This window comes from Macrotis lagotis, chromosome 1, assembly GCF_037893015.1.
Source record: "Macrotis lagotis isolate mMagLag1 chromosome 1, bilby.v1.9.chrom.fasta, whole genome shotgun sequence".
Lineage (NCBI taxonomy): Eukaryota > Metazoa > Chordata > Mammalia > Peramelemorphia > Peramelidae > Macrotis > Macrotis lagotis.
The window spans coordinates 326106626-326350418 of NC_133658.1; the positions used below are offsets into that span (position 1 = coordinate 326106626).

Genomic DNA, 243793 nt, shown 5'->3' on the forward strand with positions numbered 1-243793 from the left:
TTCTAGTCCCACCTCCATCATTAACTCACTTGAGTTTGGGCAAATCAATCATTTTCCATCTCTAGACTTCAAATGCTTCATTTATTAATATATATACATATATACATACATATATGTATGTATGTATATATAAAATTGAGTGATCTCTGAGGGCCCTTCCATCTCTAACATCCCATGTTCTTCTATATTCCAAGATACATGCTTTTAAAGTCTCTTCCAGCTCTAATAGTCCATATTCTATTGTTTCAAGGTCTCTTCCATCGCTAACAATTTGTGGTCTGTAGTCTGTAGTCTGATGGTCTATTCTTTAGGGCCCTTCTTGCTTTAACATTCTCTGTTCTAAGTTCCCTTCTGTGAATTATAATATTCTTTGACATAAGCAATAGTATGCTATGTTCTAAGGTCCCTTCCAGCCCTAACATTCTATGATGGGCCTGACCTGCAATCTGAGCCAGTTCGCTTAGGAGGCAGCTCTGATTGGCACATGTCCATCAAGACATCAGACGTGTTTGGCAAATAGGAGCAGGCAAAATCACACAGCGGGGATACTCTGTACCTTTACATTTTTGACTGCTATTAAAATGGGTGGGGGATAAGGGCAGAATTTAAGATTTGCACAGACTCTAAGCCAGCATTAGAACATTAAAAACCCTGTCTAGCCATCAATTTCCAAGGAACGAGAAAAAGCCAGGCAGCCCCATCGAAGCCCATTTCCTTTGTAGCCCTCCAGTCCCCCAGGATGCCATGTAATTGTTTCTTGAATGACCCCAATATTTTCACCTCAGTAACCTTGCCTGGGAGCTGTTCAACATATTTATGATTCTAGCTGCTTGAAATCTACTCCACACAACCCATTCTGAATTTCTGTTTCTGCTTTCTCCGTGTGGGTCCCCTGTTCTCTTATCAGGGCTGTAACTCAAGTTGACATTATCTGCACCATTTAGGATTTTATACACTTTAATTTAACTCCCTCATTGTTATTGCCTGGACTTCAAGGTTTTAAGTTTTAATTCTACCCTTCTCTGGGCTAGACAAGTATAATTTGTTTGCTATCAAGCACAATAAATATGTTTTCTTATGAGAAAAGAAGCTTTTGAGGGGAGGAGAAGCCAGGCATCAGATAGTCTGAGGGTCACTTGGTCTGAGGGGGATTTGGCCTGCATCTTTATTTGTCTCCTCCTTCTTATTTCCTCCAGCACCACACAGAAGATGGGCAGTTGTTGGCAAGAGCAATCATAAGGTTAAAGGTTTGTCCATGCCTGGCAAGTAGGATGATTGATTAACCAAAGACTTCAGGGGAAATTCTCGGACTTGAAGAGCTATGAAGTAGGTTACCTCCTCCCTGGATGATTTTCAGACTGGGAGAGATAGCCATCTGGCAGAGCTAAGTTAGGCACAATCCTGCCTGGGGGCAGAGGAAGGGACAAGATGACCTCTGAAAAGCTGCCTCAGCCCTCACAGCACTGTGAAATAATAATCCCTCCCATTTCAGTAACACTTTGAAGTTTATAAAGTTCTCCCACAACAACTCTGTCAGGTAGGTTGGCATTAATCACCCCCATCCAAGAACATAAAACTGAGGTTCAGAGAGAGGATGTGAGCTGCCCATAAAGGGCTTTCCTCCAAATAACCAAACAATATATACAAGGTAGAATGTTATAGCAAGAATAAGGAGAATTAGGCTCTGACCCTAATTAGCTGTGTGACATTGGGAAAGTCACTCGAAGGAGAGATTTGGAGTGGTTGACCTTCTATCTCTAAATTCTATGGTTTACATTTGACAAAGGAAGAAACCAAAGCCCACAGAATTATGGTATCAGAGACAGCATCTGAACCAAGATCTCTTGATGCCAAGCCCAGTCCTTTTTTCTCCACTGTACCATATGAAATATCATAAAAAACTATGATTGTTAGGTGATAATGTCAAAACAGAGATTCTTTGATCTCCCAACAAACAACCCCATCTGAAGGTCAAGACATCACTCTCTCCTTCCTAGAATTCTCTCCAAGGATCTCCCAGAATCTTCTACACACAGGATTCAAAAGTCAATTTTTCTAATATGAAAAAAACTGCTGAAGGGTTTTGTGGTTGCATCTATGTGTATATGTGCTTTTGTCCTTCCATCTGATTTTCTCATCTTGGGTTATAATTGAGGAATCCAGGAAACAGGGACAAAGGGTGAGCCGCAGGGACCCCTGCTTCCCTAGCTGGGCTCAGCACATTCAGAGCAATGAAATACACCTGCAGAATGCACTGAATTCTGTCTCTGGGGGCCCTTACAAGTGCTGATGACTTGAAATTCAGCCTGAGCAGATGGCCGTGAAGCCACCTTCAGCTCCCCCCGGAGGAAGGCAGGACATATTCCTGTCATTTCACAGGGCACAGGTGAGGGAAAGGAAATCAACAGGACCCCAGCGGCTCAGGAAGACTCAGGGACCTCTTGAAATCCTGTTCTCAGATTTCAGGGTCAAAGTGAGATCAGCTGCCTTCATAAAGAGGGAAGACCGCTGCAGTTCATAGGATTTAGAGATGGAAAAGAACTTAGAAAACTAGTCCAACTTCCTTTTACAGATGAGAAAACTAAGACACTAAGTGTGAAAGTTATTTGTCCAAGGTGGAGAAGTTAGGAAACAACAGAACTAGGGCTGAGCAATTCCTGAAAGGATACTATTTTCTCTCTTGTGTGATATTTGTGAAGACTAACCCCAAAGTAGTCTTGGATGAGTGATGACCCATCAGCATCACCACTATCCCCAAAGGAAAGGGAAAGGGCTTCAAGATTTACTTGGGCAATCATCCAAAAGTGGCAGTGACAATTGTGTTATGAAAACAGGACCATCACACTACATTGCCTAATGTAGGGAATGCAAGAATCTAATATTTTCATCAGTGGCATATTAGGTTTCTGTTCCCTACACAAATGAAGCCAAGTCTTGCTGGCAATTAAGGACAAGTTCTAAACCAGATAGAAAAAAAGGGAAGGAGGGGAAAAAAGAAGAGTGGCTCAACTGTAATCCAAAAGGAAAATCAGAGTTTCCTACTGGAGATAAAGAGAAAAACTTTCCTGGAATCAACAAACTGAAAGAGCAAGACAAGAATTGAGAAGTAGAGGTTAGGTGAGCAGTCAGCACCAAGGGTAAAACTGAGTCATTTAGGGAATGCTATGGAGAAAATAGCCCAAAGGGATCAATAAATGGCCTCCACCTGAAACCATCATATGCTGTCTGTGGCTTTTCTTCCTTCTGTCTGTGCCACTAAGAAATCACACAACTTGGATAATAGAATAGATATTATGCTTGGAAAATTTGTAAATATTGAAGCTGAAAAAAATAGCTAATATGGAAATATTGGAATCCCAAAAAGTCTCAAGGTGCTAGAACCAAATCTCAGATAATATTTAATAGGAATAAATGTAAAGTTCTATACTTAGGCTCAGAACAGAACAAGTTCAAGATGAGAGAGAGTCATGGTTAAACATCATTTTGTGACTTGGCTAGCGCATGTGGAAAAATATATGGAGAGATCAGTGATGAAATTTCCCACCTATTAATGGACTTAAGGTGCAGAAGGAGAAAGATAGGCATGGGGTTCCCAAAATAATAATAATAATAATAGCTAACATTTATATAGTATACTCACTATGTGCCAAACACTATTCTAAGGGCTTTACATCAACATGATTGATCCTCATAACACCCATGGGAGGTACATACTATCATCATACCCATTTTACATTTGTTTTAACTTGTAGATTTTTACATGTTTTATGTTTTTCTAGTGGGAGGTAGTAAGAAAAGAAAGAGAAAATATTTTTATTGCTCAAAAAATTAATTTTTAATAAGATCTAGTGGATTTAAAGGACTGAAAGTTAGCCATGAATCAAGAATATAATGTAGTTGCCAAAAACATTAATGGGATCTTAACCTGCCTTATTTCTTTATTTTTTTTTTAGGTTTTTGCAAGGCAAATGGGGTTAAGTGGCTTGCCCAAGGCCACACACAGCTAGGTAATCATTAAGTATCTGAGACCAGATTTGAACCCAGGTACTCCTGACTCCAGGGCAGGTGCTTTATCCACTGTGCCACCTAGCCGCCCCAACTTGCCTTATTTCTTAACCTGCATTAAAAAAGGAAAACAATACAAGCAAAGGTGGTGATAATCCAGCTGTCCTCTACCCAGGCCAGGTCATATTTTGAAGTATTGTGTTGAGTTTTAAGAGGATTATTATTATTATTATTATTATTACCCTAAATCAGAGGATAGATATGGCATCTAAAGAAGAAAGTGCTGAAGGTGGCTACATGCTGAATTTGGGGGACTCTGATTTAGGTGACATAATGATTTAGGTGACTGAATATTAGGAAGGTGCAAGATAGTTCTTGGTTCTTGTCCTTTGTTATGGAAGAAAGTCAAAATGGACTTTTGGTCTTTTGGGGTGTTAGATAACTCCTCTGTTTACAGATATCCTAGAGAGGTTACTGGCCCTGGAGAATCCTTTAGTCTAGTCCTGTGTCTCTGAGTGCTGAAAGGATAGCCACTCTTTCATCTGGGAGCCATGTGATGCCATTAGAGGGGGTGATTGCCTGAGAAATAGTGATGACTGTGAGGATTGCCCCCAGAAGATAAGAGTAAGTTATATTTCTATAGCCTTCTAAAATTTACGAATCTCTTTCTTCAAAGCAACTCAGGAAATTAGAAAGTGAAAGATGACAATACCCTTCCTAAAGATGAAAAAACCCAGCCTCAAAGGGGAAATGATTTGCTCATCATCCATCAATCAGAAAGCGGTGTGTTAAGCACCTACTCTGTGTACTAAGCACCAGGGATCTGAGGACAAACGTGAGATCATCTGTACCCGAAAGCAGCTTGGATTCTCCAACTCTCAGCCTCCTGACTACGTTTTCAAGGCCTACCACCATGCCAAGAGAAGCTCTGGGAACACCACCTAGTTCTCTCCTTTGTCAAGAAGCTGGGGACTGAGAGTGCAAAGGAAGATCACACTTGTCAAACAGCCCCATTTTGCAGAGGAGAAGACCGAGGCCCAGAATTTTCAGTCCCCGCAGATGGTTAGGTAAGCTGGGACCCCGGCCAGCAGCTCCGGCTCCGGCCCCGGGCAGTGCCAGCCGAGGGACCCGGCAGAGCCCCGGGGTACCCGAGCTGCACTTTCGGCCGGAGATTTACAGCCCTGGCATCTGTCACTGTCTGGGAAGGGAGGAGGGGGCCGGGGAAGAGAAAGGAGAAAATATTGGCTTTTCCGCGCAGGGTCTCTTGGGGAGGCTGTGGTGTTTGGGAGAGTTTTAAACTCTGGCCGCCCATGACAGCCCTTTAAAGAGGCTGTACTTCTCGGAGGGTCTCCCGGTGCAATAAAAGATTATCAGCTAAATAAAACAAGCACTGACTGATACCTCTACGCCCTGTTGGATTGAAATTGTGTGAGCAAAGTGGTTTTCTCCCCGAGATTTATGGGCCGGGCTGGCGGCAGGCAGAGAGCCCGGCCAGAAAGAACAGAGCCTCCTCTATCTAGGACTCCTCTTCTGGCGGGGGTCTAGCGGGAAACGCGGGCCTTTATTTAATCTTGCGATGGGTGGGACTGATGCAGAAAATGGGAACGGACGTTCATTTGAAACCAAATTAGGAGAGCCCCATTTGGAGGGTCCAAGCCCCGCCCCCGGCCTCTCCCCCTCCCGCAACCTTCCTGGGGCTCCCTTTCACTGGCCCATAAAATCCCTCCTCTTGACAACCTCCTGCCATGCAGAGCACAGCTCACATTTAATTCCTAAAATAAAGACGACCGAGCTGAACCAATCCCAAGGCTGCCTAGAGTCAGGAATTCCGGCTGACAGGAGCACCCTACTCCCCCCACCAAATGGTGATTCAATTCAATTGAAAAAGCATTTATTGAGGTCCTACTATCTGCCAGATGACAATTAAAGACAAAAAAAAAAAGGAGAGCTTCCAGGGTATATGGGGGCGGGGGGAGGTATGATTCTACAGAATAAATGGAGTGATTTCTAGGAAAGGAGGGAGTGGGCAGGAAATGAATTCTCTGTCGAAAATAGAGATGAGAAGGATGGTGCTATCCAACCCCAGGTTTCAAAGCCAAAGCTGAGGTCTTCTTTTCATTCTACAATCTCCTGCAATGGCAGAGTCCTGTCTCATCCTTCCTCACCAGTAGTGGTGACTGTGGGACCCCTTTCAGTTGGGATAACAAGACATTCCAAAGAAGGAGGAAACAATAATCGGAAATGGACATCAGAGACACAATGTTACATTGAAGATCAACAAAAATTTGGGCTTGGTAGGTGACCCTTTGTGGGATAGAGTGCCAGACCTGGAGGCAGGAAGAGTCATCTTTCTAACTTCAAATTTCCAGCCTCAGATATTTACTACCTGTGTGATGCTCGGGCAAGTCACTTAACACTCTTTGCCTCAGTTTTCTCATCTGTAAAATGATCTGGAGAATGAAATGGCAAACCACTAGAGTATCTTTGCTAAGAAAACCCCAAATGGGGTCAGGAAGAGTTGAACATGAAAACAGCAACTTTACTTGAACTAGGAAGACTAGATTCATAAAAATGTTAGTGTTGGAAAGACCTTCCTTGCTAGTACATGGGCTGAATTACTTTTGTGAATATGTTGGACCATTTAACCAATGAGGCCCATTTCAACTTTCAAATTCTATGATTCTGTGATTTGACCACAGAACATTAAAACATAAAAGATTAAAGTGAAGATCTTGGAATACAGAAGTTAGAGCCTAAAGGAGCATAAAATAAATAATTAAAATAAAAGCTAAAGCATAAAATGTTAGAGGGTAGAATGCCACAGTCAGAAAGGAAACCAAACTAGAAAAGGAAAAGGAAAATGACCCAGGTGTACAAAACTATTAATAGCAGTTCTTTTTGTGATGACAAATAATTGGAAATTGAGGGGATTCTTATTGATTGGGGAAATGACTGAACAAGTTGTGGCATATGACAGTGATAGAATTGTACTATTTTGGAGCTATTGTGCTAAAAGAAGTGACAAGCCAGATTCTTTCTGAAAAATCTGAGAAGACTTACACGAATTGATGCAGAGTGAAGTGAGCAGAACCAAGAGAGCATTGTATATAGTAACAGTAATATTGAACAATGATCAAAAATATAATGATTCGGGCAGCTAGGTGGCATAGTGGATAAAGCACCCACCCTGGAGTCAGGAGTGCCTGGGTTCGAATCCAGTCACAGACACTTAATAATTACCTAGCTGTATGGCCTTGGGCAAGCCACTTAACCCCATTTGCCTTGCAAAAAAAAAAAACTAAAAAAAAGAATATAATGATTCAAGATAATTCTCAAAGATATAATGAAAAATGCTATACACTTTCTGAGAAAGATATGATGAAGTATGAATACAGATTAAGGCATCCTATTTTTACTTTTTTACTTTTTTGTCTTTGTTTTCATTCACAATTCAACTAATATAGAAATATGTTTTGCATGACTGCACACGTATAACATTCTGTCAAATTACTTGCCTTCACAATGAAGAAGGAAGGTAAGGAAAGTGGGAGAAGATTTGGAACTCAAGATTGAAAAGAAAAACAACAAAGAAAAAATAAAATACCAAGTATTTTAATGTAACATTATAGTCCATAGCATCATAGGGATTAGAATTAGAAGGAACTTTAAAGACCAACCCACTTCATTTCACAGGACTTTAAAGACCAACCCCAATATTGCCCAACCCCCCTCAGAAATGTAATGTGGTATAGAAAGCACTGCAATTGGAATCAGAAGGTCCTAAGATTGAATCAGTTCTATCACTTGGTAGTCATGTGACCTTGGACAAGTTGATTTATTTCCCTGAATTTAGGCTCCATAGCTATAAAGTGAGCACACCATTTTACAGCTGCCTACCTGATGTGATCATCAAAAGAGATTATAGATAGAGATCTTAGATGAAACTTAAATATGAGCTTTTAAAATCAAATGACTTACTAGGACAACTGGAAGCCCAGTAGATAGAGTACCTGGCCTGTAATCAAATCCTAGCCTCAAACACTTAATAGAAACTTTGGGCATGTCACTTAATCTCTGTCTAACTCTGTTTTCTCAGTTCTAAAATTGGGGATAACAAAAGCACCTACTTCTCAGAGTTGTGGGAATCAAATGAGATATTTTAAAGCACATAAGAGGAATTTAATAATTGATTGCTTCCTTTCTCCAAAATAAGGCTGGAATTCAGGCCTCCTAACTCCTAATCTAATACTCCTTTTCATCACAGTTTGTGCTCCCTTCCCAGTTTTTTTTTTCCTTTCTAGAAGGATAGTACAGCATAAAGAAAAGCATCCTGAATTTGAACTCAGAGGACATTTGTTAAAATCCTGGTTCTTCCAATTTACAGCCTTTCGCTCTGAGCCTCACTCACTGTAAAATGAGAGAATTGAACTAGATTAACCCCAAAGACCCTACTATGTCTAAATATGTGATATCTCCTCTGTTTATAATTTTGAATGGTTCTCCAGACACATAGGGTTCAACCTATCAACTGATACAAATTCACTGAGTTTCCTACTATGTGCAGGGTCAAGTTCTGGACTGGGAAACAATGTGATTTCTGTTGATGGAAGTACAGGGGAAATCTTAGCTCCCTGATTCATCATCACACACGAATTTCTTGGTACTGCTGCTCTCCTAAGCTCCTCCATCTATTACTCTGTACAAGGGCCAACCAGCTGACAGTGGGGATAAGGAGACTTTATAGTCAGGATCAGAAACAGCTGATTTTCAATCATCTCCAACCACACAGAGAACACATTTCACTCTCCCAAAGCTCCCTGCTGTGTATTGTGGACTTGTAGGATCCCTCCTAGTTTTAAAGAGAGAATTTATCTGTGAAAAAAAGCACTTGCACTGGCAGAAACAAGGCACGTGGCCCAAAGTGGCAGCTCTATGTTTCAATGGAGGTTCACAGTTTAAGGGAGGTGAGTCCTTCTCCATTACTTAGAATCATCAAATGTCTCAGCAGGAAGACACCTTAAACCACAGAAGGTTAGACAAGATACTGTAAAATGTTTGAGGATGAAGAGACTTTAGGCTAGAGGATATTTAAACATTTAATGCATATCTGACAGACCTCTCCAAGACACATAGAAACATAGAACTGGAGGGAGACAGAGAGGTAGAGACACAGAAAGAGACATTCAGATACCAAATGTGATAGGATTTTCCCTCCCAGATCAGCAACTTATCTGTAACTCAGAAAGCTATTAGGGAGCACCAAGAAGTTAAATTATTTGACCATTGTCACATAGCTAGTATACACACAGACAGGGTGTGTTGGCAAATACTTTTTTAACATCCAATTTTCTGAAAACATATAACAGTCTTTTAATTTAAAAAAAAGCATTGTTTGCAATTTCTCCATCACTTTCTTAAGCCTAGAGAAATCAATAAAGCAATAAATCAAGCCCCTATTTGTAGCATCTACTGATTTCCAAGGTATAAATACTCACATTGAAAATTTAATAATCAGCTCTCACTGGTCAGTTCAAGCTGGTTCTAACACACTCTGGCACACAGATATATATGTATTGTAAAAAATTTAGAGAGAAATACATATATATTTGTATGTATATGCACCCTCATAGACAGATATAAAAATATATATACATGCTCAATATCTGTATAGCATGCAAATGTGAATATATATTTGTATATAATTTGCATATATACATATGTTTGTCATACAAATATGTAAAAACATATACATAAAATAACTAATTCAAAATCTGCCCATCAAACTACATGTCAGAATTGGGGCAGTCTGTGTTTCATTAAACCTTGCTTTTCTAATGGGAAAGGGGAGAACAAGATCACAAAAAATAAAGAAATAAGAAATCTTGGAAACTCACAGACTATAGAATTCTAGATTCTCAAGCTGCAAGGGACTTCAACTGATATCTAGCCCAATCACAAACTGCCAAAAGCAGGGATCTTTGATACATCATCCTACCAATTGTTAGGTAACCTTTGCTTAAAGACTTCCAGTTATGGGAAGCCCACTATCACTAACAGGCAGCCTATACTACTTTGGGACAAGTTTGATTGTTAGGATGTGTTTATTATACTAAACCTAAATCTCCCTCCTCATAACTTCCACCCACAGCCCTGAGTTATATTCTCTAAGACCAAACCAAAGTTAATCCCTCTTTGTATGACACCCTTCTGAATATTCAAAAAATGTCATCAAGACTTCTCCAACCTAATTCTCCCATGTTGATTCAGACTCTAGTCCTCTTACTACCCCATTCACTTTCAATCTTTGCTTCATTATTTAGGTATAGCAGTTATCTCATTGATTTGTACACTCTCTGAATTTTCAAGGCTACAAAGATGAAAAATTGAATAGTCCTACCCTCCAGGAGCTGGCAAGTCAGTAGAGGGAAGACATATGAATATATAACTATAGTAATGGTTAGGAGTAACAGAGGACTGGCTAATGAGAGCCCAACCATTACACAAAGAGTCTATCTGCTTTTTGAAAAGAAATCTCTATGTAGACATCAGAGCACATGTAGGGATTATTTTTTTCTTTTTCTTTTTTTCTTTTTTAGATTTTTTCAAGACAATGGGGGTTAAGTAGTTTGCCCAAGGCCACACAGCTAGGTAATTATTAAGTGTCTGGGACCAGATTTGAACCCAGGTACTCCTGACTCCAAGGCCAGTGCTCTATCCACTGTGCCACCTAGCCGCCCCTGGGATTACTTCCTGGATGATAACCTTGTGGTAAGAATGAACTTTTCACCTTTCTGGAGAGTAATTTGGAACTATGCCCAAAGGGCAACAAAAATGTGCATACCCTTTGATCCCTGAAGAGATGATGAAAAAGGGTAAAAACATCACTTGTACAAAAATATTCATAGTAGCCCTGTTTATGGTGGCAAAGAATTGGAAATCAAGTAAATGTCCTTCAATTGGGGAATGGCTTAGCAAACTGTGGTATATGTATGTCATGGAACACTATTGTTCTATTAGAAACCAGGATGGATGGGAATTCAGGGAAGCCTGGAGGGATTTGCATGAACTGATGCTGAGTGAGATGAGCAGAACCAGAAAAACACTGTACACCCCAACAGCAACATGGGGGAAATGATCAACCTTGATGGACTCACTCATTCCATCAGTGCAACAATCAGGGACAACTTGGGGCTGTCTGTGATGAAGAATACCATCTGTATGCAGAGAAACAACTGTGGAGTTTGAACAAAGACCAAGGACTATTACTTTTAATTTAGGGGAAAAACTGTTATTATATAATTTTGCTATCTCTTATGCTTTATTTCTTCCTTAAGGATATGATTTCTCTCTCATCACATTCAGTTTGGATCCATGTATACCATGGAAACAATAAAGACTGGCAAATTGCCTTCTTTGGGGGGGGGGTAAGGAAGGAAGATTAGGGGAAAAATTGTAAAACTCAAAATAAATAAAATCTTTTTAAAACAAAGAATAAACTTTTCAGTTGGCTTCTGACCTTGAGTACAAATACAAAAGAAAAGGGGAGGTGCCAGCCAAGTGGTTCAGTGGATAAAAAGATGACCTGGACTTAGGAAGCCTTGAGTTCAAATTCAAACTCAGATTCTTACTAGCTGCATGACTCTGAAAAAGTCAGTTAATTCTGTTTGCCCCCCATCATATTCTCCCATGTTGGTTCAGACTCTAGTCCTCTTACTACCCCATTCACTTTCAATCTTTGTTTCATTATTTAGGTATAGCAGTTATTTCATTGATTTAAAATGAGCTGGGGAAGGAAGTGGCAAAGAACTCTACTATCTTCATCAAGAAAATCCATGTAGGGGCAGCTAGGTGGCTCAGTGGCTAGAGCACCGGCCCTGGAGTCAGGAAGACCTGAGTTCAAATTTGACCTCAGACACATAATAATTACCCAGCTGTGTGACCTTGGGCAAGTCACTTAGCCCCATTGCCTTGCTTAAAAAAAAAGAAAGAAAAGAAAACCCATGGACAGAATAGTCCACAGTAACATGAAGAGTTAGACACAACTGAGCCAGATAGTTGAGAGCCTTAAATGTCAAGCTGAGAAAATTATATTTTGTCCTAAAATCAACAGGGAGCAACTGAAGGTGCTTGGGCAAGCAGGTGTCATACTCTATCCTATTCATTAATAGTAATGATAATCCCCTCAAAGTCCAATCTTTGGACAAAGAAGGAGAATGCCAATTATAATGATATATCAGCAAGGAGACCATTGTGTGCCCAAGACCATTATGACAGCTGTGAAGGCCTGGTAGGAACCTTGAAATCTGGGCAAATTAGTCTCTAATTAGCAGCAATACCACTATCTAGATTAGTTTGATTCAATTTGTTTGATTCAACCATTCCTAAGAATTAATTAAATAAAGCATAAGATTGTAGGCAGACCCTAATAATAACAAGTATTTATATAACATTTTATGGTTTATTGGATTCTCACAACAGGGCTGGGAGGCAGATGTCCCCATTTTATAAATGCAAAAAAAAACTAAGGCAGACAGAGATTAATTGATTTATCCAAAATCATAACAGCTACTTAGTATCAGAAGCTGAATTAGAACTCAGGTTTTCCTGACTTTAATGCTCTACCAGATCATTTAGCCACCTCAGACCAACATGATGATCAGTTTGATGAGGAAATTGTAGAAACAAGGAATGCTCCTTTATGGACTGGTACCACAAGAAAGCAAGATATGGTAGAACAAATCAGAAATATCATTGGTTGACTTGCAGTCAATGTTTCAGAACAAATTGTACTGATCGTTAAATTGGGAATACCATAAATACACATGAAATGGAAATGAATACTTTCACTATGGGACAGTACTCTATCATAATGAAATTGAAAATAAATCTTGATAGTTATAGGTAGGAGGTTAATGCTGGGGGTTTTTTTAACAATGTAACCCCAGCTTGAAGTCACACAATCATATATTGGTAAGTAGAGCAGAACAATCATAAGAAGAATCTTCTTCCCTAAGTCTAAATTAAATGAAATAAAAGATGAGATGGAAGAATTACATAAATTTGGGGAGGGAATGTGAGATCAGGAAAAAATCTGACTTAATAAAAGACTCCAGAAATTATGCCTAATAATGAAATGACTCAAATACTATAATCTAAGCTACTGGAAAGCAGGAATTATTTCATTTTTTTCCCTTTTATCCCCAGCACCTAGTACCATATTTAGATGTAAATGTTTGTTAGTTGGTAGATTGGATAAATGATTGAAATGACTTTGAAGAGGAAATAGGTATACTTAGATTAGAATTCTGAAAAGCCCTTTTTGAATCTAGTAACATAAAATTTAATTAGCAGATCAATCCAGAGTAATTTTATTTTTGAAAAAGCTAACATTTCCTATGGCTATCATAAATGAATATATCTTCCCATGTCAAATCAAAAAATGTAAAAATATCTCGGTAGCTGCAAACACCAGTGACTTGGCTGGGTCACACAACTAACTTAATTCAGGTCTTCCTACTCCAGATGCTGCATTCTAACTACTTCACTGCCTAACTTCCCTTAATCATCAAATGAAGACACAACTCAAAAGTTTAAGGTAATAACTTTAGGCATTAGATGCTAGTCAGCAAACTAAATGGCACAGTGGATAGAGTGTCAGATCTGAGTTCAAATTTGGCATCAGACATTAATTGGCTACATGATCCTGAGCAAGTCACTTAACTGTGTGCTTCAGTTTCATCAGTAAAATTAGCTAGAGAAAGGAATGACAAATAGGATCATGATGAGTTGGACATGACTGAAAAACAACTAAATAAGAAAAAAATAGTTACATTGATTAAAAAATTTGACAATATTTTTAATAAAAGTTACCATAACAAATTGCCAAATACGTAGTTTTCGAGTTGTAACAGTTGGGGGCAACAGTAGGTAAAGTAATAGACCTGGTGTCAGAAAACCTGAGCTCTAATTCTTCCTCGGATGCTATTTGTGTGACCCTAGGCAAATCACTTAGGTTATCCCAACCTCAGTGTTCTCATCTGAAAAACAAAATGCCCCTGTTTCAAAGGATGGTCATGAGGATTGAATGAATTAATATCTGTAAAGCTCTTTGAAAATTTTAAAGCACTGAATAGATCTAGTTATTAGTCTTTTTATTCTATTAAGGAAAAACACTCAAAATGTAGAAATACAGAAAAAAGAAGAATTAAATCATCAAAAAAGCAGTGAGTAGGGAGCCAAGATGATGGCAGGAGAACAGCTTTTCTTAGGAGCTCTCTCTAACATATTTCAAAAATCTTAAAATTATGATTTTAACTAAAGTTTTGGGAGACAGAACCCACAGAAAGATCCAAGGAGGCAATTCTCCAGCCCAAGGTAACCTGGAAAATAGTGGGAAGGCTCTGTTCCATGGGTTTGGAGGGGGGTCAGAGTGAAGGAGCTTCAGCCTTCTGGGAATGGCCCCAGGGCACTTGGGGCCCTGGAAACTCTGGCTCCTGGAAGCACAAGCAGTTTCCTGACATGTCACCTCAGGGAGCACCAAGCACAACTTGTAAGATCAGCAGGAAGATTTTTGCCAGAGCAAGCACAAAGCCCAGGCCAGTGTGGCCCTCCTCAGTGCAACCGCAGCCCCAAGCACAGCCCAGATCCCAGGAAATGGAAGCAGGCCTGTGGAGCTGCCCAGCAGTGAGTCTCCTGGCAGCTGCTCCCTGAGCTCTCAGCTCACAGAACATAAGAGAGTGGAGGGAGACTGTCAAGGTCTGTCCTCTCTCCCTGGGACAGGACTCTGGGGCTTTGACCATATTCAGACCCTGGTCACAGTCTGGGGCCCCTATAGAGTAGGAACCTTCCTCATAGCCCTGGGGCAGAGGGGTGAGCTTGTGGTCATTCACATATCAGGAGAGCAGTCAGAGCCTCCTTTAAGACCTTGAAGGAACTGAGGTCCTTGTGGGGGGGGGCGTCTCAATAATATCAAAAGCTCAGGAAGCATCCCAAAACCAGACACAGGCTGGGGAAATGAGTAAACAGAAAGAAAGGAACCTGACCATAGACAATTACTTTGTCCCATGGTGAACCAAAACACACAGTCTGAGGATGAAAAATCTAAGCATCAGCATCTAAAGACCCCAAGAAATATAGAAGCTGGGTTCAGATTATGACAGAATTCAAAAAAGATTTTGAAAATCAAGTAAGGGAAGTAGAAGAAAAATTGGGAAGAGAAATGAGAGAGATGCAGGAAAAACATGAAAAAGAAGTCAGCAGCTTAGTCAAGGTGATCCCAAAAAATGCTGAAGAAAATAATATATTAAAAACCAGTTTAGGGGGCAGCTAGGTGGCGCAGTGAATAGAGCACCAGCCTTGGAGTCAGGAGTATCTGGGTTCAAATCTGGCCTCAGACACTTAATAATTACCTAGCCATGTGGCCTTGGGCAAGCCACTTAGCCCCACTTCCTTGAAAAATCTAAAAAAAAACAGATTAGGTCAAATGGATAAAACAGTTCAAAAAGTTAATGAGGATAAGAATGCTTTAAAAAGCAGAATTGACCAGATGGAAAAGGAGATAAAGTTCTCTGAGGAAAACAAATCCTTAAATGTAGAATGGAGCTAAAGGAAGCTGATGGCTTTGCAAGAAATCAAGACAATAATTCAACACCAAAAGAATGAAAAACTAAAAACAAATATGATATATATCACTGAAAAAAACAACTGATCTGGAAAAACAGATCCAAAGAGATAATTTTAAAATTATTGGGCTACCTGAAAGTCATGATCAGGAAAAGAACCTTGAACTCATTTTTAAAGAATTTCTACAGGAAAATTGCCCTGATGTCCTAGAAGCAGAGGATAAATTAGAAATTGAGAGAATCTACTGATCTCTCCTGGAAAGAGATCCAAAAAAAACCCCAGGAATATTATAGCAAAGTTCCAGAACTCCCAAGTCAAAGAGAAAATATTACAAACAGCCAGAAGGACACAATTCAAATATCATGGAGCTGCAGTCAGGATCATACAGGATTTAGCAGCATCTACATTAATGGTTCTTAAGGCTTGGAATATTCCAGAAGGTAAAAGAGCTTGGAATGCAACCAAGAATGAACTACCCAGCAAAACTGAACATCCCCTTCCAGGGGAAAAGATGGACTTACAATGAAACAGGGGAATTTCTAGTGTTCCTGTTGAAATTGGCAGAGCTGAACAGAAGATCTGATCGTAAAGTACAGGACTAGGGTGAAGCATAGAAAGGGTTAATGAGAAAGGTAAATTGTGAGAGATTTAATGATGATGAACTGTGTGAATTCCTCCATGGAAAGATGATACTGATAATACTCATATGAACCTTCTCCTTTGTTAGAGCAGTTAAGAAGCTTATATAGACAAGGCACAGAGAGAGTTGAATTTGAAGGTATAATATGTCTCTAACATAGTCATTTTGGTCTTGTAAAAATGGGTGAAAGGGAAATGTACTGGGAGTAAGAGAAAGGAGAGATATGGGGTGGCTAGGTGGCGCAGTGGATAAAGCACCGGCCCTGGAGTCAGGAGTACCTGGGTTCAAATCCGGTCTCAGACACTTAATAATTACCTAGCTGTGTGGCCTTGGGCAAGCCACCTAACCCCATTTGCCTTACAAAAACCTTAAAAAAAAAAGGAGAGCTAGAATAGGCTAAGATATTTCATGTAAAAGTCAAGAAATAGCTTTTGCTATAGTATGGAAGGGGGGAAAGGTGAGGGGAAATGAAGGAGCCTTCATTCTCATTGGAAATGGCTTGGAGAGGAAATAGCATATACAATAGGGTATAGAAATCTAGAAGAAAAAGAAGAGAAAGGGGATGGGAGGGAGGGGGGATGTGGGTGATAGAGGAGAGGGTAGATCATAGGAGAGGATAGTCAGATATAACACATTTTCTTTTTTAATTTAAGATGGTGGGATTGGGTGGCCTGTCCAGGACCACGAGGCCACATGGTTACTGGGCCCCTGGGGTGGGAGGTAGGCTTGGGGCCTCTTGGCCCCAGGGCCGGTGCTGTGTTGGCTGTGCCACTTGGCTGCCCCACAACACATTTTAAAACAAGGAAACAGTGAAAGGAGAGAGAGAGAAAATATACTAGATGGGGGTGGGGAGGAATGGATGGAGGGAATTATAATCAACAACAGCAACTGTGGAAAAATATGGAAGTAACTTCTATGATGGACTTATGATAAAGAATGTGATCCACTGAGACAGAGTTGATGGTATCAGAACACAGACTGAAACACATTTTTTCTCTTTATTTCAATTTATTTCCCATGAGGCTTTATATTTTTATGGGGGGGGGAGTATTATGTTAACTCCTACAGCAAGAATATTTTAGTAATGTGTAAATAAATTAAAGAAAATTTTAAAAAATAAAAAGAATTTTAAAAAGAAATCAAATCATGTCAGAATAGGATGAGAAATACATATCATCCCTATTACTCTCTCTGCTTCTGGAATTATCTAGGTACAATGTATTTTGATAAATATCAGAGATATGAAAAAAATAAGAAATAAGCCCTGCTCTCAAGGAGATCACATTCTAATGGGTGAGACAACATGCAAACAATATACTAATAAGCAATCTACAGGAAAATTGGAAATAATCAATAGAGGGAAGGCACTAGTATAAGGGGGAACAGGAGAGACTTCTTTTCAAAAGTAGAATTTTAGCTGAGACTTAAAGGAGGCCAGGGAAATCAAGTGGTAGAGATAGGGAGGGAGAGAATTCCAGACCTGGGGAACTTCCAGTGTAAATGTACAGGGTCAGGAAAAAAAATATCTGTAGCTACACTTTTTGTTACAACAAAAAACTGGAAACTATCTTTGTGTCTATCAACTAAGAATGACTGAACAAATTATGACATGAATGTAATGATAAAAGGGAAGTTTAAAAAGAAACCTCTGAAGATTTGCATGAACTGATGCAGATTGAAATGAGCAGAAGCAGGAGAATAATTTATATAAATAATAAAATAATATAAAGGACAACATTTTTTAAAGACTTAAGAATGCTAATCAATGCAACTTCAAAAGACTTTTGTGTGAAACACACTACTCATTTATTGGCTTACAGGTGACTGACTAAAGGTAAATGAAACATTCACTTTCAGACGTGACTGATATATTGATTTGTTTTGCTCAGTTCATTTGTTACAAAGGAGTACTTTCAGTTTGGGTCAGGGGAGATTGGGGGGAAGTGTATGGTAGTGACAGTCATTCAAACAACAAAAAAAGAAAAGAAAAAAGAACATCAGTGAAACATTAAAAAAACAAAAGAGATCAGAAGGAAGTTCAAAAGAGGATCCAATATGGTAGTATTCTTACTATTGTTAAATTCAATAAACATCTTTTTAAAGATGGTTTCACATATTATTCTCATTTTCTATTTTTATTTATATATGGAAATAATATGTTTTTGTTTTGTTTGTTGAAGTTTACTAAATTAATAATTTAAAATAAAAATAATAAATCTTTGAAGACTTATTCCAAAGCCTTATAGTCATATAGCATTGCTGGAAGAATATTAATGCTAAGAAGAAAGGCTTTTGTTTTGGAGAAAAGTTCAAAGTCATTAAAAGCACTTTACCATTTCCCAATATAATACAAGACACTATCTTCTTCCAATTCATTGTTCATTCATAGTGCCTGTACTCTCTTAAAAACTTTGGAATTAATTGTGCAGCATGGGAGACATTAACACAGAACCACCCAGCATGGTGTAGCTTCATTAGAGAGGATCCTGTACTCTATGAGGAATGCAGAATGGAAAAAGCTCAAAGGAAATATGATATGTGTGAGTTTAGAGTTTAGAGAACACCCATCCCAGGTGCCCACATGTCCAAAATGTGGTAGAGCATTCTGAGCTCATATTGGTCTGATCAGCTATAGTTGGACACATTGTAAGTCTCTAACATAGTCATTTTGGTCTTCTTTTGATAACAAAGAATAAAAACCAATCAACCAACCATGACTGTAAAGGTATGATCATCTGTACTTTTCAAATTTCTGACAAAGACACCTTTAATTCATGTGCAAATTATTCTCATAAGGATTTTGTAGAGATGAGAAATAGACAAATAGGGTTGCAGTTCTTTATATGTTCTTGACCACTTTGTCAATAATAATGAATTGTGATTTTTTTTCCAAGCTTTTGGCCACTTCCTCTCCAACTATCCTCCAATATTCAAATTAGATTCACTTTCCCTTACATTATGGATGGAGATAACTATCTCATTACCTATATTCTCAAAGTCTTTGCTATTTGTACACTAACAACTTCTACCTCAGCAGGAATCCCCTCTTCATCTCTCTGTTCCAGAGTTGTCCATTGAAGCTCCTCAACAAGTAGTTATCTAATTGCAGGTGTATGCTAATAAATATTTAACAATCAGCTCTCTAGGAGGAGGGAGGAACCAACTTTACAAGATACATTTTAAAATTTAATCTGCATTATTAGCATCTTCTTCATCACTTCCTTAAAGTTATCATCAACAAAACAATAAATCAAATCTTGATTTGTAGCATTTGTTATTTTGAAGAGTTATATTCTGACATTGAAAATTTAACAATCAGGTGACTAGGTGGTGCAGTGGATAAAGCACCGGCCCTGGAGTCAGGAGTACCTGGGTTCAAATTCGGTCCCAGACATTTAATAATTACCTAGCTGTGTGGCCTTGGGCAAGCCACTTAACCCCATTTGCCTTGCAAAAAAAGAAAAAGAAAAAAGAAAATTTTACAATCAGCTCTCAATAACCAATTCAAACCAGCTTTAGCAAACCAGTCTACTCCTTTTTAAAGGCTTCCAATATTGGGAAATTCACTAGTTCCTAAGATCATTTTATTTTTGAATCAGTCTAATTTTTAGGAAGTTTTCCCTTTTATGGAGCTTCACTATGCCTCCCTGTCTCATGTAACTACTGCTCCAAGTTTTCCCTCTGAGGCCTTCTTCCAACTAATAGCTCTTCAGATATTTAAAGACAGTGGTCATGTTTTCCCTAAGTCTTCTCTTCTTAGACTATATATCCCAATTACTTCCACTGATCCTTTAATAACATGGCTTAGATTTCTCCCTGAATGTACTCCCCCGGGACCACTTCACTGGGTACTATCCATCATATAAGTCCTCCCTAAATTCTAGCTATAGTCTGAGCAGAGCAAAGAAGAAGGGTACTGTCTAAACATTATACTTCTGTTAATGAATAATATGAATAGCTAGCATCTATTTAGAGTTTTCATGTTTGCAAAGCACTTTATATATATATATATATATATACATATATATGTATGTATATAATTATCTCATTTTATCCTCACAACAATCTATGAAATAGGTATTATTATTATTATTATTATTATCCCCATTTCAGAGAGGAAGAAACTAAGACTTAGGTTAAATGACCTCCTTCAGGTTAGAGAGTTAAGTATCTGAGGTAGAATTTTCAGTCGAGTCTTCAAATGAATCCAAGTCCAATATTCTATCCTCTTTACCTCATAAATACTAATTATCCTAATAGATCCTGATGTCAGTTTAGCTTTTTGAGTTGTCATACTTCAGTGTTGAATCATATTAAGATTTAAATCTACTAAAATCCCCAGGACCTTCTGACATGAACTTTTATCTAGCTATATCTCCATTATTCTGTGCTGCATGGTTGATTTTTTCCATCCAACTGTAGGAAACTACATTTATTCCTATTAAAATTCATCCTTTTAGATGTTCTATACTGTCAATATTTTTTGAGATCCCAATTCATTCATTCAAGTATTGCCCTATGCCTCCTGACTTGTGTGATCAATAAATTTGATAAAAATGACTTTGTAATTTCATAAAGTCATTAATAAAAGTATTGAATGTAACAGTTGAAGAGAAAGTCCTTTGGCACTCCACCAGAGACCTCTCTCCTGGAAGACATCAATCCATTAAGCAGAGGGACTCTTCAAGTATGATGGCTCAATTAAATACAATTTCTCCTAATTGTGCTAACATGATCATGAGGACAACATGAAAGAATTTGCCATATACCTTGTGAAATCAAGATCCAATGTTGTCCTGACCAACTAGTATAATAGGCCTGTCTTTATAGGAAATGAGGTTAGTCTTAAAGAACTTATTCTTGGTGAACCCACACTGGTTCCTGTTGATTACATCTCTTTTCTTAAGTACTCATAAGCCATCTATTTAATCACTGGTTTTAGGATTTTTCAAAGGATAGCCATATAGCTAAACCATCTCTGGTTTATAGAATCCACCTTTTATTCTTTAGGCAAAAACTGGAACATTTCCTCATTTCCAGTCCCCAGTACTTATTATTCTCCACAGTTCCTCAAAGATCACTAATAGGAATACTGAGATCACACATATAAATTCTTTTACTAGCATTGGATAAAGTTCTCTAAGTCAGGAATCTTGAAAACAGGTAAATGATTAGATGCTCCCTTATTTCTTTTTTTACCTCCTGACCCCCATTGCTGGACCCCAGTCTTCCACATTTTGCTTTCTTATCCACTCATACATCAAACCTTCTTGCCCTAGAACATCCAAGGTTGCCACCTTCTCAACTTTGAATATCCCTCTGTAATTCCCACTTGCTTCTCTCATTTGCAAGTTCCTCTTGGAGCCATCATTTTGTGGAAGGACTCTGGTCAATTTTAATTCCTTTTCTGACCCTGTTCCTGGGCTCCCAGACTTCAAAATCCATGCCTCTGAGCGGGATTCCCCAGTCCTTATCCCCTTAGCTTCTTTTGCATGTTATCTGCCCCCATTGGAACACAATGGCCTTAATAACTAGTCCTTAGCACATATCAAGCTCTTAGGGCAGCTAGGTGGCATAGTGGATAGAGCCCTGGCCTTGGAATCAAGAGAACAGGAGTTTGAATACGGAATCAGACATTTGACTTTTACTAGCTGTGTTACCTTGGGGAAGTCACTTAATCGTAATTCCTTCAAATCCAGGACCATCTGGCCACTGGAATCATATGGCTCTGGATGAGAAAGTGAGGCACAGCATTCCTCTCACTCAAATCCAATTCACATGTTTGTCATGATATCACCTCCCTGATATTGTATTCTTCTTTGAAAAGGAAGGACAATTATTATTATTATTATTATTATGCTCTAAATGAATGCTTGTTTCCTCTTCTTCATCCATCTCAGACTTCAAGTCCCTTTAAACTGTGTTCTAGAGTCTTTTTAATTTATGGAATAGAAAAGAAAGCTCAGAAAAAGAGCGATTAGTTAAATGGATAGATTGACATATGGATAGATGGAGAGTAAAATGAATGAAAGAATGAAGTGAAAACTGTCCTAACCTAGGACTGATCAAACCAAATTATGCTATAGTTTATCTTTGTTCATTCATTCATCTTCCCCACGTGTTCATTCCTATGATCCCTGGGGCTTAACAAAGAAGTGGGAGGGGGCACTGTACCAAAGCAAGGCAGAGATGGAATTTATTAGCTCCACCTTTGTACTGTCTGGGGCTTTTAAAGCTTCAGGTTTTTAACAACCCAGTTACTCGCTGCAAAGCAGAAACAGACAAATCAATAAGCATTTGTTCTCTTTTGATAGGGAAACAAAATGTACCTCCTTCCTCTGTCCATCTTCACACACACACACACACACACACACACCCTTTTGCTTGGAAACCCATACCTGCCCATGACCTTACACATATATACACATTCAGGTTCGAGCATGAATATGGGAACATGTATACACATACAATCATAGGATTTAGAACTGGAAAGATCCTCAAGCCATCTAGTCAAACCCACTCATTTCTCAGATCAGCAAGTCAAGACCCAGAAATCTTAAAAGATTAACTCAAGGGTACCGAGGCAGTAAATAACAAGCTGAGATTTGAACCCATGCCCTCTGACTAAAAATCTAATGCCCTTTCACAATACCCCATTACCTCTCTCATACATGTGTATTTGTATGCATAGACAAACATATTTATATACATATGTATTTACACAGGATGCATATAGGCAGTTGGATGGCTCAGTACCATGCCTGGAGCCAGGAAGATTCATCTTCCAGAATTCAAATCTGACCTCATGCACTTATTAACTGTGTGACCCTGGGCAAGTCATTTAACCTTACTTGCCTTAGTTTACTCATCTGTAATATGAACTGGAGAAGGAAATGGCAAACTACTCCAATATCTTTGCCAAAATGGGATAAAGAAAATTCAGACATGATTGACACAACCGAACACCAATACACAGATATACATACACATACATCTATGTTCATACACAGTACCCTCTCAATTCCTCCATGAAAATTCAGAGGCTTTCTCATTTCTATCAGTTAGAGTCCTAGACCTTCCTTCTGTCTTGATCTATCCAAGGCCTGTCCAGGCATTCTTCTGACCTAGCATCAGTAACAGAGGCTTACTAACTTAGGCTTTCTCCTCTGAGCTCCTTTCACTTCCGCTGCTGGTGTCTGCAATTGGCCAGGACTGATTCCACATTTACCATCAAGTACCCAGGGTTGCCATGAGACTGTTTACACTCATTTGTTCTATTTAGAGGCCTAACACTTGGATGTCAGAGCCTGAATATCTAAGGGGCTATCCAATGCATATTTTATGGATACCTATGTATTATAATCACTTAGGCACTGGGTGGCCCATTAGGAAAAGGCCCCATTTAAAATGATATTGCTTTCCATGAAATTTTTGAAAGATAGGATGGAAGGATAATGAAGTGGAATGTGTACAACATTCAGAGTCAGAAGACCTGGGTTCAAGTCTTGAATCTGTCACACATTTACCATGAACCCCTAGATAGGTTACTATGGTCTGCTCTAGGACTCTATTGCCTTATCATTAAAAATAAGGGAATTGAATTTGTTGCTTTCAGCTTTAATCAGGAAGGTAAGTTGGGGAAAAGAGAGAAAGGGGGCAATATATATATATATATATATATGTATATATATATATATATATATATATATATACATATATATGTATGTATATACTGGTCAGGTCAAGCCTCCTTGACCCCCATCTCCCTCAGGACCATGAACCTAAGAGCTTTAGGAATGGCTGGGACCCTGATCCAGTGCCCACAGCCACCATCCTGGGAGACAGTTCTACAGGTGCTATCCAGAAAACAATTTCTTGTTGCCAAAATCTTTTGCACTGTCAAATGGTTCCACCCCAGAAACTGATAATTTTATCAGTGGAAATAACCTTAAAGAAGAGGCATTGCCATCTGCTTTGCCACTATTCCCTAAAGACCATGAAACCTTCCCATGGGAAATGCAACTAAAACCTTCCATATCTGTTATCACCCCCATTAGAATGTGAGCCCTTCAAAAGCAGAGATAGTCTAAATTTTCTACTTGTATCCCTAGCATTAGTATACAGTAAGCTCCTGATAAATGCTTCATTCATTCATTCATTCACCTCTAAAGTCTCATCCACATTTTATGTTCTACCATTCTATGTCCTAAGGCTTATTCCAGCCTTAAAATTATATGTTCTAAGGTCTGTTTCAAATCTAACATTCTTTTTAAAATATATATGTAATTTTCTCCCAATTGTATGTTGAAACAATTTTTAACATTTAAAAAAATGTTTTGAGTTCTAAATTCTATCTCTACCCCCATTTCTCTCCTCCCCACTCCCTGAGACAGAAAAGAATCTTATATAATTTATAGGTTCATACATGTACAGACATGAAAAACATTTCCACCAAACCTAATGTTCTTTGTTTGACAGTCTCATCTAACTACAATATTCCTTGTTCTGAGGTCCTTTCCTGATCTGGCCTTCTGGGATTCTATGAGTCTTCACATATCTACCTTCCCACCTGAATTCTTATGGAGGAAGGGTATTGTCTTTATTTAGAAAGAAGAATTTCTCCACATTTAACTGGGGTTTAGCCACCACCCCCACCCCACTTGCTGTCCCCTGACAGGACAGGTCATGGGCTATTCATAGGAGGCTTTTCCAGTTAGTAACTATCATATGGGATTCCTTTAAATCTCTAACCCACATGTGTAGGTTTGCCAGGTTTCCTGGCTCAGAATGGGGGTGGGGGGTAGAGGCCTAAGAGAAGCTAGAATAGGACCCTAAAGGCAAAGGGGCCTGTGTTCATTTGGTCCATAGTCTACCTCCAGCTAGTATTCCCGGTAGAAGTAATGACACAGATGGAATCACACAGTGGCCGATATATCTCCTGTCACAGAGACACAGACATGCATCCCAAAGATGACGAGCTCAACCTCATAGACACTGAGTCCTAAAGGAAAATACACCCATTTACACACCCATGTACAACCACAAGGTCCTGCATTGATAAACATGGATACAAAGAGTTATGTAGATGCACATAAACACACACACACACACACACACACACACACACACACACACACACCACAGCTATACAGACTCAGACAAAAGTGTGCATCTTGGAGACTGTGGTATCACAGACTGTGCCACACGCCACACAAGAGACACAAAAAGACATGGGAAAAAAGTCACAGCCAGACTTGACTGGACAGACACAGAGACAAGCTGTTGAACCTGTGCCCATGGGCTTGCACTCAGATTCACTCACCTGGGCACCTCCCACCCTTCCCACACTAATGTCCTCGAGCACATTGTCCGGACCCAGGGCCGGCTCCCCTGGCACCTAGCCTGGAAACACTCACTGGGGTTTGGCTGTGTCAAGGGGTGGATACTTCCCATCTTGGGCCCCTTAGATGTTGTTAGAGCTTTAAGCCAACCTCGGCATGAGCCGGCCAGGAGGTTTAAACGACAGCCTCCTGGTGCCATCTAGGGCTCAGACTGGGCAGCGGCAGTAAGCCAGCACTTCCCCCTCCCGCAGGGCCAAGGTGCCAGAGCTGGAGGCTGCCGGCTTGGCTGGTCCTCCTCTCAGCCGCCCTCCACCTCCCAGTCTCCCTCTCCTCTTTCCTACTGTTCTGTTGCCCTCTCCCTTCCTCTCTCCCATTCCTCAACTCTTCTTTCCTCCTATTCCTCCTATTTCTCTCTCCTCTCCAAGTTTTATTCTGTCTCTCTCCTCTCTTTGTGGATATCCAACCAGCTTTGTCTCTGGCTCCTCCCCGCCTCTTGTTTCTCTGTCTCTGTCTCTCTCTCTGTCTCTCTGTCTATCTTTCCATGTCTGTCTCTGTCTCTCTCTATGTCTTTCTCTGACTCTGCTTCTCCCTGTGTATCTGTCTCTTTATCCTTCTCTCTCTATTTTCCTCTCTCTGTCTCTTTTTCTCTGTCTCTCTCTCTCTCATTCTCTGTCTCTGCATGTCTGTCTCTCTCCATCTCTTTGTCTATGTGTCTCTCTCTCTCTCTCATGTGTCTCACTGTGTTTCTCTCCATATATCTCTCTGTATCCTTCTCTCTCTTCTTTGTGTCTCTCTCCCTGCTTCCCTCTATCTCTGTCTCTCGCTTTATTTCTCTCTGTATCTGTCTCTCTCTCCCCTCTCTCACCGTCTGAGTCTCTGATGTGTGACTGTCTCTATCTCTCTTTCTGTCTGTGTTTGTGTCTGTCTCTATCTTTTTGACTGTAAATGTCTCCCTCTCTCTCCTCTCCTCTACCTCTGGTTCTTTCTTTCTGTATCTCCCAACCCCTTCTTTCCTATCTCTGTGTGTGTGTGTCTCTCTCTACACACACACACACACACACACACACATATTCTCTCTTGCCATCTGGTCTAATAGAAAGAATGCTGCACTTGAAGTGAAAAATCCTGGTTTTGGATCTCCAGTCATTGTTGTGTGGCTCTGAGCAAGTCACTTCAATCTGAACCTTAACTGTCCCACTTGCAAAATTTCAATTCTAATCATTACTTACCCTCAGGGTTGTTCTGGGGAAGGAATAAAAATGGGTTTTCTTCTCTCTCTCTCCCCACTTCCTCTCCCCACTCTTTTCTTCTCTATCCATTTCTTTTCTTCAGTTCTCTTCCACTCCTAATTTTCTCTCACATTTTCCTCTCCTGCTACTTCTTTTTTTCAAAAAATTAATTAATAAGCATTTTTTATCTCTCTCCACCAAATTCCCATTTAAAAAAAGAAAAACAAAATCCTAGTAAGAAATATGCATAGTCAAGCAAAACAAATTCCCATATTGGCCATGTAAAATTGTGTCTCATTTCTTATGTCACAATGATGTTCCATCACATTCATATACCACAATTTGTTCAGCAATTCCCCAGTTGTTGAGTAGTTTCTTTAGTTCCCAGTTATTTACCACACTATAAAAAGAGTTGTTATAAATATTTTTGTACATTATAGGATCTTTACTTCTTTCTTTGATCTCTTTGGGATATAAGCCTCATAGAGCTAGTGCTCGTCAAAAGCTGTTTAAAGTATAGTAAATGGGGGCCATAGTTCCAAATTGTTTCCAAAATAGCTGGATCAATTTATCACTCTATCAAAAGTTGATAAATGTACCAGATTTCCCAAAGTCCTGCCAACAATGTCACTTTCCTTTTTTTGTCATTGCCAATCTGATGGATTGAGATAGAAACTCAAGAGTTGCTTGATTTTGCCTTTCTCTAATTTTTAGTGATTTAGAGTATTGTCTTTCTATGGTTATTGATAACATGGAATTCTTCTTTTAAAAATTGCCTGTTCATTTCTTTTGACCAGTTACTAACTGGAGAATGATTTATTCTTATAAATTTAATCTGTTCCTTATAGATCTTGGAAGTTTCTATAAGGATGTCTTCTCAGTTAACTGTCTCTTCATTTTAGCTTCATTCAACCTACACTCTATTTTTTTAATTAAATATTTTCAACCAGGAGAAATCTGCCTCTCTATTCCACCTTAACTTCCCACTGAAAAACAAATAAAAATAAAACTCTTATTGAGAAATATGTACAGTTAATCAAACAAATTCCTGAACTGACATATCCATATATGTGTGCATTTGAGATATATGTTTATATATTGTGTATTTTTATTTCTATATAATCATACGAGTGTATATTTACATTATATATAAAATATATTTTAATTACTTATTTGTTAATCTGCAAACAGTCAGAAGGTAGCAAATTTCATTATGAGTCCTCTAGAACCATGTTTGTTCATTACTTATAAAGAAGTAGAGAGAGAGAAGGCTAATGCTCTAGACTTTATGCAATCAGCTTCTAGTCCTCTGTCTCTTTTCTCTTTTCTTTGCCCAGAATATAGTCGTGGTTTCATATACTTTCTTTCTTTCCTTTTAAATTCCTCTTAGAAATCCACCTTCTTTAGAGTTTGTTTTGCTTAGAACTGTTCCCTCTATTAATCTACCTCTATTCCCTTTTTCTTTTCCTTTTTGTTTCCTTATTGAGTGAAATGTGTTTCTGCACCCAACTGTGTATATATATTCTTTCCTCTTTTGACAGGTTCAGATGAAAGAATTTCAAGTGTTCCCTCTCCCCTCTACCATTTTCCTTGTTCTAATAGTCTTTTACTTGTACATCTATATTATGTAAGAAAATTTCTCCCATCATTTTTCTCCCTTTTCTTAGTGTATTCTTTTGTCCTTCCTTTCCTTTTTCTTTTAAGATCTTCAGAATACAATAAAACCACCCCTAGACTCTATTTTATTAGACTTCCTTGGGGATCCCTGATGATGGAAGGATTCTAAGGAGATGTGTATCATCTTCCTGTAATAGGATGTAAACAGTCCATCCTTTAATCCCTTATGATTTTGTTTATTCAGTCATTTTCAATTGCATTCTACTCTTTGTGACTCCATTAGGGGTTTTCTTGGCAAAGATACTGAACTGACTCACCATTTCCTTTTCTAGATCATTTTACAGATAAGGTAAGTGTCTGAGGCCAGATTTTAACTCAGGAAGATAAGTCTTCCTCACTCTAGACACTGCACTTCATCCACTCTGCCTCCTATCTGTTCATTCATTCTTCATTCTGTTTTTTTTTTAGGTTTTTGCAAGGCAATGGGGTTAAGTGGCTTGCCCAAGGCCACACAGCTAGGTAATTATTGTCTGAGACCGGATTTGAATCCAGGTACTCCTGACTCCAGGGCTGGTGCTTTATCCACTGCTCCACCTAGCCACCCCTTGTTCATTCATTCTTTAAGCCCTTATGATTATTCCCTCCTTTATATGTTTCTCTTGACTTTTCAAAGTTTTGAAGCTGTTTCAAAGTTTCTACCCAACTCTTATCTCTTCATCAAGAACACTTGACAATCCTCTACTTCCTTAAAAAGCTATTTTCCACCACTGTGGATTATACTCAATTTTGCTAAATTAGTCATTTTTTATTGCAAGACTATATTTTTTTGTCTTCTGTAAACTCTCTGCTCCTTTTCAGTGATGGTTGCTAAATCTTGTGTGATCCTTACATGAGACCCTCATCTGTATAATCCTGCAGTTCTTTAGTCCTTGAATTCTTTCCTTCTGACTGCTTGTTATATTTTTTTTTCCTTTCATCTGGAAGCTTTTGATTTTGGCTTTAATGTTCTTGGAAGTTTTTATTTGAGTTTTTTCAGGAGGCAATCAGTGAATTCTTTCTATTTTTTACTTTGTCTTTTGGTTCTAAGACATGGTTTGTATGTTCTTATTTTTGTCTTAGATTTCAAGTAGTCCAATGATTTTAAAATTCTCTATCCTTTATTTTCCAGGTCTGTTGTTTTTATATGAAATGCCTTATATTTCTTCAATTTTTTTCAGTCTTTTGGGTCAAGTTTTGATATTTCTTGTTATCTCTTTGAATCATTAACTTCTATTAGGGTCATTGCAATTCTCAAAGAGTTCATTGCTTAGGTAAGGTTTTGTACCTCTTATACCACACTATTAATTCTCTTTATAACTTTTTCTTCCATAACTATCATTTCTTTTCCAGTTCTTGTTCTAGCATTCCCATTTCATTTTCGATTCTTTCCTCCAGACTCTGAAACTTTTTTAAACTCTTGCTTCATCTCTTCTGAGAATTCTAGTTGAACTTGTATACAACCTATAATTTTATTTGAGGCTTTGCTTGTAATTATTTTAGACTCATTCTCCTAAGTTTTATATCTTGACTATATCATCATAATAACCTTTTATGATGGGAATATTTTTTTGTTCATTTGCCCATTCTTCTAGCATTATTTTCCGATTTTGTAATGTGTTATATACTCTGCACTTTTGGAGAAAATGATTGAGTTGCACTTATTCCTATTTTATGTGCTCTTAGGTCCTAATTTGTTTTCATAGGGTATCAAATGTTTTGTTATTAAAGAGTATCATGGAGACTCAGACAAAGAATCTGTATGCTTTCAGTCCACCCAAAATTATCTGAAGCAGGGCAAAATCTGATGACTCTCTTTCTGGTCTGAGCTCTGCATATTTTGATCTGAGTTGGGCTCTGAGCAATACCACCATGGGCTTTCTCCTAATTAGTACTCCAATAGCCTCAGATACTTTCAGCCAATTGGAAAACTGCAGATTCAGAGTGATAGAACTGTAGGCTCTCCTTTGGTCTTTGTTTCTTGCCCTAGTTAAACTGCTGCAGGCATCACATTTGGCTGGGGACCTGAGCTGAGACCTTGAGGTCGGCCACACAGTTATTCCTTGGCTTCATATTTGTTCTTCTAGAACCTGATAACTCTCTTTGCCCAGTACTAACTCCTCCAGGCAAGGTCCCCTCCTCAGTCACCCCTGGAACTCAATAGAAGATAATAAACAGTAGAACTTCCAATTAGTACTTATTCTATTCCCTACACAAGGTTGGTCCCTTTGTGCAAGATCTGGGACCTCCTCTTGCCTGGAGAGCAACTTCATTCAGTCATCATGATGTGTGCTCCAAGGTATGGCCCAACCCTACTTTCAGATCTACAGATTTCTATCTCTCTCTCTTTATGGATCTGAGCTAGAAAAAAATCCAGGCAAGATTTCCCAAACAGAACTGAGTCTGGTGGGTTTTCTAGAATCTAGAGGAATTAATGAGTAAGGAAAGTTCATCTACACTACTTTCAGTTTTCTACACTCTTATCTGGTTCCTTGTCCTCTCTTCCTTTACTTCTCTATCTCCATCCTCTTCTTCTCCTGTCTTTTTCTCCTTCACTTTGTTTCTATCTCCCTCTCTCTCCTCCAGTTTCTCTTCACCCTTCTCTACTTTTCTTTATACTCTATTTCCTCTTTTCCCCCATTTTTGCTCTCCCTTTTCTTTTTTATTTCTCTCCCTCTCTTCTCCCTATTTCTTTCCCCCTTTTCTCTCCTAGTCTTTTAGTAATTTTTCTCCTTCTTTTCTTTCATTTCTCTCCAACTCTTCTCTCCATTTCTCTCTTCATTTCTCTTTCTCCCTATCCTTTCCCCATTATCTCAATCTTGCTCCCTCCCCAACATTTTCCTCTTTTTTTCTCATCTTCTCCTCTCCCTTCTTCCCTACCTTCTAAAAGAACAAAAGCAGAAGATTGAAGAGAGGTCAAAAAGAAAGTGGTGGTGGGCTGCTTTAGCTTCTACTGCCAATTCCCAAGAATTGGCAGTAGATAACTGATCAGGAATAAAGATCCTAGTGAACACAGAAAACCAATTAGACAGGAAAAAATGTGTCTTAAGTGCCTGTTCCATCTATTCAAATACAGAATATTATAGGGAACCAACAATCTCAAATATACCCAATAATGGACTCCATATCTGTCACCAGAGGACTTATTTAAAGCATAAAGTAGTCCGTCATTGGAGGACTGGATAGAAAATGGAATCATTTTGGGGTCCCAGCAGCTCCCAGGAACTGTGATCCTGGGTGTTAGAGGTATAATACTCAAAGTCCTTGATCTTTGACAACTTTGACAAGGACTTTTAACACTCATTACAATTCACAAATTATGAATCATCATCTGAAAGCCCATTTTGAAGTTCATCCAAAAGAAACCTACAACAAGATGAGGTGGAGCTAGAGTGATGAAGTTTCTCTCATTCCCAAAATTCTGTAATTAGCAATTAAATGAATCCAAGGACAAGAGCAAAAAAATAGGTAAATAGGACCTGTCTTTTACTGTCCATCACATACTTGATCTTATCCTGCATGTCTTTGTTGTTCAGTCATTTTTCAGTCATATCCAACTCTCCACTGGAGTGGTTTGTCATTTTCTTCACCCACTAATTTTACAGATAAGATAACTGAAGTAAACAGGGTTAAATGACTTGCCCAAAATCATATAGTTAATCTAAGGTTAGATTTGAACTCAGAAAGAAGAGTCTTACTGACTCCAGGCCTGGTGTTCCATCTACTGTGCCACCTAGCTGCCCCATTATGAATGCCTATCACCTATAAAAAGGCTGATCCTTTTGGGCACATTTGAGCTTGCACAAACTTCAGTTAATCTCCATACATATAGATCAGAAGACTGAGGGACAGTGAAGTAAAATGGCTTATCTGTAGGTTCATAGCTAATAAGTGGAAAAAACAAGACTGGCCTCCAAATAATGCAAGTCATAAGATCATATTACCACAGGATAATAGATATAAAGCTGGACAGAACCTTACCTTGTCCAGTCTCCTTAACTTACAAATTAGTTAACTGAGGCCCAAAAAAGGGTAAGAAATTTGTCCAAGCTTCAACAAGAAGTTACAGAATTAAGATTTTAAAATATGGCTCTTGTCATCGTAGCTTAATACCTCTTCAAATAACAGAAATTTCTACAATGCTTTAAGGTTTCCAAAACATTTTCTTACAACATTACAAAAAGCATGTGGATGAAGAATGTCTTTTGTTCAAAATATGCTATTCAGCTACTTGAACAATCTCTAGTGGTCATTGGTGTATTGGACAAACAATGAGAATGGAAAATCAGTTGGACCTGGATATGAACAGAGGAGGTCAGGCTGAAAATTATCTAGTATTGTTAAAGAGTCAAAACTCTTTCCATAATTTTTAGCACCAATATTCTTCCATTATTGGCAATAATAGTGATAGGGATGGTGAAGACTCTGATGGTGATGACAATGGTGATAGTGATGATGGCCTTTTTCTATTGTACTTTCAATTTTCCCCTCTTCATATAGCTGTCAAATTAACCTTTCTAAAATACTATTCACACCCCAAATCACTAGTAAAGAATATCTAGTAGTTCCTTCATTGGGCCCAGAATGAAATAAATCTCCTCATTTTAGCATTTAAAATGGACCTCATAGTCTGACTCCAATCTTCCCTTCCAAACTAATTTCATAATAGGCCCTTTTATACAGGCAGCTAGGTGGTACCATAATGCAGAGAACACCAGGCCTGGAATCAGAAAGCCCTGAGTTCAAATCCAGCCTCACTAGTTGTGTGAACTGGACAAGTCAATCAACCCTATTTGACTCAGTCTCCTCACCTGTAAAATGACTTGAAGAAGGAAATGACTAATCACCCCAGTATCTTTGCCAAAAAAAACCCCAAATGGGGTCACAATGAGTCAGATATGATTGAATGACAACAATAACAAACTCTTCTACACAAAGCAACATTTTGGCCAAGCTGGCCCCTGAACCTGGTATTCCATCTCCCATTCTATATATACAAACTGTCCTGGATACCTAGACTACACTCCCTCCTCACCTCTGTCTCTTCATACTAGGTGCCACCTCTCATAGGAAACTTTTCCTGATCCTTCTAGTTATTAGTGTGGTATCCTTCCTCAAATTATATTTGTTTATCTGCGTAAATGTTGCCTTCTTCCAGCCCTCCTCCCCTCCCCCCATAGAGTGTAGACTCCTTGAGGACAGGCATCATTCATTATTTTGTTTTGCATTCCCAAGTGCCTTATATGTGATAGGAGACTGATAAATGTTTGCTGAATTTAATGTTTCCATGAGGTAGGTAGAGCAACTATTATTTCCAGTTGAGAAAAAATGATCTGTTCAGGATCGCATAGCTAGTAGGTGTCTTTGTCCTTAATTTGGGAACAAATTTAGCATTTTCCACAATACTATACAGCTCTCTATACTCCATAGCTTTCCTTATAAAACACCTATGAGATCAATATTGTAAGTACTGTATAATTAAGACTATTTCCTTTATTTCAAAATGGGAAACTGAGACACAGAAAGAAGTGCCTTGCTCCAGGTGACAGTTGGGAAACATTGAAGACAAAACTAGAATTCAGATTTTATGTCTTGGGTCTTGCCTTACACTCTAACCCTAATTCTACTTCCAACTCTAACTTCCATCTTCCTGAAGAAAAACAACTGTAGAAATGGAGGAAATTCCTCAGCAGTATAATTAGCAAAGATAATTCTAAAGAACTTGTGACAGAAAATACCATCCACATCCAGAGGGAAAAAACTATGGAGTCTGAATGTGACCAAAACATACTATTTTCCATTTTAAAATTTTGTTTTATGCTTTATGTTTTTTAACCCTCACATGGTTTTTTTGTTCCCTTTTGTTCTAATTTGTCTTTTACAACATAACTAATTTGGACACATGTTTAATAGAATTATACAAGTATAAGCTAGATCAAATTACTCACTGACAAAGGGAAGGGGAAAAATGTAAAATTCAAAATTGTACCAAAAATGAATGTTGAAAACTATCTTTGCATGTAGTTAAAATAAAAAATTACTTAAAAAAAGAAATGGAAGAGACTTTAGAGAACACCTAATTCAATCACGTCATTTGACTATCCTCCTTATATAGAACAGGAAATGGGAGGATAGAGAGGTTGTCACTCATTTAAGAACATGCAGCTTCTAAATGGTTTTTGGTATTCAGTTGTGCCCAACTTTTGATGACTATGTTTTGAGATTTTCTTGGAAAAGAAAGTGGAGGGGTTTGCCATTTTTTTCTCCAGCTCATTTTACAGATGAGGAAACTGAGGCAAATAGGATTAAGTGACTTGCCAGGGCCATACAGCTAGTAAGAATCTGAGTCTGGATTTGAACTCAGGTCTTGTTGACTTTAGACCCAATGCTCTATCCACTGCTCCACCTACCTGCTCCAGTTAGTAACTAGTAGAGTTCAAACTAAAAAATAGTTCTTCTGAGTTCAAATCTATTCTAGTAGGCAAAAGAGAAAAGATGAACCTTGCCCAGGATTGTCTCCTAAGAATTAATCACCTGAAAAAATCCACAAACTGCAGCAAGAAGAGTAATGAACTTAAGAGTCAGTCACAGGACCTGAATTTGAATCTAGACTGCCCTTTGTTACCCATGTGACTTCAGACAAGTCACTTATCATCTCCAAGCTTCACTCGCTTTTTTTCATCTGTAAAATGAGGAAATTAGACTAGATAACTTCTCAAGTCCCATAAACCTCCTGAAGAGAACTGGATAGAGATGTAAGCCAAGCCTATAGACCCCTATATGAACAGACTCCTGGCCAAAGTCCCTTCTTCCTCATGCCCCTTCGGAGAAACCTGCCCATAATAAAGGACTCTAGTAACCAGCCCCGCTGGGAGAAAGCTGTAGCATTATAATAATAATTTCCATTCCCTTTTAACTATATTTCCAGAAACCTGCTCCTGAAAAGCCAATTAAATACCTTACCTGCTCCTTGGTGCTGACTCAGCACATCCTCTCACAGGCACCAATGAAAGTCTAATAATTCTCTCAAGAGTAAAATTGATTGGATTAAAAGGAAGGCTAATCGAGAGAGATCAATGGGCCCCAAGAAAAGGACTTGGGCCCTCACTGGCCCAGTGTCTGAACCAGGTCTTTCCTGACACCATCCTTCTAATTCTGTTGATGGCAGGGGAACTAAGGCTCCGACAAGGGAGGCCTGACTCTCCTGACCCCACAATCCCCAGAATTCAGGGATCACTGCTCCCCAGATGGGACCTACTTAGGAAGTAATTAGGTGGTAATGAGCAAGAAGCCAGCTCTTGTCCCAACTCCCTTCCCCCTTTCCCTTTAAGAGAAAAAAAATTGCTTGCTTGACAACCTCCTATCTCTATTGGCACATCCCCAGCTCTACTATTTTCTTCCTTCTAGTCTTCCTCCACTCCTCCCAACCCCATAGCTCCAAGGTCCCTAAGACATTCAGAAGGAAAATTCCAGGAATGATCTAAAGGACCTCCTAAGTCCCTTCCAAATTTAAGATTCTGAGGTTCTTTTTGACTCTGTGAAAGGACCATAAACTCCAAACTTGTCCTTCTCTGTCTTCTCTCTCCCTCTTTATCCTCCTTACCCTCCTTTCTCCTGTCTTGACCTTTCTCTATTTCTTTCTTCCTCTGTCTGTCTGACCTTTTTTTGTCTCTGCCCTTCTTCATTTCTTTCCCTTCTGTCTCTGAATCTCTCTCAACTGTTTCTTCTTTTTATCTCAGTTTTTCTCTTTTTTTCTCTTCTTTTCTGTACCCATATCTGGCCATCCTCTCAAACTTACCAGTGGAATCTCTGCTTTGTGAAGTGCTGAGTTTCCTGTCACTGCAGAACTTCAAACAGAAGCCAAACAAGTCCTTATCATTGAGCCATTTTTGTATAGTGGTTTCATTTTCTCCATAGTGACCAGAGTCATTTCAATCTGCATCCAAGCTACAGTACCAGAGGCATAGTTGGAAATGCCATTAGTTGTGGAACCAGAGTTTCGCAACCTGCCTCTTTCTAGCTATATACACTAGGCAAATCACTTCATTCTGAGATCAGCTTTCCTCCTCCATGAAAGAGGAATAGTAACATACCATCTACTTTCAGTAACACTAAAGTAGGAAGTACCTGCTTTAAACAAAGTTATTGTGAGAAAAAAATTAATGTTTTGTAAACAGAAAAACACAAACTCTAAATTGGGAAAAGACTCATTGATCATTTAACCCCAAACTAACCACTCAACACCCATCACTCTGCACCCAACAAGTGGTCATCCCTCCTCCCAGGAGAAGGAACAATCACATCCCTAGGCTGCACATTCTACTCTTCGATTGCTCTAATTGTAAAGGAGCTTTTTTCTTATACCAAGCCTCCATAAATCTACCTACCTGCAACTTCCATTTATAAATCCTAGTTCTGCTCTTTAAAGCACAAGTTTAATACCTCTTTCACTTGGCAGTTCTTCAAATCTTTGAAAAGACACTTGTTTTGCTCCATCCCCTCCAATATCTCCCACACACACACACACACACACACACCAAGTCATCTCTTCTCCAGACTCATCATACAGGCATTCTTTAAATGATCTTTATATAGTATAGCTGCCAGTCCCTTCCCCATCCTAGTCGCTCTCTTTGGAGTGTGTTCTAATTTCTATTTTTTCCCTAAACTGTGGCAACCAGAAAGAAGTACTGAAATGACCTGGAAAGACTATAGAGATGTACAAACACAAAACCGTAAAAGAATTTTAGTACAATAGACCATTGGATGTGGTGTCAGAAGCCCTGGGTTCAACCTTCCAACCTTCTTGAACATTATGTAGCTAAAGAATAGCAACCTCCCATTTTGGGGTTTGGTTTCTTTTTGGATCATTACATTACACTAACTCCTACTCATACTGAGCTCAAAGTTCATCACAATCTCCATTTTCTCCCCCACAGAAACTGCTGTATAGAAGTGCCAACCTGTATTTGCAAAGTTGCTTTTTGAACAAAATGTGAAACTTTACATTTATCTTTTTTCACTGGCATGCCTTCATCTAAGTCACTGATTAAAATGTCAATCCTTGAATAGAATCTCTAAGCATTCTGCTACAGAATTCCCTTTCAGTTGGTATCATGACTACTCTTCTGGTTAAGTCATTCAACCAGTTCTGAATCCAATGAATAATTCTAACATCTAAACTGCACCTCTTCTTTAAGAGAAACATTAGTTTAAATGAGAGTTCTTGCCAAGAATACTGTAGAGACCATCCCTTTTCAGATAAAGACTGAAGTATCTTCCAACTGAAAATCTAGGGTCTATGATTCTGATGAACTCAAAATGGAATTTAAACTCCACTCCATTTATCCATCTCCTTTACATCAGCTCCTGACAAAACTCTAGAAACATTAATAAAGGAAGGACTCGTGAACATTTAAAAAATGCAGCAATGATAACCAAGAGCCAGCATGGCTTCATTAAGAACAAGTCAAGACAAGCTAACCTCATTTTCTTACTTTAGTAGTGTTAATAAACTGATAGCTCAAAAGAAGGCCACAGTTAAGATAAACCTATATTTCAGTCAAAGCAATTATAAATTTTAATCCAAATAAGAAAATATTTAGGAAAAAGTATGATAACTGTCCTCAAGCATTTGTAGAATTGTCAAGTGGCTAAAGGAAAAGATTTATTTTTCTTGACCCCAGAATTAGAAGCAATGGGTGGAAGTAGCAGAAGCAGATTTAAATTACACATTAACAAAGTTTCCTTACAACCAGGGCTGTCTCAGGAGTATAATGAGTAGCCTGTGGAGGTAGAAGGTTGATCTTCACTGAAGTTTCCAATAGACTGGATGGCCAATTACTTGTCAGGGTCATTCCTGTTCAGATCTAAGTTGAAATAGGGGACTTGTGAGCTCCCTTCCAGTTCTTTGTTTCTGAAATGCTTTCCCTCTAAGAATAATAGGCTTCCTTAGGAAGTAGGGAACTCCCTACAATTTCACAAAATCCCTAGCTCTTTTTTCTGTTTGTTTGTTTTTTGCAAGGCAATTGGGCTAAGTGACTTGCCCAAGGTCACACAGCTAGGTAATTATTAAGTGTCTGAAGCTGGATTTGAACTCAGATCTTTCTAACTTCAGAGCCAGTGCTCTATCCACTGTGTCACCTAGCTACCCCTCCCGAGCTCTTTTAAAGAGTCAATTTAAGCACCACCTCCTAAAGAAAGTCTCCCTTATCATCCCCCCCATCCACACAGTTCCATATTGCCTTCCCTCAGGAATTTGTTTCAATCTGTTTAGTATTTGGATTTCTTTGTAACATATAATTTCCTTCTCTCCCCAAAAGGAACATAAGCAAGAATTGTTTTGTTCTTATCCTTGAAACCCCACTACTTAGCATAGTGATTGGCTCATAGCAGATATGCCAGCTTGTTGAATTGAACTGAAATAGATTTTAGTGATCATAAAAAAGGAAAAGGATCTACAATTACAGAAATATTTATAACATTTCTTTTTGTGATGGCAAAGAATTGAAGCTGAGGAAATGCTCATCAGATGGGGAATGGATGAACAAATTGTGGTTACCAAAAGAAATGGAATACTATAGTACTAAAGAATAATGAGCAGGTGGACCTCAGAAAAAACTGGAAAGATTTAAATGAACTGATTCAGAATGAGCAGAACCAGGAAAACGCTGCATATACATATACAAACAGCAACATTGTGCAATGATCAGTTATATAACTGGTTTAGCTCTTCTCAGCAATATGATGATCAATACAATTCTAAAAGATTCATATCAGAAAATGCCATCCACATCCAGAGAAAGAATTATGAAATCTGAATGAAGGTCAAAACATCCTATTCCCCCCCTCCCCTCCCTTTTTCTGTTTTTCCCCCTGTGGTTTTTCTCTTTTGTTGGCAACATGACTAATGTAAATGTTTACATGATTGTACATGTATGACCTATATCAAATTGCTTGCCATCTTGGAAGGGGGGGTTAGGAGGGAGTGAGAAAGAAAAAATTTGGAACTCAAAATCCTATAAAAAATGTTGAATACTATTTACCAAAAACACACACATACACACAAAAATGAAAAAATGAATTTTGAAAACTATCTTTACATGTAATTGGAAAAAATAAAATTCTTTTTACTAAATCAAAAAAGAAAAAGAAGAAAACAGACTATAGGCCCAGGAAAGACTATGTATGATCTGCCCTGGCTAAGCTTGGGGTTGGGAAACCTCCGACTTGAAGACTAGATTAGCCTGATGCTCCCAAGGCAAATAAAGGCAGGACTTGAATTTCAATAAATCTAGGAACTTTTCAGGGGTGAACTAATTAAATATTTGACCAAAATTAGACTAAAAATTATGTTTTAAATATCCAAATGGCCCTTGGGAGGAAAAAAGTTTCCCCAGGCTGGACACCATTACCAGAAGATGTGTAAGCTACTGCAACTAACATGACTTGGCAGTAATCCATGTCAGTAGACAGACAGACAGATACACACACACACACACACACACACACATACACACACACACACACACACACACACACACACCAATAAAACTGTGGATACCTGAAGTATTGAAAATGTTATTAGGAATTTACTGTGTCCCAACCCTGAGCCAGATGCTATGGAAAAGACTGCATACCTCTCCTCAAGGAGTTCACAAGATTCAAATCCATGAAACTTTAGAGAGAATGTGATATAGAGGAGAGAGCACTCAAAATCCCTGAATTCAAATCTTGGTTGCATGGCAGTGTCACCTTAAATAAATAAATCATTTGTCTCTACATCTCAGCTTCCTTAACTATAACACGGAAGAAATCATATTCCCATTTCCTACCTCACCAGTTGTTGCACAGATGAAATGAGATAATGGATGGGAAGCATTTTGCTAACCATAAGGGCCATAGAAATGTTAGCTGTGAATGCAGCCAGTGGTGATTCAATAGCATATGAGGAGCCCAGGATGTGTTAGAAGGTTTTGGAGAAGAGAGATATCAGCAAGGGTTGGCATCAGGAGTGGAATAGGGTTATCCATGCCCCCTGCATTAGCATTAGCTTGTTTCTACCATAAAGGACTATGAAAATGTAAGCTTTATTATTATGAGGAAGCCCATAAGGAAAAAAAGCAGGAAGAGGCAGCCTGCAGTCAGATGCTGATAATAGCACCTCTGGGAAGCAATTACAGGCACTGTTCCATATTAGTCCAAACATAGTCCTCACCCCTAAAATGAAATCTCCTTGGAAGGAAAAATATATAGATGTATATGCTGAAAACAAAACCAGTGGTATATCACATTCAAAATTTGAAACATTGATGGATTTATGATTTCACCAAAGTGGATATTCCTTCCAAAGACAAGATCATAAGCCATCTGTATCTTTCCATTCTATATGACTTTTGTCCTCCTACAGATCCTCCACAGGGTAAAGACACAATTAGAAGAAAAGTACAGCCTGTTCGGAGATTGATTCTATACATAATATTTGTTACTCCCCAAAATGGTGATTTTGAGCCAGGCATTGTGTTTGGTTAAGGTAGAATAAATGAGAGGATGATGCTCTATCAATAAGTATCCCAGGAACTGTAGAGGGTTTCCAGGAGAACCCTCACTAGTCATGTCAGTCTTTTAATTTTGTTTGATTCTTAAGAGGCCTAGAGTTAGTCAATCTTGGGTTCAAATCCTGGCGTGACACTTCTTATAAGGTAATTCTACTAAGTCATTTATCCCTTCTGTGCCTCAAGTTTCCTCATCTATAAACTGAGGAGTTGAAAACAATGGCTTCTAATATCAATTCCACCTTTAACTATATGATCTTACTTTATCAGAGAATGAAGGACAAGGGACATAAGTATATCAACCACTCAGATGGGAAAACAAAAACTACCCCTAGTCTATACTAGTACCATGCAGAAAACACTATATCTGAAACTAGAGGCAATGGGTGAATATTCTGATCCTCACTAGCTCAGTGACCTTGGGAAAGTCATTTCTCCTCCTCGAACCTCAATTTCCTCATCCATAAAAAAAAGAATTGTACTATATGTCTTCTTATATCTCTTCCAGATCTAAACTCTGACCACACTGAGGCATTTTTCCCTACCTCAAAATAAGAATACAAGAGTGGTGGAGTTGACATCTAAAACAACAAGACTTTCATTAGCCCAGTGGAACTGGGGTGGGGCTCTGTGCAATTACATTGATATATCAGCCCTAGGTTTCCTTGAAAAGGGTAACAAGGAATAATAGGGATACAAGCTTTGATGGTATCTTTGAAGAAACTGGACCCCATAATTCTGCAGAACCAAAAAGAGAATGTAGAAAGAGAGAGGAATAAGTGAGATGGGATACTTAGACATGAATGAACAGTATAAACATGGGAGTCTGGATTCATGGTCAAAAACCTAACATCATTCCAACATGGCCCCTTCTCTCTTCTGGTAGGGCCACCATGTTGGTCTCAGGGTTAGACTTCATCACCTCACATTGGACTCTGGTAACAACAGCCTAGTTGGTCTCTCTGCCTCAAGTTTTTTGGCATTCCAATCCATCCTCCACTCAATTGTCCACTGACCATGTCATCCCTCTATTCAATAAACTCCAAGAACTCTCTATTACCTCCAGAACTATATATAAAGTCCTCTCTTTGACTTTTAAAGTCATCATAACTTCACCCCCTTCCTACCTTTCCAGGTTTCCTATAACACACACACACACACACACACACACACACACACACACACACAAATTCTATGGTCCAGTGACACTTGCTGATCCTCAAGCAAGGCAAATCATCTCCCAACTCCAAGAATCTACACTGTATGGAACTCTCTCCTTCTTCATTTCCTCTTAGCTTCCCTGGTTTCTTTCAAATCTCCTTTCCCATCCTCAGTCTTATTACTGTTTCTCTTTCATCTCCAGTTTAACTTGTATACTTTTTATTTGTATGTGATCATGGTTATATGTTGATTCCCCTCTCCCACCCCCCACCTCCCATTAGACTTAGGACTGGTTTTGGTCAGTTCGGGTTTGGTTTGCCTTTTTCCATATCCCCCATGCTTAGCAGTGTCTGATAAACAAGTGTTTAATAAATGCTAGTTGACTAATACACATAAAAGTTTAAAGGCAAGAGGAGAAAGGATAGAGAATTGAAGTGACTCGGTGTCAGAGGATTAGGATTCCCTCTGTCTGATCTTCTCACCTTCTTGTGGTCATGTGGGGAAAGGGAGGAGCAGTTAGTGGTGTCTCTGCTTCTTAGGCCTCTGATTCATGTCTGTTCTGTTTTCCCAGAACCAGTTCTATTTTACAGACTACTAAGAAGAAACACAAGAGCTGCCTTCAAGAGTTGGAAGGACTATCATGTGGAAGAGAAATCAGAGTTGTTGCATTTGGTTCCAGAGTCCAGGACTAAGAGCAATGGGAGAAAATTTCAGAGAGACAGACTTTGGGTCAATCAATCAATATTTATTAAATACCTACTTGTGCTAGGGACACAAAATGAGGCAAAAGACAGTCACTGCCTTCAAGTAGCCTTTATTAGATCATTGTAATGAATGATTTCCTGTCCATGAGAAGCATCTGAAAGGGGAAGATAGACTACTTATCAGGTTTTCTAGGATTCAAAAATTCAGACAATGAGTATTACTAGGCTGTGATTTCATACTTCAGTTCAAATTCTGCACTCCAGATCACCCTGCATCAGCCCCCATACTCTTTTGCTCCAGTCTCACAAGTGGTGCTCTTTCCTTGACAACACTAAACTTACTTGTACCCTTGATCCTGTCCTCTCAAGCGTCCAGGAACTTGCCCCTTTTTTCCTCTAATTTTCAGACTCCCTTTATTACCTGATTCCTTCCCTGTCGCCTACAAATATGTCCAGATCTACCCTATTCTCAAAAAACCTTCACTTGTTAACATGCCCATAATGCTTTGACCTAGAGATTACACAATTTGGAGTGTGTGTGTGTGTGTGTGTGTGTGTGTGTGTGTGTGTGTGTGTGTGCTCTAAGGAACTTGAAAATGGGGGGGAAAGGGCTCACTATACCAAAATATTCACTGTAGCACTTTTGTGGTAGCAAAGAACTGGATACAATATAGATGACCATTGATTGGGGAAATGGAAAATTATGTTTCCTGAATGAAATGGAATATTATAAAAACAAATGAGAAGACACATGAACATCTCTAGGATATGGTAAGCTGACCCTGGGTGCCAATATACAAAATGACTACAATAATGTAAATGGAAAGGACAAAAAAAGAAACTGAATGTTGTATAATTATAATGAGCAAGACTGACCCTAAAAAGAGATAAGAAAATGCATTTTCCTCCCTTCTTTACAGAGGTAAGAGATTATAGATACAGAACATTCAGTTGATGTGTTGGTTAATGTGAGGGTTTTTGCTTTCTTTTTTACTCTTTCTTTACAGGAGTTGGCTTACCAAGTTGAGGGAAAGGGAGAATATACTCAGAAATGAAAGTAATATAAAAATTTTTAAATATCAAAGAAAAAAATTCTAAAGAAATTTTAATTAAATTTTTTTTAAAAAAACTCTCATTTCATTCTATCATCCCTTCAAGCTATTCTTCTCTATCTCTCTTTCCTTTCACAGAAAAAGCCAAAAATGTTCTCCATACTCACTGCTTTCACTTTCTAAATTTCTACTCCTCATCACCTTAAAATCTTATTTCTGTCTCTACCACCCAAATGAACTGGCTCTCTCCAAAGTCTCCAATGATCTTTGTTGCTAAATCTAAAGACATTTTCTCAGTCTCCCTCCTTCTTGACATCTACAATGCTTGACAATGTTGATCACTCTTTCCTTCTGGATATTCCTTGCTCTCTGGGTTTTCATAATGCTCTTCTCCCATAGTTCTCTTTCTACCAACCCTACTCACTATCTTTTGAAGGTTCAAAAATCCATATCCCATCCTTTCTGTGTGTGTGTGTGTGTGTCTGTCTGTCTGTCCTGGACCCTCTTGGAAAAGTTCCTCTCCCTCTTCCTCTCTTTTCCCCACACCCTCTAAATTTTCAGCCTTTATCTCTCAAAAAAACCTTCAGTCCTGTATCTCCAACTGCTTGTTTGCTATCTCTACCTGAATGAGCCATAGGTATCTCAAACTCATCATGCTTAAAACAGAATTCATTATCCTTCCCCCTAAGCCTACCTCTCCTCCTAATTTTGCTTTTTCTCTTAAGGGAACCACTATCTTCCTAATCATTCAAATTCATAACCTGTGGGTAATACCCAATTCTTAACTCCTACTCATCCCTATAGCCAATTCTTCTCAATTCAATACCTCCAACCCTTCCTCTTTACTCATACAACAACTATTCTAGAATAAAACCTTGTCAACTCTCTCCTGGGCCATTACTATAGCTTCCTAAGTTGTCTCTCTCTCTCTCTCTCTCTCTCTCTCTCTCTCTCTCTCTGTGACCAATCTCTTCCTTTTTCCAATCCAATTTCCTCCCAACTGCCAAACCAATATTCCTACAGTATCTGACTATGTCACTCTTCTGTTCGCTCCAGGGGTTCCCCATTATCTTTACGACAAAATACAAAATCTCTGTTCAGTTATCTTTCCTGGTTGACTGCAACTTGCTACTTCTCATTTACACTAAGCTCTAACTAGTAGATTGGCTTGTTTTTTGCTCCCCCCATTCAGAATTCTGTCACCCACCTTCATGACTTCGTATTGTCTATTCCCTATTCCTAAATTCCTCTGCCTTTTAGAATTACTATCTTCAAGGTTCTGCTAAAGTACTTCCTCCAATAGGAGTACTTTCCTGTTCCTCTCCTCTGCTCCGTTCATGCTTCTGATGCCACCAAATCAATGAATATTTTTCATATATCCTGTATTTATTTCTTTGTAAAATCATTGTATTTTCCTAGTAGAATGAAAGCAGCTTGAAGTCAGAGACTGTTTCCTTTTTGTTTTTGTATATACAGTGTACATGATGGGTTCTTAATACATGCTTATCAGTTGTTTTCATCCCTCCCTTTTGTTTGTTTTTTTAGGTTTTTTGCAAGGCAATGGAGTTAAGTGGCTTGACCAAAGCCGGATTTGAACTTAGGTACTCCAGACTCCAGGGCCAGTGCTCTATCCACTGAGCCACCTAATCTCCCCCATCCTTCCTTTTTGAAGAGGACCAATGACATCATACAGAAATGACTAGCCTGTGAATTAGATTTAAGTGGGGTACAAGTGCAATTGATTACAATCCATGAAAGTGCCTGTTTTCCCTAAGGGCTGAGCACAATGTTCTTTATATAGGTGGTGCTTAATAAATGTTTGCCAAATGAATGAAAAGATTCTATAATTTAGATGATTTGTGTCTTACGGTCAGCAAATAATAGTGTATATGATTGGTACATTTAAGAGAGTATTTTTATTATTCATTCATTCAATCATGTCTAACTGTGACATTTCTATCCTCCACTATCTGCCAAAGTCTGTCCAAGCTCATGTTCATGGTTTCCATGATGCTATCTATCCATCATTTAGGAAAATAAGTTCCCTCATTCATTCCTAGGGAATGGAGATTGGTCAGTTTCTAGAAGATGTGGAATTTAACCTGAGCCTCAAAGGACAGGTTAACTTTAAAGGATCAATGATGGGAGGTAAACATATTCCAGGAGAGAAGACAGGGAAAAATCAGTTGACCAAGAATTTTGCTTTTTCTCCTCAAATCTTTCCCTGCCTGAAGATCATCAAAGGGCCTTTGGAATCTAGAATGTTAAAGATAGAAGAGCCTTATTATATGGAAAGGCTGATCATAGACTATATATACATACATATGTCTCCTTTGATAAAGCAAATTCCCTGAGAATGGAAAATATTTCATTCTTTCTACCTAAATCCCCAACACCTAACACAGTGCTTGGTACTTAGTAGTTTGGCATATATTTAATAAATAAATGTTTCATAGATGGATGGTTGAATAGCAGATTAGAGCTGGAAAAAACATTTTAGAGATTATCTGGTTTAACTCCCACATTTCATAGGAGGCAACCAAATCCCAAAGAGAAGTGACTTGCCCAAGGTCACACAGGCAATAAATGTCAGAGATCAACTTCAAGGCCAGTCCCTTTGACTCCAAATTCATTGCTCCGCTCCACAAGAGAACCCTTAAGCATCCTTCACCTACCCCAACAAGCAAGGCAGAAGTCCACTGGGCTTGAACCTCTCTGTAGAGAGCAGCCCTGTAACTCTGGGTTTCTTTGTGGCCCCTGGGAGGAAGCTCCAGAGCTCCCACTCCAAGGGCCGCTCATTGGCAAACAAACCGTTAGAGCCTCGGTAATTGTAAATATTGCAAAGTGCTTGTGTCAGCAGCCCAGCAGAATTTTCCTTTCGACATCTGCAAGTCTATAAATCCTTGTCTCCTTCAGGTGCGAGCGAGCAGGAGCTGGGCTGCCCTGCTTCCAGAGAACTGACTCTAATTTACATCCTCAGCAATCCCAACAGCCCAAACCATCTGAGAGAGAAAGGTGAATGGGGGTGGGGGGATGGGGGAGTAAAAGACAGAGATGGGCAGAGAGACAGAGGGGGAAAGAAAAGAGAGGGAAGAGGAGAAGAGGGTAAGGAAGAGACCAAGGGAGAGAGAAAGAGAGGAGAAAGTGGGGAAAGAGAGAGGAGAAATGAAGGAGAAGGGGGGGGCCAGAGAGGGATGGAAGAAACAGGAGGAGAGGAAAAACAATCAAAGGGAGGGAGAGAAACAGAAAAAAAGACCAAGATAGGTGAGGGAAGGGAAAGATAAAGAATCAGGAGAAGAGACAGAGAGAATAGAGAGGAACAGACAAAGCATGACACCCTCCTTCTTCCCCAGAATGGATTCATCAGTTCCCAATAGGGATTTTTCCCATCCAAACACCATTTTATCTGAGATCCAATCCAATCCAATCCAAATAAATGTTCTCACCTGTTCAAGGCAGCTCATTCCTGTGCAGGTTATGAGAACTTGAATGCAGGTAAGGATTTTCCTAAGCAGGATAACTATTTACCAAATTCTATTGGAAATTTTATCTCGGAAATGACATGGACATGTTTAGAGCAGAGATGACTCAAGAGAAATATAGCCATGGCCTTCAAAGACAGTATTCTACAGTGGGAAGGATGGTAAATTTGGGTTCAGAGGACTAGGAATTTGTTCCTTCTGTGATCTTGGGCAAGTAATTTCAGCTGCACCTCACTTTCCTTGTCTATGAAATGACTAGTACAAAGTCTCTCCCAGCTCTAAATCAATGACTATGATTCTAAGAAGGGTTAGATTGTTCTGCTTGGACCTTAGGGTAGTACTGGGATCCAGAAGCAGAAGTCACAGGGGTGGGTGCTTTAAGTTCAACAAAAGGGAAAACGTCCTGATGATTAGAGCTGTGTGACCCTGGACAAGTCACTTAACCCTATTTGCCTCAGTTTCTTCACCTGTAAAATGGACCAGAAAAGGAAATGGCAAACCACTACAATCTCTTTGCCAAGAAAACTACAAATGGGGTCATGAAGAGGAAGACATGACTAAAATGAGTGAACAATAAATATTGGTGTAGATTGTCTCATATAGTAGTGAGTTTCCCACTATTAAAGGTCTGAAAGGAGAGATAGAATTACCATTCATGGAAGAATACTATAGAGAAAATTCTTGCACTGATACAATTCAGACTATCTCTAGGGTCCCTGCCAGCTCTAAGAGTCTGAAAATCCTTATTTCTGTGTTTTTCTCTGCTCTTTTGAAAATAAGGAGCAATATAGATCTTATATTATCAGTCTTCTTCCTCCTCTTTTGTTCTTACTTGCCATCAGTTTTTTTATACTTTTTACCTCTGATACAGAAGGCAGAACAAAGTAAGTAGATTACATAGACCACAGGGTATTAACAGCTCTTGAAGGGACCATAGATCCCAAAAGAGATAGATTCCAGCACTGGAAGAGATCTTAGAACCTGGAGAATCAGGGTTGGGAAGGACTATAGAACACAGAATCTTAGAAAATAAAGGGCTAGGGCTGAAAGGGGCTGGAAAATAGAAGATCTGGAAAGGACCGTAGACTGTTGGAATGTAGAATGTTAGAACTAGGAGGAACCTCATAATATACATAAGACATAGAATGTTGGAGCTAGGAGAGTCCTTTAGAGGCCATCAGATTCAACCCCTTCACTTTACAGATCAGATTAAAAGGCCAAGAAATAAATATCTCCAGAAAACTATGATTTCATAACCATCTGCCTCTGGTCACTTCCTTCCTAGGTCACTGAATCTCTGCCTCCTCAAGGGACAACCTAGCCCTGCTCTTGTCTAGCACCAGGGGTCCAGAGGGATAGTGAAGACCAAAGAGAATCACTGAGAGGAAATCACTCATTTTTCCCAGGTTTCTCAGTACTCCAACAAACAAGATAAGTCTGGCCAGCTGCTTGCCAAGTGTGACTGGGCTTGAGGCTGCCCCTGGCCAATGGCCGGGCCCCATGTCTGGCTCCAGGCCCTTCTCACCAGCCTGAGAGTGGACTCTTTTTTTTTTAATTGTTTTCCAAACAGATTTCATGTGGTCCCAAAATGAGACCATGATTGTAAATTAAAGTGTAATTAGCCTTTACGCTTTTATATTCATTAACTCTTCTCTGTTAATGATGCAGAGGCTGGAGCCGAAACCCTGCATTATGAAGCCACAAGCAGGAAATAAAATAGTGATTTAGATAATGGCGAGAATGTATTGCTACTTACACGTAATTAAACAAATGCTCAATTTAAACTTGGAAACATGAATGAATGTTGATTAACCCTCGCCCAATGATTCCGCTCATGATTTGGTTAAGTGGCTTCGCTGTTAGTGAGGGCTGCTATAATGAATTGGGCTTCTCCCCCTCCCCCACATCCGTTAGGCCACACCTGGGCAGCACAGGTGCAGGGCCTCCCATGCACTGGCTAATGTGAGCACAGGTGGGCAGGGTAGGGCCTAGAGAGAGCCAGCAGGAAAAGAACAGGGAGAACATTCTCTGGCAATGGGTGGGAAGATGGCCAAATCCCTATAGGCTCAATGTGCAAACGTGAAGCATATACATGGACTGAAAGCCATCCAAATATGGATGCACTCACATATACACTTAGACACCCTCAAACTCATGTGCATCTACTTCAAAATCTTCAAACAAGAGTCTGCCCCCTTCTTCACACAAGCACACCCATTCACACTCTCTGCCACCCGCTAACAGACTCCGACACCTGCTTACACATTCATCCATTCACAATCACACAGTGACATATTCATGGTGCCCACTCATAATTGCAGATTTGAATCAATATGTACTCACACAGTCACATATCCTTAGACATACAATTGCTCACAACCAGATACAATTCTTGTAGACACACTGTCTTGTAAGCACACACAGAGAAGCCCCTTCACTCTCCCATCTACACACAGGCAGAACCCTCTTTTCTCAGAGAATAGTGGCTCCACCTCCCAGTTTACAAAGCTCCTGGGGTCTCCAAATAGATAAATTCTTTCCTCAACTCCTGTCAGATACTGGCCCTAATTAGCCCTGGTTCTTTACATAAAGTAATCCAAAGCCCTTCAGAGGCAAGACAAACTCACCCCCATTGTCTGTCAGCCAAGATACAATCTGACAGATGGGCCCCATCGTGTGGGGCTGCTCCAGCCACTCACAGGGAAACACAGCAATTTAAATTCTGGGGAAGACTCTAGCAAAGTAAATAAACAAATGGACACTTTTCTAGGCTCTATCCTCTGGCTGCCTTGTTTCTTCATCTGACTTTCAGCTTTCATGCTTCAACACCCAAAAATGGGAGACAGGATAAGTATGCTGACTCTACCCCAGATTTCATCTTCAACAAAGCTCTTCCCCTCTCTGGTCCTCAGTTTCCTCTATGAGGAGATTTGACTAAAAGATATCTGAAGGGTGGCTAGAGCACAAGCCCTGGAGTCAGGAGTACCTGAGTTCAAATTCAGCCTCAGACACTTAATAATTACCTAGCTATGTGGCCTTGGGCAAGCCACTTAACTCCATTGCCTTGCAAAAACTAAAAAAATAAAAATATAGAAGATATCTGAAGCTCCTTTCAGCTCTGACATTCTTGTTCTAAAATCCCTTTGAGCTCTGACATTCTACATTCTAAGGTCCCTTCCAGATATGGCATTCTTTGTTCTAAGGTCCCTTCGAGCTCTGACATCCTATGTTCTCAGCTTCTTCTAACTCTGACATCCATTGTCCAGCTCTGACATCCTTTATTCTGAGAATCCTTCTAGCTCTGACCTCCTTTGTTTTGAGGTCCCTTCCAGCTCTGACTTTTGAGTTCTAAGGTTCCTTTCAGCTCTGATGTCCTTTGTTTCCAGATCCCTTCCAGTTATTACATCCTTTGTTTTCAGGATCCTTTCAGTTCTGACATTCTATTTTCTCAGGGCCATTCTAGCTCTGACATCCTTTGTTCTAAGGTCCCTTCAAGCTCTAACATTCCACGTTCTAAGGTTCCCTTCCAATTTTGACATTCTATAGTTGACTGAATCATAATAAAGGTGCTTTCAGCAGGCCTTGGGCACAGCCTTCAATGCTTTATTTAAAGGATTTTTGTTGAAAAGTAACAGACATACAAGGATGAATTTTACTATTTATTCAACATCTTGAATTCTTTGAAAGTGTCTGAACTATTGGTTCTTTGATGGGTTGTAATTTATATTTCTTTGAAAGACCAAAAGAAAACCTGAGGTTCTGAAGAGTCCTTTCACAGGGTGATTAGCTTGTGCTGACCCTTGGCAATGCCACCCTTTGTAGTTGAACAACAAGAGACATAAGGCTGGTTTATCTCAACTGGCATCTGGAGGGTGTCCTTTTGCTCAGATTCTGAATAGTCAATGAGTGCCTCCACTCCTCCAGGCCTTTGTCCAAGTCACAATATGTGCAGACAGAGGCTTCGTTAAATTTTGGACTCCTGGTTTGGGTGAATATTGTATTAATACCAGAGTTTGTGAATTTTTCAGTGTTTTGGTGGGGTTCAGACCTTAATTTCCAGTGAGGAAATACCCTCTTCCCTTGCAGTCTGGCAAATGATGTGTAATTTAGAAACACCAAGAAGTTAAGTGACATGCCCAAAATCATCCAGTCAATATGTATGACAGAGGAAGAATTTAAACAAAAGTCATCCTGATTCCAAGTATAGTCCATTATTCACTGCTACAAAATATTGTATAAATATAAGCAATTCTATATTTGCACAATGTTTTTATAGTAACAAAGTACTTTACATCCATCCTACAACCAAAAGACTTTAGCTATCAAAGCAGAATATAAAAATTAGGACTGAAAAGAACTTTAGGTCACTCCTCTTTTTTTGTTAACAGGTAAAAAGGAAACTGAGGCCCAGGTAGGCTAAGCTATCTGTCCAGAGATGCAGAGTTAGTAACACAGCCAGGGCTCACACCAAGTCTTTTAATTCCAAGACCAGCACTCTTTCCACTGTTCTGCTCAACCTTTGGGTTTATGTCTCCACGTGTATTTGATTGGATTATATGGTTTCTCTTCCCACCCCTGTGAAGAATATATAAAACAATGTGGCTGCCACTGTGATCAATCATGTTCATAAGTAAATAAATTAGAAGCAACTATGGAATCATACTTACTAGTTGCATTTTCTTAGGTAAACCACTTTCCATCTCTGTGCCTCTGTGCCTGTGTTTTCTCAATCTATAAGATGAAGGCATTGAACTAGATGATCCTCCATTCCCTTCCAACTCTAACATTCTGTGTTTTGAGCTCTTTTCCTGCTCCAAATCCAAGCAAAACACAGGGGTTAAACCTAGTTTCTGTGGTTTCAAGAAGGCATTCACCACAGGGAGGGTGAAGAAGAAAATTAGGTCCCTGACTCACAGCGGCTCTGGTTGTCATCTTCTACCATGTGGACCAAGCTGGGCTCTCCTATATTGTTGCTAGATGCTCATAGGCCAGTGAGCTCTGTTAGGAGCCTCTCTGGATTGTTCACCCTGAAGCTGAGTCTGACAAACCAAAACAACTTCCAAGATAGTGCTAAGGATGTCCCTAACCAAGGAGCTGGAGTGATTTGGAACAAGGGCTTGGTTATTAAGGAGTCCCCTACAGTGTTGCCTATTAAGGCAGAAGTGGGCTGCCAGCCAGGCTTTCTGGGTCTGGTTTTTTTTTTTTTTTTTTGCCAGGGGCTTCCAGAGAGCCCTGGCAATCTTGCTCACAGAGCCTTTGCTGGGAAAGAAGACAGTATTCTGGCAGTTGTGATCTTCCAGGGGACCTGTGTTCTTGGTCTGCTGAGGTAAACAGGACAGTTCTGACACTGCAGCTCAGGACAACCATAGTTACTTACAGATTCAACCTATGCCCAGGAATGAGAAAGCTCAAGTAGATTCAAATATCGGCTTCCCTTGAGGATTTCCTCACATGATGCATCTTCACATGCTAAGAGACTGAGGATGGAATCTGTCCACATTGGAAAGATTATACCAATGTCCCATGAACCTACCCAACATCATTCATTCACTCACTGTAAATAAATGAAGTAATGAATAAATGAATGAAAATATATTTTTCTTTTTTTATATATGCATAGATATATTTTTATTTCCCCAATTACATATCAAAACAATTTTTAAACATTTTTTAAAGTTTTCAGCTCCAAATTCTAATCCTCTCTCTCTCCCTTACCCCCCCCCAAGATTCTAAGCAATCAGAAACAGGTCATATATGTGCAGTCATGTAAAACATTTTCTTATTAGTCATTTTGTATAAGATGACTCAGCTAAAATAAAAAGAATGAAATAAAGTGAAATATAGCCTGTTTCATTCTTGTATTCAATCAATATCAATTCTTTCTCTGGAGGCAGATAGTATGCTTTATCTCTAGTTCTTTGGAATTATCTTGGATCATTGCATTGTTAGAATAGCAAGGTCATTCACAGTTCTTCATCAAGTTATATTATTTCTACTGTGTACAATGTTTCCTGTTCTGTTCACTTCATTTTGCTTCAGTTCAGATAAGTCTTTCCAGGTTTGAAAAAAAAAAACCATTTCTAAGCACATGCTTTCTATCAAGCATAAATATACTAACTTAAGCCTTGGTCATTGGGTCATTCATTCCAATTGTAGAAGTAAGGAGATAGGATGGTCTAACCACAGGTTGTAATGATGTATAGAAAATTAGTACTGAGGTAGGCATTAGAACAGAAAATATTTAAAATGGAGAATGGAATAATTAGAAGAGACAGAGAATGTTAAAATATAGAACATAGACTATCTGAGCTGGAAAACCATCGAAAAGAGAATAGGACATTAGACAGTTTTTTCTAGAAATCTGGTTGTGAAAAGGAAAAAAAATATAGTACAGTATCTTCAGAGATAAGAGGATTAAGTGAGGTGGGTTTTTTTTAAGGATAATGAAAACCCAGAGAGATAGGAAGAAATTGAAGATAACTCCTTATGAGAGAATAAGAGAAACTCCAAGTTTTCTAGACACAGCTCTCTTCTGGGTCTCCTCTTACCCATCTAATTTCTCTTTCTTAGTCTTCATGATTGGATCTTCATTCATGTGGTAAGTGTGGCTATCCCCAAGTCTCTGTCCTGGACCTTCCTCTCTTTTCTTGATGTACTCTTTCACCTGACAATCATTTCAGATCATCTGGGATATCCCAGCCCTCATCAATATCCTGAGCTACAGTCTTCCTTCACCTTTTCTATTAGACATTTAAGACTGGAAATCCAAGTTTGTATCCCAAAGAGATCATACAAAAAGGAAAGGATCAATATGTACAAAAATATTTATAGCAACCCTTTTCATGGTGACAAAATATTAGAAACTTAGGAGATGCCCATCAATTGGGAAATGACTGAAAAAACTATACTTATATGAATGTATTGGAATACTATTGTGCAATAAGAAATGATGAACAGGCAGATTTCAGAAAAATCTGGAAAGACTTTTACAAATTGATGCAGAGTGCAATGAGCAGTAACAGGAAACTAATGTATGTAGTATCAGCAACATTGTGTGATGATCAATTATGAATGACCCAGTTCTTCTCAGAACAGAATGATCCAAGATAAGTATAAAGGACTCACCAAAGAAAATGCTATCCATATCCAGAAAAAGAACCGATAGTCTCTGAATGCAAATCAAAGTACATTTTTTCAGTTACTTTATTCTTTTTATGCTTATTTTTTCCTTTTGCTCTAGTTCTTCTTCCACAACTGAGACTAATGAGAAAATATATTTTACATGATGTTATGCCTATAAATTATATCAAACTGCCTGCCATTTCAGAAGAAGAGAGGGAAAGGAATAAGGGAGAAAAATTTGGAAATCAAAATCTTGTAAAAACTGATGCTAAGTAAAGTGAGTAGAACCAGGATAACATTGTACACATTAACAGCAATATTGTCTGATGATCAATTATGATGGACTTAAACTCCTCTCAGCAGTTTTTTTCAGTGATCAAGGACAATTCTAAAAGACTTGTGATGATGGAAAGTGTCATCCACATCCAGAGAAAAAACTATGGAGTCTAAATGCAAACCAAAGCAGACTGTTTTCACTGTTTAAAACTTGTTTTATATTTTTTTCTTTCTCATGGTTCCCCCCTTCAGTTCTGACTCTTCTTTCACAATTATGAATAATATGGAAATAAGTTAAACATGATTGTACATATATAATCTATATCAGATTGTTCACTATCATGAGGAGGGCAGGAAGAAAGGATGGTAGAAAAATGTGGAACTACAAAAAAGATGAATGTTGAAAGCCATCTGCATATAATTGGAAAAATAAAAGAAAATAACCTTCAAAAAATGAATGCTAAAATTTCTCAATATGTAATTATGGGGAAAAATAAAATTCTATTTTAAAAATACTGGAAATCCCAAAGATTTGTTTAAAAATATCTAAAAACAGCTCATTGCCTTTCCCTTAAACCTGTCCCACTTCTGAATTTCCCTATTTATGGCCAGGTACCACCATCATTCCAATCCCAAGAGTTCATGATCTCAGTGTCATTCTTTACTCCCCACTCTAGTTTACACCATCTATAAACCAGCTGCCAAATCACTTCAGTATCTCTTGAATTCATCTCCTCTTCATCTGCCACTCCACCACCCTAGTACAAGCCTTCTTCACACACACACACACACACACACATGCTAGTCCATTTATCACACAGCTGCCAATGTGATTTTCCTAAAACATAGTCTGACCTTGTCATCCATCACCATCCCCCAATCAAAAGAATTTCAGTAGTTCCCTATCACTTCTAGGATCAAACAGAAACCACTTTGAGGAGCACTTAAATAGCTTCCTAACCTGTCTTCTTTCTAGATTTGCAAGCTTTTTATACAATACTTCTCTCCACACATTCTGTAATTAAATTATACTGATCTACTTGTCTTTCCTACCTTTTTTCTCCAATCTTCTGTCTCTGGGATTTGGTGTCCCCCAACCCTGGAATGCTCTCCTTCATCTCCTCATCTTAGAATTCTTTATTTACTTCAAAACTCAGCTCAAAAACCACTTACTGCAGGAGACCTTTCCTAGTACCCCACAGACTCCTCTAAAGTTACCTTCTATCTATACCAAAAACATCAAATCTGAAGTCCAGAGGTCACATGACCAACAAAACATCCAAGTTGTAAAATGCTATCCAAACCAGATTATAATGGAATTAGAAAATGTTTGGGGAATCCAGGTGTACAGTGGATAGAGAACTGAACCTAAGTCAGAAAGATTTGAGTTCAAATGTGACTTCAGACACTTATTAGCTCTGTGACCCTGAGCAAGTCACATAGACTCAGTTTCCTCTTTTGTAAAATGAGCTGAAGAAAGAAATGGCAAACCACTCTAGTATCTTTGCCAAGAAAACCCTAAAAATGAGTCACAAAGAGTCACCTATAATTAAAACAACTGAAGAACAATAACAAAATATAAAATAAATAATACAATATGACATAGATGATAGTTAATTTGTGGTTTTCTAACAATATGCAACCCACAGAGCTGCGTTTCTATTTGATTTCTCCACCACTGCTCTACATTACTATACTTGTATCTTGTATGTACTTACTTATGTATGTATGTATGATTCCCAATCAGAATGTAAGCTCCTTGAGGGCAAGTCTCTCTGCTTATATTTGGTTCCAGCACTTACACAGTATCTGACACATAGTGTTGCAGTTGTCCAGTTTTCTCTTCATTTCGCACTCTTTGTTACCCCATGGTTTATACTGCCCATGAGATTTTCTTGACAAGGATACTAGTTTGTCATTTCCTTCTTCCAGAGTGCTAAGCCAAACAGGGTTAAATGACTTGCCCAGGGTCATGTAGCTAGTATGTGTTTGAGGATGGATTAGAACTCAGGTTTTCTTTACTACAGTTGCAGGACTATCCACTGAGCCAACTTGCTGCCTCCTAGGAACATGTAATAAATACATAAGAAGTGCTTCTTGACTTGAAGACTTTGGAAGTATAGAATAAGGAAGGAAAAGGAGTTCAAGTCTCTATTTTCCCACTAAAATATGAGGTAAGGTCTCCTAATGAGATGGTGAAAAGGAGATCTAAGGAAAGAAGAGGTTTGACCTTAGGATGTCCTATTGACATTTCTGGCCTCCTAAGCCCTGACCCTCCATTCTAGGGCTCAGGTTTTATGTCTCAGGTATCATGGAACCTCTATAATCATCCCTCCCATTTCTGCAGGCACAATTTGAAAAGTTTTGCTTTCCTAACAGTACTTTGAAAACAAAATAAGTAAGTCAGGATCATTTCCCCATTTTACAGATGGGCAAATTGAAGTAAAAAAATTTGCCCTTGTCCATGGATAAGAACATTGGAAGGGATTCTCAATCATTCTTGGAATCATAGAATCCACAGAAGCATGTAGTCCAACCCACACACAGAGGAATTCCTATCATAACATCCTACAAATGGTCATCAGGTCTCCCCTTGAAGTCCTCCAAGGAGTGGGAACCCTCTTCCCTCAACACTGCCTCTTCCATTTTGGAGAAACTCCCCTTATAGGGAAATTTTTCCTGACACTGAACCAAGATTATTATTTTTTTTTTACTACTACCCATTGCCCCTGATTCTTCCCCTGAGGTCAAATGAGACAAGTCTAATCCTTCCTCCATGTGACAGTCCTTCAAAAACAGCTATCATGTCTTCCTTGAATCTTCTTTTAATCAAGCTAATACTCCTAAGTCCTCATATGATCCTTATATGACATGAATTGAAGATACTTCATCATCCTGGCTCCCCACCCCACACCTTTATTCTGGCTTCCCCCCTCTGTCCAAGGTGCATTCCTCTGGATACTCTCCAGGTCAACAGTCTTCTTCTAGACACTATACAGCAGGTGAGGTCTAATGAAAGCAAAGTACAAGGGAACAATCACTTTCCCATTTCTGGAAACACTCTCTCAAGATCTTATTTGAGCCTTTTTTGGGAGTGATTTTTCCCCTATATTCATTTATTCCTGGTAATTTCTTAGTATTATCCCAATGCTTTGATCCATAAGAATTCTTTTAGATCCCTCTTCTGTCACCCAGTGTGTTTGCTTTCCCTCCCAGCTTTGAGTTAAAACAAGCGAAGCAGGAATCGCTAGAATCCTCCACTGGAAACCTCCTACCCCATTGACATTGAACCATAAACAACTACTCTTTGATCCTGGATAGCCAACCAGTTCTAAATCTACCTGACTGAATTATTGTCTAATTCATCTCTCCATCTTCTTTGCAAGAATATAGAATGCTTTCCCAGAAGCTTGATTAAAGACTAGTTGTGTCATATATACAATATTCTTATCACCTATCAAAAATCTTGTCTAAAAAGGAAATGAGGTCAGTGTGGCATGACTTGATCTTGCTGGAGCTATGCTAATTCTTTGTAATCATGTCCCCTCAGTGTGATTCTGTGATTATTAAGGTTTTATTGTATATAAGGCTCATGTTCCCAGTCTGGGAGAGCACTCGGGTTAAGAAAGACACATTCCCTGTCCTCATAGAGTTCACACTCTAAATGCAAGAGGAGAAGGGATGGAGGTGGACCATGGAGAAAGATAATTCTAACATACAAAATTGTATAAATAGCACCTAAGAGAGGTGCAAGGTACTCTGGAGGCAGTGTGGAGAGGGAAATCTCACTTTCTGTACAAATCACATAACTAAAAAGTATCAGATAGGGAATGTGGTTGTAGGATTTGTGTTGAATTTATGGGATTTAATTTTTAACAACTCTGTCATATACTGTCCATGTAACTTCGAACAATCATTTAATCTCTATGGAAATCATATAAATCTTAGTGCAGTTTTTAAGCTTTAGTAGCTTAAAGGAGAGTGCCCAGAGGGCAACCAAGATAGAGAAGGGCAACCAAAATAGAAGCTCTTAAAGCTTTTGTTATTTGTTGTTGTTCAGTCATGTCTGACTCTTCATTAGGAGCTTTCTTAGCAAAAATACTAGAGTGGTTTGCTATTTTCTTCTCCAGTTCATTTTACAGATGAGAAAACTGAGGCAAACGGGGTTAAGTGACTTGCCCAGCTTCACACAAGTCAGTGTCTGAGGCCAGAACTGAATCAGTAATATGTCTCTGAGTACAAACCCAATGCTCTGTCTTCTGTGCCACCTAGCTGCCTTTGTAAAAAATTAGTAGCTGTTAAACTGAACTAAGACATTTGGGACACCCACATATGCAGGATGAAGAACCAGGCAAGATCAACTCCAGATCCCTTGCAGCTCTAGAAGTCTGTTCTAGGGTACCTCCCTGAACTAACATTCTGTGAGCCCAGGTCTCCTTCCAGCTGTGTTCTAAACTCTCAACCTTCTATACTCTAAGGTCTGCTCCAACACAAACATGTTATGATTTTAAGACCATGCCTGGGGTTAGACCATGTCCCTCCTTATTTCTACAGCTGGAATGAAGTACCAGTAAAGGAATGAGCCAGTATATCTGGGCACCCCAGAAACTAACATTCATTGTTTCCTTTTTCTATTCCCTCATTGATTCATTTATTTCCTACTGAGGTGGACCCAGATCGGTTTTGGGTGGCCCATCTTAGGAAGGATATGAGTTAATTCTTTCCATTGTATCATGGAAAACATCTTCAATCCGCTCAGATAACCTTGAATACAGAGGAGGTGTCTCCCCCCAGATGCTCTGGGAGCCTTTCTCTCTCTCTCTCTCTCTCTCATTCCTGGATGCCAGAGAATCAATGAATGTACCAACCAACCACCCCCCGCTTCAAATGCAGAGAAATAAAGTCAGAAAAGTTTTGGATTTGAAGTCACATGACCTACATTCAAGTCCATGCTTTTACTCATTCTTGGCTTAGGACTCAGGGACAAGTCATTTCCTCTTTAATGGTAGAGGAGAAGCTACTTCCTTAGACTCAGTGGGTAGAATGCTAGCCCCGGATTCTGTAGAGTAAGTAGAATCAGAATTCATTTAGGCCTCAGACACTTATTAGCTGAGTAACCCTGGACAAGTCATTTAATCTCTGTCTGCCTCAGTTTCCTCATTTATAAAATAAGGATAATATTAGCACATACTTCCCAGGATTTCTACAAAAACAAAATGAAATAAATGCTTTTAAAGCACTTTGCAAATATTAAGAAGTTATATAAATGCTTTTATTTTATTTATATATATATAATTTTTATATATTTATATATTCATTACTATAACATATTATATATATTTATAAATTATATATTTTTACATATAAATGCTTGTTTTATTTTTATTACTATTTTTATTGTGTTATTATTATTATTGTTGTTTTACTATTATTATTAAAGCTTCATTTTCCTCATCTGTAAAATGTGTATAATACTAGCACCTACTTTCCAGACTTATGAGGAAAAACCTTAAAGTGTTATATAAGTGCTTGCTATTATTACTATTATTGTTATTACTATTATTATAATTAAAATCTCAATTTCCTCATCTATAAAATGGGAATAATGATACCTATAGTACCTATGATAAAAAGCAAATGAAATAATGTGGTATGATGCTTCATGTATGTATAGGGAGGTGGTTTGGTAGAATGAATAGTGACCTTAGGAACTGTACTCAGCTATAAAAAGAAGGTATGTGAGGAGGGGGTGACCAAGATGGCCTCTAAGCTCCCTTCTTCTCTAGAGATATAATGATTCCTGTCCTGTCAATTAATGTCTAAAATAAACTACGTCCTATGACCAGAAGTATTAGAAAAGGCCTTGGTAGAGGAAGCTCTCAGCACCAATGAGTCCAGTCTGTAAAACTTCTATCTCCCTAGAATAGCACACTATCAGAGATCTCAAAGACCCACTTATGGAAGTCCCTCATTTAAAAGATGAGGAAACAGGTTTAACCAGAGGAAGTGACTTCCCTGAGAACACCCAAGTTAGTCGGAGAAATTAAGTCACAGTATCAATTAAAATTGATACTCAGGTCTTTAATCTCTCACACTGGCTCTTTACTGGAGAGGAAATGTGGTATAATCAGGCAAATAATATTCACTAGGCATTTTCTATATGTCCAGAGAAGCAGCTGGATGGCCCAGTGGATAAAGCACTGGGCCTGGAGTCAAGAAGACCTGAGTTCAAATATAGCTTCAGATATTATGAGCAAGTCACTTAACCTCTCTGGGTTTCAGTTCCCTCATCTGTAAAATGGGGATAATAATACCTATACCTACCTCTTAGGGTTATTGTAAAGTTCTAATGTGATAATGTTTTTGCAAATATTTTTTACACATCTGTAAGAGATTTGGTTTTTCTTGCCTCCTTATTGAGTGGGGGAGAATTTGAAATTGAAAAATAAGGATGGGGGTGGCTACGTGGCCACATCAGCCTGGAGTCAGGAGTACCTGAGTTCAAATCCAGCCTCAGACACTTAATAATTACCTAGCTGTGTGGCTTTGGGCAAACCACTTAACCCCATTTGCCTTGCAAAAAAAAATAAGGATAAAAACTTTTTGCTTCAAAATAAATAGATGACAAATAAAAATAAATAAATAGATAAATGAATTAATAAAATGCTTTGAAAACTTTAAAACTTTGTTTTAAAACTTTAAAATATTGTAGCATTGACATTACATTTCCATTACAATACCCTGCCCTCCTCAGTTAAAAAAAAAAAATCTGACTAATACAGGACTATTTGAGGAAAGTGCTAAGTGAACTGGAAGGCACCATAGAAAAATGAGCTATTGTAATAAATAAAACTATCCCATTATTTCAAGGATCTGGGATTTTATCAATGAGAATAGAGGTTCCTTTTAAAGATATAAATCACAATTATCACCAAGACCCCCAACTTGGCAAACTTAGGCTTTCCTGGGTACTCCCAGTTTGCCTAATATGGAGGCATCCTGAGCAGTCTTTTTTTTTCCTTTTTAAAAAAATCATTTCTTTCATTTTAATGTTCATTTTTAAAAATTGGGTTCCAAATCCCTTTCCTTCCTCCAGCCTCTGTCCCATCCATTAATGAAGGTAAGCAACAGGATGCCCATTATACAGGTGAACCATAATTCCAAATTTTGTTGTTATTGTTCAGTCATTTTCAATCATATCTGATTTTCCATGAACCCATTTGGGGTTTTCCTGGCAAAGATGCTGGAATTATTTGCAATTTCCTTCTCCAGCTCATGAGGAATTAAAGTAAACAGGGTTACCTTGCCCAGAGTCACACAGTTAATAAATGTCTAAGACTGGATATAAACTCAGGAAAATGAGTCTTCCTGACTCTAGGACCAGTATTCTTTCCTTCTATTCTGCCTAGCTGTGCTATTTCCATATTAGCTATGTTGGGGGGGGGGGGTGAATGAAAGAAAGAAAAATAGAGAAAATGAAAAAAATATGCTTCAATTTGTACTCAGACTTCATCAGTTCTCTCCTGAGAGATGGATAGCATTTTTCCTTCCAAATAATCTTGGATCATTGCATACAGCAGAGGAGCTAAGTCTTTCATAGCTGAATATCATTACAAAATTGCTATTACTAAATACAGTGTTCTGGTTCTGCTCATTTCACTGCTTCAGTTCATATAAATCTTCCCAGGTTTTTCTAAAACCATCCCCACAAGGGGCCTTTGGAACATGTCCAGACTACCTAACATGGCGACCTCTGCATCCCCTATCATGTAAGTAGGTGTAACTTCCTTTGATGGACTTTCTGAGTCTTTAAAAATGAAAAGACTCTTACTCTCTTTTTCTGCCACTCTTTCCTGCTTTGTCAGCAGACGAAGATCCCAATTCACCCACAACATAGGAACGTGAACTGAGTTCATGAGAGGGGAAGGTCTTTCAACCTTAGTTTTTGCTCTTTACCATAGCTCCAAGAAATGAACCTGGTATATTTGTTTCTGTTCTGTTATCTTCCTCAGTTTCAGATGCCAGAGACAACCCTTACTAGATCAGAGAGTTGGAGCTATGGGGACCTTGGACCCTGAATTCCAGGAAGACTGGTGCAACCAATTATTCCACATGAAAACCCCAAGAAAACCAGAGGACCCAAGGGGAGTTTTGCACTTGGTATCAGGACTATGCTCTATAGATGAGTTTAACTATGAATCTAATTCTCTTCCTCTGCCCAAAGACTGAGGAGGTACAAGACAGGGACAGGGGTGGTAGTGAAATATAAACATTTCTTTATAAAATCTAGTCTGATTATTAGTGGGTGGGGTGACCTACAATTAAGGGAATAACATCAGTAGAGGCTGGAGTCATTTGCAGAAAGTCTAGATATTTCTATACAATCTCCTTAAGAGTAGCAGAGAACCCCGGGGGAGCAGCAAAATGTGATATACCTGGTCTTTAGGTGACATAACAAAAATTTAGCCAGCTGATACTCAAATGAAGGAGCCCCAGAAACAAGAATTTGGCCTGAGTTCTGTCTAAGGATTTAGGACCTTGGACAGCAAATGTCTAGCAGCTGTGGCAACCTTACCTGAGCTCAGCTGGCTTTCTCCAGAATAACTGTGGGGGATCCCACAGCCCAAATGAAAAAAATCAAAGACCCTTTCCAGTTCTAACATTCCATATTCTAAGACCCCTTCCAACTCTAAAATTCCATATTTTAAGACCCTTTCCAGTTCTAACATTCTATCCTCTAAGACCCTTTCCAGATCTAACATTCCATTTTCTAAGACCCCTTCCAGCTTGGATATTCCATAATGAAAGAACCCCTTCCAGGCTTTAACATTCCATATTCTAAGGCCCCTTCCTGCTATAACATTCCATATTCTAAGACCCCTTCCAGCTCTAACAGTCTATTATCTTCTTATTTATTCTATTATAAAAATCACTCTGGTCACTGTCAGCCCTAATTGATCTTCCTTAATCCGGACCACTGCTCTTTCTCAGCAGTACTAAGAGAAAGACCCAGGCTGGTTTATGCTCCCTCTGCTGGTATGGGAAAGCTCTGTCTCTCTGGCTTCTTCATCAATTTTTGTTCCTGGAAGTTTGGGTCACTTCATTTGAAGAATCAGAAATATGAGCAGTCTCTCTCCTCATTCTTGCCCCCAGACTAGTTGTAAGCCTGAGGGATAGAACCTTTAGTTGACTTTACCGGGCCTTCTAACATAAGAATCCTAACCCATTCCCTGTCACTAATTTCAAATGATATTTTGAAATATACTTTTAGGTCTCCTGAAATACCTCCTTCTCCTGGAGTCTGTAATTATTTCCTATTGGTTAATATATAATTAGAAGACTTCAGAGAGGCATATTTTTTGACATGATAGACGGAGCTATTATGACCTATTGTGTTGAGACCTTCAGCTCCTAGCGACTTTTCCGTTCACGGATCATTGACTCAATAGGCCATAATGGCTCCATCTACCAAGGTCAATACAGGGACTTGTGACACATGATAGACAATAATTGCTTCTGCTTAGAGACTTTTTAGTTCATGGATCACTGACCTGAGGAGCCCTACCTAAGAGGTCTGGGCGGGGGGGGGGGGGGGGGAGCCTCCAAGGCAACTCGACCTAGAAATCTGCAGAGATTCATCCAGAGAAAGAGGCAAGACAGACCTGCCAGCCCTGGCTCACCAATCAGCTCAGCCCATATAAAGATAGGTTAGCCAGAATCCTGGCTCTAGTGGCCATGGGCAAGCTACTTCACCCTACTGGGCCTCAATTTTTTTCTGTTGTAAGATGGAGTTGATATTATTTGTACTAGGTACCCTACAAGGTTATCATTATAAGTCTTAAAACAATAGAAAAATATGAATTGTTACCATTATTATTCTTATTTTCCAATCTTAGAGGCTCTCTAAGAGAGAGAAAAGGAACTTTAAGAGATGGATAAAATAGCTGTCACCTGTCCTCTTCCCCTTCATTCCCCTTAACAACATGAAATTTGAAGTGGTTTCCAGCTTAATTAAGTATATCTCTGAAGTCATAGAATCATAGATTTAAGGCCAAAAGGATCCTATAGGGTCATCTGGTCCAAATCCCTCATTTTACACATGGAGGCCTAGAAAGATTAAATGATTTACCCAAGGTGACACAGAAAGTGAGTAGCAGGGTCAAGATTTGACCCTGGATCAAATGCTCTTTTCCCTATACAACACTGCCTTTCAAAAGCTCTCCTTCAATCTGGAGATTCTGTGAATGTGTAACCCCACCACCACCTTGACCTCTGTCACCACATTTCTGCAGAATGACCAGTGAAGTGGAGGAAGGGCATCCCCACAGATGATATTTTAGATGCATAGGAAATCTGTGGGTGGAACAACACTCACCTACCACATTCATCTTCAGGATATGGTACTTCCTCATTGGCCAATAGTAGAGATCAGTATGAAACGATAGTATGAGAGCCTACAAAGTTTAATACTAAATTCAGTGAGAGGCATGTTCTAAGAATAAAGCTATGATTCTTGTCTGGAGGCTAGATCTGCCTGGTCTGGTAGGAATGAGGATGGAAATGTTCCTTAGTTTTGTTGAGGGTTTTTTATTTTTAAGGCAATGGGGTTAAGTGACTGGAAGGAAAGAAAGAAGGAAGGAAGGAAGAAAGGATAGAAGGAAAAGAGGGAGAGAGGAATGGAAGGAACAGAAGGAAGAAGGGAGGGAGGGAGTAAAGGAAGCAACAGAGGCAAGGAAGGGAGAATGGAAGGAAAGGAAGAAGGAAGAAAGAAAGGAAAGAAGGAAGGAAGGAAGGAAGGAAGGAAGGAAGGAAGGAAGGAAGGAAGGAAGGAAGGAAGGAAGGAAACTGGGAAAGGAGGAATGGAGGGAAGGGAGGAAGGAAGGAGGAAGGAAGGAAGGAAGGAAGGAAGGAAGGAAGGAAGGAAGGAAGGAAGGGGAGGGAGGGAAGGGGTCAGGAAGGAGTGGAGGAAGGAACAGAGGAAGGGAGAGAGGGAAGGAATGGAGGGAAAGGAGGATGGAAGGAACCGTGTAAGGGAGGAAGAAAGAAAAGAAGGAAAGAAAGATGAAGGAAGGAAGGAAGGAAGGAAGGAAGGAAGGAAGGAAGAAGGGAGGAAGGAAGGAAGGAAGGAAGGAAGGAAGGGAGGAAGGAAGGAAGGAAGGAAGGAAGGAAGGAAGGAAGGAAGGAAGGAAGGAAGGAAGGAAGAAGGGAGGGAGGGAAGGAAGGAATAGAGTAAACATGCAGGCCATGATGACAGGACAGATTAAAGATAGAGTTGGAAATAGGGATGTGCTAGAGCCAGGTCAAATGCTTGTTAATTTTTTAAATATATTTATATCTAGGAAATAGACTGCTTGATTTATTGTTTTGTGCAAGGCACTATCATTTCAAGTCATTTTATTTCAATTAGTCAATGAGTAAACATTCATTTAAGTCCTACAATGTACCAGACACTGTTAAATGCTAGGAATACAAAGAAGGGGGGGGGGAAAGACCCTACCCTGAAGAAGTTTATAATCTTTTGAGAGAAGACAACCCATAAAAGGCCATTGGAAGCTAAAAGGGGGACAGGGGAGGGCTCAGGAAGGTAACACACACAAGTGGCATATCAGTGGGTCAGGCAAGGAATGAGGAGCCTTATTCAGTTTTAATATAATACTTTCATGTGTTTTATGTTCTCACAAATGTAAGTATCACTCTTTCCAGTGATACCAATTACCACCCATAACCTCAGACACCTACTAGATGGAACCTGGGCAAGTCACTTAACCTCTGGACTTCTGTCTTCCCATCTGTATAATGGGAATCATAAAAGCAGCTACCACCAACCTCCATAAGGGTTGTTGTGAAGATAAAATGATATATCTATAAAGCACTAAACACAGTATCTGGCATACAACTGGTGCCAAATTAAGGCTTAATTCACATAAACACTTAATAGGGTGAGGAAATCTATCTTACCCTAGAGAAAAATGAGAAGAAAGGGATGGGACAAGGGGGAATGGGAGGGAGGGAATAGGTGATAGAAGAGAGGGAAGATTGAGGGATAAGGTACTCAAATACAACACACTTTTGGACAGGGCCAGAATGAAAGGAGAGAGAATAGAATAAATGAGAGTGGGGAGAAATAGAATGAAGGGAAAAGAAACTGTGGGAAAAAATATTGAAGCAACTTCTCTGATGGACTTATGATAAAGAAGGCAACTCACCCCAGAGACAGAGCCATTGGAATCTGAACACAGACTGAAGTATATTTCTCTCTCTCTCTCTCTCTCTCTCTCTCTCTCTCTCTCTCTCTCTCTCAAGGCTTCTTATCTTCATGGGGGGAGGGGGATTTATGTTTACTCATAACAAAATTATTGTAATAATAGTAATAATAAATTAAAGTTCACTTGCAAAAAAATAAAATAAAAAAAATTAAGGCTTATTTCTTCCCTTTCTCTCATTCCTTATGATTCTTGCTCTTATAATCCCACAAATCCCCCCCCCCAGGATCCAGCTAACATACTGGGGATCATTTTCTTGTTTTCTTTATATTGAGTGAATATTAAGGGGGTACATGGAATTGAGGTGCCCCCCATTGCCTTCATCATGTAACTGATCCTAATTATGAGGTTTGCCCTTCATTCTTTTTTGAATTCTTATTAATTTTTATTAAAGATATTATTTGAGTTTTGTGATTTTCCCCCCAATCTTACTTCCCTCCCCCCACAACCCCATGGAAAGCAATCTGTCAGTCTTTACTTTGTTTCCATGTTGTATCTTAATCCAAATTGGGTGTGATAAGAGAGAAATCATATCCTTAGAGAAAAGACAAGAATTCTAAGAGGTAACAAGATCAGACAATAAGATATCTGGTTTTTTTTTCTAAATTAAAGGGAATAGTCCTTGAACTTTGTTCAAGCTTCACAGCTCCTTATCTGGATACAGATGGCATTCTCCTTTGTAGACAGCCCAAAATTGTCCCTGGCTGTTGCACTGATGAAATGAGCGCATCCTTCAAGGTTGAACATCACTCCCATGTTGCTGTTAGGGCGTACAGTGTTTTTCTGGTTCTGCTCATCTCACTCGGCATCAGTTCATGCAAATCCCTTCAGGCTTCCCTGAAATCCTGTCCCTCCTGGTTTCTAATAAAATAATAGTGTTCCATGACATACATATACCACAGTTTGCTAAGCCATTCCCCAATTGAAGGACATTTACTTGATTTCCAATTCTTAGCCACCACAAACAGGGTTGCTATAAATATTTTTGTACAAGTAATGTTTTTACCCTTTTTCATCATCTCTTCAGGGTATAGACCCAGTAGTGGTATTGCTGGGTCAAAGGGTATGGTCATTTTTGTTGCCTTTTGGGAGTAGTTCCAAATAGCTCTCCAGAAGGGTTGGATGAGTTCACAGCTCCACCAGCAGTGTAATATTGTCCCAGATTTCCCACAACCCTTCCAACAATGATCATTATCCTTTCTGGTCATATTGGCCAATCTGAGAGGTATGAGGTGGTACCTCAGAGAAGCTTTAATTTGCATTTCTCTAATAATTAATGATTTAGAGCATTTTTTCATATGGCTATGGATTGCTTTGATCTCCTCATCTGTAAATTGCCTTTGCATATCCTTTGACCATTTGTCAATTGGGGAATGGCTTTTTGTTTAAAAAATATGAATCAGTTCTCTGTATATTTTAGAAATGAGTCCTTTGTCAGAATCATTAGTTGTAAAAATTGTTTCCCAATTTACTACATTTCTTTTGATCTTGGTTACAGTGGCTTTATCTGTGCAAAAGCTTTTTAATTTAATGTAATCAAAATCATCTAGTTGGTTTTTGGTTATGTTCTCCAACTCTTCCTTAGTCATAAACTGCTCCCCTTTCCATAGATCTGACAGGTAAACTACTCCTTGATCTTCTAATTTGCTTATAGTATTGTTTTTTATGTCTAAGTCCTGTAACCATTTGGATCTTATCTTGGTAAAGGGTATGAGGTGTTGGTCTAATCTAAGTTTCTTCTATAGTAACTTCCAATTATCCCAGCAGTTTTTATCAAAGAGGGAGTTTTTATCCCAATGGCTGGACTCTGGGTTTATCGAACAGCAGATTACTATAATCATCTCCTGCTTTTACACCTAGTCTATTCCACTGGTCCACCACTCTATTTCTTAGCCAATACCAAAAAGTTTTGGTGACTGATGCTTTATAATATAATTTTAGATCAGGTAGGGCTAAGCCATCTTCTTTTGCACTTTTTTTTCATTAAGCTCCTGGAAATTCTTGACTTTTTATTTCTCCATATTAATTTACTTACAATTTTTTCTAACTCATTAAAGTAATTTTTTTGGAATTTTGATTGGTAGGGCACTAAACAGATAGTTTAGTTTGGGTAGAATTGTCATTTTTTATTATATTAGCTCTACCTATCCATGAGCAGTTGATATTTGCCCAGTTATTTAAATCTGATTTAATTTGTGTGAGAAGTGTTTTATAATTGTTTTCAAAAAAGATTCTGAGTCTGTCTTGGCAAATAGACTCCCAAGTATTTTTTATTGTCTGAGGTTACTTTGAATGGGATTTCTCTTTCTAGTTCTTTCTGCTGTATCTTGCTAGACATATATAGAAAAGTTAAGGATTTATGAGGATTTATTTTATAACCTGCCACTTTGCTAAAATTGCTAATTGTTTCCAGTAGTTTTTTGGATGATTTCTTGGGATTCTCTAGGTAGACCATCATGTCATCTGCAAAGAGTGAGAGTTTTGTCTCTTCCTTCCCAATTCTAATTCCTTTAATTTCTTTTTCTTCTCTAATTGTTGATGCTAACATTTCTAATACAATTGAATAGTAGTGGTGATAATAGGCACCCTTGTTTCACCCCTGATCTTATTGGGAATGCCTCTAGCCTCTCCCCATTAAATATAATGCTTGTTGATGGTTTCAGATAGATACTGCTAATTATTTTAAGGAACAGTCCATTTATTCCTACACTCTCTAGTGTTTTTAACAGGAATGGATGCTTTATTTTGTCAAAAGATTCTTCAGCATCTATTGATATGATCATATGATTTCTGGTAGATTTGTTGTTGATATAATTGAGTATACTAACAGTTTTCCTACTATTGAACCAACCCTGCATTCCTGGAATAAATCCTACTTGATCATAATGTATTATCTTGGATATAACTTGTTGTAATCATTTTGCTAAGATTTTATTTAAGATTTTTGCATCTATATTCATCAGGGAAATAGGTCTATAATTTTCTTTCCCTGTATTAACTCTTCCTGGTTTAGGTAACAGCACTATATTGGTTTCATAGAAAGAGTTAGGCAGAGTTCCATCTTTCCCTATTTTTCCAAAGAGTTTATATAGAACTGGAACCAATTGTTCCTTAAATGTTTGATAGAATTCACTTGTGAATCCATCAGGCCCTGGAGATTTTTTTTGAGGGAGTTCAATGATGGCTTGTTGAATTTCTTTTTCTGAGATAGGGTTGTTTAGGTATTTAATCTCTTCTTCATTTAACCTGGGCAACTTATATTTTTGTAAATATTCATACATTTCACTTAGATTATCAAATTTATTGGCATAGTTGGGCAAAATAATTTCAAATTATTACTTTAATTTCCTCCTCATTGGTGGTGAGTTCACCTTTTTCATTTATGATACTAGCAATTTGGTTTTCTTCTTTCTTTTTTTAATCAAATTGACCAGAGGTTTATCAATTTTATTGTTTTTTTCATAATACCAACACTCGGGTTTATTTATTAATTCAATAGTTTTTTTGCTTTCGATTTTATTAATTTCTCCTTTAATTTTTAGAATTTCTAATTTGGCATTTAATTGGGGATTTTTGATTTGTTCTTTCTCTAATTTTTTTAGTTGCATGTTTAGTTCATTGATTTCCTCTTTCTCCAATTTATTCATGTAAGCATTTAGAGCTATAATATATCCCCTGAGAGTCACTTTGAATGAATCCCATAGGTTTTGGTATGTTGTTTCATTATTATCATTATCTAGGATAAAATGGTTAATTCTTTCTATAATTTGTTTTTTGGTCCACTCGTTTTTTAAAATGAGGTTATTCAGTTTCCAATTTGTTCTGGGTCTATATCTCCTTGGCCTAGTATTGCATATGACTTTTATTGCATTGTGATCTGAGAAAGATGTATTCACTATTTCTGCCTTTCTGCAGTTGATCATTAGGTTTTTATGTCCTAGTACATGGTCAATTTTTGTATAAGTTCCATGTACTGCAGAGAAAAAGGTATATTCCTTTCTATCCCCATTCAGTTTCCTCCATAAGTCTACCATATCTAATTTTTCTAACAATCTATTTACCTCCTTAACTTCTTTCGTGTTTATTTTATGATTCAATTTATCTAGATCTGAGAGCAGGAGGCTGAGGTCTCCCACTACTAAAGTTTTGCTGTCTATGTCTTCCTGTAGTTCTTTCAGCTTCTCCTCTAAGAATTTGGGTGCTGTCCCACTGGGTACATATATATTCAGTATTGAAATGACTTTGTTGTCTATGGTACCTTTTAGGAGGATAAAGTTTCCTTCCTTATCTCTTTTAACGCTATCTATTTTTGCTTCTTTGTCTGAGATAAGAATTACTACCCCTGCTTTTTTTTACTTCAGCTGAAGGAAAATATATTTTGCTCCAACCTTTTACCTTTACTCTTTATGTATCTCTCTGCTTCAAATGAGTTTCTTGTAAGCAGCATATTGTAGGATTCTGGTTTTTAATCCACTCTGCTATTTGCTTACATTTTAAGGAAGAGTTCATCCCATTCACATTCAAAGTTATGATTACTAATTCTTTATTGCCCTCCATGCTATCTTCCCTCTGTTTGTATTTTCCCCTTTCCCCCCCCCTTTATCCATATTCCCTAGTATTTTGTTTCTGAATACCACCCCCTGCAGTGTGTTTGCCTTCCTCTATCACCCCTCCCCTTTCTTTCCCCTTTCCCTTTTTCCCTTTCCTTCCCTTTGTTATTTCCCCCTTTTCCCCCCACTCTCCTTCCCTTCCTCTGTCCCCCCTCCCTTTTTCCCCTTTTAATACTTGAAAGTGTAGATGTTTTATAAGTTTACTGAGTATATGTAGGTTGACTTTAAGCCAAGTCTGATGAGAAGAAGATTCAGGTGTATCTCATGTGCTTCCTTCTTCCCTTCTATTACCATAGGTTTTTTGTACCTCTCAGTGTAATGAGATTTATCCCATTCAATCCCCTCCCTCCTCCCATCTCTTTCCTGTCCCCCTTTTTAAGGAGGTAGTGTTTTTTTAGATCATTCTATCTAAGTCATAGAAAATTCTGAGTGTCTGTCCCTTCTAGTTCAGTATATTCTATCGAATAGAGTCAAAATTCCTGAGTTATTAGAGTCTTTCTCCCAAGTTAAAGTTAAAGTTACATCTCTTTAGATAGCAGTCTCATGGATAGGTCATGAATGTTCATCATTTCTGACTAAGTATATTCTCTCTGTTAGAGTTACAATTCTCAAAATTTATGAGAATCTTTTTTCCTCATGCTGGGATATAGCAAGTTTCAACTTACTGGCCAGCATTTTTTTTTTCCTTTTACCGCCCCCCCCCCTTTTTTTTACCTTTTCATGTGTCTCTTGAACCTCCTTTTTGATGTCCAAATTTTCTGTTTAGCTCTGGTCTTTTCATCAGAAATTTTTGAAATTCTTCCCATTTCGTTAAATGTCCATCTTTTTCCCTGGAAGAGAAGGCTCAGCTTTGTGGGAAAGTAGATTCTTGGCTGCATTCCAAGCTCCCTTGCTCTTCAAAATATCTCATTCCAGGCCCTTCAATCCCTTAACGTTAGATGCAGCCAGGTCCTGCATGATCCTTACTGTGGCTCCTTGATATTTAAATTGTTTCTTTCTGGCTGCTTGCAGGATTTTCTCTTTTATCTGATAGTTCTGGAGTTTGGCCACAACATTCCTTGGTGTTTTCATTTTAGGATCTTTTTCTGGTGGGGATTGATGTACTCTTTCAATAACTACTTTGCCCTCCAATTCCATGATATCAGGGCAGTTTTCCATCACTAGATCCTATAATATTAAGTCCAGGATTTTTTTCTCTTCAATGTTTTCAGGAAGTCCTATCATTTTCAGGTTGCCCCTCCTCAATCTATTCTCGAGGTCAGTGGTTTTGTTGATGAGGTATTTTACACTTTCTTCTATTTTTTCTATTTTTTGATTTTGTTTAACTGACTCTTGCTGTCTCATGGAGTCATTAGTTTCTGTAGACTCCATTTTTTTGGGGGGGGAGGAGTTTTCTTCATTAACCTTTTGCAACTCCTTTTCCAATTGGTCAATTCTACTTTTGAAAGAGCTTTCCATTTGACCAATTGAGGATCTGAGAGATTTGTTCTCCTTTTGTATTTGTCCAGTTGTACTTTCTAAGGTTTTGTTTTCTTGTTGCAAGGTATTAATTGTCTCTCCCAAATTTTTAAGCTCCTTCCTTATTTCTTCAAGGAAGTCTTTCTGTGCTGAAGACCAGATGGTATTCTCCTCAGAGGTTCTAGTTCTTTCTGCATTAGGGTCTTTCCCTTCCAAGAATTTTTTTATGGATCCACCTTTCCGCTCACCCTTCTTCATTTTGCTAAGACCTTGAGTTGGGGAGGGGCTGGTTCACAGGGGCTTGGGATTGCTAAAGGCTTTACTCACTGAGTGCAATTACTCTGGCTGGCCAGTAGGAGGTGTTGGTTGCTTTCTCTGGAGTGCCTGTGACCTCGATTGAGGCCTTCTCCCTTTGCTTGAAGGAAGGAGTTGGAGCTATTGAATTCTTTTGCCTCCAATCAATGGTGGGCTTTACCCTGGCCTGAGGTCATTCCTCGGCTGGGCTGGTCCTTCTGCTCACACACCTGGACCTGAGGCAGAAGTAGTTTGCATTTGTTTGTTCGGGAAGAGGTCTGAGCTGTAATGGAGGTGTGGACTCTGAGTTCCTCAGACCAAAGGAGCCCAGGGATGGTATCCGCAGGTCTCCCAGCCCTGTCCACAAGCTCCCGGGGTACAGCACCAACACCAGCACCTCTGCTCCCTAGCTGACTCAAGCTGCCATCATCCAGCCCCACTGCTGATCCAGCAGGTCTGGCTCTCAGGCCCTCAGACTCCCGGCTCCAATTCAGCTGTCAATCTTGCTGATCCAGGGCTGATCCTCCGTCTGAGCCGAATCCTGCCAATGCTGCTGCTGGAGACAAATCCTGAGGTAGATGTTCTTTCTCCTGGCTTTTCTTTCTGGGTTTTGTAGGTCAGATTTCTTTTAAGAGGTTTGTTTCATATGATAGATGGGGAAAAGATCAGGAGACTTTAGAACTGTGCCTGTCTTCTCTTGTCCTTCATTCTTTTTTTTTTTTTTAGGTTTTTGCAAGGCAAATGGGGTTAAGTGGCTTGGCCAAGGCCACACAGCTAGGTAATTATTAAGTGTTGGAGACTGGATTTGAGAACCCAAGTACTCCTGACTCCAAGGCCGGTGCTTTATCCACTACGCCACCTAGCCGCCCCTTTTTTTTTTTAGGTCCTTCATTCTTGAAGAAGACTATGACATCAGGGAGATCATGACAAACAAATGAATTGTATTTGAATGAGGGGATGCTGTGCTTGGCCACCAGCCTTACTTTTTCCTCCAGGGCCATCTGGATCCAGTGGCCAGATATGAGTCAGGAAGACTGGAGATGGCCCTGGAAGTGAAGCAATCAGGGTTAAGTGACTTGCTCAAGGTCACTCAGTTAGTAATTGTCCATTGTTTGAAGTTGAATTTGAACTCAGGTCCTCCTGACTCCATTCAGAGACTGGAGTCTAGCAACTGCACCACCTAGCTCCCCAGTCTTGCTTATACACATCCTTTGATGATATCATTTGATATCTGTTTTTCTCTTGAACAAATCTTTACTTTTTAGGGACAAAAAAGATTATTTAAGCAATACTATAGTATATACATATATATAAAGCATAAATAGTATATATAATACATAAATATATACATATATGCATATATATATATATATATATATGAAGAGAGATTATACATGCAGTATAGTAGAAGTTAAGGGAAAGAAAGAGTAAAGGCAGTTGGAAGCTACTGATCCCCAAAGGGGGATCAGCAACATCAACGACATAAGCTACCATAAAGAATGGGCAGTAAAGAAAAGTGTAGGAGCATGAGAGGTTACCTGGGGGATTATGCTCCCCAAGAGTGGGTTAGCTTCACCAGACAAGCAACTCATTTGAGTAGAGGGTTATCTTTTAAGTAAATAGGGAAACATAAATATAGGTGAGAGGGTAGATAGCTCAGAAATCATAGATGAGGTAATGGGGAGTATGTTGATGAGAGGCAGTAGCTCAAAGACATAATCCCTTCTGACTAGGGCAGGGAACCATTGCTTTGTTCTTGGGAAAGGCTAGGTACTTTACTCAAAGTTCATTGATATCAAGTCAATTACTTGAACAATGGAACAGGAGTAGGTGAAGACACATAATCAATACAGAGGAAGAGATTCATTATAAAACATATTTCTCCATTCAATATTTCCCCCATCTCATTTCCCATTCAAATAATTTAGGACCAAATTCATTTGGGAGTTGGGGCAAAGGTCTATTTTCTTCTGAAGGTACTTCCAGCTGAAAGGGGGGATGTAGAGCTGTCCCTGTCTAGCAGGTCCCATAAGAGGTAGAGTCAGAGGTGCATCCAAGAATCAGCTGAGGTAGCATCAAGGAGCACTTGGATTCCAGTACAGGATGATATTCTGCTTGGGTCACTAGATTGAGATGTAACACTTGTAAGCTAGAGGAAATAAACTTCATATTTCCTGAATAAGTCTTGATACACAATGTCATGCATTCCCAGCCATCAAGATCTTCTCCACTGTCTTTTGGGTAACCTTCAATTTTAATTCTTCTAGGACTGTGGAATTCCATGATATACATCACTCATTCATTTAACAAGTATTGATGTAGCAGGTACTATCCTCAGCACTGACAATGCAAAAGCAAAAATGAAAATTACTGCCTTAGTGTGTATTCTATAGTGGGAAACAACATAAACACAGATTGCTAATTAAAAATAGCTATGAATAAAATACAAAGTAATTAGGGGTTGGAGCAGTGCTAGCAAGTGTAGAAATAGAATCACTCTCAAGTAAGAAGTGACCTTTGAGAGATGCTATGAAAGAAGGGGGAGATTATACAATGCAAAGGTGAAGAGAAAGTTCATTCCAAGCACAGCCACCTGTGTAAAAGTATAGAGATGAGAGATGCAAGTATAAGTATGCTCATATGTCTGGACATAACTAAACCTAAACAGAGATTAAATCAGACTGAAGGGATATAAAAAATTGGAAAGGACTTTCAATGTCAAACATAAGAGACAGATTTGGATAATAAAAAGTGGGAACAAGGGGGCAAAGGAGGAATCATTCCACTATCTTACATTATCTCTGCCCTCTGAAAATTACTTTGCCTTCTCACTACAGTGTCCTCATTTACAAAATGGGAATCATACTATGCCTTCTCACAAGGTTGTTAAAAGAAAAGCACTTTGTGAACTTTTAAGTGCAATTGAAATATAATTGTTTCTGTATATATGTGTGTGTGTGTGTGTGTGTGTGTGTGTGTGTGTGTGTTTGTGTGGGTGTATGTGTATACATGTAGTAAATATTCTGATCTTATTCTCTCACAGTCAAGACAGATACTTTTCCTCCTCAGGTTTGGAGGAAATGTAATTGTCTTGACTGTGAGAGAATAAGTCAGAGTATTATTCTCTAATGCTATTGATATAACACCAAATTAAATATATTCACCACCACCACTATGGTGGTCAAGTGGAGCAGCTAGGTGGTATAATGGGTAGAGCATTGGTCCTGAAGTCAAGAGGACATGAGTTCAAATACAGCCTCAGACACTTACTAGCTGTGTGACTGTGGTCAAGTCACTTTGCACGGATTGCCTTATATCCAGGGCCATTTCCAGTCATCCTGATTTATATCTGGACTCAGATAGATCTGGAGAAGAAAGTGAGACTGGTGACTCAGCACAGCACCCCCTTCATTCAAATCCAATTCACATGTATGCCATGGTATCACCTCCCTGATATCCTATCACCACCCTTTCTTCTTTGAGAACAAAGAGCAAACATCATCATACTTGGTCAGGCAGGTTGCTCCAGACTTGGGTCCTCACCAGGCTCAGCTGCCTACAACCTCTGGTACAAAGTCCCACCACTAGACCCCTCTGGAGTCTCACTTTTCTGACTTTTTTGAACCCCACAAAATTAAAGTCTAATCCAATATTCTTAAATATTCTCTCACCTAAAGTAGAAAGCATGCACACAGTAGTGACAGAAACAGCAGGACCATGTGCTCATGACTTTATATTGACCATAGTAGGGAGAGTAAATCTCTGATGCCGGCTCCTTCTTCCTCTCCCCAGGAAGAGGTTTACAACAGTCCTTGCCTCATAACGCAAACATAGGCAGACAAGACAGACAGACACAGTCACAGAGATATGTAGACAGACAAACAGATAGAGGTGTCAACAAAAGAAAGAAAAGTAGAGATAACAACAGAGACAGAGATAGACTGAAAGACAGAGAGATATACAGATAGAGAAATAGTCAGAGAAAGGAGATAGAGATAAATAGAGACAGAGGCAAAGACAGACAGACCCACAAACATATAGAAAGACAGACAAAGCAAAGGATAGAAAGACAGAGACAGATACAGCTAGAGGAACAGACAGAGAAATAAAACAACAAAAGATAACAGACTGAGAGACAGACAGAAAGATAAAGACAGACTGAGGTAAAGCCAAAAAGAGGACTCTCACTAATGGTTTTTGAATACAAATCCAATACCTGCTTAAAAGTCAATGGTAAAAGTCTTTCTTCACCATGCTGGGCCCTCAAAGAAATTAAGAATTCTAAGAGACAAAAATGAGGAGAGAATATCTCTCAGACATGGGGAATAAAACATGGAAATAGGAAATACAATATTGAGCTTAAAATGCAGGTAGGATCATGGATTAAGAATGGTCATTAAGTCCAGGCAGGATCATAGATGAAGGATCAATGAGTCAATCCCATCATTTAATAGATGAGAAGACTGAGATATGAAAAGTTCAAGTAGCTTATCTAAAGTCCCAAGGGTTAAAAGTAGTAGAATCAAGGTTTGAGTTCAGGTCTTCAGACTCTAAATCCAGAACCTTCCACAACTTCACACTGCTTGCCTCCCTAGAAGTTTTGTCTCAAAGTTTTGGAATTCAACAAGGGGAGAAGAGTCACTTGGACGGAATCATGAAGCACTTTCAGTTATCCCAAGTTGTTTCTTGACCCAAAGATATATCTTTAGTTTTTTTTTTGCAAGGCAAATGGGGTTAAGTGACTTGCCCAAGGCCACACAGCTAGGTAATTATTAAGTGTCTGAGGCCGGATTTGAACTCAGGTACTCCTGGCTCCAGGGCCGGTGCTCTATCCACTGTGCCACCTAGCCGCCCCAAGATAGATCTTCAATTAATATTCTCCTAGTAGGATTAAATAACTGCAAATCATAGAATACATAATCAATGAGAAACCAATCAATCCAAAAGCAGTTCTTATTTGCCTAATGTGTGTTCTCCACAAGTATAAAATAAAGGTAATGTCATGGGAGGTACTAGTAGTTGAGAAAAAGGGAGGCTCTGGAAAGGCCTCAAGTAGAATATGGTACTTGAACTGAGCTTTGAAGGAACCTGGAGAATGTAAGAGGTTGAGGTGAGGAAGGAATGCATTTCAGGTAAGACTGTCAACCCAACCACAGCATGGTGTTAGGAGATGGAAGACTGTAGGCTTGACTGGAATAGAGAGTATGTGAAGGGGAGACATGTAAAATAAGACTAGATTGGAGTCAGTTAATTAAGGGCTTTAAAAAACAAATAGAAAAGTTTGGATTTGATGCTGGAGGTAATAGTGAACCATTGGAGTTAAGGGAGCAATGGAATGACAGTCAGTGTTTCAGGAATATCACTTCAGCAGTTTATGAAAGATAGATCAAATGGAGAAGGGGATTGAATCAAAAAATTCAATTCAGAGGTTAATCTAAGGGTTTAGGTTAATACTAAGAAGGGCCTAAAGTAAAATGGTGGCCATGATCAACAGAGAGAAGGATAGGAGCAGCTAGGTGACACAGTGGATAAACTAGCTGTGTGACCTTGAGCAAGTTACTTAACCCCATTGCCTTGCAAAAACCAAAAAGGGGAGAGAGAGGGAGAGAGAGAGAGAGAGAGAGAGAGAGAGAGAGAGAGAGAGAGAGAGAGAGAGAGTATAGTTTTAAGTGCTATTATGAAGATAAAATTGACAAGAAAGGAATGAATACATGAGATAAGAGATATATGATTGGAACTATAGGACAACTTTTGTGGTATATGGATAAGAAAGAACCAAGAACCAAAGTAGTAAGCAACTGGAAGCACAGAAGTGCCTTCAATAAAAAGAAGGATGGATTGAGTGGAGAAAAGGAGTGAATTTGATTTGGAGCAAGTTTGGTTTAAAATGCTGACAAGACATCAAATGAGAAATTATATAGTTAATGATATGGCACTGTTGGCAATGAAGAAAATGAATGGTGGGGTACAAATAGATTGTATCATGATATCAATGAAGGCATCCAAACAAGGTCTCAACAACTCAGCAAAGACATGTAAGACTGGGAAAGAAATAGCCACATAATAAGAGTGAGGAATAATAGTAGATATCTTCCATGGATTATTGATGGTAAAAGATGAACAAGAATGTGAGAAGGTGGTGGTGCACTACAGTTTGCCTTGATGAGGGAAATACCCATTTTTTATTACTGAGATCACAGTTCCCTCAAAATATCCTGAGATGATGATAATGATAAAATAATAATAATAATGACTGGAATTTTGATAGAGTTTGATGTTTGCAAAGTGAATTACAAATATTATCTGATGTTATCTTCTTAACAACCTGGGAGAAGTATATGCTATTATTATTTCCATTTTGCAGATAAGGAACTGAGGCAAGCAGGATCACAACTTGCAAATATCTGGTCAGATATGAACTTGAATTGTCCTGACTCCAAATTTAGTTTCACTTAATTGATTAAAAGCAATATATTGTCATGGAAAGAGCATTAGACTTGGTGTCAGAAGATTCAAGAACAAATCCAGACTTGCTGATTAAATCTGCTGAATGGCTTTTAGAAATTTTATCACATTTGGGGACATCAACTACCAACTGTGAAATGAGAGATGGGGATGAGATCATATATGCCTCTTAAGTACACTAACATTTATGTCCTAAGGATCTTGGCAGCTCTAAAATTTTATAGTTTTAACAATGTGAATAATTCTCCATTGGCAGAGGGGAAAGAGTATTTGTTCTTCCACTGTTATTTGTTACCTTACACAGGTCACTTAATCTTCCTGGGCCTCAGTTTCCTCTTCTGTAAAAAAAGGAGACTGGACTGGATGGCCTCTGAGGTCTCTTTCAGCCTCAAATCTATGATGCCTTTCTGATTACTCAGATTCCCAGTCCAATGTTTTTCCCACTACTTCATAATGCCTCTCACCTGTACTGAAAATGCTGATTGTCCATGAAGCTTATAGACACAGATGTTCTCCTTTCCAATTTCCCTTCAACCTTCTTGTAGATTGGTTGGGCTGGTTCCAGCCCCAGTTTCCCTCCTTGGTCCCCCCTGACCCTTCCTCACTCCCATGTTTGGCCCCAGCCTGAGTGATTGGGATGTCATGGCAGGCGCCTGTGGGGTCAAACTGCTCTTCTTGGCAGCCTGGCAGGGGCAGCCGCCTGCCTGTCTGCTCAGCGTGGGCACAACGGTCACAGCTGCAAGAGCCATGGGGGACCAGTCATTAATGACAGGGCTCATTATTAGGACAGCAGGTGATGCTCCGGAGTGGTGAGCCTTCCGCCCAGCTCCCACACTCATCAACTCCAAAAGGAGAATCTATTAATATTAGCGTCTGTTGAGTTCCCCTCCCCACCCCAAGCATGGCGAGAAAGTCTTGGTTGGGGCAGAAATGATGAAATAAGTAAATAATTGGTGGTTTTATGTGTGAGGCCATGGTGGGGGGTTGGAGGTAGAGGAAAGACCAGGAACCCTGTTTCCTCTCTGATCCAGGGGCCAGCTGTGATTGACTTCTGACAGGTCTAAGGATTCATGAGCCACAATGGTTTGCCAAGAGGTTTGATGGCTCCCAGGATTCCAGCCAAATGAATGAGAAGCAGGTTTGGGTTTTTCCTTTGCCCCATGTGATTTTACTTTTCACCTGACCATCCAGTTACAGGGTCATTTTAAAGGAAACCTAAGATCATTGGACAAAAATACCTTTGGGAATCAGAGTTCAAATTTCAATTCACACCTTACACCTCAGCTTTCATTCCGGAATATCAGGTAATTCCTTTGAGAGCAGAAATTCAGGAAGTTTTAACTCAAAGGAAAACAGAATGACAATATTAGGACTAGAGGATATCTTAGAACAGGCTGAAAGGCACCTTAGAACCTTGAATGTAAGAACACAATGTTACGTAGAACACAGACTTTAGAAATGAAAGGGACATTGGAACATAGATCTTTTCCTTCTTGTTTTCTTGCCATGAGCATCTTCTAGCTTAATGCATTTGGCTCAGTCAAATGAGCTAATGGGCCTAAAAGTCAGCCAATCCCAGCATGCTAGACATGGGAATAGACCGGGAGATGCCTAACAGGAAGACAGATATAAAAGAAGAGACTAATCTTCTAACTTGGTGCTAATAATAGGATTAAAAATTCCTATTCATATAGTGCTCTGAGAAGCAGAACTATATAGTGGTTGGAGAGTTGGTCTGGGAATCAGGAAAACTTGGGTTCGAGTCTTATCTTAAACACCTCCTGAATGTGATTCTGGACAATCAATTTAACTTCTCAGTGCCCCAGACACTTCATTAAAAATAAAATAAAATAAAGTAACACAAGATAAATTGCAGAAGCCTATATCAGATTACTTTCTATTGGGGGAGGGGAGGGAGGAAGGAAGGGAGGAAGGGAGAAAAATTGTAAAATACAAAACCTTGCAGAAAAAAAATGATTGGTAGAAACTACCATTGAATGTAACTGGAAAACAAATAAAACATTTATATAATAAAAAAGATAAATTGCAGAAAAGGGGCTGCAGTGGTAGAAATTCTTCACATGGAGCTCCTTACATAAATGAAATTACAAATATGGCCTTAAAAAAGGAAAGAAGGAAAAAGAAAGAAAAAGGGGCTATTAAGGGCTTTAAGTCTTACATTTTACACAATAACCTTGTGATACAGCTAATTATTATTATATATTTCTACATAATAGTGTACCCATTTTACAGATAAAAAATGGAGGTTCAGTCAAAGAAGTCAAGGAAATTTCCCAGGATTCCTCCTGTAATACCCAGGATTCAGTCCTGGTCCTATGGCATTTACTTTGTGAAAAACTATGTATTCTTATAATCAGGAAATTTCAGCAAACATTCATTGAGTGACAAAATACAGTATTTGATGCCCATCAAGGAAAAAAGACAGATCAGCAGATAAAGCATTTATTAAGAACTTACTCTATCCCAGGAATGTGCTAAGTAATGGAAATACAAAAACAAAACAAAAAAAAACAAGAAAATAAGGCACTTTTTGTTGTTATTTGTCCTTCATTCTTGAAGAGGACCATGACATCAGAGGGGTGGTGCTATGACATGCAAGTGAATTGGATTTAAGTGATGGAGGGTTCTGCCTCACCTTCTCCTCCAGAGCCATTTGGGTCCACTGGTGAAATGTTTTTAATAGGGAAGACAAAATATAAAGAGAAGCTGGAAAATGGAGGTCAGAAAATGGAGAGGAAGAGGCCTCCCATAGGCACAGATAGTGAATACACACCAACACAAATAACTAAAATAGGGGCAGCTAGGTGACACAGTGGATAGAGCTCCAGCCCTGGAGTCAGGAGTACCTGAGTTCAAATCCGACCTCAGACACTTAATAATTACCTAGCTGTGTGGCCCTGGGCAACCCACTTAACCCCATTTGCCTTGCAAAAACCTAAAAACAAATAACTGAAATATCCAATATCCCATTCAACTCAACAAGTCTTTATTGAGCATCTACTATGGTCCAGTCCCTGTGTTAAGCATTTAGAGTACAAAGGCAAAATAGTTATCATTTGAATGCTGTTAAAACAGAATGTAGTAGAGAGAGGAGTCTCAGAATCAGGAAAACTGGGTTCAAATCTTGCCTTTCACCCATAATTTGGCTATGGGACCTTAAGTAACTCAGGTAATTCTGGTTCTGTTTTGCTTTATTTTGTTTACACTTGTGACTTCATCTCTTTGGGGAACTCCTAATGCTGAAACTCTCTCCACCTTGTAGAATTCTACAAATTATAGTCCTAGATGGTTACCTGGGACACTGAGAGATTATCTAACCTTGCCCAGAGTCACACCCCAGTCCATGACAGAGTAAGAGTTGAACCATCCATCCTCTTCTCCATCCATTCTCTCTTGAGAAGGTCCTATCAAAAACTGGGAGAAATATAAAGTATCATTTGAGATCCAAGAAGAGAAGGGGGAAATCCAATCTGCTATTTATAAAGTAATTCACATATGTTATTTCACTAGAGAATCACAATACCCTGTAGGTAGGACAAATATTATTATACACTCTATAAAGGGAAGTAAGCAGACACAGGGAATATAAGTGATATGTCTAGGTTGACCCATTGGGTAACTAGTAAACACTACTATACTATAAGCTCCATGAGACCAGGGATTGTGCCTTCACTAAAAGTAGCATCCTCCCCATCTCCCAACTCTACACAGAATAGGTGGTTAATATATGTTGAATATGACTATATTCAAAGAATTGAATGGGGCAACTAAATGGTACAATGGATAGAGCACCAGGCCTGGAGTCAGGAAGACTAAAGTTCAAATGTGGTCTCTGCTACTTACTAGCTGTGTGACAAATCACTTAGCCTGTTTGCCTCAGTTTCCTCATCTATAAAATGAGCTGAGAAGGAAATGGCAAACCACTCCTGTACCTTTGCCAAGAAACCCCAGATGAGTTTACAAAGAGTCTGATAGAACTGAACAGCAAAGACAACAATATAGAATTGAATGAAAGGCACAGTAAAGAGGTTAAACAATTATAATTTCTGCCTCATTATCATGATATTCTTATTAGTCAAAATTTTATCTTAAATTTGAATCCAGGTCCTTTGACTAAAAAATTCAGGGCTCTTTCTACTATATCTGGTTGCCTAAGGTAGGGAAGAATTTATGAGATGTATTATTTCTGCAAAGCCTTGAAGAATGGGGATGAGACTATTCCAGACCTAGGGAAAAGTGTGAGCCATAGCAGGAAGACAAGAAATCATGAAGTAGAGTAGAAAACAGGACAGTCAGTATGGCTCTTTAAAGATGAAATAGAGGCTGTTTGGAAGACAAAGAGCTATCTATTTGGATTAAAACATTTTGGATGTCAAAGGAAGTTATATGAGATAAGGTTGGAAAGAAATGGTGAAAAATTGTAGATCATATCTTAAATATCAAGCAAAGTTTTGTCTTGTTCTTAATAGTGGGTTGCTCTCTTTAGACCTTGCTTTCTCATTTATTTTTTTCCCAATTACATGTAAGACCAAATTTTAACATTCTTTTTTTTTAGAATTTGAGTTCCAAATTCACTTCCTCTCTCCTTCCCCTTCTCTTTCCTTGAGCAAGTAAGGAATTTGATATAGATTATATATGCAGCCTGCAAAATATATTTTCATATTATCCATGTTATAAAACACAGACTAAAAACCAAACAAGAAAAGTAAAGTGAAAATAAACACTTCAATTTGCATTCAGACTCCATCACTTCTTTGATAGTATTTTTCATTGTAAGTCCTATAGATTTATCTTGGATCAATAGAGACTAGCTAAGTCACTCATAGTTGATATCACTACATAATAATATAAGATTTCTATTGCCATGAGCTATAATCTCCTAGTCCTTCTCATTTCACTTTTTATCAATTCAGGTTTTTCTGAAACCATCCTGCTCACCATTTCGTATAGCACAATAGTACTCCACCATAATGATAAACCACATCAGTCAATCCTCAATTGATGACCATCTTCAATTTCCAATTCAATTCCACCAAAAGAGCTACTATATTTTTGTACATATAGTTCTTTTCCCCTTTTTTAACTCTTTGAAGTATAGACCTAGTAGTGCATTTCTGCATAAAAGGGTATGCACAGATTTATAGTGCTTTGAACATAGTTCCAAATTATTCCAGAAAAGTTGGATCAGTTCACAACTCCAGCAATAATGCATTGGTGTCCCAATTTTCACTGAAGGGTTTCATGCATGTGAATAAAGATGTTATAGAATAAACTGCTCTAGGGGAATGTATTTCAGAAAACAAAAGCACAGAATTAAGAAAGTTTGGTGTATGAATTAGGGAAGGTGAAGAGTCTGGTTTGACTGGAGTATTGGAGGACAGGATAGAAAAAGATTACAGAGGGCTCTGAATGCTATACTAAGGGGAACTTTACACAGTAGGCTATTGGGAGTCATTAAAACCTTTGAAGAAGACTAAGGACATGATCAAATCTGAAGACTTTTTTTTTTTGCAAGGCAGTGGGGTTAAGTGGCTTGCCCAAGGCCACACAGCTAGGCAATTATTAAGTGTCTGAGGCTGGATTTGAACCCAGGTACTCCTGACTCCAGGGCCAGTGCTTTATCCACTGTACCGTACCACCTAGCCACCCCAACATGATCAAATCTGAATGAGAAAGATTAGTCTGGCCATGATGGGAAAAGATGATAAAAATGTACATGTGAAGGATTTTAAGGTTTACAAAGCACTTTCCTCATAACAACCCTGTAATATAAGACAGGCAGGACTAGGATTATTGTCTTCACTTTTTTAGGGTAGAGGGAAAGGGAGTCAGAATGTGGAGATCAGAACTTCCCATGAAGTATTTGTTTCATAGCAGATCCATCCCATTCACTTGGAGATTTGCCTTCATTTTACACTTGATGGAGGGGAAACTGAGGTTCATAAAGAGAAAGTGTTTCACCCAGAGTCACTCATCATGTGTCAAAGCCTTCATTGGAACCCAGATCATCTGCCCCAGTGCCCTTTATTATACCAGAAGAAGCCCTCAAGGAAATGGGGATAGGTCTATTCATATGTCTTCTCATGCCCCAAACTTTTCACAAAGCAAAGAAATCCAAAATGGGGAGGGGCAGATTCTGGTTTGGTTTTCCCTTTAACAATCACAATCACTTCAGATGATCCTGTGCCAGTTACATGATCTCAAAGGCCTTTTCCTACTCTAAAAACCAATGATCCCTCGATCTTCCTTTCCCAGGTTTAAAATGGAACTGGAATTCTGTCTGGTGCTCACCAGCTTGTAACCGAATTCCAGGTATAGGATTAAATGAAAGGCACAATAAAAGGGAAACAATTAGAATTTCTGCCTCATTATCATGGTAATCTTATCAGTCGGATAATGAGGTATTAATGGAGATTTAATGTGCATCTCATAACAGAACCCCTTGGAGAAAACACACAGGGAAATGGCTGTAAATCCACTTAATGATGGAAAGGTCCCAAAACACCATATTCCAAAGGATGAAAAATGTTGGATGCAAATGAGAGAGAATCAAGGTCAATAACACCGCAGGGACTAAAATAATGGCAATTTGGGAGATCGACGTAATAAAAATTGCATGTTGCTTTTAAACCTCACCCTCTGTTGTTTTCAAATGTACATTTCAACTAATGAAATAAAGAGCTGGACCCAGAATGATTTGTATGTTTTAGAAACAATGGGGGAGGGAAAACCCTATTCCTAGACCCCCTGTCCCTCAAAGGGGGAAGAATGGGAAATGTAGTAATGCAGAAACCTCGAACATTAGAGCTGAAAGGGACCTTGATAATCATAATAACAGCCCCCATTTCAACAATGCTTTACAGATTACAAAGTACTTTCTCTACAACAGCCCTGTCGGGGGCAATACTAACAATATTATTACATATAACCTTAGAACCTCAGAACATGAAATGTTAGAACATAGAAGTGTTAGCATGAAACCCCTGTCCATTATCTCTCAACAGTACTGGCTTCCCCTTTAAGACCTCCAGAGATGGAAAATTCATTACTTCCCTCTATACTTTAGGGCAACTCTGATTGGTAGGAAGTCTTCCCTCATATTGAGCCAAAATATGCTGGGCTGTAACTCCCACCCATAGCTCCTACTTCTGTCCTCTGGGGGGGAAACAGAATAAGTCTAATTCCTCTTCTCTATGACATTTCTTCAAATGCTTAAAGAGAGCAACCATGTTTCCCCTAGGTCTTCTCTTCTTCAGGATAAATATCCCCATTTCCTTCAACCAGTCCCTGAATGATGTGGTTTCTAGTATCTCTGTCCCCCCCCCCACCCCTTTTCTGGATAACAGATTCATAAAGGGTTGTAAAGGGAAACTAGGGATGTTTGAATTTTCTGATCAGATGCCAGAGATTCCCTAGACCAAAAACTGCTATATCACATACCAGAGATCTGATCAATGGGGCTCTTCTGGTAGTCTCACCCTGGTGCTGGGTCCATTCTCCAAATGTCCTTCAGGAGCATGTGGGCCCCTGAGAGCTAGATAACCTGCCCTGCACCCAACTGCTCCCCCATCCTTGAATCCTGATGAGTTTCCTGCCTCCCCTTCTGATGTAACAGGTTCTTGTACATATGAACATTAGTTCCTTGGTAAAGGCTTAGGAGAAACAGAATAGGTGTCTTTGAAAAGCTAGAGGGCTATCGTGTGGAAGAAAAATTAGGTTTGTTCGACATAATTCCAAAGGAGAGAACAAGGGTAGAATTCGCAAAGGCAGATTTCAGTTCAAATAAGGATCCAAATCAAATAATCAAACACAATAGCAAAATTGCTATTATGCAATTTGAGTGTAAGTTCCACTCCTGCCTGATGATCTTTCTGATTGTGTGACCCTGGACAAATCACTTAACCTCAGTTTCCTCATCTGTTAAATGGGAGTGATAATAATAGCACCTATCTCACAGGGGTGTAAGAGTACCAAATGAATTAACATATGTTAAAGAGTTTTGCAAACCTTAAAGTGACATATAAATGCTTGCTGTTATAAGTGGGCATACAAGGATAGAAATTAAATAATCCCTATTTTGAAGGAGCTTGCATTTTGGGGTGGGATTGGGGGGGAAAAAGAACAGCATGTACAGGTGTAAGTAAAAAGAAAATATAGACAAAGTAACTATAAGGTGATTTCTAGAGGGGGAAGGCACTAGACAATGGGAATGGGGGAGACCTCACCTAGAAAATGATGCTTTAGTTGAACTTAGAAGGAAACTAGGGATTCCAAAAGGTAGAAGATAGGAGGGAATCAATTCCAGGCAAGTGTTAAGTATCTGTGCAAAGGGAAGGGAGATGGAATATCACAGAAGGTAAACTATAAGAGGACCAGTGGAGCCAGAAAGTAGAGTGTATGAAGGGGATTAATGTGTAAAACATCTGGAAAGAGAGAATGGAGCCATTGTGAAGCTGTGTTTGATTGTTGTGTCAAAGGAATCTGTATGTGATCCCATAGGCAAGGAGCTAAATAGAGTTTCTAGACTTCTGTTTTAGAAACAGTACTTTGTTGCTAGATGGAGAATGGATTAGGGAGAGGAGAGATTGAAGGCAAGGAGTTCAGTGAGGAGGCTAATGGAACCATTGAGGTAAGAGGATATGAGGGCTCAAACTCATAAGTAGCAAGAAGGAGAGAGATGTGAGAGAAGTGATTAAGATAGAATCTACAAGACTTGACAGTGGAGAGGATAGAGGGAGTGAGGAAGAAGAGTTGAAGATTTCAAAGTTATCAGCTTGAGCACCTTACCATATGGTGATACTCATGGCAGATAAAAGAAAGAGAGGACGAAGTCTGAATTTGGGAGGAAAGATAATGAGTTCTAATTGGGACATGTTCAGTTTGAAATGCCAGTTGGAAGAATCCAACAATCAGAACTGCACAAAAAAAGTTATGAGCCATTTTATAAGGTAGCAAGTTTCCTGTGGTCTTCAAGCATGGACTGTATGATACTTGTCAAAAATATTGCAGAAGGGGTTCATCCTCAGATACTGGTTGAATTGGACAAATCCCCTCCTGTCTAAATTCTAGAGTCTATTCACCTTCAGACTGAGCTCTGGGGATCACTAAATTTTGGCTGACAACTAGAGATTTGGCCTTGGAATCAAAAGAACTAGGTTCAAATTCTGGCCCTCTCATCTGTTAACTTTGTGCCTCAAAACAAATCACATTACTCCTCCAAATATCAATGCTCTTATCTGTAAAATGGGGACAATAATATTTATATTTCCTACTTCATTTTAGAGAAAGAGAAAAATGCAGAAACAAAGAAAGAGACAGAGATGATAGAGGAAATTCCAGAAGAAGATGAGAGGTAAAAGTATCAAAAGTAAAAGTGGAAGAGTTAGCTTTGAAGGAAGAAAAATACATCTCTTTCTTAGAGACTGGAGCAAAAAAGCAGAGGATGATGGGTAAAGAGGTAGAGAAGTTTGGGGGTGAGGACCAGAGAGGAAGAAGGAACTCCTGATGCATGAACTCCTCACTTTGGCTCTTGAAGATCTCCACACTTTGACTTATTTGCTTTTCCAGACCTGTTTCTTCATGCCCTCCACATTTTTTGCCAAATTGACCTTCTGTTTCTTGAAGCTAACATTCCATCTCTGATGCTCTACATGCTTGAAGTTTTCTCCTTACTTCCAGCTCTTAGAGTCTCTAATTTTCCTTTTGAACCATTTCATCTAGGAAAAGTTTCCTGATTCCCTGAATTTATTCATATTCCTTGCTGCCTCAAATTATCTTGAAATTATTTATCTGTAATTAATGCTTTTAGGTAATTAGTGGCTTTTTATTTTTTGTAGCATTCTTTTCTTCTTAAATTTTGAATTCCAAATTCTCTCCCTCCCTCCCACTCACTTCCCCAACTACTGAGAAGGCAAATAGTATCTTATCAATTATATATATGAAGTAATGCAAAACATTTTTATATCGGCCAAATCTTTTTACAAACCAGAAAAATATTGTACTCAGAGTTCATCACTTCCATCTAGAAGTGGGATAGTATTTTTTCATCATGAGTCCTTTGAAATTTTCTTAGATCATTGTATTGATTGCTATACTTTTCTGAAACCACTCCCCTCATTATTTCTTATAACACACAATTCTAACACAATCATATGCCACAACTTATCCTGCCATTTCCTCAGTTATTAAGCATCCTCTCCATTTCCAATTCTTTACTCCAATAAAAAGAGTTGCTATAAAAAATTGTATACATGTAGATCTTTTTCCTTTTCATTTGCTCTCCTTGGGATATAGACTTAGTTATGATGTAGCCAGATTAAAGGTTATACACAATTTGATTGCCCTTCAGGCATAGTACTAAATTGCTTTATAGAATAGTCAGATCAGTTTACATCTTAACCAAAAATGTCCCAGTTGATGTTAGATATAATGAACTTATCATGGGCCCAGGTTGCACAGTGAACAAAGGAGAAAGGTACATTAACTGTGTAAATGATATAGTTTTTTTAGTAATTTATTTTTTCTTTACAATTTACCATAACTTTAAGGGCAGCTAGGTGGCACAGTGGCTAGAGCACCAGCCCTGGAGTCAGGAGCACCTGAGTTCAAATCCAACCTCAAATCCAACCATTACCTAGCTCTATGACCTTGGGCAAGCCATTTAACCCCACCACCTTGCAAAAAAAATTTACCATAACTTCTATCTGTTCAAATGCATTTTAAATATAAATAATTATAAGCAGATATTAAATTGACTTGAAATAAACTTTTTTCTCTTACTTTTTTTCTAGTATATGCAAACATATGGCATCAGTTGACAGCTTGGTCCTCTTAGATATTCTTAAAAATCTGATCCTTCTAATAAATATCTTCCTCTTGAGGCTCAGGAGCAAAAAGGTAGCTGATGGAGGTGAGACAGAGTTGAGGACATCCAGTGCATGAATATCATGAGAATAAGGAGACAAAGGAATCAAGGATGGGGGACAGTGCCCTCCTAGGGCTCCCCTGTGCTTTGGAAACTAAAAAAGCTACACAAATGTGAAATATACTTAATCCAAAATGGAAGCTGCTTTTAATCAGCAAATGGGGTTGTTCAACAAATCAGTGTAGATGTTTTCAGGACCAGCCTTCCGCGATGGGAGCAGGGAGGAAGACAGAAGTATCAGGTTGCCTTTTCTAGAAGATGGCTCCTCTTCTAGTCATCCCACAGCTTCTAAATGGATCTTTGCATTTCTTTTTCCAAGCTGACCAACTTCAAGTAGACATGGTCAGGATGCAGTAACTACATATATATTTTTCATGAACTCACAGAAGTTAGAGCTAAAATTGCAGAAATTGCATAGGTCCCTCTCCCAATTTTGAATCAATTCAACTCAATTTAACAAGTATTAATTAAGAAACCTGTTGTGAGCAAGAGTTCTGGGATAGGTTAAACTGAAGAAACACAAAATGTAAATGAGATAAAAAATTCAAAGCTTAAATATTTATTAGTCCAAGACATAATCCTTATAGCTCCTCATGGAACTCACAGTCTAGTAAACAATTAAATTATTATTGTTTTTTAGTTATTTCAGTTATGTCTGATTCTCTGTGACCCCATTTGTAATTTTCTTGGCAAAGATATTGAAGTGGTTTGTCATGTCCTACAGCTCATTTTACAGATGAGTAAACTGAGGCAAACAGGGTTAAGTGACTTGCTCAGAGTGACACAGCTAATAAGTATCTGAGACCAGTTAGTCTTCCTGACTAACCTAGCTGCCCAAATATATAAGACACTCAGATAAATAACTTTAATATACATTACATGAGAGATGCATTAAAAAGGTCAAGTCTGTACTTTATGAGGCTTAAGAGAAAATGGAACTCAGGGAAAAGTTGACCATTGAATCATCCTTTAAAAGATGAACAGGAATTATGCAAGTGGAGAGAGCTAGGAGTGGAGATACCAAGAACAAGTGACAGTCAAGGTCTAATAGTGGTAAAGCTATTATGATCTTAATTCTAGGAAGCCCATGTAATATTATACCAAATTCCATTTACTAGTGACCCTGACCAGTCCAGTGATCCTTGCATCCTTCTCTGATTGGCCCCATATCCTCTGTACTCAGAGCCATCCCCAGCCCTATCTAGTCTGATTTAACCTCATGCCCTGTTTAAACCATTCCCATTCCCAGGGCCATCACTGACCCTTCCCCTCTTGAAGGTATCCCTTCCTATAATGTTCTTAAGGCACTAAATGTCTCTTGTAACAGCCTTCCCCTAAAGTCTTATTTTAGAGAAAAGGAAAAATGATGGACCTGCTGCTGAGCAAGTGAGGCACTCTGAAGCAGCCAATTCCTGCCAAAATACCATGTATCATTTTATTCTTTAATGAGAGTCTGGTGATTTTCATTTTTTTCCCCTTGTTCCTGCACTAACAAGGTGGCTCTCACTGCAAAGACTTATCCTAATGTTTCCCTGAGCAAGGGCTGGCGGGAGGCCTCTCTGAACAGGTATCAGCCTTGATTATCCACAGATTTTCTGCCAAAGGGGTTTCCATTTATCTTCATCACTGTTTCAATCTGCAGTCCTTAGTGGAGGCAGCCACCACCGAGCACCCCCTCTTTCATTCTCCCTCCCCCCAACAACTCGGTCACCTGGCAGCCAGCTCATCTGTTGTCTCTGATTCCTAATTCCATTCATATTCCGCAGGGGGAATCTCTCCAGCTTGCTTCCCCAAGGCTTGGCGATGGGCCCTCACAGCCAAGCCCCTATTCCCAATACTTCTTCCTATCCCCTGAATCTTGAGGGAGGGCCACTCCCTTGCTGTGTGACCTTGGTTGGGCAAGTCATTCCCCCTTTCTTAGCCTCCAATCTCTTCTGGTAAATGAAACTATTCTCAGCCTCAGCTTCTCTGCTACTATGATTAAAAATAATGACAAAGGGAATAATAAGAACTGTTGCCATTTTTCCAGTTACTTTAAAGGTTTATAAAAATACTCCCCTGACAAACACCCTGCATTTAGAGAATTTGATGATCTTAATCCCCATTCCAAAATGGATCTATGCAGTTTCATGCAGCTTTCCCCTACAACAATGCAGATCCCAGTCAATCCAGGCCTCCTCATCTAGTGTGGCTCTTGTCTACATCCTCCCATAAAATCACCACCTAAGATTGATTATCGCCAATTCTTCTTTTTTCATTCTTACATATTTCTTTGGTGACATCGGCTTCTTCCACGTAATCCCTTTTCTATAAAGTGTTGCAACCTGTGCACACATACCACATGCTTTTCCACTGTCATTTTAGTTATTATTAACATCAGTTCTGACTCACTGCCATATAGCATCACTTGTGATTTCAGAGAATAGCTAGATGAGAAAACTCCTTCAGTCAACACAGGTTGTCCTGTTCCCTAAATTAAAGTCTTAGGGGGTTATCCAGTACACTGAGACATGAAGTAACTTGCCCAAAGTCACTTAGACAGTAAATATGTGAAATTTGACTTCATTTCAGGTCTCGCTAACTCCAAAGCCAGCTCTCAATACAATATTTGCCATACTGCTTCCTCCACTAGAAGCATATTGGTGTTTTAAAAAATGGGTCTTTGTCAGGGCAAAACCTAAGGATCATTTGTGATTTCCCCAAAGGCAAATTCAGCCCACATTCCTCCTTTTAAATTCTGGGTGGAACTCATTGTCCATTTGCAATGTATGAGCAAGAGATATATATAACTGGTATCTGAGTTCTATGAGTTACCTGTCCAATTGTGTATTATATTCTGGATGCTCATTTGGTTTTTCCCTGTGGAGACAGTCAAAAGAAACTCTTCAAGTAACATTCTTCTGAATTTTTCGTTTAAGAAGTCTACAATGTTCTGGGACTTGGTACAATCAATATACTATCAATTAAGGCTCAAGAAAGGAAAAAGGATGCATGAACTGGTGCAAAGTGAAATAAGCAGAACCAGGAGAATATTATACATGATAAGAGAAATAATGTATAATGATCAGCTATGAATGATTTAACTACCTTCAGCAATGCAAAGATTCAAGGCAATTCCAAAGGATTCATGATGAAAGAGCCATCCATATCTTAAGAAAGAATTGATAGAATCTAAATGTATATTGAAGCATGTTTTTTCTCACTTTATTTTTCCATATTGTTTTGCTTTTGGTCTATTTCTTCTTTCACAACATGACTAATATGGAAATAGGTTTTGCATGATTGAACAAATATAGCTATATCAAATTGCTTGCCATCTTAGGGAGGGGGAAGTGAGAGAGGAAGGGAGAACTCAAAATTTTTTTTTAAAGAATGTTAAAATTTGTCTTGATATATAATTGGAAAACATACTATTTTAAAAAAAATTCAAGGGTGGCTAGGTTGCACAGTGGATAGAGCACTGGCCTTGGAGTCAGGAGGACCTGAGTTCAAATTCAACCTCAGACACTTAATAATTGCCTAGTTATGTGACCATGGGCAAGTCACTTAACCCCATTGTCTTGTAAAAAAACAAAAAATAAATCATAATTGTAATAGTAATAATAAATTCATTGGTGGGGAGGAAAAGTGAGGAATTCAAAATTACAAAGCTAGTGTCACAGTCAAGATTCAAACCCATTTTCTTATTCCCATTTTAGAACTAAAAGATATATTTAAAGTCATTTATTCCAACCTCTTCATTTGACAGATAAACTCAGTTACCAGAGAAGTTGAGTGCTATGATCAACAACAAAAAACCCACAAATAATGAATAATAGAGTCAGGGTTCAAAATCAGGTCTCCTGACTCCAAATCCAGTACTTTTCCCACAGTGACAATAACAAATGCATTAAAGACATACTTGTTCAATTGGATTGAAAATGTTCCTCAAATGAAGCTAACAAATAATATTCATACCCTACTACAACCTCTGAAACAATAATCTATCAAAGAGTCCACAGTGATCATTTCATTTTGTCTAATAGTTATTAAAGTTCTCCATTCCTTCCCAGTCTGCACCAGTTTGATATAGTACAGAGGATACTGGACTTGGAATCAAGAAATCTGAGTCTGAATATCAGTTCTGCACTTATTAACTAGATGGCATTGGGCGTGTCTCTTCCATTTTCCAATATTTGGTTTCCCCATCTGCAAAATGAATTGGTTGTCTGGAACCAAGTAAGCACAGTGGTAAGAAGCAATGCAGTTAGCTCCCCTCCAAAAAATTTCTCCAAACAGATCTAAAAAATGCTGATGGGGAATCCCGATGGGGAAATTCAAAAAAAAAGTCACAGTGAATCGTTTGTCTAGTCCAGCACAGCATAGGAAGACTGATAAGGAAGTATGAGGACACAGAAGACTGGTAGATATGCTGTTTGACCCAGAGCAATGTCCAGGGAAAGCCTGTTCATCAGTACAAAAGAAAATCTCAGATTCATAGTACAGCCCTCTCTCATTCATCCCAGAGCATCGCAGTGGGGACAGGTGCCAAATGGCAATTTAGTCACCCACTACACAGTTCCAAGTCATAAATCCTGAGCAGAGCAAGAAGGAGATTTGCACAAAGGGTTAATATCCAGCCCCCAACACAGGAAGCCTTGGACTATGTTTGGAAGGAAAAAGGGGAAAGATCAGAAGCAACATTAGTAATAAGGCTCAGACCTTAAGCTTAGAGCAGGATTTTACTTCTAGGATCTAGCCCAGCTTCAAAAGAATAGCCCAGGCAAGAATCCCAGACCAAAGGGGAGTCTATGGTTTCATAATTCTGAACCAGAAGAGAAACTGGCAGACAGAGGTGGAGACCAGGGGCAATCTGCTGTTAATTAGACCCAAACCCTGACAAAGAACCTAGAAGCTCAGACCAAAAGAACAGCAAGAAGACTTTTCCCTGAATCAGGCCTCTTTGGGAGCACTGAAAGTTTAAGTTCCCCAGTCTGTTCCGGAGATGTTCTCAGACTCAGTACTCAATACCCCAAGAAAGTAGCAATCCAGAATCTCCCTCCAGAAGTATTACAGAGTCCTTTCCTAACTACAAATCCAAAGATGGGATTTAGGTTGGAAGAAAGGGGGGGAAAATCCCACCAAAATGAACCATTATGGTAGCCCAAGAAACAAACATAGAATATATACAAGCAATGCCTCAGAGAAAAATGCAGCATAGACTCAATTAGAATTCCTAAAAAAAAAAAAAAAAACAATAAGTCAAGAGTTTTAAAGAGAGATTTCAAATATTTTCATAAGTGGAATGAAGTTCAAGGGGAAAATGGAAAAGAAATGAGAGCTAAGGAAGAAAAAAATTGGAAAGTGAATTAACAATTTGACATTATAAATAAAAAAAACTTACCCAAGCAATAAACTCCTCAAAATTAAAATAGATCAAATAGAGACAATATATATATGTGTGTGTGTATGTGTGTGTATCTGTGCATAAATATATATATATATATATATATATATATATATAAATCAGAAAGCTGAAAATATAGAAGAAAATATGATTATCTCATAGCAAAAATAAATGACTTGGAAACCAGCTCAAGGAGAAAAAAATTTAGAAATCATTGGGACTTTCTGAAAACCATTATGAAACAAAAGTGTTAAGACATTTTCAAGAAATCTGAAAAGAAAACTGTCCAGATCTCTTAAACTAAAGGACAAAGTAGACATAGAAAGAAAACACTAATCATCTTCTGAAAGAAACCCAGAGGGGCAGCTAAGTGGCACAGTGAATATATCGAGCACCAGTCCTGGAGTCAAGAAGACACAAGTCCAAATTCAACCTCAGACTCTTTAACTAGCTGTGTGACCTTGGGCAAGTCACTTAACCCCAATGCCATGTCAGAAAAAAATAAAATAAAATTTTAAAAAAATTTTAAAAAAAGAAAGAAACCCAGAAATGAAAACTCCCTTGAGCATTATAGCAAAAATCCACATTTTCCAAGTTAAAGACAGTATTAAAAGCAACTAGGAAAAAAAAGGTTTCAAAGACTGAGGAGTCACAGTCAGGATCAAACACAATTTTGCAGCTACAACTATAAAGGAGTGGCAGACTTAAAATATTACATTCCAGAAGGAAAAGGATATAGCCTTAAGGCTAACAATAAATTATCCAATAAAATAATATAATGTTCAAGGGGAAAATGGGTATTTAATAAAAGAGGACTTCTAAACATTCATAGAGAAAAGATCAGAGGTGCAGAGAGATTTGGAAGTTCAGACACAGGAGTGAAGAGAAACATAAAAAAGTTAAAAAGGATGAACAATGACAACTAGACTAAGAAAGATAAAGCTGCCTACATTCATTATGGGAAAATGTGTGTCCCCCTACAAATCCTATTATCATCAGGGTTCACTAGAAAGAATTCAATCAGACAAAATCTGAGAGTGGTTCTGTTATGTTTTGATGATCTTAAGAAAAGAATGGTGGGGGCAGCTAGGTGGTGAAGTGGATCTGAGTTCAAATTCGACCTCAGAAACTTAATAATTACCTAGCTGTGTGATCTTGGGCAAGTCACTTAACCCCATTTCCCTAAATAAATAAAAGAAAAAAGAAACCTCTAAAAAAAGAAAAGAATGGAAATAAAGAAAAGGAATATTTGGGGAAAAGGAAAGATATAGGGAGAAATTCTACACACAATCAGTATATACAAGTAGACCTCTACAAAAAGTCATAAGCTGAAGAGAAACTAAGATTTGAAACCCACTCTTATATAAACTGATTTAAAAAAAAGAAAGACTGCTTGACTGTACAGATACACACACACACACACACACACACACACACACAAACAGGGTTGGGTAAGGAAATATATTTCTGGGGTGGTTAGGTTGCACATTGGATAGAGCACCTGCCTCGGAATCAGGAGGACCTGAGTTCAAATTTGGCCTCAGACACTTAATAATTACCTAGCTGTGTGGCCTTGGCCAAGCCACTTACCCATTTCCTTGCAAAAACTAATATACATATATATATGTATATATATATATATACATATATATATGTATGTATGTATGTATGTATGTATGTATTTCACTCATCGGGGAAATAAGAGGAAAAGGGGAGAAGAGAAGAGGGAGAATTAAAGCACAGGTTAAGGGAAGAATTAGTCCTAAGAAAAACAAAGAGATATATACTGAATACAGTTTGAAGTATACTTTTTTTAACTTTTTTTTCCCTGAGGGTTTTTTGACTTGTGTTTTCTTTCACAACATGACTAATGTGGAAATGTTTTGATAACTACACATAGGTCTTATATCAAATTTCTTTCCTTCTCAATGGGTGGGGGGGAAGGAGAAGGGGAGGAAGGAAGGGATCGAATTAAGAACTCAGAGTTCTAAAAACAAATGTTAAAAAATTATTTTTACATGTAATTGGGGAAAATAAAATACTAAATAATTTTTTTAAAAAGGAAACAAGAGATCCATAAATATTTACAGCTCTTTTTGAGGTGATAAAGAATGGGAATTTGAAAGAATACCCAAAAAACTAAGGAATGAATAAACAAGTTATAAATGTGATGGAATACTATTTTGCTGAACCCTTAACAATGTAATGGTCAACCAGAATTCCAGAGGATTAATGATAAAATATGCTACTCATCTCCTGATACAGAAGTGAAGATTTCACATTGCAGAATGAGGCTTTTTTAAAAAAATATGACTAATGTGGAAAATTGTTTTGATTGATTATACATGTTACTAATGAGTTTTGTTTTTCTTTTATTTTCAATTAAGTGTTTAGTGTAGGAGGGTGAGAAGACAGATCTTGGATGATAAAAACAAATAATACTTTTTAAAAAATTTAACAGGTTGAAATGAATGCTCTCATTTATTTCTTTTATTTCTAAAGCCTATGGTTTCTATGATCTATAAAATGGTATAATAACACTAGTTACCATTGGGAGAGTCTATCTAAAGCATCCTTAAGAGATAGAGGACTTGTGATTAAGTTCCTGATCTCTCATTTACTGCCTATGTGACCATAGATAAGTTACTTCCCAATCTGTGTCATTTATAAAATGAGAATCAAAATCCAGTGCCCATCTCACAGACCTGTGGTGAGGAAAACACTTTGTATTGTGTTATACAAATAGAAATGACTATCATTTTTATTGACTAAATATATTGAAGACCCTGATTCAATGAGGCCACAACCAGAAGAACAGGCAGTGAAAAAGATAGAGTGCTCATTTTGGTGGAAGTCTATGATTTCAGGATGACTGAATTAAACTGTCATTATACACATGAATGTATTGGGATATAATTGTGCGGTAAGAAATAAAGATGTTAAGGAATCTAGGGACATGTGGGAAGACTTTTTCAAACTGCTGCAGAGAGAAAAAAGCAAAAATCAAGGAAAAATGTAAAATGATTAAAACAATATAAATGAACAAATCACTAAAAAGAAGCTACATTCTAAATAACTGAAAAACCAGTAACAGACCTAGACAACAGAGAATCAAATATATTTTTCCATTCTCTTATTAGAGAAGCAGGGAATATTATCGCAGAATGCCACATATTCTATACAATACTGCTGCTTACCCATGTTTTTGAAGGGAGAGAGGGAGAAGAGGGAGGGGTAGAGAGGAAGAAGGGAGGGAAGAAAAAAGAAGGAAGAGAGAAGAAAGGAGGAATGGAGAGGGGGAAAGGAAGATGGAAATATAAGGGAGAAAGGAATGAAGGGAAAAGGAAGGAGGGAGAAAAGAAGGAAGAGAAAGCAAGGGAAAGGGGACAGAGGGATAAAAAGAGAGAGGCAGGGAAAAAAAGAAGATGAAGGGAAAAATGAAAGGAGAAAAGGAAGGAACAAGATTTGATAGTAGGCAAAAGGAAGGAAGAAAGGAAGGAAGGAAGGAAGGAAGGAAGGAAGAAGGAATAGACATGCAGGCCATGATGATAGTGCAGTTAGTAAAGACAGACTGATATAGAGAGGAAGTTGGTATACCTCTGTAATATGTCAGAATACTTATTTGAAATCCTGGGATAACTTTAGAATGGTTAGGGAATAGATAAATATGTTCATGATACAGGGAACCCAAAAAGAGAAAAAATATGACCATTGGTTCATTTCTTATAGAATTCTATGGAACTGGAAGGGCTTCAAAGGGCATCTTATCTGCATTTAACCTGAGGAGGAATCTCCCCTCCAACTTCTCTGACTTTATATTTAAAACCTCCAGGGAAAGAAAACCCCTAATATTAGTTGGTTCTTGTCCTTCATTATTGAAGAAGACCAAAACAATGTCACTGTTTGAAACAAATTACAACATGTCCGTCTGTGGCTGATCAGACCAATAGAAGCTTGGAATGCTCTAGCACAGGTTGGGCACAAATAGTTCATGTGAACACCTGGGGTAGGTACTCTAAACTTACAGATGTCACATTTCCTTTGAGCTGCTTCAATTCTGCCTTCTTCATGGAGTGCAGCACCCTCACTGATGAGGGCATGCCATGTGCCAGTGTCTCCCATGCTGGACAATGAATTCTAAAGTTCTTCAATGAGACCTTCAGGGTGTCTTGGTATCACTTCTTTTGACCCCCTTTTGAGTTCTTGCCCTGTGTGAGTTCTCCACAAAATAGTTTGGTTTGTTTTTTTTTTTTTGGCAAGCATATATCTGGCATTATAACAACATGTCCAATTCATCCTAGCTGCACTCTCTTTAGTAACGTTGGAGTGCTAGGCAGTTTAACTCAGGAAAGGACCTCCGTGTCAGGTATCTTCTCCTGCCAGGTGATCTTCAGTATCTTCCTAAAACAAGTTAAATAGAAGTGATTCAGTTTCCTAACATGGCACTGGAAGACTGTTTAGATTTCACAAGCGTATAGCTATGAGGTCAACATAACTGCTCTTTCAGAGCTTTCAGACCTTCATTTTAGTAATCAGTCTAATATCATCAACGTACCAAAAGAGGACAAGCTTATAATTCTGTGTGACTTTAATATTAGAATAGGCTCAGATTACCAGACATAGCATGACCTGGCTTGGGAGGAATGGAGTTGGAAATAGGAACAACAATAGTCACCTTCTACTGAAGACTTGTGCATCTTGTGATCTTCTCATCACAAATTCTGACTTCCATTTACCTTAACAATAAAATTTCCTGCACCCTCCTAGCAAACATTGGCATCTATTAGACTATGTGATTATAAGGAGAAGAGACAGACAGGATGTGAGAGTGACAAAGGCAATATGTGGTACAGAGTTCTGGACTGATGACAGACATCCTCTCTAAGCTAAATATTCATATTCAATCAATTCACCCCAAGTCAAAACAAATACTAGAAGAATTAATGTCAAGAGATTAGAGTGTCTCTCTGAACAGGAACAGTTTGTTGTTAACTTAGAGGAAGCCTGAACCATCACAAAGTTGGCAACAGTGGAGCAGAAAAGGAGTGGGCAGCTTTCAGAGATCTTTTATACAGTTCCACATTTGCTCATCTGGAAACTCAAAAAACACCAAGATTGATTTGATGAAAATTATGGGGGGGGGGGGAACAGAATCTGCTAAATGAAAAACAAGAACTCCACAGGGTTTATCAGTCGAAGAGTTTATCCCTTTTTGAAAAGGCAGCATTTTATTCCATCAAAAGTAAAGTTCAAGCAAAGCTTAGAGAGATGTAAGACTCTTGGCTCAATAAGAAGGCAGATGAAGTCCAATTTTATGCAGACAGTAACAAGCCATAATGCTTTTATGATGCCCTGAAGGCTATTTATGAGCCAAAGACATATAGTGATCTCAACTACTCAGCGCTGATGGGTCCACATTGCTCAAAGATAGGGACTTCCATAGTGTTCATAACAGATCATCATCAATCAATGCAGAAGTCATTGACAGCTTACCTCAAGTTGAAATCAATCAGTTCCTTAGCTGAAGTTCCAAATGAAGAAGAGGTTTTGGATGTCATTAGGTTCCTTTCAAGTGGCAAAGTACCTGGTCCTGATTCTATTCCAGCTGAGATCTACAAGGTGGGGGGTCCATTGCTCATCCAAAAACTGACTGAAATTTTTCAGGTTATATGGTATGAAGAGGTTATCCCCCAAGAATTCAAGGATGCCACCATAAAGGTAAAGGAAATAGAGTGTCCTGTGACAATCACAGGAGTATTTCTCTTTTAGTTATTGCTGGTAAGATTCTTGCCAGAGTCCTTCTCAATAGGCTGATCCTTCACGTGGAAGATATTCACCTCCCTGAGAGCCCCTGTGGCTTCAGAAAGAGTCAAGGGACAGTCAATAATATGGTGTTTGCTGCCTGACAACTCCAGGAAAAAATGCCAGGAACAGAACAGAGGTCTGTATACCACATTTGTAGACCTGATTAAATTGAACTGATTTGATACAGTCAGTTCTGAGGGTTTATGGAAAATTATGTCAAAATTTGGTTGCCTGGAGAAGTTCATCAGTACTATTTGTCAGTTCCATGATGGCATGCATATCTGGGTTCTAGATAATGTACAATGCTCTCGAGATTTCCCAGGCACCAATGGAGTGAAACAAAGATGTGTCCTTGCAACCATGTTTTTAGCATGATGTTTTCATCTATGTTATCAAAGGCCTTCAATGAGCATGAACATGAACTCAAAGTCAGCTACCACAAATTCTTCAACTTGAAAAGACTACAAAGCCAAGACAAAGATGGAGGGAGTATTGGTGTACGCTTTCTGTTTGCAAATGATTTTGACCTCAATGCAGCCTCTGAAGCTAAGATGCAACAAAGTATGGATTAATTCTCTAACTTTGATTTAACAATTAACACCAAGAGAAAACCCAGGTACTACATCAGCCAGCTCCACACCACCCATATGTGGAACCATAGATTACTCTAAAATGGAGAAGTTTTCGAGTACTGTGGACAAGTTCATTGACCTTGGTGGTGTCCTTTCCAAGGAAGTACATATTGTCAATGAGGTTGATGCTTACACTGCCAGAGCTAGCTCAGTATTTTGAAGGCTCTGAAAGAAAGTGTGGAAGAGAAGAGGTATTCAACTGACACCAAACTGAAAGTCTACAGAGCCCTTGTGCTGACCTCATTGCTGTGAAACCTGGACAGTCTACCAGCACCATGTCAGGAAACTGAATCACTTCCATTTAAATTGTCTTAGGAAGATTCTGAAAATCATCTGGCAAAAGAAGTTACCAGACATTGAGGTCCTTACTTGGACTAAACTGCCTAGCATTGCAACATTACTACAGAGGGTGCAACTAGGATGGGCTGGACATGTTGCTAGAATGCCAGATGTACACTTGCCAAAAGACTATTTTATGGAGAACTCACACAGGGCAAGAGCTCACAAGGGGATCAGAAGGAGTGATACCAAGACACCCTGAAGGTCTTTCTTAAGAACTTTGGAATTGATTGTTCAGTATGGAAGACACTGGCACAGGACCGCTAGCTCATCATGGCATGTCCTCATCAGTGAGGGTGCTGCACTCTATAAGGAAGGCAGAATTGAAGCAGAGTAAAGGAAATGTGACAGGTGTAAGTTTAGAGTACCTAACCCAGGGGTTCACATGGACTATTTGTGTTTAACCTGTGGCAGAGCATTCCAAGCTTGATTTCCTCCAATCAGCCACAATAGAGTACATTGTAATCTCTCTCAAACATAGTGATGTCATTTTGATCTTCTTCAATAATGAAGGACAAGAACCAGTCAACCAACCAACCAATCTAATACCTCTTCGCTCTCTCACTTTCTTTCTGAGTTTCCCAAATACTGAGCTAGCTCTGGCAATGTAAGTGTCAACCTCATTGTCAATGTGTTCCTCCTAGGAAAAGACACTGCCAAGGTCAGTGAACTTGTCCACAGTAATCAAAAATTCTCCATTTGCTGTAATCTATGGTTCCACATATGGATGGTATGGAGCTGGCTGATGGAGCACCTGGGTTTTCTCTTGGTGTTAATTGTTAGATCAAAATTAGCACAAGCAGCAGAGAATCAATCCATACTTTGCTGCATCTCAGCTTCAGAGGCTGCATTGAGGTCAAAATCATCTGCAAACAGAAAAGCGTACACCAACACTCCCTCCATCTTTGTCTTGGCTTGAAATCTTATCAAGTTGAAGAATTTTCCATAAGTGTGGTAGCTGACCTCGAGGTCATGTTAATTCTCAGTGAAGACTGAAAACATCTTGCTAAAAAGTATGGTTGCAGGGACACATCTTTGTTTCCCTCCATTGATGCCTGGAAAATCTCAAGAGCATCATCCACTATTCAGGACCTGGGCATGCCATCATGGAACTGATCTACAATACTGATGGACTTCCCCAGGCAACCAAATTTTGACATAATTTTCCATAAACCCTCAGAACTGACTGTATCAAAGACTTTAATCAGGTCTACAAATGTGGTATACAGACCTCTGTTCTGTTCCTGGCATTTTTCCTGGAGTTGTCAGGCAGCAAACACCATAATATTGACTGTCCCTTGATTATTTCTGAAGCCACAGGGGCTCTCAGGGAGGTGACTAGCTTCCAGGTGAAGATCAGCCTATTGAGAAGGACTCTGGCAAGAATCTTACCAGCAATGAATAAAAGAGAAATACCCCTGTTATTGTCACAGGACAATCTATTTCCTTTACCTTTATGGTGGCATCCTTGAATTCTTGGGGGATAACCTCTTCATGCCATATAACCTGAAAAATTTCAGTCAGTTTTTGAATGAGCAATGGATCTCCCACCTTGTAGATCTCAGTTGGAATAGAAACAGCACCAGGTACTTTGCCACTTGAAAGAAACCTAATGACATCCAAAACCTCTTCTTCATTTAGAACTTCAGCTAAGGGACTGATTGATTTAAACTTGAGGTAAGCAGTCAATGGTTTCTGCATTGATTGATGATGATCTGTTATGAACACTATGGAAGTGTTCAACCCATCTCTCAACCCCTAGTGTAGTATAAGGAACATAGATTTGAAGTCAGGAAGCTGGGAATACTCAATTCAACTTTGACATTCCCTGTGGCCTTGGGTAAATAATTTTCACTCTCTAGGCTTGGGAAATAGCTATGCTCTTTCCTGCTCACTACCCAAGTAAACTATTGTGAGGAAAAGGCATTCTAAACCTTAAAAGGGGTGTAGAAATTAGTATATATACTTCTTTCCTCCCTGTATGCCCATTCCAATTTGACTATTCTGATTGCCAGTACCAAATTTTTGTTTATTTTGAATAGAAACTTGCCCTTTCTGGAATACTTTCCATTTTTATTCTTGTATATTCTCCATATCTGTGACTACTGGGTGAGAATATCAATTTCTGGGAAGGAGGACTCCTCAAATCCTGTCTCAGAGTCTGCTTTCTGATTGCTGTAGCTGTTTTTCCTTTGTTCTGGAAGAAGTCCACGACATCAGGAAGGTGATGCCATGACACACAAGTGAATTGGATTTAAGGGAGGGAGAGCTATGCAAAGTCACCAGCCTCACTTTCTCCTCCAGAGTCATCTGGGTCCACTGGCCAGATATGGATTTCTGTCTTACCTAGTCTTAAACCCAGAATGGACCTTATCTCAGTCAAACTATGACCAGTTAAAAACTTATTTTTATAAAGGTCAAGATCTTCCACTGAATCCAGGACCATCTTCAGTCATCCAGATCCACATCTGACCTCTTTCTGATAGAATTCACCCAATATCCTCTTGCCACATGCAGAGTGCCTTTCCTGGGGACTGAACTTGTTGTTTACTAACTTTGCCACAAGATGTCGCCCCAGGAAAAGCCAAGGCAATACGAAGTGCGTCTGCAAATAAAAAAATGGAGAAAAAAGACAGCAACACAAAATGTTGATCCCATTTCTATGATGCTTTACAATTAACAAAGCAATTTCAGCCACATGGTATAATCAAAGGCTAAAATAATCCCTGCCCTCAAGTAACCATCTAATTGGGGAGACAACAAATTCGGAAGACCACAATTGGGGAGACAACAAAATAAGTAAAATATAGGATAAATCAGAAGTAATCTTAGAGTAATGTAACTTAATAGAGAGAAGAAATCCAGAACAGAGACACTATTAGTGGGCAAGGACTTTAAGAAGATCTATCAAAGGAGACAGAAGAGTGGTCAGAAAGATGGGAGGAGAATTAGGAGAATAGAACATCATGAAAACCTAAATAGAAGACAATCTCTAGAAGTGAGTGAAAGAGAGTAAAAAATATCAATTTGCTCAAAACAACCTGATAAAGTGGATGATATAAGGATTATTATTCTCATTTTCTAGACAAGAGTTCAGAGAAGGAATGTGACTTGTTCAGGCTCACCTAGGTAGAAATATTAATAAACAATAAATAATAATATTATAAATAACTATAACAAAAATTCATTACTATTATTCTTTAAGATTTACACATTTGTCTGAAATGCAAAGAGAAAAGGTGCAGCTGAGTCTAGAGGCAGACAATTAGGTTAAAATGCCAGCTTCTGCTCCTTACTATCGGGATGACCTTAGGTAAGTCACTTTGACCTTTCTGGGATTCAGTTGTCTCTATTGTAAAATAGGGTTAATAACACTTGACCTCCATATGGTTGTTGTGAAGTTCAAATGAAATAAAATTTTGCAAACTTAAACTTTGCAAATTTAAAGAGCTATATAAATGTTCATTGTTATCATTATCATTACTACTGCAACTATTACTACTACTTCTACTACTACTACTACCATCACCACCACTACTACAACTACTACGACTACTACTACTACTACTACTACTACTACTACTACTACTAGCACCACCACTGGCACTACTACTACCATTACTACCATTACTACTACTACCATTACTACTACTACTACTACTACTACTACTACTACTACCTCTACTACTACTACTACCACCTCTACTACTACTACTACCACTTCTACTACTATTCCTACTACTACTACTACTACTACTATTATTACTACTCCTACTACAACAACTACTCCTACTACTACCACTTCCACTACTACTCCTACTACAACTACTACTCCTACTCCTACTCCTCCTCCTACTACTACTACTACTTTACAACAGCAATCTGGATTCTTTAGGCAAAAGGTTGAATCAGGGGACTTCTAAGGTCTCTCTTCCAGCTCTGACTCTTTATTCTATGTTCCTATGAATTGACATTTCATTGACACCTCAAGATCAATAAAATACTTTCTTCAGAATAATCTTCTGAGGTAAGGAGCACAAAGATTATTTCACCCACTTTAACGATGAGAAAAAAAGTGAAAAGTGAGGTGCCCAAGGTCACACAACTAATAAGTGTAGAAATAAAAGGAACAACATGTTTAAACAATACTTTATAATTTACAAGGAAATTGTCTTAAAATAGAGTTGCAAAAAAAGGTAGTGAATGTATCATTATCTGCACTTCATAGATGGTGAAACCAAGGTTCAAAGAAGGAAAGTAAGTGATTTTCCCCAAGATCACACAGGGTAGTGATCAGTTCAAACTCAGTGTAAGGATTATGGAATATTGAACTGGAAGGACTCTTGGAGGACCCTGCATCAATCTGAGGATATAAACACACACAAAAATTAAATTAAATTAATCCTGTTCTCAAAGGTACATATATATGTGTGTGTGTGTGTGTGTGTGTGTGTGTGTGTGTGTGTGTGTATGTATGTATGTATGTAGTTTATAGACTTTGGAACTCTCTCCCCCAAATGATAGCTGCCATCTTCTCCCTTTAAGGTTCTGGGGGTAAGCCTGAGAAGTTGGGGAAATGGAGTTTCTTTCTAAGACTCATGAACCCCTACCTGGTGTGTCCTTTCCAATATTGATTATTAATTAGTATCTTCCCAGTATCATTTAACCAGTTGATCCAACCAACCAACCAACCAGTTGATATCAATTATCTTTTACAAAAGCACATTCATTAAGAATGTATGGTGATAGATAAAGTACAACCAGTTCTAAAACATACTTTCCTTCCCTTGGGTCTTATAGGTGTGATATAGCCAATATCAATTCACTCCCTTACTTACTGGTTAAAGTGCCTCAGTTGCTTAGGGTTGGAGCAAGCAGATTCCTCCTTGGGGCTGGTTCCTTACCAGTCTCACTTGTTTGGGTTCCAGACACTTTGTCATGAACTCAAGTTACTGTACTTCTGTTGGTTCTTCTGATCTTTCAAATTTCCCAAGTTTGTAATCTGACCCATTCTGTTTCTGACACTTATTCACCCAAGATGAAAAAGCAATGGATTCTAAGGCACTTCTGTGAGCAGGTTGGGAAATAAGAGAGTCAGCCACTCCTCCTCCATCCTGAAGACTCACAAAAGTTATCACCTCTCTCAAAATCAAGCCTTTTGTATGCATTTAGTTTCAGTTCAGCAAACATTAAAAAAAATTTTCTCACTACAACTCAACAGAAAAGAGAGAAAACCTGTGCCCCTCTAGAGCAGACATCACCCATTTGCAAAAGTAGGTTCACCAATTCATTGAATTGATTATAGGTAAAACATATTGCACATGCTGTAAGGGCTACAAGCCTTCATTGGTCTGTACCATCTCTCATAACAATTACAAAATAAATACTTATCCCATACTGATTAATGGTCAAGAGAAATGAACAATTTTCAAAAGAAGAAATCAAAGCTATCAATTTAGTTCAGTCATTTTTCAGTTGTGTCTGATTCTTTGTGAACTTATTTTAGGTTTACTTGGCAAAGATACCTTTTCCTTCTCTGGGACATTCTACAGATGAGAAAAATGAGGCAAATAAGTGACTTGCCCAGATATACCTAGTTAATTTAGTGCCTGAGGCCAGATTTGAACTCAGAGAGATGTCTTTTAGTCATATGAGGAAAAAATGCCCCAAATCATTAATAATTAGAGAAGGGCAAATTAAAACAATTTTGAAGTATCATTTCACACACATTTGATTGATTAAAATGACAGGAAAATAATATTACAAAAAATGCTGGAAGAGATGTAGGAAAATAGGTACACTAAATATACTGTTGGTGGAGTTATAACCTAGTCTAACCACTCTGAAGAGCAATTTGAAACTATTTCTCAAGTTATAAAATGGTGCATACACTTTGATCCAGCAATACTGCTACTAGATTTATCTTCAAAAAGAGAAAAGGAAAATGACTCCTATACAAATTTTTAGATATTTATTTATACTTATAAAATATTTATAACAGCTCTTTTTTGTGGTAGCAAAGAATTGTAAATTGAATGGATACCCATCAACTATGGAAAGGCTGAACAAGTTATGGTACATAAATGTTATGGAATAATATTGCACTGGAATAGAATATGGAACAGAAATGATGAAGAGTATGGTTTCAGAAAACCTGGGAAGACTTACCTGAACTGATGCTGAGCAGAACCAGGAGAACATTGTACACATTAAGAGCAACCTTGTTTGATGATCAACTATGATGAATTTAATTCTTCTTAGCAGTTCAATGCTCAAGGACAATTCTAAAAGACTTCTGATGGAAAATGCCATCCACAAATAGAGAAAAAACAATGGAGTCTGAATGCAGATCAAAGCAACTATTTTCACTTGTTCAAACTTTGTTTTATGTTTTTTTTCCTTTAATTCTGATTCTTCTTCCACAACATGACTAATATGGAAATATGTTAAACATGATTATATATTATAACCTATACCAGATTACTTGGTATCATAGGGAGGGAAGAGGAAAGGAGGAAATGAGACAAATGTGGAACTCAAAAGCTTACAAAAAGATGAATGCTGAAAACTATCGGATTAGAAAAAGTAAAATAAAATAACATTCGTAAATATGAAATTAAAAAAGTGAAGTGAACAATAGCAGGAGAACAATTTACACAGTAACAGCAACAATGTAAATATAATCAATTTTGAAAGACTGATCCTTGTATTCAATGGCTCACTACACTTCCAAAGGACTGGATAAAAAAATACTCTTCACCTCCAGATAGAGAACTGATGGCCTCTGAGTACAGAATAAAGCATATTTTGTTCTCTTTCTAATTCTTTTTTTTGGGGGGGAGGGGAGATATGGATAATATGGAAATATATTTTGCATGTCTTAATATGTGTAATTAATATTATATTCTTCAATGGGTGGGGAGAGAAGTTGGAAGTGAAAATAAAATTAAATTAACAAACACACACATAAATAAATAGATCCTTAAACAAGGTAATTTTGCACTAGTAGTTTGGGAGATCAGGAAAAGCTTTACATTCTAAGTGTCGCCAGAATCGAGTTTTGAAGGAATTTAGGAGTTTTAAAAAGTAGAGATGAGATCAGGTAATGAAGTCCAAGCATGGGGGAACAGCCTAGGCAAAGGCATAGTAATGAGAGATGTCTGATGGGTAGTAAGGAGGTCAATTTGACCATAGAGTGTGTAAAGGGTTTTAATGGAATGCAAGTGTTTATTATTACCAAACACTATGCTAAGTATTGGGAATACAAATAGAGGACCTCCTTCTGATTCTTGTTCTTATTCAATTCATAGCAGATGGAAAGGTGAGGCAGTACTCAGCATATGGAAATAGCAAGGCAAGTGAGGGTTTGGTGTCAGCATCCAGCCAACAGTGTATCCACTGGCAATTGGACAGTGCTGGTCCATCTTCAGGTCTTCTATTGGTGAGAGGATAAGGCTTTTCTGCTTGCTTTGTGGAACCAGTAGTGGTAATAAGCAATAAAGTTGGAAAGGTATGTGAGAGACCGTTTGTGAAGCACTCTAACTGCCAAGAGTTTGTATTTGATTCTTAACAAAATAGGTAGCTCTGACTTTTCTTACCCACCACCCTTCTCCACAATCAATACTTAATTCCAGTCTCTGTTAGCACATACAAGTAGTTATTCAGCCAGTTTAAGTTCAGATCTACTAAAAGAGATATTTTGTTCTCTTTCTAAACCTTAACATGCTCTGGCACTGTGAGTTGTGACTAGCCTCTCTTAGATGAGATAGAGCAGTAGCCCCCAAAGAGTTTGGAGTTGGAATTAGAAAACTCAGTTTCTAGTTCTGGCTCTGACTTTATCCCATTTGAAACTGAGCATATCATTTGCCTCCTTTGGATATCTCTTTCCAGAAAATTGGGATAATAAGTTTGTACTACCCATCTGCCTCACAGGATTGTTATGAGGCTCCAATTAGGGAGGGTGGATTTCAAACACTAGTGATGAGCTTGGGAGTCAAGAAGCTTTGATTTGGAATCATGGCTCAGATACTCCTGTGGGACCCTAGGCAAGTCAACTGAACCCCCCTCTCAGTCTCAATTTGTTCCTTATAAATTGGGGATAACAACACCACTTATTATATTGGTATGAGATAAATTGTAGAATGCATATAAAATGACTTGAAAAAATGAGGCACTATATAAATATGGATTACTGATATTATTGTTACTATTAACACTTAGAACATACATTCCTTAAAGGAATTCCTAAAATAGTATTTTGAACACAATGGTTGAAGAAATGCTTGTTGAAATACATCCAACAAACATAAATTGGAAAGCTCCTTGAAAATGCCAGATATTGTTAAAGTCCCTGCCAGCTCTAAAATTCTGCAATTTCAACAACTCTTGGTTATTTTAATACAATGTGTGATTTTTGAAAGAAATTTTATTTTTGAATGTCTAACATTTGGCTCAGTCCTGAGCACACTTAAAAACTGTTGACTGATTAAAATCATGGGATTTTAAAAAAATGCAAAGAACCTTAGACAGTAATTATTTAGTTAATAACATGATATGAAAAGAGCCCTAGGCATATATGTCAGGAGACTTGTGTTCAAATGACTCTGGCAAGTAATTTCATCCTTCTGAGTTTCTGTCTCTTTATAAAAGGGAAAATAATATTTGAATTATCTGTCAGTGAAAGCAATTTGGGGCTTAAAGTACTAGAATGGGAAGGCTATAGAAACAAAAGTAGAGAGAATTAGAAATATATAGATATCAAGCTAACGAAAAGGAAGTAGTTGCCAGGCTAAGTCATCACAAAAGGCAACTGAAAGAAGGTTTACTGCTAGAAAAATGTGTAAGCTTACATCCTGGTACCAGAACTTACTATCTTCATGACCTTTTTTTTTATATGGACTTATAAAAAAATCACTTAGCTGAGAAAAAGAAAATGATAAATGTTGGAGGGAATGTGGGAAAATTGAGACACTGATTAACCATTGGTGGAGTTGTGAACTGATCCAACTATTCAGTAGGGTAATCTGGAACTATGCTCCAAGGATTATAAAACCATGCTTATCATGTGACCTAGAAATATCACTATTAGGTCTGTGTCCTAAAGAGATTTTTTTTAAAGGGGAAGGGAGCAGGCATAGGATTTCCTTAAGAAATATATGTTCTAAGGGTTAATAATAAACAATAATAGCAATAACCCATATTTATATAGTGCCTCATATTTGCAAATCATTTTTACATACATTATATATAATTTATCTCATACCAATATGATAAGTGGTGTTGTTATCCTCAATTTACAGAGAATCAAGGACTTATTTGTACAAAAATATTTATAACAGCTCTTATGGTGGTAAAGAATTGAAAATTGAAGGAATAACCATTGATTAGGAATGGCTGAACAAGTTACAGTATAGGACTGTAATAGAATACTAATGTACTATAAGAAATGAAGAGCAGGATGCTTTCAGAGAAACCTGGGAAGACTTATATGAGCTGATGAAAGTGAATAGAACCAGGAAACCGAAACAGTAATATTATACAAGGATCAACTGTGAATGACTTACTTATTCATAAAAATACAATGATCCAAGACAATTCCAAAGGACTCCAAAGAAAGTATTCATAGAGTCTATTCAAGGAGTAGTACAGTGAAACAAGTTCTTGCAATGGAATTGAAGCCTCTGGGTTCAAATACTGCCTCTGACACTCCTTCTGTGACCTTGGGCATGTTATTTTTCCCTGGACCTAAGTAAAATGAGGGGATTGAATTAGGTGACTTGTGGTCTCTTCTAAGTCTAAATCTCATCATATCCTAGATGGTAGAACTGAAGGGAAAATGAAGAGAGAATGTTAGGAGTGTTTCAAAGCCCAACTGGGGAAGCTAGAAAGGCATAATGATATCATGGAATTTCAGACTTGAAAGGAATTTCTAATACAATTAAATATGAGTAAAAGACCCTTCTACATCCCCAAGTAATCATTGAACCTGAGAAAGACATCTAATAAAGAGAAAACCCATTACCTTCAGAAACATCCATCCAATTTAAAGTAGCTTTAATTGTTAGGAAGTCTTGCCCTACAACTATCCTAAATCTGTCTTTCTATATGCATGTACTCAGAAGGAGAGTTAACATACTCAATTCCCTCATGAGAACCTGATAGGCATAATGAAACAGGAGCACAGAACCCTCCTCTTGGAATGAGGAAGACTTCGGTTCAAATCTGCTGTGTAGCCCTGGACCAATTAACTGCAACTTGTTCAGCCATTCCCAAATTATGGTTATCCCTTCAATTTTCAATTCTTTGCAACCACAATAAGAGCTGTTATAAATTTTTTAACAGACAAATCCTTTCCCCTGCTTCCTTCCCCTTTTAAAAAAAATCTCTTTAGGATACAGACCTAGTATTACTACTAGGTCTGGACCACATGGTAAGCATGGTTTTAAAAACCTTTGTACATAGTTTCAAATACTCTACAGAATAGTTGGATCAGTTCACAACTCCACTGTTTTTTAAAAACAACAACCAGCAAGTTGCAGATCTAATCTCCCAGTACAAATGAGTTGATAATTGTTATCCTTACAGCTGCTTCACATATTAATTCTATTAGAGAAATAAGAGCTCTTTCTTTTCTCTAGTCATTCCACATGAATCATAGATTTAGTGCTGGAAGTAGCCCCTCCTATAAACTATCATTTTTACAGAGGAGGAAACTGAGGCCTTGGGGACATCACTGTAGACCTGTTTCTGTAACTATAAAATGAGCAAGTTGAACTGGATGACTCAAAGGTCTCTTCCAGCTTTAAATCTATGATGCTCAAAATGGATTTTAAAACAATTTTTGAACTAAAAAGGGCTTAGAAATCATCCAATTCAACCTCCTCCTTAGCCGAAGAAACCAGGAGAGTACCTAGCACAAAGCTAGGGACAAAGCTAGGATCTGAACCCAGGTCTTTTGACTCTGAGTCCAGGGCTGATCATAGTACATCACACAACATCTCTGTTGCCTGATCCTTTAGTAGGCCAAGATCCTAAGATGAGGGAGGACATTAGACAAATCTGTGGCTCCTTCAGTCTGACCAGAGTATGGCAGTAGCAGGCAGCACATCTGTGCATGTTTTGCCTGTCAATTTTAAAAATTCTCTCTGTGCACCTGGAGATGTACTGTTGGTATCTGTTTTGGTTCAGTATGTGGTCAGTGAAAGTCTCCAATTCAACCTGCTAACAACACAAAAGGTTGGTGAGAAAGTGAGAAGAGAAAAAAAAATCAGGAGAGTGGTTAGGTGACAAGAGCCTATATTAACATTAACATCAGGAAAGGTGATAACATGAAGCACAAGAGTCTATAAACAAAGCAGTGTGTGAGGTCTGAGGAGGAAAGGTATTACTCAAAGGAGGGATGAGGGAAGGCTACCCAGAGATTCTCTTGAGTTCTGTTATAAAGAATGACTAGAAAGTCAACACATAGGGTAGACCTCCTTTCTTAAGGCTCATTCTACATTGAACATTCATTCATTTTGAAGCATGAGTCCTTGGGAAAGTCACTGTAGGCCTGTTCCTGTAACTATAAAATGAGGAGGTTAAACTAGAAGACCTCAAAAGTCCCTTCCAGCTTTAAATCTATAATCCTCAGAATGGATTTTAAAACAGAATTTTTGAACTAAAAAGGGCCTTAGAACCATCTAGTCCAACCCTTCTATTTAGTTGAAGAAACCAAGGAGATACTGAAAGCTAGGAACAAAAATATTTGAACCCAATCTCCTCTAAGTCTTCTCCATCTTGGATGATAGCTGGTTAAGGAGAACAATTAACTCCTGCCTTTAGAGATGACCATAGAGGGGGGGAAAGATAAAACTAAGTAGTAAGACATAGAACAGTTGATTAGGAGGAAGAGAACAGGACTTCAAATCCTTTGCTGCTGGCTGTGACTGACCATGGACAAATCACTTAACTTCTCTGGGTCTCAGTTTACTCTCCTGTAAAATGAGAATGTTAAACTAAATGATCTCTGAGATCTCTTCCAACTTCTTTGAATGTCCTCTAAAAACTGTTGAGTATAAGCATGAAGTACTGAGATGAGGAGTCACCTGCAGCTATCTGAGCCTTACTTCTCTGCTATTCCCCATGAAAAACAGAAGAATAGAAGAAAGTTAAACACTTTACCCAATGAATAGATGCTGCTCTTCCTATAATCTCAGGCCCAGTAGCAACCTAAGAAGTTCAACTATATACTCAATTATATCCTTCAATTCAACTATATTCCCCACAAATGATCATTCATTCAACCTCTGCCGGGAGCCAGTGATAGCAAACTCTCTCTATATAGAGGCAATCCATTCTACTTTTGATCAGTTCTCATTGTTAGGGAGTAGAACATCTCCCTCCTTTTTGTTGGAGTCATTTTTCAGTTTTGTCTGACTCTTCTTGACCCCATTTGGGGTTTTTATGGCAAAGATGCCAAAATGGTTCACCATTTCCTTCTGCAGCTTATTTTACAGATGAAGAAACTGAGGCAGACAGAGAGACATGCCATGGGTCACTCAGCTAGCATCTGAGGACAGATTTGAACTCAGGGAAGAGATCTTTTTGACACATCTAGTTGACTTAGTTTTTTTTCCTTCCTAATTTCAATTAAATATAACTGAATTGATGCCCCCTTCCCTTCAAGTGGATTTCAGAGGATCTCTCCCTTTCCCTGATTCTGACACTCATTTTGTATTCCTTGCAACTCTCAGGTTGCCAGGACCAACATTCCCAGGTCCCAGGGCAGACTGTGCGACAGAGTGACCTGAAACCTAATCAGCAATCGAGGAAAATGACTCCTCAAAGAGTTCCATCCAACAGGCATTTCCCAGCCATGGCCTCTCTCCCAGCTTGCTGGTAGCTGGCATAGATCCTCCTTTCCCTTTCGCCTCCCTCTCCCTGCCTCATAATGCCCCCAAAGTGCAGGCAGGACGCTAGTTTCCTTTCCAACAGACCCTAGGCTTGGCCCTAGTGGTCCGGGTGGTCTTGCATCTGCAGAAGCCACCTCCCATGGTCTGACTGACCGCTACAGGGGGCTGGGGCCGAGGTTAGGATCACGGGGGCAATCACCAAAGAAAGGCAGCTTCTTCCCTCTTTGCCAGCTTTTCCAGTGAGTTCAAAGGAAGGTTCACCTTCCCCAAGCCTCCCTCACCCTCCACTTGTGCCAAGATAGCCTTAACAGAATTCTGCATCCCTCCCCAGGTTCTGAGGAGTCGTGCTTTCCAGAGAGCCCCAGGCTGCAGCTCAGATCAGGAAGGAAGGTGTCAAGTGAAAACAGTTCTACTGAGAGGGCCAGGCCAGGGTGGAGAGGCCAGAGGGTAACAAATTTTAGGGCTGAAAGTCACCTCAGCACCCAACCCCAAGTCTTACAGATAAGGAAACTAGAGCCTAGAGGTGTTAATAAGTTGACCCAAAGTCACCCAGATGGGATCTGAACTCTGGGCCTGTTATTCCAAATTCTTTCTATTCTTTTCATTATGTCACTGAGGACCCGCTATCTTTATAGTAATGATGGAAGCAAAAGGGCTCCGGCGACAGGGAGCACTTGGGGGCTTGCAAGAAGCCTGAAGCATCAGGACCCTCTTGGACAGTGAGCCACAGGTTTGGGGGTTCAAAGAAGCTGGAATTCTATCTTCCTGTACCCACAGGTGATGCAAAATCACAGGATATAAAGGACTACCCTGGCCTCTCCCCAGACAGCTAACTCTGGGATTGAGGGTAGGGAAGAGGTCTCACCAACTGCTTTCTTATAGACTGATGGACAATTAAAACTGGATTCAGATGAATTCAATAAACATTAATTAAATGCGTACAATATTGCATGGAGTTTATATACTGCTGGAGGAACACACACAGCCACAAAAATAAAGACAAACTCTGGGGAGGTGAAAAGAGTGAAGTCAGATTTGGAGTCAGAGGGCTGGTTTAAATCCCAGTCTCAGGCCATGTCTATGACCAAGAAAATCCTTCATCTTTTTGAAACAAGTGAAAAATTGATGAATGTATCCAACGAGAATGAATTAAGCACTTAATATTTCAGGCACTGTGCTAGGAAACTGAGATACAGATGAAAGCCCTGCCCTCAAGGCATTGACATCCTGTGGGAGAAAACATGAATCCATGAGCATATATAAAATAATGGGGGAAGAAATTGTGAGAGATTGTCTTTGCTGGACTAGGTGGAACTTAATGTGCAGGAAAACGGAATCAGAAGTCAGAGAGTAAAAGGCTTTAAAAGCAGAGACAGAAAGATTACATTTAAGTCTAGAGAGTAGAGAAGCATGGAGCTTCTTGAACAGAGGAATATCTGATAATCAATTCAGACTGATTGGAAAGGGAAAAGACAGGAAGCAGGGAGATGATTAAGTAGCTATTCAGTAGTATCTGATTTCCTAAATCCATTTGGGTTTGGGGTTTTTTTTTTTTTGGCAGATACTTAAGTGGTTTGTCATTTCCTTCTCCAGTTCATCTTACAGATGAGCAAACTGAGGGTCAAGTGACTTGTCCGGGGTTACACAGCTATTAAACACTTGAGGCTAGATTTGAACTCAGTAAGAAATGACTCCAGGTCCAGCACACTATCCACTATGTCACTTAACTGATATAATAATCTTGGTGAGTGGTACATGACTTGTAGCATAGAGAGAGGACGGAAATTAGAAATGTTCTAGAGAACGAACAAGACTCAGTGACTAGATGATCTCAGTGACTACCTCCACTACCTAATAAATGTATTTGAAAGGTGTGAATGAAGTTGTGTGAGATGGGACATAGGGTTAGGGGAGGTGGTGATAGATCTAGGGAAATCTTCCTAGAGAAGATGTCTATGGGTTTGGGCATTAAAGGATGGCTGGGCATTTCAGTCCTACTCTGAAGCCTGACCAAGAGTTCTTGAGGGCTATACTAGCATGGACGGAAAGGATGGACTGCAAATCATGAATATCCCCAAAGGTATGCAAAGGTTGTGATCTATAGATAGGTTACCATTGCATAGACATGGGATCTTTAGGTGAGGCTTGAAAAAACAACCCAAGTGACACCTAACCAATGAAGTCCTTGCCTAAAAGTAATGTCCTACATCCTTAGACTTCTCATAATCTCTATCTTTGCACTCTAATGCACTTACTCTAATATTCCAGAATTGGATTTAAGAGCCCAAGAATCTGGATTCAAATCCCATCCCTTCCCCTTAACCTCTCTGGTCTGTTTTCTCAACTCCCATGACCTTCAAAGTCTGCCAACAATAGATTTGTTCTAAATGACAGGGGTATTCTCTCCTACAACACAGAACCCTGTCATCTGTCCTTGCCCATCCATTGTGATTCCTGTCTTTCCCTAAACCAGCTGAAAGGGTGGTCCCCTTACCATGCTAATGATGAATTCTTCAGCCACTACAAACCATGAAACTGATGCACATGCTCTACAATGTTGTGTATTATATATTCTTCTCTATTTTATCCCTCTATTTGACTTCAGATCCCATGTGGATAGGTAATATTTGTCATTGTCTACCAAGCCAAGTGTAGCACCTTGCATAAAGGAAGTTCTCAATGAATGTGCACTATTGATTTTGAAACTAAATTTCAGTCATTTGTAAAGTGCCTACATGCTAAGGGCTTACCAAATGAATAATGAATGAATGAATGGTAGGGCCCAATAGTTTGGCCACCTAGATTTCTAATTTAAATGAACATATGGGCTAAGGCCATGTGGCATAGTGACTGGATAAAGACTTCACCTGGAGTTCTACAAGGACTACCACAAGGCTCCAATATATATTATCAGTTATGTGACTTATGCCAAGTTATTTAACCTCTTGGCATCTGAACACAATTCTCTTAAGGCTTTAGGTATATAGAGTTGCAGAACTGCATCAGTGGGAGATTCAAGACCAAAATAACAAACTGCCCCATGTAAATGGAAGAACAAAAGCAGTACTAGAGTAATGAAGAATGTTGCCCAGAGTTAAGACCTGTGAGGTGGGAAATCTATTCCTGGTTAACCAAGTTGATCTGGATAGTGGATTGCTGGAAAGTAAGAGGGCTCAATGAACTATAATCTTCTTATAGGTCTACTCTTTGTTGGTATGAATTGAATTGTCCAGACAACTGTTGTCAATGTGTATTTGTGCAAACACAGAATTTGAATGTTACATACTGGATTTTGATGTGGACGAGTTCCCACAGGGAAAGTTGGTACCACTTCTGTCACTCACCTCAACCAGATCATTTTCCACAAAGTATAATGTAATGTAATAAAAATAATTCACTTTTGCACAGCACTTTAAGCTTGAAAAGAGCATAGCACTTAAAGCACTTGTCTTACGAACACCGAGTTGGTTATCTCCATTTTAGTGTGGTCCTGAGGTTTAGACAAGTCCCTCCACTTTCAAGGGACTTCATTCCATCATCTATAAAAGAGTGCTTCCTCCATCATCCCAATTCTTACTTATCTTCAGTCTCTCCTTGTTAGTGGATGCTTCCCTAAAAAAAAAGTCTACAAATAAGACTTTTTCCTCCATGTTCAAAAGCACCCCCACCTAATCCATCCATCCAACTGTACTAGATATCTTCTCATTTCACATGACTTTTATTACTAAACTCCTTGAGGCCATCATAATTCAGGCCTTTTCACTTTACCAAATGCTATCTTCTGATATCATCATTCAATGAAACTACTACTCTCTGCAAGGTTACCCATGATCTTGTAATTACCAAGTCTAAAAGCCTCTTCTTGATCCTCATCACTGAAGTTTCTGAAGCCCACTTTTTTCCTTGACACTCTTTTCTCTGTAGTATTTTCTAGTTCTTCTCATTCTTATTCCATCAAACCTGACTCCTCTGGTAGATTTTCATCCAGATCATGCCCTTTAACAGTGAGAGTCTTTACAAGGTTCTGCCCTGTGACCTCCTCTCTTCACTCTCTATACTATTTCATTTGGTAGGAAATGATGAGATCCAGTTTGTGATACCCAGTAGACATTTGGAGATGTTTGCAAAGTGGTTATGGCTGAAGTAGATCTGAGAATCACCAGTGGAGATGCTGAACATCCTATAAACTGAATGACCTGTAGATTAAACTTATCTTTCCCAACCTTTTCCTTTTCTTAACTTCTACCTTATTGTTGAAGGTATCATCATCCTCCAAAGCACCTAGGCAAGAAAGTTGTTCTTGACATTTTACTCTGTACCACAACTCCTGGATCACTTTTACTTTTGAAACATTATGCCTTTTTTATTTCCCACATTAGAATATGAACTCCTTGAAAACAAGTATTATCTTTTGCCCTTCTTTGTTTCATCATTTAGTATAGTGACTGATCCTTAAGAGCCATTTTAATTCATGCTTATTGTATTTATTATACACATGATCAGTTTCCTGGGGGAATTCAAGCCCACATTTCCTGATTCCCAAGCTAAAAGAAGTGAGTCTGGGATCAGAGAACAAGGGCTCCCAGCTCTACTATTTCAAGCAAGGTTATTTAACTATCCTAAGCTAGTTTCCTCAACTATTTAAAAAAAAAGTTGGACCACATAGTTTTAAAGTTCCTTTTATCTCTCAATCTTTTGAACTACCTGTCTTTTCAGAGATAGAATGCTGAACTTTGATCCTTTGCCCATAACTGTACAACTAAAGTACTTCTCTAGAACTCCATCAAAAAAATGATCCTGGGTTTCTTCATCTATTTCCCTACAAAGCTGGCATTGCTGTGAGATTATATATTCTCCTAGTTTGGATTGTGGGGGAATTCAGTGGCCTTAAAAACTCCACGGAATAGAATTAAACCCATTTGGATGTTTTGTTAGGATTGATTTTAATTCTGAACTTTCTTAGATTGAAGTCCTTATTTTACCATGAACCTGGGTTCCTTTTTTTTCCCTTGAATATTGAATGAATAGTTCATTAACAGCAATTGTGGACATCAAGTAAATCAGAGACAAAGGGAGGGAATGAGGGTTTTTGAATTTAAGCAAATTATATGATAGGACAATAGTAATACCTCTATTCATAACTGCTTCAAACTGAATAGCAACTAGTATTTATTTTATGTCTATCTACTACTCCTAGGCACTATGCTAAGTGCTTTACAAACATTTACTTATTTCCTCATAGCAACCCTGGGAGGTAAGGGCTATTATTCCAATCTGAGGAACCTGAGGCAAACAAACAGTTTAAGAAACTTGCCCAAGGCCATAGTCGTTTGGGCACAGACTTTTACTCAGCTCTTCCCAACTCCATGATCAGCACTATCCACTTCCACTACCAAAAAGTAGCCCCAGAAGACAAATGTCTTCCCTCATTGCCTTTTCTCAACATCTCAATTGATGTTTGTCCTTTGTTCTTGAAGACATGGGGGAGGTAATGTCATGACAAGCACATGAATTGGACTGGAGATGGCCCTGAATGTGAGATGATCAGGATTAAGTGACTTGTTAAATATCTAAGGCCAGATTCGAATTTCCATCCTCCTTACTCCAAGGCCAGTGTTCTAACTAGTGAGTTACTGAGCTGTTCCAGTTGAAATGAATTCCATACTCAATAGACTTTTAGACTGTTTCTGGAACACTGGCATTGGAATTAGAAGACTTGACTATTTAGGTCATTACCTATGAGCCAGAATTCTGGCCCCATCAATTAAATGATGTGCTCATGAGTCCAATTCTTCATTTTGTAAGATGAGGATCTTATTTATGCTACTTGATTCATAAGGCTTTTGTGAGGGAGCACCTTGTACACTGTACAGTAAATGATTACTACAATTTCCCTTGCATTGTAGCATGGTGGAGTAAAAAAGGCACTGATCAGAAAACTCAGATTTAGGCCCCAGCTCTCAGACTAACTGGCTGACATTTCATTATTTCCACCTTGATCTCTGAATTTGTTGATTGTCAACACAAGAAACTAGAGCCCATGTTAGTAACACAGAATAAACTTTTAGTGTCTGTAGCACATACCACATCCACCACATCCCCAAGGGCTGGCTGATAAACATTTACCAATACACCTTTGATTAGATCTGGCATAGAGAAGGTGCTCAATGTCAACTACACTCCTCATTTAGAACTTGAGCTGAATGAATCCACCCAATTCTCAGTAACAAAGTCAAATTCAATTTCCTTTCCATGTTTCTGTGTTTCATAATTTCCTAATGCCACTCTTCCTTAGCCTTGGAAATGAGTTGTTTTTGCTTTTCATCATGGCCTAGAATAGAAAGGATACTTTGAAGGTCCCATATTTTAAGATTTTTCTATCTGTGGTCAACTTTTAAATTGTAAATTTGGGGCCAAATGAAGAGATTACATGAATACTTATATTTCTAGAAAACAGTAATTTTTGTCAATCAAGTCACTCCACTGACTGTGACTTACCTATCAAAGGTTAGTTCCTATTATATTAAAGGTATACTCCTAACTCTACTTCTGATCATGCCTTTGTGGGGGGGGGGGGGAGTTGCAAGGCAAACGGGGTTAAGTGGCTTGCCCAAGGCCACACAGCTAGGTAATTATTAAGTGTATGAGACCGGATTTGACTCCAGGGCCAGTGCTTTATCCACTGCACCACCTAGCTGCCCCATGATCATGCCTTTTTCTATGTAACAAGGACCTCCCAATCCTGCTCCCCAAACGCAGTCACCCCCTTCTTCAAGTGCCAACAGAAGTGTCACATCACCTCTCCTAAGAAATCTTATCTAAACTCCACCACCATCCCTCTAAACTGTGAGAGTTCCCTTAAATTTCTGATGGCACTTGTAAACAAAGTGAAAACATTTCTCTCTCCTTTGAATCACTATAAACTTGTCCTTTTCCACTGAGTACAAGCATACTTAATATGAGGTTTTGTACAATTGATAAGCTGGGAATCTGAATATAAGTGGATCTAATAAAGGTTGTGACAGATTTCCTTAATAGTATCAATATCTTTATGAGAAGTTAGATTTCAGAAAAAAGACTTATATGAAGTGATGCTGAGTAAAGTGACCAGAACTAGAAGTACTTTGTACAAATTAACAAAAATATTGTGTACAAATTACAGCAATATGATACTTCGCTCTTCTTCAGCAGTATAATAAAAGACAATTCTAAAAGACCTGTCATGGAAAATACCATCTACATTCAGAGAAATAGCTATGAAATCTGTAGTCTAAAGCATACCAGAAAGAGAAGGTGTTTTTAATATGTTTTTCTTTCTCATGATTTTTTTTCTATTATGTTGATTCTTCTTTTACATGAGTAATATGAACGTACATTTCATGTATAATCTATATCAGATGACTAGCTGTCAAAGGGAGTGGGCAGAGAAAGGAAAAAAAATTTACAAAAAATGAATGCTGAAAACGATCTTTACATAGAAAAATGCAATAAAAATTTTTTAAATTTTAAAATAGCTTTAATATTTTTACTTATAGAAATACTGATAGGTCTGTCTAATGTCTTAAAGCTGCAGTGCTAAATAGAGTCAGATTCCACCTCAGACATTTAATTAAACTCTGTGAGCTTAAGAAAGTTATTTATCCTCTCTGAGCATGAGATTCCTCCACTGTAAAATGGGGATAAAAATAGTACTGAATTTTCAGGGTTGTTTTGAGGATCAAATAAACACTTTTCAAACCTTAAAGCATCTTATAAATGCTATTATTACTAGTATAATAACTACCAACTAAATTCATTCAGACAAAAATAGCTAATGCATAGCTATAGACAATAAATTGGCAAAAAAAAAACCCAACTAAAAAAAGGAGACAAATATGTACATATATATATATATATATATATATATATATATATATATATACACATACATAATTACTAAGTTTTTAATATAAAGTATTGCTACATGTAAGGAAAATGTAGCATTAATTTTAAAATTTAGCTCTACTTTGGTCCAGAGCAAGGAACTTTTTTCAAATTAAAGTTTCTTTATATGTTCCTGTAGTGGATAACAATATGCTGTTTGTATCAAACCCAACAAAGATCTCAGATCTTTGAACTTTAAAAGGAAGTTTATCAATCTCCATAGGAAAACTCACATAGTTCTATTGAATGGATAGCTCATTGACTTGGTCCACTAGCACATGTATCTTGAATAATCACTGCAGGCAATAAGCTGGTCAAGAAGTGAATAGACAAGCAGGCAGAACACATGTGGGAAATTAAATAGTGTTTTCACAATTATCTCAAACTTCTTACTTCAATAAAAGCCCATCTCTAAATAATAATCACCCTTATAATGCTACAATGGCTCCCAATCAGGTACCACTACAATATCTGAATCAAAATTACATGACCCAAAGAGCAACAGAAAGATGAATTGTGATTCTTAATCAAGCTGCAAAATGTGGCATAAAAAATACTATCTACTACATGCATATCCAAAAGAGAAGGTGAGCAAAGTTATACAGTATTAGTAAGAAATAAGCTATGGGGAACCCTATTATTGCATTTTTAACATCAAATATTAAAAGAATTAGAGAAAGGCTTTCAGTGTCTTAGATGACTTTTTCGTGGAAAACAGAAAGATTAAATCACAAAGGATGGGATGCTATAGATAGGCTGCAATAAATGCCTCAATGCAGGGAGAGTTCACACCAGTAAAGTTCCATTAAAATACTGAAGCATGAATTGAATTTTTAACACTTTCTTTCTAAAATGTTACGTATTCCATAGAAAGGAAAATCTGTGAAAGAACAGTTTAAAATTTTTCCCCATTTCCTCATCTTTCCCCATCCCTTGATGTCTTACCTGAAAGGTAGTTTTATATCTGAAAGAAGGGCTCCTTACCTGTAGTTTTTCTCAGCTGTGTCTTCAAAAAATGTAGTTATGATAACTCACATTTATAAAGCATTCTGCAAATATTTGTTGCTTTGAGCATCACAAGCCTGGACAGGTTAAGTAGCATGAACATTTTTCTCTCCCTTTCATAGATAAGAAAACTGAAGTTCATTGAGAAGTGATTTGTTCAGGGTTAAGTGATTTTTCAAATTGACTGCAGTATGACTTAAAACTAGGCCTTTTGATGATAAAAGTCAATGCTCTTTCTAGTAAATCAAACTGTATCTAATGGTAACTACCTTTATAATCAGAAATAACTACACAATTTTCAACAAATTGGATTAAGTCAGATCTTCCATAACTAGAGAAAAGCTACACTAAAAGTGAAACATCCTTCTTCATAGGATTTTAAAGTTTGTAGGAATTTAAAAATTATATAGTTCAACACCTCTCCTACTTCATTTTACAAAGGAGGAAATTGAGGTTCAAATAGGAAATGATCAAAATCAAGGAAGAAGAATTGGAATTTGAACCCAAGTTTGTGAAGGCAAGTCTCAGTCTGATGTCTCTCTGGTGGTTCCCTGATCTAGAACATTAAAGGTGGAAAGGAGCTTGCTTAAGCATTAGTTATCTAGGCCACCTTCCCTATGGATAAGGGAAGCAAAAACTTAAGAGCAGCAACACAGTATAATGGAAAGGACACTGAATTTGGAGTCAGAAAACACCTAAACCTGATCTACTTACTAGCCATGTGAAACAAGCTAAATCACCAGACCTCCACAAGCCTTGTTTAGTTTCCTCATTTATAAAATGGATTATCATAGGACCAGAACACTTGTATTCTTGCACTCTATAAACTTTAAATTGATACAGAAATATGATCTATAATTATCATTATCCATAGTCACATGGAAAACTAGAGCTAAAGCCAGGTCTAGAACTTGGATCTTCTTTACTCCCAGGTCAGTATTCTTTTTTCCCCCATATACTCATGTGGCCTCTAATTCTTTCTTCCTAAAACATCTGAAAATCATTTTCACGTGTTCTTATGGAAAAGATGTGTGAATTCATGAAGAACAGTAATATTTCTAATTCAAAAAGAATTTTCAACAATGCTTATAAGACACTACATATGATGATGGAAACAAAATCCAGGGAGTTAAACTGCTCTCCTTTTTTAATCAGTTTTACAGAATGATATAATACATTAATAATCACATTAGAGACAAGACGAGTTTCCTGTAGGTATACAAGATTGTGCAAGCTCATTAATTTAGACTTATAGAAAGGCTTTACCAGTTTCAAAGAGGAGAGGCAGTACAAAGCTTTTCAATACAGGAGAAGCACACGATAGATACACAACACAGAATAGTTCAGGAGAGATGAAATCTAAAGCCACACAGGCTCAGTCAACACTTGACTGCTGTTGGCTAGATACAAAACACCCTCTTTCTGAAGTCCAACTTCCTATTTGGCTACTACAGGAAGGTCCTGTCACATCATTGGCCATATCACTGGTCTCCATTTGACCATAAAACTCTTCTATGACTTCATTTACATGCAGCTTTCTAAAGAGAATCAAAGCTATTGTTGACTGAGGACCCATTTCTGGTATTGTTTACATTCTATGATAAATTCAATTATCATTAGTCTGGCAAAGAGCTCCCAAGCAATTTGGCAATCACATTTGTCCAAACGACACCTACTGTCAATCTTTAAAAAGAAAAAAGAAAAAAACCTTCTGCTAAAAAGATTGCTTTTGAAACTCTATTCTTTTAAAATTATGGCAGGTACAATCAGAATTCTTCAGAATAATCTTGTTTCAATAAAAGAAACTAAAAATAGGGCAGACACAGACTTTCCCTCAAAAGGGGGGGGGGGTAGAGAAATAGAAATATTTAAACACATTTAAACAATTTAACAGCATATCAAGAGGCACAGCTCTAACAATGGGACTCCTATTTGGTTCTGATAACCCTACAGTCTTTGGGCAGTTCTGAGAAGACCATCAATAATGGGAACTCATCCACTCTAGCTTAGGACAAGAGAAAACAGAAAAGACCAATAAAGACATCTCCCTGAGCCAATTCTGTGGGCTGACTGCTTAGTTCTCTGGGCCAGTTCTTTAAATTGACTGGCTAGTACAAATAGTCACAACTAAGACATGTAAATCTTAGCAAATGCAAGTAGCACAAGATCTTTTGGGATACCTAGGTTGAAACCTAGTTTTCACATCATTTTAGTTAGTGCTCCTGATAAATTTGGTCTACAACCAAAATCTACAATAATTTTTTTTTAAAAAGAACTCCTCAGTATCTAGTCTTTTTAAATACATAGCCAGTTTATTAGACAGAAATCTTATTCCTAATGAGAGTCATTTCTATAATTTGTCAAGTCATCAAGTAAACAAATTCCCTACTCTTTCTCCTTCCGTCTTTACTTCAATCTAAGGGGGAAAAACCATTTTTCACATTTCATTGACCTTTTATTTGGCAAAAAAAAATCTAATTGCATTCTAAGCAGGTTTGAAACTCCCAAAATTCTGCTCCTCTAGTTAAAGACTCTCATAGCAAAACAAACTTTATTACTGTTATTGTTGTTATTATTTCAGAGGAAGTTTTTTATTTGTGTTTCTATTATTCAATTTTCTACAGATTCCTGAGAAGACCTAATTCCTTGATTTTAATTATCAAGCAAGGTTTAAATAAATGGTCTTCAATAATCAAGTTTGTTTTTTTAAAAGAAAAAATCAGGAAATGGATTAACAGCTCATGTTGAAATTTTGATGTAAACTAGAGACAGTAAACATTTTACACAAGAATTGGGGGAAACTCAAAATCTTTAATTATGTTGCTTCTACTTCATCTCTTTTCAATTAGGAAAAAAATTAAACCTAAAAACGGGATCTAGAAATTATACTAACCAGTTCCTTCATTTTACAGATGAGGAAAGTAAATCCTAGAGAGAAATGACTTGTCTAAAGTCCCACAACTGCTCAAACAAAAAAGATTAGGATCCAAACACCAGTCTTCTAATTCCAAATCTAAAATTCTTTCTACCATGTTAATTTTGCAAGACTACAATGTGACCCAGTATTCCAACTTAATGCCCACTGTGAACTCATTCAGTATGAAAAGCAAAAGATTCTGTGCTCTTTCACACTGTTTCATTAATACAAATCTTCAGAGAGTAATCCATTACTTTGAGAAAGTAAAGCCAAATACTTCTTTTCTCCTGCCCTAAACACAAACACACACACACACACACACACACACACAGACACACACACCTGATTCCCATGCTTAAATATCAATAACAAATTTTGACACAAAACACAATTGGGTCATTGTTGATACTGAAATAATTCTTGCCTTTGAAGTTTCTCAGAATGAACACGTTAACTGTCTTTTGAATGAGCTCTACTACGTTAATTTGCCAAAAGCCTCCAATGTCAGGTCAAAGAGTACAGTCATCACCTTTATCACAAATGAAAAAATAATGTATAGCCACGGAAACTGAATTTTTATGGTGTTCTCACTATTGGCTCAAGCATTTGCATTACTACAGGTAGCCAGCACTAAATAAGACAAATTCTATTGCTACCAGCACTTTAACACAATGCCTCCAGTCAAGATTAAAAAGAGATGAAACCCTTACCCCACCCTCCACCCCATCTCCAAAACAATAACTATATAACTTCATTTCCAAACCTTATAATTTTAACATTGATGACATAGAATAGATTTAACAGTCCCTGGGAGGGAGGGAGCAGTTATTGTACAAGAACACAAATATCTTTTGTTAAATTATCAAAATCAAATTGCATTATAAGTGACACCAAATTTTTAAATACCAATGGAAATAAGTTGACCAGTTGAATCTTAGAAATCTTATCATACAAATGTTTGGATTTTTGTTTGTTTTGGGGGTAATGTAATACATAACAGATTTTGACCTACAATAACAAAGGCAACTGTGATAGGCACAGCCTAGGAAATTGTATACTGCACACAAGTTTGTATTTTGTTGATTTTTTTAAAAACAAAGGATGAAGTTTAGCAGTATTAGTTTAATGTGTTCACTCATTAAAACACACACCTAAGTCTACCCCTACTTCTATATAACTTGATATTTTCAAGTAAATGAATGGAAAAGGGAGAAGGGTGGAACAAAGGAACTCTAATTTTCCCTCAGTATTTTATAAATGCTAAACAGCATAACCTAAAGAAAGAGAACAGACTCTCCTTCCTTACCCACAAGAGACTACCTATTTATCACATGCTTATCCAACTGCCAGAAATAAAAATACTTTGGGGAGTGGGATGGTACTATTAGCATTAAGAAGCTGACTCAGCTCTCCATTATGTAAAAGAATTGATTATTAGCTATATTGAGAAATAATAGAGGTATAAAATAAAACCAGCCACTGATCACTTATATACAAGACATGTGCTTAATGCTGTCAAGGGCCTGCTTAATAAACTTCTCAGGCACCAAGGATAATCTTTCAGTTTAGTTATCTAAATGAAAAGAAAGTCATATGTTGTTAGAAGAAAGGAGAAATTAAAAGAAATCTGCCCAAATACCCTGACATGGTGCCTATTTGTGAATATATATATGTATGTGTGTGTGTATATATATATATATATTATATATACATATATATAAAATATATATATATGTTTTTATAAGAACAGTGTGATTTGTTAAAATATTTTATGACTAGTAAAACCTGCACCACTAGAGCAGACAATACAAAGAACACTTAGTAAAAAAAACGCCATTCACTGAATCCCCTGGCGTATGCATTCAATGTGAATAATCAATCAAAACATATATTACAATTTAAAGGTTCATAAGGAGCTCTGTCTGGGATTTGTACAGTATACACAATATTTCAGAAGAAAAATATTACAATAAGGTATCCGATATTTACTATTCCTTTCTATAGATAGTGCTTTTCTCTAGACACAGTCCATCTCTTTTATGTGCAGCTCCATAGTGAAAGATCCAAAAATTTACACTTGCCATCAACTGTGTAGCACTACACACATCAAACTCTTGGAAAGTTCAATAAACTGCATTGTATTTTAATAAATATTTGTTTTTTTTGTTTTAAGCTCAGCTTAAATTCTTTTGAGGAAACCATATCACAACAGGGGTATAACACAACCTACTGTCAAGACACAGAAGTTCCTTGTTTATGAAAGAGTCTGAAGATGTCCATAGTACAACAAATATAAATATATATATTATATTTACATTTCCTTCTCAGCTTCTCAATTTAGATTTATGGATTTAGAGATAATGCCATTAATGTTTCAACTATTATAAACTTTCAGGTTTGTGGGTATTTTCTTACCAATACTAGATATCTTAAAAGAGGTGACTGGTCTTTTTTTTTCTTTCTTAAGAAAAGGAAAAAAAAATGGCTATCTATGAATGGTGACCTAGGAATTTTCCCAAGAGGTTTTTATATTCCAAAATACCTGAAAAATGTGGTCCCTTGTTGCAGCTCTAGCCTCTACTTATAGTGGGGAGAATAAAATATGCAACCCAAAAATGGGAACTGGGGAGAAAAGAAACAAAGAAAAGAAAATCTGCTAGTTAACTCATTAATCTGTTTAGTAAAGATCGGGTTGAAAATGCCTAAACTCTGTACAATATATAAGGACAATCTTCAGCCTGCTAAGCAGCTGGTGAATATTATGTAAGAGATTTTGCTCCCCTAAACAGTCTGCCTGCTCTAACAGGCTTCAGAGTAGTCACTTCCGGTCATCAATGGTTTTAATGAATTCAACTGCTGCTGTGAATTGCATCCACCAATACGATTCTTCTCCAGACAGACAGTTAGCATAAAAGCTACTGATGTACTGAACAGTAGAGAGTAAACAGGGTGGGTTTGCCTGGAGGAAAAACAACAAATACAAATTAATCTAAAAATCAACTCACATTTTTTTAGCACTTTAAGGATTATAACATGTTTTTCCCCCAGAACCACTTTGTGAGAGAGGCTAAGTATTATTACTAGCCAAGAACCTCTCCAGATGGTTGTTTTTCTTTTTCTTCAGTCAGTCAGGTGGTACAGTTAACAGAGTGGTAGGCCTAGAATGGGAAGACAAGTTCAAGTAGGACCTCTGACACTTACTAGTTGTGTGACTTGGGAAAGTCAATTAACCACTGACTACCTCAGTTTCCCCATTTACCAAATGGAGATACCTCCCAGACTTATGAGGACCAAATGAGATAATATTTGTAAAATACATAGAACAATGAGCCAAGAAAGAGTAAACACTGTATAAAGTTAGTTATTATATTGTTCTTATTTGTTTTTTGGGGTTTTTTAAGATTTTTTTCAAGGCAATGGGGTTAAGTGGCTTGCCCAAGGCCACATAGCTAGGTAATTATTAAGTGTCTGAGGTCGGATTTGAACCCAGGTACTTCTGACTCCAGGGCCAGCGCTCTGTCCACTGCACCACCTAGCCGCCCCTTTATTTGTTGTTAAACAGAATCCAGATGGATTTTTTTCTGTTAAATAGGAAGTCTAACAACTGGTTAAAAAATCAATTTCAGATGAACAAGATAAAAACCAGGTGTAAAGAAGTTAAGCTGGAAAAGACAAGGAGGATGTAATACAAATTTTCAAATGAAGTCACTTTATTAGGTATTTCTGTTAGCCTTTGTTGCTGTCACAGAAGGCTAAATCTGAAAGGGCTCTGCTCCTGGCCCTCCTCAAATTGCAATGACAAAAAGTATGAAAACTTATTTTTTTAAGACAATCTGTGATTTTTACTGGATTACAAGGTCTTTGAGTATATGGCGGTGATGTGACTGACTAAAAATCCAAGAAAGCTAATGGGGCCTTAACCTCCATTAAAAGAGGAACGATGACATCTGTTATCTAGAGAAAGAATTGTGGAGTTTGAACAAAGACCAAACACCTTTAATTTTTTTTAAAAAACTGATCTTATTATGTAATTTTGCTATCTCTTATACTTTATTTCTCCTCCTTAAGGATATGATTTCTTTCTCATCACATTCAACTTTGATCAATGTATACCATGGAAACAGTGTAAAGACTAAGAGACTACCTTCTGTGGGGGGTGGGGGGAGGGAAGAAAGATTAGGGAAAAAAATTGTGAAATTCAAAATAAATAAAATCTTCTTAAAAAAAAAAAGAGGAACAATGACTAGCACAGAACTAGGGAGGCAACAATCTTGTTCTAAACTCTTTCCCAATCAGGTCACAGAGGAAGTTCTCAAATAAATTAGGACCTTATTTTAGGAAGGACTAAATTAAATTAAATTAAACTAAATTAAAGTTTCAGGATGGAAGGCAATCTCAATAATGAAAAGTCTCATGATCACATCTAATGACAATCAGTAGTTGAGTCTGAATAAAGGAAAATAGGGGGAATATAATGGCTGTAAAGTACATAAAAGGTTCTAATATGAAAGAAGGAAGAGATTTTGCTTTAAGGGCAATAAGTGGAAGCTGCAAAAAAAGGAAAATTTGGCTTTGATGAAAAGTTTCTTAACCATACACACTAAATGGCTTGGGCCACTTCAAGAGTACTTTTCCCCTTCACTTTAAGTACCCAAGCAAAAACTAGGTAACTACTTGGGACACTGTAGAATAGGAATATTTTTCAAGTGTGGTTTGAAATGATAGCCTCTGAGATCCCTTTTATCACTCAAATTCTGGGCTCTTCTTGTCTTCAAAATCAAGTAACTCCATCCTAGTTCAGTGGCAGTTATATACTTGTACATAATAAAAAAGAATTGCTTTTCCTAGGCCCAGCAGCAAGTTCTTCAGACCAAAGACTAATTCTTCCCCCTCATGTAAGTCAGATTCATAAAATAGTGCCCTTTATCCTCTTCCCCAAATTAAAATAAGGATAGGATCAAGGTACCGCAGAAGCTAACTATTGAGAAAGTAAGGCTTGACTCTAGGCTAAACATTTTAAAAGCTGTTCTAAAATATCACTGAAACATTTGGTTACTACTATTAAATTCTATTGGTCTAACTTTTAATAAATAAGGCAAAAAAGTTCAGAGTGGTAAATTTAGGGGAAAATTAACACTAAAAAGATCTAGCTGCATAAAAAGATGCAAAAAGTCTAATTTTATTTCAAAATAAAAATTTTCATCTTATCTAGCCTTTGGATTAAAAAAAAATGAAGCACATCAATTGATATTGGTCCTTTTAGTGTTAAGCAGGCAGAACAAAGTCTAAACCTTGCAGTTAATACAACAAAACTGCAACATGCACCTATGCCACTACTGCCATATCTAAATACCAAATTAATATTTCTAAAGTTAAAAAAAGTACAAAAACATTCTGAAATGTGAAAATGTAAGAATCAAAGTGACAGAAAACATTATTATTATCTATGCCCTCAAGTTTAAAGTAATAAATTATATTCCTAAAATTAGTAACAGGTGAGGGATCTAATAAATTCAATGTAATGTGTGGCAAGTAGCACAAAATAAATTATGCATGTGAATTTAACAAGGCACTAATAAGGAAAATAAGCATTATATGTTTACCTATAGGTCATAGATTACGAGACCCTGTTTTAGAAAGGAAGAATTTTTAGTCATGAATCTAGATTTCTCACCCCCTTTTTTTTTCCAGAAAACTCTTACTTCTCCTTTAATTTCTGCTTAATATCAGACCTAAAAGACACCTTCCCAGGGAACAAGAAACAAATTGTCTTTGGGACCATATTAAACCTTGAAATTTGTGAATGTGGACTATTTTTTACTATCATCATATGGATCAAATGACAATTCAATGCACATAGTGCTTTGTAAATATTAAATTTTATTTTCATTTGTATCTTTAAGCTTCTGTTACTTAACATATACACTAGGCTATTATTATATTTAACAGTGGTCACTGAGTAGACTTTATAACAAAAGCCAGAAAAGAACTCAAGCTAATAAAATAGTGAGAGTCAAAAAAAACAAGCAGCTTGCTTGTTGCTGCACAGATATCCTCAAGATACTAAAAGACCTGGATCTGTAAGGCACTAGATGGCTCCTTAAAAGAGAATCTGCAGAAAAATGTGGATGAAAATCACATCATAAAGGAGGGAAAGGAGGAGCTATGATTGTATCAATAAAGAAATCTCACCAATGATACCACCAATCTAAGGAAGTATCTAAGTAGCTGGCTCACCTTTATCAAAACAAACACCAGAACAGGAACAAAGTCATCTGCTCCAGGGACTGAATCTTCATTGGCCAGACTCAGAAGATTCATAATTGTAGAGCACATTCTCAGGATGCACTGTACTTTGTCCCTGGGGGTCTTGTAAGCACTTATTGTGCGGATTTCAGACTGGGCCGATGGCCAGGGTGCCTCCCGAAGATATACCTAAAGGGAGAAGAAATTCATGTTCTGATATATCAGCCTAAACAAGACTCATCACCAGCAAAAGACAACATGCTATTTTCACCTCAGTAACTTTTTTTTAGATTTTTTTTTTTGCAAGGCAAATGGGATTAAGTGGTTTGCCCAAGGCCACACAGCTAGGTAATTATTAAAGTGTCTGAAGCTGGATTTGAACTCAGGTACTCCTGACTCCAGGGCCAGTGCTCTATCTACAGCACCACCTAGCCACCCCTCACTTCAGTAACTCTTAAGGAGTACAAGTACATAAGAATAAGTTCTTCATTGCCAGAGCAAAACAGATCTGCTTTGTTTGTAAAGAAGTTTCTAAGAAAATTAGCTTTTAAATCCCACCAGGTGACAGAATCACAAATTTGAAAGAAACAAAGATGGCCTAACATAACGTGCGCCTAGTCTAGTCCTTTCCTGAAGTACAAATTTTTTCTACAATATACTCCCATGGTAGCCTTTGCTTGAAGATTTCCAAAACATGTAAATTCATTTTCTCATAACAGTCCTTTCCATTCTAGGATGGCTCTAATTTGGAGAAAGTTTTTCATTACCTTTAATTAAAATCTGCCTCCATGAAACTCCTCACAATTTTTCATATTTATGACCCATGGGGTCAAGCAAAACAAATTCAACCCCCTTCCACATAATAAATCATAAATACAACTATCATATTCATAAGTTTATCCATATCCAAGATAACTGGTTGTTGTACAGCAGTTTTTAGACTCTTTGTGATTCTATTTGGGCTTTTCTTGGCAAAGATATTTGGGTGGTTTTGCCCTTTCCTTCTGAAATTCATATTACAGATGAGGAAACTGAGGTAAACAGGGTTAAATGATGTTCAGGGTAACAGAGCTAGTAAGTAGCTGAGGCTGAATTTGAATAATTCCTTCTGACTACAGTTCCAGTGCTCTATCCATTGCTGCCCACCAAGTCAAATAAATCTTTAAATACTTTCTAAGTCCTCTCTCTTTTCTAAGCTGAACTTCCCTAAGAGGTTTTTTTTTAATTTAGTATTTTATTTTCCCCTGATTTCAAGGAAAAAACAATTTTAACTTTTTTTTAAATTTTGAGTTCAAGATTTTCTCCCCCCCTTATTGCAAAAAGAAACAATTTGATATTTTATACATGGGTAGCTTTCTAAAACATTTCCTTATTAATCTTGGTGAACAGAGACAAAATAAAATAAACAGCAAAAAAAAAAAACCACTCCAAGAAAAATAAAATTAAAAAGTATGGTTCAATTTGTACTCAAGACTCCAGTTCTTTTTCTGGGATAACATTTTTCATTTTAAGTCCTTCAGAGTTGTCTTGGACCATTTTATAGCTGATAATAGGAAAGTCATTCACAGTTGATTATTATATATTATTCTACTAGTTCACCTCATTTTACTTTGCTTCAGTTCATGTAAGTATTCAGGATTTTCTGAGAGTATCCTGCTCATCATTTTATATCACAATAGTATTCCATTATGATCATACAATAAAACGTGTTTAGCCATTCCCCAGCTGATGTGCATTCCTTCAATTTCTAAAGGAGTTGCTAGAAATATTTTAGTACTTGTAGGTCTTTTTCCTTCATATATTTTATATCTTTTGGGACAGACTTAATTGTGATATTGCTGGGTTTTAAAGGATATGCCCTTTGGGCACAGTTGCAAAAGCACTGTAATATGTACTAGGACTATAAACAAAAATCAAAGTTCATTAGGAAAAAAAAGTACTCATTTAAGATAGAAAGAGAGAACCATGCAGCACACTGTGTGTGTGTGTGTGTGTGTGTGTGTGTGTGTGTGTGTGTGTCTACCACAATGTAATTTTAGACTAGACACACTATTAACTGAAGGGGTCAGAAAAGGCATCATGAAAAGAGATGGAGCCTGAGTACAGTTTTGGAGGAAGCTGGATATTTCAACAAGTGGGGTGAGAAGAGATGAATTCCAGGCCTGAAGGACAATCTGTACTAATACACAAAAAGGAAAAATGAACTAAGACATATGTGGAATGAACAGGGAAAGGGTCATATTATGAGGACTGTAGAGTAAGGCAACAAAAGGGAGTAATTTATAAGAAGCAGAAAGATAGGTTGGCACTAGGTTGTAAAGGGCTTTAAATGCCAAAGAGAAGATACACATTTGTTACTATGGGTGAGAGGGAATATCTGGAGCTTAATAATAATAATAATGTGTCCTTCAATTTCAAAGAAGACCACAACATCAGGGAGATGATGCCATGACAAGCACAAGAATTGGATTTGAGTGAGGTGGTGTTGCACCAAGTCATCAGCTTCACTTTCTCCTCTAGAGCCATCTGGGTCATCAAATATGAATCAGGATGACTGGAAATGGCCCTGGATATGAGGTAATCAGGGTTAAGTGACTTTCCCAAGGTCACATAGCTAGTAAGTGGCAAATGTCTGAAGCCAAATTCGAACTCCATCCTCCTGAATCCACTAAGCCACCTAACTGCTTCACCTAGCTTATTGAGCAAGGGAAGAATATGTCTTTCTGAAAACCAGGCTCCTAGGAACACAATGTAAGGTCACGCTATTGTGCCACAACTTCACACCTGATACTGAGCTGGATGCCCATTTAAAACCATAGCTCTCTTTCATATGAACTGCAACCTATTAACTTCCTCATTCTATATCTATATAATTAATGCTTTCTAACTTCAAATAGACTTTATAGTCAATTTAATGATTTAATTTAACATGATCTGATACGATCTTATTAATTTTTCCAGTCTTTCAAGAGCTTGCAAAATTCCAAACTAAGCTAATCCAATGAATTAATTTGTAGAATGCAATATACTTTTTAAAATGTTCACAGATAAACTTTAAGATTCATGATTTTGTCAGTGAGACTATTACCTCAAACAACATTGCTTATAACTCTTCCATGTCTTATTAGTTGGTTATTAGAGTTGCTATGAACCAAAGCAAAAGAAAAGAAAATTCCCTGGTGGCCAAATTCTGATAGCTCTCCACACTTGATTATACTGATCGTGAAACAACCCTTATAAGGTCAATCCTTGAGGCCTTAACCACTTTTCCAGTCCACAAGGTCTGCTAATAAAAAAGTATTTGAGAGCCTTGAGGTTACCCACAAGCCACACAGAAATATCCAAGGAAATCTTCAGTGGAGGTATGTATGCATAAATAATAAAAGAATAGATGGCTCTGAGGCTGAGAAGCTTAAGAGTTCCAAGGAAATAGCTTCCATACACCATTAGATTGAAACATATCATTTCAGAGAAAGAAATCAAAATGTATTCAAACAAGCTACTGGGGGCGGCTAGGTGGCGTAGTGGATAAAGCACCGGCCTTGGAGTCAGGAGTACCTGGGTTCAAATCCAGTCTCAGACACTTAATAATTACCTAGCAGTGTGGCCTTGGGCAAGCCACTTAACCCCATTTGCCTTGCAAAAAAAAAAAAAAAACTAAAACAAGCTACTGGCATAAGTTAATAAATCATGGACATGTAAGTGCTATCTTTTAAATAGGAGAGATCTAAAGTTTTCCACAAATAGCCACATCATCTCTTTAACATGGCATTCATTATTCTTAGAGCCCTTCCAAATCAGAAAATCTATGTTATATGATTCTATTTATTTAATGTTTTATGTTCCAGTGTCTCTTTCTGGCAGGACAAACTGTATGTTTATTTTTCTAATATCCTATTTAGCTCTAATATTCCATTATTCTATAAAACCAGAACACATAAAAATTTGGAATTATTTTCTATATCTTATTATGATAAAGATAAATGAGACAATTTGTCAGGGAACTGACAAAAGAAAAAACAACTTTAAGATTATTTCATCAATTTAATCTATTTTCCTATATCAGGGATGTCCCACCTTACTTTTAAGTTTTTATCAAAATAATAGACAATATATTTTGATATGTAATTTTAGTGAGAGCTCTGGTACCTCAGCATCATTTACTAAAGCACTTAGTAAACCCACAGGCAGCTGCATTTGGACAGCTCTCTCCTATAAAATGATAATAACAACCCCAGAACAACCTTATATATTTAAACACCTGGAGGTAACTTATTTCCCTTTTCCATATGTAGAAATGGGACTCTAAGAGATTACATGACTTGCTCAAGTTAACTGGTATCAAAGTCAGGACTGCATTTTTTTTTGAACTGTAACTCGTTCAACCAGACCACACTGTTTTTCTATATCCAAGGTATTATTTGATGTTACCTGGTGAGCAGAAAAACTATTCTAAAGTACAGACTTGAAACCTAATGAGCAACTTTATAAAAATCAAATAATAATAGTGCTACAGATATTAGAATATTAATTATTTGAAAATTGGTAATGTAAAATTAGTTAGTAACATATATTAATGCCCAACCATTCTGGATAAATTGGAGTTTGTTGCATTATATTACCTCAGGTATCTGAAGTGCTTTATGATTTGCAGTCACTACTTTAGACAATCTCTGTATATGCTCATGAAGAACCCTAAAAACAACAACAAAATATTCAACAGTTGTAACTCTTATTCTTCAGGTTTCTACACATCTTGTATGTAGATATGGATGACAATGATAACATGAGTTGCTTTGAAATTTTATCTTTCAAAAAATATTTTAAAAACAGGTTAAAAGTCAAGTATACAATCTACTTGGAATACACTGAGACTCATTTAAAGACAGAACAAAATTATCATTATCATTACTATAGCAATATCATTGTCAACAATATGATATAGAATTGATGATAATGACCCAACTATTCTGGAAAGCATTTGAAATTATGCTAGAAAAGTGAATAAAATATCCAAGAGACTCCATTCACTAGTATATAACTACCTCTCAGGAAGTAAAAGAAAGTTTCTATGTCCATAAAAACATTCAGAATGTTGACCTTTTGTGACACCAAAAAAACTGGAAACAAATTAGATTCCTATCTGAAGCTTATATTTAAATATAAAGAAATATCACTGTGCTATAAGAAATGACAAATATGAAGAATACAAAAAAACATGAGAAGACATAAACACAAGGAAAACAATAAATATAAAATGAATAAAGTCTCTAAAATAAACAGTTTATAGAAATGAAGAACAAGCTTGGTCTTAGAAAAAAGCTGAAAAGTGCACCTTCCTTCTTTCACTCCAGAGGTGGCAGACTATGGACATAGACTGTAATTTCTATTGTCAGTCAGGATGGCTGATGTGGTGACTAATTTTGCTGAACTATATTTTTCTCCTCTCTCTCTCTTTGTACAAAGAAAGGCTCACTAAATAGATAAGGGGGAAGGAATATATTCAGAAACAATATATTCAAAATCAAAAGATATCAGTAAAAAGATAATTTTTAAAGCTTTAAAGTACTCTAAAGATAAATAATGATGGCTTGTTTCACAATTATGATTACAAGATATTCTATACAAATTATTCCATTTGATCTTCAGATCAACTCTGTGGCAATGGTAGTGCAAATATTTTTAGAAGTATTATAATACAACTTTTTTCTTCAAAAGAAGTCTTTTGCTTTAAAAGACAAGATAAAAACTACATATGCTGGCTGGCCTGCTTTGAGTCTCATTTAGATGGTATAATAATTACTCTCACTTTTTTATCAAGTCAATTTTCAAAGCATTTCCCTCACATCAGATTTTTGAGCAGATAGCGTAGGAATTATTATTCCCAACTTTCAAATAAGGAAATGGAGGATCACAAAGGTGAAATAAACTGTCACATAACTAAGAAAAAGTAAAGCTGGGAATCAAACTCAAAGGTTGTGTTACAATGCCAATGACCATTCCATTGTGACCTCCCCAACTTTCTATAAAGCTGATTTCAAGAGAGCTCAGCATGCATGGACAGAGAACATCTTATCACTCACTGGTCACGGAGAATGTCTCCATCTTGATTAGGATAGAAGGCGAGCTTAAAAATTCGATTCATTACACTTCGCTCAATTGCCATCTGAGCATCTTGGAGTTGTTCCTCACTAGCATTCTGCCAGATAACATCCTGAGCCATGGCACCATATAAAAACTGCAGGAAATCTTCTACTTGTGCGGTCTTATCATCAGCTGCTGTGAGCTTCTGAAAATCTTCAATGCAAAACAACCCACAAAGTGGAAGTTAAGGAGGGGGGGAAAAAAGCTAATTGTGGCTACAATCACAGCTCTCAGCTAAAAAAAAAAAAAAAAAGTCGACAAACTCTCGTAGTCCTAGATTTTCCTGATTTTTAAAATAATTATAGTAAAAGAACCAAAGGTGAGTATATAAAAACTTAAGGATGCTAGGGTACATACTCTCTTGATCAGATATCTTCAAAAGCCCCATATGAATAAAAGGCAAACTACCAATTCCTTGGACTGACATTTAAGAACCCTTAAATTCTGGCTCTAAACTACCTGTCCAGCCTTCTCTGATTCTAGATTTGGGCCAAACTGGACTATCACTTCCTGTCCTCTCCTGCTTGCCTATAATGAACTATCAATTATTTCCCATGCTTGACACATAGTTCCTCTTCATTACCATCTACTGCAATCTTTCCCTTCCTTCAGACACAGCTGAGGTACCAAGTCACCATAAAGACTAACACATGCCCCACTTTCTAGTTAAAAATGATCATTTCCCCTCAAATTTTCTTAAAGAACTATTTGGTCATTATAACATTCAATCTCTTTTTCATCTTTATGGACGTGCATATATCTCCCCTAATAAGACAGATGATGGGTAGGAATGATGGTGCTAATAACAGTAACATCCTTGAGGGAAGGGGAATTGTTGCCAGTAATATTTATATTTCTAATAGCACTTGTGTACTTTAAGGCATCTTTCCTGAATTGAATTAAAGTTTGCTTAATTCCCTAGAGGTCACAGGGCTGGAAGCATCAAGATTGGGATATGAACCCTAAACCTCTTGTCTCTAATCACTGGATCCATGCAATCTGTCATCAAATAGAACCAAAAAAATCTCAAACTGAGTCCAAAGTCAGTTACCTTGAATGAATTCCCGAATCTTCTTCTCTTTGCTCTCTAGCAATAACCTCACACAAACTGTAGTAAAGTACCGGTTTGCCACCTCTTTGTCTCGCAAAACCCTCTGCAACAGCCTTTCCAGATGGGCCTGTGTGGTCTGTAGCCCCTGGCGACAACGGGTGAGGTAAGCAATATATGGGGCCCTTTTCCTAAAAGAAAAAAAAAATGCTTTCAAAAACAACAGATATAGACTAACATGACAAAATTTCTTTCAAGACCAACATTTACTCTTCATGAAGAGATTGCTTCTGATTATTTGTTCATAAACCAAAACACTGCAGCAAGACCATTCTTCTTGAATAATACAGAGACCATCAAGACTGGAAAGGATCAGGGGTGGCTAGGTGGTGTAGTGGATAGAGCCCTGGCCCTGGAGTCAGGAGGACCTGAGTTCAAATCCAGCCTCAGACACTTAATAATTACCTAGCTGTGTGGCCTTGGGCAAGTCACTTAATCCCACTGCCTAGCAAAAGCCTTAGAAAAAAAAAAAAGAAGACTGGAAAGGATCTTAAAAAGCCAAAGGGATGAAGTTGGGGAGGAGAGACTTCTGCCTTTATTTATATAAAGCGCTTTTAGAGGAGAAAACTTCCTATCAGTGAGAAAAGATCAAAAGCAAAATGTCCTCAATCAGAAGGTACTAAATTTCTAATGATCAGATATCTTTAAAAAAGAAACCATAGAGAAGATTCCTGTTTTGCCCAAAGGCTGAACTAGATTATGATATCCAAGGTCCCTTCCACCCCGAGATTTGAATTCAACACAGCTCTGACATCAGCTATTTATGTGACCTTGGGCAAACAACTTCTTTTCACCTTAATATCTGTTTGTTAATGCTGGGCCAGATGATCTCTAGGATTCTAACAACCTGCCATTCTGTAAAAATAAAGCCAGAAAGGTGAAATGACTTGCCCAAAGTCACATAGCATGAAAGCAGAAAAGCTAAGAAGAAAATTTAGATGTGACTCAGTCCAGTCCTCTTTCTGCAAGTTATGTGGTCTTAAATCAAGTTAGCTTGCATAGTAATGAAGAATATCACAAATCTAACACTTTTAAGACTGACTCATTAAAATCTTTTAGCAGTCTTCTCTCTATACTGTGGCTCATGTCCTGAAAAAAAGAGGCAGCAGAAGGTCTGGACCCAGAGTGATAATATGTAGTAATATTAATACACTCAGGATTACTTTGGCCAAAGTGGAGTAAATCTGCTTCATCCTGGCACCCCAACAACCTCTATTCCATACCAGTCTTCATACTGATGCAGGGAAAAGATATAAAGAATTGTGAACTAACAGGAACAAAATTTATAATCTAAAAGGTTGTTAAATCTTGTAAAATGGGTGGAGGTTTCCAACTCTTGAGATGTAAATTGACTAGATGTAGAGAATTATGAATGTAGCAGAAACAACCTGTAATTTTAAAGGCTGTTAAATCTTGTTAAATTAGGTGGAGGTTCCCTACTCTTGAGATGTAAATAGACTACCATTGTTTTATTGTTTTAATTTTTGTTTTGTTTTTAGGTTTTTTGCAAGACAAATGGGGTTAAGTGGCTTGCCCAAGGCCATACAGCTAGGTATTATTAAGTGTCTGACACCAGATTTGAACCCAGGTACTCCTGACTCCAAGGCCGGTGCTTTATCCACTGCGCCACCTAGCTGCCCCTGTTTTATTGTTTAATGTAAAATCTGTATCCTGATCTCCTCAGGCTTCAACCCCCTAATTCAGGATCTAATAAGGGGGGAGGGAATTCACCTTTTATCCTCTGGATAAGGGGCAAGAGCATAAAACTATAGGTTGGACCTTTGCTCTGTCTGGTATCTGACTCTGGCTCACTCAACTCGGCTTGACTGTTCTTTTACATCTGTCTCTCTCTACCTATCACTTTCTACGTGTTATATAACTTCTTTTTTCTTTCCACATCTGAATTCCCAGGTCTGAGTCACAATTCTTTACCTGGCAGTAATCAAACCCAAGTAGCCAATGGCTACAATACCCTTTATCATTATTGTTTGTAATAATAAGTCACATTTCTATGGTGTTTTCAGGTCAAAAAAGCACTTCCTTTACAATCTATGCCTTTTTTAAAAATAAGAAATCTGGCATTCAATTAGAAAAGTGATGAGCCTGGTCTCCTATCTATAAGTTTAGGAACTACATAATCAAACTCAGTCCTGGTTCCAAATTTAGTGATTTTACAACTAATCCAACACAAATTTTTTTTTGAGAAGTAGATTCACATGTAAATAGTAAATTTTTTTAAATAAGGAATTTCTCTAAATTTTCCAGTAATGTTGTTATCCCTCAATCTTTACCTTAAAGAAACACAAATCCACGTGAAGCTGGACAAAAACGAGCATAGCTCCATAATGACCCTCACTACAAAACTAATGAAAGCACCAATTCTCCTTTAATCATCAAGTGTACCAATTCTTTCCATATTGAAACTAAATCCTAACACTTATATTCACTTTTAAAAGATTCAATAAGGAAAAAGAAAACAGAGAGCTGAAAACTGATTTTAAAAACTGAATAGGTGGATAAAGTACCTGTAATCTTCTGCAATAGATGCCAGCAGTTTCCGACAAGTTCTATTATCAAAGCGTCCCACGCAGCGAATCGTTTCTTGAAGTTGAGCCATTAAGTTCTTGTCTTGTAAATTAATTGCTTCAGCAATCTGAACTTTTAGGAAGCATACAATCTCATTGTCTAAAAATTTAAAAAAAAAGTAATTTACACTAGTGTGTATAAGAAGATCTAATATAGGGGAAGCTAGGTAACACAATGGATAGAGCACCAGCCCTGGAGTCAGGAGAACCTGAGTTCAAATCCAGCCTCAGACACTTAATAATTGCATAGCTGTATGACCTTGGGCAAGTCACTCTTAAGCACATTCCCTTAAATAAATAAAATTTTTTAAAAAAAGAATACCTAATATGGCCATTGCATAAAGTATCGCTCTACCACAAGGCACACACTGCCTCCAAGGCATCTCTTCTCCCTATCTTAGTAGGCAGTCATACTCAGTTGAAGTGATCAAAAAAATTTCACCATTACAGTATACCCTCTAAGGGTGGGGCTCTAACAATAATCACAGGGTTCTTTGCCAGGTCTACAAACACAGACAGTGCTGGAACTAGAGTTAGGAAAATATTAGTTCAAATTAGCCGCAAACACTTTCCAGTTGGGTGACCCTGTGCAAGGGGTTAACCTGCCTCAGTTTTCTCATCTGTGATGATGATGATGATGATGATGATGATGATGATGATGATGATGATGATAATGATGATAGCAACATTTATCTCCCAGGGCTAAAGTGAGACTAAAATGAGATATTTGTAAAGTTCTTTGCAAACAGTAAAGTACTATATAAATGCTAGTTGTACTCTGCTGGCATAGCTTTAAGAGAAGCTGGAGTCACTTGCAAATCATAAATTTCAGAATAAGGTTGTTGTTTGGTTTTTTTTTAGGGTTTTTTTCTGAAAGGCAAATGGAGTTAAGTGGCTTGCCCAAGGCCACACAGCTAAATAATTCTTAAGTGTCTGAGGCTGGATTTGAACTCAGGTACTCCTGACTCCAGGGCTGGTGCTCTATCCACTGCACCACCTAGCTGCCCCTAGAATAAGGTTTTTAAAGAAAATTGCCTCTTGTATTATGCATAATTAGGATAATCATATGATTAAAATCCTTCTCAGATGACTCATTATAACATGGTAGTAATTCTGGGTTCTTGAAGACTATAATATTGAAGAACAAGCTCTGGCATGCTCCACTAAGTTAAAAGAAATTCATGCCTGTTATCTGAGAATCGAGCTCGCTGAAGAAAGAATTAAGGGAACAATTTAACAACTAGATGATAAATTTTTCAGTCAATGTACAATTATTATTTTTCAGTCACAAAAACTCACAAAAGTCATCTATTAAGACATGAAGGACCCTTCCATCTTTTTCATCAGGAAAGATGTTTGGACTTTCTAAAGTAAACAATTCAAGAACATTGGAAATAATTGGGTTCTTGTGGATTAGATGGGTACAACATACTGATCCTCAGAAAAAAAATATACTGTGTTCCAAACCATCAATTTACAAATTCACTTTTGGAAGAAAATTTATTCACAAGTTGGGAATTAATTTTATGGTAGTATGTTTATTTCTACCATCTTATTATAGAAAGCTTTTTACAGAAATATTAGGTCATACTCTGTGAATATGTTCACTATACTAGAACAACCCTATTTCATCTTGGAATACCTCAGTATTTGACACATTTAATAAACATTAACATAAATCAACCGTGCTTTGAAGACAAAAGATTTTGATTATTATCAGCATGGAAACTCCCTCTCCATTTAGAACAGAAAGTAATGCTTCCATTTTTTATTTTTGAGTTACTATGGTCAAAATAATTTACTCTCCAGTAACAATAATAATAAATAATAAAAACTAACATTTATGTAACACTTCTTTTCAAGACAATATATTAAGCATTTTTAAATTAGTATCACATTTTAGGCCCCACCAGTCCTGGGAAGGAGGTGCTATTATCATTCCAATATTATAGATAAGGAAACTGAGGTAAATAGAGGTTAAATGACAAGCTCAAGGTCACAGGAGTTAGTATCTGAGGCCAGATATGAACTCTGGTCTTTCAGGCACTAGGAGTAGCTTTCTTTTCACTGCACCATCCACTCGCTCCAATAATCCATTTTTGGTGAACCTTCTGAACTTCAATACTTGACTAACATACAGTCTATTAATGAAACCATATTCAAAGCCCACGAGAGCTTATGCACTAAACTGATTAAGCTTAAACAGCTAAATATCACTTCTGTACCAGTATGAAGTGTTCATAAATCATGTTTTAAGTATTAATACACAGACACAAGTCATTATCCACTAATCATCAGCACCTTACCTTCTGGGTCTGTATGGTCTGGTAGACCATTTCTCGTTGAATGAGTCAACACTGGGAAAGCAACAGAATCTGCAGAGCAAAGTGCAAGCCTCAGTTTCTTTTTGGCATCCCTAGAAGGAAGTTAAAGAAATGGTCTCATTCCTCAGAGAAATAAAGAACTGAGATGATGCCTCTCAATTCAGAACAAGCAGCTAGTTTCAGAATATATATTAATGTTTGATGTTAAACAGCAAGAGATCTACTCTAATAGCGAACCTTTTCCTGTTAAACATTTGTATCAGTGACTTGGGGGGGGGGGGCGGTAAATCAGCCTGCCCAAACAAGAAGATGAAGCAAAGCAAACACACTACAAAATATAGAAAGGTTCCAAAAGAACCTGACAAGCCAAAGTTCTAAGCTAAATTGATATGATATTATTTAATAGGGGCAAACGAAGTATAAAACATGAATACAAAAAAATAAGCTTTGAGAACAAGATGAGGGAGGCATAGCTAGGCAACAGCTGCTGGGAATAAGATCAAGGGCTTTTAGGGGACTGAAAGTTTAACATGTGATATGGCAGCCAAAAAAAAAAATCTTATTTTTTTTGAGGGTTACAATAAGAAAGACAGGCTAAGAAAGACAATTATAATAGGAAGAATAGATCCTAACATATCTTGCTCTCATCTGAGAGCATCTGAAGTGCTAGTATTGTTACTCTATAAAGTATCCAGAAAAGGGCAACCAGGATAGTGAAAGGCCCTGACTTTATGTCACAAGAGAACAGACTGAAGGAAGTATGTTTAGCCTAGAGAAGAAAAAGGCTCAGATGAAACATTATAGCTATATTCATATAACTGACAACTGTTTTCTTTTTAAAAAAATTTTTTTTATTTAAGACAATGGGGCTAAGTGACTTGCCCAAGGTCACACTTAGGCACTTATTAAGTATCCAAGGCCAAATCTGAACTCAAGTCTGGGCTTCATAGAGGGGTTGGTTCTCTATCCACTGTGCCATTTAGCTGCCCCATAACACTAGCTTTCAAGTCTCTGAAGGGCTGCATTTGGAGGAGGGATTAGACTTGTCCTGGAAGTCCCAGATGATAGATCCAGTAGCAATGGGTAGTAGTTATAAAGAAATTTATTCTAGATGTCAGGAAGAATAATTATTTGTCCAAAAGTGGAATAACCTGCTTTGGGAAGTGATGGGATTCCTTTACCTAGCAGTCTTCAAGGAGAGACTAGATAATAACTTGTAGTGCATGTTATAGTAAAGATTTCTTTTGTGAATGAATTGGACTAGATAATTGCTGTGGTTCATCCAAATTCTTACATTCCCTGAAACAGATTCTAACTATGAAACCATCCTAGATCCTAGATCTAACTAAAGCAGGGGTGGGGAACCATTTTTTCTACCAAGGGACATTTGGAATTCATTCTTTAAAAGCTACTAGATTCATTGAATTTCTTGTCCTGCCTGTGGCAGCATTGGCAACATCAAACAATATGGTCCAAGGACCCCTCAGTTAATGGGCAGAATTGAGAGGAAATGATGTTCTGATCAACAAAATCTTTTTTTCCAATACCTGTTCAACTAGCCATTTATTTTTTCAAAGGTTTTTTTTTCCAGAAAGCATGATCATGAAGAGAAAAAGTACCACCTGTGCCCTCAAATCCTTCAGAGTTGCTAGATATTTATTATAGGTTTCTTATGAGTGAATCAGTTTTCCATCCTAATCAGCAGAAGTGGGTAGCAATTGGTTCCCATCTTGAATAAGATACTCAATTAAAAGAGTATTCTTGCCATTTTTCTTATTAGCATGAATCCATAAAATTCTAGGATTCTTCAAATAAATGATGGATCTTTGTGTACAATGCACATTTGAGTGCAACGACAAGATGCACTCATCAGTCAACTCTTGGCACAAAGATAACTCATCTTCACAAGGTCCAAAGTCCCTTCAGATAGAAGAACTTGTTGTCCCCAAGAGCTTCATATCTTACAATATAAGGAAATCAGAATAAAAATGGAAAAAACACTAGGTATGAAGTCAAAAGATCTGTATTCAAGCAAAAGTTGTAGAAACATGCATGCTAACACTAGATAGATAAGCTGGAAGTCCCCAACCACAATTCTGCTGGACTCCCAAGCCTTATCATTTGCCTTACCATTGCAGCCGAAGGTCCTGTAAGGCCTGACCATTGGCCCTGACTTTATACCCTCCAGAGCACTGCTATGTGACTTGCTGAAATACCCTCAGGACCCCTGGGCCTTGCCATCCACCTCACTGCTCATCTGTTAGGACTTCTGGGTCTTTCCATGAGTCCTATAGCTGAACTCTTATATATGTTGTTTCCTACAATAAGAGTGTGGAATCCTTAAAAGCAAAGACTGCCTCAAATTTTCTATTTCAATTAATCAATAAACATTTGCTAAGCATCTACTATGTACTAAATGTGATTTCTTCCCCCAGAACTTAACACAATGTTTGGTAGATTCTTAATAATGCTTTTTTTTTATTCATTTATCTACTAGTTATACAAGCCAAATCACTATCTCAATAAGGTAATACAACATTTATATGTCACTAAGTGCATGGGGTTATAAGTATTTTCTATTCATTATTTCATCCAATCCCCACAACAGTCCTGGGAGAGAGGTGCTATTATTATTTCCATTTTACAGATAAGGAAACTAAGGCAAACAGAGGTTAAGTGATATCCCCAGGGTCACACAGCTAGGAAGTATCTGAGGCTGGATCTGAATCCTATTCTTTCTGACTCCAAGTCTAGTTGCCTCATAACAATTCTCTTCCAATTTAGTTACATTCACCATTATACTATATTTGTATTATAGTTATTGGTATAAATAAACCATCTCTATCACTAGAATGTATGAGTCAAGAGAGCTGAATTTGTAATATCATGGAAACTGTTTCTCACAGCACCAAAGTAAAACAGTAGTGAGCAAACAAATGACCAAAGGGACTGCAAGGTTGGCAGAAAGTCCAAGTGTAATCCCCAAGACCCCACGTACCTGTAAGAGAAAGGAGAGTCCTGTGGGGGCGCTGCCTGGCTGGCTGAGTCCGGGAGATCGTCAGCGGAGATATTCTGCAGGGCTTCATCACGAGGAGAGTCATGCACACTTTCACCATCCCCCATAACTTCTAAACAAAATCCATTTCCCAAAAAGCACAACCCTGTTAGTTTCAGAGGGTTAATGAGTCAAAGAGTTTTCCAAAAGAAATTGTATTTTGAATTGTTAATATATTTCTTTGAGAAAACCAAATATAGAAATTATACTTCTCTTACAGAAGAAAACTTCAAGTATTAAAACATTTATTTGCAACTGTCAGTACTGGACTAGGGGTTCATAAGGGCAGTCTATGTTCTAACTAAACTGTGTATCTAACTCAGCACACAGTACAATGTTCTGAACATAGCAGTTGTTTAATGCATATTTGCTGAATTACTATTTAAAAGATCACTAACACAAATAGAATTCTGAAATTCTGGGTTACTAAGTGACATTTCTATTCATTTTTAAAGTTATAAATGCTTAATGTACCTTATTTCTCTCATCTGATTGTCACAACAACCCTGTAGGTAGGTGGAAGAAATAGTATTACAAAATTACAGGGCTACTAAGTGATAGAGTACAAAATGACCCTAATTAGGTTAATGCCCCAGAGTCACAGAACTATCTCTAGCATCTAGGGGCATTATAGCTCAACAAAAACTATTCCTCCAACTCAGAGATGAGGAAAGTGAGGGTCTATGGAGATTAAGTGACTTACTTGCTTAAGGTCACCAATTATTTCTTCACTACACCATACTCCTCCCTTAATAGATGTTAGGAGAGCTTTACAGACATCATAAAGACATGATCCTTTTACCTTTTTGAAAATTCAGCTAACACATTTCAATCTAAGTCAAGTAAATTGTTTAACAGGTTTTATGTGTAGGATATGTAACGGAATTATTGGCACAAAGTCCATACTAGTCACTTAGGTTGGACTAAATTATTTCTAATAATATTAGAGATATTTTAATCTCTAATTAAAATGTTTTAAAAATCAACTGCATAATTCCCAAAAACCAAAACTGAGGCAATTGAGGGGATCAATTCAATTTTCAATGAAAAGCTAACAGTTAATCTTTATTTTTTAAAAATAAAGATATAATTTCCCACTTTCTTCTCTTCTAGAATAGAAGTTCTCTAAACTTTACTATGAATACCTTTTTTTATTTCAAAAACTTTCATGTCACTTTACTAAAATAGTTGTATGATTGATTTATTAGTACACATTTATTGAATAAATACATTGTAATAATAGATAACATTTTTAAAGAATTTGTATTTTATCATTCATAAAAGTATCAACACACATTTTAAATTTTGATTATATATGCAAAATATTCAGTCTACAGAGAGCCTGTTTATTATACTTTATAACATCTTGTTAGAGCTAAAAGAAAATAAATTGACAGTGCCTGATGTGCATATGGAATCTGCAATATCTCTAGATCTTCTCAAAGGTCTACACTACAGGCTTTAGGCTCTAAAACAACAAGACACTAACATCTCCTCTACCATCACATCAATGTAAAAGTCTATAACTTTTATAATGCTTAGAATCATATTCATTGAAGCTTAAAATAGAAAGGGATCTTACAGAAGAATGAAGAATTATAAAATACAGAAGACAAAGAAGAATTTTCCTCTAAAAAGTGTGACATAGGGGACAGCTAGGTGACACAGTGGATAGAGCACTGGTCCTGGAGTCAGGAGGACCTGAGTTCAAATCCGGTCTTAGATACTTAATAACTGCCTATCTGTGTGACCTTGGGCAAGTAAATTAATCCCAATGCCCTAAATAAAAAAATTTTTTTTAAAGTGTGAGATAATGAAAGCACTTGAACCTCCATCTTCAAGACCAGCAATCATTTCATAACTTTTAAAAGTCCTTTAGTTATTTATTTTTTTTTTGCTTCGCTCTTTTGTAACTGAGAAAAGTCCACCAGAAGAATGAACCTTAGATGTGGACAACCCTAGCTCAGGGCTGGTTCTTACCTGCACCTTCATAGCTCCCCGCAGCTCCTTCACCAGGACTAGTCCGTTTAATGGCATTCCTATATTTGTCCAAAATATCCTCAGCAACCTGGGCCTGTGCACTGAGTCTAGGGGCAGGATCATCTGAGAAACCAAGGAAAACATGCACAAGAACTGATTCACTTCCATATGCATTGCCGTTGAAGTTAGTACGATACCAGTAACAAGAAAATCCCAAGGGCGAATTAGGAGGCAAATCTTAAAAAGAGCACATATCTCAATGTTAAAAGGCACCATGCAGCTGCCTACTCATCCCCATTTCTAATAATCAGAGCCTTGCTCAAGCAGAAAATTGGGATGAGCAGCTCCACATCTCATCATCGCCAGCATTCTACACAATGAAAAATTCAGTGAAGACTTAGAGGGTGAGTTAAATTCCTAAGTAGTCACACCCAATCAACTGGATTAGCAGGTGCATACTGAACGAGACTTTCAACAAATGCATTTCTATATGTAGACTCCATTTACTCAGAGACATCTCCAGGCTGAGGGGGGAAAAAGGTAAACTGTTCAGACCTCAGAATTAACTTCTTTTTAAGGAAAAGAAAATACTCCATCCTTTATTTATAAATTCCTCTTCCACACCACTTCTGAACAAGGCTGCCTCACATTCCAACAAACTGAGACCATGTGGCTATTAGGATACAGCACAACTGTGCCTTTAATTCTACTTGAGGAATTCTAAAATCAGTTGCAGATGTTCAAAGGATGCTGTAATTGCACCTGGTATGAATCTTATCTTCATCAAATTGCAGTCTACTTACTAAGGGGGGCAGTCACTTATCCAGCAAAATAAACCATTCCAAAAAGAGCGCAGAAGAGAGGAGTCACTCATCAACTGATAATTAATTGAGATAAGTACTGCAAGTTCCTGGGTCACAATATACTCCAAAGTTACATATACAGTATCCTGAGAAATTTGGGAAATGCAGTTAACTTTGAAGATCAATTTACAAGTAGGATCCCATTTTAACAAATTCAAAGGAACATCAGAAACATTATACTATATTCAGTTTTTAAAAAGATCTGCAATTTTAGGTGTGGGTACTTTCTACCAGTGAAGACTGCAACCCTTCCACACCTTAGTAGATGGTTTAATACACTGCTAAAGCTACAATAACAACAACAAAAAAAATCTCTGGTCTTACACCTGAAGGCTCTTTAGCTCAGTAAAACTTGACAGAGCTTAGTTTTTGAGAGATCAGGATGGCTACTTAGTAAAACATTGAAGGAGCTGGGTGAAAGACATTAAACTCAGAACAAAATAAATTTTTTTAAATGATAACTCAATGCTACAGAGTTGGAAATTTTTAAATTTTAATAAAGTAAACACATTTATGGTAATATATCTGCAAAACAACTAAAGGGGAAGGAATGGGAAAGATAAAGTTTTGCCCATTCGACAGATTTTAAGTTGGAAGACACAACTCAAATCTCAAAGGTCATCTAAGTTCATTCTGCATTTAAACATGAATTCTCAACAAAACATCATTAACAAATGGTGCACAAATCTCTCCATGAAGTCCTCCAGGGATAACAAAATAATTAAATACTGAAGCACTCCATTTCATTTCATTCTGGACAGTTATTATGGTTAAGAAGTTGTTCCACATATGGAAATGTAAGCCCTATTTTTATTTATAGCTTTTTAGGGTCTAGAAGCCTATGGGTCCTACTATCAAGCTGCAAAGATCAAGTGACAAACCATGTCTGTCAGATAGAGACAAAGCCAGTAGGAAAACTGTAAAGGTTTTGTGGACAGCCAGCCAGTGATAAAATGTTTAGTTATACACTAGTTTGTTATTAGAAGATTAGCCCCCTAATGTAAAGAGGCTCAGGACTGGGTCAGGTGAATATTTTTGGCCAGAGTAATTCATGATGATTTTCTACTAAAACAAAAAGGGGCCACAATATGCAGGGGTAGAGGAAGCACCTATACTCATAAAATCACAGACCTTTTGAAACCGTATAGTAAAACAAATTCTTAATAAAATTGAACATTTTCTAAAATGTGATGATGATTCTTTGATGATAAAATGTTTTGCTTTTGAAAAAAGAATACTTCTTGGCTTTTGGTTCACATGCTGATGAAGATTATAAAAATGAAGCATAAGTCAGTTCTAGAGGAGAAACTCTGGGAGAAGTCAGCATAAAAAACTGGGAAGTGGAAACAGAAGAAAACTGTGTTCAAACCCCAACTTTGCCTTTTACTAGCTGTGTAACCCTGGCAAGAGTCATTTAAATCTGGGATTCACTAAGGGAGCTGGTGGTGGAATGGACATCATACTGAACCTGGAATCAAGACAACCAGAGTTCAAATATAGCCTTAAACAATTAGTAATTAAATGACCCTCAGGCAAGCCATTTCAATGCTGTTTGCCTCAGTTTCCTCAACTGTAAAATGGGAAGAAGAATGGCCTTGCCCCCCCCATGGGTGTTGCAAGGATCAAATGAGAAAAATTTGTAAAAAAAGTGCTGGCAGCATCAAAATGCCTGGCACATGGTGGATACCACTATATATTTATATAATAAATGCTTATTCCTTCCCTGCCTCTCTTCTAAGAATGGTTTTGTGAATCATAGTTTAGACTAAACAGAACCAAAAAATCATTTCATAAAATTTGATCTATTTTGTACAATGAAAATTAAAGCCCAGAGAAGAAAATGACTTGTCCAAAGTCATAGAGCTACTAAGGGATTAGGACTCACATCCAATTCTTCTAATGCCAAGATAAATACTATTTTCAGTACTCTATGCATCCTGGCACCATTTTTGATTTACCTGACTATAAGCTTTTATACCTATCCTCCCAAAACTACTCAAAACAGCACTTCATTTTCCTACTAGCCTAGGTGCCAAGAGCCAGAGAATATTCTTTATTCTTCCCAATGAATTTAAACCTGAAATTAATAAAATTAAATACAAATTCCCAAGCCATCAACACAATTTTTAAAATCATTTAACATTGTATAACTAAATAATTACACAGATATTAAAATATAGTTACCATGCATATATTTTATGACAAGGACAATACTAAATAGATTACTGAATAGGACATGGCTTGGGAAAACAGATTTTCTTATTTAAGAAAATTTACTGTATCCTAATCAGCAAAACAATTACTGCTATATCCTACTTAATAGGATGTCTAAATAGGCATTAAAATAGGATTCTACTTGCACACTAGGTACATTTTTTTTCAATTTAAATTGTCCATTTTTAATTTTTTAAAATCAGTATTCTAACTCCATATAATAAAAAAAAAATTCTAAAATGGAGTGAGAATAGATATAAACTTACCCTAATTCTCTACAGCCACAGGAATAAGGTAAAAACTTAAGAAATTTCAGGTTAGTTAGCTATATAGGCATAATCTGCCTAACAATACTAAAAAGTTCTTAGAAAATACATAGGGAAAAACACTGAGGGGGAGATGGAGAATAAAGGTTAATTCCACAGGAACAATCAACTTCACATGTGACTGCATGAATTGGATAAGGAGTTGTCTCAATATTACAGTGGGGTTTGTATCCAGTGTATTAATGATGTCAGCACCCTGGCATCGGCCAGGACAAATTATGTGGGATATGCCGATACATGGACTCACTCACAGATGATCTCCTTTATCTTCAGGTTTCATGATAATCACTCATCAAGTATTGCTGAAGAAAGGAAAATACTGAGTCCTCAATAAAATAAAAATACTAAACTTAAATACAGGGAAAATTAGGTGAAACATAAACACATCTTACTAAAGTAGTACTACAATTCCAGTTTGACATAGCAATATCATACAACATATGAATAATTTAGAGGACAAAGTTCTGATAAAACAAATTTAGGGTTCTGAAATCTAGTTTAGTCAATCAAATATGTGGGTTAAAGATTTGGTGTGAACCTTATTCTTGAGATCTACTAGGAGTTTTCCCAAGTTTTCCTTTTTTTTGAGATAACAATTTGTATAAATGCGCCTAGGGGGTTTAGTTTTAGAAATTTCATAATAAATTAAAATTGATGACGATGACGATGATGATGGTGGTGGTGGTCTGCAGCAAGAGCATACTAATAATTCACTACAATCTTCTATTAGAAGCTACGGAGCTATGAAGAAAATATTCCCCATCATTTCACACACATACAAGCACACACACACACACACACAAACATACTTTTCTACAGAGGTAACGTTTATGGCACCCAAGAAAAAGTGTTATGGAATATGTGCTCTGGGAATGAAGGAGCCAGGAAGTCCATGGGTCTACAAACCTGTAAGTGTTGAGAATCTGTCAGGCCCCAGATCATCTTTGTCTTTTTCTTGTTTTTCTTTCTTTCTAAATGGTATAGGAGCTGGAAATTAAATAAAGTCAGTAGTGTGACATATAACATACTGCACTGTACTCGGAAGACAGTAGTCAGTCAATTTGGAGATACTGGTGTGCCAACAGTTCTAAATGAAAAGAGGTTTTATAACTGAAAAACCTAAAAAATTCTCTGTGTAAATCCTTTCCACAGACAAGTATTCTTAAAAACAACTGATCTTGTTCTTAGAGTCTATTTGGAGATTCTCTTTTATAAGAAAGGATCAATTAAGAGATTATCAACAAAGATTAAGTTGAATCCATTGCAATCTGAAACCTGCCAAAAAAAACCCCAAAAAACAAAAAACACCACATTCAAAGCTCGGAACACCATTCTCTCCTCAGCAAGAGGCCCTAATTATGAATGAAAGGGGTCATCCATAGCTCCGGAGTCCCAGGTTACTTCAGAGAGATCTGTGAAAGTGGCTACTCCTGGTGCTTCTTTTTTTCAGGTATAAATACACGTGCAAACTTAAATAACAACATTTCTACAATGACAAACTGTTCACAGGAAAAGCACATGGTCTCAGAAACTGAATTTCAGTACCAGCATGCTAAGATGTCGGGGATAAAACTTCTCAACTCATCAAGATGAAAAGTTTAAGTTTATTCCAGGTGTCCAAATGAATGCTGTGAATTCTAAACATCCATCCCATAATGGGATGAAATTCCTTTTTTACTTCAGTTTTGAAAAGAGATATTCCTGTGTAAAGTACCTTCAAGTGAACTCCAGCAGTATTTCATATTTACAATACCCCGAGCCTACATATTATCCTGGGTTTATGAGAAATCAACACACTATAGGTCAAAGAGAAGTTACCTCAACATTCTCAAGTTTTGTCTTTAACATCCATCTAAGATGAGCCACTTAAAACACATTAGAAGTCAAGTCATTAACAAATTCCCACAAAACCTGGAATACTGACTTACTGAAATCAATGGATTCTATTTCTCTAACCCTAAACCATAGCGTTCTAATATTTTTGTGAAATTACCTTTAGGCATAGCTGAAACAAAACGTTTTCTCCACCAAGGTTTGTTTCTGTCTGACTTCTCATCATCACTATCTTTTCGTTCTTCAGTCTGCAGAAAAATTTTAGCATTTTATTTGCAGTCTAATATAAAATGCTTTCAAAACATCTATGAAATATTAAAAAAATCCCTGGGATAAGGGTTCACAAGAAAAATCATTGGAGATTTTTTTCTTATGCATAAAATTACACTGGCTACAAAGGCACAAAATTTTTGAAGTCTTATAAATATTTTGGGATTCCATGAGGAAAGGAAAGGGAAATAGATTTATGGGGAAAGCAGGAGAGTAGGAATAAGGAGATAAGGGTTGTGTTCCCTCCTCAGTCACTAATTCAGAATAATCTCAGGAGAAATACTTTGCCTCCATTTAAATCACAGATTTCTTATCTGAAAAGCTAGCTAAAATTAATTCCTCTGCATACCTCATAGAAATATTTATTATTTTTTTGTTTATTTTTTTTTTGCAAGGCAATGGAGTTAAGTGACTTGCCCAAGGTCACAGAACTAGGTAATTATTAAGCGTCTAAGGTTGGATTTGAACTTAGGTCCTCCTGACTCCAGGACTGGTGCTCTATCCACTGCGCCACCTAGCTGCCCCTGAAATATTATGATAATTAAATAAAGATAAGACACGGGTAAGTGTTTTGAGAAGAATTTAAATCCCATACAAATTTAAAATACTATCATTAATGAGCGCTAAATTTTGTGTCCATGATCTGAGGATCAGATTTTTAAAAGGATCACAGCCAAACAAGTTGCATGAGTTTCTGTCCATAGAAATCCACAGGGGATACAAACTGAAAGATGGAGGAGCTATGGTCTACAGCAGCAGGAGAGCTCATGTGAACAAGATCATGACTCTTTGGGAAAAGCCCTAGACTTATTTGTGTACTTTTTCTATTCCCTCTTAAGAGTTATAGCTTCTTAAGGAGCAGAACAGTGTCTTATTTCATCTTTATTTGTAGCACTTAGTATATTATTTCATAAATGTTTACTGAATTGAATTGTGGAAGTACTACTTCTTAAGAAAAAAACAAACTGCCTAGGAATCCTGGGTGTCAGAGTATCTAACATAATAAGGAAGTTTCACTAGATCAATGGGTCTCAAAGGATGATCCATCGAGCCCTGGGTGTCTCTAAGGTCAAAACTATTTTCATAATAATTCTAAGATGTTATTAACCTATTAGAACATTCTTCACTTTTCCAATGACATACCTAAGCAAAGCCAAATGTTTTACTTTAACCAAAACAAAATATTACAACAAACTGAATGAAGAAGCAGATATATAAAAATGTGACTGACTGCCTTCTATTAAGTCAGATATTAAAGGGATTTACAAAATTATGTACAATAACATTCTTCTACTTTTTGTTTTGGAAAAGTTATTTTTCACAAAAAATACTTTTTGTTAATATATAATTATTATTTAAATGAATGTGTTAAAATGTTATCAATTTTAACATTTAACTAATATCAGTAAATATCAATAGATATAACCCATACTTCTACCTAGCTCTTTGGGATCTTTAATAATTTTTAAGGGTCTCTTTTTTTTTTGGCAAAGCAGTGGGGTTAAGTGACTTGCCCAAGGTCCCACAGCTAGGTAATTATTAAGTGTCTGAGACCAGATTTGAACTCATGTCCTCCTGACTCCAGGGCCAGTGCCCTCCACTGCACCACCTAGCTGCCCCCAAGATTGCTTATTCTCTTGGGGAAAGGAAGGGAAAGGAAGTAGAAAATGTTACAAAAATGAATGTTGAAAATTATCTCTAGGGGCGGCTAGGCGGCACAGTGGATAAAGCACCGGCCCTGGAGTCAGGAGTACCTGGGTTCAAATCCGGTCTCAGACACTTTATAATTACCTAGCTGTGTGGCCTTGGGCAAGCCACTTTAACCACATTGCCTAGCAACAAAAAAAAAAAGAAAGAAAAAAAAGAAAATTATCTCTACATGTAACTGGAAAATAATAAAACACTATTCAGATCTTTAAAAAAGAATCTAAAGCGGTCATTAGAACCAAGAGCTTGAGGAACTCTACCCTAGGTCCTAAAGTTCTACTTAATCCTTGGTCAACAGACTTTATGTTAGAGAAGTCAATGATACAAACTGAGTTCATTAAAACCAATAGTTAACAAAATATTATGCTAATAAATCTGAGGCTCCTCACCTCTCCTCTCAGAGAATCTTTACTAGGAGATGAGGATGATGATGGAGGTGCAGCAATTAAAGGAGATCCAATTGCAGCTGAAGGAAGAAGGTCTCTCTCTTCATTCCCAGGACGCCGATTCCAACTAGGATCACTCATGGGTCTCCGGGCTGAAGATACAATATCAGAACTCCTACTGCGGACTAATCGTTCAGGATAGGAATGTCTCTGTTTGAATGCCTCTGCATCCGTTGGAATCAATACATGAGAGCCAAAGCCTGGTAGCCTGGCTTCATTTCCTCCCATTGCTCCTTCCAGGATCGGAGGATCTGGTGGTGGATGTGATGGTCTAGCATAGTGAACTTTTGGTCTTACTACAGCAGAAGCCCCTTTAATAAAGAAAAATTTCCAAACTGAGATACAAATAATATAACAAAGGCTATCAATTAAATTATCTTTTCTTTTGGTTACAAATAACCTATAAAAATCAAGGAAACCAACAAAATCATAACAATCAAATCTGACCCCAAAGAAAATACATGAAAAGGTAGCCTCCTTCAATTTCTCTACAGAAGTCAGAGTCTACAGGTGTGGAAAATTAAATATAATTTTAAGGGGTTTTTTCCAATATATTGGTTAGATTTACTAAATTGATTTTTTCCCTCTACTTTCTTTCCCTTTTTATAGAAGATGACGCTAGAAGGATGATGAGGTATGGATACAATGGAAAATGTGATATAAAAACAAAGACAGTAATTTAAAAAAATTTAAGTCAAGGATCCATATTTATTTTCTTCTTTATAATAATTAAATCCTGTACTAAAGTTCTCCTTGAATGCTTCACAGTAATGAGTAAAGTACCCTGAGTTCTTCCAAAGGAGCACAAGTTCACAGGATATATTTAGAAGGAAAGGCTTCAAGTACAAGTCTAATGTTATGTGTCTATCATCTGAGGCAAAATTACCTAAGTTCTGAAAGGCTCAGGTTCTGAAAATTAGAAACCAAGTATTTAATTTCTTTATCAATTGTTGCTGGATAATGAGCAATGAGCTCTAAAGAGTTGAAGAAATAATTTCAATAACTAACCTTCATGTGAAGCCAATGGGTCAAACATTGCAAGCAAAGACTCTGATTGAGAGGGAGGAGAAGTCAGCTGGTGTGCTCCTGAAATATAATAAGAAATAAATTCAAAAGTAAATATATTTTAGTTCTTTCAGTTCCTCCCACCTATTCAGACAAGTATTTATTTTCTGAGTAAGTTTCAAAGATCCAAAAAAATTCATAAACAGCATAATTTCTGGCAATATTCTCTCATAAACACAATCTTATAGGAAAATTCAAATACATTTGCACTTGAACACTACTTTGCAGGCAAATTCTACCAAGCTATGAAGGACCAACTAAGATACTGTCTGAGGGCCAACTTCGAGTTAAACCAGAGAAACTCATCTCATGGGTTCCTAGATAATAAATTATTGAAGAAATTGAAGGAAAAAATAGACAAGCATAATCCTTGGTCAACAGACTTCACGTTAGTTTGAGAAGTCAATGATACTAGCTGCGTTCATTCATGTGTCCCTTCCCCACTGCCTACTTCCATAAGAACAATAGGCAAACGGTAGAGAAGTCCTAAGTGTCACACATAATAACATAGTTTTAAGGCCACTTATTAACAGGACTTTTATTGTTAGTGTTATTGAAACCTAGAGGAAGATGGGCCAATTGGAGTGTGATTTAAGTTCTATGATTAGTCTGTCATCAAACTAGGCAGACTGAATGCAAAAACAGCAAAAATTAACATGTCATACCATAAAACAAAATGTAATAGATAGAAATATAACACAAACCAAGGAAGAAAAGTTAATGACTTTGGCCATATATAAGTATAAATGTGTGTGCTTATTTATGTATACATATGGAGAGATAAAAAGTCACACCAATGAAATGGTGCCTCATTCATAGAATCAAATATCTCTAGGTAACAAAAGTCATGAAATGATGGCGAAAATAAAATTATTAAATAATGACATATTTGGAGTACCCAGCACAAGGGGTAAATATATTTTCACATCCCACATACATTTGCCATTCTTACCATGGACAACTTCATCCATATCTGGACTAGTGACTGAATCTTTGCCACCAAAGTCAGAACTACATTCAGATCTAAGGTCCTCAATCTTATTAGGAATATCCTCAGAGGTTGCACTGATACCTTAGAGAAAAATACATGCACAAACCACAAGCAAATTATAAGAAAAGTCTTTAAATATTAATGAATTCTTCATGTGCTGACTTGATAAAACTGATTAATAATAACAATAATAATAATAATAATAGATTTGAATCTTTAAGTATTACAAAACATTTTACCCTTGATTATCATCCACACTGCACCTTATACTTGAATTATTTCATGTGATCACATTTCACAATAAAAAGGAATTTCCTCACAGTAACCCCATTAAAAAACTAGTACTATTACCATCATCTCTATTTTATTGATGAAAAAACTGAGGCATAATAACATTAAACAGTCTATGAGCTCACATAGCAAGTAACAAGAGCTTGAATCTTTGGTTTTCTGACTCCCAGACTAGTGAACTCTATCACACTGTCATTCACTGAACACCAAGTAAAAGGAAAACATAAATACCAGGTTGAAAAATTAAATGAAAAACCTAGTGTTTAAACAGTCAAACTAGGCAGCCAGATGAAAAACCCCTTAAAAATCAGTTTTAAGTTTTAAAAAAGGAAGATTTTCCTGATATAAGCCTTAATTTAAAAATCAAGAGAAAATTTACTGAAATGGAAAAAGCCCTAAAATACTTTATTTCCCATAAAATAAGAAAAATACCTGAGACAACACTGAGCCCAGGCGTACTAGGGCGGGAACTGACTTCCCGAACATCTGTATCATCAGATGTGCTGCCCAGTCCAGAACAGCTCTCAAGCTCTTGTAACCTCTCTTCCTGTTTCAGGTCTGGGGCTTCTGGATGGAAAACAGCATGTACTCATGTTAGTGCTTCAGGCAGTTTCATGGATTCAATTTCTATATACACTTATACCAAAAAAACCCACCTGAGAATTAATGAATGTTTAATGAAACCAGTGTAAATAGATTTCTATATCTGGGCCAGTTATTTCAATTGCTTTAGACCACTGTGTTAATGAAGCCAAGTTATAGATTCCATTCTTGTAAAAGGTCTGTTAATTGTGCTCAGATGAAAACTCTATTTCAAAGCAATAGACTCTGTCCCTAATTCCAGCCAGCCATATAAAAACCAGGTATTGGTATATGTACATGGAAGTTTGGACAAAGGTGTATGGATAACAAGAACAAACACATTATCACTCATAAGCAATGATAAATCACACTTAATAATACTGAAGGTCTACACAGTGCTTTCCTCATAATCACTCTATAAGAGAGGCAATGCAAATACTTTTATCTCCCTTAGACAGATAAGGAAACAGGCCCAGAGAAGTTAAGTGACTTGCCTCATATACTTTAGAGCCAAGATATGAACTCAGGCTGTATGCCCTCCAAGTCCAGGGCTCTCTCCTGTATAGCATATTGTCTTTAGAAAAACAACTCAAACATATATCACCTTAGACAATTAATAGCATCATCTACTTATAAAAATGCACACTGGTATATATCTGAATTTCTGAAAAGTATTCCAAAATATTTACATTTCAAAATAAGTCAATTGTCCTTTAATTAAAGGAATTAGGCCAAAATTTAGGTGAATGCAGTGTGATAACTGTCCTCTTATAAGAGACAGGATATTTTGTAAGCATTAAGAGGAAAGTGTCATTCAAAAAGTAAACTAAAGTACTACATATGGATTTATAATAATTCTGCAATAAAGAATTCCTAGAGTTCTATTACTCAATTTCAAGCTTTTCATAAAAAGTACTAAAGAAATGGGTTAACTCTTCCATTGGCACAAAGCTAACCATGACCACAGAACACTGTCCTACTCAGCATCTGAAAGTTACTGCTAATTATTTGCTACATCTATGATGCTAACTGGAGATATAGAAAAATAATTCACTGATCCTAAGTAATCTTAATAATAGTAATTTTTTTAAAATCTAAAATTTAATTATTTAGAAAAGACCTGTCCAAGATTATTCAAAAGTTCCCAAATCTTTGAAAAATCTCAGCGGGGGGGGGGGGGGGGGGTGTCTTCAGAGATCATCTTGTTCAAACCCTAAATTTATGTTAAAGAAAATAAAGTTCAAATATGACTAAAATGAAAATATTTTCACATGATTATATATGTATTACCTATATCAGATTATCTGCTATCTTGGGGTTGAGGTAGGGTAGAGAAAAATCTGGAAATCAAAACCTTATAGAAATAAATGTCATATAACTATTGTTACATGAAAAGTGGAAAAAACTAAAATACCACTAAATGGAGAAAAAAAAAAAAGAAAAGAAAGTTCACAGAGGAGAGGGAATTGACCATGATAATACAACTAATAAATTGGGACTTGAACTTCAGGACTTCTGACTCTAAGTCCAGTGTTCTATGTCATATCAATGGACAAAAAAATGTCACAAATGAAAATATTTTGCTACAGTGACATAAGCGATATCTAGTTGTCCAGACCCTCTTCCTACTTTGTTTCATATTCAAGGCCATCCACAATCTAGGACCACCCAACCTAGCCAGCCTAATAAAGTGTCACTCCACTGAAATCTGTGCAAGTGCACATGTATACATAGACATGTGCATAATGCTCCTTCCAGGGAAACTAATGTTTGCTTTCCCTCCTCTGTGCCTTTGCTTAGCCTTTTCTCTAAGACTGGCACAGCTTCTTTTTCCATCTTTTGCTCTCTTATTTTCAATCCTATTTTTAAACTTGAGTAAAAATGCCACCTCTGCAATGAAGAATGTTCTTTCCTCTGGGATCTCACATAACACTCTGCTGTGTACCTCTCCAATACACTCTGAATATAACTTATAATCATTCAATGTACATTAAGTGTCTAAAATGTATAAGACAGTAAAGACTAAGTGCAGGGGATACAAAGGCAAAATAAAACAATGCCTTCCCTCAAGGAACTTACACTCTACTGGGAGGAAAACAATATGTACAAAGATAAATCAATACAAAGTCAATATAGTGGGACTGGGAGAAAAGGGCAATGACTGGAGAAATAAAGATAGGCTCACGGAAAAGGGGTTCCTCAAGATGAGTCTTGAAAGGAGCAATGTCATAGATTAGAGTTACTATCTTATCCCCCTACAAACAACCAGTGAGTTCCATGAAGAAAGGGACCATATCTTAACTACATCTTGAATCTAACAAGTGCCAAATAGAGTACATTGCACACAGTGGTTGACTGATAAAACGTTTGTTAAATAAATGTACACTCAACCCATGTATTTAAGTACCTTAAATTGATTGCTTCTGTGCAAAGAAAAAAAAAGGAAATGAGGACAGGATACTAACCTGAGTCACTTGGTAATACCTCTACACTCCAAGCTTCGCTGGTTGTTTCTGATATGGTAGAACCAGTGCAGGGGTCAAGAAGCACTGACCCTGAACCTGGCAGACACAGCAAACTGCCTAACATGTTCTCTGCTGCCGCACCTGTACAACCAGTGGGGAGCAAAGGGTTAACAAAGGTCTGGACGGAAAGAGCAGTGACAAAAGGAGAAAAACCCAACACGAGCCTTACAAAATTCTTGAGCCTATACAAAAGGGACTACGAGAAAAGGAAGAAGGCTTCACCACCAAAAGCAAGGGTTTGCTACTATAAATCATGGCAACACTCAAATTCCATGGACTGGTTTCCTATTTTCCCATTCTTTCCTCTCCTTGAAATGAACACACTTCATTCAAGTCATTGTGGCCAGCTGCCAATATTATTGATTCAGCTATAATACTCCAGCTTGCAACATTTCTCTCCACATACACTCCTCCACAGGTAACAAAAGCACTGCAGAGACTCTAAAAGTTCAAACTAAGAGACTCAACCTCAGAGGAACACATTGGCCAAAAAAAGCTTTCTTCTGGCACCTTAGCGAATGATGGAGTACACAGAGCGATAAAATGTATTTGCAGTAGAATACACACCTCCTCTACAGCAGTCATTCAACTGCAAATATAGCTTATTGCTTCATATATTCCAATGCCAGGAATAATACTCCTTTGGCATCTAGAACAGAGTAATGCAAAACTAATTAAGAAATCTATTTACACTATTTAAGAATACATGTAAAAAGACTCAACATTACTGCAAGGCTATATTAAAACAAACAAAAAGAAGTTCCATGATTTTCAACTTAGCATAATGAAAGAATTGTAACTTTGATTCATGGAGGGAAAAAAACTGTTTACTATTTTCAATACATGGTACTGATAAATTAAAACATTAGCACTGATCCAAAGATAAACAAATTATTTTTCTAATAATAGACAAATCATGTTTTCAATCTGAATAATACTTTCAGAGGCAAATTAATTCTTTCTGAGATACTCCATGCTGCATTTTGCACTGGAATTTAAGATACGATTTCTATACTCAGAAAGAGTTAATTCACATCTCAGTGATCTGGGGAGGAATTTATTAAAAACTGACTAAACACAGCTGCCAGTTCCTAATTTAAACTACTTATAATAATCCAGGAGTTGCAAAATAGTCAGTACTTAAAAAAGGAAACAAAAACCAAAACTATATCTATAGCTAGAGATGTAGAGCTTCACATCTATGAAGGAATCAACTGTATAATTTGTGATATGTATCACAACTATGTGTTCCAATAAATGTCCATTTGTGTGACTGTATTTCTTTTATATTGTACATATTATTAAATACAAAAAGAAGACATGATTCTGTAACTCCCAATAGTTCAGATGTGTAACTCAAATTATTATGCCTTTCAGCATAATGGAAGGAAAATATTAAACTTCCATTTTTGGTTTAAAAAAAATTGAAGTGTCAAAAAGGAGAACCTTGCCTATGTTTAAATAAATAAAAATATGCAAAATAAAATTTCTTTCAAAATTAGATTTGCACCCAAGAAAACAATACCACCTTACCCTAAAATGTGATACTTGTTAGAATACAACAATGAGGGAACTATATAAATATCAATAGAGAGCTTACCATTCACCCTTATCAGTTACCTGCAATCTCCTGTAATCGATCTTCATCAATGTTGGGATCAAAATCACTGCCCAAGACATCTGTGCTCCAGGTCTCACTCACTGTTTCTGAAATATCCCGATCATCTGTTAGCCCCATCATATCACGAATTTCAAATTTTCGCAGCTTATCATCAAGGTTATCCTGTGTTGTAGCTGTCAAGAACAATGAAAAGCCTTTCTTTATTATAAAACAGGTATCTATTTGGCTATGGACAACTTTTAAGAATCTTTTCCTGAGTTACAAGTTAGAAATATTTTTCATTTACTCTGAATACTTAATAATTCATTAATATAATTTCATAATATAATAAATTAATATGATTTATTAATATAATAATAAAGCATGAAGAATCCATTCTTCTTCATGAATTTACAAATTTTACTTACTGATAAAATTAAGTGTTTGAAAATGAAGGAAATAACCAAAGCGGAAATTAGTTTAATAGTAACAATATATAGAAATTTTTTTTAAATTAAAAATCAACATAATTTCCTTTATTGACTACTATATGCAAAGCAATGAAGGAGGTGAAAGAGAGTCAGTCTTTGGCACACTGAAAATCAAAAACTGAATCAAATTTGATTCAATAAGTAATTATCAAATAGCTATATTGTTAAAGTGCTGCTGGAGGACTTCCAGCCAAGATGGCAGAAAGAAGACAGGCATAGTGCTAAAGTCTCCTAATCTTCCCTCAGATAAAATATGAAACAAAACTCTTAACAGAAATACATTAAGAAATCCGGTCTCAGACACTTAATAATTACCTAGCTGTGTCACCTTAGGCAAGCCACTTAACCCCATTTGCCTTACCAAAAAAAAAAAAAAAGAAAAGAAAAGAAATACATTAAGAGGTACAAAAGACCTATTGTAATAGAGAGGAAGAAGAGAGGAGCTGAGAACCATTTGAATCTTCTTCTCATCAGATTTGGCTTAAAGTTAACTTGCAAAAACACTCAGTTAAGTTAAGAAACTTATCTTACCTTTCAAGTATTAAAAAAGGGGAAAGGGGGAGGGAGGGGATGGGGAAGGAGAGAAAAGGTGGAACTAACAGAAGGGAGGGAAGATGGGGAAAAGGGAAAGGGGAAAGAAAGGGGAGGGGGGTTGATATAGGAAGGCAAACACACTGAAGGTGGTGGTATTCAGAAACAAAATACTGGGGAATATGGATAAAAATACAAACAGACGGAAGATAGCATGGAGGGCATGGAGGTAATTATAACTTTGAATGTGAATGGGATGAACTCTCCCTTAAAATGTAAGCAAACAGCAGGGTGAATTAAAAACCAGAATTCTACAATATGCTGCTTACAAGAAACTCATTTGAAGCAGAGAGATACATAGAATAAAGGTAAAAGGTTGTAGCGAAATATATTTTGCTTCAGCTTAAGTGAAAATAGCAGGGGTGGCAATCCTTATCTTAGACAAAAGAGCTGCAAAAAAAAAAAGCTATCATTAAAAGAGATAAGGAAGGAAACTATATCCTCCCAAAAGGTACCATAGACAATAAAGTATATGATTTCTCTCTCATCACATTCAACTTAGATCAAGGTATACCATGGAAACAATGTAAAGACTAACAGACTGCCTTGGGGGGGGGGGGGGAGATTGGGGGGAAAACTATAAAACTAAAAAAAAAATAAAATCTTAAAGGAAAAATAAAGCGCAGTTGGAGAATAGAAAGCACATATAAAAGGGGATCCCTAGTCTCCAAAGACTTAAAGTTGTTTTTGTAATTTACCTTGTTCATGTTCCAAAAGCTGTAGAGCTTCAACTCCATTACTCCCAGAAGGTCCTGCTCCAAGTTCTGATACAGATTCCCCTTCCAGGTCCAGAGAAGACACTGAATTAGAACGATTTGAAGGACCTATAGAAATGTTTTTTCTGTTAAGGATTGCCTTTAAATAAGACACTGTTGAGCCACATGTAAATTTTCATGCTTTGATAAGTGATTAAATACTTAAAGATACTGTTTTAAGAATTAAATTGAAATATTGATTAGTATCAAAATTCTTCAGGGTAGCAGTTTTTTTGTTGCCCAATTCATAGAATGATCAAAACTCCTACTCTGAGAATTAGCCATTCAATTTTTTTAATGCATAAATCTGTTGCATTCTCCCAGATCAATGAATGCTGCAGTGCAGCCTAACAGTCTTTAATCACTTAGTCAAATGTGGTCAAAAGTACAAGCTTAACAAAAACAACCATAAAGAGTTTGCCACCTAGAGTTAGAATGATTTAAATCCCGTTTAGAAAATATGCAAAAGCAAATTTGGAAGAAAAATAAAATAAAATTTAAAACTATAAAGGATACTGAGATAAAATGCTGGCTTGTTCTAGCTTAGGCATGCATTATTTATGTACGCTAAAGGAGCTAGAGTCTAAAAGACAAATACTCTGATGGTCATTAATATGAAATACACAAAACTTCAAAAGACTGGCAACAAAAATATTCACATTTTAATGAAACAAACTCTTCCCCCCCCCACCATTTCAACTTTTTAACAACCTCTTGCATATCGAAGTTCAGGTATTTATCTCTGGCCAACTAAAGCACACTTACTAAAAAGCAAAGATGGTATAAGTATAGTGCTTAATAAAGCTCCTTTAAAGAAAACTACAAAATCTATTTGAATCACAATTCCTGGAATAAAGTAACCCTTCACCTTCAGATATTCCTTCCAGATTATCACTGCAGAGGGAAAAGCGCAAGGTTTTATCAGGTTTACCGTGGAGTTTGGCATCATCAACAGGGACATCTCCTTGTCCTCCATCTGAAAGCTGCATGTTTAAGACCTAGGAGATAAAGTCATTCTGGTATTGAAATGATAACAAGTGAAAAGGAGATGGAATTTTTAATAAATAACAACAACAAAAAAAAATCTCACATTGCTTTAGTACTTTAAAGTTTAAACTTAATTCTAATCAACCCTGAAAGGTAGATAGCACAAGAATTTTTCTACCTAACTACAATAAGGATGAAAAAACTAAGTTCATAGTAAAGAAAGATTGAAGAGTCATATGACTAATATACATCACAGCCAATATCATCAAGCTTTAAGTTGAAGATATTATCTAATACAGACTCTTCTTTTAATAGACCAGGAAACAGAGAAAAGCTACTTGCCTGTGGCCACATTCAAATAACATTTGAACACAAGTCCTCCAACTAACAATCTTGTAGTCTTTCTATTACACTACAAGTCACAATCTCCTAACTTCAAGTTTAGCACTCTTTCTACAATATAATAATACCACAATTTTAAAGTTTTTTCCCTGAAGTAACAAAATCAATTTTCAAAAATTTAAGAGTCTTTTAGGACTATTTTCTATTTATAAAAATATACTTCATTATTATTTTAAGACCACTTTCAGCAATTAGAATCTCCAAGGCAGAAAATGAAGCCCTATCTTGTAACTTCCCTAACAATTTTTCTTAGAAAAGAACAACAGGAAGGCTGGGTTCCTTGACACATTCCTGAAGTTCTATTTCTGGGAAGGTTGAGGCTTGACTCCATGACTCTGGGCTGCCTCAGTAAGACTAAAGTCTAGGGGCAGCTAGGTGGCACAATGGATAGAGCACTGGCCCTGGAGTCAGGAGTACCTGAGTTCAAATCTGGCCCCAGACACTTAATAATTACCTAGCTGTGTGGCCTTGGGCAAGCCACTTAACCCCATTGCCTTGCAAAAAAAAAAAAAAGACTAAAGTCTAAATTTGGCACCAAAAGGTGAGACCTTAGGAGCAAATAGCCACCAGGCTTACTTAAAGAGGGGCAACCTGGCCCAGGTCAGAAAAATGGAGCAGATATTAAAACTGCTGTACTGATCAGTATTAGAATTAGGCCCAGAAGTGGCCACTGCACTTCCAATCTAAGCAATCTAGAGAGTTGCTGCTATTCAGTTGCTTCAGTCAAGTCTGATTCGTCATGACCCCCATTTGGGGTATTCTTGGAAAGATAATGGAGTGGTTTGTCATTTCCTTCTGCAACTCATTTTAAAAATGAGACACTGAAGCAAATAGAATTTAGTGACATGTCCAAGGTCATAGAGCCAGAAAGTGTCCTTAAGCCACATATGAACTCAGGCTGACTTCCTGACTATTGGCCCAGTTCTCCAAAGAATTCTGAAAAGCATGGGAAGATGTAATAGAAACATTCATGAAGAAAGTTTGGGAGGGGATAACAGAAATTTGATAGGGAATCAAAGAAGTGAGTAACAAGATTAAAAAATTAGCATAAGAATTGGAGCTGGAAGTGGCTGAGAATGATGTGGAAGAGTTTCATTGAGAACAGTCAAAGGAGGATCAATTGAGCTCCTAGTGGCAAAGATTGCAAGAGAAGAAAGGGAAGATTTGAAACCTAGTCACACAGACAAAAAAAGAAAATGCTCAGAAAAAAAGATGTTGGCAGAAGCATTTCCATCTTTCGAGTGAAATTTTTTTGCTTTAAAAAGATGCTTCCAAATACTTCAAAATTTTTAAAAGTCTAAAGATTAGTTGAAGATAATATTGCTTGATATTTTCCGATATATGAGGAGGAAAAAAAAGTCACTGTCCAAACACCTCTGAATTGCTTCATAAAAAAAGTTGTTCAACCAGCTGGGTCTGGTAGGTGGGGAAGAGGCACATACTACATATCTATGTCAACTTTACTATAGACAAAGTATTTGCAGTACTATCATACTTTAACTTTTAACTTTCATTTCATAATCCTGTATCTTATCATGGGACATAATTTTTCTGCATTTCAGTACATTTTGTAACTTGTGAAAGGTAGCATTTTTGTGTATGCTTTTGTTATACAGGCTAAATGAAGAGAGTGGATAGGAGCAAATTTGCATTACATAAAAATCTATTTATATAGAGGTCTGTTTATGTTAAAAGAGATCTATCTGTCGGAAAAAAATTATCAACAAGAACTAAATTTAAGCAAAATGTTCTTCCTATGATTCTCTTTTTTAAAAAGAATAAATTGCTGAGATATTGTATAAACTTTTCAATTTTTCCTTGGAAATATAAAGCATTGTGATTTAGTATAAGTTGAGCTTGCACTTAGATTCATAGAATCTGGCCACATATAAAGGCTCAATATTATTGCTAACCCTAGTTCATAATCTCTCTGTGTGTTAAGATGCATTTGCGACATCTTAAATCTGTAAAGCACTTTCAAAATATCTTTATTAGCTCTCACCACAGTCCTAACTCATCTTTGAATTGGATGTTCAATTTTTTTTAAAGTTTAAATGGGGGCGGCTAGGTGGCACAGTGAAGCACCGGCCTTGGAGTCAGGAGTACCTGGGTTCAAATCCGGTCTCAGACACTTAATAATTACCTAGCAGTGTGGCCTTGGGCAAGCCACTTAACCCCATTTGCCTTGCAAAAAAAAAAAAAAAAAAATTTAAATGACCTATTCAAAGTCAATTAGCACATTAGAGGTCTAGATGGAATTTGAATCATGATTGTCTTATTTTCCAGGAAAATGCTGCAAATACATAATATAAAGAATTCCACTTTACTCCATGAAAATAAGAAATTTCATTCCATGGAAAAGTCGATTTGGCATCTGAGTTTAAATAACCAATTGTTAATCAGCACATTATAAAGTCAAATATAGTATAGACAATTACATTGTACAATTTTCTAAAAAAACTACCAGGAAACATTTGTCCATTTTTTAAAAATTAAACAAACTCAAGTTTTGCCATAAAAGTTCATATTACTATAATACTTTAAGCTTTACAAAGAGCTTTCCTTATAATAACCCTAATTAGATAGTAACTGTCCTCATTTTAGAAATAGTGAAACTGAGGTCAGAGAGAACAATGAAGTTAGAGAGATCTCCAACTTCCACATCCAAAAACTCCTGAATAAAAGCTTAGTGATAAAAAGTTACTACTCTCTCTCAATGGGACCCATTCCACTTCTTTTGTTATTGTTCAATTGCTTTTCAATTGTTCCAACCCTTCAGGACTCCATTTGGAATTTTCTTGGCAGAGATACTGAAGTAGTTTGTCATTTCCTTCTCCAGCTATTTTTACAGATGAGGAAACTGAGGTAACCAGGGTTAAATGACTTGCCTAAGTCACACAGAGAGTAAGTGTCTGAGGCCAGATTTTAACTAAAGAAGATGAGTCTCTGATTTCAGGCCCAGTACTCCATCCACTGTTCCACCTAGCTGCCGTGATTCCACTTCAAGACTTCTCTAATTCTTTAAAAGTAAAATTGTTTTCTACTAACTAGAGTAAAAATATAAGGTCTGCCTTAATTTATCCTTTCCAAGATTCTAGAAGGTCACTCAGTGGACAACAGGTTCATTTAGGCCCTACACCATGTTGTAACAATTTTATAAGCCCAGAGCACATGTTGGCCTAAAGAACAACCATCTCAGTTAAAGAAAAAGTCACCTACATCTACAAAAATCACAACTCTTTAAGAATAATAATTTTTTAATAAAATTTTACAAATGATATGCTTTGTCTACAAAAATAGAATGAGTTCCTGTTACCTATTTGTTCAAGTGCTCATAGAAGCCTGAAAAACACACCAGATGTTCAGAATGATTTCAAGACACAGCTGATACAATAGAAAGAAACCTAGTCCTGAATCAGAGAAACTTGCCCCAGACCATAAAGCTAATAAGTCACAGAGTTATGACTCAAACTCAAACTTCTCAAACTTGGGCCTTCCATTGCTAACATAAATACTTTTACTTGCTATATTTACAAAGCATCCCAAATTGTCAAAACCATCAAAGAAAGATCCTTATAATAAATAACTCTTCATGAAGAAAGAATACTATATATATATATATATATATATATATATATATATATATATATATATATATCTCATATTGGAAAGACTAATGAATTTGGAGTCAGAACAGGCAAGTCATTTCATCTAAGAACTTCAGTTTCTTCTGAAAAAATAATAATACACATATTTCTCAGAGTACTTCACAAAATGATAGAAATAAAAGCATTTTATAAACCTGAAAGCACTACAGAAATGGGAATTTTTACTACTATAAAACTTAGGACTATACCTAATATTCAGCAAAATAATCATACCTCATTTTCCGACATCATGCCTGGAGTAAGCTGAGGACCTGTTCCCAAAGAAATGACCAACACTTCTTCTGGCTGGACTTCCTGAATTGTCTCTTGGGATAATCCATCATGGTCTGGGTGCTGGTCAATTAGCATATTGGTCCGACTTCTGCTCCGAGTTGCTAATAAAAAAAATTTAAAACACAACTTTTGGGGAAATTTTTCAAATGACAGAAATGGCTCACAGATGAAGGACATTTTAAAATAACACAAAAGGCTCACAAATAAAAGATCAAAACAAACAATATAGAATGTTTGTACATGCACCAAAAAAATGGACAAAATAAAGAATATTAATTTGTGGACAACATAAACCTGTAGGACTACTTTAATTATTGATTCCTTTTTCAAGAGTCAACTAGCAATTTCTAATCATACAAAACATAATTCAAAATTAAAGATTCCAGCACAAAAGACAGAATTACTATGTAAAGTAGCATACCTAAAAATGAAACATGATCTCCCCCCCATCTCTCACAAAGCACTCAGTCAAATATTAACATAGTACAATTATTTCTATGTATATTTTAGCCTTCTATGAGATCACAAGCTGCATGATAGCAAGGCCCAAAATAACACCAGGAAATATAGTAGGATAGAAAGAATACTGGACTAGAATTCAGAGAACCTAGATTAAGGTGCCAAGACTGCTACTTTCTACCTGAGTAACCTGTTTAAAGTCATTTTCCCTATTTGGGCCTTAGTTTCTGTTATCTCTAAAGCAAAGGAGGTGGAATTGGTGATCTCTAAGTTACGCTGAGGTTCTAAACTATTACTATATTTACCTAAATTCTGTATGCTCTCTACATTAAGCCTAGAATTCTGAACAATTAATTAAGGTGGTCAATTAATGTTTGTAAACATAAAATGAGATATTTCACGGTCTATTGTGACTGTGGTAAAAGGGTGGTAATAAAAGCAACCTCTCATCAGGTCCTTCTTCCTAAATATCAACATTAGCTTCATGTGGAAACTGATGAATAAACAATTCAGTTTTTACGATGTACAGAGCACTGTTTGCTAGACTGGGAGAGATTGAAAGATCAGATGCAGTCTTAAAGCTCAGATGCTAGTAGAAGGATAAGACACATAGATAATGACAATACATAATATTTCATATAACTGACTTAGGTACAGAACAGAAGGAGAAGATCATTGATAGCTAGGCTCTATTATACAAATGAGCTAAACTTTAGGCAACTTAGTACTGTAGAGAAAGAGAGTTAGAACTGTAATCAGAAAAAGCCTCATGTATCCTGTTAGCCCTATGACACTATAAGCTAGTAACTTTATTTAAAATTCAGTATTCTCATAAGTAAAATGAAAATAATGCATACATTACTGCCAAGAGCTACTGTGAAAAAATCACACTGTAAAAGGCATTTCAGAACTCTATAAGGCATCATAGAAACAGAAGCTATTCAAACTACTTCTTCATAGCCAAATTCAACATGAATTTGTTAAGTGATTACTGGGTGCCAGCCAGTCAGAGACAGCAAAGACTTGGAAGACAAAAACAAACACAGTCCTTGTCCTCAGGAAGGAGTGTATATTCTGCTGAGGGGAAATAACAACACAGATAAATAAATATAAAATATAAGCAAAATCAATACAAAGTTCTCTGAGAGATGAGCAGCATCCTAATTGAGGAAATCAGGAAAACCTCTTGTAGGAGGTGGTACATAAGCTAAATTTTGAATGAAGCTAAAGATTTCAGAGATTAAGGTGAGGGAATACATTATGAAAGGAGATGAAATGTTTTATATGAGAATTAGGAACTTGGCCAGTTTGACTGAAATATTTCATTTTTAAGAGGAAGTAATGTATAAAATAAGTGTGAAAAGAGAGGCAAGAACAGGATGGTAAAGGAATTTAAATATGAAATAGATGAATGTGTATTTTATCCTAGAGGCAATAGAGAAGCATAGAAGCTTCTTGAATACAAGAGAGATATAATCTGATGTGCTCTTTAGTAATATATTTTGGCAGTGGTGACGAGGATGAAGTGAAGAGGGGGAAGAGACATGAAACAGGAGGTTATTGCAAAAGTCCATACAAGCAGTGATAAGGCCTGAAACAAGATGGCAGCTGTGTGACTAGAGGGAAGGGACAGAGAAGAGAAAGAACAGAAACAAAATCAATGGGCCTGGTAACTGATAAGGCATAGAGAGGGGGAAAGGGTATGAAGAGTTTTGCAAAGCTGCAATATGATAGTGGTTCTAAAATAAAGTCAAAAGGAAGGGAGAGGAAAAGTGCTGCTCGGAACATGTTGACTTTTTGAGATGCCCATGGAACATCCAGGTAGAAATGTCCAACAAGTACACAGTAATGAGAGGGCTAAAGATCAAAAGAAGACAGAATATATAGATTTAATGGTACACAAAAATGATTGCTGAATTCATGACAGAGAACAAGGGAGAAGAATTTAAAAAGAAAAGAGGGGTTTCCTCTGAACCTCTCTCTCTTCATAAATTGTTTCAGAGGGCTACTCAGTACAAAAACATAAGCAGAAAATTTTTCCTATGTTTGAATTTAAAGATTATGCCTTTGTATGGAATCCATGCCTTTAAGAAGGATCTAGCAACTATTTCACTACCTTTTGATCTCCTATAAATAAAAAACTGACTATTAATCCATCAAGTAGGCACCCAGAAGTCAAACCATTATCTATTCTGCTTCTAGAGTTGATGAATTCAATGGTTTCTTTGAAAATGTTATGATATAATCACAGAATCTCAAGAATCAGAGGGCCCTCAGAGGTCATCCAGTCCAACCTTTACTTACAGCACAAATTATTTGTAACTCCTCACTCAGGAATGGTCACCCATCCTGCCTATCTTTGGTGATGTGAAATTCACCAACTTCAGAAGAAGTTTTATGATGCAGGTGTCTCTAATCCATGAGTCAGATGCAGCTTCTTAAAGCCCACTCACGCAACATTATTACATTTTATTATACTCTTTGGGTTACACTGTAATCATAAAAAGTAAATTCTAAATGACATTCTAAATTACAAGTTTTTGCTGGGTGATAAGGTCCAGAAGAGCTAAAAGTTTGACCATCCATGTTTTAAAGAATATCAGATGCCAAACTTAAGAACTCTAATCTTCACAAGGAAATTGTCAACCTTCTTTCAATGAACTACAAAATTAAACTTAATAAATAACCTGTAAGCAAACAAAAATGTCTTCCAATGTCTAATATAGAGTATGTCGAAGCATAAACAATAGGAAAAACAAAGATTTTATCCTTGGATCAAGAGTCACCTTACTTCCAGGATTAGATGGAAATAAATAGATAAGTAAACAAACAAATAAATAGATAGATAATTAAATAAAACCAGCTTATTAAATTGCCATCCTTCAAAATTAAATAATGACAAATTAAATACAATCTTTTTCTCAAATAGAATAAAGATTCTACGTATTCATCATCTTGGCTATAAAGAAATGAACTAGAAGCAAAATGAAAGCTGCAGAGAGAGAGAGATTTTGGCTCCATTTAAAGAACATCTTCCTAACAAAGAGAGCTATTCAAAATCTAAATAGTTCTATTTGGTAATAGCAAGTTCATTTTCAAGTAAAACTCCAGACTTCTTGTTAATAATGTTGTGGAAGAGATTCTGTTTAAGTATGGATTGAAGTAGATGATCTATGATGTTCTTTCTAGCTCTAAAATTCTGAAATGCTTTAGGGTAAGCAAACCTTAATTGTATTTCAATTTCTGATAGGGTGTAATCAACAGATTAAATTGACTTAATTATTCGAGTAAAAACCCTATTTCTCTCACATGTGTTATCTCACAAAAAATACAGTACCACATCATTTTGTAAGTAAAAGATAAATCTTATTTTGTTTTGTTTTTTGGTTTTTGCAAAGCAATGGGGCTAAAGTGGCTTGCCCAAGGCCACATAGCTAGGTAATTAAGTGTCTGAGGCCGGATTTGAACTCAGGTACTCCTGACTCCAGAGCTGGTAGGTACTCTATCCACTGTGCCACCTAGCCACCCCAAAAGATAAATCTTGATATACAAAAGGAGGTAAATTTTCCTTTGGTCACTTATTTCACAAAGGCATAAAATAAATACAATGACACAGAAAAATAAATTCAACTTAAATACGTTCTTTAGACCACATGTGTGAATTTTAAGGGACAAATACCACAAGGACTTTAAAATATCTAAATCTCAAACAGTCATTTACACAAAACAATTAAACATGCACATGAAGCATAATTTGGTGAAATAATTTTTTAAAGTAGAAGAAAGAGAGCCTATTACCCACCAAATGGGGTTACTAGAGTAATGTGAGCTGTAAGATTGGTGGCTGAGGAATCCCATGCAGTGATGGCTGCTAACTGTTGTCCTGGGGTTCGACAGCATTAAACAGAAAGAAAATCAACCCTTTGAACAACAGAAACATTTTTAGAATTGTGAAATAAAATGCAATGACCTGGAATCAATTTTATAAAAGAGTTATGGGGAAATACTTAAAAATTTCTATTAGTTCTAACCCTAAAACAGTTTCAGAATATAACAAGTAAAAGCTGTACATTGAACTAAGCTATGGAAATTAACTCCAAATTAATAGATACCATTTCTTTCTTCCTTTTTAAAGAACAGGATCCCCTGATATTCTAATCTCACATACTGTACAAAAGCAACAGAACAATATAGTGGAAAAAGTAGGGAAAATGCAATGTTAAGTTCCACTACTTGGCAATACTAAAAACTGTATATTAGGCAAATCACAGGGTTATTTTCTTCATCTGTAAAATATAACGTTTGCACTGAACAAATGATTAAACACTATATACATGTAAGCAATCATTATTAATACTCTGCTTCAATAATTTTCTAATGCTTCCTTGCAACTTATAAAGTTGATGCCAACACAAGCTCCAGCAAGCTTAAATAAAATGGAAGGGGTCCAAAATCCCTTCCAAAAAAAATCCAAAAAATAATAGATTTGTGTCTATCATCTTGAGGTCTCTTACCAGAAGACTGGCCATCAGGAAATAACTTCCCACTCACCCCCCACAATCACAGGCACCAAGAAAATGATCTACTAAAGCCTACAGAGGTTGGCATTTACATCAATAGAAGGAAAAACCTTCATCAATGAAATTACAGTTCTCTCAAGCATCACTATTACCAATATTACTTAATTTGAAAGATACCATATGATGATAGTGGTTAATAATAAGAATTAAAACACTAATATTCCTGAGAATCAACACAGTACCCTGAATTGGTCAGAATTAGATTAAAAGTTTAAGAAATATTAAAATATAATTTAATAAATGAGATGCTTTAGAATAAACCATTATTTTACTTTTAGCCTCAGAAAATCCAATTTCTTCAACATGGATTTTCCTCTTATCAACACAGATAACAACCCACCACTCCATGAGGGACATGGTGATAAAATCAAAAGAAAGCAAACAAAAAATTCATCATCCAGGATCAGCTTTCTGAAATTAAGAGAGTAGGTCCTCCATCCTTAGTTAGATCAGCCTTGGACTGTAGATACATAAAGGTTCAAGAACCATACTTACTGACTTGCCGGCTTATATCTACCAGCCAGACCTTATAGTAAATTGATTCCAGAATCAAAGTTCTATTCACTATACAACAGCTAGCAAAGACAACAGTTAAAAAAGAAATACTGAATAAAAAAATTATTATCATGCCCTATTTTATTTGCAGATATAATCCCACCTAACACTGTTAACTGGTTTAGCAAAAAAGAAGTACTAAGCAAAACAATATTTCAAGAATCATTAGTATACAGAAAAATAATGTTAAAAGAGGGACAGTAAAGACACTGAGGCCCAATTAAAAACCTCTATCTTGGATAACTGCAAAACTCTATAAAGAGATTTTACAGTATCACAGAAGTTTCATTCATTAATAAATATCACTGATCAGGAAATGCCTAAACAAGTTGGTTACAGGTTATCCACTAGTCTATAATCATCTTGTATGTACAATGCTACAAACACTAAGCACAGGACCTTCCACAAAGAAGATACTCAAAAATTGTTTGTGGAATTGACTTGAAATAACTCACCTAAAGGCAAGCGATTTTTTTTATTAGCTGGAGTGGTTGCAGGAGATAATTGAGGCGTATTATACGAGGTCATTTCCAAACTGTTACTTTTTCCTGGCTTGGCCTGGGGTAGGTTTGCCAGCAAGTTTTCAAGAGCCATTCGATCTTCCCTCAATTGGTCACCCAACATGACATTCCTCATAAAACCAACCTGCAAAGGGAATAAGTCCTAAGTCAATGTTCATACCTAGCCTCTTTTTCATATTTGTACCCATATAAACAGTAAAAAACATTTCCCACCAAGTCCAATTTGCAATAGAAACCAAACCACACTACAATGTCTCAAAATCCTGCTATAACATCTTTCTTCTGAGAACCTGAAATGCAAAATAATAGCTAGTGACACTTCCTTGATAACTGAAAAAAATTCTCGCTTGCAGCAGGCTGTCTCTGGTCTGGAATAACCTCTATCTAATATCCAACACCTCCTATCCCCCTGTTTCCATCATTTCGAGCAACTTCAATATTAAATGCTTGCTTTCTTGATTTAATCCACTAGCCAATCCTTTGTGTCTCTTTGCCTGTGAAATCAGAGGTAAAAATTGATCAGACCTATGTCCATTTTTTTAATAAAATATTTTTTCACCAGGACTTATAATTTCATTAGTACAAGAAAATCCTAGGATAAAAACTCTTTAATAATGAAGAAAGGCCCCACTCTGTAACTGACAGCCTCATAGATGAAAAAAAAATTCATTTATACTCCTACTCCATTCCAATTAATATCAATTTAGTTCCATAGGGTAGTGATTATAAGTTCGATCTATCAAACCACTGAGGTATAAGCTAAGATCACATGATTAATCACAGGAAGCTAATTCTTGATTTTCCTTGTCATAGTGACCAAATCCAGTGTGCAGATGTTGCTCAACTATATGGAAAGTCTTCCAATTTATTTTTGTACCTCCTGACTATTCTTTCTTGACTAATATAAACAAGTGTCCATTATATGGCCACAGAGACAGTGGAGATGTCCCTTGCTTCATCCAACTTGTGACTCTGCTGACTTATCATTTTTGCTTATGTATCACATATCAACCATTGAGATTTTATATCTTGCCATGCCTCTTTTTCATATTTGGGTATCAAACCCTATAAACACAAAGTCCCAGAAGAATGGAGCATTTCAGATAATAAGGAAGATCTAATGTCCACTTCTTTAGAGAGGATCATGGATCCTTTAATATAAAGTGTCACTGTGTTAATTAGAATAATGAGCAGTATCTATCTGAAACCATCAACAAGCATTATATGCAACAGGGATAGTCTAGAGGCATTCCCAATAAGATCAGGGGTGAAACAAGGGTGCCCATTATCACCACTACTATTCAATATTGTATTAGAAATGTTAGCCTTACATCAGTCATCAAAACTGGTATTGGCAAAGAAACAGAGTGGTGGATCAGTGGAATAGACTAGGTGCAATAGCAGGAAATGATTATAGTAATTTGCTTTTTGATAAATCCAAAGAGTCCAGCTCTTGGGATAAAAACTCTCTTCGATAAAAACCGTTGGAAAATTGGAAGTTAATATGGAAGAAATTTATATCAGACCAACACCTCACACCCTATGCCAAGATAAGATCAAAATGGATATAGGATCAAGACACATAAAATAATATTATAAGCAAACTAGAAGATCAAGGAGTAGTTGACCTGTCAGATCTATGGAAAGAGAAGCAGTTTATGACCAAGGAAGAGATGGAGAACATCATTAAAGACAAACTAGATAATTTTGACTACATTCAATTAAAAAGCTTTTGTACAAACAAAACCACTGTAACCAAGATCAATGTAGTAAATTGGGAAACGCTCTTTACAACTAGTATTCCTGATAAAAGACTTGTTTCTAAAATATACAGAGAACTGAGTCAAATTTTCAAAAAAAAAAAAAGCCATTCCCCTATTGACAAATGGTCAAAGGATATGCAAAGGCAATTTACAGATGAGAAAATCAAAGCAATCCATAGTCATATGAAAAATTGCTCTAAATCATTACTTATTAAAGAAATGCAAATTAAAGCATCTCTGAGGTACCACCTCACACACCTCAGACTGGCCAATATGACCAGAAAGGACAATGATCAATGTTGGAAGGGATGTGGGAAATCTGGGACACTAATACATTGTTGGTGGAGCTGTGAACTCATCGAACCTTTCTGGAGAGCAATTTGGAATTATGCCCAAAGGGCAACAAAAATGTGCAAACCCTTTGATCCAGCAATACCACTACTGGGTCTATACCCTGAAGAGATGATGAAAAAAGGGTAAAAACATCACTTGTACAAAAATATTCATAGCAGCCCTGTTTGTGGTGGCAAAGAATTGGAAATTAAGCGAATGTCCTTCAACTGGGAAATGGCTTAACAAACTGTGGTATATGAATGTCATGGAACACTATTGTTCTATTAGAAAACAGGAGGGATAGGAATTCAGGGAAGCATGGAAGGATTTGCAAGAACTGATGCTGAGTGAGATGAGCAGAACCAGAAAAACACTGAACACCCTAACAGCAACATGGGGGGTGATGATCAACCTTAATGGAGTTGAGCATTCCATCAGTGCAACAATTAGACACAATTTTGGGGTACCTGTGATGGAGAATACCATTTGTATACAGAGAAAGAATTGTGGAGTTTGAACAAAGACCAAAGACTATTACCTTTAATTTAAAAAAAAAAAGTTATCTTATATAATTTTGCTATCTCTTATACTTTATTTTTCTTCCTTAAGGATATGATTTCACTCTCGTCACATTCAACGTCGATCAATGTATACTATGGAAATAATGTGAAGACTAACAGACGACCTTCTGTGGTGGGGTGGGGGAGGGAAGTGAGATTAGGGGAAAAATTGTAAAATTCTAAATAAAAAAAATAAATTTTTTAAAAATAGAATAGATTAGGAAATAGTGTGACAAATAAAGTAATATTTAAAATATATTAAAAAAAATATAAAGTGCCACTGGCTCAGAACTCTCACTCATTTTTTTTTATTGTAGGTGGGACAATTTTAATCCCCACAAAGAATCGCCAAAGGCACCAAGAAAGTTAACTGACTTATCCAAGGTCATGTAGTCAGTAAGATCCAGAAGTACAATTTAAAACTTGATTTTCCAAACTCCAAAGTCTATTCTCTATTATTCATTACACAACTCTTCTGCTATAATAGGAATTAATATTAGTATTCATAAGAATAGCTGACTTTCTGGGCACCCCCTACCTTCCAATTTCATTTATCATTACTCCCCTTCATATGCTCTATATTCTACTCAAATTGTTTTCATTATTCATTGGATACAACATTCCATCTTGTGCTTTTTCACAAGGGTCCATCATATCTGCAGTGTGAACTCCTTTTCCTCACCTCTGAATCATAAACTCTCTTACTTCCTTCAAAGCATAGCTCCAGTGCCATCTTCTACTTTGGGCTTTCTCTGATGCCTTCTACCCCTGACCCCTGTTCAGTTATCAACAGGTTCTCAATCTTGAAATTACTTTGTACTTATTTTTGTATTTACTTAATTGTAGACATGTTGATCCTTCTCCCAATAGAACATAATATTTAAAAAAAAAAAAAGGCAATGGGGTTAAGTGGCTTGCCCAAGGCCACACAGCTAGGTAATTATTAAGTGTCTGAGGCCTGATTTGAACTCAGGTACTCCTGACTCCAGGACCAGTGCTCTATCCACTGCACCACCTAGCTGCCCCTAGAACATAATATTCTTGAGGGCAGTGATTTATCTGTATTATTTATGGCTCACCAGTGCCTGGCAACTAGGAGACATCTAATAATCACTGGATGAATTAAGCTAAATTTCATAAGGTTTGTGATTTATAAAGCACTTTACCAACACGATACCAGAAGAAGTCCTAAGAAAGAACAAAGCTATTACCAGAGTGATGAGTTGGCTGTAGGTCATATACACCACAGTTCTACTCAACCCTTCTAGAAGGTTAACTGAAGACATTGGAGGAGTTTCCACCGCACGGCCACCAATTACAACATCAAGGAAAGCAGCAACACAACTCTGTTGACAGAAGAAAAGAGCTCAAATACTGACACTAGAATTTCAGGACAATACTTAAAAGTACAAAATGTAGTTGTTCAAATGCTTTATAAAAAATACACATCAACATATGAAATCTATATGTTATGCTAATATTTTTGCTTAAGCAATTTCTTTTTTATAAATTAGGTTCTTATATATAACAGAAAAGGAAAGCTATAACACTTTTTACACAGTAGAGTGAGAAACTTTTTAAAATGATCTTTTCTATTAATCATCTTTTCTATCAGTTAACATAAAACCTAGATCCAATACAAATAAGAAGACTATTTACTATACAAATATACAAATAGCTTACAAAATCAAGGATTAAATGTTAAATGACTTTTCAGCCCTCCTAAATATAAAACACATCCATATTTATTCTTACTTTGTCAAATTTACCAAGGCTGCTCTTTGCTCGAGGATCTCCTTCCTCAGAGCCAGTCATTGCTAGCTGCTGCAAAAGGCGGCCAACCTGCAATTAGAAGCAGTATTAAGAATATGCACTCTATAACAAAACATTCTTCACTAAAAGATCTAGACTTGCACATCACCAGCTGTGACCTCAGAAGAGTCACTTATCTTGACCTTAATTTTCTCACGTATAAAATAAGGAATTTGGATTAAATAATCTCTAAGGCATTTTATGGCTCTAATTTTATGATCTATGACCTTGTAATAAATAAAAGATTTAAAGAAATATAAACCTATATGAAGAAAAATGAAGAAAAAAAATTAGAAAAACATATATATTGACTATGAATTGAACTCAACAGGTTAGATCTCTGGAATGCCCTAGAAATCTGTGTGTGGTCCTGAACATTTTATCTAAGAAATGAATAAATGAATAAGCAACAATGCTTATGAAGGATGAAGATGATAGATGACGTCAGGAAGAATGAACAACACAGTGGATGATAAAACCTTGATTAAAAAGATCATGATGAATTGGAGAATCAAGTCTGAATCAATTAAAATGAAATTCAAATAAAGTCTTAGACTTAGGTTCAAAAACATCAATTTCATGTTTTGCATAACTTATACATGTACAACCTATCAAATTTCTTGCCTTCTCTATGAATCTTGCTGTCATCAAAATTGATTTAGTGGGATACCTATTTATTTATGTGTATATAAATCTAACTTACCCCAAAAGGGAAAAAGAAAAGGGAGGGATTTCTCTTATCCATCCCCCTTTTGGGGGAAAGGGAAGATGATAAAAAGAGGACAGAATAAGTGAGACAGTGGTTAGAAGCAAAATAAACTTTTGAGGAGGAACAGGATAAAGAGAAAAAAATATGGGAAGGAGGGAAATTCAGTTAGTAATTGTAACCATGAACATGAAACAAAATGCAAGTAGATATCAGACTGGATTAGAAACCAGAATCTAACAATATGATGCTTACAAAAAGTAACCTTGAAAAACTCAAAGTTAAAATAAAGGGTTGAATCTAATATACTTCAGCTGAACTTTAAAAAAGGTTGGACTAGTAATCATGATCTCAGACAAAGAAAAAGCACCAACAAACCTAATTAATCAGAGAAACTACATTTTTCTAAAAGGTACATAAACAATGTATATAAAAAAATTTCACAGGAAAATTTCTGATAAAAAGGACTCATTTTTCAAAAAAATAGAAAGAACTAAGTTAAACTTAAAAGAATTTAAATCATTCCCTAATATGAATAAGAAAAAAAAGGCTAACTATAATCAAATGAAAAAATGCTCTAAATTACTATTATCAGAAAAACACAAATTAAAACAATTCTGAGATACCACCTCATATTTATCAGAAACAACAAATACTAGAGGGGATGAAAGAAAACTAGGTACACAAATGAGATGTTGGTAGAAGAGTGAAATGGTCCAATATTCTGGAGAACAATTAGGACATAGACCCAAAAAGCTATAAAACTGGGCATATATCTTTTGATCCAGTAATACAACTGTTAGGTCTGTATCCCAAAGAGATCAAAGAAAAAGGAAAGGATTTATAATGTACAAAAACATTTACAGTAACTCTTTTTATGGTGGCAAAAAAGTGGAAATTTAGGGAGTGCCCACCAATTAAGGAATGGCTGAACAAGTTGTAGTACATTAATTATAATGGAGTACTATTGTGCTGTAGGCAATCACAGAAAATCACTGTGGTTTCAGAAAAACATGATAAGATCTATATGAATTGATACAAAGTAACGTGAGAAGAATCAAGAGATCATTATGCACAATAAAAGCAATGTTGCGATGATGATCAACTGTAAAAGACTTGGCTATTCTAATCAAGACAATCATCTGAGACAATTCCAAATGAAAATGAAATATAATTTTTCTCACTTTATTTTTCTTGCTTTTTTTGGAAATATGGTTAATATGAAAATGTTGTCCATGATTTCACATATATAATTGATATTACACTGCTTTCCTTCTAAGAGTTTGGGGGAAGGATGGAGGGAAGAAAGAGAATATGGAACTCAAAATTTAAAACGAATGTTAAAAGTAAATTGAAAGTATAAGAATTTTTTTTAAAAAAATATCAATTTCCAGGGGTAGCTAGTTGGTACAGTGGATAGAGCACCAGCCCTGGAGTCAGGAGTACCTGAGTTCAAATCCAGCCTCACACACTTAATAATTACCTAGCTGTGTGGCCTTAGGCAAGCCACTTAACCGCGTTTGCCTTGCAAAAAAAAAAAACCTAAAAAAAAATAAAATATCAATTTCCAAAGAACAAGATAAGAAAGGCATAATGAAATGGCAGTTTATCTGGGAAAAGTCTAATGAAAACATAATGAATCAATGGTATGATATGGTTAACAACAAGAAAAAATTAATATATACTCAGGGTACATTAATTGAGGTGCAACTGCCCTAAATGTTCTTTTATACACAATCTCTGATCAGACCACATATAGAGTACTTTGTCCAGGCCTAGGTGTCACAGTGTAAGAACAATGAAAATGTACAAAGTGTATAGGAGGGCAGCCAGGAAGATTTTTCACAATAAGGGGATAGTCTATTATAATAATGATCTGAGTCATAGAATTTTAGACTTGGACAATACCAAAGAAGAAAAAACAATGAACTGAAAGATATCTCATTACAAGGGATGCGATAAGAAAGACTTAGAGCTAGAAAGGACTCAGAATCATCTATTTCAATCCTCTCATTTTACAGATGAGCAAAATTAGGTCCAGAGAAGTTAATGACATGCTCTAAGTCCAAGAGGTAATATTTACTAAGTGTTGGAGCCAAGATTTTAAGCCAGATCAAGAATTGTAATGATGGCAGTTAACCATACTGATGAAATCAAAGCTCTTCATAAGTATAATAAATAATCAACAGGGGGTGAAATTTAAGGAAAGGAGAGGACAGAGATATTGCCTCAGAATATTGCCAAATAAATTGTATTGATTTCCTGTATTACAATATATGGGGGGGGGGGGAACAGATTTGAAGTCAGAAGGTCTATGCTCAAATGCTAGGCTCTTCAACTTATGTGATCACCGCAGACACTGGGCAAGTCACTTAACCTCTCCTGGTCTCAATTTCTTTTTCTATAAAACAAGGATAATAATATTTCAAATGGCTACATGAGACTCAAATGAAGTAATTTATTTACAGAGTTTTGCAAATCTTAAAGCATTATATATAAATAGTAACTATTATAGTGATTAGAGTATAGACCTGAAGTCAAGAAGATAAGTTTTCAAAACCAGTCAAAGACATATAGTATTCATATAACTCTGAACAAGTCACTTAACCTGTATGGGGAGAATAGCTACCACAGTTGCTATGAGGATAAAACAAGAAAATATTTGTAAAGCACTTAGAAGATCTTAAATCACTATATAAATTATGACTAACTATCAATCTTTTAGGGTCAGGGTAAAGAGTAAATGATAGGGGCGGCTAGGTGGCACAGTGGGTAGAACACCAGCCCTGGATTCAGGAGGACCTGAGTTTAAATTCAAAATCAGACACTTAATAATTACCTAGCTGTGTGACCTTGGGCAAGTCACTTAACCCCATTGCCTTGTTTAACAAAAAGATTACATGATAATATATGTAAAGATATATCAGTAGTTATTAAAATTTTTTCATAATTCTTAGAAATAATCATGTCAAAAATCAATCCATGTAAGATTGCATGTCTTATTAAGTTATCAGAAAATATATACCTGCATCAAATTAAATCTTGCCACTTCATTTATGGGAGCATCAGAAATTATTCCATACTGTTCTGGGTTGACAATTGCAGGGCAAATGAAGCAGGCCAAGAGAAGATCAGTACACATTGCCCTCACTTCCCCTACATCAAGCCTATCTACACAGGAAAGTGTCTTATACATTTGTGATACAATCCACCGTAAACTATGGGGGAAGCAGTACGTGTTTTGTTTGAGATAACCAATAAATTTGTTCACCAAGGCCACCAGTTTGGATTCATTCAAGTCCACCATCTCCTGGACCTTTTGTCTGAATCTATCTGAACCTCTTTCTCCAAAAAGCTTTTCCTGCTGGGATGGAGAGAATCTCTCAATCAACTTATTTGGATCTGTTTCCAGATGGTCTTCATCTTCAACCAGTAACTGCATGATTGGTTCATGTAATGTCGCTGTGAGGAAGAGTTTGGCAGAAAAGAGTCCTTCAGAAAATAGCTTGAATAAAATACTGAATGCACAAGTGCCTCTCCTCAAAAGACGTCTAGGGTTGTCACTTTCTTTGAGTTCAAATTCAATCAGATATCGCAAAACTTGAAGAAGGTAGCTCTCATCTTCTTGCATGATACAGTTACCATAGAGAGAGGTAAAAACTGTATGGATAACACTCTGAGTATTATCCTGGTTCAGTCTCTCACCAGCAACCAAAGAAGAGGCAATGAGTCGAGGGTTTTCCCTTAACCTATTTAAGAATTCTCCATAATAAGTCTCTTGAAATCCCAGCTGTTTATATCCATCAACAAACTGTGTATCTTCCAAGATCTTGGCATGCTGGCAACATTCAGCAGGGGAAGCTTCAGCACTAAAAGACACATATACAATACACATCAAATCCCATTGAATACATGAGTAATGCTTCCATTTATCAAGGAATATCATCTGAAAATGCTAAAATCATTTAAAACTTTTAGCATTTGAACTAGTAAGACCATACACCCAAAAGTGGTGGGACAGATCCTGCATGTCATCAGGTGTGATTTAAAAAGAAAGAGTATGGAGTAGTGGGCAGTTACTGCATACAACTATTCTTTCTGCTATTAGCTGAATTTAAATCAATCATTAGTCAACCAATAAACATAAATTGTCTAAAATAACATTGGCCATTAGTTGCCACTTATGAAAAACAAGAATATTAATTCTGCGATGTGTATTTATGAATTTAAAGAAACAATTCAAACTAATCCATATGAACTTTTATTGTCCTTTTTTTATTTTTTCTTTTAATATTGAACACTAGAAAGGGAACATTTCTACATACAAAGTAGAACGTAAAAACTTGCCAATAAGTCAAAATCCCACACAGCAAATCCCAAAGGGGAGAGAAGCAATCTCATGGGGGTTACGAAAAGGAATATTTTTTAATATTTTTTTAATACGACTTACCATTGCCTGCAATTTTATTCAATGATGAGTCAAGCATTTGTGTTATAGCAAAGACTCAAGTTTCCAGAGAAAAGTAAAATAAAAGGGTCAAATTATAGTATGGCCAGTTCTGCTAGAACTTTCTTGATGTTGACAAAGACAAAAATAGTGACATCTCAAGAACATATCCATTTGGTATGCAATGCAATTTGGAAATAGAAGAGAATTAAGAGCTCAAATTCAAAAAATTAAAAATAAAAAATTATAATAGTTTAGATTTCAGCTGAATTCAGATGTTGGAAATTGAGAGAAGTTCCAAAATCACATGCTGATAGGATTTTGTCTTGCATTGTCCCATTAAAGACTATTCAACCAATGAAGACTGTGTCTAGAAGAGCAGAGTTCAGAAGAGGTGACCTTACATTTCAGTCACAGAATATTATCAGTAAACTTTAATTAAAAAGTGTTTGCTTTTTGTATGTTTTCCATTTACTTGTCTTTGCTGTACATTCTCTGTATATTTGGATCTTTCTGTATAATATGTATCTATCCTGCTCCTTGAGGATAAGAATATTTTTCAAAGAGTATATCCAATATTTATGAGGGAAATAGAGGACTTTTGTTTTCTTACTATGCTGCTATATTTCATTAGAAGTTTTGTTTTGGGGGCGGCTAGGTGGTGCAGTGGATAAAACGACCGGCCCTGGAGTCAGGAGTACCTGGGTTCAAACCTGGTCTCAGACACTTAATTACCTAGCTGTGTGGCCTTGGGCAAGCCACTTAACCCCCATTTGCCTTGCAAAAAAAAAACCTAAAAAAAAAAAGTTTTGTTTTGGAGCAAATGTTTGGGACTTTTAAAAATGAACACACAAAAAAAGAGCTCAAATATATTTATACCTTGTTATGATAAGCCTGTCCAAGTTAATTCTTTGCTGCTTGGCAATCCATGCTGTGCGGTACAACTTTTCAGCAGTCTTAAGCACATCTGCATTTAGCCTCTGGATCAGTTGTTTCTCCGAATTCACATAAAGTCGTTCCTGCTTAAGGTGGTGAGCCAAAGTGTGAATATCCAGCTTCACCATTTTCAAGTGTGAAAGAAGTACACAGGTGAGCTCTAAAGAAAAAACATACATTTTTTATGTTTAAACATCTAGCCAAGTCATATTTCTTAAAATATATATATATAATGTGGAGATGGCATAATGAAGCAGAAAGACCACTCAACTGGAAATTAAGACCATGTTTCAAGTTCCACCTCTACTACTCGATGACCTTAGTGTAAGCCACCTTAACCTCTTCTCAAGTTTATCAGATATAGGTGACGAACTGATTAGTTTTGCTGAACTTCTTATTCTCTTTATTCTAACACAAGGCATGGTTAACTGGATAGGAATATCTTCAGAAATAAAAATAATATAAAAACAAAAATATCAACCAAATGTTTTAAGATATAAAAGCTTTAGCACTATGACAATATTGTACACATTAAGAGCAACATTGTGTGATGATCAACTATGACACTTAGCTTTTCTCAGGAATACAGTCATCAAAGGCAATTCCAAAAGATGTGATAGAAAATTCCATCCATATTCAGAGAAAGAACTATGGAGTATGCAGAACAAACAAAGCATACTATTTTGACCTTTTTTTAATTTATTTTTTGTTTTCTCCTCATGGTTTTTTCCTTTTTGTTCTGATTCTTCCTTCACAACATGATCAATATGGAAATATATTTCACATGACTGTAAATGTATATAACCTGTATCAGATTACTTGCTGTCTTGGGGAAGAAAGATTGAAAAGAAAGAGGAAAAAATTTGGAACTCAAGAACTATTGATGATGTTGTTGTCAATTTAATACATTCAAACATTAAACATAATAATTAAAAAAAGTATAACATCAAAAAAATATGAAAGCTTTATAACCAACAATAAACCAACAGATATGTTTTAACATTTATTTCTTCTCTGTTAAGAGGAAGAGTTGCACAGAAGAAAATTTTTTTTTAACCTATGAACTGTATAGGGTAGCTAAGTGGCATAGTGAATAGTGCCAGGTCTGGAGTCCAGAAAATTCATCTTTCTGAATTTAAATCTAGCTTCAGACATGCCCTGTTTCCCTCAGGTCCTCAATTGTAAAATGAACAGGAGAAGAAAATAGCAAATCACTCCAATATCTTTGTCAAGAAAACCCCAAATAGCTTCAGGACAAATCAGACACAGCTGAAATGACTGAACAACAAAAACAGCAACAACATGAATTGCACAGAAAAGCAAGAAGAACAAAAGGAAAAAGACAAGTAGAACAGCCTTGAAAATTTCGTGTTGATTTTTTACATGCTTTTTAAAAAGTTATACCTACATAATAGAATCTCTAACTTCATCTACTATATATAGAAAAATTCTCATTTCTCATGCTTAAGTTCTGAATTTTGTTATAAATTCCTCAAAAAAGCTGCAAAAAAAAGATAAAAAATTAAATTAATCCTAGGAACTGAGCTCTATAACTTAATTGCGCAAATCACAGAATCTCAGAGTTGGAAAGTTTGATAATATCCAAAAAAGGAAAGACAAAAAGGTCTTCTGAGATGATTTAACATGTTATTTTACAGATGAGTAAATCAAGCCCCAAGGTCAGAGATTAAATAGGAGAACCAATATTTCTGCTATGACATAATTTTTTTTTACTATGGGTGTGATTTAATAAATCTACAAATTTCACAACATGAATGAATAAATCAATCTGACTGTTTTGACTACTGTCTAGTTGTGACAGCTGGTGGTGCAATGGATAGAGCAATGGGTCAGAAGTTAGAAAAAGATGCTAGTTTAAATTTGGTATCAAATTCTAGTGTGATCCTGGGCAAGTCACTTAATCTCAGTCCGCCACTGTAAAAGGGAAATATACTAGCATTTTTCTCCAGGGCTGAGAGGATCAAGTGCAAAAATATTTATAACACACTTCAGCACAATGTAGCACACAGTGAGTGCTTAATAAATACTTGCTATTTATTTCCTTCCTTCCCTAGGAAGGACTGAATTTGGGAGTCAAAAAGCCAAAATTCAAGATAATATATAATACCTAGATAGCACAAACTAGTATAGGACACCCTATACCAAGATAAGGTCAAGCTGGGTAAATGATTGAGAAATAAAGGATGTCAGCAGCTAGGTGGCACAGTGGATAAAGCACCAGTCCTGGAGTCAGCAGGATCTGAGTTTAAATCGAACCTCAGACACTTAATAATTAACTGTGTGACCTTGGGCAAGTCACTTAACCCCCCACCCCAATGCCTCATAAAAAAAAAGAATGATACAATAAGCTAATTAGAGGGGTAGTTAGTGGATAGAGTTGTAGTGGATAGAGCACCAGTCCTGGATCAAAAGGATCTGAGTTCAACCTCAGCCTCAGACTTCCTTAATACTTACTAGCTGTGTGATCTTGAGCATGTCAACTTAATCCCATTGCCTTGCAACTCCTCCCCCAAAGAGTCAAATAGAAGTCAAAAAGAAGACCAAGGAATCATTTATCCTTATGTATGGAAAGGAGAAAAATTTATGACCAAGAACAAGATGGAAAAAATTGTGAGATGCAAAAAGGATAATTTTGATTAAACTAAAAAGGTTTTGTACAAAAAAAAAACCCAATGCAACAAAGAGTATAAGCAAAGCAGAAAGCTGGAAAACAATTTTTATAATCAGTGTTTCTGATAAAAACTTCATTTCTAAAATATAGAGAATTGAGTCCTATGTATAAGAATACAAGTAATTCCCCAAATGATAAATGATCATAGGATATGAACAAGCAGTTTAAGAAATTAAAGGTATCTGAAGACATGTGAAAAAATATTCTCAATTACTATTTTGTTCCCACCTCTCCACCCCCACTCCCACTCTCAATCAATATTAATTAGAGTGCAAATTAAAACAGCTCTGAGGGTACCAGCTCACACCTATCAGATTGGCTAATACGACATAAAACGACATTAATTCACTGAAGGTGGAGTTGTGAACTGATCTATCCATTTGGGAAAGCAATTTGGAAGTATGCCCAAAGGGCTATAAAACTGTGCATACCCTTTGATTTAGCAATACCACTATTGGGTCTATATACTAAAGAGATCATAAAAAAGGGGGAAAACTCACATGTTCAAATATATGCATAGCAGCTCTTTTTGAAGTGGCAAGGAATTGGAAATTGAGGGGATGCCTATCAATTGAGGAATGGCTGAACAATGGTATATGAATATAATGGAATATTACTGTTCTGTAAGAAATAATGAGCAGGCATATTTCAAGAAAAACCCTGAAATATTTACATGAACTGATGCTGAGTAAAATGAGCAGAACCAGAACACTGTACACAATAACAGCAATATTGTGTGATCCACCTACCATAGATTTAGTTCTTCTCAGCAATACAATTAGCAAAGACATTTGTAAAAGACTCATGATGGAAAATACCATTCACATTCAGAGAAAGAACCATGGAGTCTGAATGCGGATCAAAGCATACTATTGTCATTTATTTCAATTTGTTTTTACTATTTCTTTCTCATTGTTTTTCCCCTTCTGCTCGGACTCTTCTTTCTCAGCATGATTAATATAGAATAATCGTGAATATATAACCTAAATCAGATTACTTGCTACCTTGGAGGAGAGGGAGAGATGTGAAGGAGAAAATTTTACAGAAATGAATGTTGAAAATTAGTTTTACATATAACTTGGGAAAAAAATTTTTTTAGGTTTGTTTTTTGGGGGTTTTTTGCAAAGCAAATGGGGTTAAGTGGCTTGCCCAAGGCCACACAGCTAGGTAATTATTAAGTGTCTGAGACCGGATTTGAACCCAAGTACTCCTGACTCCAGGGCTGGTGCTTTATCCACTGCGCCACCTAGCCGCCCCTAAACCGGGGAAAATTAATTTAAAAAAAAGAACACCCAAAAAAATTGTCACAGGACTATGAGCTCTGAATGATCCCAATTTCTTTTTTGCAAAACAGGGATATTTGCTTATATAATCATGTCTCCCTTCTTCATACCTCAAAACATCCCACAGCTTCACTGAACATTTCCTCTTTCATTCTGTACCTCACACTGGCTTCTCCTTGCCAAGTAAAATCTTTTCCATTTCCTTCTGAAGTTTGTCCAGTCAATCACTAATTCACTCTCTAATTTTCAGTCTTTGCCTATATACTGGTTTCTTCTACACTGACTACAAATATATTTGTTTTTCCTATACTTAAAAAAAAAATTACCTTGACCCTGCCATCCTACTAATTCTATGTCCTCACAAACTATTCACTACTTAATCCTTGAAATCCATCTTTCAACATATTTCCAATTAAAACTGAAAAATTCTTGATTAAAAAACATCACTCACTTTCTCCCTGTTAAATCTCAGTCTTTTCTCAGTCTCCATGTTTCTTGACTTTTCTACAACATCTGGTATAAGTGAGCAATGACACCTCTTGGATAAGTTCTCAACATCAAACTTCCTAGAAACAACATGTTCTGAACTTTTTAATGGGTCCACTGTCTCCCAATAATTAATTTTGCTTTTTTGTAAGCAATACAATTTAACATAGCATGCTTCCAAACCCTGAAAGTTATGCAAAACTAAAAGTATAATTGTGAATATCAAGTTACATATTGTTGGTGGAAAATAAGAAGATATGTTTTAACTTTATTCATTTAAAACAAACACTGTATATTTATCTTGTGCTTTGTCATCTTTTATTGTTGTCTACACTTAGACTACAGTAGTCCTATATTTTGTTCTTTTGTCATTTCCACAAATTTTCACAACTTCCTCTAAATTTTTCATATTCATCAATCTTTGTGACCCAATGATGTTTCAATTTGTTCAGCCATTTCCCTATCACAGGGCACATATTTCAGTTTTATCTTTCTGTTATTATAAATAGTGTTGCTATGAACCCAGAAATAAAAACTCTCTTTCTTCTTCCATCTTCTTCCTTTGATGATTTCATCTGAACCTGTGAATCCACTAAGGTATCCAAAATGAGCGAAGTGATAGTTCTGTGGTTCAGATCAGATCACAAATAAAATTCAGGTCTGGGTGACATATTTTAGAAAGGACATCAATAAGCTAGAGCAATTCTAAAAGAAGAGTAATAAAGATGGCAAAAGGAGTACATGATAAGTATTTTCAAGTATATAAAGGACTGCCATACATGTAAAAGGTTTAAACAACCACAAAATAACTAAAAATGAATAATGCAAAATTACAAAGAAACTTGGTCCCAAAAGTGATATTCTCATATCATCATCTCCTTTCTCTTCCCAAGCTTTTGAAGAAGCTATAGGACAGAGGAAAGATCCATGAATGTAAAACACTGTATAAACATTGTCAGATTTTTTTTTCATGATACTCATCAGTATTGCTGATTATTTTTTCTTCTTCCTCTTTTGCTTTAAAAAAAACACTTTGATATTAGAGACACTTTTCCAGAAAAAGAAAACAGGATATTTGGTAATATAAAAACAAAACTATTAATAAAAATTTGTTTTCAAAAAAGAAAAGGGGTTAGTAGAATCAAGAGAATATTGCTTTTGTTTTAAATATTGTTTTGTTTTAAAAAACAACTTTGACTTATTATGTAATTCTGCTATATCTCATACTTTATGTTTCTTCCTTAGGGATATGATTTCTCTCTCATCACTTTCGATTTAGATTAATGCATACTATGGAAACAATGTAAAGACTAACAAACTGCCTTCTGTGGGGGAAGGGAAGCAAGATTAGGGGGGAAAATGGTAAAACTCAAAGTAAATAAAATCTGTCAATAAAAAAAACCCAACTTTGAGCAACTAAGGCTGATTATAAATGCCCAAATTAACTGTAAAGAGATTATGAAGGAAGCTGTAGTTTGCATCCAAAAAAAGACATATGTAAATATATATATATATATATATATATATATATATATATATATATATATATATATATCTGATATATGTGTGTGGAATTTATGTCTATTGGTAACCATCTCAAAGTTTGGGGGAGGGGAAGAAAATGACATGATGATTTTGATATATATTTGAAAGGAATAGCAAGGAGTACATAACGGATGTGCAATTTTACATGCAATCCTGTTTTTCTATTCCACTTTGTTAGGGAAATACTTGATTTATTTCTTAAATTCTGAATAAAATAATTTTAAAAAGAAAGCATTCAGCAATTTGTTCTGTCATGTCTTCAGAGGTAGGAACTAAGAATAATGAGAAGTTGCAGAAGTATATTGAGATTTGTCATGAGGCTTGCCCTAATATTCTTCCCTCCCTATTTATCCTCTGATCAATTGTTTAAGTACTCTTCCTAAAGTACAGATATGACCCCATCATTCCCTCTACTCAATAAACTACAGTATTCCCTATTCCCCCTAACATAAAAAAGAAAAATTCCATCTGGCATTTAAAACACTTCATTGATTGGTTCCTACCTACCTTATTATATATTGCCTTCTCTCACTACAATTCATTCAAACTGGTCTTCTCATAGTTCTTCAACTGACATTATATCTCCATTCTCTTTATTAATCAATCCACTGGTTGTCCCCACTTCAATGCCTTCAAATTAAGTCACTCCATATCCACCCCACCATCCTTGAATCCCAGGTTTACTTGTAAATTCAACTCAAGTACTACATGAAGTATACTCGAATTCCCTCCCCATTATAGCCTATGTGCCAAATTTTTTTGTTAACTTTATAAGCATTTTGTATACCCAGAGAGGCAGTACAGTATAGCACAAAGACTTCAGATTAAAAAAACTCAAAACTATCTATAGTCATATGAAGTGTTCTAAATCACTTCTGATTACAGAAATGCAAATTAAAACAACTCTGAGGCACCACCTCAAACCTATCAAATTGGTTAATATGACAAAAACGGAAAATGATAAATGTTGGAAAGGATGAAAAGGCTGAAATACTAATACACTGCTGGCTGAGTTTTGAACTGACCCAACCACTCTGGCAAACAATTTAGAATTATGCCCAAAAGGCTATAAAATTGTGCATACCTTTTTAGCCAGCAATACCACTACTAGTTCTGCATTCCAAAGAGATGATAAATGGGGAAAGGATTTATATGCACAAAAATATACCAGGTCGTTTTGAAGGGGCAAAATATTGGAAATTGAGGGGATGCTCATCAATGACGGAATGGCTAAATTAGTAGTGATATAGGAATGTTAAAGAATACTATTTGTGCATTAAGAAATGAGGAGCAGACAGATTTTAGAAAAATCTGGAAAGACTTACATGAACTAATGCAAAGTAAAGTGAGCAGAATAAGAATATGGTTGACAGTTTCAGCTATATTGTATGATGATCAACTAAGAATGACTGAGCTCTTCTCAGCAGCAATACAATGACAAGGTAATTACAAAGGACTCATGATGGAAAATGCTATCCATATCCAAATAAAGAACTGATGTATTCTGAATGCAGATTGAAGCATAGTTTCTTCTCTTTATTTTTCCATGATTTTTTTCTTTTGATCTATTTCTTGTTTCACAACTGTAAGTAGTATGGAAATATATTTTACATAACTGCACATATATAACCTATATCAAAAATTGCTTGCCATTTTGGGAAGAGGGAGAAGAGATGATAGCAGGGAGAAAAATTTGGAATTCAAAATCTTGTAAAAATGCAGAGGCAGCTAGGTGGCGCAGTACATAGAGCACCGGTCCTGGAGTCAGGAGGACCTGAGTTCAAATCTGACCTCAGACACTTGATAATTACCTAGCTGTGTGGCCTTGGGCAAGCCACTAAACCCCATTTGCCTTGCAAAAAAAAAAAAATCTTGTAAAAATGAATATTAGGGGCAGCTAGGTGGTGCAGTGGATAGAGCACCAGCCCTGGAGTCGAGAGGACCTGAGTTCAAATCTGACCTCAGACACTTAATAATTACCTAGCTGTGTGGCCTTGGGCAAGCCACTTAACCCTGTTGCCTTGCAAAAATCTAAAAACAAAAAAATGAATAAAAAATGGGGCAGCTAGGTGATGCAGTAGATAGAGCACCAGCCCTGGAGTCAGGAGTACCTGAGTTCAAATCTGACCTCAGACACTTAATAATTACCTAGCTGTGTGGCCTTGGGCAAGCCACTTAACCCCATTTGCCTTGCAAAAACCTTAAATAAATAAATAAATAAATAAATAAATGAGTGAATAAATAAATAAATAAATAAATAACGAGTGCTAAAATTTATCTTTGCGTATCATTGGGGAAAATGCCATTTTAAAAAAACTCAGAACCTGAATTCAAATTTCACTATAGACATATATAACTAAGCAACTATATAAGGCAAGTCACTACCACTTCTCAATACTCTAAGTATCTTATATTATAAATTGCACAGAAGATGCCAAATTGATTTGATAGAGCAATTTCCTCATCAAAGAAAAACATGAATTTGTTTCTGACATTTTAATGAAGAATGTAACAGACAAATAAGCTGGTTTTCTCCTGATGGTACTAAGGCAATATTTTATATTGTTCTATCCAAAACTAACATCCAAACTAATCTGACTTTGCTTCAGAGAGATACCATACAAAAATTCAAAGAAAGAACCTAAGACATTGTAACAATATTTTCTAAGAAGAATCAGGTAGAAATGTAATTCTCAACCATGTCGCCCATTTGCTATTAACTTATCTAGTAACAGATCACAGTCTAGATCAAAGAATGCCTTCTTTCAGTTCCATAACTTATCAAGAATTAAACATAGAAATTTTTATCCTAATATAAAGTTAAATCAAATCTTCAATAATCAGTGTTCCCCAGAAATGTCTGATTAAAGCAATATATTTGTTGTATGTATGAACATATACAAGCTATCTCAAAAGTTTTAGTAAATATATATATATATATATATATATGCATACATACATTTAGACCAGTAAAAGATTATTAAATTTTCATCTGACAAAACACAGGAAGATACAACTAAAACAACAGACTCAAAATTCAAGAGTATAACAATGTAGACCAGACCAATACCTGTAAAATCCTTTGAGTTTTTAAAAATACATTTCACATATAACAGATATATCTAGGAAGCATGAATGAAAAAAAAACCATGGAAAAATACTTCAATTCTCAAAGGAACAGGGTACATTCCAATTATGAAATCAATTCTAATAGTGCACATATAAAATGATTTAAAGTTTACAAAGCATTTTCGTATATCCTCTTTTTTGTACCTCAAAACAAACTCTTTGATTAGATGCAATTATCTCCATTTTACTGATAGAGGAACTAAGGATCACCTAGTTAAATAAATGCCTAAGACAAAATTGGAACCCAGGCCTTCCTGACTCCCAAAATCAGCATTCCATCCACTATACCTCTCATTGAGGCTGTCTCTCAATGAATAAGCATGAAAGGACAAAGTTTCCTCATAAGGAAAGAACCTCCCAGAAAAGTACTGATGCTTTATTTGTTGAAATTAATTAGTATTTAAATAATTACTAAACAAATCCAGGTTTTTGCTATCACTCAGTTTTAAATTCTAAAAAAAAAATGGTTTTAAAATACTAGGAAATTCTTGCAGTATTGAAATATTGCATATTGAAATATAGCAATATTTTCATTATGAGTCAACAGTGACATGGTAACCAAAAAAAGATAAAGTTATCTTCTTAGGTTACATTAAAAGAAGTAAAGGAAGCAGAATCACATAAGTTAGTTATCTCTCTAAGCCTCAATTTCCTTAACTGGAAAATTGAGGGAGTTAGAAGATAGTCTAAGGTCCCTTCTGAGTCTGACATTATATGATTCTATAATCCCAATGTACTCTCTACCCTCTGAAATACAGTGTGCAGTTCTGAATACTATACTTTTGTATAAGCATAAACACTTCCAAAGAAGAGAAATCAGATTTAGGAAGACCCTCAAGATCAAACCATCCAAGACTAGTTTTAAGACTTTAGGTGTGTTTAGACTAGTGAAAACTTAAAGATTATATTTGCAACTGTTTTCAAGTTTCTGAGAAGAGATTATACTTGGTTTATCTCTAGACAGAAGTAAAGTTCATAATCAGGGTGGTAAATTTTACCTTACAATAAGGAAAAGCATTCAGGGTGGTACAAATAGAGAGAGCTTAGGGAGGGCTATCAGGCTGATGCTAAGAAGACAATTTGTTTGAGATGCTATAGACAGTGATTTGAGTAGGTGTTTAGCTACATGAGGTCCCTTACAAGTCTAAGAGACTATGATACTATCTCCCACAAAAGATTCTTGTACAAGTAGGAGCTGAATTTCTAGGATACCATACAACTCTTAAGATATACATATGATCGGGGAGACTAGGTGGTGCAGTGGATAGAGCACCGGTCCTGGAGTCAGGAGTGCCTGAGTTCAAGTCTGGCCTCAGACACTTAATAATTACCTAGCTGTGTGGCCTTGGGCAAGCCACTTAACCCCATTTGCCTTGCAAAAACCTTAAAAAAAAAAAAAAAGAAAAAAAGAAAATAATGTGTTAAAAACCAGTTTAGACCTAATGGAAAAAAAAGCCAAAAAAAAGGCAAATAAGGAGAAGAATGCCTTAAAAAGCAGAATTGGCCAGCTGGAAAAGGAGATAAAATATCTCTCTGAAGAAAATAACTGCTTCAAATGCAGAATGAAACTACAGTAATATGATGACTTTGCAAGAAATCAGGAAGAAATAAAACTTCCACAAAAGCCAAAAATTCAAAATGTGAAATATCTCATTGGAAAAACAACCAGCCTCAAAAACTGATCCAAGAGAAATAATTTAATATTGGGCTGCCTGAAAGCCACAATCAGGAAAAGAGTCTAGACTTCATTTTTTCAAGAAATAAAACAGCAAAATTGCCCTGAGATCCTAGAAGCAGACGGTAAAATAGAAATTGAAGAAATTCACCAGTCACCTCCTGAAAGAGATCCCAAAAGAAAAACTTCCAGGAATATTATAGCCAAATTCCAAGACTCCCAAATCAAAGAGAAAATTCTAAAACCTGCCAGAAACAAACAATTCAACTACAGAGGCTCTATAGTCAGGATTACACAGGGTCTGGCAGCATCTACATTAAGGGCTTGTAGGGATTGGAATAGGATATTCCAGAAGGCAAAAGATCTTAGTTTACAACTGAGAATCAACTACCCAGCAAAACAGAACATTCTCTTTCAGGGAAAAGATGAATTTTCAATGAAATGGGGGACTTTCAAACTTTCCTACTGAAACAACCAGAGATGAACAGAAAGTCTGATCTCCAATTTCAGGACTCTGGTGAACCATAGAGGGGGTAGATGAGAAGGACTAACTATAAGGAACTTAATGATATTGAACTGTCTGTATTCCTGCATGGGAAGAACATATTGATAAGTCATGAACTTTCTCATTTATAAGAGCTGTTAGAAGGAGCATATACAGACAGGACACAGGAAGGAGTAGAATAGAATTGTATAATACAGTAAAAAGATGGAGTCAATGGGTGATTAAGGAAAGTACTGGGAAGAAGGGAAAGGAGAGGAAGAAGAAGCTAAGAAATTTCACATAAGAATCAAGGAAAAAGCTTTTTCAATGGAGCAGAAAGGGGAATGAGTGAGCCTTCATTCTTATCAGAAATGTCTCAGAGAGCAAATAACATACACACTTAATAGGGTGAGGAAATCTATCTTACCCTAGAGAAAAATGAGAAGTAAGGGATGGGATAAGGGGGAATGGGGGCAGGGAAGGGGGGAATAGGTGATAGAAGAGAGGAAAGATTGAGGGAGAGGGTACTCAGATACAACATACTTTTGGACAGGGCCAGGATGAAAGGAGAGAGAGAATAGAGAATGAGAGTGGGGAGGAATAGAGTGGAGGTACCATCTAGTAATAGCAACTGTGGGAAAAATATTGAAGCAACTTCTCTAGTGCACTTAGATAAAGAAAGCAACTCACCCCAGAGATAGAGCCACTGGAATCAGAACAAAGACAGGAGTACATTTTTTCCTCTCTCTCTCTCTCTCACTATTCTTAATAATCTTAATAATAGTAATAGTAAATTAAAGTTCATTTGCAAAAAAGAAAGAAACCACAAGGGATGGGAACTCAGGGAAGCCTGGAAGATTTGCATGAACTGATGCTGAGTGAGATGAGCAGAACCAGAAAAACATTGTACACCCTAAGAGCAATATGGGGGTGATGACCAACCTTGATGGACTTGATCATTCCATCAGTGCAACAATCAGGAACAATTTTGGGGTATCTGCAATGGATAATACCATCTGGATCCAGAGAAAGAATCATGGTGTTTGGAAAAAAAAAAGATCAAAGACAATAGTCTTTTTACCTTTAATTTAGGGAGAATTAAAAACCCCCATTATCTTACTATGTAATTCTGCTATCTCTTATACTTTATTTTTCTTCCTTGGGGATGTGGTTTCTCTCTCATCACATCCAACTTGGATTAGTGTATACCATGGAAACATTGTGAAGACTGGCAGACAGCCTTCTTGGGGGGGGGGGGGGGAGATTAGGGTAAAAATTGTAAAACTCAAAATAAAATTTTTAAAAAAGATATACATATGATCATAAGAGTACAAATTCATTTAAAGGTAAAAAGAGACTTACAGGTCATCTCAGATGTGTCGAAATCAAATGGTAGTGTGTCCCAGAAGCTACAGAATGACTTAGAAAAACATAGATTAGCATCATGTCATTTTATTTGCTTTGTTAAATATTTCCTAATTATATCTCTGGCAGACCCAAGCTGCCAGTATGAAACCTCTGATATAGTCTAATCTCCTCAGGTCCCCTGACTCCAAATACACCATTATTTCCATTGTACTACAAAGTCTCTAATTGGTGATTCAGTTTACGACTAAAGACTATGCCATTGGGGCAGCTAGGTGGCGCAGTGGATAGAGCACAGGCCCTTGGGAGTCAGGAGTACCTGGGTTCAAATTCGGTCTCAGACACTTAATAATTACCTAGCTGTGTGGCCTTGGGCAAGCTACTTAACCCCATTTGCCTTGCAAAAACCTAAAAAGAAAAAAAAAAGGAAGACTATGCCATTAATGTGAGAATATTTACATTTCAGACTACTTAGATGAGACAAGAAAGTTTCAGAATTTTACAGGCTTTCATCCAATAAATGAATTAGCCCACAGTTAAGTCTAACTAAATATAATTCCTATAGGGGATCAAGTATGCCCAGAAAATAGTTTTTCCAAATTTTCTAAGAATGATTTTGTCAAATTAGTCTACACATGAAAAGAAGTCAAACTAATTGTCAAATTAGTCTGAATATGAAAATAAGCCAAAATAAAAGATGAAAACCTCAAAAGTGTCTAGGCACTTCTTAGAAAGACTCTAGCTTGAGGAAACTATGATTAACTTTGCTTCTTCTTTAAAAACAGTAAGTAAACAAAATAACTAAATATGGTTAGTAAAAAATAATAATAATAATAGAAAATACTGTCAAGAACTGAACTTCATAGAGTTCAGCTCTGCAGAGATGCAACATTATAATATCTGTAACTATATTTGAAACATAATGCAGTTGGAGAATTCAGCTATATAGAGAAGTGCCATTAATACATTGTGACCACACTTAAAACTTGATTCAACAAGAAATTAAATACTTGTGTATACATTAAAAAAAAAAAAGAAACTGAACTTCAATCATATTTTCACTGAGATTCAGACTTATAAATCTGAAAGTTATTTTGGAAGACCCTACCTTCTGTCTACAGTATTTTAAGTTTTACAAAATTCTTTCTTCATAATAATCCTTCCTACTATCCTCACTATATTTTACATAAAAAAATAAAGCTCAGAAACAAAATAATTTGCAAACTATTTTCCATGAATTTTGTGGAAGACAGAAAAATTCAAACAACTCCAAAATGATTTTTTCCTTAGCAAATCTTGAAAATGAGACCTCTATCTAATTTATAAGCTACTCTCCAAATGATAAATGTTCTAAGGATATGAATATGTGGTTCCCAAGGGAGGAAATTAAAATCATATGCAAACAAAAAATGTTCCAAATGACTAATAATTAGAGAAATGAAAAATTAAAGCAGCTCTCAGGTTCTAAATGCACACCCATCAGATTAATTAAGGTAATAACAACACACATACAAAAAATGTCAAATGCTGGAAAGCGAAAATGACACACTGACATACTGATGGAGGAGATGTAGAGTCCAACCACTTCAGAAAGCAATTTGTTACTAAGCAGTTACTAAATGTTACTAAACAGTGCTTTGATCAACCATACTACTGTTAGACCAAAACCCCAAAGAGAGTAAAAAAAGCAAAACTCTTACCAGTACCTCCCCCAAAAAATATATATATTTACATGTCTGTGTGCGCTGTGTGCGGCGTGTGTGTGTGTGTGTGTGTGTGTGTGTGTGTGTGTACAGAGAGACAGAGACAGAAAGAGAAAGATCTTTTTGTAGTGGCAAAAAACTACCAATTAAGAGCGTACCCTCAAGTGTAAAATAGCTTCTGACAAATTGTCATATATCAATGTAATGGAATTACTACTATGTATAAATGAAGAAAAAAGACAGTTTTGAAGCTATAGAAAGATTTATATGAACTGATGCTTAGTGACATAAGCAAAACCAGAACAATTTATATTATAATTGTCAATAAAATAAAATCAATTGGAAAGATTTATGAACTCTTATCAGCTAATAGTTATTATAATTAAGTTAGCCTTTATATGAAACTTACGATATACCAAGCAATGTGCTAAATACTTTTATAAATTTGGGAATGTCACAGTTCTATATTTCTTTCATTTCATTGGGTGGAGAAAGGTGGAAGGAGAAAAATGAAGATTTAATAATTATAAAAAATAAAATAATTTTTGCTAAATTTTTTCTCTTAAACTTGAAAATTTTCATTGCTAATATAAAACTATTACATCCAGTGCATAATAAAAATCATCTAAATGGTATAGTATATAAATGTTATAGTGACAAGAGAAGGGAATTTGGAAGCAAGATCTGGGTTTCATGACTAACTATCCATTTGCTGATTCACTACCACTTGTGGGCAAATCACTTCATTTATATAATCTTTAGTTTATTCATCTATTATAAATAATCCTTGATTGGTGTTACCTCACAAGGTTGTTGTGCCAAAAGCCTATTATAAACTATAAAGTGGTATGTAAGTGAATTATTATATTACTCAGAGAAAATACCCAACACTATGATTAGTAGATTAAAATCCAACACAATTGTAAAAAAAAAAATCAGCCAATCAAGTATGTGATCAAAATATTTGAATCTAAATATGTTCACTGTATAGAAGTAATATTATTATCATAATAATGCCCTAAAATGATTTGACTATGCTGTGATATTACAAAAATGTTTTCAAAAAGGGACAAAAACACATAATGTAAAAGACAGGGAGATGAGAGTTGCATAGTATTTCTCCTCTCATCACACCATGTATGTAGTATTATGTTCAATTTTGAGCATCCTATTTTAGGTAAGAATTGATACACTGGAGAATATCCCCAAAAAGGGCAACATGGTGATGCTCATGAAACCTCAAGGTCATGCAATATAAGGATCAAAGATCAGCTGAAGTAAGTAGACATGTTTAGCCAGGAGGAGGATATAATAGCTGTTTTCAACTATTTGAAAATCATATAGAAGAGGAATCAGACAACTTTCAGTGATTCCAGAGGTCAGAAATGAAACAAATATATATAAGGAAAAATAAGTAGATCTACTGAAAAGTAGAATATGACCATATATAGTTTAGTTAAGACCACTAAAAAAATTCAAAGTGTTTATCACTACTTGCAAGTCCTGTTAAAGAAGGCTCATGTCTGGCCTCCAATTTCTCTTCCATGTCAGAGATTTTAGGACTCTGTGAATAGACAAACATTTGGTAAGATCATAGGATTTAAAAATAAAAGACACCTTTTGAGATCCTCTAATCCAAGTTCCTCGATTTATAAATAACAAAATGGTAAACCTATACCAATATAGTCTAATGGGGGGGGGGGGGGGACCAGCTATTAGGAGTAGTGGTTTCTAGTCCTGGTTCTATTATTAATTAATTGAATATATTTAGAAAAAAGATCACAATCTTCCTAGGCCTGTTTCCTCTTTTGTAACATGAACTTAATACTCTCAGCTCCACCTAAATCAAATACAAATAGATAGGACAATACAAGTTAGGAAATAAAAGTGTATTTCTGTGAAAAAATTAAGCACTATCTAAATGTAAGATATTACTTTGTGCCTGTCTTTGACTACAGGGTAGCAAGGACTATACCTACACATTGTCAATTTAAAATTACTGATGGTAATGAAGTTTGCTTCTCTGAGTAAATGACTACTGTGACCTACAAGCACGCTGAGTAACAAAAGGATAATAGCCTGGACTTAAACATGTCATGCTGCAGATAGAGTACAGGACCTGGGTTCAGGAAAACAAGTTTAATTCAGGTCAGAGACACTAATTGTGTGACCCTGGAAAAGTCACTTACCCCATGTACCTCAGTTTCCTTATCTGTAAAATGAGCTGGAAAAGGAAATAGCAAACGACTTCAATGTTTGCCAAGAAAACCCCAATTGGGATCACAAAGAGTTGGAAACAAATGAAACACTGAACAAGAATAAAACATGTATAATTAAATGTATTAGATACAGAGTAAGAAATTTTAAAAACCTACTTGCTGAGTGAGAGGATTAGACTAGATGACAATATGAAGTCATCTACAACCCTTCTATGCAGTTCAGAAAGGGGAAATGACTTTTCAGTTAGAATATTTGTGAAGGTAGCATTTCATGTTGTTCTTGAAAATAGAGAACAATGACAAAATCTTCTGACCATGAATAATTTTAAAATGCAAACTAGAAAAATAAGCTTTGCTTCTTCAAAGAGTGGGGGGGGGGGGATGAGAACTTGAGAGTTCCAAGTAAAAAACCTTCACCCTTTTCATTACATTCAAGGGTATATTGGTATTGTGAAGGATTAAGGCCAAGCAAGTACCCTCATAATGGACAACTTGGGCTAATGAACAGATATCCCACTCTTAACTTTATTTTAAATTCAAATAGGAAAAGCCTTAAAAGATATCATCTAAAGGCAAAATATGTCAAAATCATAATGCCAATGCTCTTCTTTGGGTTGCCTAACATGGCTGAGAGAAAGAAGTGTGCATTGGACATTATTCAACATCCTATACAACAATGAATCCTAACATATTTCTGTGACCAACAAGATGAAAGAGTAGACATTTTATCTAATCTTTTTTTAACCTTTCAAACTTCTCTCTCCAAAAGAGAAATTGTACACAATCAGCTTTCTCTATAGTATAGGACATTTGGAAAACCAAAAACTATCTTAAAAAAAATAACCTGCTGCCTAACCCTGAGCTCACATAGCACTCCTCCCTCAGTGCCTATCACACTAGCAGCAGTAAGGCTGCGCTAGCCATCTCAACCCACCACACAGGCTAGAAAAAACAGCCAAGGAGTTGACCCAACCAACCCTAGATCCTGATCCTACCTCTTCTTTCCAGTGCCATGCAGAACCCAGCACTAGGCTGACAAGGACAGTGCTCCAGGATGCACTTAGTTTGCCGGGTTCACAATATGCATTGCATTAGTAACAGCACTCTGTTCTGCAAAAGGCCTTTGCAGGAGAATAGAGGAGTAGGAAAAGGGACAAGACACTGTACTTGAAATAAAGTTTAATCCCACATTTTGTAAGATTCTCTTTCTAAAGTCATGCAAACACACACACACACACACACACACACACACACACACACACACACACTACAAAAATCAGTGCCATAGTACCAGTAGGGCAGCTCTCTGAACTGCTGGTGCTGTGCCAGAGAACTAAGGAACAGGGGAAACAATACAGGACACCACAGTTGCTCTACCAAGGTACTGTACAGTGCTCCCTTAAACATAAAATAAAGAGCTCAACATCCAGATAGGCTCAATTCTACCCTCTATCCTTTGGGACAGAGACCTAGGCTGGTTAATTGTGAATTACCCAACAAAGGAATAGGCTAAGATACATGAGCTCCAGTCTTCAGGGAAACTATCAGCCAAAAGGATGAAGTAAGAAAGTAAGCAAAAGAGAAAAACAAAGAGGAAAAAAGATTGAAATTACCAAAAATTACAGGAAGAAAACTCAAAAACCTCGAACATAAGCAAACAAAACAAAAGAGAAAACATTAAAAGCAGAAAGAAATATGATCTCAAGATCTAGTAAACAAGTGCAAGGAGCTAAAAATACTGTAAAACAAGGAAAACGGATCCAATACTTGATGAGACAGAGGACCCTGTAGAATGTGAGAACATGAAACCACAAACAAGCTGATCTTGAGTGATTTAAAAGAGAAATGAAAATTACGAGAGCAGAATCTGTGGCCTGATTAGCAAAAATAATGATCAAAATAAAAGAATATAAATTTGTAATGGCAAGTATCATGAAAGAAACAAAAGAAAACCAGAATCAGAATGTGTCACAGAGTGATGGTCAATGTAGGAGAAAAAAAATAACATACTTAATATATTCATTATCCAAGCAAATCATGCTGCTCTCAAAGACAGGATGTGTAGAGTCAATTTAAGGTTCTATATATCTCTCTCAGAAGAATATGACAAGTCAAAAATTTTAAACACTATAATGAAGAAAATAAAAGAACTATATAGAATTTCTAAACAAGAAAATGAAATATCAGTTGAAGGATTCATAAGTTGCCTTGGGGAGAGAATCCCAAGACTGTAGAACTCCAAGATATTATAGAAGCTAAATTTAACATTTTAACTCAGTATGAAATAAATTTATGCCAGCAATGAGGAGAAAGACTTTCAATACAAAGGGAAAGAAATGTGAATAACACAAGACTATTAAGCACCCACCAGAAGACGCAGGAGAAAGGCAATTTACAGATGAGGAGATCAAAGCAATCCATAGTAATATGAAAAATTGCTCTAAATCATTACTTATTAGAGAAATGCAAATTAAAGCATCTCTGAGATACCACCTCACACCTCTCAGACTGGCCAATATGACCAGAAAGGAGAATGATCAATGTTGGAGGAAGGGTCTTTAAGTAGAGTTAGTAGGAGGTCAATTTTCACACAGATACTAAAGACCACCTTCTTTTAATCAGGTCAAATTAGCGATTGTAAACAGAGACAAAAATCTTTTCTTATTAATACCAAACAGATAGCCCCCAGAGTTAACTCCAAGCTTTGAAAGTCTTAAGACAAATTGATATGGTATTCCGTTTACTGATATGTCTGGTGTTCAGCTCCTCCCTTAACCTGAGTTGCTTCCACCTCTTCCTGGTGGGGGGGGGGGGTACTAGAGGTGAGGTATACTTTTTCTTGATTGGATAAGTCAGAGGTCATGTTTCAGATCTTAATGTTTTAGATCCTGCTCAGAAAAGCAAGTAAGGGAGGGAGATGAAAAACTGGAAAGAGAAATGAGAGCAATGTGGGAAAATCATGAAAACCAAGTAAGCAGCTTGGTGAAGGATACAAAAAAATACTGAAAAAAATGCCATCTTAAAAACCAGTTTGGGTCAAATGGAAAAAGCAGTCCAAAAGACCAATGAGGAAAAGAATGCCTTAAAAAAGAAGAATTGGCAAAATGGAAACGGAGATACAAAACCCGTCTGAAGAAAATAATTTCTTAAAATGGAGAATGGCGAGCTAAAGAAGTTGATGACTTTGTGAGAAATCAAGAAACAATAAAACAACAAAAGAATGAAAAATTAGAAGAAAAGGGAAACTATCTCATTGGAAAAACAACTGATCTGGAAAATAGATCCAGGAGAGATAGTTTATAAATTATAGGACTATCTGAAATTCATGACCAAAAGAAAGAGTCTAAGGGCAGCCAGGAGACTAAGTAGATAAAGCACCAGCATTGGAGTCAAGAAGACCTGAGCTCAAATCCAGTCTCAGACACGTAATAATTACTTAACTGTACAATCTTGGGCAAATCTTTTAATCCCACTGCCTTGAAAAAAAAGAAAGAAAGAAAAACTATCCAGGAAAACTGCCCAGATAATCTAGAAGCAGACAGTAAAACAGAAATTCAAAGAATTTACTGTTCACCCCCTTAAAAAGAACCCAAAATGAAAACTGCCAGGAATATTACAGACAAATTTCAAGCAGTCACAATAAGCAATTGAAATATCATGGAGGAGGGGCGGCTAGGTGGCGTAGTGGATAAAGCACTGGCCTTGGAGTCAGGAGTACCTGGGTTCAAATCCAGTCTCACATACTTAATAATCACCTAGCTGTGTGGCCTTGGGCAAGCCACTTAACCCCATTGCTTTGCAAAAATTATATATATATCATGGAGGGGGGCGGAGCCAAGATGACGAAAAGAAGGGATCAAGTCTTAGGCGTTCTCTGATAAAACCTGAAACTAAGGACTATTAACTAAACTTTCGAGAGACAGAACCCACAAAGGGAACCAGTGAGGCAGTTCTCCTACTCAAGGTAACCTGGAAAAGACCAGAAAGGCTCTGCTCCCCAGGGCTGGAGGGGCAGCCCGCCAGAGGGGTGGCCCACCAGAGCCAAAGAACTTCAGCTGCCCAGAGGCAGCCTCAGGGTGCTGGGAGCCACAGCAGGGGAGTCTCCTGAGCTGCACCCCAGGGAGCACTGGGCACAAAGTGTGGGAACAGCGGGGGACCTCTACCAGAGCGAGCATGTAGAACCCAGCCCTCAGGGCACACAGCTAGCAACTTGATCTTTCCCCAGCCCTGATCCAGGAAACAGAAGCAGGCAGAGCCGATAAGCAGGAGCACCCAGGGCATGAGCCCATTGAGCTGAGGGAGGAGAGTGAAGAGAGACTGCAGAGCTCTGTCCTCTGCCTCTGGAACAGGACTCTGGGGCTCTGACCATATTCAGATCCTGATAGCAGTCTAGGCCCCCCCATAGAACAGCAGGCCCCCCCCCACCTCAGCCCCGTGGCAAGGGTGGGGCACTTATGGTCATTCACAGAGCAGGAGGGAGGACAGAGCCTCACACACTGAGACACTTGTGGGAGTCTCCCAAAAGCTCAGGAAGCACCCCAAAACCAGGCTCAGGCTGGGAAAATGAGCAAGCAGAAAAAAAAAAGAGGAACACCATTGAGAAATATTTTGCAAATGAGCCCAAGAAGAATAAAAATACTCAGGCTGAAGATGAGGAAGCACAAGCTCCTGCATCTAAAGACTCCAAGCAAAACAGAAATTGGGTTCAGGCTATAACAGAGCTCAAAAAAGACTTTGAAAATTAAATGAAGGAGTTGGAAGAAAAACTGGGAAAAGAAAGGAGAGAGATGCAGGAAAAACATGAAAATGAAGTCAGCAGTTTAGAAAAGGAAATCAAAAAAAATGCTGAAGAAAATAGCATGCTAAAAACGGCTAGGTGGCGTAGTGGGTAAAGCACCGGCCTTGGAGTCAGGAGTACCTGGGTTCAAATCTGGTCTCAGACACTTAATAATTACCTAGCTGTGTGGCCTCAGGCAAGCCACTTAACCCTGTTTGCCTTGCAAAAAAAAAACCCTAAAAAAAAAGTTATTGAGGAGAAGAATGCTTTAAAAAGCAAAATTGGCCAGATGGAAAAAGAGATAAGAAAACTCTGAGGAGAACAAATCCTTCAGACAAAGAATAGAATTCAGGGAGATTGATGAATTTACCAGAAATCAGGAATCAATACTTCAAAACCAAAAAAATGAAAAATTAGAAGAAAATGTGAAATATCTCATTGAAAAAACAACTGATATGGAAAACAGACTTAGGAAAGATAATTTGAAAATTATTGGAATACCTGAAAGTCATGATCAGTAAAAGAGCCTTGACATCATTTTCAAAGAAATACTACAGGAAAATTACCCTGATATTCTAGAAACAGAGGGCAAAATAGAAATGGAGAGAATCCACAGATTCCCCCGAGAAAGAGATCCCAAAAAACCAACCCCTAGGAATATTATAGCCAAGTTCCAGAACTCCCAAGTCAAAGACAAAATATTACAAGCAGCTAGGACATAGTTCAAATATCGTGGAGCTGCAGTCAGGATCACACAGGACTTAGCAGCAACTACATTGGAAGCTCGTAGGGCTTGGAATACAATATACCGGAAGGCAAAAGAGCTTAGAATGCAACCAAGAATCAACTACCCAGCAAGGCTGAATGTCCTCTTCCAGGGAAAAAGATGGACTTTCAATGAACCAGGGGAATTTCAAAGGTTCCTTTTGGAATGGACAGAGCTGAACAGAAGGTATCTTCAGATACAGGACTCAGGTGAAGCACAGAGATTGGAGGAGAGGGGGGAAATATGAGGGACTTAATGATGATGAACTGCATGTATTCCTGCATAGAAAAATGACACTGATAATACTCATATGAACCTTCTCAGTTAATAGAGCAGGTAGAGGGAGCTTTTATAGTTGAAGCACAGGAGAAAGCTGAATTCGAAGATAAAATATGGTGTAAAAATGGAGTCAATAGAAAAAAAGGGAAATGGAATGGGAGAAAAAGGAGAGGGGGAATAGGCCAAGATATTTCATATAATAAGATTTTTTTTATTATTACCATGAGCTATTGCTATGATATGGAAGGGGGGAGGCAAGGGGGAATGAGGGAACCTTTGTTCTCATCAGAGGTGGCTAGGAGAGGAAACAGCATATATACTCAATGGGGTATAGGCATCTGGAATAAGAAGGAGGGGGAGCAGGGGGAAGGGGTGGGGATGTGAATAAAGGAGGAGAGGATGGACCATGGGGGGAGAGTGGTCAGATATAACACATTTTCTTTTTTACTTCTTGCAAGGGATTGGGATTGGAAGGCCTGTCCAGGACCATAGGGCCAGGTGGATTCCGGGCGTAAGGGGTGGTATGGGGGCTCAGGGCTTCTTGGCCCCAGGACCAGGGATGTCTGCTGCGCCACTCAGCGACCCTACAGCAGAGTCAGAGTGAAAGGAGAGAGAAAATATAGTACATGGTAGTGAAGAAATAAGAAAGGAGGGAGCTGCAATCAGCAATGGCAATGCTGGAAAAATATGTAAGTAACTTTTGTGATGGACTTACCATAAAGAATGTGATCCACCCATGACAGAGTTGTTGTTGTTGGAACAAAGACTGAAGCACATTTTTTATTATTATTATTTGGGGGAGGGTGCAGGGCAAATGGGGCTGGGTGGCCTGCCTGGGGCCACATAGCAGGGTGATCTTTGGGTGTCTGGGGCCGGATTTGGACCCAGGTGCTCCTGACTCAAGGGCCAATGCTCTGTCGGCCACCCAGCCACCCCTACTATTATTACTATTTTATTTTATTTTGGGTCTTTTTTTTTTCTTCTTTTAGGTTTTTGCAGGGCAGTGGGGATCAGGTGGCTTGCATGTCACACAGCTGGGTGATTGTTGGGTCTACGGGGCTGGATGTGGGCTCGGATGCTCATGGCTCCAGGGCTGGTGCTTCGTCCATTGCGCCACCTGGCCATACCTACAATTATTACTATTTTTTTTTAATTTTGATTTTTTTCTTTCCCCTTTACTTTATCGCCCAAGCAAGTCTATATTCATGGGAGGAGGGGTATTTTGTTTACTCTTAAACAAGAATATTTTATTAATGTAAAAAAAAACATTTGTACAAAATGAGAATTAAAAAATAAAATTAAAAAAAAAGAAATATCATGGAGCTACAGTCAGGATAATACAAGATTTAGCAGTTTCCACATTAAGGGATCTTGGGGCTTGGAACATGATATTCCAGAAGGCAAAAGGAATTGGATTACAATCAAGAATCAACTACCAGCAAACTGAACATCCTCTTTCAGAGAAAAAGATAAGACATTCAGTGAAATAAGGGACTTTCAAACTTTCCTGATGAAACAATCAGAGCTGAACTGAAGGTTTAATCTTCAAATGCTGGACTCAGGTGAAGCATAGAGAGGGTGCATGGAAGGGCATCATTAATCTGAACTGCTTGTATTCCTGCATGGGAAGATGATACTGATAACTCATATGAACCTTCTCAATGATAGGGGCAGTTAGAAGAAGCATATATAGACAAGGCATAGGAGGGAGTTGAATTTGAAGATATAAGATATTAATAAGATGGGAGTTAATAGAGGGAGATAGAAATGTATTGAGAGAAAGGGAAAAGAGAGGGAGAATGGGTTAAGTTATTTCACATAAAAGAGACAAAAAAAGCTTTTGCAATGGAGTAGAAGAACAAGAAGGTGAGGGGGAGTGGCTCAGAGAAGGAATAACATGCACACTCAATGGGTATAGAAATCTGTCTAACCCTAAAGGAAAATAGGAGAGGAAAGGAATGGGAGAAAAGGGATGGGGGAGAGTGTAGGTGATAGAAGAGAGGGAAGAGCTTGGGAGAAAGTAATAAGATGCCACACACTTTTGAGGAGGGACAGGGTGAAAGGAGAATGAGAAAAGAATAAATGGGGGGGGGGGGGAATAGGTAGGAGAGAAATAATGCTAGTAATAGCAACTATAGACAAAAATATTGAAACAAGTTTCTCTGATTAAAGACCTCATTTCTAAAATATAGAGAACTGAGTCAAATTTATATAAAATAAGTGTCACTCCCAAACTTACAGATGATCAAGAGATATGAACAATTTTCAGATGCGCTTATCAGTGCAATCTATTTAAATATCTTTTTAATGTCCTACCTCAGTATTAATGGGAGAAATGTGGGTTGAAATAATTATGAGAGGGGTGGCTAGGTGGCATAGTAGATAAAGCATCAGCCTTGGAGTCAGGAGTACCTGGGTTCAAATCTGGTCTCAGACACTTAATAATTACCTAGCTGTGGGGCCTTGGGCAAGCCACTTAACCCCGTTTGCGTTGCAAAAACCTAAAAAAAAAAAATAATAATAATTATGAGGTACTACCTTATATATACCTAATGGATTGGCTAATAGGACAGAAGGGGAAAATGACAATGTTGGAAGGGATGTAAGGACATTGAGGCACTTTTGGAGGAGTTGTGAAACAATTCAACAATTCTGTAGAACAATTTGGAACAATGCCAAAGGGCTATAAAATCATGCCTACTCTTTGGCCTAGCAGTACCACTACTAGGTCTATATTCCAGAAGAGATGAAATATGGGAAGAAAAGAATCTATATGCATAGCATATTTATAGCAGCTCTCTTCTAGTGGTAGGAAGCCAGAGATTGAAAGGATGCCCAGGGTTGGGGAATGGCTAAACAAATTGTGATACGAGATTGAAATGAAATGCTATTTATGGGAAATGATGAATAGGATGTTCTCAGTAAAAAACTTACAAAGCAGGTGCAATGGAAAATGCACCTTACACTAAATAATAGTAATACTACAGGATAATCAGCTGTGAATGACCTACTTTTTCTCAGCAATGTTGTGATCAAAGAGAACACTGAAGGATTTATGATAAAGAATGCTATCCATCCCAAAGACGGAGCTGATGATGTCTGAAAAACGGACAGAAGAATACTTTTTTTTAAACTGTTTTTTTTGGGGGGGTGGAAAAGGTTTGCTTTTCCAATATGACTATGGTAGTAATTTTTTCATGACTACACAGGTGGGAGGAAGGAAGAGAAATTGTAACTCAAGGTTTTGGAAGTAAATGTTTAAACTTTTTTTGCATGCAGATGGAGGGAAAAATTTAAAACAAAATAAAATAAAGAAATTTTTTTTAAATTTATACATGTAATTAGGAAAAAATTTAAGTACAACAATATTCCATTTTGAGAAAGGGAAGAGATTTGGTGCTATAAAAAAACTACTCAACCCACAACATGAGGGAGGGAACTGTAACTCATGGAAGCAAATGTCATTTGAGTGAGACAAGAACTCAGGGAGGTAATTTTGAGGCAAATGGGGAAAAGGGGTATACTTCCTACCAGGGAATAGGTACAGATCAGTGGTGGACTGGGTTGCACTGTCACTAGCATGAAATGGAACTGTGCTGGGAATGAGACACAATGAAAAAGGGGGAATCTGTAGGGCAAGCTTTATAAGGTAGAGGTAGAAACTGCCCAAGGAAGAGATTCCAGAATGTTTTGAAGTATCATAATTTTGCATTTATAGCAGAAGAGGGGAAAATATACTTGAAAAAAACCAAATTATAGATAATGGAAGAAAATATAAATCTAATTCTCATAACAAATGTAAATGGATTAAACAATCTAATAAAATGAAAAAGTGACAGATTAGAAAAGTAAACAAAGTCTTATACTCTGTTACAAAGAATACATTTAAAAATGAAAAATATACAAAATAAAAAACTTATTAGAAATTGGAAAAAATGAAAAAAATTCTACTATGTCTCAAGTGAATCCAAAAAAAGCAGAAGTTGCCAACAGGCTATCTGACAAAGCAAAAACAAACATTTAAAAATAAAAAGGGATAAACAAGAACTACTTTGTGCTGAAAGGAATGATAGCCAATAAATCAATCTAAACTCATGCTCAAATGCTAGCATCCAAATACATAAAGGAAATATTAACTGAGGTATAAGACATAGATATTAATAGAAGACTGACAGAAGACTTCAAATATCTCTTTCCCTCTCAGTTTGGTTAAGTCTAATGGAAATATAAACAAAAGGAACAAGGGAAGACTTATGGTATCTTCTAAATAAAAGACTGTGTCTTCTACCTGGGACAGCAAAAGAAACCCAATGTCTGATAAAGTGGAAAATACAAATAACCCAGTTAAAAAAAATCTCCTTATTTTTTAAAAATTACTAAAAAAACTAGAAAATAATCTGTAAGAAATAAGGCTTGGACCAATACCTTACTCCATATTCCATAATACACTTTAAATAAATACACCACCTGAGCAATAATATACGTTTTTAAAATTGAAGTGGATTATAAACTTTTCACAGCTATTGGAAGGGCATATAAATTCACTATGAGACCAGCAAAATTCCTGAGTGAAGCCCAACCAGATTAGAATGTAATTATGAAATAAATTCAACATAGATAATGTTGATTTCTGATTTTTCTAAGTCAATAAGCTACCATTCTTTTAATTTGAGCTAAACAACACTGTTCTTAACAAAAGATAGAGGCAATTACAAAAGAAAATATATTACCTTCATTATATTAAATTGAAAAGCTTCTGCATAGACAAAATTAATGCATCTAGGATTAAAAAAAGGTGGTCAAATGGGAAAAAACTTTGCATTAAATTTCTATAAGGGTTTGGAATCCAAGTTATAACTATGTATATGTGTATGTGTATATATGTGTGTGTGTACATAAAAGCTTATATAATACATATATATATATGCAAACACTAAATCTGAATAAACTACTCTTCCACAGATCAAGGGGTCAAAAAATATGAATAAATATTTCTTTTTTTTTAATTTTATTTATTTAAGGCAAAGGGGTTAAGTGACTTGTCCAAGGTCACACAACTAGGCAATTATTGAGCGTCTGAGGTCAAATTGGAACTCAGGTCTTCTGGACTCCAGGGCCAGTGCTCTATTCACTGCACCACAGAGCTACCCCCATCAACAAACATTTCTCAAAAGAAAAATTGCAACATATCCACTACCACACAAAAGAAAACTCCAAATCACAAACAGAAATGCAAACAATCCTGAAGATTCATTTCACATCTTATAAGATGGGAAAGATGACAAAAAATGGCAATACTTATTATCAGAAGGGTTATGGATTGATAAGCAAACAAATACATTGTTTTGTTTTGGTTTTTTGTTTTTTAGGGGTTTTTTGCAAGGCAAATGGAGTTAAGTGGCTTGCCCAAAGCCACACGGCTAGGTAATTATTAAGTGTCTGAGACCGGATTTGAACCCAGGTACTCCTTACTCCAGGGCCGGTGCTTTATCCACTCCGCCACCTAGCCGCCCCAAACAAATACATTGTTGATGGAGCTGACAAATAGTACAACTATTTTGCAAAGCATTTTGGTTTTGCAAATAAAGTGACTAAAATGTCACTAACCTGCATACCAGAGACTTCATTACTGGGCTTATACTCCAAGGAAGTTATCAATAGCTCTCCCTTATACAATAGAATATTTATGACAGCATGTTTTGTGATAGCAAAGAATTGGAAACAAAGTAGATATCCATCAACTGGAAAATGGCTAAGCAAATCATGGTGCACGAATGTAACGGAATATTACTATTCTTTAAGAAATGATGTAAGTAGGGGCAGCTAGGTGGCGCAGTGGATAAAGCACCGGCCCTGGAGTCAGGAGTACCTGGGTTCAAATCCGGTCTCAGACACTTAATAATTACCTAGCCGTGTGGCCTTGGGCAAACCACTTAACCCCATTTGCCTTGCAAAAATAAAAAAACCTAAAAAAAAAAAAAAAGAAATGATATAAGTAACAAATACAATGTCATGGAAAAATCTAGAATTGACACAGAATAAAATAGGCAGAGTCGAGAAAACATTATACACAGTAACTACAATGTAAATATAACTATGTACCCAAAAAAAATCAAGTGAATGTAACAAAATTTAAAAAATCAAGCATAACTCAAATGAGGAGACAAGAGATGATATCCTCAACCTATCCCTTTATGGAAGTGGAAGATCCACAACTGTTACACATTGTAAATGTTTTCAAACTTTTTCAATGTATCATTTAGTTATGCTGGCTCTTTGGGAGGGTGAGTGAAAAGGGGAAAGCTATTGGATATAACTATGATAATGTCAGAAAAAGAAAACATTAATAAAAATTTATTTTAAAAAAGGAAAAAACTAGCTATTCATCTAAACATAAAATCTTTGTTTAAGAAGTTATTCCAACTATTTAAATACTAAGAAAATCAGGATTTACAGTAGAGTTCAAAATACATGCTAATAGTAATCATGTCCAAGCATCCTTCTAAGAGGCATATAAAATACAGATCTTAATCAGTTAGTTTCTCCTAATAAAAGAAACATACCAAAACTTCCACAACTAAGCAATTTTAGCTATTTTTCAGAGCTGAAGTTATAAAACAAATAAAACTTCAAATACAAGTCTGGTTAGTTCAGAATTGAAATTGTTGAAATAATGACTAGATTTAGAGTCAAAGGGCCTCAGTTTTAATCTCCAACCCTGCTACTTATTCCTATTTGACTTAATATATAATTTCTGAGGCCTCAATTTCCTCATCTGTAAAATGAAGATGTTGGATTAGTCTTTAAAGGTCTCTTCTAGTTTTAATCAAATAATTAGCAAGCAATGAAGAACTGGAACCATTCCATTTTAGAAAAATATTTTCCAATAAGACAATTTTTTCAAGAATTTTTCTTTATGAAAAAAAAACCTAAGTTTAAAGTCTAAATTTATCTATAAAATCCCAAAGCAAATGCTACCTCCACTTCTGATACTGTACATCCTCCCATCCCCACCCATAAAGACTATTTTGTGTATCTTCCACACAATGCTTTGCTTGTACCTCTCTAATGTACCTGTACTTTCTTATTATAAATATTGTATGTATACATTTCATTCTCTGACCACACCCTAAGATTCATGAGGACAGTAACTATTTTCTATGTCTCTCCCAAACTTTTCTTATACTCAGTATATTCTACAGATACCCACATTCAACAGTTATCTAAAGTTTGCTGATTCATGTTTCCACAAACAAGAGAAAAATAATTATCAACCAATTAATTGGTTTTAATTACATTTTTAAAATTAAGTCACTGTCTTTCTGAAAGGGTAAGGGAGAAGAGAATTTCCCTTAAATTGAACACTTGGGAAGAGGGTGGGAAGCAAATCTAAGACTGCCTCCTAGAGAAGTCCTTGAGAAAATAGAAAACTAAAAAGTTCTACTCACCTTCATGACTAAGCAACTTGAGGGAAAAAAACTAAAAGAACATTCTTATACAAATAGGTCAAACCTTGTCCAACAAAATAATTTAAATGTAAGAATGTAGTATTTTTTTAAAGAACTTCTATGACCCTTAATTTCCCCATCTGTCAAGAAGGGGCCAGACTAAATTAACTAAAAAGTTATTTCCAATTATAAAATCCTACAAGTCAAATTTGAAAGTTAGCTGTGAGGGGCAGCTAGGTGGCGTAGTGGATAAAGCACTGGCCTTGGAGTAAGGAGTACCTGGGTTCAAATCTGATCTCAGACACTTAATAATAACCTAGCTATGTGACACCTTGGGCAAGCCACGTAACCCCATTCGCCTTGCAAAAAAAAAAGAAAGTTAGCTGTGACCAAATAAAAATTGTCACCTCTATAAAAATTCAATGTTGTGTCATATCTGATATCTTTGAGTTAAAGACAAGACCTAACAAAAGGTTTCTTCAAAAGTTCTATGCAAGGTTCTGTGAAAGAGAGTAAATAAGCAGACTTTTATTTATGACACCATGCACCCTTTTCCTTTAGTAAAGCATAACTTTACCAAACATTTCTACTAATTTCAAAAATCTCATTGCAATGTTCAAGAAACAAATGTCCCCTATTATTAACTAGTAAATAAAATAACTGCTTACAATTTTTTTAAAAATAGCTCCCAAGATGAATTGTTGCCCAACTATTTAAAGTTAAACTTTAATTCTTAAATGCAATACCCTTCTTCAATTTCATTTATTCTGGGAAAACCTTTATGGAGCCTTATAGCTCTAACACTACAGTCTCAAGAAAAGAATACAATGGAAAGATATTGTTTTTGTCTTGGTAAAGAAAAGTAACAGCTTTATGTGATGAAAAAGAGCACTGGATTCATAATCAGAAGACCTCAGAGTTTGACCTCGGGCTCTGACATTAGTGTTATGATCTTGGGCAAAAACTTAACTTCTTTGAGTCTTCATGTTACCTATAAAATTAGATGGTTATTCCCAGATCCAGTTTGAACATCCTATGATTCTATTTTCCTCCTAGCAAACTGAAAATAATTCAGAAAGAGTTTTTGGTTTTACATTTGATTTTATGGCATATCTGATTATTTTTCTTAACTACACTGATAATCAGAATATCAAAAATGAATAAAGAAAACAAAAAGGGCATGTGAGCATCAACAAGATCAAACAGACTCCATTCAAACACCAGATCTGTCACCTGCTTGCACAGTGACTTTGGATAAGCAGCTTTCCATCTCTGGGGCTCATCTTTTTTTTTTAAATGAAAGCATAAAGTCAAACTGAATAGTCTATGATTTTAGTAGCCAAAATGTTTTGAGACAGGCATAATAAATGTACACGTTAAATAAAACATCAAACAGCAGAAAGAGAGCTTGATCTGAAGACTGAGGCCCTGGTTGCCTATTTAACATTTGGATAGGTCATTTAGCCTCTTTTGGTCTCAATTCCTAATCTAAAAAAAAAAAAAAGAGATTGGATTAAATGACCTCTAAAGGTTCCCTCCAGCTCTAAGTCTATGATTCTATGATCTCAGTTTAGACAAAAGATCAGATTTATCATAAAAGAGAAGTTTGAGATCACTAAGTCAAAGGGTTTTTTTAACCCAAAGTCCATGGACCCCCCCCCCCATAGATAGATTTCAAGGAAAAGTACTTGTCCATAAACTTGGATGAAAAAAAATTACATCTTAATTTTAACTAACTAAAAATTTGCTATTTCCTTCAATTATGAATATAAGCCAAAAAAAAAAATACTCTGAGAAAAGGACCACAATTTTCACCAGATTGCCAAAATGGCCAATGACAAAAAATAAAAGATTAAAAACCCCTTAATGTAGTTCAAAACCCCATCACTTGACAAATAAAAAAAAAAAGAGGCCAAGACAACCAAAGGGATTTACCCAAGTAACACAGCAAGTAAGTATCATGGTCAGGCATAGAATTCAGGTTCTTTGACTCCAAACTCAGTGCTCTTCTCCCTTCACCTCTTCACCTAATCCTTCATTTCCAGTTCTTTAACTGAGCCATACCAGAACTAGAAGATAACAACTATCTAAATCAACAATGCAGTAATAGTGATATGTGTAAGATTAACTCCTCCTGGGGGAGGCTAGGTGGCAAAGTGGATAAAGCACCAGCCCTGGAATCAGGAGTACCTGGGTTCAAATCCTGTCTGGGACACTTAATAATTACCTAGCTGTGTGGCCTTGGGCAAGCCACTTAACCCCATTGCCTTGTAAAAACCTAAAAAATAAAAAAGATTAACTCCTCCAAACCAAATCTCATTAAAAAGCACCAGGTGTCAAGAAACATATAAAATGAATCAAAAGATTCAAATTTCAACCTGTTAAAGTATTATGGAGAAAGAACAGCGATATATTTTGTTCACATAAATGAAACATTAAGTCTTAGAAAACCATTTGATTCTACTCACTTCAAGAAACATTTATTAAGTGATTATGTAGAGGGTACTGTTTGTGAAATAAGTAGTTCAACTATTATAATTCCCATTACGTAAACTAGAAACAAGATATAGTCTCCCTCCTCAGAGAATCACTCAGTCATCAATTGTCTGAAACATAAAATAAATTCTATTTTATCACCTTCTCTCTTTTCTTCCTGAAGAGCTTTGCTCTTTTCCGATCATTCACTAAGGTTATTTGCGAGTGAATTTCCCAACATGAAACTGAAAAAAATAAAACTTTAGAGAGACTAGAAGGAAATTTTAAGAGAATGACTAACCAAACCTATTTATCTTCAAGTTTGTCTCCTTATTGAAGGAAGGCTAACAGCAAGATAGATCAGCAGCAAGAACTCAATGAAGAATAAACATTCTGTCTTTGAGAGTGGTAGCATGGGTCTGGCTATAAATCAAAACACTTAAATTAAGATTAACACACTGAAATTTTTCTGCCAATTCCCAAAAGAATGTTATAGGCTTCCCCTAGCTCAAAATCAGAGGGGGCTTCAGTATAAAATCTAAAAGCCACAAAACCATTTTCGTTTCCTGCTCAAATTATTATCAACTTACCACCTTAACCTAGTATATAAAATGTCGTTTTTTTTATGCTAGCCTTCAAAACTGTAATTTAACTGCAATCTGAATCTTTTCCTTTCCTCGGATTAGCAAATTACTTTGGATGCTGACCCCCTCCTCATTTTAGTCATCTGTGATTTGTATATTCTTATTAGCCAAGTTACAGGTTGCCATCTACCTTGATAGAGGAAGATTTTGACAATGAAGTAACAGATCCCATATACATTGGTATCTCAAATTTCTACTCAAAATTTTCCAAAAGCCTTTCAAAAGTTCCCTAGTCCATTCCAACAACAAAGTTTCTTTCTGAGCTCTTCCTTGACATAAATGAGTATATGCCAGAATGAACAGTTCCTAAGAACAATTGAAATAACTCAAGTCTTTAGTATTCTATAATTTACAGAAATTCAGGTTTCCAAAACATTTTGCATATACATTTGAATCAATAACACTGGTGAGGTGGGTAGTACCATTATATTGAGGGTCAGAGAAGATGAAGACTTTAATATGTTCACTGTCCCACAGATCAGAATTTCCTGACTACAAATGCTAAGACTTTGTCTCTGGTTTTTACTAGAGTGGAAATGAAAATATGAATCCCGAGTCATCAATTCATGGAGGCATTGAACTGGAAACCAGATACTTGGGTTCAAGTCCTGACCTCTGATACTTTCCGCTTGTGTGACATGAGACAAGTTGCTTTCCCTCTCTGGTTCTCTGTTCCTTCCTTTATAAACTAAGGAAACTAGACAAGATAATCACTAAGGTCTCTTTCAATATTAACAGTCTATCACATTTGTAGAATCAAAGTTCATCCCCAACAGCGGTTGTACTCCATAGGATAGAAGCTGCACTTTCCTGGCCCTAACCTCAAGAATTGAAGGGTCTTTCTAGGCCCATGGATCCCGAAGTATTTCTGTAAGATAAAACACTAAGATCCCAAATGAGGTCACAAAGAGTCAGACACAACTGAAATGAATGAATAACACCCTTGTGCCCCAATGTGCCTCTTTTCACCCTCTTCACCAAAATGTACCAGACCCGTCCCTTTCCATCCATCCCCGCCCGGCCTCTGTGGCCCCGGGCACTAAGCCCAGAAGCCCCCCTGCCCCCGGGCCCGCTGACACTCTCTGCCGTCTCCCTTCAGAGCCCACTTGGGTCGGACCTGCTGGGCACAAAGCTTTCGCCGCGCCCCCTCCCCGCTCGCAGTTATCCGGCAGCAGTGCGTCCGTCTGTCTGGCTCCGGCAGGTCCTTCCTTCCCGGTCTCACACTGCTGGCGCAGGCTCACGTGTCCGGAGCCCTCTGTCAAACGGCGGCCGCGGAGCGCGGCGGGCGGCGGTGGCGCGGCGGGCGGCGGTGGCGCGGCGCCCCCTCACTCCGGGCGCTCCTGCAGGCGCTTCGCAGACGTGATCGCGGCCCGGCCCGCCGCCCGCCGGGCAGGGCAGGGGGAGGGGAGGAGGGCCGCCAGCGCGGCGGGGCAGGCCGCGAGGCGCGGGGGCAGGGGCATGCCCCGGGCCGGCGCCCGCGGCTCCTCGGGGAGGAAGCTCCGGGGCCCCGGCCCCGCGCCCGGCCCCGCGGCCCAGGCCTCGCCGCCGGGCCCGGCTCCCCGCCCCGGGCCCGGCTCCCCGCCCCGGGCCCGGCTCCCTCCCCCGGGCCCGGTTCCCCTTTCCGCGTCCCCTCCCCCCGCCCGGCGCGTCCCCGCCGCCCCCCACCCTCGCAGCCGCAGAGGGCAGGGCCGGGCCTCGCGGGGCCTGGCACCGGGGCCGAGGCTCCGCATTCCGGCCCCCGGACCCGCCGTGAGGCGCGGGCCGCGGGCCTAGGCCCAGGCGACCCGGGCCGGGCCCGGGCAGGGCGGAGGGAGCCGAGGGAGCCGAGAGGCGACAGGGCCGTGGGCAGCCAGACTTACCGGGACAGACCAGGGCGGGCGGGCAGCGGCAGTGCCCGGGCAGGGGCAGGGGCAGGGGCAGGGGCTGGGGCTGAGGCGTCGCCTGTCGCTGCTCCTCCGGCCGCCGCCGCCGCTCCCTGCTGCCTTGGCTGCGTCCAGGGGCTGCCTCCCCTTACTCAGCCGGGCCACCAGGCTCTGCACCGGTGCGCGTGCGCACAGCGGGGCCGCGCGCGCGGCCGCCGGGACTTGTAGTTTCTGCGCTGACTTTTGCTCCGGGTCCCCAGCCCAGTAGTAGCTGGAGCACAGCTGCACGACCTTGGGCCCTTCACTTTCCCGCTCGCTGCCTCAGTCACTCCATTTTTAAAACGGAATTTTCTTTTTGAATCTAATCTGTGTTTTCATCGGTATGAATGAAGAGATTTTCTCTACCAGTGCAGATGGACAAACGGTAAATCAAAACTCAACCATGCTGCAGCCTCTGTGTTCAACCCTGGGCTGCATTTTATAGTCTCAGAGAATTATCCGGGTATTCAGAGTCTGAGTGATTTGCCCAGCATCAATCATAATTTGGTGTCAGAGGCCGAATTTGAATACAGGTCTTTCTGACTATGATTGATGCCAACAAATCCCTTCCAGCTTCCTGAATGCCTTACGGAACACCAAAGAATCCTAGCCCTGTGACCTTGAGCAAGTCATAGGATCATAAATTTGGATTTGGAAGATACCTTATAGGGGCAGCTAGGTGGCAGAGCGGATAGAGCACCGGCCCTGGAGTCAGGAGTACCTGGGTTCAAACCCAGCCTCAGACACTCATTACCTAGCTTTGTGGTCTTGGGCAAGCCACGCAACCCCTGTTGCCTTGCAAAAACTTAAAAAAAAAAATAAAAAAATAAGATACCTTATAAATAATACAGGCCAACACCCTCATTTTACAGATAAGTAAACTAAGGCACCAAGAACAGCAACTTCTTTTAGTTAAGACAAGTAGGAAGTGAGAGTTGGGGGGTGGCTAGGTGGTGCAGTGGATAGAGCACTGACTCTGCAGTCAGGAGGACCTGAGCTCAAATTCCTTCTCAGACACTTAATAATTGCCTAGCTGTGTGACTTTGGGCAAGTCATTCAACCCCATTGCCTTGTAAAAAAAAAAAAAAGAAAGAAAGTAGCAGAGCTGGAATTTGACCCCAAGGTCTCTGATCAGAGAACACAGATGTGGTAGAAAGTCAATGTTTTATTTGTTGCAGGGGTTTTTCCTTCTTTCTTTCTCCTCTCAAAGGTGGAGGAGGTAGGAGGAATGATAATGCATTTCTTTATGAAAATAAAATTAAACTTTCAAATGTCATTCATTTACTACAGGTTCCTGCCCTTTCTCATCTCAGTTTTCTCCTACTATCTATAACAGAAATGAATACAAGGAGGAATGCTGGGAAGTTCAAATGAGATAATAAATGAAAGCATTTTACAAACCTTAAGTATTATATAAAAGCCAGTGTATATCATTATTTGTCAACATTCATAGGTCATTAGTTTGTTGATGACTTCTGGGAAACATACTAGATGGAAAAGATAAAGAGACAGAGATACACACTTTTAAGTTTAATCTGAATTATTAACACTTTATTAAGCCTAGAAAAAGAACTTCCAATTTTTATTGACAAATTCCTGAGATACAAGTGCACATATGACAGAGCTTTCTCCAACTAACCTCTGGATAAACCACCATAACCTTAATCTTTTTATCTGCTTTTCATTTCTTGGAGCTCTTCCCTTCTTAAAAGCCCAAATCAGTCATTATCTTTTCTTTGAAATCTTTTTCAGAAACTCTGAGCCTCAGAGTTGAAAGAGACCTTGTGAGTTATCACATCCACCCCATACCTGAACAAGAATCCTTTTTTCACAACAACCCTATAGTGATTCATCATCCACAAGATGAATCCAGCCCAGATGGATTGTAGAGTCCCAGATGGTCAATATCCTTCCTTAAAGGTGACACTTAGACCTGATCTCAATATTCTAGATTCTGACCAGGACAGAATGAAGCAGAACTCATTTAAACTGAATCTTAGAATCATAGAGGCTTTGGGAGATTTAATTTCTGCCCCACAGGACGGTGGAGCCACCACAATTTACTCATCCTGAGCTAGCAATCCATTAGAAAAACTCACATCTTTTGCACAAGATCTTACCTAACACAAGTCTTATTCATTTTTTTCCCCAAGTCAAGCAAAGGACATTTATTTGAAGGATCATGCTCCCCAAGAATGTCCAAACCTTATTCATGAAGTAGATATTTTTTTGAAGTCAAGAATATGGCCTCACATTTATCCATTTCAAATTTAATATTTTTACACATCACTTCATGCTATAGCCTATCAAGATCTCTTTGAATCCCAACTTTGACATCCAACATGGTCACTAGCCCATTTAACTTAACCCACTCAAATCTGCAAGTTTGAAAAGCATGAGACCTATACCTTCAACCAAGATCTCTGATTAAAAAAAAAATTTAAACAGCACAGGACCAAAAATAGGTCACTGGATTTAAATAAATACTGAATATTTATCTCCTACCTTGATATTGACTCAATTATTTTAGGTAGTCTTTTCATTCAATGAGTACTAAATTCACCTAAACTATTCAACTATCTGGCTATGCCTCTCCATTTATCTAGGGAAGGGAAGAAATAAAAGCATTTATATAGTACCTACAATGTGTCTGACCCTGTGCTAAGTATTTTTTTACAAATATTTTATCATTTGATCCTCACAACAACCCTACAATATAAGTGGTATTATTCTTCCCATTTTACAATTGAGAAAATTGAGGTAAACAGATTAAATGGTTTGTTCATGGTCACTCAGTTTGTGAACATCTTCCTGACTTAAGGCTCTGCATTCTATTCACTATGCTAGAAAATGCTTATCTGTACACAAGAAAGCAGGAAGCACTTTGTCAATTATGTCACTGAAATCCAGGTATAATATATCCAAGGTATTTTCTTGCCAGTATAGTTAAAACCCTGTCAAAAAGAAAATGAGGGGCGGCTAGGTGGCACAGTGGATAAAGCACCAGCCCTGGAGTCAGGAGTACCTGGGTTCAAATCCGGTCTCAGACTTAATAATTACCTAGCTATGTGGCCTTGAGCAAGCCACTTAACCCCATTTGCCTTGCAAAAACCTAAAAAAAAATGAGATAGTGAATAGAGCACTGGCCCTGGAGTTAGGAGTGCCTGAGTTCAAATTTGGCCTCAGACACTTAATACTTAGCTGTGTGACCTTGGACAAATCACTTAACCCTTTTGCCTTGCAAAAATCCAAAAAAAAAAAGGAAATGAAGGTAGTCTGACATGACTCATTCTTGTTTACATTATGTTGACTCTTACTTATCTCTGTTTTCCTTTTTTATGTTCCCAGTCCATCTTTGATCATGTATTGTGGAATTTGGGGGAAATTAAATTTGACCAATCAAGACCATACAAATCTCCCTTTTTTGTAAAATCTGGACAAAATTGACCCTTCTTCAATCCTGTGACTTCTTTCCAATTCTCCAGAATCTTTCAAAGCTCACTGCCCCCAAACAATTCTAGGATTAGATAAATTCAATTAATACATGCAGTTAAGCAGCCTCTTATCATTTCCTCAGTTTTCTAGACTTTTAATTGTCTTTTAAACATTTTAGCTTTATCCTTCCCCCATAGATAATTCCCCTTAGCAATGAAGAAGCAAAATGAGAATTGAGTCACTCTACTGTACTTTATTATTATTATTATTCCATCTAAACTGAACATGTCCCATGTTCCTTCTTTGATCTTTTTGTTACCAACGTTCAGAGCACTTGTGATTTTATCCTGATGTGAGAAGTCTCCTACATAGGTCTCAGGACTTAGTAAATAAATCCTAGGGATTAGTATGAAATAAATAAATGTTAAAGGATATATCCTGGGTCTGGGAGTTTATTATTCCTCTCTCAGAAGAAACAGAGTTTATTTTGAGTTCCTAACATCATTCTTTTTGTTGTTGTTTTTGCAAGGCAATGGGGTTAAATGGCTTGCCCAAGGCCACCCAGCTAGGTAATTGTCTGAGGCAGAATTTGAACTCAGGTCCTCCTGACTCCAGGGCCTGTGTGCTATCCACTGCACCATCTAGCTGCCCCACGTCATTTTAAAAACAAAAACAAACCCTTTTAGTTGTCTTTAACAATCATGAACAGATGCTAAAGTTCTTCTTGAATTTTAGTGCTCTGAGCACTGTTTTCCCAAGATCTTGCTAATAATTTATAAATAATCTTGCACTGCTGACGTTTACCCCTAGCTTCTATGTATCTTTCAAAAATCTGAGTTGGTAGATTTATTCTTCATAAGATTATGTTGGTCTTTCAAACAAGTTCCTTTTTTCTTCCCAATCAGAATTTCCTTTAATATTTAGGTCTTGGTATTTATTTGTTTTTGCTCAGTTTGTTTTCTACTTGTTTTCATGTTGTTTCTGTTTTTACTTTATCACTCCCTTAGAATATAGGCTCCTTGAGGACAAGAATTTTGTTTCTGTTTTTGAGTTCCTAGTTCCTAGCATTTAGCACAATGCTATATGCACAAAAATATATTTGATGAATTGAATCAAATTGTGTCTTCAAAATTCCTTTCTAGAGCACTACCCATTCTTTTTTGGCTGACTCTCTACATAGAATTTTTAGGCCATGTTATCTATATAATCTTTCACTAGTCTCTTCAGACCCTTATGCACATCAGACTATATCCATTAGTTCTCTAGTTCTGTTTCAAAAAATCTACAATGAAGATGTAGCATCTGCTCTTGAATGATTTCTTCCTCATAGGTCTGAATAAAGTTCAAAATAGTGATTCTTTATTTGCTATCTTTTGAAAAATAACATTTTTCATTAAGGCAAATCAAGAGTATACCAACTGTTCTGCTTTTAGCACAAATCTGAATACTTGAAATCTCTCAATATGACCCTATGATAATTTCATTTCAGATTTCTGAGCTATTTCTACTGGTTCCTTTTGTCTCGGTGGACAATAAACATATTTCTTTGACAATGTGACTATTTCTTTTTCTTCTTCCATTGATCCTCAATCAAATACTTTCACCAGGCTTTCCTTTTCAGATTCCTGAAATTCTTAGTGTATATATATATATATATATATGTATATAGAGAGAGAGAGCAATGTTTTAATTTTAGTTTTTTTTCTTTGGGGGGGGATTTTGTTTTGTTATCCTAGATAACAAATCTAGGGAACAAGGTGAGTGTAATATTTCTAGGGTGCTGTGGAGAACAAATATGTCAAACCCAACTTTCAACCTGGTATTTGATATTATTTCTTTCACATCAAATTCATAGGTAATCAATACTTTCTGACATTTCTTTTAATTGCACTAGAATTGCAATAATAAGGGTTATTGGACCCAGAAAGTTAGAGCACTGTACCATCTTTGACTCCATTATGGGGTCTCTCTAGTCTGAACCCATGTGTTAGGACCAGGTTCAAACCTGAGGGAGTCTGGCCTCTAATGAGAAGGGTAAGGCTGTTTTTTTAAGCACTTAGAATTTAATAATAGCTTAAAGGATCTTACTGCAAAAACTAGAAATAGTAGAAGAAAAATTTTTTCAAGTTAAAATTATGATATCTACTCATAATTATTTGTATTTAAGATGCATTTGCAGAAACAAGTTTGGTAAAATTCTTACATTTGCCAATCTGTGTAATATTAAGGTGTTATAGTAAATCATAGTAAACTATTTTAAAATTTTAAAAAATTATTGTGACAAGTCCTGGTCCTTCTAGTATCAATAGACCTTGAGATTTTCCCCAAAGGTAAATAGAAAAATACTTAGTATAAAATATAGATCAGGAATAGAATTGTTATTTGTTTCCTATACATGAGCATTTCTCAAACATTTTTACATCAGGATATTTTTCTTAAAAATTTTTGAGGACCTTTCAAAGGAACTGTTGTTTATGTGGGTTTCATCTATTGATATTTAACATATTAAAAATGAGAATTGTTAAGGGAGTAAGGGAAAAAGTATTTACCTAGTGTCTTCCAGGTGCCAAGGCATTATGCTAGTAATGCTTTACAAATATTACCTCATTTGATACTAATAAAAAATTTGGCTAGGTAGGGACTGTTATTATCTTCATGTTACAACTGTAGAAACTAAAGCAAATTGGGGTTGAGGGACTTAGCAAGGTTCACCCAGCTAGTGAATGTCTGAAGCCAAGTTTGAACTTAAATCTTCCTCACATCAGGTACATCAGGACTCAACCCACTTTTACCACTTAGATACTCATGAATTTTTTAAAACATTTGTTATCAATTCATTTAAAATAATAATAGATTCAATATATGTGAAATAACATTTCTATGAAAAATAAGTATATTTTCATGAGTGTCATTTTACTTATTTTTGCAAATCTCTTGTCTGGCTTAAAAGAAGATGGCTAGATTCTCATGTCTGCTTCAGTATTTAATCTATTGTAATATGTTGGTGTGATTAAAGTTTATGAAGAAAATCCAGCCTCAAATATATATTCATACATATATATATATATATATATATATATATATATAGTTGGAAAAGGAAGGAATATTTCAATAGGCGAAGTACATTTTAATTTTTCTTTGAAAATAATTTTGAACTCAAGGACTCCTCTGAAAGGTTCTTAGGGAAGCCCAGAGGTCAACAGACTACTTTTTAAGAACTGTTGCTCTACACAAAAGAAATACTTGGTACATATAAGACTCCCCCAAGTATTCAGTGGCAGCAAAACTTAAACAAGCAGTTGCGACATAACTACTATTATGCTCTCCCAAGAGATAAATATATCAAACATCAAGACATGATATTGTTTTCCAGACAGATGAATAGGCATTTTACATTTTGCCTTGGCTCTGCATCATCCAAACAATTTCCTCCAAAATCCTGTCTTCTAGACAGATGAGTCAGGAATCTAGCTCCTCCCCATTATCTGTGTGTGTGTGTGTGTGTCTTTTCCAATACATAATAATAGCTATAATAGCTAGTATTTATCTGGCATTAAAGTTTGGAAGGAATTTTATCAATATTATCTCATTTGATCCTTGCAACAACCCAGAGAAATACAGTTAATTACATTTTTTAAAATTTTTTTTTTAAGTTTTTGCAAGGCAAATGGGATTAAGTGGCTCGCCCAGGGTCACACAGCTAGGTAATTATTGAGTGTCTGAGGCAGGATTTGAACTCAGGTACTCCTGACTCCAGGACCTATGCTCTATCTACTGTGCCACCTAGCCGCCATTGTTATTACATTTTACAGAAGAAACTTGACCAGACTTGACCAGAATCACAGAGTTAAAGTGTCAACTCTGGATTTGAATATAGATATTCCTGATTTTAAGTCCAGAGCTCCATCCACTACAGTACCAAGTTGGCTATTTTATTTATAGTATAAATACCCCTTATTCCCAGTCAATTATAACCAAGAGACCCAGGATCTCTAAACTTTTGGAACTCACAAGAATGCCTACTGAGAAGGACATAGATATAGACTCCAATATATATATTTATCTCTAGATATAGATGTGTATATATATATATATATATATATATATTTATATACAGATAAAGATATCTTCTTCAGGAACCTATGGTACTACTGTTAAGTAACCTATGCTCAGCAAAGGAAATACAAATTAGAAAAGGCAGCCTGGGAATCCAAGGTGAAGCAAGACTTGCCTAGTCAAATAGATGCCACACAGAAGCATTCCTCATGCTGCTAGAGGAGTCCCACAGTTCAATTACAAGAAACCCAGAGAAAGTCTAAGAAAAATCTGGAGCCAGTTCTTGATTTTAAACTGAGGGGCAGTCCCTCAGTCTCTGTCACAGGCCTAGTGGACCAAAAAATGATTGGTTTTTGTTTTGGTGTGTGTTTTTATTTTGTTTTTTTCCATTCTAAAGAAAGGAACTGTTCAGTATTTAGTTTTCTAGTTATGACTTGTACACAAATTCAGAATTCTGTGGGTAGTGTCTCAGTCCAGGTACTTGTTGCTAGAAGTGGCCAGAACTCAAATCCTAATCTCCATGAATGCTCCATGCAATGGCAACCATTACACACAAATACCCTATCATCTCAATTTATTAAAAACTCTGTTTCCATAAGTTTTCTCTCCTCTCAATTTCAAATTCCATTCTCTTAAGCTTAAACTTACTGTGCATATAATTTATTAATAGTAATAAACATATGAAGATATAAATTAATATTTCAACAATGTATTATTGGCTATGAGAAAGTTAACAACCAGAATCATGTCTACTCATGAAGTCAACTTTTTTGGAAAACAGAAAAACTACAATCCAACAATTTAGTTCTCTCAGGATGGCAATTAAACTCTCTCAAGAATTCTTCTCAGCAAGATGAGTAGAACCAAAAGAACATTATACACCATAACTGCAACATGGGGGTGATGATCAACCTTAATGGACTTGCTCATTCCATCAGTGCAATAATCAGGGACAATATTAGGGTATTTGCATGGGAGAATATCATCTGTATCCAGAGAAAGAATTGTGGAGTTTAAACAAAGACCAAGGACTATTACCTTCAACTTAAAAAAAAAGTTCTTCTATACTACATAATTTTTCTATCTGATATTTTTTCTTCAAGGATATGATTTTTCTCTCAACACATTCAGTTTTGATCAATGTATAGCATGGAAAAAGTGTAAAGATTATCAGAATGCCTTCCGCAGGGGGGCGGGGGAGGGAAGGGAGAGTGGAGAAAAAAATTATAAAATTCAAACCTTATACAAGACATTTCAGAATGTCTTCTCTACAGAATGAGTTAAGCTCAATTCTTTCAAAATATCTTTTCAGATCTCAAAAATAACAGTTAACTTTCATTCTCCAATAGACTGAGTTATATATAAAGGAGCAGTATCCAAAGTTTTCTATGAGAGTGATGAAGAGGAAATGCTAGGCAGACTCAAGAGGGATTATTTAAGATAGGGTTACATTTGTAGCTTTTAAGAAATACACTGCCCCTTTTATTTCTTCTGTTACTAAGGCATATCCTTTTGGAAACATATAAATTGTCAATCCCATCCCACTAGATCTCAATGACATCTATGAGCTCTAGTATACCCGATTTTTTATTGCCTTTACTTGACACATTGGTGCTTAGACACATGAAGCTCTGTTTTTGTTTGTATTACTGTTTTTTATTGCTAATTCTCTCCTAGGACATTGTTGTCTGCAAAATGTGCTGATTCTGCCTATTGGTTTTATTTTTTCATCTCATTGCTGCTAATATTTATTATATCTATATTAACAGATATATGGAATTTGGGAATTTTTAATCTTTTTTTTTTTTGCATCAAGAACACCTCTGGAAGTCTGGTGAATAGATCCCTTCTCAGAGTAATGGTCTTTTTTTTTTAGGTTTTTGCAAGGCAATGGGGTTAAGTGGTTTGCCCAAGGCCACACAGCTAGGTAATTATTAAGTATTTGAGGTCGGATTTGAACTCAGGTACTCCTGACTCTAGGGCCAGTGCTCTATCCACTGTGCCACCTAGCCACCCCCAGAGTAATGGTCTTTAAATAATTTAAGGAAATTTCAGTTAGTGAAAATTAAGATTCCGTCCTTGGCCAAGAGCCCTGAACTTTTGAATGGAAATGATCTTTTTTTTAACCATATAAGAAAAGAAATAGGTATTTATTCATCTCCTTCAGCTTGTCTGGTTCTATAAAAACCATTGTACATATATATAATTTGATTCCCATGAAAACCTTAGGAAGTAGGGCTACTGTTTTCCATTTTACAATGAAAGGAACTGAGACAATTAGATATGTCCATAGTCATACAGATAGAAAATATTTAAGGCACTCTTCTGAAGAGTAGTATTCTTTCTCCTTCTGAGGCTCTATATTCCAAATCAAAGATTTGATTGCAACTGACAATCAGTTGTGTTGGCACATACATGTGAATCAGTTGTATTGACACATATATTATGAAACTTTGCAACTTTAAATCCTCTCCCATTCTAGACATTTCTTTTCTCCATTCTCAATCTTCTCCTAGCATTCCAAGTAATTCAGGAATTGAATGGCCATCCATATTTTATTACCTGGCATTTACAGAGAAAATGACAAGTAAAATTATTTATAACTACAATAGCATTTTTTAAGAAAGATTTTATTTATTTTGAGTTTTACAATTTTTTTCTTCTGTTCTTGCTTCCCTCCCCTCACCCCCCACAGAAGGCAGTCTGTTAATCTTTACATTTTACATTATTTCTATGGTATACATTGATCTAAGCTGAATGTGATGAAAGAGAAATCATATCCTTAAGGAGGAAAAATAAAGTATAAGAGATAGCAAAATTATATAATAAGATAACGGTGGTCTTTTCCTAAATTGAAGGTAATAAATAGTCTTTGGTCTTTGTTCAAACTCCACAATTCTTTCTCTAGATACAGATGGTATTCTCCATAGCAGATAGCCCAAAATTGTCTCTGATTGTTGCGCTGATGGAATGAGCATATCTATCAAGGTTGATCATCACCCCCATGTTGCTGTTAGGGTGCAATGTTTTTCTGGTTCTGCTCATTGGAAATGATCTTTTCCCTCAAATTTCCCATAGTATTTTGTCTATACTTTGAATGCACATCTATTCTAATTCTTCCTTTTATCACAGTTCAGAGGAACATATAGTATTAGAACTGATAAAGCCTTAGAGATCGATTCCTAATTTCTTTATATGCAAACAAATTAATATACTTGGAAGTGTGTCCTTATCAGTTCCTAACACAACCATTACCATCAGATTTAAAGGTCCTTGAGATCAAGTTTTATAGACATTCGACAAGTGTTTGTTTAATTTAATCTGATCTAATCTAAGGAGTTTGATTTGCAGAAAAATCTTTTCTTCCTTGTTTAGGATGCAAAGTACAGAACACGAATATTAAGTGGGACAATATTAAACATTTAAAATAATTAAAAATTTGTATAATATAACTTTCACCATCCACAACTACATTTTTCACAAATACATATATTTTCTTTGTCTTATAAATTATTCTTTTCAATTGATTAGTGACTACAACATACTAGACACAGTCCTAAGTTCTGAGGCTACAAATGAGTACCTACCCTCAAGAAGTTTGTAATCTAATGGAGGAAGACAGAACAGAAAAGGAATCCAAAAAGGGAGTGGGGGAAATGGATCAGCTGTATCTAGTTTTGAGAAATTGAAATGGGAAATCTGGTTCCAAGTGAAGTGTTCGGAAAGTCTGAAGGCAATAAAAGCAAACTTTGGGAGGAGTTGACCTTTTTTCAGTCCTCTGTGATTCTCCCTGATCTGATCCCAATTTGGAGTTTTCTAGGCAAAGATAGTGGAGTGGTTTTCCATTTCATTCTCCAGCTCATTTTACAAATGAAAGAACTGAGACCAACAAGATTCAGTGATCTAGAGTCACACAGCTAGTAAATATCTGCAGCCAGATTTGAACCCAGGGAGATGAAGTTTTCTGATTCCAGACCTGGAACTCTAGCCATTACACCACCTATCCAGTTCTCCATTAAGAGGAGAGAGTAGGTTTAGAGAGGTACAGCATGGTGATAGACCAGATGAGCTGGGAGGGGCATCTTGTTCTAAAGAAATAGCTTAAATGGTATGAAGTCTTATAATTCCAATATTAATCCAACTCTAAGATTTCCTATTTTTATCTAAATAAATTTCTCATTATAAATGCAAAAAAACCCCACTTTAATTACTCCTAAACAGTATTTTCATTTTTAAAAAATCAGCTATTTGGGGCAGCTAAGTGACTGGAGCACTGGCCATGGAATCAGGAGGAACTGACTTCAAATCAGAGCTCAGACATGTAATAATTACCTAACTGTGTGATCTTGGGCAAAACCAAAAAATAAAAATAAAGTCAACTATATTCAGAGGTCACAAGAATAAACAATGATGACAAAAACAGGAGATGGGGACTAGACCTAGAATTTTATTAGTATAGAGAATTCCTAGATGAGGAAATACTCCCTACTGATATAATTGACACTTTTTTTATAGTCTCATAAGTTGGTGCTACCTCTTATAGTTCTAGAGTATTGTCTGGGGCAAAGGTATCAAAAATTTTGCCAGCAGATACTAAGGGCCAGTAATACTCCCAAGTGAGGTAAAAGCCTGAGTGGAAAATAATGTAATATAATTGAGAAATACTTAAGAAAATAAATAAAAAATACAAACATAGATAATGTTAATATATGGCTTTCTAAATAAATCTACTGCCCATTTAGGCTTAGATACATTTTGGTGGCTTTCCATTTCTCTCTAAATTCGGTAGTACCAGCTTCTATTCACTGGAAAGATTAAGTGACTTGCATAGAGTGATGTAGTCAGTATGTGTTAGAGGTGAATTCAGGTTTTTTTAATTGATTGATCACTAATTAAGCAATTAATTCCTTGTCTTTCATAAAACACTGAGTTGGAAGGGACTTAGTTTTATTTCCTATCCAATACAGGAATTTCCTCCATAACATTCAGAGATATGCTGATACAGCTTGAAACAGTTCTCCAAAGTCAATTTAAAAAATTTTTCTTTGTTAGAATTTATACTTAGAAATTGTCAAATCCTACAAATCAGGGTTGACTTATTATTTTCTTGATTGTCAAAGAGAGTAATGGAGAGAATATTAATAATGCAGTTTAAATTTTAAAATATATCATATGTACATTTTGGGGGGTTAGTCAGATGTTGTTTGCCAGCACAACTCTGATAACTACCCTAATTCATGGCTGTTTGACCTCTGCTTTAGTGTTTCTGATCAAAATGAGTTCACTCGTTTGCAAGGCAAACCATTCCAGTTTTGATGAGCTCTAATCATGAAAAAATTTTCCATTAAATTAAATCAAAATCTTTCTCTTTGTAATTTCCATTCAGTGTTCCTGGTTAAGGTTAACCTTCACTGGTTAAGTTCAAAAAATATATAACTCATTCTGTATTCTGAATTCATCTCTTTGTGAGTAGGTACCTCCTCTGTCTTCTAAATTTCTGGATTATCATTGTGTACAGCATAGTTCTCATAACTTTGAAAATTACTTGCTTTTATGGTATTGTTATATAAATTTTTCCTGCTTCTGCTCATTTAGTTCTTCATCAATTTATAAAAGTCCCCAAAATCATTCATTCTTATAATACTGATGTTTTAGTATAAATTGTTCTCTTAGTTCTGCTCATTTTATACTCTGCATGAGTTCATAAGGCTTTCTGTGTCCTTTGAAATAATCTGTTTCTTCATTTCTAATAACACAATAGTATTTCATCACATTCATTTATCACAATTTGTTTAGCTACTTTACAACTGAAGGGAAATCTTTTTTTTTGTTTTGTTTTGTTTTGTTTTTGCTGCCACAAAAAGAGCTGCTATATTTTTGTACACATAAAACCTTTTCCTCTTTCTTTGATCTCTTCTGGGTATAGAATATCATAAGTCATCAGCTCTGCTTTATTTATAGTCTCCTTTTCTGTTTTTGACCCCTTGGTGAACCAGTTCAGCTCTACATTATTGTAATAATGAGGTTAGAATAAATCAATAGCCACCATCCTTACTTAAAGTCACTAAGCAAGACGTTACACCCTAAAATTCCCTGATCAAGTGAAAATATCTGATATGAAGTTGTCCTTCAGTTATATCTGACTCTTCATGACCCCATTTGTTGTTTTCTTGGCAAAGATACCAGAATGTTTTGCCATTTCTTTCTCTATATTATTTTACAAATGAGGAAAGTTAAGTGACTTGCCAAGGATCATACAGTTAGTAGTTTGTCAAAGTCCATATTTGGGCTCTTGTCTTTCTGACTTGAGGTCCAGTGGTGCTATATCCACTACACCACCACAATGCTCAAATGTAAATATACTTGATGTTGGATCAATCAACCAAAAGAATTAACAAAGTACTTAATCAATTAATTAATTAAAATAAATTAATAAAAATTACATAAACTATTTAGTTAGGATTAAAAACCTTTGGATGAAATGAAATGACTCTTCATAAGAAAGAATAATGGGATTGATGGAGGAGACTCAGTTATGTGTATCAGGCTTATACAAAATAGCAAGCCTTTAAAACCTGGGCTGTTTTGGTTGCTGGGTCAGTTCAGTAGTGGGAAGAGTTGCAAATAAGTCCCTGAAAGGGAATCATTTGAGGGACAGAGAAGTGTTTCTGTCTTTGTGGACTTTGAAGTATGTGAAGATTTTAGTCTTTCTATATCCCTGGAATAATTGATAGTTGTGTCAGCATCAACTAAACATTGTAAAGAAAGGAAGCTTTTTCCATATTCTGCAAGAAGTCCAAAATAAAAGTAACCTGTTTCTAGGGAAAATTTTGAGAAGACCTCAAAAATGAAAAAAAATGACTCCTAGCAACCAGCTATGAATTATCTCTTTGAAACATATGTTCTTTAAGCTTGAGTATACAAGTTGGTCCCATAGTTGATGGGGGAAGGGAATATTTGTAACAATTGTTCGTATTTTAATATCTTAGTACATACCTGTTTCTAAAAGCTAATTAAATCTGGCTGACTAACTTCTATCAACTGATAAACAATGAGAGAAGTTTAATAGCTGGGGCTCTTAAGCAGTAATATTAGAGAATCACTTTTATCCTCTGGGGGGGGGGGGGAGTAGTCAGTTGCACTCTTGAGATCTAATCTGTTATTACAACTTTGAGTTTAGAGAATTAGCCCAGAGCTTGTGCTAAACTATACTCTTCTTTTGAATCCCTTAGTGCCTTATCCTATTTCCAATTATAACTTAGCAGATCTCAATCCTAGATCACATTCTTCTTCTGGCTTTATTCCTATTCATGTGCTGCTCAATGGAACTGGGAGTAAAAACAAAACTGTGTTGAATATACTGTACATTTATGCTAACTAATTTCATATAGGTCTTCCCTAGAGAGAAAAAAAAACATCCTTCTCATCTTTAGTTGATTCCCTATATCATTCACCATAGCAGCTGTTCCAAACATTTTTTCTTCCTTCAAAACTCTCAAACTATTTCCTACCCCATCATCTCTGCTAAAGACCTTACCTCATTCTTGACTGAAAATTTTGATGCTAATTGCCAAGAACTCCATCTTTTCTTCTCTTCCTCATCTCAGATCCCTCTGACATTAGCTCTCACTATCTTTTCCTTCATTCTAGTCTCTGATGAGATGTTCCTTCTACTTGGTAAGACCAATCCTATTAGATGTACTCTCCATTCCATTTCTTTTCTAGACTATCCCCAGTAACCACTCTCCTTTCTGATCTTCAGTTTTCTTCTATTTACATTCTCCTTCCATGATGTACAAATCAATCACTCAATAAACATTGATTAAGCATCACTATGTCCTAGTAACTGTGCTAAGCTCAGAAGATACTAAAAGAGGCAAAAGACAATTCCTGCCCTCAAGGAGCTTATAATCTAATGGGAGAGACAACATAGAAATATATATATATATATATATATATATATATGTATATATATTTATATACATATATATAAAGCATATATATGATAAATCAGAAATAATTAACAAGGCACTGAAATTAAGAGAGATTGAGCACAGCTTCCTGTAGAAGGTAGGATTTTAGTTAGGACTTAAAGGAAACTAGGGAGGTCAGTATTTGGAGCAATGGTGGGAGAGCCAGAGAATACCAGGAACTAGAAATTCTGTTCATAGAACAGTATGGAGGTCTACATCACTGGATCAAAGGTCATATGTCAGGAATTAACTATAAGAAGATGAAAAGGAGGGGGCTAGATATGAAGGATTTTGAATATCAGAGTACTTTGTATTTGGTCCTGGAGGAAATAGGAAACCATTAGAGTTTATTAAGTTGGTGGAAGAAGAGAGCTTATGTGGCATAATTGGACTTATGCTTTAGGAAAATCACTTTTAGTGGCTTAATGAAGAATATACTAGAGTGAGGAGAGACTTGAAGCGGGTTGACCTACCAGTGAGGAATTATAATACTCCAAGCATGAGATTAAAGGATCTGCCCTAGAGTGGTGGCAGTATCAAAGGAAAAAAGTAGACATATGTCAGATATATGCAAAGGTGAAATTAGCAGGCCTTGCCTACAGATTGGATATGAGAGGTGAGTGATAGTGAATCTAGAATGACCTCTAGGTTTCACACCTGAATACCTGCTCTCTGAAGTAACAAGAAAGGCAGAGTGGCTAGAGTGGCAAGGTAAAGTCCAGGAAGAAAGAAAACAAGTTGCATTTTGAATATATTGAATTTAAGATGTCTACCAGACAAAAATACATTCCTATCTCCTTAAGAAATCCTCACATCTTTGTGAATTGATTCAACCTTTCTGGAGAGTAATTTGGAATTATGCCCAAAAGGCTATAAAATCTTGTATATCCTTTGACCTAACAATACCACTACTAGCTCAATATTCACCAAGGAGATAAAAAAAAAGGAAAAGGGCAAAACTCTCTATAAAAGCTGATTTAGAAGTGGCAAAGATATGGAAATTGAGAAGATGTTCATCAATTGGGGAATGGCTGAACAAATTGTGATATATGAATGTAATAGAATATCACTGTTCTATAAGAAATGATGAGTAAGATGTTCTCAGAAAAACCTGGAAAGATTTACATGATCCTTTGATCCAATAATCCCACTACTAGGTCTCTAGCTGAAAGAGATCATAAAAAAGGGGGGGGGGGGAAACCACATAAACAAGAATATTCATAGCAGCTCTTTTTTGTGGTGGCAAAGAATTGGAAATTGAGAGGATATCCATCAATTGTGGAAAGGCTGAATAAATTGTGGTATATGAATGTAATGGAATATTATTTTTCTATAAGAAGTGGCAATTAGGTGGATTTCAAAAAAATACCTGAAAAGACTTATATGAACAGGAGAACATTGTACACAGTAATTGTGAGATGATCAACTATGATAGCCTTAGCTTCTCAGACATGATGGATAATGCCATTTATATCCTGAGAAAGAACTATTGATCCTGAATGCAAGTCAAAATGTTTTTTCACATTTTTAAGTTTGCTTTGCTTTCTCATGGTTTTCCCCTTTTATTCTAATTCTTCTTTCACAGCATGACTAATATTGAAATATATGTAACAGGATTGTGCATGTATAACCTACATCAGATTATTTGCTCTTATACAAGGGGGAGGAAAGTGTGGGAAGGAGAAAAATTTTAAAAATGCCTTTACATATAATTGAAAAAAAAATGAGTTAAAAGTCATGAGGGGAAAAGACTATTATGAGCTGATGCCAAGTGAGATCTAACCATGTACAAAATAACAGCAATATTATAAGACAATCAACTATGAATGATTTACCTATTCTCAGCAATACAATGATCTAAGACAACTCTGAAAGACTTCTGATAAAAAATGTTATCCATCTCCAGAGAAAGAACTAATGGTGTCTGAATACAGATTGAAGCAAACCTTTTTATTTTCTTTATTTTTCTTGAGTTTTTTTGAGGTAGTTTAGATTCGCTTTCAAAATATGACTAATGTAGAAATATGTTTTGTTTAACTACATGAGCATAACTTATGTAAAATTGCTGGATTGCTAGCCTCCTCAATGGGGGAGTGAGAAAGGGGGAAGGAGAGAATTTGAAACTCAAAATTTTAAGAACAAATATTAAAAATTGATTTTACATATAACTGGGAAAAATAAAATACTAAATTAAAAATACATAAACCCTCACAATCCTGTCAGCTATCATCCTGTACCACTCTCTTCATCTTTTTTGTTTTTTTCTTTCTTTTTTTAAAATTTATTTTCATCAAAGCATTGTAACCCTAACAGCAACATGGGGGTGATGATCAACCTTGATGGACTTGCTCATTCCATCAGTGCAACAATCAGGGATAATTTGGGGCTATCTGCAATGGAGAATACCAATTTATCCAGAGAAAGAACTGTGGAGTTTGAACAAAGACCAAGGACTATTACCTTTAATTTAGGAAAAAAACTGATATCTTATTGTCTGATCTTGCTATTTCTTATAGTTTGTTTCTTCCTTAAGGATATGATTTCTCTCTCATCACATTCAATTTGGATCAATGTATATAGCATGGAAACAATGTAAAGACTGGCAGATTGCCTTCTGTGGTGGGGGGGTAGGGGGAGGGAAATAAGATTGGGGGAAAATTGTAAAACTCAAAATAAATAAAAATCTTTATAATTCAAAAAAATAAAATTAGATGCTTATTCAACAGATTTCTGTGGTTGTACAATCTAGGGCCAAACATGCAAAAGACAATATGAACCTAACTAAAAAAAAATACTTTCATCCATTTGTACATGAATATTTCCAAGTTACAAAATTTCCCTCCACCCTTTCTTCCTACCCCTTTCCCTTCAATTAGAAACAGTCAGGTTAACATTTTACATAATATTTTGTTAAATATATTTACAAATTAATAGTTTTGGGCATGAGGAATTAGGATTAAGGGAAAGAGATACATAAGAGATAATTTTTATAAAGCGTTCATCAGATTCGGTTGGGGTCTTTTTTTCTGTGCATTCTGTTTTGTTTTGTTTTTCTTCCTTTGGTTGGGGATAATATAGTCCATAACCTGTCAAATACAGTTGTCCTAGCTCTCTGGATTGCCAAGAGGGGTTGCGTCCATCAAGGTTGTTCATCTCATAATGTTGATGTGTAAATTTTTCTCTTGACTCTACTCCCTTCACTCAGCTTCAGAAGTCATTCCATGCTTCTCTAGAGTCTGACCATTTATTGTTTCTTATAGAACAATAATATTCTATAGTATTCATGTACCATAACTTGTTTAGCCATTCCCCAATTGATGGGCATTCCCTCAATTTCCAATTCTTTGCCACTACAAAAAGGCCTGCTATAGTTTGGAACATATAGGACTTTTTCCATTTTTTACCATTTCTTCTGGGTGTAGTCCTAGAACTGGAATTGGTGGGTCAAAGGGTGTGAATTTTATTGCTCTTGGGACATAGTTCCATATTGCTCTCCAGAAAGGTTGGATCCATTCACAACTCCACCAGCAATACATCAATGTCCCAATCCTCCCACAACCTCTCCAACATTGATCATCTTCCCTTTTTTCTCATCTGGGCCAATCTAATAGATGTGAGGTGATACCTCATTGTTGTTTTAATTTGCATTTCTCTAATCAATAATGATTTGGAAGATTTTTTTCATGTG

At 37.0% G+C, this 243793-nt stretch overlaps 1 protein-coding gene across 10 annotated transcripts; it reads right to left on the reverse strand.

Annotated features, from left to right (window-relative positions):
- Positions 1-123917: 123917 nt before the first annotated feature.
- On the reverse strand, positions 123918-224704 carry GAPVD1 (GTPase activating protein and VPS9 domains 1). 10 transcript variants are annotated; one of them, XM_074211580.1, is made up of 26 exons: positions 224600-224704; positions 189714-189930; positions 187413-188256; positions 183625-183711; positions 183081-183215; positions 179148-179337; positions 173039-173199; positions 168637-168766; positions 167712-167837; positions 165952-166125; positions 164272-164412; positions 161657-161791; positions 160895-161014; positions 159886-159963; positions 158821-159188; positions 156615-156702; positions 155528-155608; positions 151219-151341; positions 149182-149344; positions 146166-146275; positions 143800-143959; positions 141218-141405; positions 140106-140319; positions 138645-138717; positions 134014-134211; positions 123918-130735 (listed from the first exon to the last, which is right to left on the reverse strand). In XM_074211580.1, the coding sequence occupies exons 2-26, from the start codon at positions 189896-189898 to the stop codon at positions 130595-130597; spliced, it is 4413 nt and encodes a 1470-aa protein (XP_074067681.1). In that variant the 5' UTR covers positions 189899-189930; positions 224600-224704; the 3' UTR covers positions 123918-130594. The 10 variants fall into 10 exon arrangements, with proteins under 10 accessions (XP_074067681.1, XP_074067674.1, XP_074067675.1 ...); XM_074211573.1 differs by lacking the exon at positions 224600-224704 and adding an exon at positions 223858-223955; XM_074211574.1 differs by lacking the exon at positions 224600-224704 and adding an exon at positions 190042-190705 and having other exon boundaries at positions 168700-168766.
- Positions 224705-243793: the final 19089 nt, after the last annotated feature.

Excerpts from the sequence above, each read along its gene's own strand:
- GAPVD1 (XM_074211571.1), bottom strand. Across the intron at positions 168,767-173,038 it reads GCATGATGTCGGAAAATGAG|GTCTTAAACATGCAGCTTTC; the intron begins GTATGATTATTT and ends TTTATCTCCTAG. Across the intron at positions 155,609-156,614 it reads TGTTTCAGCTATGCCTAAAG|CTCCTATACCATTTAGAAAG; the intron begins GTAATTTCACAA and ends TTTAATTTCCAG.